Below are 288,358 nucleotides of genomic sequence, written 5' to 3'. Positions count from 1 at the left end.
AAGTATTCAGTGAAGGTCGTAAAGTCAGCGAAAACTTGCCTCATATAAGTCTTCCATCCACCTTTGTTAACTGTTGGCGATACTATCGTAAAAATTAAGTATGCAATACTTGAAAATCGTTCCTTTGACGTCAGAGAGATAGCCGAGTATCTCAACTTCTCTATTGGATCGACTCAACACATTTTGGTTAATGTTTTGGGTATCAAGCGTGTCAATGATCGACACCAAATGACTTAAATACTGGACAAAGTAGGGAAGAACCATTCATACATCAAATTGAATCATTGGGTTATGAATGTAGTTTCGAAAACGATCAACAACATGTGTCAAAACCGAAAAAAACGAAAATTCACTGAGGGCATCAAAGGCTATTTTAGCGGAGGCTTATAAGAAGTATGTACATTAGAGTGGGTCAATTTGTATGGAGCAAAAAAAATGCACCAAGCGGTTATCAAAATCGTAAACTACGATGAATTCTAAGAAAATTTGCCCAAGAAACCATGGCTCTAAAATCAAAACGGAGCCTCCGGTTTTTAACGAGAAACTTTTCATTTTGTTTTTTTTTTTCAATAAATGAAATGAAATCGGACGAGAACCGATGTATTCAGCGTGGTATGGTCGTTGGCCGCTGTGGTCGGTGTGTGTATATGTTACCTATCCACCCATAAAAATTAAAATAATAATAAATAAAATTCAAACTTTAATAGCTTTCATCTTCCGCGAAATCGTATTGCAGTTAACAATATCATTTTATATCTATATATAAAGCAAAAACTTAACTGTTAAGGGCCAAACAAAATATAATATACTTCTAAAGTTCAGAATTAATTAGTTTTAAGGTCTTGTTTGCTGTCCATCCTGGATGTTGCGTTTCGACTTGCAACCGTGACTGCCATAACACCATCGCGATTTTTTTCTATAGTTCGACGTGAAACGCTAGTCAGCAGTTGCACAAAGCGCTCGGTTCCTTGAATATGTGGAGGAATTTGTGGATCCGGAAGTGGAGGATTGTCAAATTCTATGTATTCGAGCAAATGGTCATAGGGTATGTTTGCAGTGAAGGGCGGCTCCGACAAAATGCTATTGTTATCTAAGTTTATCATCTCAACATAATCAGTGCAGTCAAAATTTATAGTTGGTTTTTTGTATGTAAGCTCTTAATTTTGTTGGGTCGTAAAGTTTTTCACGATAGTACAAAATTTTTTTTAAAGCCCTCTGGCGCACTTCCTTTCTGGCATCAAAAAGCATTGTTAGTAGAACATTTTCTGAATGTGCAAAATATGAGTTATTTTGAACAACATTATTTACAATTTCGCGCAGATTTTGTGGTAAATATTGCGTTGAATAAATATATTTACATAAGAGTGAACTGCCATATATTACCGAGTTGTAATACTTAACATTAAAGTACATAGGTACGTAAACTTTCATGACAAACGTTGCTAAAATTCTTAAATTTTCGGATGGTGAATTTGTTGTGACGTACAATCGCAGAAGTCTACTAGCTTTGGTTAACCAACGAGAGTGAACGATGGGTCCAGGTTTCACGTTGCCTAAATCTTCTGGACAGGAACCAATATGAATAGCGTTGGCTATCCGATACAAATACTTAACGTCCGTTGAAAGAGTTTTTTCCTGTTCTGACGACAAGGAAGGAGGCATATTCCCCAGCAAAATACGCTGAAAGTCGGGTACAACCTACAAAAAGAACAAGTTACTTATTTATAACCAAAAATAGAGATCTTTATTAAAGTACTAATTCATTACCTTACCTGAATCTGTTCACAGGTTTCCATTAATTTTGTCAGAGCTCCACTGTCAGTTCGCGGTCCACTTGTAGTTGATTTTTCTAGCGCGCAAAATAAGTGGCGAAAAGGTAACTCATTAAAATGTAACAAGCAAACAAACCAGTGCAATGGTCTGTCTAACAGTACTTCAAACCGTCGTAGTATGCCGTTTTCCGTGCCAGTATTGCTGACTTCACCGTCGCAGCAAATACCAACCAGATCGAAAAGAGCTAAGTTCTTTTTAACAAAGAAGTCATATAGCAGCTTTTGTTTTGTACCAGCGTCCTCAGCATTGAGTGTTAAATGACCCAAGAGTTCGGTTTTAGGTTCTCGCACAACCACGATGTGAGATTCTTTAACCACTTTTGGGTGAAGCTTATGATTAACCTTCTCCATTGTCAATGATTCATCTTTTCTGCCATCAAATGAGAATGCCAGCACGCTGGAATCTCTGCATTGTTTTTGAAGCACAGAATCCCTGATTTTTTTCTTTTCTCGCGCTAGTTTACATTTGTCCACAATAATAAGTTCCCCATTGTCGTCTTTGAAATCTATATCTTTAAAAAGTGCCGTAGCCAAACACGCAGCAACTCTGTCTGACACACCAAATCTGTCGCACATCATAGCATAATTGGGGGTATCAAGTCTTTTCGTATATGGGCCGCGCTTAATAACAATTGGCCTTTCTGCATTCGGTGTTTTGAACACAAGATCTTCATCAACGTCCATATCTGATGAGTCAGGCCGGTAAGATGAATATTCAGTAGCTGTTGGAGCCAAATCCAAATCAACAACATCCGCCAGGACCGCTGGAATTGTCAGTTTCCTCGCGGTATGCTGATCAGTCAAAAATTCGTGTAAATGATCAGGCATCAAACCACATGAGCAACAATTTCTTTGTAAATCGCACTTGCATTTTCCAATATAGAATAAGTTGTTCTTCGTAGTCTTGATAAATGCGGTGTATTTTTTAGATGTAGACGTGCCTTTTGTTTCTTTAAAATATTTATTCAGCAAGATTTTCAGCTTGTTTATTACGGTTTTCTTCGTCATTATGCCAATATTCAATTTGCTCCAAATTTCATTCAATTTATCCGCCACTTGTGGAGTAAAAGATGCGTACGAAAACATTTTATTTCTATTTTTAGACCGACCACTCAAAAAAAAAAAATATTTTAAAACATCGCGGCAAGTTGGTAAGTTTAGTTCGTGTAAATCACTTGGCAAACCAAAAGCACTAAAATTTGGATCTGACATATGCTTCAAATATGATTCCGAGAGATTTGATAATGTAATATCTTTAGCACAAGAACTAATTGATATAGGAGATGACTCCATAATTAAAAGACGCTTAAGTTTTGCTTTAAAATGTTAGAATCGCGAAAATCAGAGGCACACACTTCTTCCTTGAGTAAAAACTTCTAACTGTAATATTGTATCAAAATAATTTAAAGCGATGGTTTCGGAAACAATTGTTTTATTAGTAATTCATCAGCGTTGCTTTGCTTTCTCTGAGAAGTTGATAAAATCATAGCAAACAAATAAAATAAAAAAAAACAAGTGCAAATCAGACAAACAATCGACAGTGTAACAGAAATTGGAATGATTTGGTTTTCTGGCTGCAATACAACACCGAATACCAAACTCAAGATGTTTCCCTTCAACAGTTATTAAAATTTCCGATCTTTAGTGTTTTCAAAAATTACCGTTATATGGGAGGTGGGCGTGGTTATTATCCGATTTCGATCATTTTCCAGATATCTCTTAAGTAGGCATTGTGTAATATGTATACCAAATTTGAACGAAATCGGTGGGGTGGTTCCAGAGATATGCATATGAACTCATAAGTGGGCAGTGCCACGCCCCCTATAAAAAATTTCTGTACTGTCGAATTTTCTGCTTAAATACAACATCACATACCAAATTTGAGCAAATTAGCTTCGATAGCTACAAAACAAGCAAACAATCGACAGTGGAATAGGAATTGGATTTTTTTTTTACGAAATACAATATACGAAATTTTCTCGCTAAAAACCGGAGGCTCGATTTTCATTTTAGACCCATGGTTTCTTTGGCAAATTTTCTTAGAATTCATCGTAGTTTAGGATTTTGATAACCGCTTTGTCAAGAAAAAAATTGACAGACTCTAATGTACTTATGTATATGGAAAATTGGAAAAAGCGTCGACATGCTTATTTTGGCTCAGCAGTCTATTTTGTTGGCGATAATAAAGATTTGTTTTCAAATACACAGAAATATAATAATTGGTCAGTTCATGTAAAATTTGTTGGATTTTTTAACCGCTTGATTACAGCTGTCAGTTTAATCATAAAGTGTTGAAATGCTGCACTTATGCATCTCTACACACAAATACATATAATTAACTCACTTGTCGAACTTTACTTGCGCCCTTCACAAGCTTTACCAAGCTTCGCATACACAAAAGGGTCGGTCCCAAAAATAAACATGTGGCATATTTTTTCGAACTTGCTTTTGTTGTGGACCCACAACAGCGTCGTCTATATTCACATGTGGATGTGTTGCTGCATTTCGCCTGCACTAATTAACTCATTAACATTTGGTTTTTGATTCACTGACTTGGTGTGGCTAGAACTTTTTTGCACTCGTTGGTAGTGTTGTCGTCTGCCAGAAATTATATTTTTCTTTTGCTTTTCGACTTTATGCTTCGTTGCATGCAACAGCCTCCTCTCAAGAGTCACCAGCACACATGTTGTACATTTTTTTGTTACTGTTGTTGTTTATTCTGTTCAGTGATATTTTATTTGCGACGACTGTTGCTGGCTGTGCCACGCATCTGTCGCATGCTCAGTTGCGTTTTTGCAGTATAGAAAAAGCGTTGACGGAAGCAAGCTTTGTGTAACCGCGCGCACTCTTGTAATTTCAAAATCAATTTCAACAACAACAAGTAAGGAAGGGCTAAGTTCGGGTGTCACCGAACATTTTATACTCTCGCATGATAAGGTGATAATCGAGATTTCATTATCCGTCATTTACATATTTTCCAAATACCGTATTTGTGTAAAGTTTTATTCCGCTATCATCATTGGTTCCTAATGTACATATATATTATACAGAGAAGGCATCAGATGGAATTGAAAATAGCGTTATATTGGAAGAAGGCGTGGCTGTAAACCGATTTCATCCATATTTCGTACATGTCATCAGGGTGTTAAGAAAATATAATATACCGAATTTCATTGAAATCGGTCTAGTAGTTTCTGAGATATGGTTTTTGGTCCATAAGTGGGCGACGCCACGCCTATTTTCAATTTTAAAAAAAAGCCTGGGTGCAACTTCCTTCTGCCATTTCTTCCGTAAAATTTAGTGTTTCTGACGTTTTTTGTTAGTCGGTTAACGCACTTTTAGTGATTTTCAACATAACCTTTGTATGGGAGGTGGGCGTGGTTATTATCCGATTTCTTCCATTTTTGAACTGTTTATGGAAATGCCTGAAGGAAACGAGTTTGTAGAGTTTGGTTGACATAGCTATAGTAAATTCCGAGATATGTATAAAAAACTTAGTAGGGGGCGGGGCCACGCCCACTTTTCCAAAAAAATTACGTCCAAATATGCCACTCCCTAATGCGATCCTTTGTGCCAAGTTTCACTTTAATATCTTTATTTATGGCTTAGTTATGACACTTTATAGGTTTTCGGGTTTCGCCATTTTGTGGGCGTGGCAGTGGGCCGATTTTGCCCATCTTCGAACTTAACCTTCTTATGGAGCCAAGAAATACGTGTACCAAGTTTCATCATGATATCTCAATTTTTACTCAAGTTACAGCTAGCACGGACGGACGGACGGACGGACAGACAGACATCTGGATTTCAACTCTACTCGTCACCCTGATCACTGCGGTATATATAACCCTATATCTGACTCTTTTAGTTTTAGAACTTACAAACAACCGTTATGTGAACAAAGCTATAATACTCTCCTTAGCAACTTTGTTGCGAGAGTATAAAAAACAAAGTCAGTGCGCTGACATGGTGTCTCTTCGCTGTGCTGTTGATTTTTGCAGCAGCGATCGTTAACACTTCCATGACGTTGTTGTTGGTGTATGGCTGTTCATCAAAAGGACTCAATCAACCGTAGGCGCATCGGCAGCGCTTCATACAAACTATTACAAACTTATTATTACATAAATATGTATATAAGTATAATCTTTCAAACTCTTGAGCTTCACTGATTTAACGCCACTACCAGTTGCGAAGCTGAAAGCAAGATTATTTTCTGAGTTTGCCTGAACATATAAAATATACACATATACTAAGTACCCGTAAGTTCAAGAGAGAACTCCTCGACCTTAAACATGTAGAATTGAGGTTTATTTTATTTACTATGTACCCAGTTGAGATCTAGGAAGCGGGTGTGCATTTGTTCGAACATTTATGGATTCTCTTCGCATTCAGAAGTATAATTTTTCAACAATTTTAGCATTTTAGCTTTTCTAATTTTTGTTTGGTAGCCGAGGCTAAGTGGCTTAACCGAAATTGTTGTATACATTTCTAGAATTCGTCAGGTTGTTCCTATACCTGTATGAATTTCATATTTCGTTTAACACACTTTATAAGACCACCATGCTCGATAATCGCCTTAATGCTTCTGAATTTTACTATTCTCACCCCATCGATACGTCTGGATACTGATAGCATCTTGTGTATATATTATAACCAATCTCGAAACGTCTTCATTATACTCTGATCAGGGTACAATAAGTTTGTCGCAAAGTGTATAACAAATGCCCAATAAATATATATGTACATGCATATACTTTCTTAATGTCAGCATGACGAGCTGAATCGATTTAGCCATGCCCCTTCATATGTATCTGAACGAACTAGTTAGTCCCTCTATCCTTCATATATCCTTTGCACCCAAGCTTTTCTATCAATACAAGTACATAATAGAACACGTCCAGCACGCAGTCAAGAAAATATAGCAGCCTTGGTTGAGAGCGTAAACGAAGACCGTGGAGAGTCTATTCGGCGCCGTTCACAGCAACTCGGACTGTCGTATGGAACAATTTGGCGCATTTTACGTCGAGATCTTAAATTGAAAGTCTTCAAAATGCAGTTTGTACAAGAACTGAAGTGAGCTATGCGCTCTTGAAAAATTCCAAGAAGATCCAATTTTGGAGCCAAATTTTGTTCAGCCATGACAATCCTGCGAAACAAAACATCACACATGTCATTCGCCAGTTATCAGTCGAAATTCTCGAACGAGTCAGCGAAAATCGGAATGATTAAATTTAAAGTTTTCTATGTTTTTTCTTTAAAAACGTAAGGAAAGCTTAAGAAATATTGGTCTTGAAAGTAAGTGAGAGCGAAAAGTTTTCTTAACAGTTCAAAGTATATATATTTTCAGCATATCTGTTCTATAGAATATTTATATGATACTTACTTACTTAATGTCAGCCATTGCCATTTAAAGTGTTTCAGATCAAATTTCTGCCGCTCACCAATTAAGCAAAATACGAGTAGATCATCATCAACAGTTTTACCAATGCTTTGACATCATTTCCATAAGTCCTCCACCATCCACTCGAAATGTGTTCAGCAATGTACTCATTAAGTCAATAATTTCCCCTGAACTAAGGAGTACTTCATCGACAACAACATATGCACATATATGAACATATATTGTACATGAATATCAAAGCCAATAAAAGCCTTATTCATAGCTAATTTTTCATGGTAATCAAAAAACGGCATGACTTAAGTATTCATATAACATCCATAACAACTAACAACAGGCAGCCACCCTTGAAAGCGAGACAAACGCACAGCATAAAGCTCAGACCACGAAATTATGGTATGTGTTCATATCGCATTGGCACAAAACGATGGGTGGAATATACGCCAACTACTCATTGAACATACACTTCTGTACAGACATAGTTGACTGGAGAAAAATACTGAAGGGAGTCGCAAGTAATAATGGGGATGAAAATTCAATAAAGTAGAGCTTAAGTAGTAATCAAAACGACAAGGTAATAACATCGTATAAAACATTTACACCCACTTTGATGGGGGTTGTGACGATATACTAGATAATATACAGATTAACTTACGTTTATGTAGATGATTACCCATGTATATTGTAGTATTTGCAACTGATTTGGCTTCAAGAGGTCTTCCACTTCCTCTGCTTCTAACGGCGAGTACTGAAAAGAAAACCTTCAAAGCTGGAGTGTTCTCTTCGATCCGAACAACATGACTTAGTCAGCGGCTGCACTCCCAAGACCGATTCATCAGATGTTTTCATTGGTCATGAGTTTGGTCTTTATTCATCGAGAGAGGACTTTACTTCTCAATTGCCTACTCATTCTGAATTAACACCTGTTGACAAGAGTGATTCTGCGTTGGATTTCAAGGCTGATATTGTTGATGGTTTTAATGTTAGTTCCAAATTAGATGAAATTATCTACGACTTGAAAGTTATGATTGTCAACAGTGACGTGGGAGCCAAGTCGCGAATGCGATGACGGTTTGCTTAATGATCCATAATTTTGGTGGTATCGAGCTACAATGCCCTTTACAATAAACGAAGTTTCTATACAAGCACTTGAATCTGATCGTTCAGCTTTATGCTATCCTGGTCTGATATCCTCAAGCAAATAAATCCCGGTGTTGGACCGACCCGGAATACTTTTTCTAAAGCGCGGCTGATGGCACCATCGGAAAAGCTACTTTTTTTTTTAAACAATGAAGCATTTTTGAAGGCTTAAATTAACGTTAGTTCTAATCAAAACGCATTTCACAAACACCATGACGAATGTATTTTGAATTTTGAATTTTCAAATCGGGGATTTCACGCCTAATTCCACGGGGAATCCATTTGGACAGTGGACTCTCCTATTATTTGTGATACCAAAAACTCGTTTGTATGTATTACGAAATCGTCAATAAAGACGAAGTGCTTCGAGCATATCACAAATTGATTTATTGCACTCCACTCTAGGTAATTCGCCCCGTTTTCCATAGGAATAACATACAACATAGCCCCTAATTCATAAGTATATAACGCTGAAACGTGCTCTTAAACTTATGAAAGATGTTAGCTCTCGATAGTCCAAGAAACTAAACAGATTTCTACAAATTTTTCCGTGAACGGCCCTTATGACGTCTAGAAGCACTCATTTAGATTTCGAAAGGAGTACGAGTTCAATGTGTCTTCAGCACAGTATACATTCTTGTGCGAAATGATCTCGAAGCCCACCGACTTGGAATAAACTTTACTAAATCCGCATCTTATCACTCCCCAGCTTCCACCAACACCAACAAGGATCATGCAACCCTAATTTCATAATCTCAGGCTACTAATATATCCCAGAAAGAACTGGCTAAATAAATGACTCTTGCCATTTGCTGTCTTTAATTATGAAAAGCTCTAAGACTGCACCCAAAATGACATTTAATGAACACTTCAGTGACTTTGCAGCTTAACTTCGTCTAAACTCTTAAGCCATGTGACACTCCCAGAGCCGAGAACACGGCACAAGACTTATCAAAGCAAGAATCACGGTAACTTATGACAGCAAAAACAACAACATTGCAAGAATGGTGAGCATATAAAAGAATGAAATAAATTGTTAAGGAAATAAAATAGCAAATATAAAATCAAATAAAAGGGCAACAACAAAGGACACAAAGTACTTTACCAACAGCAGTCGCAACAACAACAAATAAATAAGCGTAAATGGCAAAAATGATCTTGATGAGTTCATTAGCGAACTAATTTCGACTGAAATTAAGTTTAATGCGAGCGATACGATGATCAACAACAACAACAACAGTGGAGCAGTTGCAGCAGCAAAAGCAACAATGACAACAAGCATGTGTATTAACAGTGGCAAATGGCTGCGGCCGACACATCATCAGCAAAGCAAACAGAAATTAAACGCTAAGAGACCGAGAGCAACAACAATATAAACAACAACAACAAACATAAATAAAGGGCTAGTGCAGGTTAGGCCATCAAGCATGAAGTGCTACCAAAAGCGGCAACGCTACATCTACATATTTAATTGTGTGTATGCTGCACGTAGCAACAACAACAACAACTGAAAGCAGCTGACAAGCCTATAAATAAGAATAAAACAAAAATGTTGCTTGCGTTAAATGCGAACATTTTGTGCGCTCATTTAATTTGCAGCTCCCGCAACTGTTGGTGTTGCCACTGTTATGGCTCGACGCGCAGCGCGGCAAAAACTCAAAAGATCACTCGCCGTTTGCGCTTGTGCCGAAAAAGCAACAACAACACTTACAACAACATAAAATCACGCTGCCACTTGCTGTCGATAAGCTCGAGCAACAGCAACAACAACCGAAAAATTCAATAACATCAACAAAAACCATCTCAATCTCAGTAATAACAACAAGAAGAACTTTCAGCGCAGCTGAAAAAAAATCGCTTTCAAAGTGTAGAACATATCAACAGATCGACAAACACATGTTGCAGCAACATGTTTCCCAATCCCAACAACAAATATTCGCATGTGTTGTTGTTGCTGCTGTTGCACAGGAAAAGAGTCAACAGCCAACTGCTCAGCACATCCGCTGCTGCTCGCTTGGATGACGCCACCGCCGCCGCCTCCAATCGCCGCTGCCGCCGCAGGCCATCAAACCACTGCAAGGGACGACAGCCAGCCAGCCGGTAGACAGACAAACAGACAACTTCTATAGTTGTTATTGTTGTTGTTGTTTACTTCTTTATATGCCGTTGTTGCTACGTGTTTCCTTTGCGACTGTCGTCATCATCATCGTCGCCGTCGTCGTCGTCGTCGCTCATCGAAGAGTCTTCCCTGATGTCGCTTTTCTGCTTGTTGTTCCTTTTTCTTGCTAGCATTGTTGTTGTTATTGCTGTTGCTGTCATGCGCTTTTATTAATAAAGACCACACATTTTGACAGCGCGACCACCCAAGCGGTTGTTGTCTCTCTTTTCGGTTTTTAAAAATTCCCCCCCCACATTCCTTTTTTGCAACAGTACTTTATTTGCTTGTGTTTTGGTCTCATTTTGCGCTTGTTTATTGCTATGTACCAAACAAATGTGAGCTCTAAGTTCGCATTCCCCACTTGATATTGAAGTTTGTCGCACCGATTGCTGTTGTTGTGCCTGTTTTGCTCACTGTTCTCATTGAGTTTTAAAGGGACATCAACATTTGGTTGCGGAAATTCATCCATCGCGGAAATCGATGCTCATTGAGTACACCTGTTGTTGGCGAACTCTCTCTAAATATGTATATGTAGAAGGTTTCTAAACTATATATTCATTTAACTCTTGAGATGTGATTGCTTTTCTTTGATCATTATCGGTTGCATATTACCATTGCGAGTTCCTGATTTTCAAACTCACGAGTCACTTGAATCATATTCGTTGTGGGATTCATTCAGTTTCGTCAAGATCATCAGCTCCGTCAGGATCGGGAAGCACCTCTGCGAGCCGTTCGATACCAAACGACCTTTTAAACAAGGAACAAGACAAGGACAAGATACAGAGAAAATATTTCGAGCTGCATAGCTGACGTACAATCTACCTATAAGAGTGTAAAGCTGCTCGCGTACGCTAATGATATAGATATCATTGGCCTCAACAGCCGCAACGTTAGTCCTGCTTTCTCCAGACTGGGTGAGGAGGCGAAGCAAATGGGTTTGGTAAAGAACGAGGGGAAGGCGAAATATCTTCTGTCGTAGATAATTTCGCCTATCTTGGAACAGTATCGCTGATTAGGTCGTGTCGTCCGATTGGATGAAAACACCCCAGTTCTGAGAATATTTGACGCAGTAGCCGCCGGGGGAAGTAAAGGAAGACCACCACTCCTTTGAAAAGACCAGGTAGAGAAGGAACTGGCTAGTCTTAGTTAAAGCCTCATGTTAGCTTGCCTTTTTTATAATCATATACAACGATCGCTTAATTCTTTTCGAACCACCCTAGTTGCACAAGAAAGTGAAGAACCAACAAACCGCTGTCACTTAGGCATACCTGCAGTAATATTGGCCCATAAAAATGGCGTATAAGTGGGGCATTTTAATTAACATATGTTAACCATTTGTTTGCTGGATGCAAACTACTTTGCTATTGTTGTTGTTGTTGTCGTTGTTCTACTAATAGTTTTCGTTGTTGCTGATATTGACACTATTCCCATTGGAATGCCCATACTTAATTTTATGGACCTGATCGTCGCTGAACTTGCTTGGCATGGCACAGCAAACATGGCCGAGGTGCAAAAGCAATGCAGGTGCTTGGCACGAGGGGGAGAGGCAGCGCCGATGCGTTGGCATTTACGAGCGGAGCATTTGTCAAGCGCTGCCTGCATATTTCACGCAATAACTCGTTGGCATTTTATGCCCCAAATGGAGGCACTCCAAATGCTCCAGTTTATGCACGCATCAATGCATGAACACACCAAATTGCACACATAAAGCACAATAAAAAAGCAAAAGCAAACAATAGAAACTCGAAGGAGCTGCAAGGGAATATGGCTATTGTTGCTAGTATTGTTGTTGGCGCTTCATCGTTTTAAATATCCCACCGCGGTGTGTGCGTTGGTTGGTGGTATAACATTGCTCACCGCGGCTTCAGGTCGGTTCTCCCGAGCTGAGTTATGAGACCAACACTGTGAGCCGCGTCATTCGGGCCAAATATTGTTGTGTAAATACATACATGCTCAATTAAATCGGATCATGTGAAGCGCATCATCGACCAGCAACTAGTATATAAGTATTCCTATCAAAAGCAAAGAAATGAAGTTGCAGCGATTGGAAAATCGATGCCACACGGAAACAGCTTCAAAACGAGAATTATATAACCGAGCCAGTACTTCTAGGTGTCTGATCGAAAGCTCTCTTTGACTACCTCGCTTTCCATGGCTGAGCGATGGAGGCCCAAATGGAAACAGACGTATATTTCGAAACCTTCGAAGCTTAACACCTTCGAACTGGAACCGACTTGAATGGCTGTTATAAGAAATACATTACTCTTAAAGTAGATTAAATCGTTAATTCATAGGAAAATACGTTATTTCATAGTTGAGGCTCCGTCAGTCGATATAACGGGATTTTCAATAGGAACGACACAAAAGTAGACCAAACGACGGCATATGTTTCCCCGCTCTTTTGACATTTCTCTTCAGTAAGATTTGCCATTTCATCATGGAAATACATATGTATATACGATCGAATTTATAAAAATTTACTACCGAAATGCGGATTCAGTGATCTAAACTTAAAGAGCCCTACGTCCATTTGATGGTCGTTAATAGCCGCGCTGTCAGATCAATAATTGAGCATCTAGTGGAAAAATTTGAGTCCACAGGCACAGTACAAAATGTTCCCGTGCCCGTAAGACAAAGAAGTTCCCGTTGTGTTGAGAATATTGCTGCCGTTAGCGCATCAATTGAGGAAGACCAAAATCTTGTCACGTCGTTGTGGCGAATTTTGCTAAATGATCCGGGTTTTCATCGAAAAATTCTCTTCAACAATGAGGCTTATTTCTGGCTGAATGGCTTCGTCAATCAGCAAAATATGCGTTTTTGTTCAGGCAGCAATCCACACGTACTACATGACTCACGATTGCATTCCGAAAAAATTTTATTGGGCCGTACTTTTTTCGAGATGATCAAGACCGGCAAGTTATCGTTCGGTTCCATGATAACCGAATATTTTTAGCCCGAATAGGAAGACATGGACTTGGACAATATTTGGTTCAAACAGGACGGCACACCAAGCCACCCAGCGAATTTCAAAATCGATTTATTGAAAACCAAGTTTGGTGAACGTGTTATCTCACGAAATATCCCAGTCAATTGGCCGCCTAGGTCGTGCGATTTGACGCCGTTAAACTATTTCCTGTGGGGCTATGTCAAGTCTATGGTATATGGCCAGCGATGATTGATGAACTTCGTACGAATATCCAACGTGAAATTGCAGCAGTATCGGCCGATTTATGCTTGAAAACTGTCGAAAATTAGCGTCTGGACTTCTGCACGCGTGCCCGTGGTGGCCATGAAAGGAAATCGTGTTCCATACATAATGGCATCGAATGTACTTTCTCAGGAATAAATAATTTCATTGATATCCCAAACCGTTTTTACCGCTCTTATTGAAAAACCCGTTAGAGGAAGGAAAAGTATAGCAATTTTGAAAACTAGATGAACCAACACAATGGATAGGTAACTTTGATTCGATGTGTTTCGAGAGACTCCGTATTCACAGTCCTCTAAGCTTTCATTAAACGTACAAGTAAAAACGCTTATGGAGGATTCTCTAAATTGGTGTATCTTCTGATATATTAATATATATCAAAGAGACGTATCATATTTTCTGAAACAAATATTAGTATCAAATTTGTCAGAGAGTTTCCGTTTCCAACATTTTGTGTAAGATTTTGTATTCTATCTATCTCGACCCTTTAAAATCGATCTATTAATAATTGGTTTTGATCCGTTTCCAACGAATATTTGCAGTCCGACCTTGCCGAACCTGACTGCTTTCGACGATTTCTGGGTTGGTTTTGAGGTTTTGAAGTATTTTCACATATTCTTTGAAATTTTGGCGAAATTTTGTGGCATAAATCTACTCTGTCTATGCATTTATTACGGTTTTGGAATAATCTAGTTGTGACTCGACGACCTTCGCTCCCCGCTCACCCTTTTGAAGCCCCCATTGCGATGTTTGGACCAATGAATTACTTCATAGCTTCATATTATGACGGATTTCAGCGGCTTTTAGCAAAATTGTAGGTTACTTTTGAAATTGGAGTGATCGGATATTTCGTTTATAGCACTTTCGTACCCTCATCTACATCACCATAAGTATGCGTCATCATCTCCAAAGCTACAACGTACAATATTGCACTCTACGCTAGGCAGCAGCAGCGTAAATCAATGCGATGCTAGTCGACGCGGCGATCTCTTGTGAACGGATCGATCGCAATGTTAGATATTTGGTAGTGAAACCTACAACATCTTCAGTTGCAACAACGACACCATCTACCGTCGAGGCTTTCCTCAACGCACACCGTGTGCTCCTCTCCCCTACCTTCCGGCCGACCGTCTGGACGCAACAGACCAGCTGTGCCGAGCACCGACATGTGACGGCGTGTGGTCTACGCTCTTGAATGTAACGAAGCGAAGCTGCATAAAAAAGTCGGCTGCCAAGGCGACCAACCGACGAAAGTTATTGATATCGTTCGTGTGTATGTGTGTGTGGTGTGCAGATGTAGAGAGTGGAGTGCCAACGTTTGAGCAATAAAGCTTTGCATATGGAGATCAATGTGGGTAGGTCAAGAGGCAATGAGTCGAGCGCTGCGATCGACGATGGTGGCGACTCTCTGCTGGGTGTATGTTGCAATGTGTGGCTACGTCCATGGGATAACTTGCAAAGCCAAATCCGCGCTACTGGCGATACCGTTGCTACAGCTGCGTTTGTGTGCTCCATCGTCTGCCGACTTTTGGCGACGACCTCCCGAATCGCTCGTCGCGCCGACGAGTGTGTTTGTGTTGGCCTGCTGTTGCGTCGGCGTGGACGGCGATCGTTCTTCACGGAGAGCGGTGTGTGCAGTGATCGCACCGCACAGAATCTTCAATTAGTCTGCCTTCTGGTTGATGACTTAATTAAGTCGCTGTGGCGCCTGACGATACTTGTGTTGTTGGCTTTCGATTTCGTTGGTATGCCTGCGGACTGTTCGCTTGCCTTTGCCTTGCCGTTGTCGGTTGTTCTTTTTCTTTTCGGTATTTGTGTGCGTGTGTGTCTTGCTTTATTGTTTGTTGGGACTTTTATTTACTTAAGCGCTTTATTCGCTTTTTATAGCTTTTTATGTAGCAATATTCATTGTTGTTGTACGCTTACGCAGAATCCGCAGCAAAGGCTTTGTTGGCGCCTATCAATCACAATGAGTGCTCTTTGTTCGCAGCGTTACTCGTTTTCGCTATCATTCTCGTCAATTGAACATACAACAATACAACAACAAATGCCAACATTGTTGCCTCGGCATATTAGCGCACACCGATCGTCGCAATAAGCGCTCTCCGCGGCTCCCTTCACCGCCACTTAGCGGCAAATGATCAACAAAGTCACTAATTATTTTGCCTCGATGCTTGACAATTGTCGCTCGTAGTGATTTAGCACTTGGCCGCAAACGAAGGGTGATTATGTTGACAAACGATCGCGATCGTGCGCAAAACAATCAACTGACAAGCGGTGTTGTGCTGCGGCTGATGTTGGGTGTTGGTGGTCCCATGCTCGCCCTTTGTGTGGCACGGCGTGGCACATCTGCATGTACACACACGTGATTTATGATATTCAATGCTCGCGTGAGTGTGTATATGTGTGCGCGTTGCAATATCTCGAGGTTATTGAAGTTAATGCAGTCGGCAGACAGTTCAGCGACAACAACAACAATGGCAATCACCCACTAAAATGTGTAGCATGTGCGTTGGAGTACAAGTTGCAAGCTGCTGCAGCCCGAGCACTGTTTGTGTGTGCTTTCCTTCAAGGCGATCGCACATCGGTGCACCGTGTGACATATCGGTCCCCACAATTCTGCGCATTCCACGCGTTGTCTTTTCGGTATTTTGCAAATCTGTTATTGTCAGTCGGCACTTTTGAAGCTCAAATGTATTGCTGCCACTCCACGTGGGTGGCCGCTCGAAAGGGTTGGTGTAGCCATCCGTGGCCTTAAAACGCATTTTACTCTAGATATGTTGAACTACAGGCATATTTATGTATACTTTTATACCCTGAACAGGGCCTATTAAGTTCATCACGTAACGGGTTTTTGGAATGGGATATCAAGGAAATTCCTTACTCGATTTCTTTTGCATGGCCACCCCGGGCATGCTTGCAGAAATCCAAACGCTGAACCCAATTTTCTACAGTTTTCAAGCATAAATCGGCCAATACTGCTGCAATTTCACGTCCGATATTCGTATGAAATTCATCAATCGTCCATGGTTTGTTGGCATAGAACATAGACTTGACGTAGCCCCACAGGAAATAGTCTAACGGCGTCAATCCTGGCCGAGAGCCAATTGACTGGGCCTTTTCGTAAACCTGGCTTTCAATATATAAATTGTGACATTCGCTTGGTGGCTTGTGGCGCCGTCCCGTCGGAACCACATATTATCTAAGTCCATATCAGCCAATTCGGGTTAAAAATATTCTGTTATAGTTTAGCAGTAGCGGTTCCCATTCACAGTAACGTACCGCTCTTGATCATTACATAAGAAGTACGGCCCAATAACGCCGCCAGCCCATAAACCGCACCAAACCGTAATTTTTTCGGCATGAAACGGTGACTCATGTAGCACGTGTGGGTGGCTGCCTGACCAGTAACGGATATTTTGCTTATTGACGAAGCCATTCAGCCCAGAAATTAGCCATATTGCCCAATTAACGAATATACGACGATGATTCTGGTCAAGCGGCTTCAGTTCTTGCGTCAATTTGAACTGGTAAGGATGTAGCCCAAGATCTTTTCTCAAAATTCGCCAGAACGACGTGTAAGAGACTGATTTAGGTCTTCTTCAATTGATGCGGCAGCAATATTCTCGACACAACGGGAACTTCTTTGTCTCACTGGCACGGGAACATTTTGTACTGTGCCTGTAGACTCAAATTTTTCCAGTAGACGCTCAATTGTTGATCTGACAGGATGATTATGACGACCATCAATTGGACGTAGCGCTCTTTAAGTTGAGGCCACTGACTCTGAGTTGCGGTATTAAATTTTAATAATTTCGACTCGTTGCTGAAATGTCAAATTGTTTGCTGTCCCTATCGGTATACTTTTTTGGGGTCCTTATTAAAAACTCGTTATATATACATACAATACATACTATTTGTATATTATTTGCGTGAAGAGCTGCGACGATGTAGTCAAATTTGAAATTTTGTGTCCGTTCTTTTCTTCTTAAGAAGCATGGGTTATTGTTCAGATCGGTACACCATTGCATATAGCCGCCGTACAAACTCAACCATCGAATCAAATTCTTATAAGGAAACTTTTTTGTTTGTAAAGGGTATTATAGCTACAGTGCAATCGAATTCAACGTTTGTTTGGTCTACTATTAATTGTGGTTTCTTATGAAAATCTGTTCGAGATTTCGAAGTGGCAATTAATGCCATCAGAACTTATGCTTAAATACAAAGATGAAGTGATATTTCTCATCAGATTATATTTGTCAGTAATAACTTACAAGTAGATGTCAGCTGGAATTGCAAATGTATTCTCCACTTATTTGACAAATTAAATTAATCTTATCTTTTATCATTGCAGCTCAGTTCTCTTAGTAAGCACGAGTTATTACAATTAACCAATTACAAAATGGTTCGAATAAAAGCTATAAATACTTTAAACTATATTCTTCGTATCATTGATCATATTTTATAAGCCGAGTATGGTTGTAGAAACTCCCACACATATTCTCACATTAATATGTTCGAGTTGTAGAGGAGTATTCTAAGGCAGTCTGACTCTTTATTCGCAAAAAAATGGCACAAAGCACTGATTTATCAACTATCAGTGCCTTCATGTCAATAGTAACGTGACATTACGGTTGAAATAAAGCACCACAGTGGTATAAATTATCTTATCGGGCATCTATTGACCATCACACTCTACTAGAAACGAACATCTCAGGGAAACAGACAACGTAATATCACTTAACGGAACAGGAACTCACTTCAAAACGAACCACGCCGCAAATAATCTAGAAAACCTCAAGGAACTAAAAAATTAATTAATCACTTAAAAAGATAACAATCGAAAGAAAAGAAGTTTTCACCACCACCTGGAGAATTCAAAGCGAAATGAGAGTTATGTTGAAAGCTATTGGAGACCTTTAACGAGGAGATTCTTCAACTGACACTACAACGGAGATTATCGTGACGCATTGTGAACGTTTAAGAACCGTTTCGTAACCGAAACGACCAAAACAATGGAATTTTTTTTTTAAATTGTTGGCCAAATACTTTGAGGCTGAGTAGAAGTTCGAAAATCTTTTCATTACGAAGGAAATTATTGGTCTGATTCAAACCATTTTTCTCATACGGCATCTTCTTCTTAATTGGAGTAGACACCGTCTACGCGATTATAGCCGAGTTAACAACAGCGCGCCAGTCGTTTCTTCTTTTTGCTACGTGGCGCCAATTGGATATTCCAAGCAAAGCCAGGTCCTTCTTCACTTGGTCCTTCCTACGGAGTGGAGGTCTTCCTCTTCCTCTGCTTAATTGGTCGTAGAGCTGGACCGTTTTCATCCATCCGCGATTAGCCAGCGTAGCCGCTGTCTTTTAAGTTATGTCAATGTCGTCGTATATCTCGTACAGCTCATCGTTCCATGAATGCGATATTCGCCGTAGCCAATGCGCAAAGGACCATAAATCATTCGCAGAATTTTTCTCTCGAAAACTCGTAACGTCGACTCATCGGTTGCTGTCATCGCCCAAGCCTCTGCACCATATAGCAGGACGGGAATTATGAGCGACTAATAGAGTTTAGCTTTTGTTCGTCGAGAGAGGACTTTACTTTTCAATTGCCTACTCAGTCCGAAGTAGCACATGTTTGCAAGAGCAATCCTGCGTAGGGTTTCCAGGCTGACATTGTTGGTGATGTTAATGCTGGTTCCTAAGTAGACGAAATTATCTACAACTTCAAAGTTATGACTGTCAACAGTGACGACTGTTTGTTTGATGACAGGAGATATTTCGTCTTGCCCTCGTTCACTGCCAAACCCATTTTCTGTGCTTCCATGTCCAGCTTGGAGAAAGCAGAACTAACGGCGCGGGTGTTGTGGCCGATGATATCAATATCACCGGCATACGCCAGCAGCTGTACACTCTTATAGAAGATGGTACCTTCTCTATTTAGTTCTATTTTCTCCAGAAGCAGGTTGAAGAAGTCGCACGATAGGGACTTCGGCTTGTCTGAAACCTCGTTTGGTATCGAACGGCTCGGAGAAGTCCTTCCCGATCCTGACGGAGCTTTTGGTGTTACTCAACGTCAGTTTACACAGCCGTATTAGTTTTGCGGGGATACCAAATTCAGACATCGCGGCATAAAGGCAGTTCCTTTTCGTGCTGTCGAAAGCAGCTTTGAAGTCGACGAAGAGGTGGTGTGTGTCGATTCTTCTTTCACGGGCCTTTTCCAAGATTTGGCGCATGGTGAATATCTGGTCGGTTGTTCTCATACGGCATTCTATTATTAAAAAAAAACATTCCAAATTTCTATACTATATTTCACAGATTGACCGATTTCTTCGATAAAAGGCTGAAACTTTGATCCACATATTCGATATATGGGCGCTTGAATACTGTTGTTAGGATTTAGACAATTTTTCGTAATAAGATGGCATACCATAAGCGCACTATTTCTGTTAAGTTTTATTCCGTTATATTCATTGGTGCTTGATTTGTATTATGAAAAGTGAAAGCATCTGAAGGAATTTAGAATTATGCTATAGGGGAAATAGGCGTGCTTGTAGTCCGATTTCGTCCGAATTTACTGTTATGTTACAGAATATAAGAAGAGTGTTACGTACTAAATTTAGTCGAAACGGGTCGATCGGGTCCCGAGACATCGTCCAATGCCAAAGGAGTTATTCTTATTTACACGCTGGCAGGTAGAAAAGTTATATCTGCCATTGTTAAGAAATCTACCTAAAAAGGGTAAATGGGTCAGGTAGCAGAGGTGAAAAATTACAATATTTACCGTAAGTAAGGGTGTGAAATTATTGAGGAAGTCAGTTTGAGTTGGTAAGCTGACAAACACGGATAAAAAAATATTTCTTGACATTTTTTTAAATTCCTAAAAATAAAAAATTCGGAATTTGAACATCATGTACGAATGCAATGGAATTTTAAACGAATTGCACAGGCTCTTCGGTATAAAAGTCGGAGATATAACAGTAATATGCAGCACAACTTTTATGATCAGTAAGATGCGGAAAGGAAAGCTTGGGCTGACACCAAATAATGGCGGAAAGTTGGACACGGAGAAAAAAGAAGTTCCACTCATTTTGATATCGTACAGAGGATCACCGTTGGCGCACGAAAAGCAGTAATAATTTTGATGTAGAAGAGCACAAATACGAATGAACGAAAAACGACAGCACGCAATGAATAATGCTGTAGAAAAAGTGGACACGCCGAGGATAATCGAGCAGAAAGTTCCACTTATGTTGATACCCCATGTGGGGTCACCATTGGCGCATCAGAAGCGTGGAAGAAGTAGATTTTGATGTGGCAGAGAACTCAAAATTTGGGTAAAATAGCGGATGTTGAGACAAAAAAGATGGAGAGGAACAGCAGGAAGCTATTAAGGTAAATAAAACTAGAATTTTAAGGAACAATAGTTATTCCTGAGTTTAGAAAATTGAAGTAGTCATTAAAGATATCTTTTTAGGTTTCAGTTATAAAATTCATCATGTTACTCTAAAATAAATTAATTTAACTGTTAATATCATTTAAACCGTTACGCTTACGAAAAAATCGTAAGATATTATTTTGAAAAGCATACAATTTCTTACAAAAAACTTTGAAACGAATTAGTTTTTCAATTAGTTGAGAGCGAGATACTAATTCTTCTATCTGATAATAAAAAAATCGTAACCCTTTGGACGAGATCCTGTAAGAATTAAGATCTCATATTTGGAGAGCCTTTTTTAAAGAGTTCTGTCAACCAATTTTCAGAGTACCAAGCGAAAACGAAAAAGTACTTGTTTTTTAGTCCACCCTACTATCTAATGCACAAACGTTCGAGTTTTTTGGCCCACCCTATTGTCCAGTGTATAAAGAACTCGTTCATAAAAATATCAACCACTCAACTCTTCACTTACATATACGAGTAGCATATAAAATATTTTCATAAACATGTGCAAGATAATTTTCTGTAGCTTAACCTCGCTCGTTTCTCACATTCGCCTAAACAACCACCTTTCATGGCCTCGGTGCCCTCACCTGACAACCGGCACCAAAAGCACCACCAAAGTAGCGCTATATACCAGCATTAGCTCTCCCATCACATGGTACATTATATGCACTAGGTCGGGTACTAAAACCAATTATCCGGTGCCATCATTGCTTACACCATTTTTGATTTGTATACAAACAAACTGTCAACGGGTGATTGCGTTGAGTTGATGAATTCACAAAGGAATTTCCATTAAAGCGCTTTTGAGGCAACGAAATATACACATGCATACAAACATACTTACACATTTGCTATACATATATGTAGGTGTGTGGTGGTGTGTGCGTATTTAATATTTGTTTACCAACGCGTTGCGCGCTCGCATTACGCTTGGGTAACAGCGCTGACATGATGTGCTCTGAACGGATTCTTTGAGCGCTTTGAAGGCGAACGAAGGAAATGGCGATTAGAATAGGAAATTGGTGTTGTGAAAAGTGGGTCGTCATAGGTCAGTTACAGTGGTGAATGAAATGGAATAAGTTGCGTTGAATCAAGAAGAAATAATCTATCCTATAATCTAATGAAATTAATCGTTATTATTATTTTTAAGTGAAAGCTTTGAGTGCTGTGAGCTTTCACGGAGAGTTTTACTCAAATGCAACGGCTTCGTCGCAATAGCTTGTCCTCCGCAGTTCTCATGACTAGTAGATTTTTTAATTTACGGTTGTTTGTATCTTCTGTTTCTTTACTGGTGTAGAAAGCGCTTACGCGATTATAGCCGAGTTAAAAACAGCGGGCCAATCGTTTCTTTTTTTCGCAACGTGGAGCCAATTGGAAAGTTTCCTTTTTTTCCGAAGTTTCCTCCTTCCCTTCTCCAACGAAGTGGAGATCTTCTCTTCCTCTGCTTCCCCCGGCGGCTACTGCGTCGAATACTTTCAAAGCTCGAGTGTTTTCGTCCATACGTACGACATGATCTAGTCAGCGCAGCCGCTGTCTCTTAATTCGCTGCACTATGTCAATGTCGTCGTATATCTCGTACAGCTCATTGTTCCATCGAATGCGATATTCGCTGTTTCCAATTCGCAAAGAACCATTAATCTTCCGCAGAACCTTTCTCTAGAAAACTCGTAGCGTGGACTCATCAGATGTTTTCATCGTTCATACCTCTGCACCATATAGCAGGACGGTTTTGAGTTAATTTGAACCAAACTTCGGTGTTGGCTTCGGCTTTGTAGAGTTCTTTTGAGAGACTGTGCTCTGCTTCTTGATATTAGAGTGCATAAGTGAAGTCACAGAGTTTCAGGTGAGAAGAATATGGCGGTAGACGGTCAGTATTGATCATTTAAGGAACCCTACCATATTGTTGTGTATAGCACTACGATCATTAGTTTGAGCATCGAACCTTCTTATATTTACTTACTTTTCGAGAGAAAAGTTCTGCAAAAGATTTATGGTCCTTTGCGCGTTAGCCACGGCGAATACCGCATTCGATGGAACAATGAGCTGTACGAGATATACGACGACATCGACATAGTTCAGCGAATTAAAAGACAGCGGCTACGCTGGCTAGGTCATGTTGTCCGGATGGACGAAAACACTCCAGCTCTGAAAGTATTCGAAGCAGTACCCGCCGGGGGAAGCAGAGGAAGAGGAAGACCTCCACTCCGTTGGAAGGACCAAGTGGAGAAGGACCTGGCTTCGCTTGGAATATCCAATTGGCGCCACGTAGCGAAAAGAAGAAACGACTGGCGCGCTGTTGTTAACTCGGCTATAATCGCTTAAGCGGTTTCTACGCCAATTAAGAAGAAGAAGAATAGCGGTTAAAAGAGTTCTGAAGCAAAAAATAAAGATTGGGAAAGAAGGTCGATTAATTTTTAACGGCTTCAGGTAATTTGCTTACCCTAAACAGAAGTGGATTTGCCTTCTCTCTCCAAGATTCAGCTCATGTGTTAGAACTGCTGATATCGGACGCAACGGTGAAATCTCCGTAGATTTTTTTCAGATCGGACTACTATAGCATATGGCTGCTAAGTATATAAATGTCGAATCCATTTTTTGTTGAAAAACCTAAATATATTCCTAGCTTAAGTAAATGTAAACCATAATTATGTAACACCCACATGTATGTATACACATACATATGCACTTATATATACAAACAGTTATATAAATAAAATGTCCACTTAAGTCACGCACTCGTGTGTTTCCAATAATAAAATCACTTCATCTAAGCGCTTCACTAGCAACGTCAACGCCACCAACACCAGAGCACACCATCGTCATCAACAACGGTGACCGTTAACATCAGTGCTGCCACCTGTCGGTTCCAACTGGCTGAGTTTTGGGCTGTCAAAGTGACAAGAAAAAAGCACCACAAACGCTTGCAATCACACAAGTGTTTTGTGTTGCTGTTGGTGTTGTTGTTGGCTGGCATTACGCATATTATTTTCCAATTACCGCTAATGCAGCTTAAATTATTGTTTGTTGTTGTATTCGTTATATAAAAGAGTCATTTTCCACTTTCGCAACAATTTTTAACTTTTAAGTGTTTATATTATACTCTTGTTGTTGTCACGTGTAGTGTTGTTTGTTGTAGTTGTGTGTCTCATGAACTTTTACAGAGCAAACACCATCATTAAAATGTCATTATGTTGACTTTGTTGAACCGACACGGCAGTGTTGTTGTGCAGCAACTGTAACCGGAGACATTAATTGATAAACCCAACAACAACAACATAAAAATAAATTGGAAAATTATATATGACAGTTGGCATCCATTAACAAGTCTTACAACAAATAAGCCGTTTTCTTCGTAGTTGAAGATTCTTGAATTCGGTTAAGCGGCTTGACCTATTAAGGCCTCCACTTAAAACTGTGGACATGCCAATAATTTGATTTACTAGAGGTCACTCAACCAACAGCACAGCGTTCTCTAGGAAACCCAAGCCAGGTAACAAGGGCGAAAGGGTGTTCTGGGTTTGGGGCTCGACACGTAAAAAAAACACCCCCAATGAGAAGTAGAAAACAGCCTCGGATGAGATACCCCCTTTTGATAACGACCACTGCAAGGATATTAAGGATAACGATTTATGGGCATACACCTGAAGTATCCGGTGGCTTAATTGTGGGATGGATGGGACAAGGACTAAGACGAGTAGGTCCTTGTGGCACTTACTACAGTGGTCATATAAAGGTGTGGGAAAGAGAATATGTTGCCGAGTTCTCGCATTCACCCCGGTGGATGTGCGAAGTTCTTCTACATTTCGCTGAATTGCGCCCACGCCCCAAAGGAAGAGAAAGACGATGCAACCAAAGATGAGTACTTTGAGCACCTATGAAAGCTGCCCCTTCCACGATGTCCAAATCGTGCTCGGCGACTTTAACGCCATGGTGGTAGGTCAGAAGCTGCAATCACATCAGACAGCCTGCCTCGGCTTTTACTCCAGCTCTCTGAGAGCACTTATCAGCAAAGCGCCTAAAATCTGCGCCAACTACCATGGGATAAGCCTCCTCAACATCGCATATAAGGTTCTATCGAGTGTACTGTTTGAAAGATTAAAGTCGATTTGCGACATGCCTCTGCTATCCCCGCAAAGCTAATACGGGTGTGTTAGCTGACGTCGACAACAAAAAAGTCAAATTCCGTCAGGATCGGGAAGCACTTCTCCGAGTCGTTCGATACCAAACGAGGTTTCAGACAAGGAGACTCGCTATCGTGTGACATCTTCAATCTACTGCTGGAGAAAATAATTCGAGCTGCAGAGCTAAATAGAGAAGATAACATCCTATATAGTATAAGAGTGTACAGCTGCTGACCTACGCCGATGACATCGATATCATTGGCCTTAACAACCGCGCCGCTAGATCTGCTTTCTCAAGACTGGATAGGGAACAGAAGAAAATGGGTCTAGTAGTGGAAGAGGACAAGACGAAATATCTCCTGTCTTCAAGCAAACAGTCATCGCACTCCCGACTTGGCTCCCACGTCACTGTTGACAGTCATAACTTCAAAATCGTAGATAATATCGTCTGTCTTGGAACCAGTATTATCACCAACAAGAATGTCAGCCTCGAAATCCAACGTAGAATATCTCTTGCCAACTTCGGACTGAGTAGGCAATGGAGAAGTAAAGTCCACTCTCGACAAATAAAGACCAAACTCTACAACGATGACAACATCTGATGAGTCAGAGTTACGAGTTTTCGCAGCCAAATCGCTTTCAACGGTGTCAAATTAGGAAATATAATATTTTGGAGAGTAACATAACAGTAGTATAACAATACTATTAATACATGACATTTTTCAATTCCTTCCTCGACAAATTTCATTAAATTACACTATGCTCAATAAATATTCTAGAAAACAATTATTTATATTACATAATTGCAAAAAAGTAGAATTGTTGGCAGGCGCCAGTTCGCACCTGGACATCGTACATATATACATATATTGCTTCTATATGAAATTTCCAGTTGATGATTTTTTAATAAGTGAAACGTTGTAATTCTTAAGTAAGTCAGCTGGAGAACTCACGCGAAGGAAACGAAGAGTTGCAACTTCATAAATTTTTAAGCGTTTGGGTTGCGGACCATTTCGTGTAAAAGTTAAGTGCTGTCAACAATTATAAAGTAATAATTTATTAAATAGTCCATTTGTGTTTATATATAACTGATAAAGGCATAAATACTGCAAATTTTAATTATATAACTTTGAGCCTAGTTCATAACCCTATCAATTACCGTGTGATGTGAATAAGGCAGCTGCTGCTGACACGTTCTCAATCACATTTATTCCGTATAATTTTATGCATGAGGTTTACATTAGGCCCTCTAAATATTTCTCAGCAGACAGATGTTAATTCATTTAAAGTTCTCTTGTCATTTGGTTACCGCTATATTAGGTTAGGTTAGGTTCGTCTGGTAGGCCTATGAGCATGCATAGACCAATTTTTTCTTTGCAATACCAGATGGAGTTTAGTTACTAGATACATGGCGCTTGGCGCGAATTTCAACAGACTCTGTGGCTTCACTATCGATACCTCTTCGAATGCATCATAGCATGGGGGCTCCAAATGCTTACAGCGTTGCATTTCCAATGCGGGACAAGTGCACAAGAGATGCTCCATTGGTTCCCTAATGCCTTGCTCTAGACATTTTCTGCAATCTACCAGATCTATCAGCTCTATTCTACGGGCGTAGGTCGCCAGTAGACATTCTAATCGGTCCGCTTTATTGACTATTTTATCTGTTTACTTACTTTACTTAAAGTCAAGGCATTAGGCAATGGAAGCACTGCCTCCTCAAATATTCCATATTGGAAATATTAACGGGTATTTACCTGAAACGAAATAGAAAACAAATTATTAAATTTTTAAAAAGTTTCTCAGTGAAAATTTGTATATTTCAATTAGCAAATTATCAATAAATAATAAAATAAAAAACTCTTTTTGCAAGGATTTTATTAAACATGGGGCAGTGAAAGATCGTCAAAGATCGAGATACTCGAATGAACTGATTGCAATTGTCAGCGACAATAATAACCAGAGCCCACAGAACGCCGCGTTCAACATTTTTGTCTCCACCACCGCGGCTAAATTTGAAGGATTACAATTAGCACAAAGAATATTGACCGTTTTGCATGGAATATGACTGACAATAAACCGCAGACTAACCGTAACTCCAGATTTGACTACCTTTTGACATAAGGATTTTTCAACCTTCTGACATAAAGTGGTCGGACTTTCTTGTAGGACTTTTCGAACAGCAAAATGTAAGCCTGCAGTCCTCAAAGAATTGTCGGTTTTAAAAGCATACATACGTGATTAGTTCATCGCCATGCCTGCCTTCATGCACGGAAGAGTAATGCAAATGGCAAGAAAATGAGCTAAACGTGTGTAAACAATTGATGTGATCTTGAACCGTTTAAACTTATTTTGCGTAATCGAATTCATTACATTATTTTATAATGAGCCTTAGGTGAACAGCAAAAGCTCAATAAATACCGAAATGACCAACCGCAAGAAATCATGTAATAAAATTTAAAATTTAACTCATCAACCGCACACGGAAGCACAAGAAAACTGACCGCAAAACAAATTTGGAACTCAATATGTATATATATTTACATCATCCTAAAGAAATCAACGGTCGTTGGTGAGCGCTTGACCTCGGCAACGCAGATTTGTGGCTGCAACCGCAACAGGTTCAACGAATAAGGTACTATGGGTAGTTTCAAAATACATCCATACACACACACACACATGCATTCAGATGGCATGATAAACTTCAACTTTGAAAGCATCCCCTAGCGACTTAAGCTATACAGGTGTATGGGGAACATCCATACTCCGTTTTAATCACGAAATAAAGCAATTCGAATGAACTTATAAATCTTTTGATGCTGTTGTAAATTCAAAAGAGCTGCATACAAAATTGGCACAGTTTCAGATTCAGCGTCCTCAGCCGATTGCACTCTTTCTATCCCTCTGCCTCCCTTACAGCCCTCACTTCTTGACAAACTGAACTGTAGTTTGGGATTGTATGCCACACGCAAACACAATTATTTAAATCACTCACAAGCCATAACATCAGGAATCTTTCACAAAAAGCTGGATTATCAAAAAACAACAACAACTTCAGGATGCTACATATATGTATGCAGATGGCTGAGTTTGAATAAAATGTTTCAATCAAAAGCACTTAATCAAGAAATAATGATGAAATTTAAATTGAGTTGCACATATTTCATTGCAATTCGCTTTACATTTGTAGCTGAGTTGCCAGAGAGACCGAACATTCAGGACTTGAATTCACCTCTTTCTCAATCCATTTTTGTAGCTTTACACCAAATACTAACACTGTAAGGTTCTCTGAGGAATAATGTGATTAATTTCTTTATTAAATAATAAATTCTGGTTTTACTTGTTTAAAAAGTGAATCGAACACACTAGGTGATTGCCTACGAAGAAGGCCTCGGACGTTCTCACGACTGTCGAGTCTAAGGAACGTACCCGGTTTTTATCCAGCCAAGAACTCTCACGCCTACGAGGGAGGCATCGGACGTTCCCAAGACAATCGATTACAAGTAAGGGAATCTGATTTTTATCCGGACAAGGACTGTCACGGCTGACTCGGCACCCTTCCTCGAAATTACTACAGGAATGTTTTCTGCCGCTACAAAAACAGGAAGGCTTTGGAGGGATGTATTCGCAGGAGAAAAGTGGTGATGAGCTTTTTTACGGTAGGCTTAAAGTTTGCGGAGAGGGTTGATGGAGAAATACATTGTCGAAAAATTTCCTTCTACTCCAGTTTTAGGCCTCCTGAACTGCAAGGCAGTAGATCTATCGCTCCGGAGAGCAGTCCCTTTAAGAATGGTGACTATCCACTCCGATATTAGGCTTCAGTTCACTGACTATGCGCTCAAGAAGCGTTGTCTAGACTCTTTATCTCTAGCATTGGGTTATTTTATGACTAGACTACCTGGCTACAGCGGTATTGCAAGAAATTATAAGGCAGATAAGCTTGCTAGCACAGGTAATTTAGTCTCAGTTACTACGTAATAGAGACAGGTAAGAATACCGAAGGCTTCTTGTGGTTTGCTACTGAACTGTTATCACAACAGCTCAGCAAGTCTTGTCGATTATCATCATCTGTACAATCGCAAAGTCCTTCTGACCCAGTGGAAATCGTAAGAGCTCCATAGAGTACTTTACACTCAGCAAAATTCATCTTTCAATGCTTGAATTAGTTCTCACTGGACATTGTAGTAAAATTGAATATCTTACCGGACACCGGCTGCATTAGCTAATTGAAAGAAAATGAGATAGAATCATGCCAACACATCCTCCGCTCTTTTGCCAGTTCAGGACAAAAACACCTCGGATGATACAGCTAGATGAGAGGCGAAAACTGAAATAAAATACGTAAAAAGATTTGTAATAGGTTCTGGGCCTTTTGCCTATATAGCTGATATCCACGACAGCAGTTTTTTGTTTGGCTTCACAAAAGACTGTACATATCAGTCTAAGTATGATTCCCCCTAAAGCTGAAGAATTAGCCATCTAACCTAACCGAACACCAAGAGACTGCCGCCAGCAGACCAAAATTGATATAGGGTAAGGAGTTTTAAGAAACTCATCCAGATTAAGGAACTTTCGTAAAGCGTCAAACCATTAGAGAAAAGTGAGCAAATGGAAATCAGTCTGGTTACTCAGACTGCCGAATGCTCTCAACATTTTCCGATAAGTATTTTACCTCAAAATGTTACTTCGGGCTTTAGAAAAGTGGAAAGTAATTCTGTTCTTCTTCTTCTTCTCCTTCGATGGCGCAAAGGTTCGGTCCTCAAAATAACGTTCCTATACTTTCGAAACGTCTTTTCAAAATGCGCTTCATCCGACAAACTTTTTCCGAAAAAGTCGAAAACCGTTCTATCGGCCCGAAGGTCGCCTTTTTATGCGATTCATAAAGCTTGATCTACATGGACTGCCTGCAGAAGGACAAGAAGTTTACAAATTTTTTAGTGTGGCAACCCTTGTTGAAGCACACAATTAGTGTTTATTTAAATAACTATATTACACACACACACACATGTACGCATACATCAAAGATGCTGCATATTTTATTGCTCATTACTTATTGCTCGCTTTATTGTTAGCAATATGGAAGAGCAATGTGGAAGAAGCTCCACGCCTCAAATCCATCCAAAAGCTGATCGCATCCAAATTCTGTTGTGACAATCGAGTAAGGAAAAAGTCGCCCCAACTTCTTGCGAAATTCACATTAATACTCCGCAACATACAGTGGGTCCTAGATGCGAAGAAACTATTAAGAATTTGTATTTATTTTTTAAGAATTTTTAAATAAAAAACTAATTTATTTACTTAAACATTTTGAAAGAAGCGTTAACAGTAAAACCAGTAAAATGAAATGAAAATGTGTGACGCAACGAAATATCGTCACGAAAGGGCATCCCTACTGCTGAATCTATTGGACTATTTTCGATTAATCTAACTATTACGTGGAGAGCTTAAAACAAAATAAATAATGCAGTGTTGCCACCTTTTTGAATAATTTAAAAAAGTAATAATAATGCAATCACCTCTACACAATGTTTTAAAATATTAATTCTCCAATTTTATATTGAGAAAAATTTATTGGTATGGATAACAAAATTAAGAAGCTATATAACGCCACTTATTTTAAATTTTTTAAAAGTGTTGCCACCTGCTTCAAAAATTAAATGGAAATTACTAGAAAAAAACCCGATATGCCATTTCAGAGAACTTCTTTTCCGCCCATCGATGTTTTTACTCTAAAAATATTTAGAAATAATATTTGTTCATTACGACAAGGCAACACTGTATACTCTGTTGTACTCCAATCAATCGGCATCGGCAGTGGGTAATAAATAATAAATATATATGATAAATAAAAATGTGATTACTTTGCTTAAATGCAAATAAATGGCTGCTGCAAGGACGATCAAATTGGCATACAAATGAAGCCGCAGGCAAAGACACCAAACGCGCAGCTTACGAGCCAAATGGGTGACTGCAAGTACATATATAGTTATGCGAATGCACACATACAAACATATTCAGAGGCATGTAAGAACGCCAATCAAATGTCCTTCAAACAGATGTTCTACGGTGCTTACGGTAATTTTAAAGCTGCTGTCTTTGGTTTGTTTCGAGTAATTTTTTGTGCCTTTGCTTCGAAGCAGTTCCCCTTGGTTTGCTGTTACATGCTTCTTTTTTGGGGCTTCTTCGTCAACATCATCATTATTTGTTTGCCGTGGTTCAATCAACTGTTGTGCGCATAAAGTTGAATTGACAGACCTGTCAATGTGACATTGCTGGGAAAAGATATCTTTTGAGGTATTAATTGCAATCTGGTCGAAATGCTTACAAGTGTGTGCACTGGTTCGGGTTGTGGTAAATACGGATGACCACAAATGAGTAACAAGGAAGTTTGTAATTTTTTTTTGGAGTCTAATTGTAGTAGACTATGAGGTTTTGGTTTTTTTTACTGGCAGGGATATACCACAAGCGGCACTGAACTTGATATGATTTTTTTATGTGAAAAAGTTTCCTAATGAAATCCATAGTCCGTCCTTTCCGTTCAGGTGAATAACCTTATAGACTTAGAGCTCATCCGCGTCAACTTCATCTCATTTCGGGAAAAAAAGTCATTCAATATCCTGTTATAATGGGCGCTATTAAAAGTAATGAGATTCCCTGCTTAATTTTGTAAGAAATGCCCGATGACGCCACCATACCATAATCCGCACCAAATGGTCAGTTTTTGAAGATGCAATTGCGTTTCCTAAATAACAAAATGATTTGACTCACCACCCTAGCGACAATTTTCTTTGTTGACGATGCCATTAAACCAGAAATCGGTCTCACCTGAGATGGTTTTCGATTGTTGCAGAAATTATCATTTTATGTCGGACTTTTAGTAAAGATTTTAATGAGAACAAGACGGAGCAATGAAAAAATTTCAATTTATTTAAAAAACAGTGTTTCTACTGAGCGTCTATTTACATCTTTCTGGATCCCGCTTTTACAGATTGATTTGAGTTTTTAACTTTAGTTCATAGAAGCAATAGACGACCAAAAGAGGTTATAACCGACGAAAACATCAAAAAAAATCCACAAAATAATTTTTTGTGACGGTAAAGTGAAGTTGTTCGAGATAGCAGGAACTTTAAAGGTATCATTCACGGATATTTGGATATGAGAAATCTCTGTCCAAAGTTGGTACTGCGCGAGCTACCTTCTGACCAAAACCGAGACGAGTCGATGATTCGGAGCAGTGTTTGGAGATCTTTAAGCGTAATAAACCCGAATTTTTCCATCGATATGTCACAATGGATGAAACATGGCTCCAAAATTTCGATCTGAGGTTCAATCGACAGTCATCCGAGTGGACTACAAACGATGATCCCACTCTAAAGGGTGGAAAGATGCTTCACTCAGCTGACCAGGTTATAGCGTCTATATTTTGGGTTGCGAATAAAATAATTTTTATTGACTATCTAGAAAAAGGAAAGACCATCAACAGCAAATATTATATAGCGTTATTGGACCGTTTTGCAAAAAAACAAGAAAGTGCTGTTTCACCAAGCCAATGCACCGTGCCAAAAGTCAGTGAAAACGATAGAAAAATACCATGAATTCGGCTTCGAACAGTTCCTGTAACCAGCGTATTCTTCAGATCTGGAACCCAGCGACCATTTCCTGTTCTCAGATGTCAAAGATATCCTCGAATATACCGACATCCTACTTTCAGGAAAGATTTCTATCTGAATTTCAATTTTAAATCTCACACATCGACTGATATTTTCGGTAAAATATCACCTCTACTTGGATCACCCGTTACCATATTTTTATGAGTCCCTACTATAGAAAAAAAATTTAAAAGCAAGCCCCGTTGACGTTGCGCATGCGCAGCTGTCAAAAATGTTAAACTTGTAGATTAATATAATTACATGTTAGAAAATAAACACAGAAAAAATCGAACCAACGCACTGAGTGACAATTTCATCAAATGTCGTACGCCAATAAATAATCGCTACAAGTTAACAACAAACAATTTGCGGTTGTCGAAAAAATGTCAAAAACTGCAGTGAACTGGAAAAAAGAACGCGCAGCACCTCAGAATTCGTGTACACGTCAGAATATTTATGGACATTCGAACGTATTCATATGCTAAGTTATTTGTTGCATATATGTACCATATATATATGTAATATATGTATATACAGATATCCAATAAATTGTAGCAAAATGTTGTTGTCAGCAATTTCGAGCTCAGTTTTTAAGAATGTATGTGCGAGGCTCATAAATTTCGGAGCCGAAACCGCATAGACGACAACCCACGCGGTCGTTCGTAATGCCTGTCTTACTTAGGTGGTGAGGTGTTAGGGGTCGGCTGGGCGGCAGTAGCACGAAACATTTTCGTAATTTGTTTTTCAACTTGTTTATGACCATATTGATCGGGTTGTTAGTTGGTTGTTGGTATTTTTTATAAATTTTTTTTTTTTTTCTAATATAAGTTCAGCAAATATGTTATTTTTTATCAAATTATATATATATTTTTAATATCTAGAAGTATGGAAATATTTTTTTTTATTTATTTCTATTTTTTTAGATACTCTTTCTCTTTTGTTTGCCTTGATCCATATGTGAAACTGAAAGTGTGCGCTAATATTGAGTTCGCGATCGACTTTGCTGCTGGCAATTTGTTCATCAATAAATTATAATATTTCCAACAATAGCTGACAGCAACAAAAGAATTTTGAAAAAAAATTCAAGACTTCAAGACAAAGACCTATTGAAGCCATAATATAATTTAAAGTATTTTTAAGCTTTTAATGTCTTTTAATTTTGTATAAACTTGTTCGCTAACTTTTATTGAATTTATTATGAATCAACAGCAATGAATCTGATTTATCTCTCTCTGATTTATGATGTTGTCAATGTGAAAAGGCCAATACGGCAATTTTATTGAGTAAAAGAGGCTAAAAAGCCAAAATGCAAATTTGACGATTACAATTTAATTTTATAGCTTCTCAATTGACAACTTCAGTCAAGTCCCTATAGAAACTACTTGTTCTTGAACTAGTGCTAGATCTGCCATCTATGGACCACTTCAATGCAAACTATGCGTTAAAATCTGCGGAATGACCACTGACTGCAGGAGAATTTACATATCGTCACCTAAAATGCAAAAACAACGTGCAATCAAAAAAAATTTAAAATCGTTTTCAGATATAATAACCTTTATTTTAACCTATATAACCATTTTATAACCAAAACTGAAATTTTTTTTTCAATATTTGTGGTTTCTATCCGTATTTCTATCCGTATTGTATCGTTTTTCCTTCGTTTATAAAGCTATGAAAAGTGTTGTGATATACTCGTAGAACCTTCGGCCATAGCTCGGGGTGGAATTTCGGTTTGACAGGCACCGACTACACGAATCCACTATTTTCAATTGGAAAAGAAGGTTAAGAGTAAACATAGAATGAGTTGGCATGTTAGCGGAGTTGATGCGGGATATACTGTTCAGAGTTAGGCACAAAGCCGCCTTTTAAGCGAACGGATCACTGCAGTATATTTTAAGCTTATGTATCAGCTCCAGAGTTGTATGTATCCACTCCAGAGTTAACATCCGCCGTTTCCACAACACTCGTATATAAGTGACCGAAACGGACCCTAGTTTTTAACCAGCCAAGTACTGTCAACTCAACACCATTCCTCGAAGCCATTCAGGAATATTTTCTGCCGCTCTAACAGCAACAAAGTTATCATCTATGTGGACAGCCTAGCAGCTATCATGACTTTAACCTCGTTTCGCATATAAACTAGAAGTACGGTATGCGAATTGTACGTTATGCGGATATACCTAACCCCTATCTCTAAATCTTACTTGCAACCAATATTTTGTGTTGTTCTAGTATAACACCTTTAAATTACCTTATGTTTCTCTTTTCGTGCTTTGCCAAAGGATCAGTCACAATCCTAGAAGATGAGGCATGAGGGCGGATTTTACGTCGAGATCTTAAATTAAAAGCGTACAAAATATAGCTTGTGCAAGAACTGAAGTCGCTTGGCCTTCCCAATCAACAACGCTTCGCTACATGGGCTCTTGAAAAGTTCCAAAAACATCCGACGTTTTCGAGCCAAATTTGGTTTAGCGATGAGGCCTGTTTCTGGCTCAATGGGTATGCAAACAAGCAAATTTCGGACGAAGAGCAACCTGAAGAGATAAAGAGCTGCCATTTTATCAAAAAAAAAAAAAACAAAGGTTCGGTCCAAATTTCTTCAAAAATGATGCTGGTGAGAACTGTCAATGGCGCCTGTTATCACGTCATGATAACCGACTATTTGATGCCTGAAATTGAGGCTCGTGACCTCGACGACATTTGGTTTTGACAACACGATGGCACTTCCCACACTTCGCTTCAATTAAATAATTTATTGAGAGAGCACTTGAGTGAGCAGATAATTTCACGTTTTGGGGTCGATTGACCACCAATATCGTGTGATACTACTTTTTCCCGTGGGTATATGTAAAGTCTAAACCCTGCTACGATTCAGGCCGTGGAACAAAATAGCAGGCGTGGCATTCGCCAGTTGCCAGTCGAAATACTCGAGCGAGTAATCGAAAATTGGACACCAACGGATGGACCATCTGAGACGTAGCCGTGGCCAACATTTGAAAGAGATAGTCTTCAAAAAATAAATGCTAAACAGTCTACTTTCGAATAATAATAAATCCCCATTCAACTCCCCGTTTCTTTGCTTTTTCTTTAAAAAAAGAAGGGAATCTCGATATGGATCACCTTTTTCTATTTTTAGGAAATCCCTGCGAATCTCAGTTAAGTATACCTTAGTTGCTTATTAAATTTTGTGGCAAGAGTTGACCTCTATTATTGTCAGAATTATTTCATAAGGAATCTGTCCCTCCTCTTACTAATCAACACCGAGATGGAAATGTGTACTAGCATCTAGTTGATGCAGTGGCTATTGAGTTTTGTTGTTATTGTAAAATATCGTCGTCGGTTACTTAATCAACTCGTTTTCAATTGAGTACTCATAGAACTATAAATGTTGTTGTTGTTGCTGCTGCTTTTGAAGTGGTTGCTTTCATGTGCGCTAATATATCCATTACCTTGCTTTTTCTTTGCAATATAACTTGTTTGTTGTTGTTAGCATCAATAGCGATCAGCTAACGCCAGATCAGCAATTTACTATCGCCAATCGATGCGACGATGATCTAGCAGTTCAATAATGATCGCCGCATTGAGGCGCCGTGGTGGACAACACACATACACACATACACACTGCGTATATATGTATAAAAACACATTGACGTACTGCGCTAAAGCTGAAGTAAGACCTAACATGCAATAACAACAACACCAACATTTCGACTTGCAGTGCAATAGAATTATTGCTGCAACACCAAACGGTTGACAACACATTTGCTGTTGACAATAAAAACAACAAAAAATGCCAAAAACAAAAAATCAATGATGGCGAAGGTGTTTGAAGTTTCGCGCAACACTTTTATAGCTAAAGCTTGGATTATTTTTAGTTTTTTATGAAAAATATTCAATTTCATTTTTTTTCAATTTTTTTCAATTTTTTTCAATTTTTTTTTTTTTGTAATTTTCTGTAAAACAAACATTTGCACTAAACCAACATACTTATAGTATATGGCTGGCCTGTCTACTGCATTGTTAGTGTTTTTGTAGATTTTTCAAATTGGTGTCAATAAGATTGATTGCTCGACAGCAGCTACACACCGGTTGATATTGAGCTGCCAGTGGACAAATCGATGCGCAAACGAACGGACGGTTAGACAGACGGATGGATGCTTAGTTAGTTGGTGGATTGAGTGATTTGCAGGCAATTGGATAGCCGCTACTTAATAAATATTATATATATTTATATAAACGCGAGAGCAATCGCACTTGCGAGCTGCAGCTGGTGTTAGCAAGCTGGCAAGAGGCGCTGAAGCATAGAAGCTGGCGCCCTACACGGCTGATTGGTTAACAAGCGCAAAAAACCAGCTTTGCTGCGTTGTAAGCGGTGTGAAGTTCGCCCAACAACAACAAATTGTTACCTCTGCCACTTTGTCTGTTGTTGCGGAGTGATTGCTGAGGACTGGTGTTACTATTGTTGACATTGTTGTTGTTGTTTTTGTTTTTAATATTATTATAGTTGTTGTTGTTGTTGAGTGGCTGCTTAGATATGTTGTTGTTGTTATTATTATTACTGGTGATGTTATTTTTGTTGTTGATAAAACTATGTTTTTTTGTAATTGTTGTTGTTTTATTTTGTTGTAGTTGGAGTAACTGCTTAATATTTTTGTTGTTGTTGTTGTTCTTCTTGTTGTTGTCCTTATTATTACAAGCGTTGTTTTTTGTTGTTGTTGTTGCTACTATTATGGGTTGTTGTTGTTGTTTTGCAAACACTCTTATTGTTATTGTCATTGCTGTTGCTGTTGCTGCATCTCTTGTTATTGTCTTCATTGCTTTTGTTGTTGTTGCTGTTGCACATGTGTGGTCGCCACACACCAATATTGCTGCCGTCACTTCAACTAACTTTGTACTCTTGCTGTTGCTGCTGTTGTTGCATTGGGCCTATTAACGACCGTACATCTATCTATCCGTCTGTCCGTCCGTCCGATCCGTCTGTCACAACTGGCAACGTCGCGTCGCAATTTGATGAATTGATTAAATTGTTTTGTGTGCGCATAACTCAGCTCGGATGACACTGAGCCGCCGCTGTCGGTCCCATATTTGTTGCTGTTGTTGTTTTCCGCCACAATCACATTGAATGGAGTGGCATAATGTTATGCTGCGCTGCGCAGCACCGAACTGAATCCAATCGAATCGAATCGAATGAAATTGAATTGAGTTACGTGGAATTAATTGGGATTATCTCCACGAGCATTTTTGTTATGAGTTGTTGTCATTTCTGCTTGATTGGTCTATAAACTTGTTTAAGTGCATACATATTTATGTGTGCCAGTTGTTCGTGTTGCCATATGTACGTGGCTGCATTTAATTGTAATATACAGGCATATGTATGTGTGTGTATGTGTGAGCAATTTTAATTGTTTCGAAATCGTTTGTCGCTCGAAATGTCAAAAATGTAATTGGTTTAAGAAGAGTGGAAATAAAGTAAGATTACTTTTTATTGACATTAGGGTGGCACTAAAGTATAATATATTTGGTAAATTAATGAATGAGAAAATTTTAGTTACAAAAACTTAGCAAACAATGTTTGGTCCCAAGAGTAGACTTGTAACATTTTCCATGCGATGTTAATGCTGAGAAAACTTTTTGAAGTCTCAAAAAATACCTAAATGTTCATCTATTTCCAACGGCAAAGTACCGAACTTTATATCGCACTGAAGTAAAAGCTCTTTCTTAGGCCAATTTCGAGGTTACACTGAGAAAAAAATTATAACCCGAATTTTAAGAATTTTTAATTCAACATATTTTCTATTTTCCTTCATCAGTTGAAGCAGTAAATTGTCTTGAGATCCCAGCGTAGCTGCCTGCGAACCCACCACAACATACCAAATATATGTTCAGCATGCAACAAGTCCCGTCATGACTTCAACCAACTCTTTGCATGTCCAGCTAAACACACTCATCTTACACTTCTCTCGCTACGGTCCGACACCGTCGAAACAGCCCACCCACTTGATGACATCGATGACAACTTGTCTGAACCTTACCACCAAAGCGGGGATTAGATAACCTTTACAACAACAACAACAACAGCAACGTGGATGGAATGCTATTCTTGTCGGCCGGTACCAGCATAGCTCCGGGAGTACACCTCCCCAACCTTGGCCATAACGGCCTTATAGAGTTGACGGTGTAGAACCCGGATTGCTTAATTTTTCTGCAAATTTTCCATCGAGATGTCCTTCATTAAGCACACCAATAATACTCCCGTATCCGACCACATTCGCAAACGCACTGCGAACTGCTAAATTCTAATCATCTCTTTCTCTTCCCTACTTTCTAACCATACTTTAGATACACGGAACGCTTCCGTCTGCCGCTAGTGGGATTGACTTCCTGGAGTTAGGTTTAGTTTTAGCTCCACAGTTAATGCGAGCTCTTTCACGTAGATAAATGCTTAGCTCTTGGCTTTGTGCTGGCATTTTTTTTTCAGGAGAGCCAGACTGTTTTATTTTTTTTATTATTGTTCTGGTCCTGGAGAGCACAGACTTCCTTTATTTTTTTGATTGTTCTGGTCCTGATTTTCGACAAGAATTTATCTCGTCCAAATTCGTCTGATCTAATACCACGAGTGTAGAACTTTGAGCGACCATATTTTGAATTTAGAAATGTAATTCCGAATAAGTTGAGCATAAAAATGTCAGACAAGATGTCCAGAAACAATAGCTTTGTAGAAACCAGTATTCGTGACAGACTTTTGACATGGGGCTCATGGCAAGAAAAGTTCCATATTTGGGTAAAATACGACGACAGAATGTTTATCCAAAACCACAGCCTTCTTAAATTGTCTATAGATTCATCAAAAGGATTATGAAATGGCTTTTCGGAGACCTCAGTTGAATTCTTCTTTTTCAAATACTGCAGATAATATCAACAACCACATTTGGTAATGTAATGCTGTCAGACGGCTGTATAACCTGACGTTGAGTAATTGCAAAAGCTCCTTCAGGAACGGGAAGGTTTCCGACTACTTCAATCTACTCTTGAAGAAAATAATTCGAGCTACAGATCTAAATAGAGAAGGTACAATTTTCTATAAGAGTGTAAAGCTGCTGGCGTACGTCGATGATATTAATATCATTGGTCTCAACAACCGCGCCGTTAGTTCTGCTTTCCCTAGACTAGAAAAGGAAGCGAAGAAAATTGGCCTGAGGGCAACGAGGACAAAACGAAATCTTTTCTATCAGCAAACAAACAGTCGTCGCATTCGCGACTGGGCCATCACGTCATTGTTGACAGTAATAATTTCGAAGTCGTAGATAATTTCGTCTATCTTAGAACCAGTGGTAATAGCATCAACAATGTCAGCATTGAAATCCAACGCAGAATAACACTTGCTTATAGGTACTACTTCGGAGTGAGTAGACAATTGAGAAGTAAAATCCTTTCTCGACAAACAAACACCAAATTACGAGATATACTACGACGACACGGACATAGTTCAACGAATTAAGAGACAGTAGCTACGCTGGCTGGGTAATATCGTTCGAATGGATGTAAACACTTCAGCTCTGAGGCTATTCGACGCAATATTCACCAGGGGAAGCAGAGGAAGAGGAAGAGCTCCACTCCGTTGGAAAGACGGGTAGAGAAGGACCTGACTAGGGACATCCAGTTGACACCAATCAGCATAAAGGAAGAACGACTGGCGCTCTGTTGTAAACTCGGCTACAACCGTGTAAGCGGTGTCTACGCCAATAAAGAAGAAGAAGAATAATGTTGACCTGCACAGAATTACACATGGCGATAAATCGGAAATCCATGCGTTGTAAGAACGCACTGTTATTTCGCACTCATAATAGCTTTCTTTTGCAAACTGTAGCCCATTGCTTCGTTCAATACGGCACATACATACATACACATTATTCAAGGGCGGTTAAGAGGGAAGCTGTGCTTTGAAAATCTATTACGAACATAAAATCCAGTTACCGGTATAATGATGCCGGCTAAGAAAAAGTGAAATTTACAATGTGCGAAAGTGTGGCCAAAGTCGTCGCTTACAAGACGCTTCCAGCCTCAAGCTACAATAAAAAATCGACTCACAACTGGTTCAAGTTAGAAAAGAAAGGATGTCTGATAATTAATTTTTATGATCACTGTTAATATTTAAATTACAGGCCATTAAACATATATAATTACATTTACTAAAGAGTTATTTAAATATTTATTACAGTGAGTGCATAAAATAGTATTTTTCCTTTGCTCGATCAATTCGCGGAAAACTGTTTTTATTTTACTTTTATCAAATTAACGCATGTTCGATCACTTAGGGTACACTTCGGTAAGGTTTTTCAATCTTCTTAATGTGCCACCTCGTGCCATGAAATAAGAAATACTATGAGTGAGCAGTATAAGAAACGGGGTGAAGTAGCCTTTCTAACGAAGCATCCTAAAATACCCAAATGGACTAAGAAACAAGTAAAGAAAGAACTTTGAATCCTTGTTTTCAAATAGGGATCACATCACCTCACAAGCACCTAGCAATATATTGGAATTTATCAATATGCTAGGGCTAGGAGGGTCGTTGTGACTTAAGAGAGGACACAATAGACCTAGTCGCGGTGAAATCCTCATCTTTTTATCTTAAAAAAGGGCTAAGATCGGGTTTACGCTTGCAACTTGCCAGAATCAAAGGCGGAGAAATACCGTCAGACACCGAAAAGCGTGAGTATGAAAAGCTTCAGAAGATGACCGACAGAAGTAATGCTCGAAAAATGCTGCAAAAAGATGTGGCGACTAACGGAATGTATCAAAACTAGAGCATATTTGTCCCAAAGTGTTGACCTAGCGACTGTTGTTCAAGCATACTGAAGTTATGGAGGGAGCACTTCACCCGCCTACTGAACATCAGTGAAAGTTTAACATCTGGAGATGGCGAACCCGAATCCCCAATCGATGACAATGGAATAGATGTTCCATTGACCTCTCCGTGAAGTGTGATACCAAGCGAGGTTTGAAACAAGGCGACTCCCTATCGTGTGACTTTTTCAATCTATTGCTGTATAAATAATACGACCTGCAGAGTTAAATAGAGACGTTACAATATTCTATAATAGTGTATAGTTGCTGGCGTACACCGATGATATTGATATAATTGGCCTCAATAACCGCGCTGTTAGTTTTGCTTTCTCCAGAGTAGATAAGGGAGTCAAGCCAAAAAATCAAGTTGGCGTGGTTGTAGTCCGATTTGGTTTGTTAACCTATGATCCTAAGGTACATGTGACCATTAAGATATCTTAATTTTTACTCAAGTTACAGCTTCCACGTACGGCCAAACGTTCGGATGGATAGACAGATTTTAACTCTTCTCGTTATCGTGATCATTTCTATATGTTTACATACATTTTAATACTCTCGCAACAAAGTTGCTAAGGAGAGTATTATATTTTTGTTCACATAACGGTTGTTTGTAAGTCCTAAAACTAAAAGAGTCAGATATAGGGTTATATATACCAAAGTGATCATGGTGACGAGTAGAGTCGAAATCCGGATGTCTGTCTGTCCGTCCGTCTGCCCGTCCGTCCGTGCTAGCTGTAACTTGAGTAAAAATTGAGATATCATGATGAAACTTGGTACACGTATTTCTTGGCTCCATAAGAAGGTTAAGTTCAAAGATGGACAAAATCGGCCCACTGCCACGCCCACAAAATGGCGAAAACCGAAAACCTATAAAGTATCATAACTAAGCCATAAATAAAGATATTAAAGTGAAATTTGGCACAAAGGATTGCATTAGGGAGTTGCATATTTGGACGTAATTTTTTTTGGAAAAGTGGGCGTAGTCCCGCCCCTACTAAGTTTTTTGTACATATCTCGGAAACTACTATAGCTATGTCAACCAAACTCTACAGAGTCGTTTTCTTCAGGCATTTCCATATACAGTTCAAAAATAGAAGAAATCGGATAATAACCACGCCCACCTCCCATACAAAGGTTATGTTGGAAATCGCTAAAAGTGCGTTAACCCTCTAACAAAAAACGTCGGAAACACTAAATTTTACAAAAGAAATGGCAGAAGAAAGCTGCACGCAGGCTTTTTTAAAAATTGAAAATGGGCATGGCGTCGCCCACTTATGAACCAAAAACCATATCTCAGGAACTACTCCACCGATTTCAATGCAATTCGGTATATAATATTTTCTTAACACCCTGATGACATGTACGAAATATGGGTGAAATCGGTTTACAGCCACGCCTTCTTCCAATATAACGCTATTTTCAATTCCATCTGATGCCTTCTCTGTATAATATACATATATGTACATTAGGAACCAATGATGATAGCGGAATAAAACTTAACAAAAATACGGTATTTGAAAAATATGTAAGTGACGTATAATGAAATCTCGATTATCACTTTATCATGCGAGAGTATAAAATGTTCGGTGACACCCGAACTTAGCCCTTCCTTACTTGTTATATATATGAAGGTATTTAAAAAAAAACGAAATATACCCTTTTTGAAGACCATTCAATTTCCTACCAAATCCAATGGATAAAAATATCAAACAAAGGATTGTCTCAAATTTTGTATTTCTAACCAAATTTCGTGTGCGGAATCATTGCAAATGTTGGAAAAGACTTACGGGAACTCAATTTTATCAAAACAACCAGCATGCGAGAGAGACAAAGCCTTCAAAGACGGCCGAGACATCATTCAAGACATGCCTCGATCTGGACGACCTTCGACCTTTTCAGCTGATGAAAATATTAAAAAGGTGAAGGATGTGGTGATTGAAAGTCGTCAGGCAAGTATTCGAGAGATGGCAAGAGAGCTCGAATTCTCTCGTGGGACCATTAGAATTATTTTAGTGAGTATTTTGGGTATGAAATTCATTCTTGCTCAACTCGTCCCGATAACGCTGATTTTTTTTTTTTCAAAAGAGTATCGTAAACAGATCTCTTTGGTCCAAACAAGCAATGAATACCATCGACCACCCACCGTATTCACCAGTTTTTCTTGTTCATCAAACTGAAACTGGCGCTCCGTTTTCAGTCGATCGAAGAGATAAAACAAAATTCGCTGAAGACCATCCCAAACAGTTTTTATGAAAAGTGTTTCGAGAACTGGAAAAATCGTTGGTATAAATGTATTACATATGGTGGGGAACTCTTTGAATGTGTCTAAATAAATGTTGTTGGATAATTAAATATCTTGCGTTTTATTTACAATTTCGTGGAAGTTTTTTCTCACATTGTACATAATACTGTGATCAAATTGAAGGCTGAATTTTGTCCATTTCATCTCCTTTAAAGTAATTTCCTCGCGCTGCAATACACTTATGCCAACGAATTTTCCAGTCATCATAGCACTTGGAAAAATCCTCCGTCGTAGTGGACAGCAGAGCTTTCTTCGATTCAACTTTTATATATTCGATTGAGTCAAAACGGTGTCCTCGGAATGGTCATGTGAATTTGCTGAATAGCCAGAAGTCACTCGAATGTAAATCAGGTGAAAACTTGTATACACTGTAGCAACATGTTCCGAGAGAAATAAAAAAGTAATAGTAGGACGAAACTGTCACATTCTCTAGTTCCATAATTATTCATAACGAAGTTTTTCGAAAATAGAAAAAATCGAAACTAAACTTTCGATTTTCCCAGTAGGAAAACGTCATCAATTCAAGGAAATTAATATTGATAAATATTGTGCAATAAATCAGCACAATGTAAACACGGACGCCAACCACACGCCCTGATGGCGCCAGTCAAAGCAATTTCCGTTGCTCGCGTACGCGCATGGACACGAGCACTGAGTTTTCCTGTTGCCTTTATTAGTCATCTTCCGTAATTATCGAGCAAACAATGTTGCAATGGTGTTTGTTTTTATGCCGCTGAGTACTTTTTGCCCCCCAAACACACATGCTTTTTATTTATGTTTATTAAATCGCAGATTTGCTGATTTTCTCACGCAGTCGCCGCACCAATCACACGCCGCAGTACAAATTGCAACATAACTGTTATACGCATGCGCATACACAGGTTGTTGGCACAAAACATTTGTAGCCATGCACACGAACATTTATTGGACTACACCCCATTCTGCGTGCCACTAATGTCGCCCGTGCGCATGCGTAGCATTAATAATCGTCGACAATAATGAAATATGAAAACAAAAAGCGCTGTGAAATGTTGCTGAACAACTCGAGTGGCGCGCAACATGTTGCAAAGCGTATATTGCATGTGAACACACACACACAAACACACGTGGCGGCAAGTATGAGTTAAACATGTAATTAACCTCGCCAAGCATCCAATGAAGCCGCAGTTTAGAAACACGCTTACAAACACACATCCACATATACATGAAAACATACATATATGTATACACATACATACATACAAAAGCCCGCAGCATAGATATATACAGCTACATTTGATTATGTGGCAACAAACAACCAGTTGCTAGTTGACGCCACAACCAACACACCAATTGTTGCTGTTGTTGTTATTTTTATTGTTGCTATTGTAGACAGTGTGTTCTTGCTGGCGGCTAAATATCTCAATCCGCAAGCGATTAAAGCGTTGTCGCCGCCGCCAATGCGCGTTGCCATAGCCGCTGATAGCCTAGAGTTGACAATGTTGTTGTACACTGTTTGTTGTTGCTATTGCTTTATTGCTTTACATATATTATATTATGGTACCCATGGGCTTGTGGCATAATTTATGCTGAAAATATCAAAAAGCTCCATAAATCTTTCGGACGGTCGCTGTCATTGGTTGTTGTGGTTAATTATATGTTGTTGTTGCTTTTTATTTCCCATTGTTGTTTTTCCTTTCATTCAATTACATTTTGCGATAATCGCCGTATGTGCTTTTAATTTGCCTTTTAATTGCAATTAATTGCTTGCATTGCTTCATACAAATTCGTCGAAAAAGCGCTCATTCATCTACGCAAACACTCACATGGGACATACCGGGCTTAATTGCCTGGCTTAGAGATTTCTAAATTCAGGCGGGCTGCATGAAATAATTGATCGCGACTTAAGCACCAAGCTCCACAATATGTTAGCGAGTCCGAAGCACTTGCTTGCTGAGAACTGTTGTTGCATGAAAGTTACTTCCATATGGACCTTAAAAGTCATGCTTAATATGCTGTCACCTTTAAGCGTGTCTCTCCCTTTCAAGAAAATTTGTGTCAATCATCAGTTAGACTGGCACTTATATTCAGATTTAAGCCAAAGTTCGTATTCCAGGGTCATATATGTATACTGATGATTTGCAAGATATAACGGGTGATTTAAGTAAAGGTACTTTTTACAATAGCCTTTTTTGACAGATCACACGTGAGTTGTGTCAAGCAGTCAAGTTTAATTTTGTTTGGATTTCCATCATGAAAAAACTTACGCCAAGCGTAGGCTCTTGAACAGTTCAAAAAAATCTAACGATTTCGAGCAAAAGTTTGTTTAGCAATGAGGCCCATTTCTGGCTCAATGGGTATTTAAACAAGAAAAATTGCCGCATTTGGGGCGAAGGACAATCTAAAGAGATTCAAGTTTTGCCATTTCGTCCAGAAAAAACAACGGTTTGATGTGGTTTGTGAGCAGGTAGAATCATCGGTCCACATTTCTTGAAAAATGATGCCGGTGAGAACGTAACCGCCAATGGCGATCATTATCGCGTCATCATAACCGACTATTTGATGTTTGAAATTGCGCCACTTTCCTCACCAAGCATCAAGCAATGGATTTATTGAGAGAACACTTCGGTGAGCAAATAATTTCACGATTGGGCCAGTCGATTGACCACCAAAATCGTGTGATATCAAACCGTTAGACTTTCTCCTGTGGGAATATGTATAGTCTAAAGACTATGCGGACAATCCCGCTACGATTCAGGCCGTGGAACAAAATATCAGGCGTGGCATTCGCCAGTTGCCAGTCGAAATGCTTGAGCGAGTAATCAAAAATTGGACTCAACGGTTGGACCATCTGAGACGTGGCCGCGGACAACATTTGAAAGAGATAATCTTCAAAAAATAAATTCCAAAGGATCTTCTTACGCATGATAATAAGCATTTCCCATTAAATTTGAATCTTCTGTGTTTTTCTTTAAAGTAAGGAACCTTGAAATGGATCAGTTTACTGTGGAGGAGGTTGTAACAGGGCACTTACCCCAAGATCTCATCTTTTGAAACTTTGTAGTCTGGAAACATTAAAATTGTAGATCAGTACAGAACCTTCAGCTGATGGAGAAGGTATGCCTTACACGGCTAATATAGGAATCACGGCTATACAGAATTTTAAAAAAATTATGACTAAACAAAACGAAGACTTTTATTTAATCTCCCGAGTTATTGAGTGCTGTCATCTGGGGGAACAATTAGCCTATTAATGATTTAAGAGCGGTCAGGCAATACTTGTATTTCGGTCTCATCTTTCAACTAGCCAATCAACTAACTACAGTAAAATTCCCTATAACCGGACACTTACCGTTTCAGTGTTTTTTTTTTTGTCCAGCTAAGCGCGCTATCCACATAGTGAGGAGTCGCAAAAATGTGTATTTAATATGTATACTTAAAGTCAGTAGCTGCAACTTAGATCTATATTTCTACTGAAATAATATAGTCTAATATAACCATATAGCTCTGACCTTGCACCATCGGACTACCATTAGTTTCGGTCAATGCAGAACTCCCTTAATGGAGTAAAGTTGGCTTCAAGAGAAGCTTGTGAAAAGTACTTGTCTCAGTTTTTCGCCTAAAAATCTGAAAAGTTTTACACTGATGGAATAATGTCTCTAGCGGAAAAATGGCCAACCAAAATGGGACATATTTGGTTCATTAAAGTTCATTATACATAAATATAAACAAGTAAGGAAGGGCTAAGTTCGGGTGTCACCGAACATTTTATACTCTCGCATGATAAAGTGATAATCGAGATTTCATTATCCGTCATTTACACATTTTTTTATTTTGCTGTAAAATTAATTAGATTAGTAGTTCCTGAGATATGGTTTTCGGTCCATAAGTGGGCGACGCCACGCCCATTTTAAATTTTTAAAAAAAGTCTGGGTGCAGCTTCCTTCTGCCATTTCTTCCGTAAAATTTAGTATTTCTGACGTTTTTTGTTAGTCGGTTAACGCAGTTTTAGTGATTTTCAACATAACCTTTGTATGGGAGGTGGGCGTGGTTATTATCCGATTTCTTCCCATTAACTGTATATGGAAATGACTGAAAGAAACGACTCTATAGAGTTTGGTTGACATAGCTATAGTAGTTTCCGTGATATGTACAAAAAACTTAGTAGGGGACGGGACCACGCCCACTTTTCCAAAAAAATTACGTCCAAATATGCCCCTCCCTAATGCTATCCTTTGTGCCAAATTTCACTTTAATATCTTTTTTTATGGCCTAGTTATGACACTTTATATGTTTTCGGTTTCCGCCATTTTGTGGGCGTGGCAGTGGCCGATTTTACCCATCTTCGAACTTAACCTTCTTATGGAGCCAAGAAATACGTGTACCAAGTTTCATCAAGATATCTCAATTTTTACTCAAGTTACAGCTTGCACGGACGGACGGACAGACGGACTGAGAGACAGACATCCGGATTTCAACTCTACTCGTCACCCTGATCACTTTGGTATATATAACCCTATATCTGACTCTTTTAGTTTTAGGACTTACAAACAACCGTTATGTGAACAAAACTATAATACTCTCCTTAGCAACTTTGTTGCGAGAGTATAAAAAGACTACGAAAGTTGGAGAATATTCCTCCTACTCGGTTGTAATTACTTTGAATAATAAAATCGAAGTTTATTTGTTTGCCCTAACAATTTTATTTTATTTAGTTTGAAGCGTAATAAATACAATTAAGTTCTGAATATAATAACATCATACAAATGGCCCCCACGATTTCTTTTTCCACTAAATCGAGTCATATGTCATGAATAGCACGTTCAATATTGACTTCTAAAGTTTGATGAGAATCTGGTTTATTGCTAAAGACCAGGGTTCTTCAAATAACGCCACAAGAGTAGTCTAAATCACAACTTCTTGAAGACCATTCTATGTCACAATTTCTTGAAATAATCGAGTCTCCAAACTTTTCTTGCTGTTGCACGTGCGGCGTTTCCTTTCGCCCCCTCTTGTTGAAACCAGATTTTGTCAGGAAAAACTTTTTCCAATTGCAACAATAAAAAGTTGGTTATCATCGATCTAGACCCCTCGCCATTAGCAGTAACAATCTCAGCAGCTTTATTTCGAAAGAAGTATGGAGCGATGATTACACCAGACCACAAACCACACCAAACTGTCAATTTTGTGAATGTAATGGTTGTTTATGAATAATTTGAGGATCATTGTTCGCACCAGAATCGATAGTTTTGTTTATTTACCGCACTACTCAGTTGAAAGTGAGCCTCATCGGAGAAGATGATTTTCTTGATAAAATCGTTATCGTTTTCAAGTGGTTCCAAGGCAAAATGAGCAAATTTACGTCCTTCCGGTGCTTTAATGGCGTCTGTTTGTGAGTGAGAACAATTTGCGAAATCAAATCCTTTCTCAAAATCAGCCAGGCTGTGGTTTAAGACAGCCCCAAATCTTGAGAAGTCCTTCAGCAACAGCAGCCTGAACGACAGCAATATTTTCATTACTTCGAGCGGTTCTTTGTTTTATTGACACTTGAATATTATGCAAAGAAAGTGTACAGTCGAAATTTTCAGCAAACCCGGTAGTAATGCTATAATTACAGTTCGTTTTTTCGCCGAAGTTTTTCTTAAATCAATTTTTGATTTTACCCTCCTGGAATAGGCCGAGTTGTCGAAGGTCTTGTTGGTTTCTTTTTCTTATTTCTCTATAAGGATTTTCTATATGCTGTCTCATAAACGCGCACAATATTATTGTCATTCGTTTCGGTTTAATCGTTTGGCTTTATACTTTTACATATACATAAGTATGTCATTATCTGTGTTTGACAGTGTCATTTAGAAGTCAACGCCGAAAGGTTATACCGTTTTGTAGTTGGCGATAACATGTGGCAGTTGCAGCTTACTTGCAATTCTCGCTTACTCGTATAAGCGCAGACAACTAATTGCGTTTTTTCCTATTTGGATTTCGTATTATTTATTGCATTCCACGACTTTTTAGAGAAAATATTCGTTTTTTTATAAGTTTTAATTGTGTAATTAAATGTTTGATCACTTTATGTTGTCAACTTTATTTTTGTATTTTTCCATTTGGCATAACTTGCTACCAGATTTGGGGGTAATTAATAGACCTTACATGCCAGCAATTAACTAATCGGTTTTAGATAAAACATTACATGAAAATATCTCTCACTCTATAATACATTGGTGTAAGTTTGGCATACACAATTTTTTGGATTTTCATTCTGACTTGTTAACAGTAGATGCGACATCGTTGCAGTACAGAGCTTGGTTTTGTTCGTTCAAAATTTGAAGGATGTTCGGTGTATGAAAAAGTTTAAATTTTGTTATTGATATTAACAACGGTATCTAGGTAAAGTGTAAGCTCGAGAAAAGCAATTACACGTCTCTAGAACAACAAAGCGGCTAGGCCGTTGGATTACTATACCAACAGCTCCGTCATGATCGGGAAGGACCTTTCCGAGCTTTAAAGACAATCGAGATGTTAAGTTCTCTCCCGACAAACTAGCACAAAACTCTATAAGACTCTCATTACTCCCGTCCTTTCATGAAGAGGCATGTATTGTCCTTTACGCATTGACAACGGCGAGTATCGATGACTAAACGGAGACTCGCCTTTTTGATCACAAGAAACCCGCTTGCATGACAGAATTAGCAATAATTTATAGCACAAGCAAACAGACAGACCATAAAACTCGGCACAAAGTTTGATTCCAAAGTGGACGAGGCTATACTTGGCAATACTAAAAGCTTCGACGAAATTGAAGTTTGATTCCAAAAAAGTCCAGGCTGTACTTAATAATACTAAAAACATTGACGAAGTTCAAGTGGTAGAAAACATGATAAGACTTCAAGAATTTTTGAAAAAAATATAAATTTTTATAACTGTCATACTCGAGCAATCTCAATACAGGTTGAAAAATATCGTTAACTTTAAGCAAATATGCTACAATCACAGTTGCGCGAAACCCGTTCACACCACAGCTGAGTGATCGGCAGTCCGGCGACCACCGTGAACGTCATCAGGTGTGAACAAGCCGACAAAGGCAAATACAAGTAGAAGCAGCAACAAAAAATACAGTGTCTACACAAAAAACTCACAAACACCCAGTCCACAACCCGATTTGGGCATGAAAAGTGCAAACGCCGCAACATATGGCCGCCACGATCAGTCGCCACACTGTACCAACCGTCAGCCGGCACGCTCTCCGAGACCCAGCTGGGTGACAATTGCCAACTGACAGAAACCAGTAGCAACGACTTTGACATTTTGATTATAATTGTTTCGCTGCGACGCGATAAATGCATTACTCAAGTAAATCGGAAAGCAACAACAACAAATTCCGCAAAACTTGTAGAATTATAGACGACCAATAGTTATTAGAGGTGCCGTGGTGTGTGGCGGGGTTAGTGCAGTGTGTTGCGCCGTCGAGCGGCTTAAAAAATAATTACAAAGCACTAAAAGTTGACATTTGACAATGGCGGCGACGATTGGCCGTTGACGTTTGAATGGCGAGTAGACATTGAAAAATGAATGGAAAATCGACAAAAAGTAATAATCTATTCTAGGCTTATTTGGTTGATCATTTTATATGGGTGCGTTCGTTAGGTGTTGAAACCACATGTTGCATATGTGCACTGTATTATTTTAGCGTGCTTCAGGCTAATTTTTCAACTAATAATTGCACAAACGTGCGCCCCAGGCCAAGTAATTATAAACTCGCCAATAGCTTAAACCGATTTCGTATGAGAATAGAGAAAGAATTGAGCGATCGTCAAAATGTCTACACAGGTCAAATGAAGTATCTCAAAAGTGTTATAGGTGGCAACTATTTAGTCTCTAGCGCTAAAATTTAGTTCGCTAGTCGCTGGTGGACTTTAATCTTTCACTCGATACGCTCCATAGAACGGTAGTTGGCGCAGACTGTGGGGTCTCCCTTTTTATAGATTGGGCAGAGAATACTTAAATTCCAATCGTCGGGCATGTTTTCGTCCTCCCACATTCTACAAAGAAGGTAATGCATGCTCCTTATCAGTACTATGTCGCCGTATTTGAATAGCTCGGCCGGCAATCCATCGGCCCCCACCGCTTTTGTTATTCTTCAGATAGGTAATCGCTATTCGGACTTCTTCATGGTCGGTCAATGGAAAGTCTGCTCCATCAGAGTCGAGTTCGCTTTCTCCTGGCGTTATGCTTTCACTGTCATTCAGCGGGTTGGAGTATTCCCTATATAATTTTAGTATGCTCTGGGCATCAGTCACTAGATCACCTTTGGGGTTTCACTAGAATATGCTCCGGTCTTGAAACCTTCTGTTAGTCGCCGCATTTTTTCGTAGAATTTTCCAGCATTACCCACGTCGGCCAGCTTGTTAAGCTCTTCATACTCACCCATTTCGGTCTCTCTCTTTTTTTGTTTGCAATTGCGTTTCACTTCCACCCACGTCGGCCAGCTTGTTAAGCTCTTCATACTCACCCATTTCGGTCTCTCTCTTTTTTTGTCTGCAAATGCGTTTCGCTTCCCTCTTCAACTCTCGGTATCTATCCCATCGCGCACGGGTTGTGGTCAATTGTAACGTCGCGAGGTAGGCAGTCTGTTTTTACTCCTCTGCGATACGACAGTCCTCATCGTACCAGCTGTACGTAAGGAGCCGGAAATGCCGTCCCGTCCCGGCAAACCTTCCTTGTGTTTGGTTACGTGCGTTTTTTGCTGCTTAGAGGCGGATACGTATCTTGGATGGAGACGTGTCTTCCGTCTATCAGAACATGATCGATGTGATTGGTGGCTTTTCGATCCGGAAACATCCAGGTAGCTTGGTGAATTTTCCAATGCTGGAATCAAGTACCACAGCTAATCATATTTCAGGCCCAAAATATGTTTTCTTTGCCACCGTGGCGTTATGCCGCCAAACACGATTTTAACATCGGGATCATTCGCCTTCTTACTTTATCTCGCCTACAAACGGATATTCTTTGGCTACCCAGCGAATACTTGGTCAAAGATCGTAAGTCGTGGGCTGTTTGAGCCATATGTAAAGGAATCGTTACTGGCCACTCCCAAGTGAATGGCGCTCAGAGAACTTTCCTCACTTGCATAAACTTCTACACATGACTCCAGTAGTGAACTACTGGTATCAAAAAGTAAGGATAAATCGTCACTTAAAACTCCTAGGCATCAGGAAGGCAGGAAACCCTAACTAGGCTGGATAAGTGACCGAGAAGGCGCGACAACTTCATTAACTGAGCGACAAAACTTATAATTTGCCTCCAAAGCAGAATAGCTTAAACTAAAACCTTTGAAATAAACAATTTTTCTTTCACGGTTCAACGAAATATACATATAAAATAGGTTCTTCCCATGCAGAACGTAGCTCCAAACTTAACTGATCATTAGACAAGGATCTTTTGAATTTCAGAAAGTGACTTTCAAAATCATTAATGGAATCTTATTGCAAGGCGTTAGTCGCCGGTATCTTGTTACAGCTCATTCCTTACTATACTTTATTGTTCCTTTAACTGCAGCTTTAGAGAAAGGTTTACTTTATTTTGATACTCTAAGTTCCTTAGATGCCGACGAGGACTCGATACTAATTGAATAAGCTCACATCCAGAAACATTTTGAATGTCAGTTATTGATAGATTGATATTAATCTATCCATTAAACACCATTAAGTTAAAAATCAATTTCTATAAAGCTTAAAGCTACAAAAAAGCTTCCATAAAGGAATTCGCATAATGCGATCCTTTTCATTATAACCACCCATTAACACACACTCCTACCTGTTATTAATATCATAAATGCACTTTAAATTCCACTTAAAAACTTAAATGCAAATATATATACATACATATGTATGTATGTATGTCCAATTATCAGTGCGACGATCTTACAATAATCTAATGCAAGAGTCACGTTGACACTTTCAGCTGCTGTTCTTAACAGCCCACAAGCCATAATGCTAATTGAATGCTAATCACTGGCAACAACCGGCGAAGTTAAGCCAGACAATGTGTGTGCAGCTAAGAATACTGAGGATCAGCAACAACAACAATAACAGCAACAACGATGAGCAAATAAATCCGCTTTGCAAACGGCGAAGATATCAAATTTTCCAATGGGATACCAATCAGCGAACAAGAGTCTGGCAGTGAGCTCCGCATTTGTAGAGAGCGGAGTTAAACCATGGAGAGAAGATGTAGAGAAGTTTCAAGAAATATTGCGCTTACACTAAGAGACATAACAAATGTATGTAAGCCGGGACAGCAACAGAAAACCCACTGTAATTGTGCTGAAAAGGCCAAAGTGGCCGCCAACTAGTTCGCGTCCACCAATTATTGTCGCAATTATTACGCACATAAATCGTTGAGCAACAACAGCAAAGTGGACTTAAACGACGCGACGACAGCAAAAAGCAGCAACAGAAAATGCTTATTTGTAAGTGTTTACATACTTTTGCAGCTCAGTGTAAGTGTCTGCTATAAATCGAAAGTCATGAGTAGCAATAAATTTTTGTTAGAAAATAAAATGACCACATTGAAAGGTGAATTTTTAATTTGTACTTCGCGTGTTTTTCGAATCGGTAAATTTTTTTCTGTAAGTTGGTTGTACTGTTAGTGACATGTATGCTAAATTTCACGTCACGTAAAGGACCCGGGAGCCATATTGAAAAACGCTGCTTCACATAAATAAACAATCCCTTGCTCCTCTCAGTGTCGCAAAGGGAACCATAAGCTATGGCGTCGAGAGAGTGGTCCTCAGGATACTCCCAACAGAAGTTAAGGCGGATAAGCCGCTGCCAGCAGTGGGGGCAGACTCACCTGAACATGGATATCGACTCTATCCTCTCGGACGCGGTGAGGGGCGGATCGTCAGTTGATGGGTCCGTCTTCAGTCTCGAGCTTTTGTTCGAGGAGACTAAAGTCGGTAACGATGATGTTGCGGAACTCGCACTGCGGGAGAAGAGTTTAGATCCTATTCAAATGAATAAGCTCTTATCTCATCCTCTTCCAAGCAGCTAATGCAACCGCCTTGCGGTCAAATTTTCAATCTTACCGCTTGAATTCCGATCGGGTGTCCCCTTAGAAATTTTACAACCACTGAATGATGGACCTTGCTGAGGACAAGGAGCTATGTCAAAAGTACCTCACGTTCGCGCAGTTGCTAGTATCTGACCAGCACCTGCTAAGCCCACCTCAGACCCAATCATCCAATAGTGAACCGCAAGCAACCAATGGAGCTCTACCCAATAAACTCTACCTGTCCCGACATATACAGTTTCCAAAAACTTATTCAAAACTTGTATCCTGAAGGTCTAAAAGTTATATATTTTTACATTTGGACAGAGATTGATTTTGTTTTCAAGGCTGTAAGACAAATGTTAGGTTAAGTTTTTCTAGCAGGCTAATAAGCCACACATAGATCAGTTTTGGTCCTTTGAGATACCAGGAGTTCTTTTACGAAATCCATTAGGAGTCGTCATCCTTTAAAAATTTCAATATACTCTGAGGCCTCACTAATATTGACTCTTCCAGTGTCTCATAACCGTGGACATCCAAATGCTTAAAGCCTTTACCAATTATTTCCAATGCACCTACAGTTTTTTCACTCGTGTGCCTTTAGAAACTTTGTTTATTACCTATCTACCGTTTTAAACATGACCTTTACAGTTTTGCATCCAGGTAGATAGTTCCGTCCCTTTTTAAATTTCCTTCCCACGTTCCTGTCCAAATCGTCGTATAGACAATGCATGAACTTACCAATGTCAGTCACGTTATCGATTGATAGCAATACACCACTTTTAACAATCATCTCCACAACACGCTGCCAAAGGCTATGACCTGGTACCCAGTAGAATTAAAGCCGTTTGTTTTCGGCGACACTATCCACTGCTGCTCTGCTTCCGAAGACACTTCTGGCCGATATGCAAAACGGCTTTAAAGCTTGCTTGCTGCTTGTCTGCCTCAGACAAAATTTAGTAAACTAAATATTTCGACGGAATTAGAAAAGTGGCGTTAGGGGATGGATGTTTAAGGATAACTTAAGTTCCATTAAATGCCAATCAGCCTATATTCAGACTTTAACTAAAGCAGGTTAGTCTTTTGCCCGTATTAAAATACGACAAAGATGATCTAAATTTCCAACAATACGGTGTGCCTCATTTCTCGTCTAAACATGGAGATATGGTGAATCAAAGATTTAAGCTTATCAACCGGCAACTCCCAAGGTGCTCGAAGATAACACTCAGCGCACTGTAGCCAAAAGGCCTCACCGAGCCATGGAAAATTGGTGCAAACGGGCAGAGATATGCAATCGGAGCTGTGGTGCAGATTTGACGGACATTTTGTTCAAATAGAAAATGGCATAAAATTATTTGCATAACAAAAAAATATAACCCTTTTTAACTAAATTTCAAAGTTTCGGTTTTCATTTTAGCATTTAGTCTTTCTTGTATGGCTTAAAAAGTAAGTTATTCATTTGGCTATACGGAAACTACGATAAAAAAGTTTAAGTCTGGGTAATTTATCTATTTAGTACATCTATTTGATTAAGCCAGTTTTTATACTCTGAACAGGGTATATTAAGTTTGTCACGATGTTTGTAACACCCAGAAGGAAGCGTCGGAGACCCTATAAAGTATATATGTACATATATAAATGATCAGTATGTTGAGCTGAGTCGATTTAGCCATGTCCGTCTGTCCGTCTGTCTGCATATATACGAACTAATCCCTCAGTTTTTAAGATATCGTTTTGAAATTTTGCAAACGTCATTTTCTCTTCAAGAAGCTGCTTATTTGTCGGAACTGCCGATATCGGACCACTACAACATATAGCTGCCATACAAACCGAACGATCGGAATCAAGTTCTTGTATGGAAAACTTTCGCATTTGACATGCTGCTTAAGGTAATAATATAATCTCCGAAAAAATTGTTTAGATCGGATTACTATAGCATATAGCTTCCCTCTAAACTGAACATACAATTACTAAAAGAAATGCACCTGTGAAGGGTATATTAGCTTCGGCGCAGCCGAAGTTAACGGTTTTTCTGTTTTTGTTTTTTTTTTTTTGAGATATATCCCAGTTGTTTATTCGATTCGTCACTCTCCAATGTAAGTACAACGAAACGTCTAAGTAAAACGCAGTAAGCTTAAGATTATCAGAAAGAATTTTAGATGAGAAGGTACATAACCAAAACTAATTTTCTAGCCCTTACTTCTATTCCGATGACAGTCGGATCTACGTATACAGAATGCAGCCAGACTTATAAGCAATCAAAAACTGTCAACACGATAGCATGTCTTAATATTATTCAGCAACGTCTTCTACTGCCAAAGCAAGAACAGCAACAGCTCGAAACTAGTTCTTAATATTTTCATTTGGATCAAAAACTCACCCGTTTAGCCAATTATTGGCATCAGCAATATAACAAAGGCATAGAAACTCACCTGCAAAAGACAGAAAATTAATTATTTATTAAATGATTCCATAAATAGGGACTTTTTAGCACAAAATTTACATTTGGTTTGGACAAATTTTTAGCTCTTACTAGTTTTCTTGTTTAACCACAAGTGAAGCCTTATCCATCATTATATATCCTTGCTTACATCAATATTTGATAAGAAAAGTGCTTAAAGTACATAATAGAGGAAGTTTCTAATTGGTTCAGAAGCTGAAATTTGGACGAAAAGATATAGTTACTATCTACCGGATGCTTAAATAATCAAGCCAATAAACCGCGCCAACTCCAACTTTACTTATCTTTCTTAAATTCTCAGCTGAACATATTAAATGTACTTGACATCCCTAATCCACAACAGTTTGCTCACTTTTGAAGCAACTTTTAAACACGCTCTCTTTGCATCATTCTCTTATCCTTAATCAGAACACACTGCCGCAACATCATTAAACACTCTGCACAAAGCCTTGCCACAGCGGTAATCGAGCCACGCAATATCTGACTACTTGGGTGGTCCACCAGTGGCAGCAGTCAAAGCCACAGCCGTCGGATCGCTGCAATTTTCTTTGTTGTTGCAAGTTGTGTGTGCATGCAACCACATCTGGCAGTGGCGATTGCAATATTGGCACTGCTGCACTTAATGCCACTTGAATTGTTGTTGTAGTGGTAGTTGTTGCTTAGTGTTTGTTTTGCTGATATGCCATTGTTGTAGTGAATCGAAAATGTAAGCCTCTATGATGCAGCGCCGCGCTAGTACAACGCTTATATCGCAGCGCGCGCCAAAGTTTTTCACCTGGGAGGAGCAAGGAGTACACATTATTGCTATTGTTGTTGCACACATTATTATCATTGTTGTTGTACTTATATGTGTTTTATTAGCATTCCTGTACTCAATTTCTCAATTCCATTTTAATTGCTTTCCACCACTTGGCGCCAGCTTCAAATGCCACTTGCCAAAGCGCGCCCTGATCACTGCTGCGACCCACAGCGGCGCGGCCGCAAGTCAGCGAGCGCATATCTCACTGCAATTACAGTTAGGCTGATCCATGTCTAGAAGTTAGTAGTCATTTACGATATTAGAAATATTCATTTACAGCGCGCCGCCTCGCTCTCCAATCCAACGTGCCGGCGTATGAGGCACCCTAGTATGCGCGACGCGCCAGGCGGGTCGTCGCGCTGTGCATCTCCGTGCAATAATTGCAAGCGCGTAATTGCGCTACATACATAGAAACACATGTGCTGCAATCCATCGTTCATTGGCGACCAAAGATCAACATTGTGGCGGCCACCGCGATAGTCTTCTAACAGTTTCGCGCATGCCAGCGCGGCTACTCTCTCCGTTTGCAGTCGCGGACCACCAGCGCTTGAGTCATCGCTTATCTAAGTATGTGCAGACGGGCGTAAGCACTCGCTGGCTCTGTTTCTCGCTCTGTGTGTCCGACGTCTGCCATCAACGCATTATCAGCATTCTTCTATTGATGATGATATTATTATGGCCTTAAGTATCGGGATATGGGAATATGGATGTGCGGAGGACGGCTCATTGCATGCGATGCCTTAATTGCCGATATTATTGTTGCATAGAGTTGTGGCGTTATCGCCTAATATTTAGCTGAGAAGTCATAAGTTGCGCGCTTCCCAGGCATTAATTACACAAATTGAAAAATCGCTATTTACATTTCGTTTTAATTAAATTTCAAGTGATAAGTGAAGTATGGATTTTGCGGTTAGAATGAATTGCCATCACCATAGAGTTTTATGATTTAATCAGAGTCTGTGAGTCTTTACTTTGATATTGAATTTGTTAGCTACTCGTTTGGGTATCTGGTCATAATGGGATCGCAGAAACTGAAAAGCCGATGAGATAACAAAACGTGGCACCCTTGCCACACTCACAACGGTGTGGGCTGAGATGGATCTCCGTTGTCCTTTGAGTTCCAACAGTGGTTGAGAACTCCAGCAAAAAGCCCTCATTAAGGTTCTGATAACAGCGTGCCACTTTCTAAATTCCTCAAAATAAGTGTTGAAGTCGCGCCATCGAGTCGCAAGCCACCATATTCCCTCATAAATCTCCGAATTACGTTCCAATCAAACAAACAAAGATTAGGAAAACTTACAAATCAATTAAGATAAGCAGAGCTCATTTGTTGGTACACGGACCACCCCAGAGTCCAAATCAAATGCAATCACAAGCTCGCACATAAGAAACACTTGTTGACAAGCTGCTTGTAAGTAATTTATTTGTAATTTACGACTTGTTGTTTTCATTTATGGTACTTTTTATTTTTGGTTTATTTCTCGGAAGTAACAAATTTCCATAATTCATCTTCAGCTGATCGCCAGCGCGTTTTGATGCCTCGGCTGCAGCGTTTATTTGCTCAACACTCAACGTGTGATCGAAAACCATGCGAAACGCTTATGGCGTGTGATGTAGGGCTTCGGCTTAGGCGGCTTAGGAGACTTTGGCGGCTGGCTGTGCGTCGGGCAGTTAGACAGTTATTACATTTAGCCATTACAGCGCTGATGGAGAGATAGACAAATGGACGGACAGACAGACATAGACGTCAACGACTGACCGTTTGCTTGAATAATAGTGATAATCAAGAGCCGCAACGAAGATTTGCTGCAATAATAGACAGATGGACTCACTGACGCTTGCATTTACCGCGGTGTACGCCGTGTATCACATATACATAGATACACGGCGTATGTATGTTTGTGTGTAAACTCCGGGACACGTACCACTTACATACTTTTGATTCCCACTAATTTTGACTGTTTTGAATTGTATCCGCACTTCGCACATAACTCAAAAGTATTTCTAAATTTGTTTGAAAATTTAATCAGCCAAGTTTAAAGATATCATAAAGTGGTTACCAAAAATTAAAAACAACAAAGAGTGAACGGCACTCAAGTGTCAAAAGATCATGAAGCGAGTCGCCACTTGAGTGCCTCAGTTTAAAGCGCCAATGTAGGGGTACGAAGATAGCCGAGTGCGGACAGCTAAACTATCCAATGCGAGTATATAGGGTACTCGTGTAATTATACTTATTGCAATATTTCTCCATATGTACATAGTCTCTGATATCATATCTTTACGAGATACAATAATAAAGGGTGACCCTTTTCGAAGTTACCTACTTTTTTAAAGAAAAAACATAAAAACTTCAAATTTAATGGGGAATGTTTATTATCATTCGAAAGAACATTCTTTGGCATTTATTTTCAGAAAATGATCTCTTTCAAATGTTGGCCACGACTACGTCTCAAATTGTCCAATTTTCGATGACTGTTTGAGTATTTCAACTGGTAACTGGCGAATGACGAGCGTTTTCTCATTAAATCCACCTACTGATGTGATGTGAGGGAAGTGGCACCGTCTTGTTGAATCCAAATATTGCCGAGATAACGGGCTTCAATTTCAGGCAATTCAATTTAAGGTTTTTCCTGAATGAAATGGCAGTTCTTGAATCCCTTCGGGTTGTTCTTCGTCCCAAATATATCAGTTATGCTTGTTTACAAAATTTGATTCGAAAACGTCGGATCTTCTTGAAACTTTTCAAGACTTCATAGAGCGAAGCGATGTTGTTTGGGAAGGTCGGGAGGGAGTTCTTGTACAAACTCTATTTTATACACTTTCATATAAGATCTTGACGTAAAATGCGCCCAGTTGTACCATCCGTCAGTCCGAATTGCGGCGTACGACGCCGAATCGACTCTCCACGGTCTTCTGTACGCTCTCAGCTCTGGCTGCTATATTTTATTCACTTCATGCTGGACGTGGTCTATTTGGTCCAATATTGTCCAATAATGCTCATTTCGTGACTCCGACTCCGACTGCGCGCGACTAGTTCTTAAACTTTAAACTCGTTTTTCTCATAAATACTTTTCTAGAAACGTTGTGCATGATATCTCAAGTTCTACTCAACCGATTCACATGAAATTTTACACAGAGCTTTCTTATATCATTATAGTATCGCAATACGAAGAGCTTTCGAAATTTTTTTTTTTTTATTTTTAAAAAATTCCGAACCACAAAAAAACAGGGAAAATACGAAACTTTTTTTTCAAACCTCCACCATTTTGTAAAAAAAAATTTTTTTCAATAACGTTTCTTAGTGCGATAACTACACTTTTAATTGCGTACGGAAAGGATTTATATCCTGCACACCAGGACAAGCCATTGTTCCATCAGTATCTACTACGCCCACCTGCAGTTTTTTTTAATTTAATTTTTTTTAATTATTTATGTTTTGTATTCTTAGAATATCAATAAAAAGCACGTAATGAAATGGATAGTCAAAATAAATGTTGATTTTTTTTTATCGCGTCAAAAAAATACCTAAAATTCGGGCCTCTAAACCAGAATACCCCCTTAAACTATTATCTCAGAAGTCAAGTATGATCTCCTACCTGTGCTTTACCGAGAACCTTTTCTACCTAAGAATATAGTGGTTAGGCAGGTAGAAAGATATATTTGGGTTCTTAGATTATCAATATCATTGGTAAAGGTATAAAAGGCTTTTGCCGCTATTACGGAACTCAGTCTCAGTCTGTAAGCAGAGAAAGCACAACTCGCCTAAAAAATTTAAAAGCTTCTTGAGTTTCAAAATCCTGCTTTTAATAAATTAATATTCGAAGTTAATTTTTAAAATTCTATTGAAAATAATTAATATGGCTTCCATTCACAAATGTAAGGCATTATTCAACGAATTCGAGGCTTTCTTCAAGCAGAAGATGGGCGAGTTTATTTACCGTAAATCATTTGAATCCGATGTGGATACTGAAGAGGAGACGCACGACCAGGAATCACCAAAAAGATTAAAGGAAGTAACGAATGTTAAGGAATCAGAAAGGATAGAAAAACAGAATGAAAAACCATTACCCCTTATATTGATACCCTACGTAGGGTCGCCACTGGCGCACGAAAGAAGAGTGAAACGTAGGCGGCTAAATTTCGATGTCGAAGAACGTGATGAAGAGGATTCGAATGCAGCAGAGGTTAGTCGAAAGATCTCAAAAAAGTATAATGCTAAGCGGCTTAAGTTAGAAGAAGAAGAAGAATAATAATATATAGTTTTAGATTAAATATGTAGTTGTAACAATTTTATAGAAATTTTATTGTACCTATACGTTTAGAAAATAATTGGTCTTTGATCTTCTAAAATATGCTTAAACTAGCCATAAGTTATGTTACAAGCTCAGGCTGTAAAAAAAATTAATAATAATGTGTTCTTTAATAGAGTTAATTTTATTTAATAATGAATATATTAAATGAGGGATATCGAAAATTTTATTCGAAACGTCATTGATCAATGCCATTCTCCAACTCACAGATGATCAATCATCACAGAATTGAAGCAGACGCCCCACCAAACCAAATAACTGGATGGGACCTAAGCATTCAAGCCACCAAAACAAACTTTAGCGGCTCCTTCTCTGCCCATATACCGCCGAAAGAGCTGTGGGTGGGAAGAAGCCGTTTGAGGAGAGGGGCAGTGAGCTTCTTTAAGGATGGGTCAAAGCTTGCAAGGGAGGTTGGTGGAGGGGTTTACTGTCAGGAGCTCTCGATCAACACCAGCTTCAGACTTGCTGACTATTGCAGTGTCTTCCAAGTCGAGGTTACAGCCATTAATGTGGCAGTAGATCTGCTGCTCCGGAGTGCATCCTCCTTCAGAGAAGTGGCCTTTCACTCAGATAGTAGAGCGACGATACTAGCCTTAAACTCATTTACAGTGCGTTCAGGGTTGGTCGAGAAGTGGCTAACTTCGCTATCAATGGTATCGAGTACCTTCGTCATAAGACTGATATGGGTGCCGGGCCATAGCATCATCTGAGGAAATTTCAAATCTGATCAGCTAACAAGGAAAGGCACCCTAGAACCGCTATCGGTAGAATAGGAACAGGTCGGTGCACCCGTATCATCTTGTGTGTGGATAGCTGAGCTTCGCGGAAGCTTGGCCAGCGCCTGATCACCATCGGTACATGCGCTGTCGCTAAAGTCTTTTGGCCCAAGGTCGATTGCAGGAGATCTAGTAATCTCTTTGCCCCTTTGCCACAGGAATCCCTCTTTTCTATGGGATCACAAAGGACTACATATAGCAATCCACATGCGATCTTCGATCAGCCATCTAACCTAACCTTTAGAGATTTGGGAGAAACGATCAATAATGCGGTAACATTCTTCCACAACAATTACAAATACAAATCTGTCTTTGTAATCAAACCAATTGGCGGGTGTACAATTGAACATGAATCAAACAAAGAAAAGAAAAAACAAAATTGAGAAAAAGTTTTAAAAATCAATGAAGCATAAAATTTACAGTTGTTAATTCTGCCTTGCAACATAAGACGCAATTAAACAAGCACCAACAACAATATATAACCTCACAAGCATCAGCATGCCTCACAATTGTCCAAAATAATGTCTGTCTCGGGGCTGAACATGTCAAATGCGGTTGACCACACACATACAAACACACACACTAACACGCAGTCACGGCGAGTATATGAGAGAATCAATGTTGCACTGCAGTTGTCAGTTGTTGGGGCAGTCATCAATGTCAAATCGACACGACCATAACACATACAAATAAAATAATAATAATAACAACAACAACAATTGCTTTGTTAACAACAAAGCCAAACAGCAAAAGCATACAATCCGATTTTGACAGCATCATCGGTCTGCTTGCGGTGGCATCAGCAGTTGATCTCTTGGAAGTTCATTCGGGAGAAGAGTACAACAAAACCCATAACACCAACAAAAGACGGACGCTGAAAAAACAAAACAAAAACCATTCGAAAAGTGGAGTAAAGACGGAAACGCATTGCATTGCCAGCCGATAACAACACTAAGCTGGCGTCAACCATACAACAACAACCAATAATGCTTGCAACAACGCCGTAGTGTGTTGGTGTTGATGGAGTGTTTGTGCAGTGATTAAGTGTGGCGAAGGAAAAAATTTGCTCGAGATTACACGAAGAAGCACACACACACACAGTCAAACAATATTTCGTTGTCCAGCCGCCCTTGAGGTAATCGACAAGTGTCGGGCACATGGAGTTCTCAAATTATTTCTTTTTCTTCTGCCTGCTCTTTGATGAGTGTCAATAAATTGATCGATTGTCAATCAAATGGAGAAGAGTAAATTTATTAAAGAATGAGTCAGTGTTGTGAAATCCATACCGCCATTCACGATATTTTAATTGAAATTAGCTCATATCCTTCTACTTGTGTAATAGTGGCTTTTCGACATGACATCGAACTGAAGAAATCTAAAACAAGAAATAATTGCTAAGCTCCTACCTAACTGAGAAGCTTACGTCGTAGGTATCCAAGCGATTATTCTTTATTTCTTTTGAAGAATGGTATATGGTTGAAATTAAGTTCACACGAAAGCATCGGCCATAAAAGTAGTATCCTTTTACAGATCAAAATTGTTAACTCTTATTGAAGAAGTTTTAATAAGCAAAACGACAAAAACTACGCAAAAGGTTACAAATACGCAAAAAATGCCATTCAAAAACTTCAAGTGTGGGTAACATTCCAGCTGCTTGCATGGTTTCGTGGAGAGTCTCCTGTAAAGCAGTTAAACTTCTTAATTTTTGCGAAAAAGTGGGGCAAAAGCCGCCCAGATTTAAAAGCTTCGTAACTGCAGATGAATGGCTGACCAAGTTTGGATTAAATGGCCTGTCGAATAAATTCCAAAAATCCCAAATCGGTGCGAAAATGAGCTTCGAAAAAAGAGCCAACATTGTTTTAAAATTGGTAAAACGTTTTAAATAATGAAACAAGTTTATGGCGATGATTGCCTATCCCGTAGCAGAGTGTAGCAGTCGTGAGGAGATAAATGACGATCAACATGTGGGCCAATCACTGGAAATTCCATCGAAACTGTGAGTGAATTCATCAAAAATTATCCGAAATCATCATTGCAATTCATGAAAATGGAATTGAACATCTCCAAAACATCGATTTATCGACTTTTGACCGAACATTTGGGCTTATGAAAGGTGTGTACACGGTTTGTTCCGCACAAATTGACTGACGACCAAAAATTGCTCTTATCGATCGACGCTTGTAACCGATTATTTGACCAAAAATCACATTTTAAGCATTAACCACTCCCCGTATTCACCTGATATGGCACCGTGCGACTTCTTCCTTTTCGGAAAAATGCATTTGCCCCTGAAAGGAAAGCGTTATACAGACGTAGAGGTCATTCAAAAGGCTTGCACCGGCATATGGGCGGCCATACCGGCCAACGAGCTAAAACACTCATTCGACATGCTTTTAGACCGTGCAAAAAACTGTGTTGAAGCAGAAAGAGCCTATTTTGAATAAATTAAATTGATTTTACCGAAAAACCAATTTGTTCTGTTTTGTTTTAAGTCCTGTTTACTTTGGAACGCACCTTGTAGTCCTTTTTTATTTTTTTACTTAAAATATTTAAATACAATTTGCAAACAAGTGGCAACCTAAAAAGATTTTTAGTAAGTACTTCTATTAGTTTAATGACCACATTTCATATATTTCTTTCTTTTATTAATTTAATTTAATATAAAAACAGGTGGCAACCTTTCTCAAAAATATTTCAAACTGAATCTTTTGTTAAGTCTGTTTAGTTTTCTATTATTATCGCATTAGTTCGTTACTTCATTGAGTTGGTGAAAACAAAATTCCGAACAGCTGGCAACGCTCCTAAAAAATACTAATTCGTAAACTTCACTCACTCAGTGGAGGATGGAGCCATGTGTAGAAGTTCCCGCAAGTGAGGAAAGTTCTTTGAGCGCCATTCACTTGGAAGTGGCCAGAAACAATTCTTTTACATTTCGGTCTTAGACCAAATATCCTCTGGTTAGCCAAAATACATACAATTTAAGGCAAAACATGCCTCTCAGGGTTATCCGCTGGGTTTGGCACCCTCCACGTAAAAAACACCCCCAATGAAAAGAAGAAAACAGCCTCGGAAGAAGAAGAAGATCTCTTTTAACAGTAATTTAATTTCCTACAACTTTTCATTTCGATGTTTTTCGACAAAGCCATTTGTATTCTGAATTTTTTCAATTATTTTTTAAAAATATGTGAAGTGCATGAAAAATCAAAACAGGAATTACTTAAAGTCAAAATAAAGGACTGGAAAGGTGGTATGTAATAAAAAATCTATGAAAATTCCATACAGCCTTACTGTAAAAGCCGAATATCTCGAGAAGTATTAATGATAGCGATTCTGACCTTGAACCTTTTTTATAGCAAATAAAATTTCCTACAAGTTTGTTGTGTACATTTTTTATAGTTCTTGTCATTTACGAGTATATATACAAAAAAATGCGAATTTCGCGGTGAAAAAATCAGGTTTACAGCCTCGTACTACCTCGAAAAGAAATTTAAATTTCAATAATATTTTCAATGGAAAATTCTTACACGCCTTGGTCCAGTCCTTAATGTTAATATTAAGGAAAAAATAAATAGTTCAAAAAAAAAACCACCCTAATGTACATATATACTATATGTAGCTATGTATATGATATTTCAAGTATTTATTCCTTTTTTTCCATTTGCTCACCAAAATTCACACCTCAAAATTCATTGCTGTATTTTAATTATTAATTTAACATTTCAATTGCCATTTGAACTTTTTGCGTAAACACAAACACAACAACAACAAAACAAGCTTTCAACTACTCCATCATCACAGCATGCTTGCCCACCTATCTACCTACCAGCGATTGCAGACATACATGGCAACAAATATACATAAATACATTCATACATACATACACTAATATACATTTATCTATATGCATGTCTGTCCAACCACTTGTCTGGCATCAGTTGACTGGCATCAGTGACTGATTGCGTCTGTCAAATGGTTGGTGATTTCTATGACTGGGTGGTGACTGAATTCTTTTGCCGCCTTCAAACGGTAAGTCTACACACGCACACACACACCTGAGATGAAAAACATAAATATATATGTATATTCAGTATCTATGGGATGTAGGTAGGGGTGCGTTGTTGTTGCTCATTGAATATGTTTATTTACTTGTCATTATTTTTGCTGCCAAAGTAATTGCAGGTAGAGGAGGCACAGAAAATCAAAAACAAAAAAAAATAAAACAAAAGAATCGCAAAACGATTAATGAATGGCGGGTAAAATTAAAAAGCTGTCAGATTTAATTAAGTCTAAATCTCATTTGATTATTCCATTTCGTATGCTTATTTAGTCACCTTTAATGTTTATTGCGCTGTTGTTTTGCCGACTTTTATTGCTTTTAATTGGTTATTGTTTTTTAAGCCGGATTATAATTTATTTGCGGAACCGCCATTCATTGTATAGTACATTCCGCGGGTCGCTCGAAAAACGCTCACTCATTTTTTTTTGTTTTTGCTACAATGAAAGCCATGTTTTTGCAAACTTTTGACCGCTCCACTGAACTTACGGGCGTCGGCTTGTCATTTAGTACGACAGTTCGTCAGCTGCGATCAGTTAATGATCATTTTTTTCTGTGTGTGTAGATTGAGATATAAAATCGTGTTTAAATTGGTAAATTCCAAAATGAAATCAATATCCTTTACAAAAGATAAGTTTCCATACAAAAACTTAATTTTTATCGCTCAGTTTGTAAGGCAACTATATACTATAGTAGTTCGATACCGCCGCTTTCGATAAAATAAACAGCTTCATGACTAGTTCGCGTATATAATATATGCACACAGACGGACATGGCTGTAAGGAGGAGTGGAGTGATTCCACGCTCGACCATCTACATGGACAGGGATCACATCTCTTCAGTCGCGCCCAGCAAGCTCCTGCAATTGTTCACAGTGCTGGACCTTTGTGACAATATGTGATATAGGAGTGGACACAATAGACCATAGGTCGCAGTGCAAAACCTCCATTATTTTCTATCTATCTCTCTAGGGTTGGTCTTAAATCTGGAGACCCTGAACTCTTTCTTAAATTATTGAACTCTATAAGAATTTTTCTTTAACAGACATTCTCTCGGAGATTTGAAAAAAACCCAACAAAAACGGAAAGACGTAATTTCCTCCCTCTACCCTTCCAGTGTAAGTCAAGCAATTGGTTAGGTGACATTTCGTTTATGTAGATTTCAAAAGGTCTTAAGGTCTCCGAGTCATGAAAATACATAGTTTGTGGAGAGCTCAAGATTATCGAACTTATTGAATATTTTGGTGAAGTCTTAAAAACAAACTTAGACTCAACCGAAATTTTTTACACGACTTACCTTCAAGGTAAGGAAAAAATTTTAAATTCGAAAGATGCAGACGAAGCTATGTCAAGAAAAAATGCTCAAAGTCCCTTGCTCGTCCAAAGCCAACTTGAAACTTAGTTAAAAAGATGAATACCATATACCGGTAATTCGTAATCCCACCAATCACTATTACTGACGGTACTTATTAAGTGATTACATTCAGCTCCACAATATTCACCAACCGCGCTTACCGGTCCTAACCTTTGTAGTCGCTTAACTATAATCGGCAATGCCGACTCTACCAAATGATAAATGAAGTCATTTGAGTAAATGCATATAAATATGTATGTATGTAGGCATGTCTACAGACATCTGCAACAACAATTTGAATAACCACAAAATTAATATTTTGACAGTTGTAAATATAACTGACAAAAGACGAATGAAGTTATAAAAAATCATCGAAAATCAGCGGCAGCCCGCGGATTAAGCTACACAGCGCCAGCGGAGAGGGACGGCCCCGTGGTATACTTAAAGACACCGAAATGAAATGCCGAAACTTGCCTCTATCTCTCTGACTAAGTACGGCGTGATCAACAGCTTTTGCTTTTGCACTTTATTGTTGTTGCTATCATGGCTTATGTTGCTATTTAACTTTTGACTTTGCCTTATCGCCTTTCGCTCGAAATCTTTAAGACACATTTTGGGTGGTCCATTAGTCGGTCGATCACAAACGCTCTGACGAGGCGGAGCGCACGGGCGCTCGGGTGAAAGCGCGTTAGAGCGGTCGGCGCGCAAAGTGTTGATTACACATACTAAAAGCACAATCAAGACATTTGACATGCGATACTCATGTTTGCATACGGAGAACACATAATGATGTTTATAGCTAAGCATTCGGCGGTCTTTGCGCATGCCTTAATGGCTTTATTAGGGTTAACGTTTCGAACTTTATGCTCATTTACTTTCGGCCAATGTGCTTTGCCTCGTTTTGTGCGCTACAAATCTCTGCGTTAACGGTTGATTTACACATTTTGACATCTGATAAATTTTAGTGTTTTTTAAAAGCAGATAAACGATTAGTGGAATTAAGCGCCAAAGAAAGAAAGAAAGTAAGAGTAAAATGAGAAAATAGAAGGAGAAGAGGCGAGGTCGTAACCACAACTCAGATAGCTTTTGTAATATTTTATTTTTATCTTCAACAGTCGATTGTTGTCAAGAAATTTTGAATGAACACTCATTAGTTCTAGGCCTGAGAGCTTTTCTCTGCTATTAAGCTTTTTAGGTGAAGTTTCTACTCTATTTCTCTCTTTCTCTAAAGAAATAGGGTTTTCTTAACTCTCTCAGAAGCTAATCCGTGTTCTTTTTTTTACATGTAATACAAATTTCCTTGCTTCTTTCGGTATTCTCAGCCAAGTTCTCACTTTATAACTCCTATCCTATGATTCCCTCAGAAGCGCTGCAGCTCTAAGCAGCTGGTCAGCTATTTTATATTACTTTATACACTTATGGGAAAGACCGCAGATAAGAATAATATGGCTTTATCCAGCTATTTATACTAATATTGGGAATATCTTTTGCTAAGAGGTATTGCAAATGCTACTTTAAAGCCCTTTTGTGGTTATATGAGAACATAAGCACTTGCCTTTTATAACCTTTCTTTCCTTTTTTCAGTCTTACGAACAATATTTGGAACTTCTGATTTGAAGGTTCTAGCAGATTATCTTCCCGTACTAAGGCAAATAAACTAATTCTTCGAGGAATACACGTTACGCCTCTTGGGTTAATTCACTTAGTTGCTGAGTAAGTTCTGTTACTTTACTCTCCTCCAATCCCATTCGAGATTTTTTACTTACTGTCTCTGTCCCTCTCTCTGGTGTCAATATTGAACTCTACCTAATTTCTCCCTTGCAGTTAATATTCACGTTCACTTCCCATAAGTCATAAAGCATCGATTAGTCTCTAACCACCACTGCTAGTAAGGTGTAGAGTAAGTGTATGAGGCTTACGATTTTAATCAAATTTAATTACCTGACATCGTCTTAGTAAAGTCTGAAATAGAACAAAGCCACGTCGATTCTCCATAAAATGTTATTTGGAATCTTTATTACTGTTTTGACTTTACCATGGATAACACCAAAACCTCAAAACCTAGGTTATATTAAGTTGTCAGGCTGATCTCTTGAATCGACAAGTACTCTTCCCAAGAATGTATAAAACGATCAGCGCACGTCGACAAAGCTCGTTGAGCCTATCACGGATTTGTAGAGGTGACTAATATGAATTGCAGCCAATTTGACTGACTCAGGGAAGCTATGATTGCCAAGAAACTTTATCATTAGTCTGTCCAAAACTAAACAGTGGAGGAGAAGTGTCCTGTTGTTTCACCATCTCCTATGCAACTTTGACGACTTGCGTCCTGCTAATTTTTTAGCCTCAACCAATGAGTACCAATAGACAGTACCCACTTAGAACACTTATCATTTCTACAAAACCAACCTTTGCTAAGAACAAATAATTTAAAGGGCCTCTGAGTCATGAGGATCTCACTATCCGATATATGATGGTTGTTCACCAATGCTTACTAAACTCACACGAGATCCACAGATAAAATAATAGAATGCAAGAGGCCGGCGAAGCACCGAATCGTTCCCTGTCCGATGAAATCGTGGTAAGGGTACCCATTCTTGCGAGCTCATTCACAGATCCAGTGCTAGAATGCAAGAGACCGGCAGAACTCCGAATCGTTCCCGATATGCTGAGGTTGGGGTAGAGGTCTCCCTTCCTACGAGCTCATCAGCATTTTCAGCGATTCTGCTGTGATCAAGCACTTCCCCCTGCTGGTAGGGGGGACCCGCTTTGGGCTCGGCGAGGAAACCGAATATACCCGTGGTAAGGCATGCCTATCGTAAGAGGCGACTAAAATCCAGGCCACCAGTCCAGAGCCGTATGGAAGCTCAACTGGTAGTAGCTTCGGCTAAGAGGTCTGACCGGAGACTTAATTCTGGTACCACGGGGAGCAGGAGCCCTTGGAGGTAACTCCAACCTGCTCATGCAGACTGGCCCCTCGGGGAGTATCGTGGTGGTTGTAGTTAAAACCCAAATGCGGGAAGAAATGACCTTGCCAGTTGAATGTGGAGTTACATTGCAACCGGGTGCCGGATCCAAAGCACGGCAGAGGTTTTAGATGGGCCTCGAACCCGACCAAGGTGGTTAGTGTGTCCATTCCACACAGCCAATTGGTACTGAAAATGCTTAGCATTCTCAGGGCGCTGATCAACGCATTTATTTGATCCGCTGTGCTTTAAAGCGCCGTGGAGTGAGGCTGTCGTCAGCAGGTACCCACGTTAAACACACCGGATGTTGTGATCAAGCACACAAACTAGTCCGACAACGAAGTTATTGCTTTTGCTTATTAGATCACACACTCCTTGACTAAATTTGAGCGCAATGTCAGCGAGCTCCAAGTCAGTATTTCCGCTCTGCTATCGAAGTGAATGCACATCTCTCTGAATTAAACTGCACTTCAAAGCAGGTATCTACTACTCTCCGATACTTTAAAAGTACTATATTGGTATGGTAGCCAGTAGCTGCAGTTAATGGAGTGCTCCTGATGGAAAACTGCGCCTACAACCTGTCTCCTGAGCTTCGATTCACTCGCGAAAAAGCTTACTGAGGTTTTTCTATAGTCACTTGCCTAAACGGCATCGGAGCGTTGACTAGCGAAGAAGATGTAACCGCGGACCGTACGAGCTCTACGGCGACATGAACATAAACGTAGACATCCAAAGATTGCGCTGTTTAGACCATTTCATGACCAATTGGTGTACAAACGAAGCAAGGGCGCCCACGCATCCAATAGAAGGACCTAGTCTATAGGAACCTGTGTGCACTGGGGATGTATATATAACCGACGTGACCTCACAATGGATAAAGGCAACAGGCGAAGTTTTGTGCACTCGACTCAGACCGACTTACGGGTTATGGTTGTAGTGCCAAACGAAAAGAAGAAGAACATCTAATTTTCTATGCCCTCTGCATTCACGTCTCTATTGAATGATCTTTAATATTTGACTTAAGAACTAAACCGTTAAATTATATTCAAAACTTTATTACAGTTGTTTTCTCCATATATTTAGTTAGATATTTATATTCTTTACTAAAGTATTATATTACCAAATGGCAGATATTTTGCAGCAAAGCTATAATTACGAGTATTTACGAACGAGTACGAGCATGTCGAACTGGAGCGACCGAATGTTAGATAAGTGCCACGCTGACGAACAGCACGTGCAACATAATAATTTTTATGGCCATCGCGAATGTGTTAACTCGAACAAAATGGTAACCAATGCGGCAAATGAAATGCACGAAATGCTAACTAGCCATGAATGTACGAGTATGCGCCGTGTGACCGCAAATTGTAAAGTTACAAATGAATAAATAGCAAATTAGTGGGGCAAAAACTAGAAATTTCCCTTAAAAACCACAAATGCTTTCTTGCGATGGTCGGTCCGCCAATTCCTCAGGGTACCATTGCGGACGCGCACAATTGCGCCGCGGACAAAAAGCAAATTAAATTGCATCTCACAAAGCGAAATACACTTGCCATGCTTAGCTGCCACACCGCCGCGCTGCATCACTGCACCGCTAGCCAACTGCGAAGCCGCAACTCCAGGCAGCTCCATGCCACATGGCAACGGCTGCGGCCCATGAACGCCTCTAATGTCGCGCACTCAGCGGTTCGTGGCCATTTGTGGCGCGTAGTGTATGTTGCAACAAGAGACATACGGCATTTAAGAAACAACAAACGCGCTAGGACGCTGTTAGCGACAGTTAGCTTGTTTACAACCAACCAGCGTTTGTTGTTGTGTGGCAACTGGCACTTGTATGTGCTTTGTGTTGTTGTTGCGCTTTGTGGCAATTGCTGATTTTGTCTCATTTCGCTTGTTCAAGCATGACACTTTTATTGCTGGCCATATTGGCGCACCAACACACATGCAAACATACACACATATGTATATATATACACACACATGCTTAGTTATTGTTGCTGATGCGGCTGGTGCTGCAGCGATAACAGTTATTAGTGATGACGCTGTGTCGCCGATAATGTCGCTGCTGCAGCTAGACGTCTACGGTCGATCTGCTGCCACATGCCACTGCAACGGTGGTTCGAAGGTGCCACAAATAAGTTTAGTCGCCGACAGGCTCACCACTTTTCCAGCTCATTTGGCTAATTTGGTTACAACGGCAGTGAGTAGTAAGATAGCTATACAGACAGACGGACAGACACATATTCGCCAATGCCACACGCTCGCCAACTTAGCTGCAAATACCTCCAACAGCCGCAAGTGCCATAAAGTGTTGCCATCGCTGGTCATAAAGCCATTTAAGGCGTGCTTGGCGTATTTTTGGCTTTGTTTTTGTAAAATATTAACATGGCAAGTGTGTGACTTAATATAAATATTAAAATGCTAATATATTTATCGACATTTTTGTAATAAATAGTTCGGATTTCTCACTCAATAACTTTAAGCTACAAAGTCTCATTGAGGAAATGAAGCCGTTTTGGTCACATGATCGCTTAAAACGGATTATTCGCTAAAATATGGCTAAAATGACAAACGTTTGAGACATTTGAGCAAGTTTTATGAATATGGTCCAAAGCTGAGTTATAAAAAAATAGAAAGAAAAAATTTCTCTCCTATTGTATATATCTTTAGACAAAAACAATTATGAGTTCTTATATAATATAATAACAACAATTTCCTAATACTTTTTATACACTTTGTTTAGATTCAATGATATTATACTTCCTAATAATTTTTTACAAGTACACATATACATTGTAAGTAAGCAAATTTGATTTGGTGGTACAATGAAGGTATTCTCGACCTCGACAGAAGCACAAATGTAAAACTTTTGAGGTGTACCACACAAGTGTGAAATAGAGCAATGAGGTTAGCCAAGCGAAACCTCAGTTCGAGAGTTAGAGTTACTTATGTCAAACTAAATAATTAAACAGGAAGAAGTTGGAAGATAAAGCAAGTCATATTTTTCCATTAGATAGTGCGCCAGTTTTTTAGATATCGATTTAAATTTTGCACACGTCCTTTTCTCTCCAAGGAACTGCTCTCTTCCGATACCGGATCAATATAGCATATAGCTGTCATACAAACTGAGCGATCAAATTTATGTTCTTGTACGGAAAACTTTTATTTTGTCAAATTATCTTCACGAAGTCGACGTCGAATCCGATCAAAATCAAGTTTTTGTTCGAAAAGTTTTTTTTTTGGGTACTTCTTAGAATTTAGGTACTACTATGAAAATAGTAATAATAGGACTTCGTTCATAGTTTTAAAATTCTTATTTTATACTCTAAATCTATTTCGTCCACCTCCAAGTAATCTCCAATGGACCCAATACACTTGTACCAACGATTTTCCCAATCCTTGAAGCAGTTGTTAAAGCCAATTTCCGAAATAGCCTTCAAAGCGCATGGCGATTCACGTTTAATGTCTTAAATTGACTCAAAACGGTTTTCAGGAAGCGGTCGTTTGAGTTTGCTGAATAGGCAAAAGGCACACGGAGCTAAATCAGGCGAATACGGTGGTTGCGGCACGATATTGCTGGAAAGTTTGGCGAAAATCTCACGAAGAATCAATGCGCTACGTGGCGGTGCACTATCGTGGTGCAAAATCCAAGAGTTGTCGGCCCATAATCCCGGCCTCTTTTTACGAGTATTCTTCTTTATTAGGGTAGTCACCGCTTAAGCGATTATAGCCGAGCCAGTCGCTCTTCTTTTTCGCTGTTTGGCGTCAATTGGAGATTCCAAGTGTAGCCAGGTCCTCACTGACAAGGTCCAATCAGTTTGTTGACGGTGGGCTTTAATCTTTCACACAATACTCTCGTTGGAACTTTATATGCGAGGAGGCTTATTCCATGGTAGTTGGCGCAGATTGTGGGGTCTCCTTTTTGTGGATTGGGCAGAGCACACTTAAATTCAAATCATCGGGCATGCTTTCGTCCGACCATATTCTACAAAGAAGCTGATGTATGCTCCTTATCAGTTCTTCGCCAACGTAATCCTTCGGAGCCCACCGCTTTCTTGTTATTCAAAACTTCTATTTGAACTTCTTTATGGACTGCTTCATCGTCATCGATTGGGGATCAGATTAACCGTTTCAAGATGTTGTACTTTCATTGTCATTTAGCAGGCTGGAGCAGTGTTTCCCCCATAATTCTAGTATGCTCCGGGCATCAGTCACTAGATCACCTCTGAGGGTGAGTTCTACAAGAGCATGCTCCGGTCTTCAAACCTTCTGTTAGTGACCTCATCTTTTCGTAGAACTCACAGCACTTTTTTTCTTCAAATGCGGTCGTTTTTCAGCGATTTCATCCCACAACCGTTCCAATAACGCTATTTGATAGTCCTTCCTTTTCCAAGGTAGTTAATAAAAGTTTTTAAATGCGCATCCCAGAATATAAACACCATAACTTTGCCAGTCGACTGTTGCGTTTTTCCTTGCTTTGTAGCGGGTTCCTCGTGTTAATCGTTTCCTTTCGGATGACTGTCGATTGGAGTTTGCAGTGGCATGTCATATATGAATGCAAAAGTTCGTGTTTACTATGCTTGGACATCTCCCCATAATGCTCCAAATCATCAATTCGTTCATGGTTTTTATTCAAAAGGGAGCTCGCACTGCACCCACTTTGGACAGAGCTTTCTCATGCCCAAATATTCGTGAATGATATGATGCATTACCCTCTTTTTGCACAACACTCTTTTATGTGTTAATTCTGCTTCGTGAACCTTAACAATAAGTAATACTACAAATCTCAGATCAATTTCAAAACTTAGCAAGCTCAGGTTGTGCTGGTAGATCTCTTCTTTTCAAGCAGATTTTAATACAAGATGGAAGCGAAGCATTAACTTATGGATTTAGATTTCATCCCTGAATGTAAGTTCGTATTTTCTCCCGTTATCCTCCTACTTATTTCTTCACCAGAACTTCATTTTTGTACGAAGTTTTCTTTACAATCAATTAGTTCCCAGAACACTGTAATTGAATTAAATTTTCTGTCGATTTCGCTCTCCTTATCGTTTTAAATCTCCCTAAAACAAATAATTTTAAATTTTTATCTTATCAAAACAGACAATAATGTATTCAAGGAAGTACCGAACTAAAAGTTAGAAGTAAAAAATAAACAAACCGAATTTCCCCACGGCAATTCTTGTACCAGATATATAGTCTGAGCATAAACAAAAGTCTGACAGCTCCTGGCAGCCATGTTTGTAAGAGTAGTAAGCACATCAAAATTTTTATTAAGCTTAGGAGTTCCCCAATTCAAAGTTACTCTAGCCTTTAAACCATGGAAGGCCTACAAATACCTAACCGTTACTTCGGTAGACATATTTTAGCACAGTTAGGTGCATATGTACACAGCGCTTCTACATCTTCGTTACACTAGTTGCTCACGAATACACTTAATTGCCGCGTTTGTTGAACGCGCACGCACCAACAACAACAATTATTGCAGCAACATTGTTCTATGCAAATTTTGTGCAACACAAGTAATCTGCATAACATTCTAATTGAGTGCACATCATTAATTTCGCATATTTCAACACCAACAACACGCATACACACACACGCCCCCTCACATATGTATGTATGTACGTAGCACTTCACTTACGACCAACGACGGTGGAAAGAAAGTGAAAGAAAACGATTTAATAAAGGCAAAATGCAATGAAAACTAAAAAAGCATACAAATTACCGCACAACTACACCAAAAATTATATGCAACATGCACACATCTACATACGAACGCACAGGCAACCCTACGCGTCTGACCGCCAAGTGTTGGAAAGGGGAGTGGTGCAACAACTTTATGAACGCGGCAACTTTTTCCATTCAATGGCTCAATTTACGGCGCGCCAACGATTTCCGCGAAGCGTACACGAAGGCAGAAAGTCACATGCCACAGGCAAGCGCTGCTTCCTCTTCGCAGGAGCATTCACTTCCCGCAATTCAGCCAACAACAACTAACTAAGCTAACTGCAACTCCCGCTATTACACTTTCGCCCGTGCTAACAATGCGCTGTACACAGCACCGCACCGCACCGCACAGCATAGCATGGCATGGCTTGGCTTGGTATGGCAGCAAGGCGCTTGTGTGACGTGCGGTCAAAGTGATTATCATATGACGTGACAGCTTCAAATATTCATGATGCATTTGGGTCATAAACATATTGTTGTGTTATTGCTCGAACAACATATGCTGTTGTTGTTATTGTTGCTGTTTCTTTTAAGTTTGACTGCTTAGTTGCTTGATTTATAAAGTTGGCGTTGATTTTGTTATGCGCCATTTGAGGTGTTTTCTATGTGCTTACATACATACATACATACACATTCGAGTATACATACGTACAAGTATAAAAACATACACAAAAACACCCACACATGCATATGTACTATATATGCACATAATTCGCTCCAAGTTAGGAACAGCGCTCGCCCTGTTTTGCATATGAAGCACGTGACGAGTGCTGGACCTGCCTGTTTCGTCATATTTTTACTATTATTGAAAGTCACTCTACCCCTCCTCCCCCTTCTTATGCCCTGCCGCATACTTACACACATGAATTTCCTCCGTTCGTTTTTTTAGCGCGATTTAACTCTAAAACATTTTTCCTTTATTGTTGTGTTTGTTGTTGTCGCATAAAATGTTGGAAAATTTCGCTGACTTCATTCCCTTTCCCTATTGCTCTTAGCTCTCCAGCTCTATGGTAAGCTGTGTCGTTTTGATTGTTCGTCCTTTCGGTATCGTGTTAGTCTCTACACCTGCGTCTAGTGATTTTTGACATGCAAAATTGTTTCGGACGACTGCCAGCAATAATCACCGCTGCTGGTGGTATAATCATAGTTACAAGAACGAAAAGCAACAAACTCACATTGAGAACGAGAAACACGTTCAAAATGTTTATAGAGCTCTTGGGTTAGAACTACTTGTTTGTAGCATATGAGGGTACTTATGTAGAAGGATATCAACCTGATACCAAGAGTCAACCAATATGTGAGTAGTCAGCACCTCACGGACGGACGGATGTTCAAAGAGAGAAATTTCCCGAATATGAGTATATTACACGAGTAATGAGTTCCACATTAATACTTGAACGTTAGAACCATATAACAAAATAAAAATAAGTAAAAGTTCAAGTTGAGGAACTTTGTCTTTTAAAATAACTTCCTCAAACAACGCAGGAATCAACATTTTGTCGGATAACACCAGACCGAGCTCAAAAATGGGAGCAATGCTAAATGATTTGGCACAGCTGAGAATTTTGATATCAAAACCATGTCTTCAAAATAGAACCTATGTATTGCGGTATTAATAACAGAGGGCCCAGCTTCCAGTGTAAATTGCTGGTTCCGTGACATGGAGCCTGAAACTCCAAAACATCGCTAATTTACTGTACAGCAGTCTGTTGGCGCAGGATATTGGAATTTATCAATATGCTGCTACTCTGGTAATAAAATACCGATTGAATGAAAATCAAACAATTTTGATGCGTTATCTGCTGAGCTGGTAAGGGAAAAGAGGGAAGTCCCGGCCATTCCCACATGAGTTGGGTCAACATAATTATATATTATTACGACCAAAAAATCATAACTCCGTAGTATTCCTTAAATAAGTTTACAGTGGTCTTCATCAAAAGGGGGTCTCTCATCCGAGGCTGTTGTGTCCTTTTCTTTGAGTGTGTTTTCGCCTTCTCACATTAAAAACATCATTCAAACTTATGTTTTTTGGCTATCCAGAGGATGCCTGGTCTAAGAATGGAAGCCGTGAGCTGCTTGAGCCATATGTAAAAGAATCATTTCTGGCCACTCTCAAGAGAATGGCGCTCAGAGAACTTTCCTCACTTACGAACTTCTACACAAGGCACCATCCTCCTGGATGGAAAAGCAACAACTGACCAAATATACACCATGTGCTAAGTCTTGGAAAAGACTCATAAAAAGAGGATCAACACCCACCACCTCTTCGTCGTTTTTAAAGCTGCTTTTGACAGCACGAAAAGGATCTGCCTTTATGCCGCGATGTCTGAATTTGGTATTCCCGCAAAACTAATACGGCTGTGTAAACTGACGTTGAGCAATACCAATAACTCCGTCAGGATCGGGAAGGACCTCTATCCGAGTCGTTCAATTTCTCTCTTTCGTGTAACTTCTTCAGCCTTCTTCTGGAGAAAATAATTCGAGCTACGAGAAGGTACAATACTTTATAAGAGTGTATAGCTGCTGGCATAAGCTGATGATATTCACATCATTGGCCTCAACAACCGCGCCGTTAGTTCTACTTTCTCCAGGTTGGACAAAGAAGCAAAGCTAATGAGTCTGGTAGTGAACGAGACCAAAACGAAATATCTGTTATTCTGTTATCAAACAAACAGTCGTCGCATTCACGACTTGGCTCCCACGTCACTGTTGACAGTCATAACTTCGACGTTGCAGATAATTTCGTCAACCTGGAAGCAGCATTAACACCACTAATAACGTCAGCCTCGAAATCCAAAGCAGAATAAATCTTGTCAACAGGTGCTACTTCGGACTGAGTACGCAGTTGAGAAGTAAAGTCCTCTTTCGACGAACAAATACCAAATTCTACAGCTCACTCATCATCCCGTCCTGCTATATGGTGCAGAAGCATGGACGATGGGAACATCTGATGAGTCGACGTTAGGAGTTTTAGAGAAAAAGGTTCTGCGGAACGATAAACTGAGCGAGATATACGCGTAGCCGGTGTCTATGTCATGTCGTCCGAATGAACGAAAACACTTCAACTCTGATAGTTTTCGACGCAGTACCCGTGGGGGAAGCAAAGGAAGAGGAAGATCTCTACTCCAGGAGACCAGGTGGAGAAGGACCTGGCTTCACTTGGAATCTCCAATTGGCGACAAACAGCGAAAAGGAAGAAAGACTATCGCGCCGTTATAAACTCGGCTATAACCGCGTAAGCGGTGTCTACGCTAATAAAGTAGAAAAAGAAGTACTAAATTCCTTAAAATTTAGTGTGCAATATTTTCTCCGCTTCAGCAACAACAACAGAAGGGTTCTCATTTCTTGTAAAGAGCAAACGCAGTGAGCCCTGGACGCTTGGACATTGTTGTAATCAACAGACAACACATGGCAGGTATTGTTTTTTTTGGAATAAAGCATTGAATATGTGACCATCTTGTTAAATCCCTGTTTTATGTTGGAACCTGAAGAGTTCCAAGATATAAAGAAATGGTTTCCAAAACTCTCTGTGTTATCAAAACCGCTCGGTGATCCGAAACTTTTTCATATAGCAGTACTGCCTTAACGTCCATAAAGAAGAAGTCGGTAAAGGTGAATTAAAAAGTGAAATGTTCGAGAGTCTCCTCCTTCTCATCAAATATTCCCAACGCACTCCCCAACTCTAATGCCTTCGTGTCATTTTAATGAACGAACAAGTTGTGTGAAATATTCTTTCATCCAAAAGCAAAAACAACAATACGTGTGATGTCTACTTATGCGCGCTAGGCAATAATACAACAACAACAGAACACCAGGAATGCCGCTACTACAAATATTACAAGAACATTAGAAGAATTGGAATCTCGAGCGCCAAGGAAAGCAATAAAATGCCGGAGGGAAGCGGAGGCAGACGCAGGTCAATTAAATGCATTAAACATGCGAAAAGCAAAAACTTGTTACGCAAATATTTTGAGCCATTAGCTGCCACCCGACAGCCGACAAGCGACAGCAGAGGGCAACAAAAGCAGCAACAGCAATAATAACTAGGAAGAAAGGCGGGAGAAAACAGGCAATATGCAGAGGGGAGAGGGTAGAGGGTAGAGCGAAAGGAATGCAGCAGTAGCAACAACATGCACAAGCGTACTTACGCATACATACAGACATACTCGTATATACATACACATGCATCAGCACATACAGACAAGCTCTAGCTTGCGTCTTGGCGGCAGCAACGCAGCCAACGCCAATCAGCGCGTAATCAAAACAAGCAAACATTAGACAACAACAAAATCGATAGCGGCAACAGCAACAACAGTGGCAGTAGCCCTGGGAAATTAGCAATAACAAATCGCTTGGAAATTGCCAGCCATCTATTGCACCTTGCAGCCATTCAAGGGTGTTTATGTTGCCGTTGTTGTTATTATTGTTGTTTTTATGGCTAATATTGTGTGTGTTGGAGCGATTATGACAACATTACAATCAATTGCCGCGTAGCATAACCGCTTTGTGGTGTACAATATTAGAACGTGTGTGGTTGCTATTGCTTTTGTTGTTGTTATTGCAGGCCTATATGAGGGCATAGTTGCCTATAGGCGCGCCCGAACTCTCATCAAAATCGCAGTCGTTTTCATATACTTTATTGCCGCCAATCGATGCGGCGAAGGGGCGTCAGCAATAACAACAACAACAACGTTTATGACAGCCGCGGCTCCATTAAATCATAATTAAAAAGTCGCACGCCGGCGCTAACGTATCATTTTCCAATTAATTATTCAAAAATTTCCACTTTTCGCATTTGGTATTCACCAACCTACAACACACACATACATACACATACATATACATATGTACATGGGAGTACGTGCAACAAGCTAAGCGCCGGCAACGCCTGCTCAACATTCTGCGCCGGCGACGGCGTCATCATCGATTGTTTGTTGTTGTGGAAAGCATTTAATTGTTGCTGTTGTTGTTGGTGTTGTTGGTGTTGTGGTTGCACTGACTTGCTGTGCCGTTCGGTTGTTATTGTTAGTGTTATTGGCGATTTTAATGCTCTCCTGGCGACTGTTGCCTCCGTGACTCATGGTGTTGCATGCTGTTGTCATTGTTGCATGCTGTTGTTGTTGTTTCAGCTAAGCGGTACGATTTTCACATTGTTTTGAGTGCGCAAATATTTCCGCCAAGTTGTCGGTGGCATTGCGCGCATTGCTCATTGACTGTTGCATGCAACAAATAGATGTGCGTATTGTGCGTAATGTTGCATATTACATATGTACTTACTGTGTGTTTGTAAATTTCTATAACTGTGTACGGGAAATACTTCATAATTGCATTATACATTTTATATTGATTTTTAATCACCAGAGAGTTGCACTTTTGTAGTACCTACATCTACACACCTATATATGTATGTATATTAGGGTGCTCTGAAAGCCATATAACTGGTTATCCAAGTAGATTCGTTTCGGACTGACGTATGAAACAACTTGGCGCATTTTACGTCGAGATATTGAAATGAAAGCGCGAACTGAAGCCGCTCGACCTTCCCAAGCGACAGCGCTTCGGTCTATGGGCTCTTGAAAAGTTCCGAGAAGATCCGATGCTTTCGAGCCAAACTTTGTTCAGCGATGAGGCGAATTTCTGCCTCAATGGGTATGTAAACAAGCAAAATTGCCGCATTTGGGAAGAAGAGCAACCTGAAGAGATTCAAGAGCTGCCGTTTGATCCGGAAGAAACAACGGTTTGGTGGAATCAGCGGTATATAATTCGTCAAAAATGATGCTGGTGAGAACGTAACCGTAAATGGTCACCGTTATGGTGCCATGATAACCGACTATTTGATGCCTGAAATTGAAGCTCGAGATCTCAACGACATTTGGTTTCACTTCCACTCGCTGAAGTTGTCTAATCACACTTTTCACAGAGTACCCAGTAAAAAATATTAGTTTTTTGACCCACCCTAACACATAAGTACATGTGCAACTTCTTATTGTTATTTGATTAATCGCTTCGAATTGCAATTCAATTTATTAATTAATTGTTATTTGATTAATTATTTCGAACTTGCAATTCACTTTATTAACTAATTTCACAATTTCATTTCCTTTAATTCAATTGCTGAGAAACGGATGTCTCTGTCTGACTTTGTCCCAATACGGATAATAAGGCGGATCACTTTGTGTGGGAAAACTTCTTGCAGGCTGAGGCACTACATATGCCGAAGTGGATTTATTTTCTCTTCATAATATTGAAATTTCATAATTTTCCAGACCAAAGTTGATTAGTCGAGTGGTTGACTTTTGCCACAGATTTTGCAGGAACAAATTTTCACACGAGTTTTTTCTGTAAAACTTCTTTTAGCTACAAAAAACTTCCTAGACTAGCCAGATAATATTATGTATTGGGCTTCAGTATTACCATCAACTAATACACCAAGCTGTTGCAGTCGAAGAAAGCATGGAGAACCTACTAAATTTCCAAATTACAGATCGCCCATTTTAAAACTTTGAACTTTTTAATTATTTCCATTGAGATAAGTCGACAATTTTAATGGATCACTCAATCTATCTGACAGCAAAGATGGCAAAAGGTGAATACTTAATATTTTCAAAACTTTTTCGCACCAACACTAAATTTTAGTCTTTGATAGCGAGCTCCTTGAGGCATGGAGGAGCAAACAACTATGGCAAATTCTATCGTAAAGCTTCTCATCTACTGCAACATTTAATCGTCTCTAAGTAGAGGATGCTTCTTATAGAAATGTGGCTTTCAAGAAGTCTAAAGCGTTTGAAATTTAATTTTATGGCCAAAATATTTGCTTTATTATATTTAAAACATGTTTCCTGGCAAGTGACCGCCGTGGGTGACTCGAATAAATTATTTTCAATAAATTAATTGTGTCGATGGCCGTCATCCACATCAACACCTCCAATGCGGGTACGGAGAAGTCATTAGACATGAGAGCAATGAGCGTTCCCCATTGACCATTTTTGAAGAAATATGCACCAATGTCTAACTTTATCCATAGAGCACATCAAACAGTGACTTTTTGAGGATGTAAAAGCGTTTTAAGAATGGCTTGTGGATTATCATCACTCCAAACCTATTCAATCAAAAGCAAGCTTCATCGTTGAATTATTCACCGAACATGCGGCGCACTTAATAGTCGTTCCTACCGCTAAATCATCCATGAAATTGCTCTAATTGTTGCGCGTGATGACGGATAGGCTCATACGTGCCTTCTTCGATCTGCTTGACAGCAACAATATCGTCTGCGATGCACGCCGAGCACGGATCTGAGGATGCGCATAACTAATATGGCTGAGTAAACTGACGTTAAGCAAGGCCAAAAGCTCTATCAGAATCGACAAGGACCTTACCAAGCCAAACAAGGTTTCAGACAAGGCGTTTGATTCCCTATCGTACGACTTCTTCAATTAACTCCTGGAGAAGATAAAACGAGCTGCAGATCTGAGCAGAGAAAGTACTGCCTTCTAAAAAAGTGTGCAATTGCAGGCGTACGCCGAAAACATTGATGTCATTGGTCACAACAACCGCGCCGTTAGTTCTACTTTGTTCTTATCGGACAAGAAGCGAAACAAATGAGTCTTGTAGTGAATGAGGACAAAACAAAATATCTCCTGCCATCAAATGTCACTGTTGACAGTCTTAACTTCGAAGTCGTAGATAATTTCCTCGAAATCCAAAGCATAATAACTCTTGTCAACAGGTGCTACTTCGGACTGTGTAGGCAATTGAGAAGTAAAGTCCTCTCCCGACAAACAAAGATCAAACTACACAAGTCCTCATCATCCCTTCTTGATATATGGTACAGACGCATAAACGATTCCAACATCTGATAGGTCGACGTTACAAGTCTTCGAGAGATAGGTTCTGCGGCGGATTTATGTTCCTTTGCGCATTGGCAACAGCGAATACCGCATTCGATGGAACGATGAGCTGTACGAAATATACGACGACATTGACAGAGCTCAGCAAACTAAGTGGCAGCGGCTACGCTGGCTAGGTCTTGTCGTCCGAATGGATGAAAACACTCCAGCTCTGAAATTATTCCACACACTACCCACTGCGCCAAACAACGAAAAGGAAGAACAAGACCTGAAACTAGACAACAATATCCCGACAAGGAATCTTCTTCCAAATGCACATTAACTTGGTGCCACACTTACTCGCATACACATATATGTACATACATACATATATATAATATATATAGTATGTACATACCCATAAAGGCTCTTATTAAAGAAAACAAATTTTAGCATTTCTTTGCACAGCATTTTGCAAATAAAAATGTCACTCCGCCAGCCAATTATAGCGTTTCACCTTGCAAACACATTGAACTGCCAACACAAAGGCGACTGCACACACACACAGCAATAAATACATGAAGGCATACATATGGCCGAGTGCGTAATTATTAAGTGAGGTATTTAATTTTTCGTTTAACCGACAAATATGGCGCATGACAGCAAATAAACGAATTGAGCGAACGAAAAAAACGCCGATAACAATAAAAACATCTGCAACTAAACTTTGAACATTTCATTAAAATGTCATTTTCAGCGACAGCAGCGGCCAGATAATTTAACCGCAATACGCAGTTGCAAACGTCAACTGCAATAACGACTACAACAGAAACAAAACAAACAAAAAGAAAACAACAATCATAACAAAAACGCAATAATAATTGGCAAAATAGAACTAGACTTTGCAAGCGTGTCTGCCATTGTGGCAAGCATGTGTGGCAACAACAAAATGCGCAACATGACACAACGTGCAAAGGCGGGCACTGCATGTGGAAGGTAGGGTATCGATTCGCGCGAAATTCACTTAAACACATTGGTTGGTATATATCCAGCGGTTCTTAATTTGGCATTAGTTGCTTATAGAAATTCGATTCCAAACGAAATTTTAATTAAATTTCAGTTGATTTTTGCATATAATACCGTTGAATTCAAATAGCGGCTTCAAGCTGATAAAATGAAGCGACCCTCAGGACACGAAATTACGCCTATGTGAGCTGAGTTTGATTAATCTCATAAATTTTTTCTTCTCTTATATTTGTTGTTATTTGTTCATTTTATGATTATGGTCACCTTAATTACGACCTGACGAAATCAGCTGTTGCTTTAATTGGTCATTTTCGCTGTGGCTTGTATTCTGGATCGACGAAAGTAGTCAGTTGAAAGGTAAACGGAGGCAGTTCATAGAATTTCATATTGTTTCAAAATGTTTTTTTTGTTGTATTTAGAATTATAGAAAAAATTCTCTAATAATATTATCGTCTCTTTGGAACGCATTGTAATGTCTATTCTCTCACCCGTGCAGAAGCACGCTGAATAATAGGAGTTTAATCTTCCTCTTCTTCTTCTTAATTGGCGTAGACACCGCTTACGCGATTATAGCCGAGTTAACAACAGCGCGCCAGTCGTTTCTCCTTTTCGCTACGTGGCGCCAATTGGATATTCCAAGCGTAGCCAGGTCCTTCTCCACTTGGTCCTTCCAACGGAGTGGAGGTCTTCCTCTTCCTCTGCTTCCCGCGGGGGGTACTGCGGGGAATACTTTCAGAGCTGGAGTGTTTTCGTCCATTCGGACAACATGACCTAGCCAGCGTAGCCGCTGTCTTTTAATTCGCTGAACTATGTATGTCAATAGCGTCGTATATCTCGTACAGCTCATCGTTCCATCGAATGCGATATTCGCTGTGGCCAACGCGCAAAGGACCATAAATCTTTCGCAGAACTTTTCTCTCGAAAACTCGCAACGTCGACTCATCAGTTGTTGACATCGTCCAAGCCTCTGCACCATATAGCAGGACGGGAATTATGAGCGACTTATAGAGTTTGGCTTTTGTTCGTCGAGGGAGGACTTTACTTTTCAATTGCCTACTCAGTCCGAAGTAGCACCTGTTGGCAAGAGCAATCCTGCGTTGGATTTCCAGGCTGACATTGTTGGTGGTGTTAATACTGGTTCCTACATAGACGAAATTATCTACAACTTCAAAGTTATGATTGTCAACAGTGACGTGAGTGCCAATTCGCGAGTGCGACGACTGTTTGTTTGATGACAGGAGATATTTCGTCTTGCCCTCGTTCACTGCCAGACCCATTTGTTTTGCTTCCTTGTCTAGTCTGGAGAAAGCAGAACTAACGGCGCGGGTGTTAAGGCCGATGATATCAATATCATCAGCATACGCCAGCAGCTGTACACTCTTATAAAAGATGGTACCTTCTCTACTAAGTTCTGCAGCTCGAACTATTTTCTCCAGAAACAGGTTGAAAATGTCACACGATAGGGAATCGCCTTGTCTGAAACCTCGTTTGGTATCGAACGGCTCGGAGAGGTCCTTCCCGATTCTGACGGAGCTCTTCGTGTTGCTCAACGTCAGTTTACACATCCGTATTAGTTTTGCGGGGATACCAAATTCAGACATCGCGGCATAGAGGCAGTTCCTTTTCGTGCTGTCGAAAGCAGCTTTGAAATCGACGAAGAGGTGGTGTGTGTCGATTCTCCTTTCACGGGTCTTTTCCAAGATTTGGCGCATGGTGAATATTTGGTCGGTTGTTGATTTTCCAGGTCTAAAGCCACACTGATTAGGTCCAATCAGTTTGTTGACGGTGGGCTTTAATCTTTCACACAATACGCTCGATAGAACCTGATATGCGATGTTGAGGAGGCTAATCCCACGGTAGTTGGCGCAGATTGTGGGGGGTTTAATCTTCTACAATATCCAAAACGAAGTTGCGATAATCTCAGTCTAGATTCTCCGGGCAAATCGAGCTCTTCGTCTGCTATGGGTGGTGTCTTCCCTCCAAGTACGATATTGACTAGAAGGGAGTCGGTGAAGCTGTTAATGGTTCCACTGTGGATATCCATGCACGTGTTCGACGAGAGACTTCAAGAGGCATCCTGTAATTACCGTAATTATACAGTATACGTCTGAAGCTTCTTCAACAGCGTTTCACCACATTCAGGCGAACATTTTTGGTTTTTTAATAGGTACGCTACAAAAGTAGACTGATAGGGACAGCAAACGATGTCATATTGACATTTCTTTCAGGTACAGTACAAAATGTGCCCATACCAGTGAGACGATGAAGTGCCCGTAGTGTCGAGAATATTGCTGCCGCTAGCGCATGAATTGAGGAAGACCAAAATCAGTCTCTCACACGTCGTTCTCAAGCGTTGCGTCTCTGTGACGTCGGTGTGGCGAAATTAAAAAAAATCCTTGGCCTACATCCCTACAAGATCAAATTGAAGCAAGAACCGAAGGCACTTGACCACCAGAATGTGTGTTCGTGAATTGGGCTAAGCAACAACTTGAAAATGATCCGAATTTTCATTGAAAAACTATCTTCAGCTATGAGGCTCATTTCTGGCCGAATGGCTTCGTCCATAACTAAAATATGAGTTATTGGTCTGGCAGCAATCCACACTTACTCCATGAGTCAACATTGTATCCCGAAAAAGTTACGATTTGGTGCGGTTTATGGGCCATTGGCGTCTTCTTCTGCGATGATCAAGATCGGTACGTTACTGTGAAGGGGAATCGCTACCGCTCAATGATAACAGAAAATTTAGTGAACGTTTTATCCCACGAAATGGCAAAGTCAATTGGACTGTGGGGCTACGTCAAGTCCGCCGATTGATGAACTTCGTACGAATATCGGACGTGAAATTGCGGCAGTATCGTCAAAAATTGGGTTCGGCGTCTGGACCTCTGCAAGCGTGGCCGTGGTGGCCATGCAATAGAAATCGAACTCCATACATAATGGCTTTCACAGTAATAAAGAATTTCATTAATATCCTATGTATGTTGCCTGCGACGTTTCTTTATCCTTTCCTCAGGTGCTGCCGACTAGCGACTTGGAGATTTTATTGCTGCTCTGTACTTTGGCAATAATCGTATGCGGAGTGAAGGAGCATAAATCGTCAAGTCCAACGCCTAAAGCCTTAGGGTTCTTAAGGCTGTTGACTGTCCGAATTTCAATGCAATCGACTGTGATATTGAGAACCACTGTGTACTCCTTCGTCCAGTTCTTGAATATGGTCATTGTAGATGGAGTGAGTAAGAGTGTCAGGCTTCTTGCAGAGAAGAAGGGAGAAACTAGGTAAGACAAATGTTTACTTGTGTATACGTGACAACAAATCCATTGCCTGACGTCAATATCGTACCAACATCTGAGTATGAAGTGATGTAAAGTTCCTCTAGCGGTTAAGGAAGTTGGGTTTCTTACTTTGTTCTTCGCTGAGCCTGCTCCGTTTGTCAGACCGCCATATGTTGGAACATTATATCAGTCAAGTGCAACTCTGACGTGTTCCGGTAGGCCCACCACGGTTGAATGTAATGTGCCATACGTGACTCAGTACTGCAGATGTTGTATTCCAGAAGTCTGTCCCCTGCTCACCCTACAGTGCCCTCGCCAAAAAACACCAAAGTGCGACCTCCGCTTCTGCGGGTTCCATAAAAAAACCACCACCTACAGCTCACATCCTCACTCCAAGGGTAACTCCTAGAAAAACCCGACTTTTACAATTCAACTGCACGGACTCCAGAATGAGTAAACTCGCAAGAAGCTCCGGGATCTTGGTTGAGATGTTCTTATGCATCCACCTTATAGTACGATTCTCGTGTTATGCTTACTAATTGCCAATATAGAAGTCTTCTTTGAGGCACTAAATGATTCTAAATTAAAAAATAAAAATATTCTGGGAAAATATCAGTTCGCAATCTCCATTATATTTGAATTTGTAAGCTAGTTGTTTATTATGTAGATACTGGTCTAACTCTAGTTGCAAGATGGAACCTAGAGTAAAGGAAAGATCATTCCTTGCGGTAGTGAATACCTCTGTTCATAACGAGTAATGCGGATCAACCAGCATTTCCCTAAGATTTTCTCTCAACATTTTGCTAAAAGAAATGAAACGATTTCAACATACTCTATAAAAATCACATACTATATAAAACGTCCCAGCTAGATTAGCCCATTTTCTCATCCACTTTATGCAAAAGTATTCGCTTCCATTTTCAACCATTTTAAAGAGCAACATTTCCAACTGTCACTGCCACACTTGGTTGTGCAAACAAACCGTGCAAATGTGCAGCTACTTTAAAATTGCCGCTGCCAAGCAATTGAAATGCCCCACGCTCACGGACAAGGGCACCTTGAACCACAACTACAACTACAACCATTCCATGCACCTTACCGCCCTATTGTCTCCGCTCGACATTTTGCTGGGCAATTTTCCATTCGCAAAGCGTTCGTCATTAAGCAATTTCCCCGCCACACTGCAACAGTGGCTACCAAAAGTAAACAAACGATTTTCAATTTTCCCAATTGCGCAATTTTCCAACTTCCGTTACGCTCTGCTACAAACAAAAACATTTTTTTTACTCTATGTGCCACCTATGCACATATTTACTTATATACCTATGCTATATTCACATGTATCTAGTTGCACCTTAGTCACTTCATGCTACTCCCTCAATGCAATGAAATGCCGATTCGCCATGGCCGCCACCGTCTTGTCTACTTTTTTCACGGAGCAGTGGAAAAAAGGTAATTGCTGCATCATTTTAGCGGTCGCCAGAGCCAAAAGTCGTACAGCAACAACAAGTGCAACATTTTGCCTAATTTATTGTTGGTCTTTTTTCAAGCCCAAGACCAAGTCCAAGTCTGTCTACGGCGGAGAAATGCTCAATTACGGTGAGTGTGGTAAGTGTTGATGTTTCGAGTTAAGTTTTTTCTCATATTTAACCTCTAGCGGTGGCTGCCTAAAAGTGTTGAAACGGCCATTAAGTCGATTAAGCGCTGAGCCAAGTTGAAGGCGGCAGAGTTTTGTAGAAATTGTATGTACATATGTATATGTATGCATATGTTTTTTACTCCCTTTGAGCAAAATTGTATTTTGCAGACAGTTTTCTCAAAAATTATATGTATGTATATGCACGTATGTATGTATATATGCATAAGGGTGATCATTAAAAAAACAAAAATGAATATTTAAATTTCTGCTATAAAGAAACTAACTTTTAAATTTATTTCTCTTTCGAAAAATATCTCCCTAAACGAATTTTTCAAAATTCAAATTATTTCCGAAGTTATAGCCGTTTTAGTGTCGTAGCAACTGGACTTTAACGAACTTTAAAATCCGTTTTTCTCAAAATTACTTTTTTGATGCAGTTGACTCGATATTTTAAGTTCTAATCAGTCGATTTAATTCTATATATATATACATATGTATCTATCACATGAACCAACAAAAAAAATAAATTTGTAATAAATATTTTTTAAAAATCGACAAAACTAAAAAAAATTATGAAGAAATCGACCTTTATTTTTGAGCCACGACCATTTATGAAATTGTCTTTTCCAGTTTCATAGCTTTTTGAAATTTTCGTGCTAATCAAAAATCCAACAATGTTTTATTTTTCATAAGGGTAGAAATCATGGCGACGAGGACACGGCCCTTTTTCTCTACTCAATGTGAAATTTTCTGTTTTTTTTTTATTATTTAATTTTATGTGCTCTTCAAATAAAAAATATACAAATGGATAGTAAAAAGATCAAAAGCATGTTTTTTTATCAATTTTCAAAAAAACGCACGAAATTCGGACATTAAGACTAGAATATCACCTAAAATAATTTAGTACAATCAACAGTTAAAATTATTTTAATTCACTTTTAGTAAGAAACTCCTTAGTCTATATCTAATACCGCATCTAACATGATACGTCTCTTTTTAGTACAATTTTTTTTTCCTTTCTTGAAATGCCAAATTGTTTGGCTTTAGCGTAAAATGTTTTTATGAGAATTAACTTTGTTGTTGGTGTATTCGAATATGATATTGTCGCAATTAAATGCAATCAAAAATGCAAAATTTCGACACACCGAAAAATGCAGATGTGCGGCATAAAGCGCGCCAACTGCCAATTAAAATGGCCATAAACTAAAATGAGAGTCGTCAAAAAATTTTATGTTTTCATTGCTTTAGTACCGGAATATTTATGTATTGAGGAATATGCAACTCTGGCTGCGGCCAATTGACAACTGACGGCTGCTTTCGGGTTAATTAATCGAATGAATGACAAAATGCATATGTGTGTATATACAAATGTTTAATAAAAAAATTATATAAGTGATTGTAAAATCGACTGACTATCAAATAAGTTGAAAATAAATTTATGTTGACATGAGGAATTTTGAGTATATTTCTTGGCGAATATACTCGAGAAGCTCTGCATGAAGTCGGGTATATGAGGCAGTTTAGTAAAAAGCAATTCTGTTATTCTTAGTGTTTATAGAGAACGGAAAATCTCTGTCAGACAAGTTTTAGTGACCGAATGAAATTGATGTGATTTCGTTTTAACAAACCGAATGATTTCAGTTAAGGTGTTCTGCAAACCAAATGATTTCGAATATTTCGCAATCTTTCTATTTCACATCGAAACTGCTGTTTGAAGCAAATGACATTTTTTATGCAACTGATTTCTGAATATATTATTTTCCAAAAATTTAAATTTTCCAGAACGAACATGTTTGCTGCTGTGAGAGTATCACAAAGGATTTGAAGGAGATTCTTCATGGATAATTCGCCACTGTTTGAAGTTGATTATGTTCTCTTCTAACACTTTTATTGATTATTTTGAGCTTTCAGAGCGGAGTTTATACTCAAAAAATATATCATATATATGTGGCGTTTTTTTAAATTTGATCATTTCACTTAAGAATTTTTAATTTAAAAATGAAGCTTTTACAGGGTGTTTAAATCATGGCACGATAAGTTTCTCGCAAATTTTGTAAAAGATAAAAATCGTTCTAGAAGATAAAAATAAGAAGACGGTGGAGAGATCGTTGAAGACATGCCTCGTTTTGGACGACCTTCGACTTCTTCAACTGATGAAAATATTAAAAAAGTAAAGGTTATAGTGCTTGAAAATCGACATGAAAGTACTAGAGTACTAGAGAGATGGCTAGAGAGCTCGACATCTCTCGCGAGTCGTTCAAATGATTTTTGTGGATATTTTGGGTTTGAAACGCGTTCTTGCTCGACTCGCCACGATAAATTTTTTTCAAAATGTGCACCGTAAACAAGTGTCTTTTCGAATTCCGATCCCACATTTATGGAGAGCATATAACTGCTGATGAGACATAGGTTTATAAGTTTGACATGCAAACAAGTCAACAATCATCGGAATGGAGGGAAAAAAACGAGTCGAAACCAAAAAAAATCGCGTCAAAGCCGCTCAAAAATCAAAGTGAGGCTTATTTTTTTTTCGATATTCGTGAATTTGTTCCGGAGGGACAGACAGTCAATAAGGAGTTTATTTGCCCGTATTGAGGCGTTTGCGTGAGAACATCCGTCAAAAACTTCCGGAATTGTGGAAGAACATCATATTCGAGCCACGGTTGTGACCAAATTTAAAGCCAAAACAGCACTGAATACCATCGATCAATTACCGTATAGACCAGATTTGACTCAATGTTAATTTTTCATGTCCTTAAAACTGAAATTGCAACTCCGTAGAATCCGTTGTCAGTCAACCGAAAAGATAAAACAAAATTCGCTGATGGCCATCGCAAAAAGTGCTCATGAAAAGTGTTACCCAGGACTAGCGAAATCGTTGCCATAAGTGTATTACGTCTGGTGTTGATTACTTTGAATAAATATTGATGAAAAATTACATATTTTGCGCTTTATTAACAATTTCCAGGTACTTTTTGTGACAATGTGTTTTGAAAATAATTAACACATATTCAAAAACCCAAAATATCTATTTAAAAACGGATTTAAAGCAAACATTTTTCGCATAAAACAAATACTCGAGAAAATTGCTCGCTCTTAGAACACACAAAATAATTTTTAAGTGCTAAAAATCTCTACTCAACACAATCGAGGTTATAAATCATAACACATTCCTTGCATACCAACTAACACTCGCAAGCACTAGACTTAATGAGTGCTATTTGGGCCCAAATACCGTCCAACCCAACCGGCAAAGTGCTGTGAAATTAACTACAAGAAGCAGAAATACAAACACGTATGCACACATACTCAAATAAATACAAACACACACACATAATTTGGGCACAAAAACATTAGCTCCCCACCATGGAACCTTACGACCGAAAAATCACAAGTCAAAAACAATTATCCACTCTCAACACCACTTTACGAGCTGCCACACCGAGGTAACCACACGCACACATACTTATAGATATGCATGAGCTTGTCGTAGCTTTTTGTGGTCCAACGCCAATTTGGGTTTATTAGGGATAAGCCAGAAAGCCGGCAGGATGAGTCAACCAAAATGCGAATACTCTGCGGTGTCATAAAATAAATTCATAAGCACCCATAATTGTAAGCGTTTGACAGAAAACAAGAAAAGCGGCGTGAGAGTGCGCAAGTGAGGGAGGAAAATGAAACTTGTGGAAAGTAAGCACAAAGTGGTTGAGTGCTAGCTACAAAAACAACTAGTGATATTTAGGGGAAGACAGCGGAAAGTTACGTAAGTCGCACTCGATAAGTGTTTGCTTAGCATAATGAGCTCAATGAAGAGAGTACGTATGTATGTAAACAAATATACAAACATGAGTACATAAATCAGTTGATAACATATGTACATACCATATATGTATGTATATACATATGTAAATAAAGATGTATGGTTTACTTAGGAGGCGTTCAATGCGCAAATGGCTGTATATGTGTGCAAGTTGCGTATGTGTGCGTGTGTTTGCGACCCCTGACATTTATTAAACGCAGTGGCAACACTCGCACGCACACACATACAAAGATATGCATATAATAGCGCATATAAGAAGCAGCAGCTGCGCGTTCTCTTAACTGCGTTTTGAAGGGTGTTCCCAAACCATACACACACACACATACACATAAAGATATGCAAACACATACATACAGACATATTTACCAGGGGTTGTTCGCACATTGTAATTTTGTTGTTCTACCGCTACCACAGCCGTTTGTTTTATTATTTATTGCTTAACCACTTATTGTTTGTTGTTTTTGGGATTATTGCCTTTGCTATGCGCCATACATGCACACATACATATGTACATCTATGGCACATGCATGCGTATTTGAGTGTTATGATTATTTGATGCGCGTAAACTTTTAATTAGCTGCGCTTGGGTTTGTGTTAAATAGAGAATAGAGAGACGCATACTTCACCTTCGAGTGCGACAAGCACGAAAGGATGGCAGCCTCAAAATACAAAGTATAAGGCACAATGTTTCAAAAAATAAAATATATGAATAAACGGTTGTATGGAAGATATATGATGTAGTTGTCCGATCAGGCTGATTTCGCGAAATGATCGGTAGAATGTTAAAATGCACTTATGTGTTAAATTTTATTCCTATGTCTCAAACTAACGAAGAAATTTTTATAATTCCGAAAAACTGAACTTCACCTAAAAAATAGCTGGCGCAAACTCGGGTTTAGGCCCAAAATTGTTCAGCATGATGCGTAGAACATTTCCCGCATACGCAATGAAATTTCCCACTTTATTCCCTTATATTATTTAATAATAATGCTTATATTAAAGCTTGCACTCGAAATTAACACGGATTATTTTCATTTTTGGGTTAATAACACTACACAACAAATCCGAAAGAAAAATTTGCTCCTAATGTGCTACGAGATCTGTGCGGCAATTGAGGTGTACTTATTACGGATTTAAGTTCAACAATTTTCCAACACATACAGCTATTTTTATTATTTTAATAAATACCTTAGCTACAACACAAAAAATCTTAGCTGTTAGAAAATATTTACTATCATTTTCGGTTTTGGCAACCTAAAATTAGCAAGAAACAGCCTCTAACATAACAGTCGTAACATGACTTTAAACTAGTGTAATTAATTATATTATACTTAAATATCGTAAATTGGAAAATAACATAACATCGCTTTTCACATTTTACAGAAGAAGGAAAAACGCAATATAAAATAGAAAGTACTCATATTGAACGAAATTTTTAAGTTTAGTTGATTACAAGTCAAAGCAGAAGCTTAAGGTGGGTTCCTGAGGCACAAAAAAAGGTATATTTCAAAAATATAATATGGCATATCAAAGGTACATATTTGAACAATGCCTCCTGAAATTTTGATATAAAAATGTTGAAAATTCAGTCGTTGAGACCTCATCTCCCTGGGTGTCTCACAAAAAAGTGCTCTGCCCGTAGACAGCATAACTTATTATTTGGTTCATTTAAAATTAAAAAACCAAAAATATTCCATTAGTACATATATAAATCTCGTGTTTGAACGAAGGAAAACAAAAAAAAATTAAAATTTTCATATTTTTTCAGATTCTTTTGGGAGAATATTTTAAACATATTGTATTATGTACAAAAAACAAAAAATCGATTTTTTGAAAATTTCAAAACCACCTAACCCTTTAAGTTATGCAATGAACTGTATAAATAATATAAAACTCAAATTCGAATTTTTTGATGCGTTTGAGGTGACTATATTTGAATACAAGTTCATGTATCAGTATTTCGACCGCTTACTCGTATAGCATCTGTCACTTAACTTTGAACGAAACATTTTATACAAGTTCAAGTTAATAAAAAGAAAGGGTGAATTGTGTCTATGTATTTATCGTCACCCAAAATGCAAAATAACGTAACATCACTTTTCAGATGCAGTTTAAGGCGAAGAAAAAACGATATAACCATTCATATTGAAAGAAAATGTGAGTTTTGGTTATAAAATGGTTATACATATATTGGTTATATCTGACAGCGGCAGCAGAAAATTTTATGCTACATATATGTAATATGATGTTATGAATCGTAAGCAATAAAAAATTAATAATAATAAATAATAGATTTTTTGTTGATACGTTGTTTTGCATTTCTGGTGACGAAATAAAAACCCCAACAACTTTTTCGCATACATTTTGAGGTTATGTCTAAAATGTGTTGATACAAAAGCTGTAGATTTTTTCATTTCTTAAAACTTTGGCGAATTACTTTTATTTATTTTATCCTTTTATTTATAGGACTCGTACTTAAGCGGGAAATCGGGATAAACCGTTTTTAACCTATAAAAATTCAACCACGCCCCGCATCTTCCACTTTCCCTTCCCTACCTCAGATCGCCCGTAAATTATTTTTCTTTCATTTTTATTATTTTTCTATCGTTTCCAAGGGATTTCATGCTACTATAATTTTTTTGGCTTTCAAAAATTATCCACGCTGGTCTAGATAAAATTGCAATTTTCTAAGAAATCAGAATTTTTTTTGTGAAAAAATTAAAAAAAAAAACAAAAATCAGTTCGTAAATTAGGTATTGTATATTTATATACACTAGTTATCAAATGAAAGTATAAATAAATATCATACAATATATTACATACTGTCAACCTCAAAGCATTCATTTACTTCCTACATTTTCTCTTAAGAATAAATTCATAAAGCGTACCATGAATATGCATCGTTATGTAAATCAACAATTGGAGTAAAATTTGCACTTATTATTTATACGGAAAAAATATTTACTCGCTCGAGAGTGATTAGCCTTCGCTGGTGTACCTATGAGTCCGCATCAAATGAAAGTATAATTTTAGTTTTGGTTCATTTCTTTCAAGCTAAAACTGAATCTGACCACAGCTTTCATAAATTTGAATTTATTAAGTGAATTTCTTTATGGTGAATAAGTTCTTGTTCTGTTTTTAGTGAAAAATACGGAAAACTAAAGAAAATCGAAGCAGAATAAATTCGGAACTTAATTGTAGAGGAAAGGAAGAGGAGTGAAACGTTAAAAAAAATTAAGAAAAAATATTACTTTTCGATCAGAAGGGCAGGAAAGGTTTTTAAAAACTTAAAGAAAAATAACAACACGCCAGACCCAATACGGTGGAGGTCAAAAGCACAAAATTTCCATACACGCTGAGCGACTTATACGAAGAAAAGATGTTGAAAACCCTAAAATTTCATCGAGAGAGTTGATCGAGAGTTTTAGTTTGGATGTTTCCAAACAATATCTAAGTAAATATGCAAACCACATTTTTAGAATAAAGTAATTTAGTCCGATGAATCCAAAAACGAGCTAAAGAGTTAAAGAAAATGTGAGCAAGTGGGGTGCAAACCTTCCGATGGCTTAAAACCACAGTGCATACAATCATTAGTGAAGCATGGAGGAGGTTCTCTCATGATTTGGGGTTGTTTCTCACAATTTGCTGTAGGCGGGGTAGTTGCAGATGGCGAAAATTTGACAAAAAGTGCAGGAAAATTAATTTGGATTCATTTACCTTCCAACAAACACACATCTCGCCTGGCTACTCGCTTTTTTGCAGAAAGCTTAATCGAAAAACTAAACTGGCCAGTTCAGTCATCCGTTTTGAATCCAAGTGAGCATTTGTGGTCATTTCGGAACTCCAGCACATTAAAATGCAGCACAAACTTGCAATAATTTTTCTTAGAGATGAAGCGTCGATGGGATAATGTTCCAATGAAAAAAGTAGAAAATTTGGTCCGAAGCATGCCAAATCGTCTTCGTGCAGTAATTCAGAAGAAAGGTATAGTAATTACTAAGCTTACTTTCAAACCAAAAGTTTTTTTTTTTCAAAGTTTATTCTTTCATTAGAACACATTTGTTTAAAAGTCCTTATTTTGAAGTAAAACGTTACCTTAAATGCAAAATAACGTAACATCACTTTTCTTAAGTTTAAAGTGAAAGAAAAACGCTACTAAACAAAATTTGAGTTTTGGTTATAAAGTGGTTATATATTGGTTATCCTTCACTCTTATTGAAACAAAATTTGAATTTTGGTTATAAAGTGGTTATATATTGGTTGTTATATCTAACAGCGATTTCAAATATTTTTTCCACATAAACATCCCCACATTTCGTTGAACACAAGCCATCGCACTTACCTGAACTGGGTCGATCGCTGTAGCGCGTGCAGTACACCCACGCCGGCCAAACGATGGGACCGCTGCCGCTCGCACCTGTGCCGCTGGACTTAGCAGCGCTACCGCTGCTGTTCGCCTCTTCCGCCGCCTTCGCGCCAAACTCCGCCGATGTGCACTTCGCTGACGCTGCACTTAACTCACCGTTCGCGGGCGACTTAGCATGCTCAGAAGTAGCGCCAAAGCTGCTGCTGACCGCGGTGCTATTCGAGTCACTGCTGTTTGTGCAGATATTCGCCAGTGTGTGTGAAAAGTTTAGCGTTGCGGACGACGCTGCTGAGGTTGTCGCTGTCGACGTCGCAGCGCTTAGATGCGTTAAGTCAATCGCGGTAGAGGAACTGGCGGCGCCAGCCACAGCAGAGCCAGCAGCCGTTAAAGTATTTGCCGCTTTACGCGCGCGCTGCGCAGCGCTACTATTATGCGTAGTGACGCCTTTGGCCGCGCGCGCGACATTGTTGCAAGCAGCCATGCAGGCAGCGCCTTCAGCCAGACGTCTCCCAAAGTCTGCTTTTAATATATTGTCAATGCTAAATTTGAGCGCTGGTTCATTTAGATTGTTGTTGTTGTTGAGGTTATCATTGGTATGATTGGCGTGCGCGTAGGGAAAATGCGCTTGCATTTGCGCCTGCAACTGGCTCAGGCTCGAGACGGCGCTGGCGGTTGTAGGTGAGAGTTGTGTATGCGCCGTACTTAAAGCGCTCAATTTGTTCAGCGTATCCGTGCTATTTGGTATATTTGTTTTATTTTGTTGTTGCTGTTGCGTGACTTGGTTGTTATTGGCCACAGCTGCGACAGCAACAGCGGCTGCTGCGGCAGCAGCGCTTAGTTGTGACATTTTGGTGATGGCCGTTAATTGGGATTGTATGCCCGCGAAATTGGACATTGGCTGCGGCGCGCCCGGTATGCGCGTAAAAGCGCGTCGATCCGGCGTCAGTGTGTCTGCAACGCCTGCGCCGCGCAATGTAAACGCGCTAGCCCGCGCCGCCGCCATCAGCTGCATCTGCTGCTTCATTAATTCCTCGGCGTACATGTGTGACTTACGCATAAATTCCGTTTGAAAACTAGCCGTATGGTTGGTGGCGCGCGGCAGCACCGGCACAGGCATGCGCAGCGCGCTGGCCACGACATACGGGTCTAGGAGCGCGCTTGGCACTGGTTGCGCTTGCAGCGGTACATGTTGCTGTAGCGCTGAGCTCGTTGCACTACCAATACTCTCCTCATCCAGTTGTTGCATAGTATTATCGTCCGTTGAGGCACTGGAACGCGCGTCACTGCCATCGCCGCACGCTGATGCCGGTGCGTGTACGCTGCTAAAAGCCGACGGCGCACACAATGCCATCATATTACCAACATTGTTGAGCAACAAGCGGCGCCGCTGGTTAAAATCACAAATGCTAGGTGTTGTTTGGCAAGCAGCAGCACTGGCGCTGCCACCTTCCTGACCCACAGACAGTTCACTATCCTCACTGCAAAGACTCAATGCGTCATCTTCCTCTTCTACATCCGCTTCTGTATCCACTTCCTCTTCGCAGCGTATTGCTGCCGCATCGGCTAAGCGTGCGGCGGCGGTTTTGACCTCCAATTCACTAATTTCGCGTAAACGCATTTGCTCAACCGCCCCCTTAGCAATCCCCTCGTCATTGCCCACCACATCCATTTCATCAGCTGAATCAATCGATTCGCACATATCAATCTCCTCCAACGCGCTCGTCTCCCTGGACATTGTGTCGCTGTGACGCCTGTGCTTCTCACCTGCCAAAACAGAGGCGCTCGGGCTCAAACGCGGACTTGTTACGCCATGCGCCTGCAACAGCATACAATCCGGATGCATATCGATGCGACGTCGACGCAGCGCGCACAGCTGATCGAGTATGGGGGGGCGCGTATGCGCGTGTGGCGTTAGTCCGTTCAGTGGCGACGTGCGCGGCGATAGTGAAGCTGATGAATTGACACAAATCACTGGTGACAGCGTCGGCGTCGCAGGCGTGGATAATGCGTTTTGAGTGAGTGTGGCGCGCGTGGTCGCGACCGTTGACATTGGACTGCTGACGTTTGCGTATGCTGCAATGGCAGCTGGCACCCACTAAATTTGTTTCAGTTGCGCACATGGAACGCCGCGGTTGATGGGAAGAATTTGCACATCAAAAGTTGTTTTCAAATGAAATGCCGTCGGCAAGCAAGCGTTCAGTTGAGCACAAATCTGAGTGGGCTGCCGTTTGTTACTTTCATAGACATACTTTTAAAATCACTAATACAATGCCTGCACATACACACGCGTGGCTGTCGACAACAGCGCATCGAACAGCAAGTCAAGGCGTTAAGTCCAGCAAAAATCGAGCTCGTCAAATCATCAAAACGGCACAAAATTTTGTTACGTTGTTGAAAAAACGCGTTGGTAATTCACAATTTTTCAGCTTACATGCTTGTTCTTCTTTTCACTAACACTATCTGCTTTGTTCAAGCCACTATTCATACACTATACAAGTACCGCTTGTGTTTTTTTCTTTTCTCGTTTTGCTTTTGTATTTTTTTTTTTTGTTTTGCTTTGTCGGTCAAATGCTATAAAAATTTCCAAGTAAAAGAGACGCGCGCGCCCGTTCAATAACTCTTCGCACTGCTACTCTGGCCGACCACGTCGTTTAACTGAGACCGGCGCCGTCGAGTATAGCCGCGCCACATGCGATCGCACATTAAACGCCTGCCAGTTAGAAGCAACCGCCCCTCGCGCCTTCACTACACAACGCGAATTTCCACTTAGACTGCACATAAGCATATAGGCGCTAGATGCCTGAGTCTTTCGCTCACTCGCGCGCGTTTGCCAATTTCAAGTGAGCCAGCAGCAACGGCCGCACTACTATAACGCTCTCACGCACACAATCATCGGCGCTCTCTAAAAGCATATCACGCGCCTCACAATTTGACTGCAGCGCACTGGCTGAAATTGTGTCCAGATCCAATGAGAAACGCGTTGTTGCAGTGCCAGCAGCGCTGCGTCGCTGCTCAGTGGTCTGACAGGTTTTTTGCCTGCGCGCTACTGTGCGAGTGAGAGCGCGTCTGTTTGCAGCACGCAGCGGCCGTTAACACAAATACATAGGCGCAATGGTAGTATATAAGCGCGCTATAGGGCAGGCAGGCTGTGTGTAAGGTGAGAGCGAGTGCGGACTAACGTTGCCAGCGCGTGCTAGCAGTGTGAGCAAGCAAAATATATATTCACTGGCGAGTAAAGCTGGTTTGCATGCGCTAGAGGCGTGCCGCTAGATCTGCTTGGTGTTTTTGTTACTATTGGCTTATGTTTGTTTTGCTTTTTTGTTGTTGTTAATAAGTTATATTTCACGCTTTTCACTATGTTACTGCTATTCTGGGTTACTCTCTTTAAACTACGCCAATAAATTTCGTGTTGTTGTTGTTTTTGTACATTCGCCAGCATTTTGTGTAGATACTTGTTGTTGTTGTCGCTTATTTGCTCCTGTTATTTCTGCTATGGCGTTTGCAATACTTCTACCACTGCCGCTACTGCTGTTCTTGTTGTTGTTTTTGTCATTTTTGTTTGCATTATTGTAACATACATACAAAAATATTTATGTACATGCATCTGCATCTGCCTTTATCCCCCGGCTTCCCCTACTTTTATCAATATTTTCTTTATTTATTGTTGTTATTATTATATTTTCTTTGCTGTCATCAGTTTGCGCTTCCCATATTCTTCTTCTCCATATGAATTTCGCTGAAATTACAAATACATATTGGTTTTTGTTGTTATCAACAATGTTGCAGCGGACATCGTGCGGAAACTCGCAAACAGTCTCGTTTGTATGAGTATATGTGTGTATGTATGTATTTACCTTTCCTCATTTATACATACATACATATGTATGTTCTATATATGTATGTATGTATGTTTATGAATATGCTTGCGTTCGTGCATTTTGTTATTGTTGTTACTGCTGTCATTTGAGGTTATGTTAAGTGCTTGTATATTTGTTAATTAAGTGCGCCGTCGACACTTGAGCTCATTTTCCCTACCAAAGTTACAACATGTTTGCTGCTGCACATGAGCATATCCAAATATATGTATGTATGTATATCTGTCTGTCTGGCCACATATAAACGAACGTACATAAATATGTGTATACATAACAATGTGTGTATTTAGAGGAAGATGTGATGTTCATTTACCTTAGGGTGATCGGCGAAAAGACTTTAGAGGTAAGAAATGAATATTTTTGTTGTAGTCAGTCGTTTCGACAAAACTTTATACTAAATTCGAAAAAACGTTGACTTCGGTTGCACCGAAATTATAAAATCATAAATACAAAAATTACATACAAGAGCTTGGCTGTGATCGGTCAGTTTATATGGCATCTAAAAGCCATAGTTGTGCGATCTGATCAATCTCTACAAAGGTTGTAGAGTTCCTTTGGACAATAGTCCATGCTAAATTTCGTGAATATATCCCATCAAATGAAAAAGTTGTCCATACAAGAACTGGATTTTGATCGTCTCGATTGTATAGCAACTATATCCTATCGTGGTCCGATCTGAAAAATTTCTTCAAAGATAATATCATAACTTTAGACAATAATTTACGCCAAACTTCGTAAAGATTTCTCGTGAAATATAAAAGATTTCCATACAAGGACATGATTTTGAGCGTACGATTTGTATGACAGCTATATGCTGCTACATGATCGGTGTCTTCAAATAAGCAGCTTCTTGGTGAGATGTCGATTTCTCAAAACCTAAGGGACAGACGGACTCAGCTTGCCATGCTGATCATTTATACATATATTCTACAATACTACTATGAGCAAAAAATAGGAGACTTTGCTCATAATTTTATAATTCTTAATTTATTCTATAAAATCTATGTCGTTCCCCTCAAAGTAATCCTCTTGGCCCTAATACACTTATGCCAAAGTTTTTTTCCAATCCTCGAAACAGTTGTTTAAATCAACTTCCGAAATAGCGATTTACGTTGAATGTCTTCAATTGACTCCAAGCGGTTTCTCCGGAGCGGTCGTTTGAGCTAAAACGAGCGAATACGGTTATACGATCTTGCTCAAGAATTTGACAAAAAAACTTACGAACAATCAATGCAGTATGCATTATCGTAGTATAAAATCCAAAAGTTGTCGGCCCAAAATTCCGGCCTCTTTTTACGACTACTGACTTAGACCACTCAAATTGTGTTTCCGGTTCACAGTTTGGACGATCGGAAGAAATTCGGAGTGCACCACACCTCTATAATCGAAAAAAACTGCCAACATAACCTTGATTTTTGGCCTGCTTTGACTTGTGTTTTCGACTTCGGCTCACCTTTGCTGCGATAATTGGCCGATTGAATGTTTGTTTCCGGGTCATTAGCACAGATTCAAGACTCATCCCCAGTAATAATACGTTTCGTGATATCTTGATAGTCGGAAAGCATTGTTTCACAGACGTTAACGCGATGCTGTTTTTCGAAAAAATCTAGTGATTTTGGAATCAATCGAGCTTTCATTTTCCTTAGGCCCAAATTTGAGAGGTTTTCACTGATCCTTTCGATATTCCAACGATGCCAGTAAGAACTCTGACTGTTGATATCCGATTCTCAAGCACCAGTTTCTTTATTTTATCGACGTGTTGATTATCAGTTGATATTGATGCCTTTCCTGGACGTGGTACGTCCTCAAGGTGTTCTCTACTCTCTTTAAATGATTTTTACCCATCAAAAATACAGCTTTATTAATTTTTGGAATAAGGACATATTATTACAAGAAAAAGACGCTCTCTGAGTTTCATTAATATAGCTCACATATTGACCGATATAACTACACATATGGTAGAGAAGCGACGAGTGCAAGCTTGAACCCATTTTATCCATTTTCGGTATCAGAATTCATTATTACCAAGAAACAACGTTCTCAAAGCTTCATTGTTTATTTTAGAGATTGATCGCTGTTTACCACAAAAATTCAGTGATAAGCACTCAGGTTCACATATTCGGTATCTGGTGACGTGACATATTACGATACGATTTCGACTATTTTCGACATAAGATGTTGACCTTGAGAACACTATTTATACAAAGTTATATTTAAATAGTTTCATTATTGTTTAATTTGCACACTGTAAAGTATAAGAAACAGATGAGATCAAACATTTTGTTACATGGAAAGTTGACGTGGTTGTAGTATATCGATTTCGCCTATTTTCACACTGCATACAGCCTGGAGAGTACTATGTACCGAATTTGTGAATGGTTCCTAAAATATGTATATTCAACCTCAATCAAGCGAAAGTGGGCAGTCCAGCAGAAAGTGCTAGCCTTCCTCCATACAACTTTGGTGGTAGAAGTCGATGAAGGCTTTAATCAAGATTTTTGCAATTCTCAGAAATTCCGCTATGACCAGTCATCCACATAAGTCTAATAACGAAGTAGGTTTAAACAGCTGATAATGAAAACATTGATAATCAAACACTCTTTAACTAGCCTTGAACGCACAGTCAGCGAACTCAAGGCCAGTCTTGCCGGTCTGCTACCGGACCGAATGAAGCAGGCTGCACTTCTGAGCAGATCATCTGCTGTTACTTTAGTGGCAGCTAACTCACTGAACATTCAAGTAGGCTGGTAGCCAAAAACTAGCTTCATAAAAACAATGCCATGTTTCGTCACAGAATAGTTACAATCATTAAGTATAATTAAAAGTAATTGTATAACCCGCAACACTGTTCGACGACCATGTGTGATTTAAGAAATTTTGGTTAGAATCCGAGAGAAATGCAATATATCATTAAAATGTGGCAAATTGAGTGCATTTTATTCAAATTCATTTTTATAGAAATTTTCTAATTCCAGAAATCTAGAAACAATAAAAAAGTAGTTAAGAGTGGAACCAAACATTTTATAATCTTTCAACTTGCAAAAACCAAAGCAATCGAAGCGATTTTTTGTATGTACATATGTATATATTTGTATATAAAACTCATACATTGACCGTCATATTCGACAAAATGTTCTCTGGGTTTCATTAAGGTACCTCACATACAATCACCTATCATATGGAGTAAAGTCAGCCGGATTTTCGAAAATCCAGATTTTGGTTATATGGGCATAATTTAAGTTTTTGTCCAATTTTATCCATTTCAGGCACAGAGATACACTGTTTTGAGTTAAACACGCTCCTTCATTTTCATTGAGATAACTCACATATTGGATTATGTATGCCTTATAAAGCCAACCGGAAGTTCGAACATCTGCATATTAGGTATATGAGGGCTAAGGGAAGTATTAACCCGTTTCAACCCATTTTTGGCCCGTAGCCAACTGATCATAGGAGAGAATTCTCTCTACATTTCAATTATATATCTCATACATTGACCGACATTTTCGGTCAAAATTTAACTATGGCTACTGGGGTCCACATATTCGGTACAAAGGGACTTGAACAGTGTTAGGTCAATTTGGACAATTTTTGATCATAAGGTGGAACACATTAAAGATATTATTCGTGCAAAGTTTTATCCCGTTATACTAATTTCTTATTGATTTGTGTACTGGAAACTGAAAGAATCGAAAAAATCATTAAAATATTGATGTCGCAATCAAAATGTTTAAGTGGTTTTGGTTGATGTGCAGGGTTGCCATTTATTTAAAACGTTTACTCAATCAAGTTTATAATACATTAGATATAAGGAGCTAAATACATTTAAGAAATATTTCTCTCACAGATGTTTTGAAGAATTTTTGCCACTTTTCTGATTAATTTAAGTAAACAATTTTAAAAATTAAACAATTATTTTAACCATAGCAGATTCAAAATACTTAGAGTAGAACATTTTTTCGTAGAGGAGTAGGCAACAGCTTAAAAACTTGAATTCATATGACTGATAGATTAAAGAAATGTGCATTAGAGCGGGCCGATTTACATGAAGCCAAAAAACGTAAAGATCTCGTATGGTGTTCATAATGACCAACTTAAGGGGTTTCATGAGTTTCCTCAGATAGAAAAAAGCATTTTTTCAACAACTTTTTTCTCATATAAATAATGATATATTTTACTAAATTTTTTTTTCTTACAAACATACATTATTAACAAAGAAAATCTAAAATTTTTGGCACAAAATCTTTTAAACTCAGGTATTTCGACGCCATTTCCGGTGACCCCTCTGAAACAATATGCGTCCGCGTGGGCAGAATAACTGCTTACAAAATCATCTAAAGGGAAAAAATACGTGTTTTTATAATTATATAAGTTAACCTTAACTTAGAACTTGACCGAAGGAAAAAAACTGAAAATTAGATTTTTGGCAGACATTTGTATAAAAAAAGGAAAATTTCAGTGAAAATTTTGCGACATTTTTTTTTGAAATGGCTGTAATCGAAGAAAAATCCTTCGACCAAGTCTTTAAGAATTGTATCTAAAAACCTGCGTAAAATTTCTTTAGGATCGGTTGAGTAGTTTTCGAGAAATCTTGCCAACCGAGTTCAAAAACACGGTTTCAAGAAAAACGCGTTTAAGGACGGCTCACTTAGCCTAGCTAGCCTCGAGCGCACAAGTTCTCAAGAATGTATTTCCGAAACTGTTACTCGGATCAACTTGAAAATTTAGGGCAATAATCAGTTGTAGAATTTAACAAGACAATAAAAAACTCAATTTTTTTAAACTCGTAAACCCATGTGATCCTTAAAGACTATAGTGCTACCGTTTTTCATCCAACGATATTTAATTTGTCACCCAGTTTTTGAGATATCCTAATGAAAGTTAATACGTAGGGGCTTTTTGATATTTTATTGAACATTTGTCGAAATCGGCCAGATCGAACAACTGTATTATTTAAACTTCGCCTTAAAAATCACTGCCTCGAAATCGGTTTTAGACCAGTAGTCGCTTAGGCAAAGTTGTTCAGAATGATTCGTAGAACATTTCCGACCCGCTTTAACACACATACAATCAATCTATATCAAAGTCTTCTAATTTATTAAAAACCGCCCGAAATTTTGGAAAAAATTTCTTACACCCAGTACATACTATATTAACTAAATTCATAACTGAAATACCTACTATGTGCTATGTATACATTCATTAGTTATTGCATAATTCTCCATCTAGCCGCTAGTGATCTTAGCAAAGGTCGCCATTAAACACATGCTGAAAAATGTTTCCAAAGTATGAACCGCTTTTGTAAGTATTGCCTTAGTAATAATATGCAATTGTGTTAGTCAAACACAACTAGGCTTAACAATCCCAGCAGCTCAACGTCCCAACGCAATGCCAGTTTTGTGTCTTAAGTCTTTAGTTTGCTCCAGCTTAGCAGGCATTCAATACAAATTTTTCGACTTTTTTTTTCTTATTTATTATATTTATGCACTTTACAAGCATCTCAGCAATTTTTCAAAGCTGCGCTTTTTTTCTCTTTTTAATCCACAATTCGTTGGAGTTTTTCTGTGAACGCAATAAAAAGCCTCCTGCGGCTTCGGCAGCGTGCAACATTTTCATTTGCAACAATGCGCGCTGCAGCATTTATAACTTCGGCCCAGCTAAACACATTTGTTTTTGCTTTTTTACTTTTTTTTGTAAAATATTTATGTTATTTGAAACTATTAAGGTTTTTTCCATACTTACAATTGATTTTGTCTTCGCATTTAGTTCGCATTTGTTTACTTTTCATAAAGGCAAATAGTCTGACAATCCGCCGGCATAGCTGAGAGAAGTGTAATTTTCAGTTATTTATCACAAACATAAAGTTTGATGTTCTGATGACGATAAATTATAATGATGACATGAATGAAGATATATTAAATAGTCATGGTCTATCGCTTCTGAGGTAAGAACTTAATGGAGGGAAAATGTATAGCTATTTTTTTTTTTATTTCGAATGACAAAATACAAGTACAGCATACTTACCATAATAAAACATCGTAACAGAATCAATATAACTTTCTAATAAGTACCAAACATTTTTTAATTGAAGAGATACATATTTTGTAGATCCTTGAAATGCTCAGCAGACTCTACTATTCTTTTGTTCATTTATAAATAATAGGTTGTCAAAAAAGTCTTGCGGTATTTTCGCTAGTTGGCGCTGAAAGCGCGTAGTTCTAGTTTTATTCGTCGCATCTGGTCATGCTGTATCTTTTTGGAAAGCTCATTCCACGCGCTAACACGTGTTTGATTGATTGTCGTTTCTTTTTAGTCGTTCGTGAGTTATAGCGTCGCAAACATGGAGCAAAATAAAGAGAAAATACGGCATATTTTACAGTACTACTACGATAAAGGCAAAAATGCATCTCAAGCCGCCAATACAATTTTTTCAGTTTATGGACACGATACAGTTTCCATTTCCACCGAGTCATAAAAAATTCATTTTCAACTTCAATGAAAGAAGTAATGAAAATGCTGAATTGTGTTTCATAAAGTATTAAGTATTTTGTCCTAACAAATTGACCTAATACAACCCATATAAGGCTAAGGCATTTTCTCAATGTCTGATTAGCAGCCATGTTTAAGTTAAGTTCTGGTTAAAGAAAAGGAAGGAGTCTTATGACGGTTATGGCTAAGTCAGGTCGTCATGGTGCTCATGGGTCAATGGATTTATTGAAAGAAGAAATTTTAGTGAGCAGATAATTTTACGTTTTGGGCCGGTCGATTGGCCACCAAAATCGTGTGATATCCGCTCCGATATCCGTTAGACTTTTTTCTGTGGGTATTCGATTCAGACCTTGCAGCAAAATATCACGCGTTTCATTCGCCAGTTACCAGTTGCCAGTCGAAATGCTCGAAGATTGGAATCAACGGATGGACTATCTGAGACGTAGCCGCGACCAACATTTGAAAAAGATAATCTTCAAAAAATAAAAGCCAAAAAAAGTTACATAATGATATTCCTTATCTAACGACTACTGTAAAAGAGGAGAAGTAGTAATAGAAGAAGAAAGGAAAAGAATTGCAGCTATCGGTATTGACGATGTTTCGGAATTGAGAATTGAGGCACTTCCTCAAAACCACAGGGTGGTTCAGAGAAGACATGTTAGTAAGAAGGACGGTAGGTTTTACAATAGACCACATAAAGACTTGGACATCTGCCCTACCCATCCTATGTTGCTTAATATAACCTCTGCAAGGTATACATAAATACCTTAAGGAATGGTGTAAGCAACTAATTAGAGATATAAAGAAGCAAAAATAAAAGAGTCTGATCCATTCCTAAAACAGTCGAGTCTATTTATAAAATAAAGTTTCCTCAATATTTTTTGGAACAACCAGGGACTGCTGCTACCTGTAATATTCTGATAGAATAACTAAAGAGATAACCCCTTAAGCCTTTGCTTGCATGGCAATAAAATGTTAGAGCTAATAGGTAAGTACCAATTTTGATTAAAAATGGACTTAAGGGGATGGATGGGTTTACGGGTTTCAAAAAATCGGCTAAGTGAGCCGTCTTTAAACGCATTTTTCTGGAAACTGTGCTTTTGAAGTCGGTTGGCAAGATTTCTCGAAAGCTACTCAACTGATCTTCATGACATTTTACACAGATCTTTGAGACACAATTAAAGATTTGGAGGAAGGACGTTTTTTCGACTACAACTATTTAAAGAAAAATGTCGAAAATTTTGCCTGAATTTTTTTTTGTTGTTTTTTTATCTGCCGAAAATCGAATTTTAAGTTTTTTTCCTTCGTCAAAGTTCTAAGTTTATGTTTTAACTTAAACACGTATCTTTTCAGTTTAGTTGATCCTGTAAGGAGTCACCGGAAATGCCATCGCATTAACCGAGTTTAAAATACTTTTTTCCAAAAATTTCAGAATTTCTTAGTTAATAGTGTATGTTTGTAACAATTAAAAAGACCTAATAAAATATTTAATTTTTCATTTGAGAATAAAAGTTTTGAAAAAGGTTGTTTTTTACCCGAGGAAACCAATGCACCCCCTTAAAATATCTTCTTTCTTTCTCAAATTCATATATGGAGCACAAATATGGGGATAGCAACTAATATTATAAATAAAAAATATTGTAAGCCTCATGGTAGCTGGTGGTATGCTACTTCATCTAGTTTTCTCTTAATATGCGCCCAAGATGCGTCGTTCAAGTAGAATTATATCTGGAAGTTCTGAAAGCATACGTTTCATTACAAACTATTATAAGCAGTATATAGGAAGATAAAGGCCTTTCTATAAGTAAATTAATATTTCTGCTCAATATGGAATACTAGATAGGAAGGCTATCATTCTGTAAGAGGTAAAGAGATCTCCAACACCGAGTTGTCGAAATTCTCAAATACGTTAAAAACCCCTAGAATTTAGGAGAATAACGAAAGTATATATAAAATGAGGATATAAGAATTCCAAGAGTAAGGTAAACTTAAAATTTGGCTATAAAAAATTCAAGTAAGTAAAGTTATGCTGATTTACTCAGATATTTAAATAGTACCTAGATAGAGTCTGGATTCTGGGGCATTACGCAATCTTTTCTAAACTTATCGACTTCAAACTAGTCTTTTGAAGGGCTTATAGCTTATGGCTCTGAGGCTATTCACCTATAGAGTTTGAGATTTTCTAAGTTACTTGGTAAATAGGAGAAATATATTTAGTGCTTATTTATAAAATGTGGTTATGTTTATCGCTCTACAAAAATAAATCGGTTATTTATTACGCAGCTCAATCACTGTTATTGCCAAGGTTATTATTCTAACACTTTAAGCTGGAGCGACAATGATAATGTTTTTTCTGCGTAATAAGCAATCAGTGACAATTACAATAACTCTATAGCTTTATTGATACTTCTGAACAATCGTCCGAACTCTCCTTCTTAAATTTACTAGTGTTGCCACTATAAGAGTATTTACAACTCGGAGAGCAACAAATCCACCACCATCTCTTCACCTTACATGACAGCAGGTGACTTGAGTAGGTAAATTTGATTAATTCGAACTCATGTCCCTTGTTCATGGACATAGAGACTTACATACATACACACATATATCTTCATACCTACCATGAGTTATTGCATTTTTGTGAATCGATGTGTTCGTTCGTGACATATAATTAGGTGTCTCTGTTTGTTAATTTAAATGTGTCGTCGTTCGAAACGCCTTTTCAACTAACAAAGCCTACAACCGAATAAACAATCGTCCATTAACCAAACTCGTAGTGAACCTGTCCATCAAGCACATTTCCATTTCAAAAGTAGAGTTGCCGCTGTAGGGAGCTGGTACTCGTAATACTAATGAAAGATACAGAAAGAAGAACTTAAAATTTTCAAGCGTGGCGCCAATTGGAGATACCAAGTGTAGACAGGTTCTGCTCCAACTGTTCACTCCAATGGAGTGGAGGCCTTTCTCTTCCTCTGCTTCCCCCAGCAGGTACCGCATCGAATACTTTCAGAGCTTTAGTGTTTTCATCCATTCGGAATTCGTTGAACTATGTCCATGTCGTCGTCGTATATCTCATACAGCTCATTGTTCCATCGACTGTGGTATTCGCCATTGCCAAGGCACCATAAATCTTTCGCAGAACCTTACTTGTTATAGCCAAAGATATCAATATCATCGGCGAACACCAGCAGTTGTACGGATAGAAAGTCACCATGTCTGAAACCTCGTTTGGTATCGAACGGCGCGGAGAGGTTCTGCCCGATCCGGACAGAGCTTTTGGTATTGATCAACGTCAGTTTACAGAGCCATATTAGTTTTGTGGTGATACCAAATTCAGACATCGCGGCTTAAAGACGGCTCCTTTTCATGCTGTCAAAAGCAGCTTTAAAATCGACGAAGAGGTGACGTGTGTCCATCCTCTTTTCACGGGTCTTTTCCAAGATTTGGCGCATGGTGAATATCTGATGGGTTGTTGATTTTCCAGACCTGAAGTCGTACTGATAAGGTCCATTGTGTTTGTTGACGGTGAGCTTTAATCTTTCACACGATACGCTCGATAGAACTATATGCGATGTTGAGGAGACTTATTCTACGGTAGTTGGCGCGATGGATGGGAGAAGGACTGAGAAAAGTAGGTCCTTGTGGGCGTTTACTACAGTGGCCATATAAAGGAACCCAAATTCAATGTGGGACTCGTGGTTGGCGAGAGACTCCATTTTCGAGCCCTAGCTTTTAGCCCGGTGGATGAACGTCTGGCCGCATCAAAGCGAAGTTTTTCAACATATCGTTGATTTACGCCTACGTCCCGAAGTGACAAAGACTTCTTCTACAAGTGCTTGGAATGCTTCTGTAAGAGCTGCCCCCACCCTGAAGTCAAAATCGTGCTTGGTGACCTTAACTCCAGAGTGGGAAAAAGGTATCTTGGCACAACGATCGGCAAATTTAGCTTCCATGAGGAATGGGTTGAGACTGACCCACTTCTCCGGGCCCTATATATGGTTATCTACTAGATTCTAGAATAGGAAAATTAACCAAGGTGCAGAGACGTGGCTCTGGATCGAAAAGCCACCAACCAGATCGATCATTTTGTGATAGACGAAAGACACGTCTCCAGTATTTTAGATACGTTTAGATGCGCACCCGCCTCTGTGCAACAAAAAACGCACGTCAACAAACACAAGGAAGGAAGAAGCTAAATAACTTAGATCGCAAATGAAATAGTAAACTTGTAGGATAGATAAAACTAGGTATTACTTGACCAAAAGTTTCGCAACACGATCTAAATAAAATGTTGTATTCTTTCAGGGGTCTGGTACGGATAGATCGATCAAGCCTCCCTTGCGTATTTTTGGTGCATAAGAACTTTTCTGGAATCCCTTAACCAATCGAATTTGGTTAAGAATTTATTTGAACTTTCGATTCTACAATAATCGGTTTAAGGGTCTTCTCGTCTCGCACTTCGTTATATAGCTGCCGGGATCAAGTAAAATTCTTCATTTTAAATTATATATAATTTTTATTACTTACGTTAAAATTCAATTACTTGTTCAGTATAGAGAAATCGTGTTTTTATGCATATTTCAGTGACTAATATCTTTGACTCTTCCAGTTTACCAAGTTCGTATTGGTTTTCCTATTCTATAAATCGAAACCCCTTAAAATCGATCGAATAATGAATTACTTGGATGCGTTTTGTCGCATCTTTTCCAAAACCTTATTTATATAACATATTTCGGATCGATTTGAGTGTTCAAAACTCCAATGATCCGTCTGGCATAATTTTTTATATTTATTTAAGATTTCAACACGGTATAATTGACTTCGATCCCCTCAACCAGGTTAGCTTTTAACGATTGCGGGTTGCTTGTGAGCTTCTGAAGCCAATGAAACAACCATCAATGAGAATTCGGAATTTCAATTAAATTTCTATTCTCGCATGTTCGAATGTGGGTCCGCACTGAACTTTCACCCAACGCCCATTGTCCTTGTTTGCATTTGTAAGTTATTTGTTTTTTCTTGTTTCACGCCTCACCATATTTGTTTTAACGCTTTCGCTTTACTCACAGATCCATATGTACATATGTGTGTATGTAAGTAGTGCTCTAAATATGTAGTTGTTGTTGTATTCAAATTCATTTAACATTTATTGCATGTAATTGAGGCGTTGCAATTCTAATTTGTTGTTTGAAGAACAAAATAGTAAAATGGTTTTCAAATGCATGTCAGCGCTGTGAGTTGTGGTGTGAGTAATTAACAGGCAATTAGTAAGCTTTTATTGAACAAATTGTTGTGAATTGATTTAACCATGTATTTACAGACAAATATGGCACACGTAAATGTAGTACTAGTATAAATAATGCACAATAAACAGATTTACACACATTAGGAAGGTGGAAAACGTTTCTGTGAAGGGTTGCCACCTGTTTTTCCATTTTATAAAAAGAAAAAGTCATAAAGAAACACTACCCATGCAAGAAATTTCGCAACACATACAGATGAACATATTTTTTAGCAAACTCGCCACCTGCTTAAAAATTAGTTCAATAATATTGATCATTTAAATAAATTCTTGCAACATATATACAAGGTGCGTTCCAAAGTAAACAGGACTTAAAAACAAAACAGGACTTAAAAACAGAACAAATGGTTTTTCGGCAAAATCAATTTATTTTATTTAAAATAGTATCCTTCTGCATCAACACAGCTTTTTGCACGGTCCAAAAGCATGTCGAACGAGGGCTTTAGCTCGTTGGCCGCTATGGCCGTCAGTATGCCGGTGCAAGCATTTTGAATGGTCTCTACGTCTGCATAACGCTTTCCTTTAATGGGCAAATGCATTTTTCCGAAAAGAAAGAAGTCGCACGGTGCCATATCAGGTGAATACGGGGAGTGTTTAATGGTTAAAATGTGAGTTTTGGTCAAATAATCGTCCTTCGAATGTTGGATTCTGAGCAATTTTTGGTCGTCAGTCAATTTGTGCGGAACAAACCGTGCACACCCCTTTAATAAGCCCAAATGTTCGGTCAAAAAGTCGATAAATCGACGATGTTTTGGAGATGTTCAATTCCATTTCCATGAATTTCAAAGATGATTTCGGCTGATTTTTAATGAATTCACGCACAGTTTCAATGGAATTTCCGGTGATCACGGATTTTGATTGGCCCACATGTTGATCGTCATTTATGTCCTCACGACCACTTTGAAAACGTTGAAACCACTCGTGAACTCTGCTACGGGATAGGCAATCCTCGCCATAAACTTGTTTCATCAATTGAAATATTTTACTAGTTTTAAAACAAAATTTAATGTTGGCTCTTTGTTCGAAGCTCATTTTCGCACCGATAACACAAACATACTGTCACTTAAAACTCAATAACATCGTTTCCAATCAATGAAATAGCATGTAATTCTCACTGGACAATCGATAAATATTCTAACGCACCCATCGACATATAGATGGCGCCACCAAAGGGCGCTAAATTCAAAAAGTCCTGTTTACTTTGGAAAGCACCTTGTATTTATTAAACCAAAGAGCATTTGAAAAATTTTTAGCTTGGAAAATTTATGAAAGGGTTGCCACCCGTTTAAACTTTTAAATAGAAAGAAATAAGGTTAAGACAAAATAGTACTAAAAAGATTTCATCAATTATGCAGCTCATATTTTCCATATTTTACCAAAGGAGTTGCCACCTGCTTGAAGAAAAACTTCAATAATAGTATTTATAACATATAAAGGTATTAAGGTAAAGAAGATTTCGAAATTTTATAGTTAGGAATATTTTCTAAGAGGGTTGCCACCAGTTTGAACTTTTTAAATAGAAAGCTATAAGAATAAGGAAAGACTAAATATTACTGAAACGATTTCATCAATCATGCAGTTCATATTTTCACAAAAGAGTTGCCACCTGCTTAAAAAATACTTCAATAGTAGTATTGATAAGGTAAACGATGTATTATAATACATATGTATCTGCATTAAACTAATGTGGCTTCGAAAAACTTTTCAGGTGAAAAAAATTTTTAATGAGAATTTTTCACTTGTTTAGAATTTCTTACTCAATTTTGTGGGGAATCCTGGCACTTTCTCCTCCATTATTAAGTCTTCGTAAAAGTGAGGTTGAAATATCTCGGCAGTCTCATCTTCGGCGAAGAATTAGACATAGCCGAGACTGAAATTAACTAGGTGTCTCACCTAATTTCTGTTAAGCTTAAAGCGCCTTGTCGATTTTTCTGGTAAAACAATAGTCCAGCGTTGTAAGCTACCTATGTGGGATTCCTGTTAGGATCAATATCATAACCTTATACAACCTAGAGTCTAAGAGTTGTTTGTTACGAGAGGACCTTATTTTTCAATTACCTTCTTAAAACCAAAATATTCCATTTGCAAAATTTGTTATCCCATAAATGTCAACATAAATATTTGCTGTGTATTTAGATAAGTTCTAAGGTAGACGAATGTTAAGTTGCAAATGCAGAAATTTAGTTTGATCTCCAACCATCTCCTAAACCTTCACTTCTTCACTTACAGTACTAGTATGAAACAACTCACAGAAGTTCTTTTAGTATTATCTGAGACAATTTATTGATAATAAAATAAAATAGCTAACCTCTGTTCCAACACTTAAACTTGAAACAATTGTTTTCTTAAGTTGGATTTGGTCCTATCAGCTCAGGTTGCGCTGAAGATTTGGCGGGTTTGCCGGTTTATCGTCGCAAAACATGGTTTATGTTATTTCATCAGAAGAAACGTGGTCGTTTTAACTTCAATAAGGTTTATTTGTGTTTACAACGTAGAAGACAAGATAATATCTGTTTACTAACAAGTTAGTGGCGTTGATTTTCTAGAATGACATAAGGATATTGTGGAGAAGTCTTCATCACTGAAACAAATGCTTACTTTACGATCCCTTCCATCGACTTTAATTGAAAGTGATAAAAAAATGGAATAAGATCTGAACTGGACATATTGCTATCCATCAAATATTATTTGCAAACAAATATATGTGAAAGTATAACCACGTATTTTTATATTGAGGAAAATCTCTGCTCAACGATTTCATTTCGCAATCTGCCAAACCAGAGCAGACCAGGGGCACACAGCACAGCCGTTACGCTTGATTTGCCAGCATCCATGTTAATATTGGCGCAAAGCCATAGAAATGCATCAATAAAATCCAATAAAAGTTCGACAGACGACGTTCGCTACTCGACATTCGACAATCGGCTGAAACGACGCGCGCTGACATGACACAATTGCCAAAGTGAGGCAGAAAGCAACACAGGCACACCGACCAAGCGGCCAACAACTGAACGGATTGACTGAATGCAACTCAAATTACAAATCAACATACAAATGAATACGCAAATTGCCGATACAAACAGCAATGCCACGTCAACAACGCGCAACGCACAGTGATGGCTGACCGGTGGATGGCTGGATGACGGCTAGCGGCTGGCGGCTGCCGTAGAAAAACTGGCGGACAACTGGGCAGCTGGCAGCAGTGACTACTGCCGATTGCCGCTTGATGGTCAATTTGTGTTGTAAGCGAGGCGATTGCCGACAATTTTTCGTTACAATATTGCCCGCCTTTCATGGCGATTAAATGGTTAAAATGGTCACTTGAATGGCTGCCGCCGCCGCTTGCGCTGTTTAACAAGCCCGTAATTAGTTGTGCTTTTCACTTAAACAAACAGACCGACCCGCTCCACGAACAACCGCACGTTAAATGCTACAAATACTACAACAACAATGAGTGGAGAAGTTGATGCAAATATAAAATAGCAATAAGTGCGGCAGTGCTCAGCGAAATCATATAAAATGCGAATAAAGTAGGCAAAATAGAGAGCCACGGAACAGCTGAATGGATAAGGGACGAAACCCCGGAACGCCTGAGCAAATAAGCCTGCAGCTAACAGGCAATTGAACGACTGAACGATGGTACGAATGACAATTGACAATGCGTCGAAGATTTAATTGAAAGGATGTGGCTTCCTGGCTCACTGCCTAGTTGGCGAGCTGGCTGCCTGGAAGGCTACAAACATGGAGCTGCACTGGACTGTTTGTAGCTTGGACGCTCTACCATAGAGGAGAGTCCAGTAGTAGGAGCTGCAATGGTGTAGCGAGAAATGTGTGAAGAGTGTTGAACAACAAACTCAACACATGCACAACAACAAATGGCCGGCCACGATGGCTGCAAGCGCTGTTATTATTTGCTTTCAGAGTTGAGAGGCCGCGTCATCGGCGTATTGCAGTGTGGGGCTAATGGGCGGCTGTGCTTGATTGAATTTGATGTGGCACGCACTACGATTGTCACCACTTCTTCTTCGTTTAATAAAATTCATTGATATTGTTAAGTTAAAGTGTTTGGTTTTGAAATTTTTTTATTTTTATTGCACCAAACGGCGGTAACTATATCTATCAAAGTAGCCAAGTACTACGAGAGTGGTGGATATTAAGTTACACAATGGTGGTGTTTCTTTGGTGATAAAACATTTTATGTTGAGGTTACCGAAAAAGTGCAGAGGCTTGTTGCGCTGTGCATAACGGGAGCCTTAAGAACAACTCCAACGGCTGCTCTTTAACTGGCACTAAACCTGCCACCTATAGACCTCTTCGCTGAAAACTGCGCAGCAAAATCTGCGGGACAACTACTGGATGCACGAGAATTTACATTAAGAACCTTCGGGCATAGCTCGGTGGGTATTGGCGGCTTGGCAAACATCAACTACATGATCCCACTTTTCAACTAGGAAAGAAGGTTGGCGTAAAGGTATATCAGCTAATTTAAACATTTATACAGATAGCTCGAAAATGGACGTTGGAGTTGGATAGAGAATAATCTGTCCAAAGTTAGGCATGAGGCAGCCTTTTAAGTTGCCGGAACACTGCAGTATATTTCAAGCTTTGCTATTGCAAAAACCGCGGAGCTGGCCTCTAATGCACCTGCTGGCAATTTCAGAGTTATTATGGTATCGCATGTCGACCAGGAACGTCTTAGGAAGCAGGACACCAGTGAAAAGTGTTGCCAGAAGCAAGCAACTTCACTTCTACCGGGTGTCAGGCCACAAAAGAGGACAATAAAATAGTGGACGAACTTGCCAAGAATGGTGTACAGCTAACATCAGAAAAAGTAATTAACATTACGAAACCCATGCATTGTCTATACGACGATCAAAACCCGATGAAACTAACTACCTGGGTGAAAAACTGCAAAACGGTAAATCGGAAGTATACAAAATTCCTATTGGCACTCGATATAAAAGACTGTAGAAAAATGATGGGAATACTAACTGGCCACTGTCTGGTGGCGACGCATGCCTTCTAAATGGAGCTGGCAGATCAAGAAGACCGCTGGAAATGTTTAGAGCAAGGCACCAGGGAAACAAAACGATTGTGCACTTGTCGCGCATTGACAAGGCTACACTGTAAGCATCTCGGGTCCCACGGTACGATACACGGAGGAGGCATTGATATTAAGAACACAGAGAAGAACACAAAAATAAAATCCTAAAGGATGACTACTCCTCATGGACCTAGCTACTGAACTCCTTCTGGTATCGTAAAGCACCAAAACTGGTCTATGCGTGGCTTATTGGCCTACCAGATTTACCTAACCTACCAAAAAAGCCAGTGAAACTGAAGAAAAACTTCGCTTGGTTCTTAGAACATGGAACCCCTTTTATATTTTATATATTTATTATTGTTGCTCCTGCAAAGAGCATAGAGCCCTTTTAAGTCAAGGTCTTATTGATTTATTCGGAAGACGATATATTCCGTCGTTAACACTCCGATATCCTTATGAGTGTCGCATATCACTTTTCACAGTCGCGACAGTGGTTCGATCTGAGATCGCATCGGAGATCCCATTGTTGAAAAATTTTCTGGTGATATCTCGTCAAATAAAAGAGAATTCCATACAAGGAATGGCAGCTATATGCTATAATCGCCCAATATCGGCGATTACGACAAAAGAGCGGCTTCTTGGGCAGAAAAGAAGGGTGCTAAATTTCAGATATGTAGAAATCTAATAAACTGAGGTTCGCTTATATCAGACAAACTAAATCGCTTCTGCTCTTATTTATAAGTATCTGTACATACATATGTATATAGGTATATAATTTGTAGACTATCCAACCTTTTCTTTTTGCTGTTACAAATTTCGGACTCTAGCCAACTTAATATAAACTGTTCAGGATATAAAATGTGTCAAGATTGACATTATCGAAGCAATAGACTTTGAATATAGTTAGGAAGCAATCAACTGTTATAATATCACAAAGCATTCAGGAAAACCAAGTATAAGAATATATTTTTAGTGAACTTATGAAATTGTTACTTATAAGTGACATAGTCTCTTTGAGGAAGAAAAGTATTTACTTGAAGACAGCCTACTACATACTATGTACAGGCTGAGGCGTAAGATATGGAATCAAATGGAACTTGATTTCCTACCTAAACTACAAAATTAAGTTCCCAAGATCTAAAAAGGTTAAACAAGAGCCAAGTTAAGATCTTAAGTACTTGAATAACAGCAAAACTGAAAATAGCCGAAAACTTCTTTTGATATCTGCTGTGGATATCAGCTTTTGGTATTCAGAAATCGTAGATATTTTCTCATTCAATTAGGCGGTTTACATTAAGCCAATAATTGGAGCCCAATTAACGCTCACAGTTTTTCAAAAATTACGGGTAAATGTACTAGTAGAGTGGTTAGATAAAAGGTGTTATGATAGAGAGTTCCTAATTCCAAGAAAATAAGATATAGCAATATAAATAGATTGAATGATACTCTGCGTAATCCTTAATATAACCCTCCAATCAAAAGGGGTCGCAGAATAAAGAGGGAATATATTAACGCATCATTACAATAACAAAGCAAGTAATTAAACATTCTTGAGAATAAGAAATTGCTTACGAGTACCGTTATTATTGGTAATAAATTGAAAATAAAATTTCTACAATAAACAATAACAAGCGATCATTTTCCATTGCGAATTTTTCATTACCATTTTTAATTTCCGCATTGACATATTTGACAAATGTCACACGGTTAATTGCTATTCTCTTCTGTTCATAAGCGATTATCTACAGAGCTAGACATAAAAAACACCTGTTACGGCTGATTTGTTTTTAATTTGTTTGGGTTTGTGGTCACCGAATGTCCACGACATGCGTACTTCCGCATTAAAAATGCACAGAACAAAGCAATAGCAGCGACCTCTAGCGTTGATCTTCAGTAATTTACTGCAAATTACACGCCTGAGGAACTCATTCTAACCCTGTCTCAGTGTCGTCAGTTAACGCAGCCGAAGGAAGAAGCCAATAAGCCGCGCGTCGTGTTCAACGGCGATGCGAATGTGTCGTTCATTACTCGTAAATATACCGTACAACTGGTTAGCAACGCATAGCAGTATTCTAAATGAAAAGCCACAAAACAGGTGGAAATGAGAGGTGAAAGCGCGTCAAGGAAAAAGACTAGTGCGTCGAATAGAAGTAATGGCGTTTCGACGACATTTTTAGTATGAAATAAGAATTTGTCGGGTCTTGCAATTATAGTAGTTGTTATAGCTGTTAATTGGTAAATAATTTGAGCGCTTTTTGTGGATTCGTATTCACATGACGACGATAATTAGAAAATATTTTATTAAACGCGCGATTAAGTGGTTAAATTTTAAGGTTGGAGGGTTTCACGCTTGTAATGCTAAGTTCATTCCAAAAATGCAAGATATATTACTTTCGTTTTTGAATAAAATAAATTTAAAATAATTAATTTAGATTTATGAGAAGAGTTTGCAAAGATAATTAGCACCATATTTTAACAAAGAAGTGACGACTTTTCGAGCTTCACATGTTTAAACAGCAAAAATTTTGAGATTTTATTTAAGCGAAAATCTAATCTACCACTTCGAAAGAAATTGAAGGTAATTTTTCAAAGTTTTAGAATATTGTAAACCCATAAAAACTTCCTATAGCTACGTGAGGCAGAAACGAAGGTCATCTGCAAACACTAAAGATCACAAATCAAACTTCTAGTTGTAGTAAGAAGTTAAATGATCTTTCTTCGTTGATGATTCTCTTCTAGTAAATTCTCACTAACGAGGTGATAGATTTTTATACTCTCGCAACAAAGTTGCCAAAGAGAGTATTACAGTTTTGTTCACATAACGGTTGTTTGTAAGTCCTAAAACTAAAAGAGTCTGATATAGGGTTACGTATACCAAACTGATCAGGGTGACGAGTAGAGTTGAAATCCGTCCGTCCGTGCAAGCTGTAACTTGAGTAAAAATTGAGATATCTTGATGAAACTTGGTACACGTAGAAGGTTAAGTTCGAAGATGGGCAAAATCGGCCAACTGCCACGCCCACAAAATGGCGAAAACCGAAAACCTATAAAGTGTCATAACTAAGCCATAAATAAAGATATTAAAGTGAAACTTGGCACAAAGGAGCATTAGGGAGGGGCATATTTTGACGTAATTTTTTTGGAAAAGTGGGCGTGGCCCCGCCCCCTACTAAGTTTTTTATACATATCTCGGAATTTACTATAGCTATGTCAACCAAACTCTACAGACTCGTTTCCTTCAGGCATTTCCATATACAGTTTAAAAATGGAAGAAATCGGATAATAACCACGCCCACCTCCCATACAAAGGTTATGTTGAAAATCACTAAAAGTGCCTTAACCGACTAACAAAACACGTCAGAAACACTAAATTTTACAAACGAAATGGCAGAAGAAAGCTGCACCCAGGCTTTTTTTTTTAAATTGAAAATGGGCGTGGCGTCGCCCACTTATGAACCAAAAACCATATCTCAGGAACTACTCAGCCGATTTCAATGAAATTCGGTATATAATATTTTCTTAACATCCTGATGACATGTAAGAAATATGGGTGAAATCGGTTCACAACTACGCCTTCTTCCAATATAACGCTATTTTGAATTCCATCTGATGCCTTCTCTGTATAATGTATATGTACATTAGGAACCAATGATGATAGCGGAATAAAACTTTACACAAATATGGTATTGAGCTGAGGTAACCCTTTGTTGTATACTTTTTAAGGTCCCTGATATCGAACACGAAAAACTCAGTGCCTAACCTAACATAACCTAATTTTTCACTGAAAATATCGGTAAATCTCTCAGACATTTTCATGTAATTCAGAGGGCATCATTTTTATACTCTCGCAAAAAAGTTGCTAATAACAGTATCTCGATTATCACTTTATCATGCGAGAGTATAAAATGTTCGGTGACACCCGAACTTAGCCCTTCCTTACTTGTTTCGATGTAAGATGACTTTATTAACAGTAGCTTTCTTAGTTACCAGTTATTGAAAGGATTGATGTGTATTTCTAAACTTATGAACCAAACTTGGCCTCGTTGACCAGCATTAACATTCATCTAGCTTAGCAAAACGACCTATAAAGTATTTTTTTTGTAGCAAAGAACCCACTTGGAAAGAGAACCTCCAAAATATTGCATATAAGGCTCTCTCGACAGTATTGCCTGGAAGACTGAAGTCCATTGTAAATAAACTGACTGGACCTTACCAGTGTAGTCTTTTACTTTAAATCCTGAAGATTCCTTTTTGTTGATTTCAAAACCGCTTTATACAGCTCTGCCAACAGCTACCTATTCGACGACATGTCAAAATATGGTATCCCTGGGAATCTCATACGGTTATGCAGAACGTTTGATACCAGATGAGAATTTTTTTAGACGGGATGATTTTGATTGATTTTGATCTTGCGTCTTCTACAATATAACTTTGCAATAAGTGCTAAGCGCCGCTGTGACACGGTTAACAACGAAGTCGTCCTTTCCATACTAGAAAATGAAGCGAAAGAGGTTAACCCTGTGGTGAACGAGGACAAGACACAGCCTTAGGAACTACGTCACAGTTGGCAGCTATAAATTAGAAAAAGTGTACGACTTTGTACATCTAGGGATCAGCATAAAATCCAACACAATACAAGCCCAGAGATCAAGCGCTGAATAACTCTTATCAATTGGAATCGGTAGACAATTGAAAAGCAGATCCCCTTTTTCGACGAATCCAAATTACTCTCTATAAGTCTCCCATTCTATTATACGGGGCAGGAACATAGATGATGACAAACCGAGAGATGACCAAAGCACTAGGAGTATGCGAGAGAACTGTTGTCCCCAAGGTCTTTGGAGCCGTCCGCGTGACCTATGAATATGGAAGAAGATGGAATCACGTACTGTATGAGCTCTACGGCTACATGGTCATAGTCAAGCGTATAAAAATACAACGAATGCGCTGTTTAGACCTTGTCGTTCGCATGAAAAAATTAAAATTAAATATGTAATTTTAATTCTTTTTACTTTTAAGAGCTTTATATGAGTCCAAATATAATTCATGCTGAAATGAATTACATGCAAATTAAAGTTTTTATTAATTTCTCTACCAATCATTAAACAGTCAGCTTTTAGAGTACTCTAAGAAACGACTACAACTGTCAAAAAAAAAACACAAAAATATTAATGGCAACCCTCGTAACAGAAGCTTTGTTGGTAATTGTTTACTTATTGTTGTTATTGCTTTAGCGCTTTCCGTTATGGTATGCAACTTTATTTAGTAGAGCCACAAAGAGACGTTTCTGTTGGCACAACCCTCCAATACACCCTAGCAGGAGCAAACAGGCCAAGACCCTTCCAGTACTAAACTTTGTAAAGTCAACTTTGTCTGGACTCCGCAAAATCCGCTTCGGCCACAGGTAATGTACATCATTACCATTATAGCTACAGCTACATAATCAACATAATCATTACAAGTTTCGCCCGTACAGCTGCAACCATCTAACGCTGGACAGTTGGAGTTGGTCCGTAGCTAAGCAGCTGGTGCCTCAGTTAGAATTGGCCGGGCCAGACGATCGGGTGAACAATGGTGCCAGCGAACAAATCAATTTTCCTCGCATTGCACGGGGCATGCAGCACACTACCGAGTGCATGTGGCATGCGGCATATTCGCCCATTTCGCCTGCCACATTTGCAATAAAATGCAAATGCAAATTTTCCACTAGCTTTTCGCATTTGCTACTCCATCGGGCGCCAAATGGATCGCCGCTTTGTCGACTGATCTCACGGTTGGCTCGTGTCCATTTGCCGGCAGTAAGCACACCCATTTTTTATGGTACTAAAAAATTATTTGCTTGCTTTGAGGGGTACTCCACACACATACACAAACAAGTACGAGGAAATTTATTATTTGTTTAAACTTTTGCCCCCCTCTGCCGTTTGTCAGTCTGTGCATTGCCAATGCTATTTAATATTTCAATATTTTCTGCATTGCATTGATCTTCTGCTGATCTAGCTTAGAGGAGATGAGCTCGTACGCGTTCAGCGTTGATCGATTTTCTTGCACTTTGCCTCGTTCGCATTACCTCAATGCGATGATCATAGCGCTTGCGATGACCCTTAACGATCTACACACCTAAGTGTGTCTGCTGCATTAATTTTGTGAGCTAATTTAGCCATTTTGATTACTTTGACCCGAAAGTTTGTAGCTCGTGTGCGAAACTGCTATCGACGGTATCGATTGCAGAGATCAATAAGTTCAATTGTTGGACACAAGGTGGAAGACTTGCGACTGTTGAAGTTGTTCCGAATGCTAATACTCGCAATATGAGGTGTGGCTATTAAGTAAGGATATTGATACAAAATAAAATCCAAAAAAATGGCTGGCTGAATGTTCATTGGAAAAACGGTCGAATATGGATTTTCTTTCTATGGGGAACGCTTTCTATTTCTCTTTATTAGATTTGGGAAAAAAGAAACCCCAAAAACGATTATTTTACATATGACTCAAGCAGCTCACGACTTCCGGTCCTAGACCAAGTATCCTCTGCTTACCCAAAGAACATCCGTTTGAATGCGAGCTAAAGTGAGAAAGCGAATTATCTCCACCCAGGGTTGTGTGCTGAGTTTGGGACACGCAACCTAAATAAACACCCCAAATGTCTATGACACAATGATACAACAGCCTTGGAAAGCCCCCCGTTTGATGACCATCCTTCAAACGTATTAAGGATTACGATTTAAGTCCATGCACCGTAAATGTCCGGTCCCTTAATTGGGATGGTGCTTCTATCCAGCTGGTTAATGTCTCTTGAAGAGTAAAGACTGACCGCCGTCCAAGAAGTGCGATGGACATGACAAGGAGTGAGACGAGTAGGTCCTTGTCGCGCTTGACGACTTGACCGACAGGGTGGGCAAAAAAGGTATTTTTGGCACAACCGTTGATAAATTCAGCCTCCATAATGAAACATCCCCAAATGGGTTGAGGCTAATCGGATTCGCCGATTACCGAAATAAGACTCTTTGTAGTACTAGATTCCAGCTTCCTGGTTGTCTCCAGATGGAAAAGCCACCAACCAGATCGATCATGTTGTGATAGACGAAAGACACTTCTCCAGTGTTTTAGATGTGCCTACTCTCCGAGGTCCTAGCAATGACTCGGACCACAATCTTGTTACAGTAAGGACTCGCACCCGTCTCTGTGCAGCAAAAAACGCATGTCAACAAACACAAGGAAAGTTCGACGACGAGAAGCTGCACACACAACAGACAGCCTAACGATTTTCTTCTCGACTTGATCCCTGAGAGCACTCAACAGCAAATCGGTATAAGGAATGGCATTTCAAGCTGCTTACGTATAGCTGCAAACGAAACCATTGGTTTTCGGAAATGGCAAAAGAACAGCTGGTATGATGAGGAGTGCCGTGTCGGAGTGAAGAGAAAGCAGACTTCCAACCTCACAACGTTATAATCGACCACAATACCCGCCGGGGGAAGCAGAGGAAGAGGAAGACCTTCACTGCGTTGACCAGGTGGATAAGGACCTGACTACACTTGATATCTCCAATTGGCGCCAAACAGCGTTTCGACAATATTTCCTGGTTCGCCGAAGGTATGAGATCCTTGAAACCCCAAAATATATTCGAAAGCTACAATTTGCGCCAAGTGCATTATTGTTTTATCAAACAAAGTGCAACAGACGATGGAAATCGATTTCGATAGAAGTTGGTTCATTAAATCCCTAGAAGATATTGTCCGTACAATGACAAGCGATTAAAATAACAAGAAAAAAATTGGTGCGTTTTCAAAAAAAGTAGGATTTCGTGCCATTTCATTAAAGTCATTGCCAAATAAGGTTCATCGGAGAGTAAAAATGTTTATTTAAAGGTAAATATGATGTCATCCAAAGAACAGTCCAACATTTGCACAATTGTATTTGCTTGCGAACCTGGCGAAGATTGTCCCAGCCGGAAAGGGCATGCCAAGCACCAACACCATGGGTGGCCACAAAAATAGTCATTGGAGTTTACAATAATATGGTACACCGGTTTATACTTCGCCATCGCCATGATCAAATTGATCGAATCTCACGCATTGCTTAATCCTCAATTGTTAAAAAAGCGGTGAATTCGTGTTTTAACACAATTATTTTACGCATACGTATAGTATGTAGCAACCAAAAATATTCATACAAAGTCAAGGAACAAATTTAAGAAAAAAAATTTAACTAAATAACTTCAATTATTTATTATTTCTCCACATTATCCTTAATAATACGTCAAGGATATTGTTTACAATTATTAGTGTTTTTTTATATTTATTACATTTCAAAATAGCCATTGTATAGAAATCTTGGCAGTAGCACTCGTAACTCATCCAGAAGTTTTGGGTCTTCCAATTCTTTTCTTAGTACTTCTGCATTTTCGAGCACCTCAGCAATATCTTTATTCTCATCGGCAAATGTATAGTTGAATAATAGGAAACAGAGGAGTAAAAACAGTCCTGTTTATGTAAAATAAAAGTAAATATTTTACTACTCAATATCATTAACAGTTTTTAACATTAAATTGTCGTCTGCCATATAAGACAGAGCTGCTCCTTTATTATGAATCATGATTATCTGCTCGTTTTCAGTTATTACTCAAAACAAAAATTTTTGTTGTATGATATAGTTAATTATGATATTATTATTTTTAACGACGTGTGCGCATCATCAGAGATAGCAGAAGATCTCAACATCTCCTACAAGGTGCGTTCCAGTAGCAAAGTAAACAGTAAACTTTTTGAATTTAGCGCCCCCTGGTGTCACCATCTATATGTCGACAGGTGCGTTAGAATCTACTATCTTTATCGATTGTCCAGTGAGAATTTCATGATATTTCATGGATTGGAAATGAAGTTATTGCATTTTAAGTGTCAGTATGTTTGTGTTATCGTATCGTGCGAAAATGAGCTTCGAACAAAGAGCCAACATTAAATTTTGTTTTAAAATTAGTAAAACGTTTCAATTGATGAAACAAGTTTATGGCGATGATTGCGCATCCCGAGGCGGAGTGCACGAGTGGTTTCAACGTTTTCAAAGTGGTCGTGAGGACATAAATGAAGATCAACTTGTGGGCCAATCAAAATCCGTGATCACCGGAAATTCCATCGAAACTGTGCGTGAATTCATCAAAAATCAACCGAATTCATCACTGAAATTCATGTAAATGGAATTAAACATCTCCAAAACATCGATTTATCGCATTTTGACCATTCAAAAGGCTTGCACCGGCATGCTGGGGGCCATACCGACCAACGGGCTATAACACTCGATCGACATGCTTTGGACCAAGCAAAAAGCTATATTGAAGCAGAAGGAGACTATTTTGACTAAAATAAATTGATTTTGCTGAAAAAACCATTTGCTCTGTTTTTTAAGTCCTGTTTACTTTGGAACGCACCTTGTATTAATCAACCCAATACAAGTTGGTTAATATTTTGACTCGTACAAAAGATCATTCTGTCGTAAACGAAATTCATGGATTATTCACTACCATAATGTTAGGTGACAATCCAGCATGATCATTCCATCGCAAGCAAACAGTTACCAAACACATCCTAATTGGCATAAAGGGTTTGTCCGGAAAGTAATAGGACTGATTTTCTTCCGCCGCGACTGTACTTTGAAGCGTGCGCGTACCGACTAGATTCGGTATAGGACGTTCCTAGCTAACGAACAAAAGGCTGGTCAGTTGTCTCGGAGCACCTGGAGAGTCAGAACAAACATTTTCGCGCGACGTGTTTCGACGAAAATGCAGCGTTCGTTAGAGCAGAGGTACGCGATTAAATTCTGTGTGAAACCCGGTAAATCTGCGTCAGAGACGTTTGATATGATCAGCAGGCTTACTCAGAAGTTGCTTTAGCAAGAAGTGGTGTGTTTTGGTGACACCATGCCTTCTAGGAGGACCGGGAAGAGGTCCCTGATGAGGTCCCTGGTAGACATGTGACTTCGACAAACACCGACAATGTGACTCGTGTGCGCAAAGTTTTGAACTCAGACCGTCGACTAAGTACTCGTTTAATTGCCCAGATGTTAAATATATTAAAATCTGTGGTTCATGCCATTGTGACGGAGCACTTGAACATGCGCAAGGTGTGCGCGAAGATAGTCCCAAAAGAGCTCACTGACGACCAGAAATTGCGGTAAGTGGAAGTGTGCCTAGCAAATTTGAACATGCGTGAAAGTGACTCCCAATTTTTGGATAACGTAATCACAGGTGACGGTCATGGATCTTTGAGTATGATCTCGAGACAAAGACCGATGAAAGGCAAGCATTTTGAGACGACAGAGGGTATCTAAACAACATGCTCCTCGGCTCTCAAGGCTATTCCGGAGAATGCCTTCCATGACGCCTTCAATGCTTGGAAATCGCGCTGGCAGCGCTGCATCGACGCAGAAGAAGCATATTTTGAAAGCTTTTAAAGAATTGTAATGATTGGTTCAATAATTTTTTTTAAATCGACTTAGTCCTATTTTCGGACAAGCCCATTATGTAGCATACCCTAACTTACCCCAATATCTATGTTTTGCCAATTCTTGGCGAATTTCTATATGCGTAGGAATGTGGCCTTTGTATTCCGTTTTGCGCAGTGTCTCCTGAAAATTCATGATATAGAAGTAGAGTAGCTCGTCATAGTGGTCACGTCGCATTTCTGGGCCAAACATCATTGTGAACGCATAATGAAGATCAATCGCCGGCGATCCGAATATGCTGATCTGATAATCAAGCTGCGCACAGAAAATTGGGTAAAGAGCAGAAATCATTAATTTTTGTATTAAGTTATATAGTAAACAGTTTTGCTTACCAGCATAACATCAGTCAGTTTGTCCGCATTTTTCTTTATCATTATGTTTTTCAAATGAAAGTCCCCATGGTTGAGCACAAATATGCCATCGCGTTTACCACTGCCGCCTTCGTTAAACATATCGATCGACTTTCCGCATAGTAAATGTTCGACGGATGCGATGTGCGGCACATATGGTTTCAAATCATCGTATTCGCTTAGAATCTCCTTCAGAAATCCAATACCATATTTAATATGTGGAAAGGTATTGGGGTCGGCAGAGTTCATTGAGCCCTTGTCTAAAGTCGTTATGATATTGTCCTCCTAAAAAGTTGCGAACAAGCCAATTAGTTCAATATAATATTGAAAGAAATTTTAGTTTCAAAATATGTTTGTTTTCCTCACCTCTTCCTTGCACAATTTGTAGCTGATGGCATGCAATTTTGCCAGTTTGAGAAGTGTAATTTTCATTTCCTCCAAATTAGGATGGCGGTACCCTATTGTGGTGTAACCTTTGAGTGCTAAATCTTCAAAAACAACATATGACGGTGCGGTGGTGCTCGAGGCGATGAGCCTTTTCCAAAATATATTTAAAAATTTACTTTCATTGTCAAACTGTTGTTTATTTTTCAATTTCAATTCGGTGTACTCACTTTGGTCCCAAAATGGTGTTGTCGCCATATTGTCTCAGCACCTTTTCGATCATCGGCAGCACTTTCGTATATATGGTTATTTCCGTATCGAAATAACTATAATTTTTCATCACTTCTTTCTTGTTTCCCTCTATAAATGGTTCGACTTTTAATATGAACGATGAAACCTTCTCTTGTGTTGGCTGCGACGGCAATCTGTAAGTAACTTTGGCTCGAAACAAAATGCTTGCGTAGTTATCATTTTTCAATGTGCCTGGTTTCAGCTCTAAATTGGCGATCTAAAAATTGAAGTTTTATTTCAAAAAGCTGTGATTTTGTAATATGCACACACACCTTCGCGTTTTCAGTTTCGATGCTTTTCAGAACGTTTTGGAAAAATGCCTCGTTCAACCATTCCGGGAAAGTGAAGTCACCTTCGCTGCACTTTTCGTTATTTGTCATTGCAATGCTGCCCTCAAATTGAAAATTTTTATCTTCCGTATTTCATGGGGCTTCAATTGTAGAATGGAAACAATGGAGCTCGCGTGGCGCACTTTTATACCTACTGATCACTTCAAATACTTCAGATTTTACAGTTCGTTATCTAAATTTATTAGTTATTTTTGCAATGCCTTATCGCCTTATTGCATTCAAAAGCGTGGTGGTGCTGGATGTTGAAGGGGAAACGAAGCTCTTCAGAGGAGGAAAAAGTTTTGATTAACTCACAATGCACAATGAGTTTTACAGATAGCTCTTCGTATTCAATTTTATTGAGGCGGGTAAATTTGAAAGCTACTTTAGGCTCTATAACGGTTACTTATCTTATCATTTAATAGCAATAGATACAAACATAATGCGCGTGATACTAAAATAAATAATTTTAATCAATCTGCTCTCTTTCATGTAGCGACCGCATTTATAGAGATGGGATTTAGAAATAGTATTAATTTCGATGTGAAAGATGCACCTCGCTCTGGTCGACCTATCGTTGAAAAAGTCGATGAAATTATGGAAAGGAGCGACAAGGACCGTCTCATAAGCAGCCATGACTTAACATTCATCATCAAACGGTTTTGAACCATTTTAAAAAGGCTGGCTACAAAAAGAAGCTCGATGCACATGAATTGTCTGTGAAAAATTAAATGGACCGAATTAACATCTGCGATTCTTCGCTGAAACGAAATAAAATCGAACCTTTTCTGAAGCGAATGGAAACAGGAGACGAAAAGTGAATCAAATACGACAATAATGTGCGAAAAAGATTATGGTCCAAGAATGGTGAAGCTCAACAAATGGTCGCTAAGCCCGGATTGATGCCTCGAAAGGTTATGCTGAGTATTTGGTGGGATTGGAAAGGACGCATCCACTATGAGCTGCTCTAGCCTGCTCAAACGATTGATTCTACATTTCACTGACAACATCTGATAAGATTAAAGAAATCATTCGAAAAGTAACGGCCAGAATTGACAACAGAAAGGGCTTCGTCTTCCATTGGGACAACGCTAGACCACACACATTTTTGATGACTCGACAAAAACTGGGAGAGCGTGACTGGAAAGTTTTGATGCATCCACCATATAACCCTGACCTTGCACCATCGGACTACCATTTGTTTCGGTAAATGCAGAACTCCTTTAATGGAGTAACGTTAACTTCAAGTAAAGCCTGTGAAAATTACTTGTCGCAGTTTTTTTTCGCCGAGAAACCAGAAAAGTTTTACACTGATGGAATAATGTTTCTAGCGGAAAAATGGTAAAAAGTGCTCGACCAAAATGGTATACATTTGGTTCATTAAAGTTCATTATAAATATAAAAAAAGAAGTAAGTTGAAGTTTGGTTAGAAATACGAAAATACTTTTTCGACCACCCTATATAAATAAATATATAAATGACCAACGCGACAAGATTGAGTCGATTTAGCCATGCTCGTCTGTCTTTCGGTATATACGCGAACAAGGCCCTCAGTTTTTGAAGAATCGATTTGAAATTTTACACACAATCCTCGGACCAATAACGAGTTCAATTGACGAATTTTGCTAAAATCATAGCCATTCTTCCCGATATGTTCGGAAGAGTAATGAAATGGCAGTTAAAAACTAATTTTCATCATTCGAAGCTATTGCGACCATGTTATAATCGAAGTAGAGCTCATATAAGTTGTAAAGAGCTAAATTAAATAGAAGTATCTCAAATATAATAACTCCAGAACAGAGTATATTAAAGTTGCCACAAGATTTTTAACATCCAGAAGTAAACGTCGGAGACCCTATAAAGTACATACATAACATGAATGATAAGCGTGACGACCAGAGCCGATTCAACCATGTCCTTCTATCAGTTCGTCTGCATATACGGGAATTAGTCTCTTAGGTTTGAAAGATCTAATTGAAATTTTGGATCCTCAAAAACAGCTGCTGATTTGTCGGAACCGCCGATATCGGACCACTATAATATCTATTATACAAACCGACCGATAAAAATCAAGTTCTTGTAAAGAATATTTTACATTTGGAAAACGGGTGTTTTCCTTGATATTTTTTTAATATATTCAAAATTTACCTACCAATATACAAGATGGCATGTGGAGATTCCAGATTTGGAAAAAAAATCCTATTAAAATTGCTCCAAAAATGATGTAAGATGTTTCGAGTTCATTTCTGCTTGAAATCCCAACTGAATTTAATTGAGAAAAATCTTTTAAATTATGAAATCAATATTGACCCTGCTCATTTATCCCATGTGTTCACTCTTCTCATAAACTCATTCTCTATCTAAAATCTGTCACAAATTGATCAAACTTTCTAAATTGAAGTTTCATTATTAGCGGCGCTTCCTTGTACCATAACCTAAGAAAGTGTAAAGTGAGCATATTGTTTAAGTTTCGAGATTGGCAACTGTTAATCGAAAAGAAACTGTCACGCGAGTGTCAAAACTACAAACTAAACCAAACGAACTGTCATGGCTGCAAATTAAAATAAATAAATGACACTTTTCATACGAATTTTGTTTGTTTAGCCTGACAACCCAGGCATGACCCGAGCAAATCTCCAATCAAATACGAAGGAGATGGAGGCATAGCCAAATGCCAGATGCAGAAAACAATGGCAGGCGGCAGTGAGAGAGGCTCACATAACAAATGTCATTACATTAACAAAAACAAAGAAGAAGAAAAGTATAAAAAACAGCGAAAAAATTTTCTCCCGTTTCGCGACGAATGCAACGACGATGGCACAGAAATCAACACTCGGAAATTGGCGCAAATAATTGTGGCGTTCATATGTATGTATTTGTGTATGAAAAAAGTCAAACTAACTACCAACGAACTGCGTTGCATGTGAGGCAGCCACTGTTGCAGCATTAGCAGCCTTATTTTTAACCCTGTTAAATGTAACAGAATTATTGCGGACAACAAACGCTTGCAGCCAAGCCAACAGACCGTCAGCAACAACGATGATATGATCAGTGCGCAACAACAAATAGAAAAATTTCTAACAATGCTTGCAGCTTTACGAGTGAGGGTGTTCGTGGAGAGTGAGAGAGCGGTTGGGGGAGAGGCGATTTGCTTGCTGTTACAAATTTCTAAATCAAAGTTACGCTAACGAAGTCACCAGCAACGACAAAGCGACAATGGCGATCACAATGACGGCGACTACAACAACAATACACAAGCGTTACAACAACAACAACGCCAAAGACTCGCACATTAAATGGTGTTAACAATCAACACCAACTAGTTGCAACAGCTGCCACCAGCGGCAACAAGCACTACAAGAACAACAACAACAGACCTAATGCAACAAAAACAACATTCAATTCAACAATGCTATGCCAATAAGTGGGCAATAATGTAAAATGGCAACTCAAGTCGCTCGAAGGCGCTCATAAATTGTTGCCACCACCACCATTGCTGGCAATAAGAGTACGACCAACAACAACAAAAACAACAATGACAACATTAACGACCGCAGAAGTAGCGACAATGTCAATATTATTGCAGGCGCAACAACAAATTCCACAGGAATGCAACAGCAACCACAACAAGAACAACAACAGCAATTAGGGAAACTCCACAAGTGTCAAGTAGGCGACGCGGCAGACAATTGAAGACACAAATCGCCAACTGCATAACCGCATGATCAACAAAAACAACAACAGCAGCAACAACAACAAATTGTTAGATACAACAACTAAAAACACATACATATGTATATACATATCTAAGATCCTTAAATCACTGCAGCTTTGCCTTCAACTCGTTGCCGCCTCTGCGCCCACAACCAGTTGCAATGGGTGCTGCTCCCGCATTTGCTGCCAATTAAAATTTGGAAATCGACAATAAAATTTGTGGCAGTAATAGTCGATTGTTTGCTCTCTTGGTGTCTCTGGCTTCTTTTCCGTTAACTCAAATAAATAAATATGTACTAGGAAGAACACATGTAATAATCGTGCAACCTATTTTGCTTGATGGAAGGTAAGTATATGGTACTTAAAGCAGGAAAGTTCGACTTTGGCTAAATTTTATGCACTCAAGCCAAAACAAGTAAAATCGTTAACTTCGGCTGCACCGAAGCTACATACCCTTCACAAAAACATCTCGTCTCGTCATCCTAATCATTGATATACAGGGTCCGGCTCTCGAAGTGTAACCAACTTCAGACCGTTCGCGCAAGTGTCGCACTGGAATCAGCTGTTTATACATTTGCTGAATGACAATCAAATGGCTAAAGAACTGAAAATATCCGACCGCAGCATCCGACGCATATTGAAAAATGAGCTCAAGGTCAAGCCTTACAAGTTCCAAAAGGCCCATGATCTCACGCCGAAGCAGCAACAAGTAAGACTTGAGAGAGCGAAGCAGTTGCTTCGCTTGGCCGAAAGCGGTCAAATTCCGAACATAGTGTTTTCTGTCGAAAAAATTTTTCCAATTGAGCAATTTGTAAACTCCCAAAACTTTCTTTACTTGACCGACCGTTCATACGAAAATCCAAGTCATCGGTTGGCCACCAGGAGGCAGCGCCCGCCACAAATAATGGTTTGGACCGCTGTCACCGCAGATGGGCGCTCTCCAATTGTTTTCATCGAGCCTGGCATCAAAGTTAATGCGACATATTATCGGGAAAGTGTTGAGGCTGCTTTGAAGCCGTGGGCAAACAAACATTTCGGTCGTAAACCATGGACGTTTCAACAAGACTCAGCACCGTCTCACAAGGCGCGAGTGAACCATGAATGGCTGAAAAACAACGTTCCGAACTTCATTACGGCCACACAATGGCTTCGAATTCACTAGATCGAAATGCTGAGCCCTACATCTATATCGGTTAGTTTTAGGTGATACGTACAACCGTTAGTCGAACAAAACTAGTCTACTCTGTAGCAACATGTTGCAAGAGTATTAAAATAACGGCACCATTTTCTACGAATTTGTCTTTGCTGTGTGCAGAATTTATGGTAAGATTACGTATAGTAAACTATGTAGATATGAATTTATTGTAACTAAAATATTTTATTCGGCCAAAGCCTTTTTACAAGCCCACAATTTTGAGAAAAACTGGCATAAAGCCAAAAACAATCGTCTTTACCAGCAAGTCAGATTCAGACTAAATTACACAGATTTTAATTTGTGTTAATTAACCTAAATTTACCGTCCCTTGCCAAAACTCGCCAGAAAATGATGATTACCAAGATTGGCCACCATTTTGTATCAAAATGTCGGTATATAATATTTTTATACTCTCGCAACAAAGTTGCCAAAGAGAGTATTATAGTTTTATTCACATAACGGTTGTTTGTAAGTCCTAAAACTAAAAGAGTCAGATTTAGGGTTATATATACCAAAGTGATCAGAGTGACGAGTAGAGTTGAAATCCGGATGTCTGTCTGTCCGTCCGTCCGTCCGTGCAAGCTGTAACTTGAGTAAAAATTGAGATATCATGATGAAATTTGGTACACGTATTTCTTGGCTCCATAGGAAGGTTAAGTTCGAAGATGGGCAAAATCGGCCTACTGCCACGCCCACAAAATGGCGAAAACCGAAAACCTTTAAAGTGTCATAACTAAACATAACTAAATAAAGATATTAAAGTGAAATTTGGTACAAAGGATCGCATTAGGGAGGGGCATATTTGAACGTAATTTTTTTGGAAAAGTGGGCGTGGTCCCGCCCCCTACTAAGTTTTTTGTACATATCTCGGAAACTACTATAGTTATGTCAACCAAACTCTATAGAATCGTTTCCTTCAGGCATTTCCATATACAGTTTAAAAATGGAAGAAATCGGATAATAACCACGCCCACCTCCCATACAAAGGTTATGTTGAAAATCACTAAAAGTTCGTTAACCGACTAACAAAAAACGCCAGAAACACTAAATTTTACGGAAGAAATGGCAGAAGGAAGTTGCACCCAGGCTTTTTTTTTTAATTGAAAATAGGCGTGGCGTCGCCCACTTATGGACCAAAAACCATATCTCACTAACTACTCAACCGATTTCAATGAAATTCGGTATATAATATTTTCTGATGACATGTACGAAATATGAGTGAAATCGGTTTACAGCCACGCCTTCTTCCAATATAACGCTATTTTCAATTCCATCTGATGCCTTCTCTGTATACAGTAGAGGCCCGCTAATCCGGACATGGCCTAATCCGGATTCCACTGTAATCCGGACACGGTTAAAAAACTCAAAATTTCTATTATGTCCCTTGTAATCCGGACCGACATTCTCTATCCGTATTCTCTAATCCGGATCACATGTTTATTATTCACTACATTCGCTTTTATGCTTTATTGGTTCAAGTTTTTTTTTTTGCTTTTTTTGGAACATGTGTATTATTTGTTATAATAAACTAATAGAAATTTATATTTTTTTTCATAATACATAGTTCTGATATGTCTTTGGTAATCCGGATTTCCTTATATTCCGGATAGGGGCCGGTTTTAATTGACCCGGATTAGCGGGCCTCTACTGTAATATATATGTACATTAGGAACCAATGATGATAGCGGAATAAAACTTTACACAAATACGGTATTTGGAAAATATGTAAATGACGGATAATGAAATCTCGATTATCACCTTATCATGCGAGAGTATAAAATGTTCGGTGACACCCGAACTTAGCCCTTCCTTACTTGTTGAGTTTAACAAATCCCTGAGAAACAGAAATTTGATTATATTTTTCTACCCGCTGATTAAATTGTCAAGGTTAAGCCTTTTAAAAAGCTTCTACAGCTACAAACCATTAAAATAATGTCGATAAAAAATTTCTCAAATTTTCAGAATTAGTTTACTTATTATTATTTCTTACATATATAAATACAAAATAATTTTTATTTCTAAAAAATCTTATCAAAAACGCAAAATTTATTTATCTTCCTCAAGTGTGTAGCTTAACCGTCGTCGTTTGATCTGTCTCATAGCGGTTCTTTTGGAAGCCACTTGTGTGTTTGTTTCACTATTCTTCTTTGACGATTTATTCGAGCTCGGAGTTTCGTTCAGATTTTCACCACATAAAAATTGTTCCTCATCTTCTGTATCGGAGGAATCCGGCGTGTAGATATCGTAGTAAATAACTCGCTGATTTCTCTTCTTATAAAGAGATTCTAGGTTTAACGATTTCGCCAACATAGCCAGTGCGCCATATCTCGATTTGTTATCCAGACTCATTATCGTGTCTTTTTGGAATAATATTTTCAATAAATTGCAATTACGAGTACTTCACTTGCTACTGGTCGTGAGTGCAAATATTCACTAATCCTTAAAAAATGGCAGCTTAAAGCCTTTATCTATTGTTTAAGGTGGTTTGCCCTTGTTTATGGGTGTGATAATTAACACGTTAACCTGTGTTGCCGTGTAATTCTAGGTAGTGGTCAATCAGGTAGATGAGTTCATAAGAGTTGTTTTGTTTGTTGTGTTTTCTTTATCTCTTTAGTTTTTAGTCACCATAGCTATGTTTGCATAATAGTACAGTTAAGTAACAACAGATTATTTTGTTTGACTATACTATACAAAAGCCACAATTATTTTACGACACACCTATAAATTGTTTTATTCGGCTCCTTAAATTTTGGTTTAACTCATGTATTTTTCCTTAACATCTGAAATATATTATATTGTTAGCGTTCTTCCCTATTGTCTGTTTTGAATATAATTTTAAGTAAAATTTTTTATTTTGCTTTTCATCTATTTTTGTATCAGATCAAATTTTTATATGTACATATCTTCAAATTCTATACCCTTCCAACTTGCAGGGATCAAAGCCGGCTGAATAGCTGCAGGTGTTGTTAACTTATTTTGAAGACTCGCTAAAATTGATTATCATATCTTAACCGCGTCAGTGAAAATTATTCTAAAAAAAAATATAAAATAAATAAAAATATGTTTTATAAACTCAACCGAAGAGGCTAGATTTATTGACCAAGAGACCGAAATTCATTATACTAGGGAAATGAAGTTTAAGCCAAGTTCATTTTTATTGAGCGCCAAAACATTAATATAATTTTATAACTTTTAAGCAAACGTGATATTTTAATGAAAGTCCAATCACACATTTTGATCAACCTAAACCACGGGAAGTAGGAAATCATTATATAGAATACAACGGGACACAGAAATTTTTGACATTACTCAGACATGCTTGAGAACTTGTTATATTGTACATATACCTAGCATTTTAGGCACTGGAAGTTCGAATTGTGTAAAAGTCGTCCTCTCCGAATTTACGGCTTATCCATAAGTTTAGGTCTTTTATTAGTCTCGCCGTCCATCTTCCGCGGCTCTCGTTCTCCCATCTTCGTTGCCATACGAGAATCATGTCTTTTTTTATTCGGTCAATTGCGCTCTTGCTGTTTTCGGATGTTTTTTTAACTCCCACAACTTTTCCTTTCATATGTCAGAAGTTCAATTGGGGTTTTACCGCTTATCACCAATATTTCATCGCTTGACACTGTTTCGGTATGATCGGTAGGCTGATACAACTCGGAGGACTGCGGTGCGGTGCACTCTGGCTACGCCGGTTTTTTTTTATGAACATCTGCCCAGATCTCAACTCCTTATAATAGGACGCTAATTGACATTAGGAGCTTTATATTTCCTTGAATGGGGCCCCTATGTAGTTATTTGCATACGTATTTCGAGAGATATTTGCTTATTTGTTAGAGTATCGTGACCTGATTAAGCTCGCGCTTCTTCTGTGTCTCTTGCTTTAACTACTGCTGCAATATCGTCCCCGTAGTAAATTAAGTACGATTCGTCTGGCACTTCGAGATTTAGTATACCGTCGTAGCTGATGTTCCACAAGTCTGGGCCTAGAATAGATCATTGTGCTGCTTCTGATGTGACCGCTATCTGTCGTGTCGTGTCATATCTCAGAGATTGACCGTTAGATAGTTTTATACCGAAATACTGGAAAGTGAAAGAATTATATGAAATTTAATATTTTTCTGTATGGGAAGTAGACGTGATTGTAGTCCGATTGCGTCTATTTTCACAATTTGCCATAATATCAAGATATTATTGTGTACCAAATTTAGTTAAAATTGGTCTAGTAAGTCCGAAGATATGTAATTTCAACTAAACGTGGACGATGACAGTCCCGTCATCCGATTTCGATCCCGGCTTCTATAAAGCACTCTTATATCATCCTTGGCGAGTAGCGCTTTTAGTTATTGATTTATCGCTCCGTTAGTAGTTATAATCCGATACGGGGCTTATGGTCCGATTACGCCCGTCTACGGACTCCTCCCCACTTTTTTGCCAAGGAACTCAATTTCTAAAAACAATTTAAGAATCAATTAAATTCGAATACAATTGTTTAAATGCCTACTAAATCTTTTTTTCCGGCCGGTTATTAAATTTTCGTGTAGCCCGACGTTTGTACAAGACAGCGCAATGTGCAACCGTGTGAGTTATACAATTGCCACCGTAACGTGTAAACAATCAACCCACCAGCAATGGGCCAGACAACAACAAGCAATCGCTTTAGCCATAGAAGCAAAACAGCACAGCTAAACTAACGGTGACAGCTACAAATGGCCAATGGTCAACACTTGGAACTGAAAGAACTAAAAACACAACTTACTAAAAATTAGACAACAACAACAAGGGCAATCAATAGCAGTAGGCTTGAACAACAACAAGAACAAAATCAGAGAAACCAGAACAGACTTTTGCTAACATATATGTACATACTGACCATAAGCGCAAAAATTCATATATAGTAGGTTTGTAAATATATTTGCAAGGGAGGTCCTAGAATGGCAAAACATAGAATTATGACAATTTGTTTATATCATGAACACTAATGAACATACCTGATGGTTCTTCTAACAGTTCTTTCACAACGCAAATTTAGTTAAGATATCCTATCAAATAAAAGACATTTCTTTACCAGGAGGTCCTTGACGTTATCCTATACCCTGGTGAAATAACTCTTGATCTCAGAATGGAGAATTCTAGACGAATTGATGAGCTCGTTGAGGTCTTCAACTCCATGTGAAGGACTACTCTTGAAAGCTCCTGGCGTCTGAAGGTAAATGGGAACCCCTGTTATGGACATCAGTGCTAACGGAGATAAAGTCTTCCAGCGGAAAATTCTTCTACAAAGCCCATAGAAGAGGCTCTAGTAACGACTGGCCACTGTTTAAGACAGGACTGGCCATATACAAGTCCGAGTTAAAGAGGCCTACTGCGGAGTGTAGATGACTAACATAAGTTCTTACATTCTTTCAAAATATTCTACTCTATAGAGGTGCCTAAAAAATGCTGATAGTGCTTGGACCGTAAGCGAGAATTCTTTATGCTCACTTTCCGTCGAATCATTCCGCTGAAGAAGCGCCGCTGAGGGAACTTCGGGAGTCCTGCACAGCTTTCTTGACATTTTGGATGAACGTACCATACCTACGCGCTGATTTCATTCGAATCGTTTAAGACCCCGAGCCCTGATGTCATTATACCAGCGCAGCGAACGATCAACGTGTCGTGCAGCTAGCTGGCTGCCATGCGCGTGAGATTACGCCATGTTCCAAAGGCCTGGAGACTGGTTAAGGTGGCGTTTACACCAAAGTCGGTTGACACTGCATTGCACATTGTTGTGCCATAACTGGAGGAAGCCCTTTTGTACAACGAAATTTATGTAGGCCACCGAAGGGGGCTTCAACAATGCGCGGCCGGAGGCTCTTGAAAAATACTTCATATCGTCACCTGAAATGCAAAATAACGTAACATCACTTTTCGTAGGTTTACAGGAGAAGCAAAAAACCGTATAAAAAGAAAACCACTTGAGATATTGAAACAAAATTTTCAAATCTGAATTAACATGAACCCATAAGTATATTTTAGAAAAAAAATAATGAAAAAACTAAGCAAATTTTATAGTTGGTGTCTTACGCTATTTTGAATTTTCATTTCTGAAACAAAATAACGTATGATAAATCTAAATTTGTATAAAAAAAAATGAATATTAATACTTTTTTTTTTAATTTTAAATAAAACAGTTGCAAGTTTTTCATATTTCATGTCATTTTTATTACTAATATGTACATAATGATAAAGTTTAATTATTTTTTATTGAATAACTAATTATTCAAAAGGTATATTTTCATAAAAGTCATAACAGTCTGCTGGCATTAAAGCTTCTAGGTACTGCAGATGTTGCCATTTCTTCTTAGTTATTGTTAAACTTTGCAAAAGAATAGGCTGAATTCCTAGAAAAGCACGGGTCTGATCACTTGGATCATGGAGTCGCTAAACCGAACTCTGGCGGCTCCTTCTCTACCCATATACCGAGGGAGTTGTGGGTGGGAACAAGCCGTTGGAGAAAAGGGACAGTGTCTTCCAGGCCGAGATTGGAGCCATTAAGGTAGCAGTAGATTTACTACTCCGGAGTGCAGCCTCATTCAGAGGAGTGACCATCGACTCAGATACAATGAGAGATTCAGAGCTGATCGAAGACCTAACCTCGCTATCAATAGCATCGAGTGCCTTTGTGATAAGAATGATATGAGTGCCAGACCACAGCGGAATCTCAGGAAACATGAGCTAGCAAGAAGAGGCACCCTAGAACCGTTATCGGTAGAATGGGAGCGGATCTGTGCTCCCGTATCCTATTCTATTACTGCTGGGCCACAATTTTTACATACGCTGTTGAAAAAGTCTTTTGTCCCAAGATTGTTCGCATGAGATCTAGTGGTCTCTTTGCCCTCAGTAAGGCAGTCTTTCCCTAGTTTTGGGGCTTGTAACACGTCATTGCCCTATTGGCTTCTACGCAGTAAGGAATCCTACCAGACGCCATCTGCAGAAGCTGTATGGAAGAGGACTAGGTGGAAACAACTCAACACTTCCTTCTTGGCTGTCTTGCGTTAGGGAGGTCAGGACTTAATCACTTGCATACCTTCAGAAATCCCACCGAACTGGCGGGAAGCGTTTTGTTAATTTATAAGTTCGACCACAGGAGTTCTTCTTTTCTATGGCCTCACAAAGGACTACATATATGTATATAGTAGTCCACTTTCGATCAACGATGTAGCCTAAACTAACCAAAGCACATTGAAATTAATCACTAAAAACATAAACAATAAATGAAGGCTAACTTCGATATAAAAAAACACTATATTTCCACACTTGAGTGATGATGCGTTATTTTGTTTAACGAAATCAAGCACTTGATGATACGTTTTTTTTTATTTTTAATATAGCTTGGGTATTTTTGATCGCAGAAGCTTAAAATTTGCGACACTTATGTAATATGATGTGGTGAATCGTTATCAGCAAAAAACTCATTTTTGAATTTTTTGATGATACGTTATTTTGCATTTCAGGTGACGATATATGTATAGTCTTCTCTGTGACAAAACGATCGTGGCGGAGTGAGAGACTACGCAGACGTCGTTGTTCTTATGGTTAAAGGAACAATTTCTAAATACCGTCTACACACTGCTCAAACGGTACCTTAACGTTACCGGCTCAGGGATGTTGAGCATATGAAGGGCTCCGAGCAAGTACACGCTGAAATACTCTCCTCCTTCAACTGCATTTCTGAAAACTTGGATCACTGCGTTGCAGAGACTACTCCATCCATTGGCATCTTGCGTTCTAGCTCAAGATCAGTGGCATTGTATGTATATGTATGTATAATGTTACTGTGAAGCTACAGTTCAATTTACTCACAGTAGATACTTGCGAGAGTGAGAGACTTGAAGATTTTGTTTTTGAAGCCTTCTAACCCAACGCCACAAAACAATATTTTAAACTTTTGAGAATCCTGAACTGATCTAACCTCTTAAAACCCGTTACAATTGTTATTGATTTTTTATAACCTGATTTGGACCACTAGATTAAAAAACAGAATATTTCCATTTTTTTTAATTTCATAAAATCAACTGCTCCGCCTCAAACATATCCAATCGGTTTACTAAAGTTTATGCAATATCGTTTATCGACATTAATTAATCGAATCCTTATTTTTTGAGTACCACCCTAATGTGTACGTACATCAACACCCAGCAAATCGCAGCCGATTGCCCGCTAAAGCAGCTTGCAAATTGGCCAGTTCGTCGGCGAAGTGGCGTATTTAACACCTCAGCAAAGCTAACAACGATAGCAACAACAATAAACACTTACAACAACATGATTGGCTACCGTGCAACGGGCAACACTGCCGCTATTATAAATTGTATTGTATGCATTTGTTTTTGTTTTTTTTTTTTGTTTTCGACAGTGCTGCGCCTGCGCATTGCCGACTGCATTTTTCGTAAATGTACAGTTTTTGCCAATTTTCGGTGTTCGGTGTGAAAAATGGAAAATATTTGATTTGATTTTCAACGCGGCTTTTAGTTTATCTGCACGTACGCGCAATATCTCCTTAATGGCTGTGCTGTGCTATGTTATGTTATGCTATGCTGTGCTGTGCTGCGCTGCCGTTGTGGCCAAAATGGATAATTGGTTGTTGTAGTTGGCTTGTTCACTCGTTCGTGCCTTTGTTTGTTTATTGCCCACATTCTTTCGCTGCAGTTCGTGTTGTTTTTGCTGGCATTGTTTTTCATGTTGTTGCTGGTATTAGTTGTTGTTGTCGCCGTTATTGGGTGGCGAATATTGTACAGGTCTTGTTAGGTAGCCACTCTTTTGGTAATTGAATTGGCTTGTTAGCACCAAATTTTATGGTGACGGTCGAAATGAGATGGCCACAGTGATAAATTTATTTTTCCAAGTGCGTAATTTTTCTAACTTCTTACAGACTTGCAGACTTATTTTATTTTTTGTGCAGCTACACTCGAACGAAAAAATTAGTTTTCAATTCAGAGATTTTTTTTATTTTTGGTAATTTCATGTTTTTTGTCTTACAATGAATTCAAGCCAATTTCAGTCATCAGGTTTCCAACAACAAATAATGTGACTCAATTTCGGATAATATGAAATACATATTAGGGTTGTATTCACATGCTGGAATTGGCTAAGTAGTAGAGGCAGAATATTATTTGAATTCTTTGGCGCCGCGATTTGAAGGTACCGTTGGAAAGAGGAAGTCCAAAATATATGGGGTTATAGGTACCGCAAACGCTTAGTTTACGAGATTTTCGACCTTAAAGCTCAAAAATTCCCAAAATTGGAACATTTCAACAAGCTATTTTAGAACATTAAACACACTTTGCTCACATTTTTCATTTCAAATTAATTAAATTAAACTATAAACTCCACATTTTACTTTTTAACAGTCTTTTCGTAGTGAACATCATGTTTGTGCTAAATTTTGCGAGGAAATGGAGCGCTGCCGTGTGATAATATGGAAATTCGCTGAAATGCCTTTTTTCCCAAAAATTCCTCTATCCATTCATGTGGATATGTTCTTTATTTAATTTAATAAACAAATAAGTAATATTATATAGTAATATTATATAATAATATTATATATTGTCACCTAATATACAAAAAAACGTATTATCAAAAATAAATGGAAAGCGCTGACAGATATAATAACCAAAATTTAACCATTTTATAACGAAAAATCAAATTTTGTTTCAATATCAGTGCAAGATAACCAAAAAATATAACCACTTTATAACGAAACTCAATATATTTTTTTTATTTTAACGCAGAAAGGAGTACTATGCGAAAGTACTTCAGTCACCCCGGGTATTCGCTCGACCAGGGTTATTTTTTTAAAGTGCGGCCGAAGGCCGCCAACGCAGAAAGGAGTACTGCGCGAAAATACTCCAGTCACATAAATCACATATACATATGTAGAAAGAATTTTTTTATAGTTAATATAGAAAAAAGAATCACGCGAAAAAGCAAACAAAGAAAAATTGTTAAAAACCCTACAAATTTGCTGTTTAAGATGTGGCAAGGCTTGTTTTCCTCATAATTGTAAACAATCTAACCCTTTCACAGATGAGTGTGCTAAGTGATTTTTAAATTAATAAATTTAGGTAAAATATACCAAAATAAAAGTGAAATGTGAACTTATTTCAATGTTTAGAGTATATATTTAAATATACAGAGTGAAAAATAGAGAAATACCATGTGTTATTAGTGCAAATTTTTGAATTTTTAATCGTGAATGTTTTAAAAAATAAAAGTTATTTTTATTATATTTTAGATATTCTTCTCTGAAGCTCCCCTATCCGCACATACCCCATTTATACGGAAATTCGGATTTTTACCCCTCCGCCAAAGTAATCGGAATCGTGCCGCGAGATGGATATAGAGTTATATCAAAATGATCAAGATGACGGGGCAAACCTGCGAGTGTTTGACTATCCGTTCGTTCATCCGTGTGAGCGATAACTTTTTTTTAAATTAATGCATTACATTTATTTTTTTTTTTTTGGATAGAAAATAAATTATTTTTAAAAATTATGGACCGAAAATTATTTACATGCTCACCTAATTAAAAAATTATTCATTGCGGCCTGAAGGGTAGAAGATGGAATTGCCTCAATTATCGTTTTAATGGACTGCTTCGATTCAGTCAGATTTCTGGGTTTTGTTTGGTACACCCTTACTTGAGATAACCCCATAAAAAAACTCTGGTGCAGTAAAGTAAAATGACCTTGGGGCCAGCAGAAAGTTGAATTTCTTGATATTAAATTATTTCCAAATTTTATTTGGAGCTCCGCAAAGCCGGGTTGGTTATGTGTGCAGTTGCTCCATCTTGCTGGTACCAAATGCTATTGAAAAGAATACGTCGTCGGCGTAGTTCTGGGTTAAGAAACTTCATTCAACATCTTTAAATAACGATGCCCATTAACAGTTACTGTCACACCGTTTTCTTCAAAGAAGTAAGGTCCGACAATACACCTTGATGAAACTGCTCACCACACAGTGACTTGTTCTAGATGAACTTCCGTCTCGTGGATGATTTCTGAATTTGATTGACTCCATATGCGGCAATTTTGCTTGTTTACAATTTCATTTATGTTATTTGAACTTTATACGAAAACAGGTTTAAGTCAGGACTAACTCCATATTGTGCCGATAAGTTGAAACTCTTGGATTTGCCTGAATTAACGATGCAACAGCCGCGGTTGTTTTTTGAACACGAACATACTGATCTCTATGGTACGGTCTTCTTGCGCAACCTCCGAATCCGACAAACATATTTAACAACCTCATAAAGGTCTATCTACTCGGGAAAAAAGCTTCAAAATCTCGTCTAAATGTGAAAGATGGGAAAAAATTAACCATTGCCACCCCCACAAAATATTGTTAATCGAAAATATATAAACTGTTATGACTAAGCTACAAAATGAGCGGTATACCCCAAACAGGATATATTAAGTTTGCTGTGAAATTAGTAACAACGGAAAGACACATCAAAGGCTCTATAAAAGCTATATATAAATGGTCTGAGTTTCTCAGTATTTGAAATATCGATCTGAAATTTTCATTTTGCCTCTTCTCCTGAAGAAACTGCCCATTTGTCGCCACTGGCGTTATAGAACCTTTAAATAATATAGCTCCCATACAAGCTGATTGATCAAAGTACAGTCTTTGTATGGAAAACTTTTTTATTTCCACGGTTTATTGTTCAAAACATTGCACCCATTGGATTCGAACTTATTGTTTCGAGGGACCCACTAAAGCATAGTGGACTGTTATAACTGACCGATCAAAAGCAAGTTATATTTTCCTTAAAAAAATGTCTACGATATATGATATACATAATACTCGGGTTATTGTCCAAGGCATAATCTCTGACACATATTATTTAGATCGGAACACTATCACATATGCGTTTTCAGAATTTTTTCATATTTCTTAAAAATGATTTCAATATTTAAAAGGAATTCAATACAACAAAAAGGTGCATTCATTATACGAAAAACGCTTTTCAAAACGGGCAACACAAATAGAAGGGAAGAATGTTATAGTACATTTCAGTCGGTCTTATATAGATAAAACATTTTCGAAAAATACACCCGAACCGAAATAGAACAATGCATATATTGTCAAATTCTTACGGCTTTTATAGGGCTTACCCACCTAACTTACGCAAAAAAATGATGCTTAAAAACCCACCAGGTATCTGAAAACAAATGCTACTTGTGAACTCATCTACCTGCTTCAACACTACCCAGAATTACGCGGTCACGCAGGTTAACGTGTTAATCATCACACCCATAAACAAAGGCAAACCACCTTAAATAATAGATAAAGGCTGAGTAGCCATTTTTTAAGGATTTGTGAATATTTTGCATACCCTGAGCAACGTACAAAACAGACACAAAACAGATTTGGCGCTCTGGCTATATTGGCGAAATCGTTAAACCTAGAATCTCTGAAAAATCTTTAATCTGAAAGCTGCGAATTATTTACTACGATATCTACACGCCGGATGCCTCCGATACAGAAGATGAGGAGCAAACTTTGCGTGGAGAAAATACGAACGAACCTCCGAGCTCGAATAAATCGTCCATGAAGAAAAGTGAAACATACACACAAGTGACTTCTACAAGAACCGCTATGAGACAGATCAAACGACGACGGTTAAGCTTAAATCTTGAGGACGATAAATAAATTTTGCTTTTTTTGTTAAGATTTTTTAGAAATAAAAATTATTTTGTATTTATATATGTAAGAAATAATAATAAGTAAACTAATACTGAAATTTTGAGAAATTTTTGTATCGTAGGTAAATCTAAAGCTCTTTAAAAGGCTTAACTTTCCTCAGAGACGCTACAAAAGTAGACCGATAGGGACAGCAAACGACGCCATATTTTTCTCCGCTTTTTTTGGCATTACTTTTCAGTAAGGTTTACCATTTCATCATGAAAATATTTGCGATATTTCGGAGTCAGTGGCCTCCAATTTACGTCTAGTAGAAAAATTTGACTCCACAGGTACAGTAGAAAATGTTCCCGTGCCAGTAAGACAAAAAAGTGCCCGTAGTGGCGAGAATATTGCTGCCGCTAGCGCATCAATTGAGGAAGACCCAAGTCAGTTTCTCACACGTCGTTCTTAAGCGTTGGGAATCTCTGTGACGCCGTTGTGGCAACAAACGAAATCGTAATTTAAATTCCCCAGGTAAATGATATTTCAAAAAATGTATTTCGCTAAGTTGGTTGGACTGCCCTATATTACTATGCCAAATGAGCATGATCTGTCAACCAGTTTGTTTACTGGATAAAAATATCGAACAAAGAATATGCATAAAATTTCGTATTTATAAGCAAATTTCGTGCGCGGATCGTTGCGAATGTTGGAAAAGATTTACGGTGATTCAGTTTTATCAAAACCACAAGCCTACGAGTGGTACAAAACCCTCAAACACGGTTGAGAGATCGTTGAATACATGCCTCGTTCAAGACGACTTCAACTGATGAAAATATGGTACCTTAAAATCGTCAGACAAGTGTTAGAGAGATGGCAAGCGAGCTCAACATCTCTCTCGTATCCGTTCGAATGATTTTGGTGGATATTTTGGGTATGAAACGCGTTCTTGCTCGACTCGTCCCGATAAAGCTTAATTTTTTTCTCAATGTACCGTAAACAGGTCTCTTTGGACATGCTTGCTCGTGCGAATTCCGATCCCACATTCATGGGAAGCATTATAACTGCCGATGAAACATGGCTTTATGAGTTGACATGCAAACAAGTCAACAATCATCGGAATGGAGGAAAAATACGAACTCAAACCAAAAACAAATTCGCCAACGCCGCTCAATAATCATGGTGATGCTTAGTTTTTTTTGATATTCATATTTTGATGCATCATAAATTTGTACCGGAGGGACAGACGGTGAATGAGGAGTTCTATTTAACCATACTGAGGCGTGAGAATAACCCTCGAAAACGACAGGAATTGTGGAAGAACAATTCATGGATTTTAAAGGCTGATAATGCTCTATCGCATCGAGCCACGATTGTGACCCAATTTAAAGTCAAAAATGCCATCAATCAGCCACCGTTTTCACCAAATTTGACTCCATGTGATTTTTTCTTGTTCCCAAAACTTAGATTACCGCTTCGTAGAACCTGTTTTCAGTCGATTGAAAAGATGAAACAAAATTCGCTGAAGGAGCTGAAGGCCATCCCAAAAAATGCTTAGGAAAAGTGTTTCGAGAGCTGGAAAGATCGTTGGCTTAAGCTTATCCATTGTAAAATCTGGTGGGGATTACTGTGAAGGTGACAAAGTAAATATTGATGAATAATTAAATATTTTGGGTTTTATTTAGAATTTCCGCGTACTTGTCACACAAAACACATTCTATGCTCGGCCGATCAAGAGAACTGAACCCTGTCGGACTCTCACCTTTCGCTCGCTCCCTCATCTCCTTTCATTCTTGCACTCTTTTAATGGTTCCGAATCAAAGGTTTGCTAGTTAAAAATACCATTCGGACATCCATACCTTCAAGGGAGTGCGTGGGGTGCGTCCAGTTACTTTCTATAAATAAAACCAAAGCCTCTACCATTTCGTTTCATATTTAGCAAAGAATTATTTATTGAATTTATTCGTTGAGTGTATGTACAAATGCAAATGTTGTAACTTTGCATATATCTATTTAATTTGTTTCTGCTTTAATTAAGTGTTTGTTATTGTTGCATTTTTATTCAAGTTGCCTGTACTCAATTATTTAATACTTTTCTGTAATATGTTTGTTATTTTTTAGTTTGTAATTGTTTTTTCTTGGTTTATCTCATTTACATTGCTGCCCTAAATTGTTTGAAATCACAACAACACTCTCTAAACGCAGCTAAAATAACGGTTAGTGCATTTATTTATTTATGTACAGCACATACACACGCATCTACATATAAATTCACTGCAAGAGCTTATAATTTATTTCTTTGTGTGTGTGTTTTTTTTTTGTTAGAAATTTGTTAGTACAATGGCTAGTTACTAAATTAGTTCATTAAATTTGAAATATACAAGCGTTCATTTACATACATATTTATATACTTCTATATACTAACGAGTATTAATTTTCTTAGTAATTTAATAAAAACTATATTATATTTTATATAATTACATGCAGCCGTAATATATTTTATATTAATTTTTTATATACTTATACATATATAGCATACATACATACATACATATATGCTTGTAAGTCTTTAAAACCACACTTAGACACCATCAATTGAAGGAATGCTACAATACTGAGTTTATATCATTTTGAAATTAATTCGACATCAGCGCATTTAATACATATTCACGCACACACATGTATACCCTACAGTAAAAATGGGGACCAGCACGGATAAGCAACAGTCTCTGCATGGAACAGTTGATGCTCATATTTGTACCAGAAGTTTCAAATTTCCAGCAGCTTGTTTCAAATATGAAGAAAAGGATTATCGATTTTTTGAGGGGATTTATAAAATAAATGTATAAAATAGTCACACATACTAAAACGTTAAATGAATTGAGTTATAACCTTCTTAGGTGAGTCCCCCAGTTCAATCAGTCCACCAGTTTACGTTTAAACGAGTTTTCTCTCCAAACTGTATATTTCAGAATTGTTTGAATGTTTATTCGGAGACAAATAAGACGATCACTATGAAATTTCTGCATGTGGTCTATATGAAGGGTCTACCAACAAGAAGATTTTATATTTTATATCATACTTAAGTAAATTTAAAAATTTAGATTGGAGCTAAGTGTAGAAGTTCACGCAATTGAGGAAATTTCTCTGAGCGCCATTCACTTGGGAATGGCCAGAAACGATTTTTTACATATAACTAAAGCAGCTTAAACCAAGTATCCTCTGGGTAACCAAAAAAAGAAGACGAATCATTCCTTCCCAGGATTGTGCGCTGGGTTTGCGACCCGCCACGTAAACCAACACTCCCCAGTCAACAATATTCACCATGCGCCAAAACTGGAAAAAGACCCATGAAAAAAGAATCGACACACACCACCTCTTCGTCTCTTAAAAACAGCTTCTAACAGCAAGGAAAGGAGCTGCCTTTATACTGCTATGTGTGAATTTGATATCCCCGCTAAACTAATACGGCTGTAGAAACTGACGTTGAGCATTACCGAAAGCTTCGTCAGGATCGGGAATAACCTCTCCGAGTTGTTCGATACGAAACGACGTTTCAGACAAGGTAACTCTCCTTCGTGTGACTTCTTTAATCTACTTTTGGATTCGAGCTACAGAACTAAATAGAGAAGGTACCATCTTCAATCAGAGTGTACAGCTGCTGGCGAACGCCGATGATATTGATATCATTGGCCTCAACAACCGCGCTGTTAGTGCTGCTTTCTCCAGAATGGATAAGGAGGCGAAGAAAATGGAAACGAAATATTTCCTGTCATCAAACAAACAGTCGTTCTACTCGCGACTAGGCTCCCACGTCACTGTTGACAGTCATAACTTCGAAGTCGTAGATAATTCCGTCTATCTTGGAAACAGCATGAATACCAACAACATCGTCAGCCTCGAAATCCAACGCAGAATAAGTCTTGCCAACAGGTGTTACATCGGACTGAGTAAGCAATTGAGAAGCAAAGTACTCTCTCGACGAGCAAAGACCAAATTCTACAAGTCACTCATAATCCCCATCCCGCCCTTATAACAATATCTGACGAGTCGACATCAGGTAGAGAAGGACCCGACTACACTTGAAATCTCCAATAGACTTCAAACAGCGAAAAGAAAGAACGACTGGCGCGCTGTTGTAAATTTGGCTATTAAGGGTCTATGATTAAAATTGCAATTGAACCGAAGGAATAGTTTTTATAAGGTATACACGTCGACGAAATGCCAACTTACGAATTGACAAATCACAAAAAAACCCACTTATAAATATGTTTTAAACGTCTCGGTGCCCTCTCCTAAGCAGTCAATTCTGTACGCGTTCTACAATTGCAGAGAGCAGAGAGGGAGACAAATACCACCGAACTAGTACCGCTTTCTATCCAAACAGTTCTACGCTTCTATTGAACCAGCTCGATTTACGGCAGAGCAGATGTACATTTTTGTATAAGTATGTAAGATTCATTGGATTCTTTTGTATGAACATAGAACGCATTTAGAAAAGCTTTTACAGTGTGACATTTTCAGTTGAATTTTTACAATTTCGAAATATTTAACATTTCTTTTCATAAACCCTTTTTCAAAAATATACGGCTATATACACATGTCTGCACATATTTGTTACTTCTTATGTACAGTTATAAGTTGCTGTTAATACATTAGTATATATGTATGTATTAGTAACATCACATGTAATGCTGCAAAGGTTTGAGTCTTTGCTTGAAATTTCATTAAGACTCTAATTTTTTATTTAATTTTATATTTTTTACTTTTATTACTGTTAAAATTTTTAACTTATTTTATTTTTATTTTTAATTATAATTGAATATTATTTTTATTTTATTTTTGTTATTTAAATTTTTTTTTAAATTATTTTTAATTTTTTTAATTTATTTATTTTTTTATTATTTTTAATTTTTTGATTATTTAATTTTCGCAATTTCTATAATTTCAATAGTTTCTATTTAAAATTTCAACTGGACATTTAGCGGCTAGCAAATATAGTTTGCATTTGCTTTATATCTTTTATTCATACATTATTTACATACATTGCATTTACATATATTTTATGTATATAGTATACATATTTATACATATATATGTATATATACATATATTTTTTTTAACTTTTATTATTATTTATTTTACATTAAATTATATAATTAAATTTGTTGGCATTTAGCCTTCATAATTACCCCTTACATAGATTTGTTGCAATTATTGCATAGATTGGAAAAGTATTAATTATACATACATACTTAATAAATACTTTAATTACCCGTATAAACGTTTGCAGCTGCCTGTTTTACGTGACGAATCATCACTAGGTGGAGAGGAATCATCACAAAGATCAAAAGAGATTTTTTTTGTATTATTTTTATATGTTACTATGTATGTACATATAATATCTAAATATATGTATATATTTTATTTATTTTAAGTAAATACATACAACCATATTTGTATTTTTTAAATTAACATTTTTATGCAACAATATAGAAAAATCACTAAACAAAATAAAAAATAAAAAATTTTGAACGAAATAGCAAAAATTGTTTTTTTATTTAATATATTAAAAGAATAAAACATTAATATATAAAAAGTAAAAGTATATTAAAATAAATTTAAACAAATTTTTAATGACAATTTGTAATTAATAATTTAAGTAATATTTTTAAAATATTTTTAATAAATATTCGAAATTAATTTTAGTAGTAATTTATTATTATTATATGTAAATAATTTATATTAAATTTTTTTCGAAAATTCGTCATTAAAAAATTTAAGAGTTGCGTTTTTGAGCAAACGATTTAAAAAAACCTTTCAAATCCCAAAAACATTAAATAAAATAAAAAAATAAAAATGTTACAAAAAAATGGCAGAAACTATTTTTTTTTAATATTAATTAAATTATAAATAATAATTTTAATAACAATTTTTTTAAATTTTTAATAATATTTTGTTGTTAATAATTTTAGTAGTAATTTTTTATTATTGTATGTAAATAAATTTTGCATAAAAGAAAATTGTATGTCAGTTTGAAGATAATGAATACGAGTAACTAGCAAAAAAAGTAATATTAATTTCATCAAGTGCGTTCGATTCTGTAATGTTATTCACAGATATTATATTTATGTTATTCGGGTTTTTACTGTTAATAAGCATGAATATGTTCCCTACCGACTGTTATTTGGCGAGGATAGAGCAAAATAATTGAGCTGCTTTTACTAAAATACTTAAAAATATGTATAAAGTAATAGAAATAGAGCTTACGAGAGGGATGGCTTTGTTTATAAGTAATATGAACATTTGACAGCTTTTTCGTTCATAACGTAACATTTCTCAGTCTTGAGCTCTATTTTTTAGCAAGCATTTTCTATTTTCTATTTTATGTATCCGCACTACAATTTACTTTACGTATTTAAATAGAGCGAACTTTCCGCAACGGTACAGCAGATCCAAAGCTACTACGAGTAGTTTCAAATAATGCTGTCTGTGAGTGCCAGTTCTATGGATTTTCAATACCCTGCCTCAGTTTAAGATTTCTAAATAATGAAGCTCCCTGCATCCCCTTTTTTGATTAACTGCACCACATGATAAGATTAGGTAATAAATGATAAACAAATGAGGATTACACCGCGACATGAGGTCTATTGTACCCTCTCCTAAGTCACAACGACTCACTTAGCCCCAGCATATTGATAAATTCCAAAATACTGCTAGATGCTAGTGAGGCGATGTGTTCCCAATTTGGAAACATGCATTCAAGGCGCTCTAGAATCAAAAGAAAGTTAGACGATTAGTTGACAATCACTTTTCCAAAAGTAAATTTGTCTTAAACGATCGTGCGACAAGGACGAAAGGAACATTGTCAAGCGATAATCATCATAGAGAAGAGAAGGTGACAAAATTTTTCGTTTGAAAAAAGTTATGTTTAATGAATTTCATGGTATATTTAACCTTTTAACTGATATTTAACGGGTGTTTAACGGATACTTAACTGATATTCAACGGATATTTAACTGATATAAAATTTATTTCGGTTATTTTTTTGTTTTATTTTATTAAAACGCGTATGAAAAAAGTAAAACGCACTTTTATCATGCTTTTGGCTAAAAAAAGCTTTTATGTAAAATTTTAAAACACAGGTCATTCAAGTAAATAACAAAACATTTTACATCAGTTATTATATATTTTAAAATTGTATACTAAACATAAACTTACCATAAAGAAATTGCAAAATGATTTCTAAATAAAAAATATTTGAAATAATTTATTTGATTATTTTAATTTATATATGTATTATTTTTGAAAGTATATGTACATACATACAGCTAATTAGGATTATATAGGACAAAATTCATTTTCATTTTCTTCGTTAAAAAATTCTGTATATACATTCTCTTGTTATATAGTACATACTTCTTTACATTTGGTTTATAAGACCTGCTTTTATGCACAGTTTTCAATTTAAGCATTTGTTGAAAATATATTTAATGTAAACATTATTGTGCAAATATATGTGTATAGCTATACAAAGTTTATACAAATGTACAATATTCTATGTATATACTAATTGTAAAAATTATATGTCTAGTGTCTATAAGCGTAATTTTTCATGTCGCCAATACGAAATTTCATTTGCATTCAATAAATCGCGAAAAAACAAAACCTAAAAATAAAAAAGAAAACAGTTAAAAAATACGAAAATGTAAAAAAAAATATTTAATATTTTTTAATTTAAAAAAATATTTAACTTTATTTATATTTTTTTGCTTTTATTTAATGTCCTACTACCATAATTCATATTCATTATGTTTTCATCAAATTTAGTTAGTGTTTTTTATAATCAAACAGATTTTAAATATATTGAAATTAACAAAAAAAATTTAAATAAAGTAAAATAAATTAAGAATTAATTCTTTTCTTGCTCAGCATTCATTTTAATATAATAATAATACAATTTTTTATTTAAAATATTTTATTGCATATTACTCCCTGTTACACTTCTAGTATGTACATATTTTAATATGTAGAACCTGGTTACAATTAGTTTTCATACTCTAAGTAAACTTTTCTAACATACGGATGATTTCCCCGCCTTGGCATTTAATGTTAATTAAATTTAATTCAGCCTTAATTAAAGATCATTACACAATCAATGTACTGTACTAAGCAAAAATAAAAATAAAGAATTCATAGTTCAAAGCATGCTTTTAGGCGCTGCAGAGAAATAGAAAATATCGTTCAAAAATACCCTCTAGGAAAAATCAAAGCAAAGGTAAAATTAGGTAAGGTAAGGTAAAATTTCTAGTTAAAAAGTATTTTACGGTGGGTATAATTAATCAAAGGAATTAAATATATATTTCCAGTACGTATATATACTTATCTGACGTTCTTGGGGCGAAAATATAGCGGATTTTTATTGAGAAAATTGTGATCTAAGATCAACAGCTTTAAAAAGTGAGCTTTAAACACAAATAAAAAAAAATTGTGGAAGAAAAATCTGTTTTATATAAAGAATTGGCGCAACTGTCATACCGTGTGTTCTTCACTCTTTAATGGCTAGAAATTGTTCTATAATAAAGCTTTCGAGTAATCAATTTGCCACAAATAAGATCTTGAAGTCAAATTAAATAAAAAACAGCTAACCAAACTCAAATCAAATATCAAACAACAAAAGTTATCAAAACCTTTCAATGGTGCTAGAAAACTTTATTAGCTGGTATTGTTAATTTCGAAAATCAAAAAATTTACTTCATCTCTATAAAAATCTAACATATAGAATATAAAGCTTATCAACTAGCTTGTGACAAAAATCACGCAACTTCTATAATGGAGAGCATTTTAGATATTTATGTAAACTAAAAGCGGTTACATCATCCATTCAAACCAATGTTACTACATACATATATAATATTAAAATAATAGGACAGTGGCGATTCACTCTAGATATCATAGAAATATAATATAAAAGAAATAAATGATCACATATCTCGAAATGTACTGAAAAATAAATTGACTTTCTTCAGTTCTTAGAAAATTTCTACCCTGAATAACCCGAAGAAACCGTTACCAAACCAGCAGCTAGCGACATAGATCTTTCACCAGATTTAACTGAAATATTTCGAGATCCCGAACATACGTTACACTTTAATAGTGTTGCTTTTGTTATAGCACCTTAAAACATCTTTCAATGACGGTGCTTGCCCGGTTGTGAAATTCAGTTCGTTTCGTAGCTAAAATGGCCCGTTCCAATTAATTTGCGACTAAAGATCAGCGCTTGCCTCAAAAACCCCACTTCCAAGTTCCAAAAAATATCAAAGTCACCAAGTTATGAATGAAAACGAAAGAAAGGAATACACACTTATAACGGTATATACTACGAATCGTTGTTTGTGGACAAATTAAAAGACAGAGGTTTTGTTTTTGTTTCTCTTCTTTGTTTTTTTTTTACTCGCGTAAATTGCATTTTCACAAATTCGCTCTACAACAATTTGCGTTTGTTGTTCGTGGTTTTCATTTTCCACTTAATTCGTATCGCTATTCATTGTATTTTCTTTAAGCTAATACTTAAAGTAGACTACACATCTTTTTATTACAGTTTTTTAAGATTTTTTATTATAATTACTTTTTTTTCTTTTGTTTCATTATTTTTATTTTTAACATTTTAATATTTTTAATTTTTTATTATTCATTTTATTTTTATTTATTTTTTGTATTATAAATTTAATTTTAATTAAATTTTTTATTATTAATTTTATTTTTATTTTATTTTTTTTTTCATGAATTTTATTTTATATTATTAATTTTGATTTTGTTTATTTTTTTTATTATTAATATGATTTCGATTTAATATTTCATTATTAATTTAATTTTTTTTTTTAATTTTTGATTTAATAATTATTTTAACATGTATAAAAAAATAACTTTAAGAGATGTAAAACTAGTAGGTTCTTGTTATTGTTTTGTATTTATTGTAATAACTACTCATTTTTTAATGTTTACCATATAAATTAATTAATTATTTAAAGTAGGTAGGTATGTATATTTGCATTTAATTGTAATTACTTTACTTATTTAGCGTATAATTTGTATTTGTTGCTCTTAACTAAGGCAAGGTAAAAACTGAAGAAAAAACAGCAAGCGACGGCCATGCGAAAGACTTGAGTGTGTGTGGTGAGCCAGGGCTGTATTTATGGGTGTGTATGTATGTGCACACGGAGCAGTATACATATATATGCAAGAATACAAATCGATGTAGCAGATTGGTAGTGTAGAAACAAGCTGTGACTGAAGGTGAGGATGGTTATGAGATGAGGAAAAGTCAGCAAATAAAAATATTATTTCTTTCGCTCGGTTAGGAGAATAATTCAGAATTTAAAAAATGAATTTATAAATTGAAATAAATATATTTTTATAAATTAAAATAAATACATACATATGTAAATATTTATAATTTAAAATAAATTTTATCAATTAAAATAAATAAATAAATTTGAGTTTAATTATTTAGTGTGTAAGGATAAATCAGTATTCGAACTTTTAGAGAAAATATTGATAAAAAAATATCGAAATGTTGAGAAAACCTTCCCTTTTTACTTAAATAACAAACAAAAACCAAATAAATTGCATTTTAATTATTTTAAATTAATTTATTTTTATTTTATTTTATTTTTTATTTTATTTTATTTTTTATTTTATTTATTTTTATTTTATTTTTTAATGATTTCATTTCATTTTATATTATTTTTTTCAATTATTTTTACTTTATTTTATTTTTATTTCTATTTCACTTTATTTAGATTTTTTGTTTTGGTAAGAAAATAATCTTTTTATAAACCAGCTATTTATTTTTACACCATAACAGAACAAAAACCAAAAATTTAATTTTTTTCGAAATGTTAAAAACAACACTTTTTCTAGCATGCAAACTAAAATAATTTTTGTATTTTACTTTATTTCATTTCATATTATTTTTTATTTACTTTTAATTTATATTTAATTAAATTTTTTATAAAAATAATTTTTTAAACCAACTATTTTTGCATCATTTTTATCGAAAAGTTAAAAACAAAATTTTCCAGCTTACGGAAGTATTAAAAAAATTAGATGTAATAAAATATTCAGACCAAATTAAAAAATTGTTAGACATACATATGTACATATGTACATATTAAAACATATATTTTTTCATACGATTTTTGGAAGAATTATCTCCACTTCAAATAAATCAAATTAATATTTCAATATTAAGGAAAAGCCATTAAAAAATAGTTTGAAACATATTTTAAGGTTTTATTTAAACACAACATAATAAGAAAATCTAATTTATTTAAATTAATTTTAGTGAGGAAAAAAATTATTATTTTTATTTTTTTTGTTTTAATCACATTCAGTGGTAAAATTTCGAATTTATATAAAAATATTAAAAAAAAAATTTTAAAAACTTTAAAAAGTGTTGTTTGAAGTTAAAATAGATATTTTTGTTATAATCTACTAAAAAATGCTGAGCGATTACTTCAAATATTGGAAATACCTCGTGTCCATAAAAATATATGCAAATCAAAAAAGTTCTGACCTTGAAAATGCAATTCCAATTTTTTTGCATTTGATTGGTTTAAAAACAGGTTATTTGTATATTTTTTAAAGTAATTTGTTGCATCTTTTATTAATAATTTTTAAAACTTCAAATGATTTTTAGTTTTTTTTACTTTTAATTCTTTCTATATTTTTCGATAGCTATTTTTTAGTTATACATATAACTTTTAATTTTTTTTTGAATTCCAAATAAACATAAAATCCTAAGGCTACGCATATAGTTGAACTAAGAGCACAACCACAATGAAATCAAAAAGTGTGGTTAGAAAAAGTTGAAGCTATGCGATTTATTTTATTTTCTTATTTTTAAAGAATTTTTTTCAAAATTCAAGCATTTTTTGCAAATGATTTTTCAATATAATGACTGTAATGAATTTTTATAACAAAATAAAAAGAATTTTTCTTACCGCCCAAAGTACTGTTGTTATAAGCACAATTTTTAAAACTGAAAAAATTTGTCTTTTGAAGTTTGTAATGCAAATGCAAAATATTTAAATTCCCACTTTATTGAATTTGATTTAAATTTGAAATACCGAAAACTAAAATGTAAGAAAAAATTTAATATATGAACCAAGTTCGGTTTTTAGTCGCAAAAAGCGGAAACTTCCGAAAATAATTGTTACCCTGTGAATAAAGCGAATAGAAGAACGATAACAGCAAACAAAAAGAATCCTCGAATCAGCTCACAGAAGTTGCGAAAAAATCTAAAGTAAACGTCATTGCCCACAATCATTAAAAATGCCTCAAAGCTTTTAGGAGCGAAATGAAATTAGAAGGATGTTGATCGCACACAAAACTCACCCACACGAAGTCAAGTGATTCCGTCGCTCCGTCGGCAGCACGCACACACACAAGCACACCGTTTTTCGCACACTTTACATCTGCGCATTTCCTTGTTGCAAGTTGCATCTTAAAAAAGCTGTTTGTTTGTTTTTGCTATTCTTTTTTTGTCTCGCTTTGAAGTCGTTTATTACCGCTAATATATTTTGTAATTATAATTATTTAGTACATAACTTTTAATATTAACATTAATATTAATTTGTTTATAATTTAGTTTATAATAATTAAGTTTAATTTATTCATCATTAGCATTACTATTAACTATTTACATATTTGTTTCATTACTTCAACGTTTTCGTATTATCATATTTTTATAATTGTTATTACATTTATTTTCTTCTTCCTGTGTTCTCTAATGTTTTTGAGTGTATGTGTATGAGTTTTGTTTTTGGATGTGGGCGTATATGATAGCAGTACTGTTTTGGGGGTCGAAACTAAAAAAAAAAAGAATTAAAACAAAAATGGGAGGTGACTGGAAATGTATGAGAGCGACCGCTTGAGCTTCTGTACGTATATATGTTGGTATGTATGTATGTATGTAGTGGTGTTATACAAATTATTATATTAATTTAAGAAATTGCAATGCATAGAAGAATTGAACGGAAACAATTTATTTTTTTTTTTTTGTTGCATTTAGTTATTATTTTGTTGTTTTAATGTATTTGTGTTGTTGTTTTTTGAAATTTAGTCACATATTTGCAACACGCTCAGCTGTTAGATTTTATTTTAACGGTATAGAGTTTTCAAATTATTGTTTTTTTTTGTTTTTTGATTACCAATTTCAATAAATTTACAGTAACAGTCATTCGAGAACAAATTTTCATAATTTTTTTCGTAAATGCTATTTTTATTATTTTTTAATATTACTGTATTTTTATGTATAAGTATATACATTTAAATATATATATTTTTAAATTTCATATTTTCTCCTAAAGGTTTTAACCTCCCTTTGCGGTGCTATTTGTACATATGTATATGCGGAAGTATTTGGGCGTGTATTGCAGAGTTTTTATGGATTGTATGGAGTTTCGTATTTGCCAACAACCGATTGCCTTCGTTGTAAGCCGATGCAGTGGATGTGTGTGTAGTATTGGAAAATGCGGTCAGAATAATAGACAAAATTGCCAAGCACAAAAATGGTCTGAGTTGCGCAATTTTAGAGAGAAAAAAAAATAGAAATTAATTTATTTGTTTTGCTTAATTCCATAAATTAATTAATTACTTTCATTTCAGACATTAATTAATTTGTTTTGCTATGTTATTTTATTTCCTTTTTTAATTCAAATGCTCAAAATTGGCTTTTAATCCAGAAAACTAAAAAACATGAAATTTGTTTCGCATTGCTAACTTTTTCAGAAATATTTTTCCTCGCATATTTGCTTCAAAATAAACTATCCTCAAGAAATTGTTTACTGATTTTTGAGAAAAAGTTGCTTGAAAAGAAAATTTGTCCAAAAATTTCGAAATAAATATATTTTAAATGCGATTACCGCTGAACAGGATTCTAATTTTTTAATAAATTAAATTTTTAATAATAAAAAAAAAAATTTAATAACGAAAAAAAAAAATTTAATAACGAAAAAATAAAATTTATTAACGAAAAAAAATATTTTTTTAATAAGAAAAAGTATTATTTTTTATTTGAATAATGAATAAAAGTTTAATATTTTTTATAATGAAAAAAAAAAAATAATTTTTTTTTTTAATTTTATATAATGTATTTTATATTTATAAATTTTCTTTAAAAAAATATTTTTTATTAATTATAAAAAAATTAAATTTTCATTAATTATTAAAAATTTAATAACAAAAATTTATTTAAAAAAAATGTTTTTTATTAATTATAAGAAAAATTAAAATTTCGTTAGCTATTAAAAATTTAATAACAAAAATTTCGTTACTTAGTTTTTTAATTTAAATAACTGAAACTCTTAATTAATTAAATGTTTTAAAGCCGAAAAAATTATTGTTTTTGACAAAAAGTGTTTTCAAAAATTAGTTTCGCTCCAAAGTCACTGCATCAAATGCACTCTGTTGCAATTCAAATGTCAAGAAAAAGCGACACACTGCCACACTACTGCAATAACTACAAAAGCAAATCGGTTGTAAGCTGATTAAATAGTTTTTTTTTATTTATTTTATATTTATTTCCTTTGATTTTATTAAAAAGTAAAAAGTCGATCTTGAAAATAAGATCTGATATACATATATCATAATAAGCGAAAGTCGTATTTCAACTTTTAACGGCAGCACTTAAATGTCTGCCGCATGCTCGACGTATCTAACTCTTTATTCTCTCCCACCTCTCTCCTCTCCTTCTTCTCAAACACACACACACACACATACTATTTCTCACTATAATAGCTTAGTATGTATGCACTCTGCTCCTCGAGGCTTTTACTTGTATTTCTAACTATCCATATTTCTTTTCTTTTTCTCTCTTTTAATGATTTACAATTTTTATTAGCGTAAAAAAATAAAAAAAAATGTGGTAGTAGAAATTAATAACTAAGGCGTTACTTAATTTATTTCTATCGCCTACCTATGAACGTATTATCTATATAACGATTTTTTTTAGAAAAAAAACTAAAACAAAACAGAAAAGTAACTAAAAAAAATAACGCAAATATACTAATTACAAGAAATGAAAATGTATAATTTTTTTTGTTGTTGTTTTTTTCTTTCATACAACTTAAGCAGATGTTTAGCTAATGAACTGATCACAAAAATGTTATCTTCTTTTGTATTTGAGTACGGCGATGGAATGACTTGTGCGAAAAAATTGGGAATTAGCGCAGAAAAAAATAATTTTGTAGCGTTCTTTAGAGTGTAGACAAATTGAGAATAAATTTAATAAATTGTATTATTTCTTTTTTTATACGAATTTCAAAAATCTTCGCGGAATATTTTTTGAAGCGTCCTAATGTTTGAAAATTCAATTTTAATATTGCGTGAATATATCAGTCATTATTTAAATAAATTTGAAAATTAAAAAAAAAAAATTTGCTTTTGATTCCCCTTTTTTTACGCACAAACCACCCAGCGGCGCAAATATTTCAAAATTGTCAATTAAAAAAATTTTTTAATATTTTTTGCTTTGATTCACCGCTTTTTTACTAATTTTAGTATATTTTAAATCAGCTAGCATGCGTTTAAGGGCAGCCAATAATGATTTATATACATATGTACATACGGTTCAGCTAACAGTAAAAAAATTAGATAAGCCATATATTGCCAATATTTGAAATATTTAAAGTAATTAGCGGCAAAGAAGTAAGTTTGGGCGCCCCTGCACTGCTGACTACTACTACTGCTCCTCCGCGCTTTAACGCCCTTTCGCCACAATTTATTCCACGCGCTCTCTGTTTTTCTGCGTTTACATAATTTGCATTTTCCAATTTATACGCTCATCAACTAGGACTTTGACTGCACAATGTGACACACTTCATTTGTTGTAACGGTGTTTTTCTTTTTACATATTCACCTATGCTCTTTGATGCATTAATCATTTAGCTTTCTGGTTTGTTGTTTTTTCTGTTTTCGTTTACTTTTCATTTCTTTCGTTTTCATATATCATATCAGCTCAACTCATTAAGTATATATGTATGCATATAGATATATATGTATAAGATGCATATATATGTATATATAAATTAATATATAATCTACAAGTACATTATTAATTATTAACAACAACATCTAGTAAAATTACAAGAGATTGGTAAGGTATAAGTTGTTGTTTTGCTGCTGTTGTTGCCGTTGCTGCTGCTGCTGCTGCTACCACTGCTGCGACGCCGCCGCCTTTAGCGCTGTTGCCACTTGCTCATGTTGATTGAAGAGTTGTTGATTGAAGAGTTGTGAGAAGGTTGTTGTTGACTTGCTGGTGGGCACGCTCCACTGGCGGCTATGACACCGTTTTGGTGCGGTCAACTTGTTGGTGCTCGCATTATGCACACAATAACACCGCCATTCACTCAACACTTGGTGCACCTCTTCACAGTCCAGCTATTGTGTGTTTTTGCACGAACAACAGAATACACTCAGCAATATTTGGCTCGGGCGCCTACTTGATACCGTTGGCCAATAACCACACAACAACACCTTCAAAGCTTTCTCTACGGCCTAGACGCGTTTGTCGTCAACGGCAGATGAATTTTACGCGGCAACAATGCAATCATGACGGCAACCACTGCTGCTGCTGCCGCTACTGCAGCTGCGACACACCAAATGCGACATGTTGCTGCTGCCACCGCTCGACCTGCGACAACGGCGACGGCTGCGCCCATCTGTGCGGCGCACACATACTCATAATCATTTGTTCTTAGTGTTAGTTAGCTCCCCGTGTCTCACCTGTTTATAATTGCAGAGGCGAGCGCGTTATTGTTTGCAGTCGCTGATATCGCATGGTTCGAATTACCGCCGCCACCGCTGCTACTACTATTGCTATTACTATTACTGTTGCTATTACTGCCGCCACTGCTAATTAGCGCCGCTGTTGCATTACTGTTGCCATTACTACTGTTGTTGCTGCTGCCAACAACATTCTCAATGCTCTTGAGATCATTGCAGCTGGTCGTTAGCACACCACCACCGGCTGTTGTGGTTATAACATCGGCCGCCGCAGCTGTGGAATTCGAGGAGACTATATTCACCAGCGATTGCTGATGCACCGCCACAGACGAGGACAGTGTCGTCGCGTTCGTTGTCACTTGCGCCAAACTCACGCTCATGCCATTGCCACCGCCACCGCTGCCGCTGCTATTGTTGGCCGCCGCCACTTGCAATTGTTGCACGGTGGTTGCATTGCCGACGGCAGAGCTCGTCGCTATGGGCAGCGTGCGCATGTTGGTGAATATTGTCTGATTGTTGCCGATGCGTCCGCGTAGCAGCGCATGTGTCATGCCACCGGGTCCGATTTGCATCTGCATCTGCCCAGAGTTGTTCTTCTGCAACGGTTTGACGTTCAACAGACTTGTGTATAGCACGCGTTTACTATTCTCGCCAGCACCAGCCGAACTCACCGCCGCATTCGTGGCGTTCACCTCCATATTAGAGGCGCCGATTATGTTCAGTATGCGTTCACGTTTCAGTTTTTGTTGTTGCAAATTTGCATTCGCTGTCGCCTTATTTAACACCACAGCCTGCTGTTGCACTGATGCCTGTTGTTGTTGTTGCTGTTGCGACTGACTGACTGCGGCCGCCACGGTCTTTGCGTCCACTACGATACTGCCATGATGCACACTCACAGCGCTGCCTACGCCACCACTGCCACCGCCACTCGCATTGGCGGTGGACACGAAGTTCACCTTCAAATTGGAGTTCTGCAGTTCTTTGTAGTGATGCAACTTCTGTGTTATGCTGTTGTTGCTGTTGCTATTGCCGTTACTGCTGCCGCCACTATTATTGTTGCTATTGGCCTGTTGCACGGCAACAGCATTGGCCAATTCGCTAGCTGTGGCGATGGTGAAGTTGGTGCCTCCTCCGCTGGTATTGTTGCTGGTCAAGTAGATTTTATTGCCGCCACCGCTGCCCTGTTGCTGTGTCACCGATTGTGTGGACGTTATTATCGCTGTCGTTGGTTGCAAACTGTAGTTGTGGTTGGCCGCAATTGCTGCCGAATTGTGCTTTTGTTGTTGCTGGTGGTGTTGCTGTTGTTGTTGCGCGACATTCAACTCGGACACGAGCAGCGGGTATGAGGACATCTTTATCACTTTGCCTCCTTGCATTTGAACCTTCTGCAACTGCTGTGCGACCTGGGATGTTGTACCAACTAATGTTGTTGTAACGCCACCGCCACCACCGGAATTCGTTTGGCCTTCATTCGCGGCGCCATCATCATCTTGTTGCTGCTGTTGTTGTTGCTGCTGCTGGTGATGCAATTGTTGTAAATGCTTTGAGATTTGGATTTGATGTTGTTGTGCCGCTTGGGTGATTATTTTTCGTTGTGAGAATTTGCGATTCAACAACAATTTGTTTATATCTGAAATAACAATCAAATATTTTTTGTAATTTTTTTTAACATTTTTTTATAAATTTATACAGCAACATTAAATTTACTGAAATTATTTATATAAAAAAAAATATTAAGAAAAAAATGAGTTTGGTCATTCAGTTTGTATAGGAGCTATATTCTATAGTGACCCGTTAACGGCGATTCTGACAACTTTGCAGTTTCGTGGGGAGAAAAGGAAATTTCTAAATTTAAAGATTAGGTTAGAAATGAATTCGGTTATATTTGAGAGGTGAACAAAAGTATTAAAGAAAACTGCAATATGTTGCACGAATATATAAATATATTAAAATCCAATTGACTTACCTGTCGCACCATCTGGACCGTTCAGCTGGCGCTTTTGACCCGGTCGACTGGCCCATACAATCTTATTGCCGGTCGAACCTGCTGCGGCTGCTGCCGCCGCCATCGCCGCCGCAGCATCAGCACCACTCACCGTCGTGGCACCGCTGGAAGTTGCATTTGCCGAACCACCACTTATCTGCCGCCACACAATCTGCTGCGTTTGCTGAGGCACCAGCTGCTGGTGCTGTTGTTGCTGTTGTGCTTGGCGGGTCGTTGTTGTGACAATGAGTGGTGTCGTGCCGACGGACGCTGACGACGACAAGTGTTGCACTGTGCCACCACTGCCGCTGGCATTAGTCAAATGTTGTACGGCACCGCCGCTAATACTATGCACAGCCACTTGATGTCCACCCGACGTACTGATAATATTCACACCGGAACCTGTAGAGCTCATATTCGACGCCGTCACAGCATTGCCATCAATGGTCAGTATATTCGTGTTTGCCGCCGACGATGATGTTGTATTTGCCTGGCAGCTCGACGCATTGCCATCACTATTATTTTCGAATTTCACATTGGACAGCGTTATAACCGATGTTGGCGCTGTATTTGTGGATGATTGGCTATTAGGAACTTGCGCCGATGATGCGGATAACGTGCCGCTGGTGAATGCGGGTGTGGCTTTTTGTATGTAGATTTTTTGTGTGCCACCAATGATGGTGCCATCGGCCGCTGTGCTGGTCGTGTAGATGGTGTGATTCCCCATCGCTGTGGCGCCAATCGGTGTGAGCGTCGGCTGACGTAGTGGCGTTGTTGTGACGGTTGTAGTACCAGCATTCGTTGGTGTGGCGGACACGTATTGTGTGATGACCGGACCCCCGGACAAGATATCACGTTGCATTTGCAGTATTTGTTGGCGTTGTTGGAACTGTTGCATGACATTTTGTAAGCGTGGCTGACGCAACTGTAATATTTGATGTTGATGTTGCTGTTGCTGCTGCTGTTGCACCTGCACTTGCTGGAATTGCTGCTGCTGTTGTTGTTGTTGCTGCTGCTGCTGCGGCTGCAATGCCGGCACATTCGACGAGGTCACCGTTATAATGTCGCCAACCGCCGCCACCTCTTGCAAGTGCATCTGCGTCTGATGGTGCTGTTGTTGTTGTTGCGGCTGCTGCTGCGTGACTATCTGTTGCTGCACATGCAGCTGTGCTTGTGGCTGTCGTTGATGTACAACACCGGTTGTGGCTATAAGCTGCGGTTGCACGTTGTTGGCAATGAATTGTGGCACGCTGGCGACATTTGCAGCGCCGCCGCTGTTACTGCTGAAACTAACGCCGGTCGCAGCCGTATTTTGCAATATTTGCGCGGGTATGCTTGCGATCGAAGTGGTCGCCTGCTGCGTGCTTACCAACCCGCTAGTCGCAAGCGCCGGGACCGGGAGCACATCATCAACGGGCTCTGTCTTCACTGTCGCATCAGTAGCAGGCAATGTTGCAGCCGTTTTAACGTCGCTGGCATCGACTGGCTCGGCTTTCGGTTGAACCTTTTGGAAAAATACGTCATCCGGTAGTGTGTTGCTGATGTCATTGATGTGGAAACTTGTACCGCCATATGTGGCACAACTACTGTGCCATTTGCCACCGCTCTTGGCGCGTGACGAGCGAGCTTTGATTTTCGTTTTATCATCGATGCAGTCCAGCAAATCGGTATCCACATCCGCTGCAACTTCGTCAACCTCGGCTTCACCTTCCAATATGCCATTCCAAAAGTTCGTAGCCTGATTAAGCGTCTTGATGTCGTCGCATTCCTTTAATATATTCACTAGCATATTTTCATCCGTTTCATCGCCGTCACCAAGGAGATTTATGTCCGTGAGCGAGTCGCCACTTAAATTGAAATCAATTGCAGAATTTGAGTTCCCGGCTGCACCGACATCTGGACTCTTGCTACTGCCGCGTGTTACATCGGGTGTATAATAAGTTTGTAACAACTGTGTGTCTGGCTCGAGTTCGGCATACTTGAAGCTGCTGCTTACGAAGAGCGCATCGTCGGAATGTGTATCCCACATATTACTCAGCGTCTGCTCATTGGTTTTGTGGCCACGCTTATCTTTTCGAGACTCTATATTGTCACATGACAGCCGCAGCATTTCAACGGCTATTGGCGTCTGTTGCGTCCACTCGACTAGCGGCTCTGTTGCCGTCATTTTGCAATCACCGCTATCGGATAGCTCGTCGGTCGGTGTCTTCGGGCGGAAATGTAACCAATCGCGACGTATCTCCGACAGCAGTTCATTGCAAATGTCTAAACGTTGGCTGGAGGTCGGCGATAGACTGCCAATATAATCATAATTATCATCGAATTGCGTCGTTGAGTCGTTGTCGATTAGAATATTTATGCCGTTGCTGCAAGCGTTCTCAACATCATTGTGCTCGCTCTTCAGTTGATTGTTGCGTTGCACCGTTAACCGATGCTGCTGGCGTATAACATCGGGCAATTGATTTAGCGGCGTCGACAGGGTATCATCCTCGTCTACATTGACATGCGCGGAATTTGTGGAATTGAATTTCGTTGTTGGGTTATTTGTTGGCTGTGCCATATCGGAGCTGTCGAGTGGCTCCTTCTTCACGGTGTGACGTATTATGCTACTCAATTGTGCCAAATTCACATTCTCCTCATCTTCCAATACCTGCAGTTCGGAGTTGGTCGTGGTCTCCGTTAATGTGGACGACGACTTCTTTATGCTGCTCAAAGGTTCATTCGAATCATCGGCTGAAGCACCGCCACTTGTGCAATCTATCAGTTCTTGTTTGATAGCTTTGGTTAGCGGTGCTGTTGCTGACGGTGTGGACGTTATGGAACCGGACGTTGTGGCGGACGTCATTGCTGCAGTAATAGCAGCTGCGGCAGCTGCTGCTGCTGTTGCTGGCACTGACGACGACCCCGCCGGTGCTGTTGCTGGGCCAATGCCTTCGCTTTTTATCACATTAAATTTATCGCTAACACTTACGTTTTTATTTATATTACTACTGCTATTGTTGTTGTTATTGTAGTTCATCAAATTGTTATTGGATCGATGATTGGGCCACTGCTGTTGCAGCTGCTGCTGTTGTTGTTGCTTGTGCTGCTGTTGCCGCACTAAATCGACCACGACTTCATCGGACACATCCTCACCGTTCAGCTTTTCACGCTTCACCTTTTCGCTCAACAGGAAACTACTTATGCTATTCATGCTCTTCTCATCAATCAACTTGGACAGCCGATGCAATAAACGACGCGGCAATGGCTCTTTTGTTGGTGCAACAGTTTGTGACACAGGCGCAGCTTTAGCATCGACAACGACATTCGCATTATTGAAACGCCGCCGTTTTGTGTGCTGGCCATCCGCTGAATTACCACCACCCTCCTCAATGGCCTTCTGACGTTGCAGTCGACGGCGACGACGCTGCTGTTGCAAACGCAAACGTTGGCGCTGTCGATGTCGCAACATTGTTAACGACGAAATGTAGTTGGCATCACGTGAGATATTTACATCTGGTCGCAAGACCTCCTCATAATCGTCGTCGTCATCAAAGTCTGCCTCGACACCATCATCGTCACTAACTTGTGCGGTCGTATCGTCGTGTTTGGGTGACGGCACACCAGACGGCACCTCAACAGGCTCGACTTTGATCGTCGTGTTGGCGGGTATTTGTGATGCAGGCATTGCAGTACTTGAGCTGGTTGCATTAGTTATATTGGGCAATGGCAGATCAACAACTGTGGGTGGTGAGGCGGGTTTCAAATGTTCGCTTTTGATATTTGCACACTTCGCCGCGGCTGAAGTGGAATCACTCTCAAATATCGTGTAGTCCAGCTGTGACCAAAAGTCGTCCATAGTTGTGGTGATGCGATCTAACATTACACGACCGCCACGTCCCATGCGACGTCTGGCGAAACCAATGCAACGTGGTCTAAAAGGAAAGCACACCCGAATTAACTAAATCGCAAGGAGTCTGTGGAAAAAAGATACACACCTGGGATGCCGGATGGATGTTAGTGTAAAGCGATATTTCGTATCACCAAAACCGTTATCGTCCTTCGACTCCCAAGGCCAGTTACCATCATTGCCTCGCGGCTGTGAACATAAAGGCGATAAAGAAATATTTAAAAAAATATAATAATTTAATATTCTACTTGAGAAAAAACTAAATAAATTTTAGCATACACATGCTTCAACAAAACTATGTTCATTTGTATTAAACTCATGTATAGTATCATACTCTCTAGCCAACGCAAAAGCTCACCCTCTGATAGTCGCAGTGCTGCTTTCGCCTAAATGCAAACGGTGCCTCCTCCTCGCTCTCGGAGCCCATTTTGTGCGCATGATGACCGCCACCACCACCACAACCCAAACCGCCACTGCCGAACTCCTCCTCCTCCGTTTCGATATTGGACTCATTGGCAGCGGGCGACGAGCTCTGACGATGCAGTTGCAGCAAATGCTGCGCGCTTAGCGCCGAACCTGCACCGACCAGCGCTGACCCTGACAAGCCATTACCATTGCCGACGCCACCCATCAAATACTGTTGTTGCTGTTGTTGCGTTAGATGCTGTTGTTGCTGCTGCTGCTGTTGTTTATCGCGCGGCAATTTATGTTTCCGCTTCTTGTACGTCCGTTTCTCCTTGCGATTACCACCGCCATTTGCGCCAGCATTGATTGCATCTACATATGACATGATATTTTTATTGCACATCCCAATAGAGTTGTATTTACTAAAGGAATTGTTGTTACTCACCAATCGTTAGAGTCGAAGGATTCAGGTACTGCGAAGCCGACGCATATAGATGGCCACCACTGCCGGGCGTCACATTGTTGGCACCCGCCGCTGCTGCCAGCAAACCTCCAGGCCCCAGTACACTGCCAACGCCAGTAGCATGCGTCGCCCCACCGGCCGACACCACACCAGCGGATGTGGTGCCTGTCGCAGATCCATGGTGTGAGTATTGATTCGTATACAAGGGCGCAAACGCTGGTCTGCAAGTTGTCAAATGACCAAAAAAACGATGTTAATAACAAATAAGCGCCGCGTGGCAAGTAAAAGTGCTGCAATATCGACACATACCTGGAACTCTTCAGAGAAGAACTCAATTCGGAGAGCAGAGCACCACTGAAGTCGCGCAGCTGATATCGCTTCTCGAAGATTTCTATAGATAAATGCAATTGCTCACGTTTCGTCTTCTCGCGGCGCTTAACCATCTCCAGTACGGTGGTGGCACGCTGCAGGTCGCGCCTAATTTGATATATATATACACGCGTGAAATTAATACGGTTTTTTTAAGTAAACAAACTGTTTAATGGAAGCTCAGTGAATGCTACTACAAACAGGTTACGGTGTGCTTTCGTTTTGATCTTGAAGACCCTTATTTCGTTACGTTATAATGTATAAATGTAAAGCTAACTCTGATAATACCATAGTAGTTGTAATAAAAAGTGGAATATGACTAGCTATTCAACCATATAAATATCGTTAATTCAATAGCAAAATTTTCAGGTTAGAAATGAAAAATGGATCCCTGTACTCTTAAAAAACATATTACATCTGGATCTTAATCATATGCATACAAATTGAATACTTTAAAGGTAAAAAGTTCAGTTCAGTTTCAAAATATTAATATAATTCAGTAACAAGAAAAAACGTTAACTTCAGCTGCACCGAAGCTATAATACTCTTAAGTATTATTATATTAGCTAAAGATGTTTATCTTGCGTTTGATCGCTCCGTTTGTATGGCAGCTGTATGCTATAGCGACCCGATCAGAACGATTATTCCCAAGATTATACTGTTACTTTGGATAATAATCTCTGGCAAATTTCGTGAAGATAACTTTTGAAATTAAAAAGTTCCACATAAGGACTTGAGTTCAGCTTTAGTCAGACAACTATCGGCGGTTCCGACAAAAAAACAGCTTCTGGGTCAGAAAAGGACGTATGCGAAAATTCAGATTGATATCTCAAAAACTGAAAGACTAGTGCACGTATATACAGACGGACAGACAAACAAGCATGGTTAAATCGATTCAGCTTGTCGCCCTGATCATTAATTTTTTATGTATGTATATGTATATATGTATTAGTTTATAGGGTCTCTAACGTTTCCTTTTGGATGTTAAAAAATCGTGGGAACTTTATGTGCCCTGTTCAGGGTATAAAAAGACTCTGTTACTCTGAATAACAAACTTAAGTTAGACTTATTTTCTTTCAAATCCAAAAGTAGGTTTATGATTTTTTTCCACGCCACCCCACCCCATCTACAGCATGCTATCCGTTATAATCAAATTTAAAAATACTGAAAATTTTGAGGTTAGTAGTAAAGCTCAGTACAATAGACTCTTCTACAGCATTTTCAAAAACAATTTTCTCCTTATGGTTACACCAATAACAAAATTTAGATTATTTACTGATAATTTGGGATCAATTCTTGCTTTAATGTTTTTTCTTGAAAACCTTTTTCTGATGAAACAATTTTTTTTTTGTTTAAGTTTGCTTCAACATTTATCTTAAGTTTTCTTCGCATATTTAAATAATGTTCAGCTTTATAATACTAAAATACCGTTATATGGCGTTTACTTATAAACTCTTTACGTAGAACAAAATTATCTGAAACAAAATACTACCGCTTTTATCTACTTCACTGTTAATTACTACTGTACTTTTAATTACGATCATAAAGACGTTTAAGCTTGCACTCGTGTTACCCCGAAGTGTTTGGTAAACAACTGTTACTGAACTACTGGAAACTTCATTTACGTTTTTTATTAGAAAACAAAAGCAAAAAAAAAAGTAGGTAGTCACACTGGCCCATATAGTTATTCGTACGCACCTCAGCTTGAGCATCTTCTCATAGGACGTTTCATCGTTTTTGCGATTCTTTCGCGTTTGCATCTTTTCAGTGCGTCGGCGAAACGCTAAGTACGGATTGTTCGAAGATGCGCCCGGACGATTCTCCGTTTTCACAGTCAGTATCAGCGGGTGTTGCTGTATTATTTCAAGTTTTAATTTAGCAAAATTTGTTGTTACATTTTTTCAAACATTTTTAACAATTTTTCTTTTTTGAAATTTCAATCAATATTTTTTATATAAATTGTGCGACTTTTATGAATTCGCACATTCTTTTTTCTCTATTATTATTACGTTTTTTTCATTAATTTTAATAAGATTATTACCATTTTTAAGCGTTTATTAAGCCAATAGTCGTAAACGGCTATGCTGACTTCATCATCCTGTTTAAGCAATGCTTTCGCCTCATTCAGCTTAACGACCATTTGCCCTGAACTCTTCTCTAGCCGATCCATCATCTGCTCAAACTTCAGTGGTGTCAGATCGAGGCGACGACTCTGTTGGCTGATCCAAATCTCATCACTGCTATCCATGTCGTAATCTGGCACATCTTGCTCGAGACCCAACGCTGCAATGTGAATGTGGTGTGTTTCAAAAAAAAAGGTTAAATATTTTTTTTGCTGCTGTATGTTTTTGTTTACTCACGTTGCATGTGTATTAGTTGGCGCGGCATTTTGTAATTTGGCGGATACATGCGGTCGTAGGCTTCCTGATCGGTGGTAAAAACCTCTGGCGTTGGTATTATGAGACCAGTACATATTGCGCGCTGCAGATGATGCTCCTGTAATAATTAAAAAGTAATGCATAAGCATAATGCATAATAATAATATACAATTTTTTTAGCATGAGATATAACATTTTTAAGGCAATTATGTTCTTTCATGTTTTTGGAGAAGAAGAAAGTTTTAAACGATTATTTTAATTTTTTCATAAATCGCTGAAGCAGTTATGTACTCTTATTAAAAAAAAATCGATTTTTTAAGAAATATATAGTAAATATATGTACATAAATATGTATATTTGAGAATACTCTCCGAAAATTTTAAATTTTAATTTGCATTTTAATAGTTTTTTGTAAAAGTTTTTTAACTTAATCCTTTCGGCTCCAGAATGTTGTTGTTGTAGTGGCAGAAATCTGACGAGTTGGCAGTCCTTAACCGCCTAAAAGTTTGGATACGTTCCGGTAACGTAGACTCGACTGTCGTGATATTACCTTCTAGGTAATGATGAAGGAATAAGATTTTTGATTCAAAATTACACTTTTTAGCGCAATTTTTCACAAAAAAAAATATACTTTTTGTGGAAAGTCGCCATTTTATCAAAAATCAAAATTTTTACTAGTCCTTATATCATTATCTGTATTCAACTTTAGTAATAATAAATTTTGTTTGTTTTGGTCAGATAATTTTAGGGGTTTACGGGTTTCAAAAAATCGAAAATTTTATTGTCTTATTAAATTAAAACACCTCTAGAATATTACCCTAAATTTTCAAGTTGATTTGAGTAATAATTTCTGAAATACTGTCTTGAGAACTTGTGTGCTGGAGGCTAGTTAGGCTAAGTGCGCCGTCTTTAAACGCGTTTTTCTCAAACTGTGTTTTTGAAGTCGGTTGGCAAGATTTCACGAGAACTACTCAACCGATCTTCATGAAATTTTCGACACGTTTTTGAGATACAATACCTAAACAACGATTACAACTATTTGAAAAACACAGTTTTTTTTCTTCGTCTAAGTTCTAAGGTTAAGGTTTTAACTAAAATATGTATTTTTTTCCTGTAAGGAGTTATCTTGCCAACGCAGGGGCATTTTTTCCGAGGGATCACTGGAAATGGTTACGCAAAAAATTTCAGAAAGACCAGACAAATTTTTGGTTAGCCTTCCTGGAAATCGGCTCGGGATCAAGGGAATCGAAACCGATTATTAAAATACATTAAATTCTGTAAATGTACATTAATTTTATTTAACTATTAAACAAAATGCCTCTTTAAGCAAAACCTCACGAAAAAACGCGTTTTCAGACTTCTAAGTGAATATAACCACTTATATATTTAAATTGAAGTTATGAAAAAAAAATTAAAAAACTATAAAACAAATTAATAGAATAACTAGAATAATTGACATATACTATAACCACTAATTGGCATACATATATACCATTATATCTCTGAGTCTTATTCAAAAGATCATTGCGTTCCCTAAATTATATTTTTTTATCTGTCTTTATTGGATACAGTAACCAAACTACCTCGCTATCATAATTCCACAGAGAAATGCCTATTTAGAATAAGAATCTTATTTCAAATACGAAAAAGCTTATAAAGAGGATAGAGGATAGGAAGATACATCGAAAACATTGTCTGTCTTTATGCCGATAACGTCTTACTTTTTTGAATACACAAATTATTACACCAAGTTATGACAGCATTAAAAAAAATGTCTCTCTGAAATAAAATAAAAAGAATTTAATTTTTTTATCCTTCGGTTCTCTAATTCACTATTGTACAAGATATTTGGATCAAGTTGGTCCACAGGCTCTTGAAGTGATCAATAGAAAGATTCTAATAAGGATTAACAGTTTATAAGTAATATAGTACGTATAAGAGGGAACTATACTTAAACAGATCAACGCAATCGATATGAATCCTAATTTTTTATCACGGGTATTGACACAATAAATAATCTATTAATGATCGTTATGTTCAAGCAAGATGCCAATAGTCCCAGTAATTTTGTGCAAAACTCCTCTCTTCTGGACGTAAGCAAAACTCTTTGCATGGTAGAATATACCATAATATTTTAGCATAATTTGAAAAAAAAATCTGTTATTTACATACGACACAAGCAATGTGGGAGAAGCAAATTTTAGTTTAATTCATACAATTACATATTTTAAGTTGACAAATTCGCTCATAAATTTCAATTAATTTCGACAATGGTAATCAGTACAAGAAGTACAATATTGACAATTGCTTCAACCTTATCATTTTATAATTATTTTTATTCTTGCAAATGCAATCATATAAAGAAATAAAAAACGAGCACTAAATGCGCTAAATGACGAATATAAACGCATCAGAGCAGCCAAAGGGCAATAAAATGATAATGAATCATTACTTGCTCACACACAAACTAGCACACGTTCGCAGGTATACAAACAAGTATATTCCATATTGATGCGTGCAAACTACACCGAATGTAATGAAATGTATAAACTAAAACAACAATTGATCACAGTCATCACATGTTGTCAACCACGCTACACTAACTAACGGCAAAACGGCGAAAACGTCAAAATGTGCAAACGAGTATACCATAAACATTAAACGAGTACGCTGTACGCTTCTGCACTTGTATGGAACATGTGTTTGTGAAATAATCGCAAATGCATATAAGTAGATATATGTGTATAAATTTGTTACATTTATTATGCACATGTTCACTTTCATGTCACACTACGCCGCCACTCACATGGAAATGCGCCTCGTTTTTATAAAATGAAAAAGTAGATAAATACTCGCGCCAATTTCATTAGACGGTCGTTGAGCATTTGAGACTTGCGTCAGCGGTGGGTGGTGCAGTGTAGTGCCGGAAGTTTGTATAGTGGCAAATGATATATTTTGTTAACAAGTGCAGAGTACTACTCTTGCAATTAATTTGGGAGATGAATGCTTCTGTGAAACGGACGGAGTGGAGTGGTGTTGATACTGTGACAAGAGGCCTTTAATGTTGGAGTAAAAACAAACTAATTTGTTGAAATAGATCACTAAGGGCAACATGTACGTGAAAGGTATATTTCTACGCTAACGAAATCGTCAATATTTACTCCGGCTATTTCTAAAGAATCGCTTAGCATATAAAAATAAGTAAATTAGGAAAATATTAAAAAAAAAAAAAATGTACTTGGAATAAAGCAATATATTCAATCATCATTTCAAGCCTTGTTAACATTTTATTGGCCACCAGTGTATACAGACCCGCAACAAAATCCTCAAGTCCAAGGGAAAAGGCAAAGAAATATTGTTGGCAATGGATCAAAAGTTCATTTACTGATTATTTCGACGAACAATGCGCCAACCAGACTACTGTCGCAACTAACTTCAAACCCTAACTGAACGCTATTCACAGTAGATACATTAATACCTTTATAGACTCCCTCGAGTGATTGGGGAACTTGGCGTTAAACGTTCACTAAGAGCCTCATGATTCTTGCGCAATATCATTCTCGATATTATAGCTTATCCAGAATCAATTCCGACATTCCTAATATATGTTCTGCTTGCATGACTAACAGTTATCATTTAGTAACTAACTTAACGAGTTATATGGGTGCCCTTAGGTAAAAAACAGTTTTTTTAAACAATTTTTTTTATCATACTACTGTGATCAAAATGAAAGGTGAATTTTTAATTTATACTTCGCTTGGTTTTCAAATTTTACATTTTTCACGTCAAAATATTCATTAGTATTTGAGATACGTATTGTTTTGTAAGGCTCTAAAAGTGAATTCTTCTATTTTTACTATGTCTGAATTTATTGAACAAAAAAGTGCGATAATGCACCATATCTCATACTGAATTGGTTATTCGTAATCATTTCGCCACATTTTCAATTAATATCGTGCCGTAGCCATCGCATTCGCCTGATTTACCTTCGTGTATCTTCTGGTTATTTAGTAAATTTACATGACTACTCCGAGGACACCGTTTTAACTCAATTGAGGTTATAAAAGCTGAATCGAAGAAGGCTCTGATGGCCATAACGACGGAAGATTTTTCCAAGTGCTATGATGATTGGAAAATTCGTTGGCATAAGTGTATTGCAGCGGTAGGGGATTACTTTGAAGGAAATGAAATGGACAAAATTCACTTTTCAATTTGACGGTAGTATAAAAAATAAAATATTTTATCAGAATTTTTTGTTACAAACATACACTATTAACAAAAAAAATCTCTAAAATTTTTGGAAAAAAAATTTTTCCGTTGACCCCTCGGAAAAAAGATCCTACAGGATGAAGTGGAAAAAATACGTGTTTTAGTTAAAACCTTAACTTAGAACTAGGACGAAGGAAAAAAGAACTGAAAAATTGTATTTTTGGCAGACTTTTTAATAAAAAAAAAATGAAAATTGCAATGTAAATTTCGCGACAATTTTTTTTCAAATAGTTGTAATCGAAAAAAATCATTCGTCTAAGTCTTTAAGAATTGTATCTCAAAGATTTGTGGAAAAGTTCATGAAGATCGGTTGAGTAGTTCTCGAAAAACTTCAAAAACACTGTTTCGAGTAACGCGTTTAAAGACGGCATAATAAGACAAAAAAAATAGATTTTTTGAAAAATGTAACCCCTTAATAAACTATCAAAAGCAGATAAATAACGAAGGGGAACATTTTTTAAGTTGAAAAATATTGTCATTCAACATCCAAATCTTATCGCAAATTATGTCAACACATGTCAACAGATGCCACTTCAAAACAAATTATGCATCACAAAGCCAGGAAACATCTGTCGAGACAGATATTTCTTTTTTCAATGTGTAAACGTTATAAACTAATACTTATGTTGAATACAAAAGAAAATATTCAATGAAAAAAATGTAAAAAAATATATATGGAAGTACGATATTCAGCACTAGTCAATACTTATGTATACTCGCATAATCTGCTCAAAATGCAATTAAAAGCTAAATTAATGAGTTTCTTAAAAAAAAAATTCTAACATAAAATCTAAAATGTTTTCAAGTAAACGAAGTTAGAATAAGAAAAAGCCTTGTCCAGTCCCTATTAACCCTATATCATACTGTATTTACGTGCAATGATTTGAATCAATTATCAGTAATCAACTAAATGAAATGTGCTAATTATATTATAATAAAAGTCTGTGAATTAAATCGGAACTTTCAAAATTCGTACATATGTATACACATGTACTTGCGATATATATAAGTATACATATGCTTGTTTAAAAGATTAGCTAGTGAACGCTTGTACATATGTACTTATATCCAGTAACAGTTGCGTAAAAATACATATTCTCTCAGAAAATTTATTTTTTGTGTGCGTATAAATTTTCTGCCCATGAACTCACATAAAAGTGTTATAAGGTTAATTTCAACAAAAACAAAAATGATATTTAGGATGTTTTATACATCAAAATTGAAGTACTTTTTTACACAAAAAAGTTATGTTTGTCTAAGAAAGTATTATTAATGAAAACTTTTGATGTTCAATGCACAATCCAACATATTTCATACAAATCAAACTTAAAACGGACGTCAAAGTCGAGTTGGCATATGTCTATGTAAAAATAATCTGCCATATTACATAATATATTGTATACATATGTATGTAAATAAAACTTGTCAAAAATCTTAAAAACAATTTATCGATAATTTTTAAAGCATTGACAACATTTCGGTATACGAGGTGTGTTCAAAAAGTATCGCGAATTTTGAATTTTCGCGGGTTACGTATATTCGAATTTCGAATTTTTTGTGGCGTTATGTTGGTACTCATGTCTCTCACTTATGCCGACAAGCTCGCCCATTTTGAATGTTCATTTAATTGTTGACAGCTGCTTTGCTTGCACGTGTTTTGTATCGTCTTCGATTTTTACCTATTCAAAAAAATGGATCAAAGAACCTATATCAAATTTTGTGTAAAAACGAAATTAAGTGCATTCCGAATGTTGACTGTGGCATACGGAGAAGCTACCTTGGACCGAAGCAACGTTTATCGGTGGTACAAAATGTTCTCAGAAGGCCGAGAAGATGTGAACGACGAAGAGCGTGCCGGACGCCCGAGCACTTCAACAACAGACGAAAAAATTAATGAAGTGGAGAAAATGGTATTGGCCAATCGTCGAATCACCGTTAGAGAAGTTGCTGAGGACCTAAACATGTCGATTGGCAAGTTGTGCGCAATTTGCGCGAAGCAATCCGCCAGAAACGCCCGGATTTGTGGAAGAACAAAAATTGGCTTTTGTACCACGATAACGCCCCTGCTCACACATCGTTGCTTGTGCGCGACTTTTTGGCCAAAAACAACACACTAATGATGCCGCAGCCACCGTATTCCCCAGATCTGGCCCCCTGTTACTTTTTCTTGTTCCCTAAACTGAACACGCCCATGAAAGGACGACGTTACGCTTCTCTTGACGAGATAAAGACGGCATCGAAGGAGGAGCTGAAGAAGATAAAAAAAATGATTTTTTGAAGTGCTTCGAAGATTGGAAAAACCGTTGGCACAAGTGTATAATATCTCATGGGGATTACTTTGAAGGGGACAAAATAGATATTCACGAATAAATAAATAATTTTTGAAAAAACACAAAATTCGCGATACTTTTTGAACACACCTCGTACTCAATGCATTTGGAATTACTTACAACCTAACAATGAAAAAAATAATAAAAATATCTTTTGCAGAATCTTCCTATATCTAGAGAAATCTCTTTGAAATATGATGTTAAAAAGATTTAGAGAGCGAAATGTATTTCTTGGTGAATTTATTATTTGATCTTAGTTATTTCATGTGATAAATGAATAATGAAGATAAGACTAAATAGAGGTGCACATGCGAGCACGTATTGTGATATGACAGAGATTGGATTGGCGAATAAATGGATAGCAAGCGAACAAAGAAAACAAAAACAAACTTTAATTTTGGCTGTATACAGTATACAAATTTTTCATACTTGATTATGTTCGAACGGTTTTTATGGCATATGCTGTTAATATCCATGCTGCATAATCCATGCCAAATTTGGGGAAGCTAACTTGTCGATCGTTCAGTTTGTAAGGTAGCTACATACATATAAAACATTAAACAAGATGCCAATAAAGAAAAACAAGATCGATGGCATGTGTCCAAAAATAAACGGCTATCTTTCCGACCTGTCTCGTTTCCTCAGTGCATGGAATCTAACACTTTCCCCCACCAAATCCACAGCCACCATATTTACGAACTGGACGACGGAGTATAGACTTGAGCTTAATATAGCAGTCGATTGCGTCAAAATTTCGACTGCCAATTATCCTAAGATTTTAGGTGTAAGTTTTGATAGTCTATGCTCCTTCAAGCCCCATACGACCGCGATTATTGCCAAGGTACAGAGCCGCAACAAAATCCTCAAGCCGCTAGCCGGTAGCACATAGGGAAAAGACAAAGAAACGTTGTTGACAACATACAAGGCAATCGGCCGGCCGGTTCTCAATTACGCCTGCTAGGATGTTTTCGTAGAAATCACCTGCTTGGAGCGGAACCGCCTCCTAGGAGCATCAAGAGGTATTTTCTTAACAACGTCGAGGACGCCGACCGGAATTCGGACGCATCGCCATTTACAGTGGAGCTATCAACACCTTCACCGACTCCCTTCCAGTGAATGGGGTTCTTGGAATCAAATAACCCATCGCAGACGAAGTGCTCGAGTGGCCGTGAGAAACGCGAGTGACCCTAGCGCAGCTTCGTTCTGGATATTGAAGCAGGTTAAATTCCTACTTATCCAGAATAGGCCACGACATATCCAAGATATGTTTGTCTTGCATGCAACGAGTCTCCGCATGACACTGGCCACCTCTTTGTATGCCCCGCCAACCCTACTCATGTAACACCCCTTTCCCTTTGATCCGACCCCATCGAAACAGCACGTTTACTGGGCCGCTAGATGATGTCCTCGACAACATGGATAACCCTTACCATCCTAACGAGGACTGATAACCGTTAGAACAACAACAAGAAAGATCTTAAAATTATCGTTATTACCATCAAATTCATATATCGTTATGGCATGAAACTCTTAATTTTTTAAATATTAAATACTATAATTAATAAAAAGTATAAATCAAATCAAAGTTCATTTAAATAACCTAAAAAATTGATAAACTAACGTATTCGTTTCCAATTAGTTGACAAAAGCTGTATTAGCTATATATTCTAAAAAACCCGGCTTAGTTTTTCACATAGCAATAAAATATGTATAAAAACATAAAATAACAAAAAAATGTAATAAATTTTAAATTTACGCGAAAAAACTATAGTAATAAAGAAGAACAAGAAATAAAAAGAGGAGTGCCAAAAAACAAAAATAATCAATACAAAAACCATTTAAAGAGATAGACAGTAAGAACTTGTCTGATAGCAATCAAAATTAGCAAAAGAAATAGCAGAAAATTATCAACAAAAAACCCATAACAACAACAACTTCATTAAGATTTATAGCTATACAAAATTATATGTATATTTTTTTTTGCTAAGCGTTGGCTTCAAATATGTTATATACTCAGCACAATAAACTGGTGAGCGAATGTACTGAGTGTGTTTGTTGGTCGAAACATTTCTGCGCATACTACATATTTTCAAATTTAGCAGTTTTTATTTATACTCTACTTTAGGCTTCTTTTGAAAAGCATATCGTCTCTTGTCTAGACACTTTAGTCGGATGACTATCGGTCAAACAGCTGTCTTACTTGACTTATTGCGCACAGTAAGACAACTTTGAAATAGTGCATATTTTTTTGCATTTTTATTAACCCATACAGTTGTAAATAAAAAAAGAATTTAATTACATTACTTTTCGAACGCTAAAACCTTATGTAATTGCATATACAGGAGAAAAACAAAGAGTGATAGCGAATAAAAATAAATACATATAATCTTTTGTACGAGAATACAACAGTTTTCAATTAAATTTTAGTTAAAGTAACCAGACCGTACGGTATATTTATAATTAATTATAAATTGTAAATATAAATTGTAAATATAAATATAAATTATAATTGCACCATAAGACTCGTTTTAAGCTAAACGAATAAGATTCGTTATAAAAAAATCGTAAGGGGCCATTAGAAAATACTTGCGCAATTAATCGACTTAATATTACTAATGATAGTAAAATTAACAATTTTTTTTGAATATTAGTAGTTTTACCAATTAGCAGCCTTCACGCAATCAAATGCCTTATCTATGAAATGTAGCGACCCAAGTTTGAATATAAAGCTTCAATCAAAGTCTTGTAGAAAAAATAAACAAAACGGAGGAAGAAAAAAATAAACAATAAAGTCATTTGTAGCTAAGTTAACGATTATTTAAAAAAGCACGCTGAAATATACACACGTAAATATACATATGTAAATGCAAGTGTGAATGTACATTGTATGGTTGAGGGTATATTATTTCGAATGTATTTAATAAAATTTTCGAGATCTTATCGATAGTAACTCAAAATGCTATTAACTATTATTTTAATAATTGTGTGATTCAGTGTAATTATAAAGTTAAAGTACAATTTAGTACTAGCTTTATAATCACGTTTGAAAACCTGGAAAAGTGAAAAAAACGCGCAACACTTTTTAGTATTAAGCACTCGTTGTTAACGAGCGAATGAAGTGTACGAGAAATATCAAAGTTGTCACTAGTTCCCAGTTTGACCATTAGAACATTTGGAAGCAAATGAAATGTCCAGCTTTGGCTTTGAAACCACCAAAACACACTTTCCCCATAAGCTTCTGTCATTTTTTAAGCAAAGGCGACACCAAACCTTGTTTTCTTATACATATATGTACAAAAATATTTAAATTGCCAATAAGTGAGACCACAGAGCCAAACGTGCAAATAATTTCACTTTACACCCACGTATAATGTATTCCAGAGCCCGCAAGATTGGGTGAAGCACTAAAATACATTCACCGACTACGTTTCGTTGAGGAACAAAGATGATAAACGCGGGGCTACAAACCACACGAAGGGAACTGACGGCTATGAACTGCCAAAAGCAGACACAAAAAATAACAACAACACGTGACTTTCGAAAACGAATAAAACCAAAGTAAGCAAATCGACTTTAAGACGGCAGAAGATTCAGCAACAACAAAATTTAAAAACAAAAAGCAAATTGAAAACAAATAAAAGTTAATATCAAGCAAACCAAAAGAGTTGCGACAAAAAAACTAACTTTGTGAACATCAGTGGAGGTAGACTGAAATATAATGGCAAGGCATGAAAAGGAAGACATTGCCAACACATGGCAAATAAGAATAAGACAAAGTATAAACAAAAATAAAAAAGAGAAATTGTAAAAAAAAGTGTACGCAGTGGCACTTCCCAATTCTGACAATGAGCAATTTCAGCAGGTCACGACTTGCGTTAAGAGCAGCCAAGAACACAGCGCTACAACAACATTGCTAGCGATTTCAAAACGCCTTGTCGACGTTTGGATTTTTCGACTCAGCAAAAAAAAATTTCAAATTAAGTATAAACTCAAGAAAAGTGATAATGAAAACTAGATATAAAGATGGCATAAGAGAGTTAAGTAAAGATAAAAAGCAAATAAGTATGAGTTTATACAAATAAATGGAAAGTAACAGAAAAGATTTACTCTCATATACTTATATGATTATGATTTCACTTTAACGACTCTGCGCTATAATGAATATTTTTGGAGAAAAAAATGTAACTAACTTCTGCTGTTTAATCCTTTTGGAGTCACTAATTATAGCAGTAAATTTGATTTTATTCATTAAACTAAAGTAAACAGTAGAAAACGTGAATCCGTATATACATGGTTCGTCCTTAAACTAACTGTATGGAAAAAATTAAAAAGAAAAAAAACAGCATTCTTACATACTGTGAGCGTCAAAAATAAGTAAACAGCAGTTCTATTAATATTGAAGTGTTTATAACAACGCAGTCTTTAATGCAACAATAAAAAGTTGTATTATAGAATTCAAGGCTTATAATATATGAGTTTAACTTAGTATAAATAATAAACAAAAATTAAACACAGCCAAAAATAATTCACTTAAAGTAAAAATACTCTCGTTTTTTCGCGTCAAAAAAAAGTAAACAGAGTTCTGTAAAGTTAAAATTTATGTACGTAAAACTAAATTAATATTCATTCCAGTATTCTGTTTACTTTCCTTTGGACTTCTGGACATCACTTTCTCTTCTGGGCATGTATTCTGAAAAATTTTTTAGTAAATTCTGGGGAGATTTTGCTCCATTCTTCAATCAAAGCCTTGCTTGAAATGTCCTTCTGCCTGATTTTTCGGTCAAGGTGCTTCTACAGATGCTCGATATTATTAAAGTCTGGGGTCTGAGGAGGGTCGTCCATCGTTTTGGTGTTTGATATAAGAGCCACTCCGTAACAAATTTGAACTTGTGTTTAGAATCGTTGTCCTGTTGAAAGATCCAGTTTCCTGATTGGCCTAATTTTTCAATGCTTTGAGCAAAATTTGTTTTTTTTTTAATGTTGAAATAATCCAATGTGTTAATCCTGGCCTCAATAAAAACCAAATTCGCAACATCAGATGCTGCCATACAGCCCCAGACCACAAGCGATGCTCAACCGTGCTTTACGGTGTGGGTAACACACTTATCAGGAAAGGCTTTATTTTTGGATCTCCAAATTTTGGGAGACTTTTTCAATTCAAATATTTCGAATTTGGTTTCGTCTGCATAAAAAATGTTTTCCCAGAAAATTTCAGCCTGATTTGTATACTTTTTTGAAAATTTCAAGTTCATCTGTTATTCGTCTGTGATGTATAGGCCATTCGGCGTGGTACTCGTCCATGCAAACCGCTTTTGTGCAAAGTTCTCCTGATTGTACTGGCACTTACTGGTTTACCCTATGTCTCCGCTATATCTTTTGATATTTGAGCAGCGTTTGAAGCTGGATTTGTTTTTATTCCCGTACTATTTATTGCGCTTCAGTGTCAGTAAGGCGCTTTGGTCGGCTCGGCCGTGACAAATTTTCAACAGTCTGATGTGTACCATGTTTATCAATATTTTTTTTATTGTGCAATAGTGTCTTCCAACTATTTCTCCAATTTCGCGCAAAGATTTATCTTTTTTATGCAAGTCTAATATAAGTTTTCAACCGTTTCAGTACATACATAATGATATAAAAAATATGTTTTACTGCACTTAGTCTCTTGAATAATAACTGTTTCCAAAGGATATTTGGCGCTTCCCCGAAATAAGTATTAAAAACAAGCAACACTTGTTGCTACTGTTTACTTTTTTTGACGCGAAAAAACGAGAGTATTTTTACTTTAAGTGAATTATTTTTGGCTGTGTTTAATTTTTGTTTATTATTTATACTAAGTTAAACTCTTATAATATAAGCCTTGAATTCTGTAATACAACTTTTAATTGTTGCATTAAAGACTCCGTTGTTATAAACACTTTAATATTGATAGAACTGCTGTTTACTTATTTTTGACGCTCACAGTATGTACTGTACATAAGTAATAATATTTATTTCATGATTCTTTGGTAAACAAAAGACAATTAATTTTTTTTAGTATTTACATAATTGCTGAATTAAAAAAAAAAAAAGTTGCTTAATAATTCAATGTTTTCAGTGTTTAAAATACCGAAGATAAAAAAATATTTTTTGCGGTTTGACTTATGAACCACGCTGTTATAATTTTCACAATTATAAATTTGGTATAATTGTTTATTTTAAGAACATAGGAACTTATCGGAATTCTATGACTCAATGAAATATGTACATATGTATGTAAACAGACATTGAAAATTAATTATTTGCGCAACATGGCAAATGTGAAACTCTAAGCTTTCCTCAAGAATAAGCGATTTAAATATTTACAGGTACTATTTATAGGCAAGTGCATTCGTAATAAAAATAAAGAAATGATGGATTGAACGGAAAAAATTACAATCGAACTTTTTAATCTTATCAATTAAAAGTATGTACATATGTATATGTGTGTATGTACGTACTACTGATAATACAGAAAAATCACATAAACTTTCATACGCAAAGCACTTCGCACATACATATGTACGTGCATAAGTACATACATATGTATGTATGTATAATATAAGCACTTGAGTTGTTCAATTCCAGTTTTCTTTATAATTTTTCAATGAACTTGAAAGAAGTGGTACGCGAATCAAAATAAATACATGCACGCAATTGCGATATGATAAAACAATTTACAAAATAAAAGCAGAAAACATACATTCACTTTACTGATAGTGGAGCATAACCAGATTTTGAGTATATGAGGATATGCTATAATGGACAAAATATTTTTTATTCAATATAGTATTTGCAAAAATAACTATTTATTTTAGTTTTAAAATTGAAAATTTTTCGTAATAAGTAAGTCCAGTAGATTACCGTTCACTAACAGACATCAAATTGTCTGCGAGCTAACATTTAGTCCAACTTCTGCTGAAATGTTTCGTGAATTCGCAAAGAAATCCTTTTTGACGAGAAGTATATGGAGCTGATCTATCGCCCAGTTTTTCTTGTACACAATTTTTTAATTTTTCTTTTGATTTAGGGCATTAGAACAATATGCCTTTATCATACAAATGAAACGCCAACAAAAAAAAACACTTAAATTCACATCTATTATTTTTTCATAGTTATATGTAATTTTCTAATTTTTTTGGTTTAAGGCATTAGGATAATTTGCCTTCATCATACAAATGAAACGCCAACAAAAAAAATTCACACCTATTATGTATTTTGTCCATAAGTGTATATAAAACTTTGCAATTGTGGTGGGTATTCAAAACATTATTTTCACAAGAATTAAATGTATTTGTTTCTGGCCCTTGTAAGCTTTGTAAGCACTTATGTACATAACATGGACTCAGCACATTTTGCAAAAATTCAGAACACCTGCTAATTGACTGCACAACAGTCTGCAGACACAAGATAAAGGCCCACGGATCCATGTTTCCCAATAGGGATCACATCGCCTCAATACCATCTAACAGTATATTGAAATTTATCAATACGCTGGGACTAAGTGAGTCGTTGTGACTTAGGAGAAGCCACAATAGACCTTAGGTCGCGGTGCAATTCTCATATATCTATCTATCTATCCTTCCACCCAAGTGTTTGGATGTCATCGACTGCTAGACCCATGTAGCTCCGATACTAAACATCAAATAGTAGTAAGTAGTAGTACAATTTCTATGCCTGTATCTCTCTTCAAATCAAGAATTTTAAACTCGTATTTAGCAGAGAATTTTTTTCAAAATGAAAACTTGTTGAGAATAGGTAGCACCGTAAATCGATATATTCTCACTTCATATTCGATATATTCAAACTTCAAAGGTACAAAAAAAAAACAAAAGGCTTGGCATACAGGACCTAAACGGACTCGAATATATGTATGTAGATATTTGATGAAAACGACGTTCTCCCTAAAGATAAAATATCTTCATCGAAGAACTATTGTTCCAAATTATAATTTTCAAAATCAATGTAAAATAAAAAAAATCATTATATGATGACTATAGACATATTATATGTATTATAAGAACAAAATACCCCACGCAAAGCAAAGTAACAAATTAATTGAAAATAAAACATCACATGCAAAAATCTACACAAACATGTTTCTTAATGTGTAGCACTTTCTTAGGTATTTGCTTAACGGCTTGTTTTCGTTCTTAACAAATTCACCGCATAGCGATTCTACCAACTCGACTAGAATTACTTGCAGAATCAGAGTGCGTGAAACCTTAACTAAAACTCTGAGCAAATATATACATATGTATACAAAAGTATATAACAAACAAAAAAAACCTTCGCATAAAAACCAATATTATCCGTTTAAACCGAAGCGAAGGGAGACGAAGTTATTGAAAGGTTGCTATCAGCAAAAACAGCAACTTTCACAGTGCCATGACTACAACAATTGTATAGCCGTTGGCAAGCAATATAGTGGTGTTCAAGAAATCCTACAGCTGCAGGCAATGTACCACTATTCCCACATCTTTGCGCTTAATTTCAGAAAGATGTTTGTTTTACAAAGTGTGACTGTATTGTCAGCTAAAGAGTGAGTCACGAGTTTATTTATGCATGAGTGTGTATGCGGCCTTCTTAGTATTCCCATCATTTGGCTGCGGTTCGATGCGTCTGTTTCTGATTTAATGGACAGTGGTTTCAACGCTATAACGCTTCCCAGTAGCTAGTCATATTAATGACCGAAGTTAAGTATTGTATTCCGAGAATACTTAGCTAATATTATAATTTTCTGCACGTTTTATAAAATATAACATTACATACCGACATATGTAATATATTACATTGAGGATCTGTGAATGTGATGAAATGGAGTCAAACCACTTCATTAAAAAAATATATATATGGTTCGCATTAGGATTGATCTCATTTATAAATTTGTCTAGTCATTATTATATCATAAGTATGTACACGTAGCTTTTCAATATAATTAGTTTCCAATTAAATAAAAAAATATATATTTCAAGTATGCAAATGACAAATTCCACGGAAAAATGCGGTGATGTTTATTGAAGGCAACCACATTCCTACGTACATTCAATATTTACTTATAACTGCTCAGGAAATTCTACCTGTAAATTGAGCAAAGGTGTTATTAGGTGTTTACCTGCTGCATATTCATACTTGTATGTGTGTTTATGCGCAATCAGTCACATGTATGTAGGTATGTAAAAACGTTATAAGATAAAATTGTAGTGAAATATAATAAGCAAATAGTGACCTGTTAAATAGCTGGTCATCGAATACGACTTTCTGAAATACAAATTCACTTATATCCATTGGAGAATATAATATATGTATATAAGAGAAAAATTTAAAGGTGTAGTAACCGCAGAGATAAATTGATTATGAATAACGAAAACTCTATAACAAACACACAATTGTGAAAACAAAAACATTTAGTCGTTTTGTTATTTGCTGACTAATGTATAATGATCATATTGCGACGAATAAAAATGACATATACACATACATATGTATGTACATACACAAAACGTACGTAGTATGTACTTTAATAGACATAATAAAGTGAGTTTGCAATTTTTTTCTTTTTATATGGGGTTATTCGCATTTGGTTTAATAACTTTGCTCTTCACTCCTTGAAAACAATAATATTTTATGGAACTTTCAACATTATGATTTTAGGTTAGAAATCTTCTAAGCTTACCGACTCCTCTTCCTTCTCCATGCCACTAGGCATTTGTGGCACAGCACGATTTATAGCCGAATATTCAGGCAAATCAGGCAGCTCCTCTGCCAAGTAGATGGGCATCTGCTTGGAGGGATCGAGCGCACGCGCTCGAAACGATAACTTCGACATGATGATATTACGAAGTTGTGTGGTGTGTATGTATGTTATTTATTAATGCAACGGTGGTTACGGGTTTTTTTTACTTCTATTTCGTTTCCTGACTCTTCTTCCACTCTTCTACTCAATCGCACGCTTCGTTAGTAGTCGACTTGATTATGCCAAGGGCAGCTGATCGATAAGATACGTTTTATGATTTGGATTGTTAATGATTATTTTATGTTGTTGATGAGCCTGCTTGCCTGCTCTTCTAATGAAGTTTGTTCTTATGAAATTAAGAGCTCTCCGCTTTCTATTCTCTTTTCTTTGAATATTAATCTAATTTAAGCGTACTTTTTCACGCCAACAAGCAAATGCTGTAGCTTTCGCGGTTGTGACGTTGACTTTCGTTGTTGCACAAAAACGTGTAACGTCGACGATAAGTCTAAATTTGTGTTGGAATGCGTCGACTGCTGCCTGTCCTGCAGCAGCGGCGTTAAACTGCTACTAAATAGCCTCTGTGCTGAAGAGCTGGAAAACGGCTTCTCTTCGCTATTAAGCAGGTGCTTCGAGGTAAAGGAGCTGTGTTTAAAAACGTTATGGGGTGTAAATGTAGGATGCAAGGAGAGGTGCGTGAGATCCACAAAATTCGGTATTATAACCACCGCTTCAGCTCCTTGTTTTGCAACTTTTATTGTGGTAGTTACACCTGGTCGCCCAGTGTAGATGTTAGTATTTGACAGAAAAAATACCGCCCTTCGCGGACTGCTGCTATCGTTGTTGATGCTGTGTCTGTTGTTGTTGTAGTTGTTAGTACTTATTCGATAATTTTTCTTATCGCTTTTCGCAAACCAACAATATTCTCTTTCTCGCTGTTGTTTTCCCAAATGTGGTTGCTGCAGCAAACCTCGATCAGTGGTAATTGCTGAAGCTCTATCTTTTCTGTTGCTTTCCCAACAATTGCTACTGCTATCCTTGTAGACACTGAGTTGGCCGGTAGTTTTAAGGGGAGTGAGAATATATGTATCGGAACTTTGGCAATTGTTGTTATTAATAAGATTATTTTCTCTTGTAACCGCTCCAGTACACAAAGCTGATTTATTGACGCAGTGTTTAACGCTACTCAGAGGATATTTTGGGCTGTTCAATTTTAGTTTTGATTTAAAACTGCAGCAATGATTATGATAATCCTGTTGATGGTTAGGGCAAGATTTATTGTTATTGATAGTTTTCTTGCTGGCGCTGTTAGAATTTCCGTATAGCGTGGACAACAGCGTTGATATCAACAACAAAATGTAGGCGATAAATTTATTGCAATTACAGCACTGCGGTGGTAGCAACGACAACGACGAGCGGTGCAGCAATGGAATCGACGACATTTTTCAAGTTGAAATCGAAGAAATCAAATGAATTGGCATAATTACGTTGATGATTTTTGCACATTTCATTGCAAAATTGTATTTCTCTTACACTATTATTTAATTATTATTATCACACTAACACGTTTCTTCGTTTTTATTTATACACAATGTTTTTGCAGTCGTCTAATTTGTTTGTTGCCACTTTTTTGCTATATCTTCTGCTGTTGTTTTCGGCTAATGTGCTGATAGTAAACTTCGCCTCTTATTTGTCAGACCTCCATTGTTAGTTTTACAATTGTTATACCATTTTTATTTCAATTAATATCTGCATTTAAACGGAATTAATAGTAAATATATTCTTTCTAATTAAAATAATTGGTATTTCTGATTTCATACACATTGTTGTTGTGTATATTTTCATTGTATGCTTTGTATCACTTTCCCGGCGAATTGAAATGACAGCTGCATAAGAATGCATTGTCAAAAGAAATTAGAAAATAAAGAGATCTCTTTTTAAAACTAAATTTCGTCCCATTTTCATGTCATTGTTTTCATTACGTTTTATTAAAATGGGCATTTAGATACACTTTAAGAAAGATTACTTATGAACCCATTTCTGTTCAATAATTTAAATGGCTGGAAGCGGCTTACAGGTAGGCATATGCACTTTCCCGCATTTTTAAAACTATATAAACAAAAAAGTGGTTGCAACACTCTTTACAAACAAACTGCTTTTTCAAGCAAAGGCATAGCCGGGCGGGATACCACGACGCTGTACGAAGCGTTACGGCGAACTCGTACAAAACAAATACTACCCGGCGAATTCACAAATGCTTGCTCAGCATTAATACAACGCCGAAAAAAACACGGAAATTGAAGAAACGGGGCACCATAACGTAAAAAATAAACGCCTATTTATAATTTTTTGCGCACTCAAATAAACTTTAAATCATTCATGACGACGAAAATTTATCAATTACATTATTAATATTCGTTTAAACCACACATAAAACTTTAAACACTTAAACTTTTAAGAAAATTTACGAAAGAAAATCACAATTTTGCAGAATAGCGTGGTTTTGGCATAAAAGCCATAATGGCGGAAGACTAGTCGTCGACGATATTCTCGTCAGCGTTCGCGCTAACCGACAAGGAGAATATGCATGGAATATAAACGATAGCGACTGTTATCGCATTTACACTCAAGCCCATAAAGCCAATGCTACACAAACGTAGAGAAAAGTCGAACAGAGCCAAAGCAGAAAACACAAAAACATGCTACAATAAACGACAATGACCGAACCGAGCACGTTGCTTTACTCCGAAACCGAATTATATACACACTATTTTCAACTCTTTTTCGCACACGCGCTTTACCATACACAATATTTTCGTTTTTTCCGAAAACTACATATTCAGCGAAACTACTCGCACCTTAATCCGAATTTTCGAAAAACCATCACTCCGCGCACGCTATCCAGCGACCGTTACACACACCAATACATCCCTCCTACCACTACACCACACTAGGAACGAGACGCGTCGCTTATTAACGTATTTTGACGAACTGGTAATTCCATGTTCGCGTCTTTCATATCGGTTACACACTACACCTCCAGCCATCCACTTCATACAATGTGCATACCCTTCTTACAAAAACAAAATTTCCCGAACTAGATAGCTGGGCTAAGCACACTTCGTGCACACACAAATACACCCGTGCAAAACACGAAACGCAATATGCGCCATATAATCTTATTCACTACCGACCTCTCGTTCACACCACATTTGTACGGCAGGCGTGCGAGCGAGAGGCAAATACGATGACCATTATTTTTCGGGTCGGGTAAATGGCGAGCACCATGAAAATTTTTTTCCACCAAAATCGATCAAATTCGATTAATTCATACTTTTTTCACAACGTATTTTCTGCACTTAAACTCTGCTACTTTCACATATTTTTTATGCGAAACCTTACGCGCAATCGTTAATTGTAAATATCAATTAGATTTTGGAAATAATTTCCACTTTTTGCGTTAAAAATCGTTGCCAATTGTGCAACGACACGACTTTTTCACAGGGGCACGTTCTTCACTGAACGTAATGGCGGCTCGGCTAAAATCTTTCCGAATGCTTTCGGAGTTGTAGTGCTACTTGCGAAATAACAGAAATTAAAACACCTCATTGGAGGCCATAAAACATGGTCAAAATTGTATGCAGGTACATGGAAAAATCGACAAAATTTTAAAATAATTATTGGAATAATGGTTTTGAGGTGTCAATAAGGTTTAGGCACAAAATTCTTAAATAATCTTGCTTGTTGGCATTTCCTTCTAGGAGCGAATGTTCGAAAGCATATATTCAGCGGCAGAGAGTGTGTTCAGTTGAACAGGGTGTAGTAAACAGTATGTAATTTTAATTACAATTTTGTATTAAACGTATTAAAAAATATAGTTTGGTGATAACTAACTTTTCATAATACTTCAATCTCTTTTTATTAAATGTGTAAAATTTAGAGCAAAAACCTAAACACACGTTTTCTTATAAATATATTTTTATAAGAATGTTAATGTACATAAATACGTTAGAAATTAAATTGTCTCTGCGCTTTTATGTTGAGTAGAGCCTGTTAATCCAAACAATTTTAACTGAGTTCTATTATAAATAAATACTTATAATTACCGTAAAAGCCTTCTCCTTATTTGTTTTTATAATTAAACTATTTTCGTTTAAATATATAAAATTTTTAAAATATGTAAAATATACTAACAGGATTCGAACTACATCTAGCAAGCAATCCAATTTTTTGAAATAACTTGTTTTTAGCGCCATCTATGCAAAAAGTTATGCGTCTATAAGAGAACCAACCGATAATCGTACATTTTCATAAAGAAATTTGCAACTTTTCTAACTGCTTACATCCTTATATATGGATATTCCAATAAAAGTTATATAGAGCGTACGGCTCCTTCTCAAACAATTTATACTCAGCTATGCTCAATAGTTTCATTGCTATTATTATTTTCATAACTCTGTGCGATAAGATCTAGGTGAGCGGTATTAAAATGCTTCGATATCAGCGCTGATAAGAAAGCTCACCTGTACAAAAATGGAACGAGTAAATAAAAAAAAGGTTGAAAGAAGAACAAGCAGCTAATACTGTAAGCTATACAAATACAAACACAAACAATACAAACGTGCTAAACGTGCAAAAGCAAGAGAATATAATTGAGATTAGGAATTGATAACTAAAGAAATTTGTGAATTTATTGACATGTTCGTAATACTTTTCCTTAACTGAAATTGGAAGTCAGTCGATATTACGTATTCAGGGCGTACACATATAATTCGTAGTATTTAGTGCGTATTTAATAACGGTGAAATAATGGCTCATTGTTTGTTTCCACAGCTATGAATTACGAATATTTAAAAGTGTGACGGTTAATGTTATCGATTACGCCGTTTTAATCGATTCTTTACTTAATACTTATGTAATGCAAAACATCGGTTGAGTATCATATTGGTACTTGAATACGATTGCGGAATCGTGAACACAATTCCAAATTTATAAATCTAAGCAAAATATTTTTTAACTTAACCTCAAAATCGGTGCTCTGAACAAAAACTCATAAAATTCGCAGTGTTTTTGTGAAAATAATAATTTCATGAAGAGTTTCTTAAAGCAACTGTAACATAAGAACGTAAAAATGTCTAAGTAAAATGAATCACCTTAAAATGATATTCGTATTCACTCATCGTAAATTAATTTTGCGCTGATAAAATCGACGCCTTATCAATAAACTCTAGATATTTTCGTATGCTTACCTCTTTCACAAAGCTAATGTTTATTTACTTTGTTTTGTATATAACTGCATACCTACGTTTATCACATAAGTCTTAAATACCCAACTCCCACTTAAGACAAATTGGCAACCGCAACTGTTATACATACATATGTATGTATATTGTATGTACTTATGCGTAATATTTTTTCTTGAAACGTTTTGGTTGGCGTAAACGAATATGGATGACAATTACATTAGTTCACCGAACGACTTCCAGCACATGGAGGGCACCGAGTCGGTGGAATTCAAACGAACCTTTGCACTCGATGGCATCGGTGAGGACGAGACCTTGCGACTGTATTTGCGTAAAGCGGGATTATCCGACGAAATTGAGTACTTGACACCCGAACAGCGACGTGCCTTCATCTACGATATCATTAAGAGCAACAAAATGCCTGGATATTGGATGGTAATAATTGCATAAGTACATTAATTTTAAGGAATTACTTGGTTCAAATAATAAAAAAAAAACAAGAAGTAACGTGAGCTTACGTTGCAGCGAAGTTATAATCTTCTTTATTGGCGTAGACACCGCCTACGATAATACCCCCTAAAAATAAAAATTTCAATACAAGACCGATATCGGTTCCGATAAATGAGCAGATTCTTATGGAGAACAGAACGTTTGCGAAATTTCTGAACGGTATCTGAATGCCTGAGGGACTAGTTCGCGTACATACAGCCAGACAGACCGACATGGCTAAATCGACTCAGTTCGTAAAGCTGTTCATTTATACATTATATGTATATACATATATGTATATGTATTTGAAAGGATCTCCGACTTTTCCTTCTGGGTGTTACGAACTTCGTGGCAAACTTCACATATTTTATTCAGGGTATACAAATTTAGTGAGGTATATTATCTCATCTATGATATCATATCTATAGGGTGGCCTTTTTATTTGTGATCTATACCATATATTCCAAAACTGAAGAGAAATTTCCTTTCCTTGTTAATCTCGAATATCAACTGAGTATCAAAATAAATATAATCCTTCTTAAGAACAATTTTCTTTTATTCCTCTGAACGAATAATTGAAAGAACTAAACACGCAGAACTGATACGTTTGGTCAAACCCTTCTCACTCACAAGTTTAAAATTCAATCTCTCCGTGATATCAATGGCTCTTTGTTTTAAGTGTTCGCTCTCGAACTGTTATCTGCACTTTAGCGTCGCGGTCAAAAGATTGTTGGTCGAAACAATGAAAGCCAGTGTAGGTCGTCTGGAAATATAGCAATACTCACTCGGTTAACTACATATGTAAGTAGGTTTGTTTTTTTGAAACTGTTTGTGGAATCTCCCAATGACTAATCACTCATATCAGGTAGAACGACAAGAGCTATTAATATTGTTGAAGTAAGAAGCAAAAATTTATTATCGGTACAGCTTTATAATTCGGAAGGAAGGTAATATCGTACTAGTTAATTTTGAAAATGGCAATTTATTTGTAAACATAGTCTTAATTTAGCTCAATACTCTTGATATAGTGAAGTTGCATCTTCTTTAATCTGTGAAACCATGTTTCGTCGACGGTTATGGAACGACAAAGAAACTCCTTCGGATTACGCTTATACAGCGATACCCACTGCTGTGTAGTGGCCTCATAGTTGCGCTTGTTATGCGAAGTAAGCAGACATCTTTTTTATGCCCAATATTTCATGCAAGATACCCCTCACGCGGCCTTTTGGGATGCGTATTATCTTGGCACTTGGTCTGCCAAAGCAAGATCATGGATTTTGGTGACGTTATTCCTAGTGGCAGTAGTTCTGACATTCCGCATTAAAGAAAAACAGTCATTGTAAAGGGTGATCCATTTCGAGGTTCCCCACCTTTTTAAAGAAAAAACACAGAAAATTTAAATTTAATGGGGAATGTTTTCTATAATTCGAAGGAGCATTCTTTGGCATTTATTTTGTGAAGATCTCTTTCAAGTGTTGGCTTCGTCTCAGATGTTCCATCCATTGAGTCCAATTTTCGTTGACTCGTTCTAGCATTTCGACTGACAACTTGCGAATGACATGCGCGCTATTTTGCTTCAAGGCCTGAATTAAAGCGGGATTGTCCGCATAGACTTTAGATTTTATATATCCCGATGCAGGAAGAATTCTAACAATGTGATATCACACAATCTTGGTACGCAATCGACAGTCCAAAAACGTGAAATTATTTGCTCACCGAAGTGTTCTCTAAATAAATCCATTGATTGATGCGATGAGTGAGAAGTGGGGTAGTCTTGTTGAAACCAAACGTCACTGCTTCAATTTCAGGCATCAAATAGTCAGTTAGCTTGGCGCGATAACGGTCGCCTTTGACGGTTACGTTCTCACCAGCCACATTTTTGAAGAAATATGGACCGATGATTCCACCGGCCCACGAACCACATCAAACCGTTGATTTTTCTGAATAAAAAGGCAGCTTTTGAGTCTCTTCAGGTTGTTCTTAGTCTCAAATGTTGCAATTTTGTATCTTTACATACCCATTGAGCCAGCAATGGGCATCATCGCTTAACAAAATTTGGATCGAAAACGTCGGTTCTTCTTGGAACTTTTCAAGAGCCCATAGACCGAAGCCATGTCGCTTAGGAAGGTGGATCGGCTTCAGTTCTTGCACAAGCTTTATTTTGTACGCTTTCAATTTAAGACTGCGACGTAAAATGCTCCAAGTCGTTCCATAAGCCAGTCTGAGTTGTTGCGAAAGGCACCGAATCGGCTCTCCACGGTCTTCGTGGACACTCACAGCTACGGCTGCTAAATTTTCTTCACTGCGTTCTGGACGTGGTTTATTCGGTCAAATATTACCCAATAATGAAATATGGGTTTCAAGATGGGTTTTGGTGTTGGAAATAGTATGCTCAGTAGACCGATTATGTTGACTATAGGTTGAGCGAAGAGCATACTTTACAGAACGTGAATTCTCGTAATAAAGTTGAACGATTTGTAAACGTTGTTCAGCGGAAGTCTTTCCATCATGAAATGCCAAACAATACTCAACAAAAATAACATGACAGCTTGACACAACTCACCCATGATCTGTCAAAAAAATGCTATTAGAAAAAGTACATATACTTTGATTGTGGATGATACTTTTCATTGAAACAATATATATTTCCCACACCCAAAGGCATGTAAGCATATGTGACCCCGCACATAGAAACCCGGCTAGTGTGTCAAAACAGGATTTTTCACGAGAGGCGTTGAAAGATGTGAAGCACGTGTTCTCTCTCCTTCTTCCTCCTTCTTCGTTACTATGTTTGTATAGTTTAGCAGAATGAAGCCGTCTGAGTATTGTCATGGTAGTCGAACGCTCATTGTTTTGGCTGTCGCTTTCTATTGTTGCTGCTCGCCGATAATCGACATTTTGACACACTAGCCGGGTTTCTATGTGCGGGGTCACATACATACATATGTTTTTATAAGAGTTTACGGTTGGACTATACAACTCATTATATGTTGAGAGGATATGCCATAACTGTTAGTAAGAAATATAATTATAGCAAACCTTTTATTAATAATTATTCACTTTATCAATTCATATCACAAACTGATAAATTTTTATTGTGCTAGTAAATGCCATAACGCATATCAGCGATTAACTCAAGTTGCTTCGAAATTATTCGGCTGTTACTCAAAATACTCTTGTATGTGGATATCCATGTATGTACATATATATGTATATTGTAGATAAATAAATTATGTCATAGAGAAAGTTTATAAGTTTCGGATGGATACACGAAAAAGATTTAGCTCTGAAATATATATGCCGGTTCCAAGTGATCGTTCGTTTCATTACGTTGTAAATTCGAGTCTGTTCTGTTAACGTAGGAACGTTTTTTTTTTGAATAGTCTAACCTCCTCTTTTGCTTTGATCGATTCGTCAGTTCTGTTCCTTCGCGGCATGGTCGTAAGTTATCGAGACGTTGAAGTCGGAGTCTCTGTCCCTTTTTCATATTGAGCTGTATTCTACATTTTTGAAAAGCTTTGAATTTTCATGTTTAAAAAAGTTCACTTTACAGACTCGACTTTTTTCAGCCTTCCACAATGACTTCGCCATCGCCATATAATTTATCATCAACAGCAACAACTAGTAGTCGTACACCACCACCACCGCCTTTACGCAAAGTCAGCGCCACAAGCAACAACAGCTCGACTCCGCCGCCAACACTGGGATACGCCACTGTGAGCGCATCTTCGTCAAGTAATAGCTTAAAAAGTTTGGAAAAAAGTAGTCCCATTGTACCGCGTCGATATGAGCCGACACCTCCTACACCGCCTTCGCCCTCAACATTTGTGACCAGCATTAAGGGTTCCAAATACGAGATAAGTGGCCCGATGAACTTTCAACACATAGCTGGCGATATGACACGAGATCGGACGCGCAATGCATTTGATCTTACCATGACCATGAATGATAATGTATTGAGGAAATATATGCTGGAACGCGGCATAACGGATGAGGACTTGAAAGGCATGCGCAAGCAGGAAATCATTAAAAATATCGTGCAATCAAAGTTTACTTGGATGGTGAGATTTTAATATCAGTCGAAATTTCCTTAATAGAAAATACGTTTTTGTACTTGTAGCCATCTAAGCGTAATGTTAATGGCACAGCCAGTCATCATCTACCCGATATAAAGTACGCTACTGTATCTTCTGCCAGTGATTATGGTCTAATCACCTCACCGAGGTTCTCACGATCGAAAAAATCAATGCATGCGCCCCCGCCACCACCACCAACAAACTCAGTCTTAACGACTGTACCGGTTACCAAACCACAACCAACCCCAGCAGCGGTACCGCCACCACCACTACCTCCAAATTCAAATGTGCCGTTAAAGACAGCCACAAATACACAGTCAAGTTTGAACATATTAGCTGCGAGTTTCGCCGACCCCAGGGATTTTCCTTCCATCGAAGATATTTATAGCAACAAGACTGAAGTGGAAGCAACAGCGCGGCAAACCTTTGTGCAACCGAGGCTGACTTTAAGGCAAGCGCCTCCTCCACCACCATCTGTAAAACCGACAACAATCACTGATGCACCACTACAGCCACCACCTCCATCTCTTGTCCAAGCAAACAATAAAAAATCGTCAGTAATTTACCATTCCAATCAAAGTTTGTACAGCCTCGATGAATGGGAAACTGAAGAAGATACTGCTGATAGTCAAATATATGGAAGAACGAATGCCGGCTCTAAAACGCCGCCGACACCTAGCGATAGCAATTTGTATGCTTCCATAAAACCAGTAAATAAACAAAATAACCTGAAAATTAACGCGGGCGTCGGAGGTTATGCAAGTGTTGGTGGTAGAAAACAGCTTACTGGACCACCCACACCACCAAAGCCTACGCTGAAGCCAACATTTGCTGCTCGAGCTTCTAAAGTGGGAGCACCTAAACCTCAACCACCACCGCCGTCAGCTAAACAAAATGTAGTTTCTAGTGTTCCTATACCACCTCCACCACCTCCTATTGGTAGTACGCCTATTCCACCGCTATCACTACCTCCTACTGGAGGTGCACCTATCCCTCCGCCACCACCAGCTCTTAGTGGTGGTGCACCTATTCCTCCGCCACCACCAGCTCTTCGTGGTGGTGCACCTATTCCACCGCCACCGCCACCTCTTAGTGGTGGTGCACCTATTCCACCGCCACCGCCACCTCTTAGTGGTGGTGCACCTATTCCACCGCCGCCGCCACCTCTTACTGGTGGTGCACCAATGCCACCACCACCACCTGCACTAAACTCTGCTGCGAAGGGTAGCAGACAACCAACGGTGCCTGCAACTAAAAATAATGATATCGGTGATGCGCGAGGTGCTTTGTTAGATAGTATACGGAAGGGTGTAGCATTAAAGGTATGGCATACCGTTATAAACGAACACGTTTTGTTTCTTAACTCTATTATTGTTTTTGTGTCGTCCACAGAAAGTTGATCAGAAAGCAGCCACAATCAGCGGTGTGAAGCCACGCGCCGAACGTAAGCCGCCAGCTACCGACTTCCTTTCCGAACTTAAACTGGGTATAACTCTGCGTCGCGTAAAGGACAAGACACACAACCCATATGCCGGCGAAGATCCAGATGAATCCCAAGCTTAAGCAAATTATTTGTATTGTATATACATATGTACTTATATAAATATGCGATTTTCATACAGACAAAAAACGAAACCAATTCACAGCTTTGTTTTAATGTGATCATGAAGATGAGTATCAGCAATACCTTTCTTTGTTGAACACGTACTAGTCTAGTTACTAAATGTGTTCATTGGGATTCTAAGGCATTCAACTGTTTTATTTTTATGCCCTCTCAATATGTTCCTACAGAATTAAAATTAATCAATATATGTATGTGGTTCCCTACTTTTTTAACTCCGTGGTTCCCTACTTTTGCTCCAAGGCCTGAATCGAAGCGGGATTGGTGATCAACACGTGAAATTATCTACTCATCGAAGTGCTTTGTCAATAAATCCATCGATTGACGCGATGTCAGGAAAGTGGAGCCGTCTTGTTGAAACCAAATATCGCCGAGACCGTGAGCTTCAATTTCAGGCATCCAATAGTCGGTTATCGTGGCGCGATAACGGTTGCCTTTGACGGTTACGTTCTCACCTGTATAAATTTTGAAGAAATATGGACCGATGAGTCCACAGGTCCACAAACCACACCAAACCGTTGTTTTTTCTGAATAAAATGGCAGCAGCTTGCTCTTTTTAGGTCGCTATTTATCCCAAATGCGACAACTTTGCTTGTTTATATACCCATTGAGCCATAAATAGGCGTCATCGCTTCAATGTTGGCCGGCTTCATTTCTTGTCCAAGCTGTATTTTGTACGCTTTCAATTTAAGATCTCGACGAAAAATGCGCCAAGTCTATCTTGAAAACAACCTCTAAAGAATTACCCGTTATTATGTATACATACATGTATAAATGATGAGGAATCCAGGAGTTGAAATGCGGGCGATTTTCTGTCTGCCCGTCAGCGTAACTTGAGTAAAAATTGTGTTCCTTGACACCCAAAGGGGCAAGGTATTGCAGATGGGCGGGATCGGGACATTGCAACGCCCACAAAGTGCTGTTGAGCGAAGGCTATAACTAAGCCCAAAATAAAAATACAAATGCTTTATTTGATACAACGGACCGTGATGGATAGGATGTTAAATAGTGGGCGTGGCCCGCCTTCTAATAGGTTTCATGAGCATATATGTACGTATTTCAAACCATTGTACGTATTTCAACCATATTGCTGAAATGAATGCCCCTATTGCGGTTTTCAACCCAACTGCATTTCAGTCGAAGTTTAAAAATTCGGTATTGCCAACTTCAACTCAATCCGTCAAAAAATATGATCGAACTTCAACTTTTTTTGGTATTGCGGTTTTCAACTCTGTACAAGTGGGGTTGACGAGTATATAAATAAACTTCAACTGCTTAATAGCAGTAAAACGGGTAAAATAACTATTTTAATTAATGTTAAATTAATTTTAATTAATATTTTTTATAAATTTTTAGAAAAAATAAAGTAGCAACAAAAAAGCAATTCGAAAAATTGGTGGAGTTAATGGAGAAGTTTCCAGAAGTAGGAAGAGGAAAGCAACAATTTGGAAACAATAAATTCAAATTGAGGTGCATCGCCTCAAAATTGCTAAATTAAAATCTTCGCAAAGATTTTTTTTGGTTATTTAAGATACAAAGTAATATTTTTTTTAATTTTATTTTTGATTATTCTGGAATGAAGTGATATGTTATATGTTTGTACCATAGTTTAAGTTTACATTAAAAAATGAAGTGATATTGTTATTTAATGAATTTATTTAAATAAAATTTAAATATATGCCTGAATAAATAGCATATTAGAAAGAATAAATGAAATTAAATATTTTAATTATTTAGAGGGAAGTCATAATATTATTGCGAATTATTCGAGCCGTATCCTCTTCTTCTCTTGCTATGTCCAAAACATCATTGGTCATTGTAGTATTTGAAGTAGATGGTATTTCTTCCGGAGATTCCACTTGAAAGTGTTGGCAAATATTGTGCAATGCGCAACAAGCATTCACAATTTGCGTAGCCTTTTCAGGAGTGTAATGTAAACCTCGTACAGATAAAAGACATCGAAATCTACTCTTGAGTACACCAATTGTTCGCTCTACAATATTCCGGACCTTTGAGTGTACTGTATTGTAGCGTGCTTGGGGTGAAGAAGGCGATAAGGCGTCATTAAAAATTTGTGCAGAGGATAGCCAGCGTCGCCTCAGAAATTACATTACTCCACTTATTTAGCAATAAATACGATAAAGTCTTACCCAAGATCCAAGTGTTATTCTGTATGTTGTTCTGTAAATGCACTTTCAAATCGCTAACATTGAAAACAAAAGAGTCATGATTTGCGCCTGCATGCCTAGCATCCACATACCGAATAGACATTTTATAATCACAAAGCTAAACATTTTAAGATTTTGTTTTTTCATTTTGTTTCTAATATAATGCAGATTTTATACATACAATCATCACGTTTAAACTGTAGTAGCCCTTTCTGTTAAGATAAAGATGTTGCACTTCTTTTCTAGGTGAAATTATGCGAACATGAGTTCCGTCGATGCAACTACTCCCGGGAAAGCACTTTTTGAATAAAATGAAACTTTTGAAGCGTTTTGCTCCTCCTCAGTCATTTGAATTTTAATCCATTGGGCACAAATATGTACGTTGTTCAATTATATTCATAACCTCTTTAATTACTAAAGATATCGTAGGTTGCGCCAACCCAATGTTAAAATCATTTCCACTGCATTTTTGATAACCACCGTCAGCAAGGAAACGCAGAGTTGCGCATAATTTTAATATAGGAGGTATGGCCGTTCCTCGCAGACGTTAGTTAATCGAAAATAACTTATGAATCTGTAACAAATATTATTAAAAAGCAACTCAATTGTGAAAAAACTATGGCTTACTTTGCATTTGGAAGCTCCAATGGATTTGAGTGATCACGAAGGCTTTTTCGTATACGTAGCACATCAATTTTGCCCCCAGTATTTTCGTCATTGTAATATAAATCAAAACTTATATCCATTTTTTATTTATTGTTTATTATATATGTTTACTCACTTTTTCGCCAGCGACAACTGAATTCAATTGTTTAAATATGTCGTTTACAAAATTTTAGCTGTTTCACTATCTGTCAAGTTTCACTTTTTTAGGTTGGCAACGCCAATCATACTTCGACTGAACTTAGTTGAAGTTCGCAATACCGAAAAAGAGTTTGGTTGATCTGAAGTTGAGTTGCCTTAACTTCAATTCGACCAAGTCGGGTTGAAAACCGCAATAGGGGCAGAAGTCTTTTGGCCATTTCTTTATGCAGTGTGAAAACTATTCCCAGTACCCATATAACGGTTATGTTGAAAATGACTAAAAGTTTGTTAACTCAATAAGTAAAAGCGTCAGAAACGTTGAATTTGACACCCAAGATGGTAGGGAAGTTCTCCAAAGGAGCCGGTGTCAGAATTGGACACTAGGTGTGGAATCCTATACCCAAGAACCTACTTAACCGATTTGAGTCATATTTTGTACATGATATTAATTTGACTTTCTCATATTAGCTTGTAAAAAGGGACAAAAACGTGCTACAGCCACGCCTACTTTCCATATACCACAAGTTTTACGTTTAATTTAACTCCATTTAATTTTTGTTTATATAAATCCAAAGCCAATCACGTTATCGAAGTACAACTTTGCAAACAAAGTGTATTTAAGCTATGTGATCTCACATCCAAAATAGTCGAAATCAGGTCATAATTACCAGATGTAGAATATGCCAGATGCAGAATATGAGGACCTCAGAGCCCATGGTTAATATACGTTAATAAGATAGCTAGGTAGGTAGGAGTGCAGCCCTGTTATCTATGGGGCTCAATTAGCACTTGATGTGCCATTTTGATACACTATTCGTAGAACCTCCTGTATCTGCTGTTACGTTTCACCTTCTTTCTCAAACCATTTTGAGGTTTCGATGAAACTACTTATGTCTGATATGCTTTTAGTGGAAATCCATTCAAGGTTTGGTGCTTGATGGATTCCAAGTTTTTTGTGTCGGATCTGTGCTAGAGCTGGGCATTCGCAGAGAAAGTGGAAAATTGTTTCCTTATTCCCTGCTACTCCGCAGCCTCGGCAGATGTAGTTGCAGGGCATACCCATTTTGGACGCATGTTCCCCAAATGGCCAGTGCCCTGTTGTGGTAGTTGTTACTCAGTAGATACTTTTTCTTGACCTATTTAATAAGTCGTTGGTTCTTTTCCTGTCATATGTTGGCCATAATTGTTTAGTTATGACGCATTTTGTAATGTTTTTCCACCTGTTATTTGCAACTTATTGAAATTGTCTATTGATCTCTCCTCTGATCGATCCTAGCGGGCTTGGTATTAGCTCCGCCTCGGATTCGTTGAGGAAAGCTCCTGCCTTTGCCAACTCGTCTGCACTTTCGTTACCGAAAATGTTCCTTTGGCCGGGAACCCAGATCAAGTCTAGTTGGAGCTTGTCTTTTATTGAGCTTAGTGCTCTCTTGCAGTTGTCAACTATGGTGGAATTTGTCATGGGTGAAGACAAGGCGATCGACCACTACACGTGCGGGTTGGGATAGATACCGAGAGTTGAAGAGGGAAGCGAGACGCATTTGCAGACAGAAGAAGAAAGAGGCCGAAATGCGTGAGTACGAAGAACTTGATAAGCTGGCCGACAGGGGTAATGCTCGAAAATTCTACGAAAAAATGTGGCGGCTTACAGAAGGTTTCAAGACCGGAGCATACTCTTGTAGAACCCCCAAAGGTGATCTAGTCACTGATGCCCAGAGCATAGTTAAATTATGGAGGGAACACTTCTCCAGCCTGATGAATGGCAGTGAACGCACAACTCCAGGAGAAGGAGAACCCGATTCCCCAATCGATGACGATGGAGCAGACGTTCTATTACCCGACCATGAAGAAGTTCGAATAGCAATTGCCCGCCTCAAGAACAACAAAGCGGCAGGGGCCGACGGACTACCGGCCGAGCTATTCAAACACGGCAGCGAAGAACTAATAGGGAGCATGCATCAGCTTCTTTGTAAAATATGGTCGGACGAAAGCATGCCCAACGATTGGAATTTAAGTGTGCTATGCCCAATCCATAATAAAGGAGACCCCACAATCTGCGCCAACTACCGTGGGATTAGCCTCCTCAACATCGCATATAAGGTTCTATCGAGCGTATTGTGTGAAAGATTAAAGCCCACCGTCAACAAACCTTATCAGTGTGGCTTCAGACCTGGAAAATCAACAACCGACCAGATATTCACCATGCGCCAAATCTTGGAAAAGACCCGTGAAAGGAGAATCGACACACACCACCTCTTCGTCGATTTCAAAGCTGCTTTCGACAGCACGAAAAGGAACTGCCTTTATGCCGCGATGTCTGAATTTGGTATCCCCGCAAAACTAATACGGCTGTGTAAACTGACGTTGAGCAACACGAAAAGCTCTGTCAGGATCCGGAAGGACCTCTCAGAGCCGTTCGATACCAAACGAGGTTTCAGACAAGGCGACTACCTAGAGAATTCTTCTACAAGAATACGGGAGCATGCGGGAATATACATAAAGCAACTATATTTACGGATAGCCAGGCGGCGCTCCTTGTCTTCTTCTTCTTCTTAATTGGCGTAGACACCGCTTACGCGATTATAGCCGAGTTAACAACAGCGCGCCAGTCGTTTCTTCTTTTCGCTACGTGGCGCCAATTGAATATTCCAAGCGAAGCCAGGTCCTTCTCCACTTGGTCCTTCCAACAGAGTGGAGGTCTTCCTCTTCCTCTGCTTCCCCCGGCGGGTACTGCGTCGAATACTTTCAGAGCTGGAGTGTTTTCATCCATCCGGACAACATGACCTAGCCAGCGTAGCCGCTGCCTTTTAATTCGCTGAACTATGTCAATGTCGTCGTATATCTCGTACAGCTCATCGTTCCATCGAATGCGATATTCGCCGTGGCTAATGCGCAAAGGACCATAAGTCTTTCGCAGAATTTTTCTCTCGAAAGCTCGTAACGTCAACTCATCGGTTGCTGCCATCGCCCAAGCCTCTGCACCATATAGCAGGAGAGGAATTATGAGCGACTTATAGAGTTTAGCTTTTGTTCGTCGAGAGAGGACTTTACTTTCATGAGGACTTTACTTTAGAGTCATGTGTAGAAGTTCACGCAAGTGAGGAAAGTTCTCTGATCGCCATTCACTTGGGAGTGGCCAGAAACGATTCTTTTACACATGGCTCAAGCAGATCACTACTTCCGGTCTTTGGCCAAGTATCCTCTGGGTAGCCTAAGAACATCCGTTCGAAGGCGAGCTAATGTGAGAAGGCGAAACATCCCCTGCATAGGGTTTTTTTTTCCCCCAATGAAAAAGAAAACACAGCATCGGATGAGAGACCCCCCTTTTGATGACGACCAATTATAGCATTTACTTCTATGTTATTGAAGGCGCCCTCTATGTCTAGAAAAGCAGCCATGGTGTATTGTTTGTGGTGTAGTGATTTTTCAATTACACTTATCACCTCGTGAATGGCAGTTTCGGTTAATCGGCTCTTTATGTACGCATGTGACTTCGATAACTTCTCCACCATTATTGTTCTTACGTGTAAATCTATCAGCCTTTCTAGTACCTTCAGCATAAAGGAGGTAAGGCTTATAGGTCTAAAATCCTTGGCATTCTCGTGTGTTCTTCTGCTTGGTTTTGAAAGCAACACAACTTTACTTCTTTTCCAACTTCTTGGCATGTAAGATAGTTGAATGCTAGCTTTGTTTATATTTTCAAGCCTTTGAACCATTGGTTCTGCCAGTTTTTGCAGCATTATGGGCATAATCCCGTCAGGACCTGCCGCTTTAAATGGTGCAAAACTATTTATGGCATATTTGATTTTGCTTTTGTCTACTATTTGGCTTCGATAATCAGCTGCGTTTAACGGTGGTTCTGGTTGAACCCTCGTTGAAGGTGTTTGCTGACTCCCGGGGAAGTGCGTTGCGTCTCCAGAGACTCTTTTGCCGAGGAAGTCCAATCTCTTCCCTCCGCCCTAATTTAGGCAGTATTAAAATGATCTTTGGATAGCATTTTACTCAGCCTAGCGGTTTCTCTGCAACTTTCTATCGATGTGCAGAAAGATCGCCATGAGTCGTTTTTAGCTTTCCTGACTGCTTTTTTGTATCTTTTCATAATATTTTTATATGGCTACCAGATTTTGGTTCTAAAACTCTCATTGAAAGCTTTCCTTAGTTGTATTCTCAAATTCTTGAGTTCACTGTTCCACCAAGGAAGGAAGGAAGAACTGTTAGCGGAGTGGATTTATTGAAAGTTGTGGTTAAGATTTTTTCCAACTTCTCTACATCTGAATCTACTCTTATTGCCTCCCTTTTCAAGGCATTTTGTTGCTATACTGTTAAATTTTTCCCACTCTGTTCTTCTAGGGTTCTGGTATGTGAGAGGAGCACTGTATTTCTCGCGGATGCTGAAGAGTATCCAGGAGTGATTCGACATGGAAGGCTGATCGGATACCATCCAGTTATCCACAACGAGACTGTCTGTGTCTGTTGATAGCTTGAGGTCCAGTACTTCCTCCCACCCCGGAAACCTATCAGAGCTTGGGAAAATAAAGGTTGGCTTATCGCCCTTGTTGCATATACTGAGATTACTATTCAGAATATACTGCAAGAGTGACTCACCTGTGGTGTTAATACTGGAGCTACCCCATACAGTGTGCCTTGCGTTTGCATCACATCCTATTAGGACAAATTCCTTCGGGTTTTCCTCTACTAGTCTTGTGAGCGGGGCCGGTGGTATGTCTTCGTCATGGGCCAAGTAGGCCGAGACCAAGAAGAAGGGCTTTTCCTTCTGTTCCACCTTCACCACTGTGATATCTGCTGTGCTGTAATTAGGACAAAGAAATGCAATTATACTTCCATTAATAAGAATGCATGCCCTGGGTTTACCTTTGTTCCGTGTGTAAAAAAGGTTGTAGTTGCTGCTGTTTAGCCCTTTAATGGTGTCTTCATTGACCCAGGGCTCCTGTATTAGGCTGATGTCGATGCCACCCTCGTTCATGAGGGTTGTCAGATTTGCTGTAGCACTCTTCGAGTGCTGCAGGTTTATCTGTACGCATCTTAAGTTGTTGGGCATCTCGGGTTTCTTCGATGCCCAAATTCCTTAGCAACTGGCTGACGTCTTCCGTGTCGTCTTCGTCAACCGCTTTGTCGCCTTGGAAGATTTTAAGTCTGGCCTTGCGAATTCCGAAGCTGATTTTGTAGTCAGTCTTCTTGAGAGCCTCAATGGACTCATCGCAAATGGCCACGAGTATTGGTCTACTTGCTTTATTTGGTTTTTCCTCCTTGATCAGCTGCCACTCATCTATACCAGGTATAGATTTGTTTTGCAGCTTGATGCACCTTAGGAGTTTTTCGCCTGGCTCCTCTAGAGGGGGTAGCCAAATGCGAGTACGAGGTCGCTTCGGAAATGGGGGCCTTCAAAGGCATTGCTGATTTTGGCAGCACTACCCGTCAGGAAATCTAGCGAGGCCTGGTCCGCGTACTTGATGACCCTGTAGCCCCTGAGGGCCTCAGAGGAGTCAAACTCCGGGTGAGGATCCGCAGGATTGTCGAGTACATACTCGACAATCTGACGTCGATCTCCACTCATCTTTCCTGTATAGTGCTCGGGGAGGACGAATTTCCATCTATGATGGCCACTTGCAGGCTATCCCTGGCTACATCGCAGAAATGCCTTGCCGTTGTTATGCTGCTGTGTTCACCTTCACTCCGCCTAGGTTTTTTGGGCAGAGTTTCTTGTATTTCTGTGATAGAGCGATTCCTTTTTTGTGAAGTGCTTTCTTGTTTGCTCTCTTCTAGAGGTTTTGATTGCTTCCTTTTCAGGTAGCTTTCATATTCCTCTACTGTTGATTTGAGACGCTTTGTTTCTGCCTCATCACCTGGGATACCGGCTGCCTGGTCTTTGGCTATCTTTCCTAGTATGAAGACTTCCCTCTGGTAACGGTTTTTTCTCAGCTGATTCTGGGATTTCTTGCGCTTCTTTTTGTTTTCTCCGTTAGTCGCCAGTGCACTTTGGTTGGTGCTCACTGCAGCTTTGGAGGTGGCACTTCCTCCCTTAAATTTGCAGTTTTCACTGCTGTATCTACCGGCATACTTTGGGTGGTATGTCCGGCAGTACTCTTATTCGTCTTCTGGCTGGAGGGGAGTAATTCGTCCTCTTCGCATTCCATAATGGGATTCCTGTAATTCATGTCCTTAGTCGTCGTTGTTGTCGTCAATTTGGTTGTTGTTGTTGCTGTTGTTGAGTTATTGTTTACGTTCATTTTTGTTCCCACGAGTAAGCCGGAAAGGGTTGGTCACTCGTCCGCAGAGCCGGTATGCCGGTAGGCTTTTATACCTCCGACCTCGCCCGGGCATCGGAGGGGACTGTTCGCGATTAGTTGTTTATTACCCCCCGCATAACCATTCAGTTCTCGGCACGGGTACCTCGACACCTTGGCTTAAGGTGGTGTTGATGCGGGTATCCTCATACTTCCACAATAGGAGATGGGCGTAAAACCTAGGGTTTATTCATCCATATCACTATTGTGGGAATTAAGAGGTGTCCCTCTTAGTTCGTTATATTTGAGTGCGTTTCCTTTGGGATGCACGCTTTACTCTTACTTAAGCCCCTTCGCCACGACAAGGCGACCAACTTCAAAGAGGAAGTTAATAAGATACCGAATATGCATACCCAAATAACAGTTAATGACGTTAGAAGACTATTTGTGGAAGACACCTATTCATTTTTGTAGTATAATGTATTGAGACTCACACGTAAATATCATTAACATCACTTATATGAAGGAATACTGTCGCAAAAAATAATGAGATAATTCCGAAAGTACATTCTATGACATTATGTATGGAACTCGATTTCTTTTGCATGGCTACCACGGGCACGCCTGCAAAAGTCCAGACGCTGAACCCAATTTTCGACGGTTTGCAAGTATAAATCGGCCGATACTGCTGCAATTTCACTTTCGATATTCGTACGAAGTTTCATCAATCGTCGCTCGCTTGTTGGCATAGATCATAGACTTTACGTAGCCCCACAGGAAATAGTCTCACGGCGTCAAATCGCACGACGGAGCGGCCAATTGACTGAACCATTTCGTGAGATAACACGTACGCCAAACTTAGTTTTCAATAAATCGATTGTGAAATTCACAGTGTAGCTTGTGGCGCCGTCCTGTTGGAACCAAATATTGTCAAAGATCATATCAACCAATTACAAACCAATTAGGGCCTAATATATTATATAACGTGCCGGTCTTGATCATCATGGAAGAACTACGGCCCAATGACGCCGCCGGCTCATAAACCGCACCAAACCGTAATTTTTCAGGATGATATGGTGACTTATGGAGTACGTGCGGATTTTGCTTATTAACGAAGCCATTCAGCCAGAAAGGAGTCTCATCGCTGAAAATGATTTTTCGTCGAAAATCCGGATCATTTTCAAGTTGTTGCTCAGCCCGATTCACGAATATACGACCATTCCGGTGGTCGACCGAATTCAGTTTTTGCACCAATTTGATCTTATAAGGATGTAGGGAAAGATCTTTTACAAAATTCGCCACAACGTCGTCACAGAGATGCCCAACGATTGAGAGACTGATTTGGGTCTTCCTCAATTGGTGCGCTAGCGGTAGCAATATTCTTGACACTACAGCCACTTCTTTGTCTCACTGGCACGGGAACATTTTGTAGTGTGCCTGTGAATTCAAAATTTATTATGACGAATGTAAATAGGACGTAGCGCTCTTAACGTTGAGGTCACTGATTCTGAATTTCGGTAGTAAATTTTAATAATTTCGACTAGTTGTTGGATCGTATATCTTTTCATGACGAAATGGCAAACCTTACTGAAGAGGAATGTCAAAAGAACGGAAAAATATGGCGTCGTTTGCTGTTCCTATTGGTCTACTTTTACAGCGTTCCTATTGAAAATCCTGTTATTTAGTTTTTAGGAGTAATAAATTTTGTTGACGTGGTTTAATATTTACGGTGCTATGAAGCGTCTGCAGATCTCGATTTTAAGAAAGCTATAAAGATAAGGGCTAGGTAGAGATTTATCCCAATTTTTACTTCCAGAAACATACAATTCAATTCAAAGCACAGTCAAAATCAGTCATGATAAAAGATCCTACGGCATAAAGCAATAAAAGTATGTAAAGGTGTGTGTCTATGCTAACAACGTGGTGTCCATAACACTCGGAAATAAACGATCGTCGCTGATACTCATCATTTAATTCTTTATAAATACTTGGTTAAAAAAGTCGTTGTTGTACATATATTCGTTTCAGGTAATACAATTTTTATTGTTCCAGTTTCTTAGTGCTAAGGCTTAAGTATCGTCAAAATATCTGCTAATATGTGATGTGTCATTCTCAGCTTCTTAGTATTTGTGATCGGCTACAAATAAACTTTGTTCTGCTTTAAAGGGTGGTATGGAACCCGCAACATATTTACCACTTCTGGCCAGTGAACTCGCCTGTAAGAGTAATCAAAGATTTCGAATTAATAATATGTTTTATGAACCATTAAATTCAGCATTATTTTACTTTAGCCCTCTTCTTAAGCTCGGCTTGACCAAGTGGTATGTTTTCTTTTTTGCCAGCCCAAGCTGCCATCGCCGATGCTTGTAGGGCACGTCCATAAGAGAATGAAAGTTCCCAAGGCCGTTTCAAGTTTATAGTATTTATTGCATTTAAATGCACTGTAGCCTCTTCCTCTGATTGACCGCCGGAAAGGAAAACGATACCTTAAAATAAATAGAGATAAAGTCGATCAATAGTTAAGGACACGTATGTAAAACTATAATTGATATCCGGAAATATCTCTTTGAAATATCGAAAAATAAGCAAGAATAAGTAAGTCAGGGAAAGTTAGTTCCCTGAAGAGATCGCTTCATGCATCATAAGGGGGGAAAATAGACGGTCAAAGTAATGATAGAAAAGCATCCTAATACAATATTTAACGGTAATATCTTGTGGAAATTCGTACACGGACCGTAAGTTGTTTATAAAAAGTGTCTAGATAAAATATTTTCCGCAAATAATATGAGTAAGGTAATGCTCTGACCACAGTATGCTCGGAAAATATCTAAGATCCAAAATTTACTAGATATGGAAGAACTTAGTCGTCATAAATCTTGTGTTCATACCTGGTACGGCAGCTGGTACTGCTCTAAGAAAACTTTGCACAGTTACATAAGCTACTTCCTCAGGTGAATTCTTTCGACAAGAGCTTTGACCAGGTAGTATCATATTCGGTTTCAGCAAGGTGCCCTCCAAGAACACGTGATGATCATTCAATGCCTTGTATTGAGCGGCCAAAACAGTTTCCGTCACCTTTTTTCCATGAAAATAGTTAAAATATGGAAATATATGTGTGTAGAAATATCGCGTACCTTTTGTGCTCTAATTATATCATGATCTCCATCGACCAGAACTTCTGGTTCCACGATCGGTACAATACCCTGCGACTGGCATATCGAGGCGTAACGCGCTAGAATATTCGTATTCTCCATGATCGCCTGATAGGAGGGTGTATGTTTGCCGATCTTCAAAACACAACGCCATTTCGCAAAATCACAACCATCCCTTTTGTATTTGCCACAACGGCAGTAGAGATCATCAAGACCCTCTGTGGTGCCCTCATCCAAGGTACCAGGCAACGGTACAATGCCTTTGTCCACTTTTATACCCACAATTATGCCACGATGTCGCAGCAAATCCCCAAATGTCTTGCCATTATCTGCTTTTTGGTAGAGAGTTTCGTTATGCAATATAACACCCGATATGTAGTCCTGTAGGTTTTCGGTCGTAAACATGAGTTGTCGATATTGACGTCGATTTTCTTCGGTGTTTGGTAAATTATATGGTGAAAATCTCTTTTCCATGGAGCCGGGCGATTCGTCGGCCGCCAATATACCTTTGCCCGGTGCCACGATCGCATTGGCGATGCGTCGGAGCTCTTCTTGTAGTGCGCACGGTATGTATTGGTAGTTGGTGCCCATTTGTTAGATAACTAAGAATTTTGTAAATTTGCCAAAGTATTTTGAATTTTATTAAAATGTGATTGTTTATTGCATTAAAATTTGATGTTTCGAAAAAACTATTATTTATTTTTTTAATTATTTGAACGAACAGAAGGTGGCCGAATTCAAAATATTTAATATTTTTAATAAATCAAAATTGATAGTATAAAAGAGTAGACTGGTTTCATTCCAACGACAGTCCGGCCTTCGTAACCGGAACTGACCCTGATTTATATCCGGTCAAGGAGTGTCAATTCGGCGGCTTTGTCCAAATGGGGAGATTTTCTGTTCTTGTCGCAACAATTGTAACAACATCAGCGAGAGTGAGCCCGAGCACTCTCTAGCAAGTTTTCCTTAAAAGTGGTATAAGCGATATTATCCAAAGAGAGCCACAAGCGAGGAACTCCGAGTTGTCATTAAAAAGATTGATGGTCGTTAATGGTTGGGCTTAAGAAGGCGTGCAATGAGAATATTTTTGTCATTCTATCACGTTAAGTGGTACAACGAACAAAATATCTCTATAACGGATCAAGTTATAAAATATATTCAATTTAATTATTATAAATTAATTTTGGCGTGTGGGCGTGTGATTTACTGTCCCGATTACTGTATGAAGTAGCAGGTTTCATCGGTAAATAATAAATTTCTCGCTTAATATAAATTGAATACCGATAATTTTTCAATTAATTATTTTAATTAAGTTAAGTTGCCAAGTTATTTTTCAGGTATTCTGCATTGTGAACCTGACTGCTGCAAATACATTTGATAAATCAATTTTGTTTCGTTTAAATCACTCTGTACTCAGGCACGTCATTGTAACCGCCAATAAAAGAAGAGGAAGCAGCGTAAATAAATTGTAGTCGGTTGAAGAAATGTTTCCTTTAAGTTCGCAAAAAAAATTTTGGACTTTTGCAAATGAACAACAACTTAGTGAATTACGTTTGCAACAAAATGTTAATTATATCAATACTCATGGCGCTGAAATGAATGTAAATGAATATACAAGACCAACAAATACGATTTGTACCTAATTGAATATCGTTTATTTTTTCGCACTTGTAGCAGGAGCAACGTGAAGCTTTCTTCCTGATGCCTGTGGAAGAACGTGTACTAATTAAGCAATATGAACTGTATTTAAATGATTTCTGCCGCCGCTTCGAACCGCCTATGCCAAAATGTGTTGTCGGCACTGCATTCCATTATTTCAAACGTTTTTTTCTGAACAACACACCAATGGATTACCATCCTAAAGAGATATTGTGAGTTTGGCATACAATAATAACAGCTGTCATATTCATAAGTAATTGTTTTATTTCAGAGCCACGTGTGTCTATTTAGCCTGCAAAGTTGAGGAGTTCAATGTATCCATTGGTCAGTTTGTGGGTAATATAAAGGGTGACCGGAATAAGGCAATGGATATTATACTCTCGAATGAGTTGCTCATGATGCAACAACTCAATTATTATTTGACTGTGCATAATCCCTATAGGCCGGTCGAGGGATTTCTCATCGATATTAAGGTTCTGCTATAAACAACTATGTTGCTGTTAGGTTTGTTAATGTTTTAAATATAATTTATAGACTCGCAGCAATATGTCGAATCCCGAACGTTTGAGACCACACATAGATGAGTTTATTGAAAAGACGTTCTTCACAGACGCTTGTCTGCTATACGCGCCGTCACAGGTAATATCTGCAGTTTTGCAAACAAATTGCTTTGTGTGCATATAAACAATTGCATTTGTTTTTATATAGATTGCACTGGCAGCTGTGCTGCATGCCGCTAGTAAAGAACAAGAAAATCTAGATAGCTATGTCACTGAAAATTTATTTGTGGCGGCGCGTGATAAATTGCCCGCGCTCATAGAGGCTGTCCGCAGTAAGTTTCGTTTTGTTGTTTTCTTTATTCATTCCATGTTTTATTGATTTAATAATAACTCTTTAGAAATACGCTTTATGGTTAAGGCATACGAGCTGCCATCGAAGGAAAAAGTAAGAATGATTGAAAAGAAGCTGGAAAAGTGTCGCAATCAAGAAAATAATCCTGACAGTCAAATGTGAGCATATGCGACTTACAATAGGAATATTTGCTATTTTGATCTCTAAAAACTTTTTTTTTTCTAAATGCCTTTTTTATATTTAAACTTTGCAGCTATAAAGAGCGCATGCGCAAAATGCTTTGCGACGATGACTTGGACCTTCCCTTAGATTCATCATATCACGTCGCAGACTCTAGTGCAGACATGTCTATGCTTAATATGAGTCAAGAATCTGTATGATTTACAATTGAGTGCTTTATTATTAGTTTTTTGCGGTGTACTGTTATTGTTAATGATAAAATAAAGAGACTAAATCGAAAGTGACAACAAAAAATAAAAAAAAAAAATAGTTCATTAAAACTGTAAAATTGAAGAAAGAAGTAAATTTATCAGTCATTTAATCAGAATAATGCGTTTTGAAATTTATTTGTTTAACACTTACGTTCTTTCATACACGTTCTTACAGGTTCATTGAAATCCATACTCAAAACACGAACAAACATTATTTTAACAATATTTTTATTGCATCTGATACTACACTGCCGTCTGTTTTGGACACAAAACATTTATAGAAGTGATTTTTTCCGTTAATATTATTAACAATATGTGTATGTGATACATACATGTGTAATCAATATTTCTGAGACTAATTTTATTTGTCTCAGAACAACATTTGTTGCTTACACTTATAATGCAGGTTTAATGCGTTATTTTTTTTGTGTTTTATGTGGCATTAACTTTGCTTAAGAGTGCTTTCAATTACACATAAGTATATATTTTAGATATATTGACGCTACTAAATTTTTTGCATGTGAGGAATTTACTGTTGTGATTTCTTATTTGCGTTAAGGCTTAGTAATTACTTTCATGGTACGTTTATTTCTATGTTTATTAAACCTTTTTATTTTAAAATTTATTTGTCTTTTTCAATATGCAAATATTTTTTTTATTTATATTTTTATAAGCTATTACTAATGCATAGCAAATGTTTAAAACTTTTTCGTCTAATATTTAATGTGGTGTTCATTTATACTATTAATAACAAGTTTTCAAAAATTATGTTTAATGTCGCTGATGATAAAAATATAATGATTTTGATACTGGAAGTCTCAAAATAGCCTACTTTAAATGGAATCTTAAAGATATTGCAGTTTGTTTACAGATTTCCAGCATTTTACAACAACAACAACTTTTCCATTTCCAAAACTTGACTTTAAGAAAAAAATATTTTTTAAGCCTGTTGTTATTTTTGTTCTTGTGCCGAACTAAAAGTAATTGTTTTCAATAATTAGAAGCGTGGAAATATTTTGTTTGATAAATATATTTTTGTATTGAAAACTTCTTCGTAATTGCAAAACAAAGCGGGTGTTATAGTTTTTAGTTCGAACGTTGTTATATGCATTTTTATTTTTTATATTTTAGTGCTATAAACTGCATTTTTTAATATAGCAGTTATATGTTATAACGTTTTTGAAAATATATATTTTTTTATATTTCTAAGATTTGAAAGCTTTTCTCATAAGTAAAGTGGTTTTGATAACTTCAAAATATCAAAGTTAAAGTGAAAGTGAAAGCTTTGGCTTACGAATTTTTAAGTTTGAAAAAGAGGCAAGGAAGTCCCGTTGAAACTGTTTGTATAAGTAAAGTTATTGAGAAAGCTTTGAAATATCAATATTAAAGCGAAAGCTTTGTCTCATGAATTCGTAAGTTCGAAAAAAGAATGAAGGCTTGAAAGCTTGAAAGCTCCGTTTCAAAATTTCAAATAGCTCGAAAGTTTAAATTTAATTCTTTCATATCGTGTTTTTTGTATAATTTATCTTAATAATTTAAAATTAATGCATTATTGATTGGCTTTCAATTTTTTTATATTTTATTTACACTTTATGGGTCGCGTTAAATAAATAAATATTTTGGTACGGAAACTTTTTTATGAAATTTAGTAACTTTTGCTACAGATTGTATTTTAAAAAAAAGTATATATAATAACAGTAATAACAACCATTAAATCAATTGCTTATTTCTTAATCTAAAGTTAAATAATTTTTGTTAAATTTTATTAAATTGAAGAGCTCAGTATTATTTATTAAGCATTTATAACGCTTTTAAATTTAAGCGTTTGAAACAAATAATTATAAAAATAGTTTTTTTTTTGGAATTAAGCCTGTTGTTATTTTTTATTTTTACCCAGTAAAGGAGAAATTATAAAAATTGTTAAGCTTTATAATTTTATTTGATTATAATAACTTAACGCAATTTAAATTTCAATTCTCTAATCTCTTTCACGTCATGAAAGCTTTGCTCTGTGGAGCTATATTTAAAAAAAAAAAACAAATAAAATATTCTAAAGCTTTAACATTTTTGATTACAACAGCTTAATTCAATATAAATTTAAATTCTAAAAAACTCCCTCATGTCACGAAAGCTTTTCTGAGCTTTTGAAAATACATAAAATTGTTTAAGTTTAAATATTTTTTTTAATTCAACAACATATGTGATAAAGTTTTAATGCTATTAAAATTCGTTTCACGCCGTAAAAGCTCTGTTGAGCTTTTGAAAAAAACATAAAATTTTTCAGGTTTTAACATATTTTAAATACAACATAATTCTATTTAAATTCTATTAAAATTTGTTTCACGTCGTTTGTTCTGTAGAGCTTTCATTTGCTATATTTTGGAAAAAGAGATAAAATATTTTAAAGCTCTAACATTTTTTTTAATAAAACAACATAATTCAATTTAAACTTAAATTCTAAAAAAACTGTTTCACGTAGCGAAAGCTTTGCGGAGCTTTTGAAAAAACATAAACTTTTTTTGGTCTTAACACTTTTTTAAATACAATAACATAATTAAATTTAATTCTATTAAAATATATTTCACGTCGTAAGAGCTTCATTCTGTGGAGCTTTCATTTGCTGAGCTTTTCGCTGTCGGCTTAAAAGCTGCTGCTTGTTGTTGCTGTTGTTGTGTGTGTTTTGCGCTGGCGTGCGGGGCAACTCGGCTGTTGTTCTGGTGTTAATGCGATTTTTTGGGTTAACGTTGAAAGCTCATAAAAGTAAACTTGAATTCTTAATTTTAAGCATGTGTTGATTTGTACAAATGTGGTTATTCATATGGGATTGTATATGTGGTATATGTAAGTGTGTGTGATTTAGCATATGTGTTTGTGTATCTGGTCTTCTTGTGTGTGTGTGAGCTTAAAAGTTTAGCGTCGAAGCTTTCAACGGCTAAGCAGCAAGTTAAAATATTTCTGCTTTGAAGCGCATTTTTAAAGATTTCTTTAGCTTTGTTTTGCAGCTGTTTTGTCGTGGCATTCGTAGCTAAGTTAAGTTTGCTTCTTATAAGCGTATATTTTTATATATTTATTGTATATTATGTAGCATATAGTAGTAGTAGTTAAAAGTATATATGTACATACATATACGCTGTTGTTGGTTGGTTGGTTTGCACATGGTTGCGATGGTGGTACATGATGAAAAAATTTAAGTCAGACCATTGGCATCGTATGTGAAAAAGCACTTTTCTTCTTTTTCTTCGCTTTCAGTGATCTTTTCTTTAGTTTTTCGTTTTGTGTTGACTTTATTGAAATATTTATTGCTTGTTTCTCTCTCAAAGCGCAAATTGCAAAATTTTTCAATTTTTATTTTTTCGTTACGCTTGAATTGAAAAATGTGCACGAAAGTATTTTTTCTCTCGCTTGCTAGCGACGTTTGGTCGCGGAGAGGCAAGGGAGAGAAGAAACGCTTCCAACACATTTTTGTCACTTTCATTTGAATTTTTCATTGACTGATTGTTTATTATATTATATTTTTAATTATTGTAAACAAATTAACCAATTCAATGTAATTAAGAAAAAAAAAATATTATTTAATTTTTTAATAAATATTTTTCGTTCTTCTTTCGCTGTTTTAGATGAATTTTGAATGAAATTTGTAAAAAGTATGTATTTTGAAATATAAAATGGTTTGGTTTAAAATTGTGGCACGAGTGAGAGAAACAAAGCGAGACAGTTACTTATACAGTTAGATAGACAGAAAGAGAGAGATATACATATATAGAGAGTTATAGAGTGAAAGAGCGAGTTGTTAAAATGTATGAGGAAAGTATGTGTTGCACGTGGTGTATGGAAAAGCTCAATAATATTGAGCAGAATTTTTTTAAGAAACAGAAAATATTTGTTTTTTGTTTTTTCTTTAGCAGAGCGCGTGCGGCAAATTTAAAATGACTTAAAGTGTTAATGGAAACACCTTAAAAAGATAGAAAAGAGAGCGAGCTTGAGTGTGAGAGTAAGTGGGTGTTTCATAAGTTCAGTTGTATGAATGACGTGTGGCCAGCATTAAGGGCGGGCGCACACGCTACTTTAGACAATAACTGAACCGAATTACACGCAACAAATAATAAATAATACTTACATATATGTAAATATGTCTATAATAATGAATTTTTAAAATGTGTGTCACACAATAAATAACAACATTATGTATTATGAGTGTAAATGCTATTGTATTAGCGTGTTGTTAATTGAAAGTAAGAAATGTACAACTCAAGTGACCACAAAGTAAAAGCGTTAATTATGAGTTACATTTATAAAAATATAAAAATTAGCGCAAATACACATAAATAGTTAAACATATAAAGTATTGAGAAAATAATAAGTGTTTGTTTCGAAATCAAAACCACATCTTCTCACATCATTGATGAACGAAAAAACATCATCATTTGCATTACATAAATTTGAAATAATTTTTTAAACCAATATTTCGTATTTATTTCACATTCAATATTAATATTTTGTATCATTTTTTTTTTTGCTTTTGTAATGTAAATCATTGATCATTAACAACAACATCGAAATGTGTTTTTTGTTGTTTTGGAAAAAAATTAGAAGTCAAATATTCAGTGCTTTTTGCATTGTGAGGAATCTATGGTTCGTTCATATCACTTATAAAATAAGTTACGCAATTACGTTTACCATTACAACAACTTGCCAACAAGCTTGCTGTCACCGATAGCTTTTTTCCGATCTAAATTTTTTGGTTATATGTTTCTTAACGACTTTTCTTACTAGCTTTTGCATAAGTACTACGCAATTCAAGCAGCAAATTAGTACAACTAATATTATATTTTTATATTTTTGAAAAAAATAGCAAAACGAGGCGCGCACGCGTGTTCCTAGGCCTATAGTAAAAATTTACTCTTCATAGCACGTAGAGCAGGAGCGTCGGATGGTTGGATACGGGTTGGATGAACGGTTGACTACGTCACTACAATGAAGTACGGGCTGAGTCAGAGTTTGTTTTGGGGATGTTGTTTTTGTTTAGCGTATTCGGGTGTCGCTTGAGAGGAGCTTTGATTGATAGAGGAATTTTTTTGGTAATGTTATGACTGGTTACGAAAGTAGTTGTGAGGATTAGTTTTTAACGGGCATTTATTAGTTATTAATTAGTAGTTTGCGAAAATTCGATTTAATTTCATGCTAAATTTTTCATTAACTGCTACAATTAATTAAACTTTTTGTATTTTGTTAAATTTGTGTAGTAACGAGTTTGGCAGAATTAACGGGATATGTATTAAATATAGAGTTTTTGCCATAAGGATCTTTTCTACGTACAGTGAGGTGCTCAAACATTGCTTAGAAGCAGTGCATTTCAGTAAAAAAAAAAATAAATTAGAGGCAAAAGTATATAATTTACAATATTTAGCGTGTAGTGCGGAAAGAACACAAAATGTTTGTATGTTAGAAAAAAATTTGCGCAACTAATATATACATACATATGTACATGAATACTTAAAAATAAATTTAAATTTTATTTAAAATAATTATTAGGTCTAAATAAATAATTATAAAAAAATTAAAATATTTCATTAATAAATGAGCAAAACATAAATTTTTAGTTAGAAAAAATAATTAAAGTAGAGGAAAAAATACATAATATACAATATTTAGAGAGTACTACGGAAAGAACACACAAAATTTGTGGATGCATACATAAATATATAAAAAATAAATTTAAATTTCATTAAACATTATTTTAAGATTTTTTATTAAAATATTTCATTAACAAATAAGCAAAACAGGCATTTTTAGTGAGGAAATTAAATAATTTCTTTCACTTTGTTATCGATAAATTATTTTTTAATAACACTGTACACCCTGTGTTAAATTGCGATTGGGAATACAAGTTAAACTGTTTAAAGGCGAAATTTGGAGAATAATTTAAATTTGCTGCCAGTGAATATAATGTGATTAATTAATATTTACAGTTAGTGTCTGTAAATAATAAAACGATGAATTCACTAGCTTATTGAGTTTTCTGATGTCTCAGATTAGTAAATCAACGGAAAACAATAATAATACTAGACTGTCTAAACCAAGCAAGCCGAGTGGACGTAAACACAACAGTTGCGTGCTTTATTCTTTATTGTCATCAATTTTTATAAGAGCAAGAATGTGTGCAGAAGCCTTTAGTTAACCAGCTCTTTGAGATTCCCTTGCCAAATTAATAATGTGTGAATGTAATAATTCCTAATGCTCTGCTTCCCCCGACGGGTACTGCGTCGAATACACTCAGAGCTGGAGTGTTTTCATCCATTCGGACGACATGACCTCCACTCCGTTGGTAAGAGCAGGTGGAGAAGGACCTGTTTACACTTGGAATCTCTAATTGACGCCAAACAGTGAAAAGAAAGAACAACTGGCGCGCTGTTGTAAACTCGGCTATAACTAGTAAGCGGTGTCTACGCCAATAAAGAAGAAAAAGAATGTAATAATTTTATATGAAAGGTGTAGTTATTTTCTAACAGTTTTTTCAGTTCTGGTTTTAATCAAATATAAATATAAGTTAAAAGGTTGAAAGCTTAACGCGCGTATTAAATGACAGTCCTTATCAACAAATTTGCTTGGATGCTTCACACTCGCAATTTCAGGTATTATATAACCTCAACTAACTGCACCTGGTAGCAGACACGTTACAGTAAACTACAGAATAATTGTCTCAAAAATGGTCTGAAGTTGTAAGTCAAAATGAAATTAAATATTTTTAATAATTATTTTTTAATAAAAAACTTGAAGAAAAAATACATAAATATAGTAAAAGGTTATCTTTTTCATAAAAAATATTAATATTTACAAGAAATAAATAATTAATGCTTAATTACTGAAATTTAAGTAAAAGGCATTGAATATAAGCAAGTGATCCAATAGCTGCATAAAAACAAAAAAAATCTGTAAATACATACGAAACTCACCATTTTCGAACCGTTCATTTTTCCGTTCAACACTGATGCACTGAAAATCACAGTACAAGACTCGTGGCGTAAATATTCAATGCTACTCAGGCGTGCATGCAGCTTTAAAAGCACAAGCCATACGTAATTAAAATTAATGAAACAGAGAAAAAGCGCTACAAATTACCAAGCAATTTAAAAACTATATCACTAATAGAAAGTTTCAACAAATTTAAAATTTTTTCTGTCGTCAAATATACATGAGTAGCTATTTTTGCACTAAAAGAAATCAAAGAAAATTGAGTTTTCTATCTTTGTGTAAAAAATATATTTTGGATATATTTATTTTTTCTAAATAAATTAAATAATTAATAAATTCGCCAATTGTCTTATCTACTAAGGCTTAAATTATAATAAAATAAATATATGTATGTTTATGTGGGTACAATAGCTTTTTCATAATTTTGACTAATTTTATTAACATTAAGTCTTCAACTGTTTTTTTTTAAATAGCAAATGCTTGATATTCGAACACTGTAAGACTACGTGAATAGAAATACACAAGGTATTTCGAATATTTTGCAGGCACATTTCTATCTTCTAACTAGTATTTGATATTGACTTAGAAATTCATTTCTTGTTAAGTATTTCAATGCTTAAGAGAAGATTATGAGTTGTTTGAATTTTTTCAAAAATCTTTTAGTGCAATATATTTTGTGTCTGGTCACTGGCAAATGTATGACAAAAATGCCACCTCTCTAATTATTTATATTATTTAAAAAATTTGAAGTTCTAGTGAAAATTTCGGAAAACTTTTTTGAAATTTTTCTGCTTTAGAGTTTTAAACAAATTACGTCAAATAACATAAATGTACCATTTAAAACGTATACAGTGCCAACGTTTGAATGTCGACCATGGCGTATGAGTAACTTTCTTCCCTTCCTAACAATCGTTACTTTTTTTTAGTAGAAACGCTTTACAGCTACTTCTGTTGACTTTAGCTTGTGACAATAATTCTTAAAAGTAGTTAAGTGTAGATAAAGGTTGTAAAAGTGATATAAGTATATGTACTTGATTAAGCGTAGTTTCTTATATTGAATCTAAAATATTTCATTATTAATTATAATTAAGATTTTCTTGTAATTTAATTGAAACGATTTAATTTATGTTTATTTTCTTCTCTTACATTTTTATAGGTATTTTTTTTTTAATTTTTTGCATGCTTAATATTAATTTCATGTTTTTGTTTGTGTTGTAGAGTTTTGGTTTTTATAATAAAATATTTAACAATGCTGTGCATGTAATGAAGGAAATTAATAGAAACCAGAAAAAAATCTTTGTTGTATAAATATTCACTAAAAATCATAGAAACTTTTTTGCAAGGAAAGACAGTTATTGGAGTGGTTATAGTTTTTGGTATCATATGCATCCACTTAGTTTGGCTGCCGTGATAGAATATCGATACACTCTTGAAGACCATTAGACTTTGGATCCCATTACTTATCCAGCACAAGCTATGTATATAGACGATTTGTTTTTTCGATCAGCTACAGCCAATTATTTCTAGTCATAAAGCCTTTTAAAAGAAAGCTGACAAGTAGCTTCTAGGACTTTTTGGTCATAGGAATATAAAAACGTCCATTTTCACCCTGTCTAAATTCTAATAATGAGAACTAAATTTTGAATTTTTCAACTAGAAATAATTTTTATCGAATAGTCTTTCAAAATATATATAGAGGAGATATTGAGATTAAAAACTCTTTGGAAATAATGAACGTAAGCAATATTTATTAATAATATTTAGTCTTAGATCTTTCGGACTTCGAGAAAAAAAATCGTATTATCAGTTCCAACTGAAATATGTGATCGGTTGCTTTAGGGTTCGAATGTCTTTTTGGAACTAAATGCCCACACATTTTAAGAAAATATTTCTAAATTATTTTAGGTATGAAAAACATTTTTCATTTACCCTCATTACAAGCACAGAGCTTTCGCTTAATTAAATAAATAAGTGCAGATGTATTACATGCTTTGAAAACTATATTTTTGGAAATAATATTAATAACTGTTTGCTTTAAATTGAAATATAATTTTATTTTTGAAAAATAATTTAACAAAAACGATAAAGGTATTTTCGACAAGCTTCACTAAACGAAAGCTTGCCGCTTTGCACAACTCGCACACAAAGCATAAAATTGCATTGTTGCCACATTTCACTACTAAGTGTATATTTACCGTTTATTCTACGTCTTTGAAGCCAAAAAGCATGCAATGCTTAGAATTTTCTTTTATAAATGATATATTTTTACTTAACTTGCAGGTTACACTAAGTTCTAGTGCTTGCACTAATCACTCACGCTTTTATTTGAATATTTAAAAATATCTATATTTTTTTTACTACTAAGTACTAAGAAAATTAATTAACAATTAAATACTACGTCTTTTTTCTTTGCATTACACAATACATATATGACTACTAAGTAATAAATAAATATTTTTATTGCTAAAAACCCAAAACAAAAAATAAACATAAATTAATAAAGTTCCTTATTGAATTACAATGCTTACTAATTAATACTACAAACATTTTTGAAAATAAAATTTAAAACTAAAACTCACGAGCATTTTGGGAAAAATTAAAAAATAAAAAAAACTAATGCCTAAGTACATAGTTTGTATGTAAGTATTCAATTGAAAACTATGCAGTGTTTTCGAGTTGTCATAATTTAGAGTTAAGAGCAAAATTTCTAGAGAAAAAATAACAAGTGTTTGTGTCTGATCTTTAGAGGGGTGGAGAAAGACTAAAACGAGCGTGGAGCGTAACTAAGTACGTATAATGTATGTATGTATTTATGTACTATGTACGAATATGTATTAATGCAGTAATTACTTATTTATGTAATTATTATAAACAAAGTAATTGTAAATATACAAATACTTGAGTATGTATGTCTTTCTTGGAGACGTGGACGTTGTAAAAAGATGTTTGTTAACACCAACAGCGCATTCCAGGGGAGCAAACGGTTAAGGCAACACAGTTTTCCGATTTCAAACGACCAATGTAAGACAAAGTAAGTAATGTATGTATACATAAAATACTGTTCGGTGCACGCCATTTTCAATGTAAATCGGTAATGCATTACACGCTTTCTAATAACAATTCAGCAGGAGGTGTGCTTCGTATTACTGATGCATTACACTACATTAATTTATGCATTACTATAAATTTTTATAGGCACCATAAACTACTTTATGCATTACCACATATTACTTTATGCATTACCCCAAATTAATATAGGCAATACCATAAATTACTTTATGCATTACCATAAATTACTTTAAGAAATACCAATAATTACTTTTTGCAATACCACAAATTATTTTATGCATTACCAATAATTACTTTATGCATTACCAGAAATTACTTAGGGCATTACTATAAATTACTCATTGCATTACCAGAATTTATTTTAAGCATTACCACAAATTACTTTAGGCAATACCAAACATTGCTTTATGAGCATAACTATTATGCATTACCCTACATTACTTTATACATTACTATACATAACTTTATGCCATCACCCAACGGAATGCACTGTTATACGGGTTTATGTGTGTGTGTGTAGCATTTTTACTTTCAGTTTTTGTAATTTAGTGTGTGCCTTTGGGGGTTACTTGGACCTACACTCTATCTTTCTACGATTTGTGCACATATATTATTTGTTGTTGTTGTTTTGATTGGGCATGCAACATGTTTTAGTTGTTCGGTTGATGGCATGCAACAAAATTTCGGTTTTACACTGAATTTCTCTTGTTCTTGTTGTTGCTGTACATTCATATGACAACGGTGATTTGATATTTGTATTTGTTTTTGTTGTTGATATTGCAGTTGGAGTTGCATTTGACTGGTTGGGGTGTGTTGTGAGAGTTTTGGTTTTGGTTTTTGTTTTTGTTTCTCATACTTTTCTACTGGCTTATGCATATGTTTTTGTTTTTGTTTTTGTTTATGCATTTGCAATAGTCGAGCGAAAAATTGCAATTGCGCACGAATCTGTATTTGATTGAGTAAATATAATATGAATGAGAGCGCTGAGATCATGATGTAATGGTGTGATGAACCATTTTGCAATAAATTTTTACTAGAATTGCACATATCTTCCTCACAAAAGCACATATGTCCATTGCCTGAACTTTCCATCATGCACACATGATCGACCATAAATAAATTTATTTGCAATTGCGACGTACACATACGTCGTACAACTTCGTAGGCTGTCATGCAACAACACAATTGCCGAACGAACGAAGGCGCAGATAGAGAGGTTGGGAGAGAGAGAAAAAGAGAGCGTACATTAATTGGTGTTTGGTAAGTAATTCTAAGTAATCATTATGTAATCAGCTTACAGCTACTGTAGCGCCGCTAAAATACTCATAATAACTGTTATTTTCAAGCATTACTCGTACATTAAAGTCATTATTCGAATATAGAGTCGTTGTTTGTTTGGCACTTACGTGATTTCGAATGCCGCACCATTTTCACACAACAGCCGTTGCAGGTCATCAGCGGTGGTTGATCACGCGGTAGCGCCGTGTAGTTGAAGGGATCCTTGCAGCGTGCATCCGTCCATGAGTCGCATTCATAGCAGTAAATCGAACGAGCTGCGCATGCGCAGTTGGTGATTTGTGGAGAAAAATTTAGTTGCATTAGCAAAGGTTTTGAACAATGTTTCCAAAACAGATTGTGGTTATTTTTTTAATTTTTTATATCAATTTATTTTTACTTTAATGCAGTGCAAAACATTGACATTCGTATTTTGACGTTGCAACAACAACTACGAAAAATTATACACAAATCTACGCCTAAAGCAAAGCAAGCGAAATAAATTTGTACAACCTTTTACAAACTGTGCACAAAAGCTAGGACTTACATTAGGGTGTATGATATACAATATATACACATTTATATGTATATGAGTGCGTAGGTAATATTTGATAAATATCCTTTAATATTTTAGCAACTAAATATATTTACAAATTTATAAAAAACTGCAGCTTAACTCCCCATTATAGTTTGACCACTTTTATTAAGAAGCTTTACGCCCTATATCTTCTCTAGTTTTCTCTCACATTTTTAAATGTCGCATTTTTTTATTTATTAAAGATGGACTGTGGACTGAGTAGGCAATTGAATTGTAACGTCCTCTCTCGACGAACAAACACCAAACTCTATAAGTTAATCATTATTCCCGAAATGAAAAATGACGTCATCTGATGAGACGGCCTAGGAGTGTTCGAGAGAAAGGTTTTATGGTAGAGTGCATCAGGGCGGGAAGTTTAACTATTTAGCCACTTCATTAAATTGACTTAAAGGTTGAAGGTAGAGTTCTCTGTCAAGTGCTCTCCATTACCAAGTGGATGCGGAGAACGACAATACTGATCCCTCCTAGAGCGCGTTCAAAGTTAGACAAAAAAAGTCTGACCTCACTAGTAGTAAGATAATTCATTAAGCTACTTCGATATCAGACTACATAGTTTGGGTGTCTGCAATCGCTGGAAATTGCAAAGTGAATGAACTCGCAGCAAAATGTAACCTCACTCCAATCACATCAGACTGGGTCGGTGATTCACTGGCCTGTTTTATTTTAGCACTGAATCTGTGAACCTTGTTTGAGCTCAGTAAGCGTTAGTTATCAACCAGCACCTGTGCGACAGCTAGATTCTTCTGGCGAAACGTAAGAAGTCTATTGAATTATTTGCTCTTAACAAAGTTCATGTTACCGAAATGATAGGGGTTATCACTGGACACTATCTCGTTGATACTCGCGCGCTGATCTAGACACTTTCTCTTTCACTGACCAACTTTATTGACAATCTTAGAAATTACCTCGGTCGGTGATTCTCTTTAGCTATATGCTATAGGAGTTGATCCGAGCAATTTCTTTGCAGATTATAGATATCTTGTGAAATAAAAAAGTTTTCAGTTGGTATGGCAGCTATATGCTATACTACATTGTGACAAAAAAGGACCCGGAAAGGACTGTCCTTAGGTACTAAGCCGAATATGAGCGCAATATGTCAAGCAGTTTTTTCAAAGCAGCTCCTTATTTCGGTACACCTCAGTAGTGTGTTGCGATTTTTATAAAGGATAAAAATGTCGATCAAAGAATTTGTCTCAAATTTTGTACTTCAACCAAAGGATGGAGTCATGTGTAGAAGTTCACGCAAGTGAGGAAAGTTCTCTGATCGCCATTCACTTGGGAGTGGCCAGAAACGATTCTTTTACATATGACTCAAGCAGCTCACTACTTCCGGTCTTTGACGAAGTATCCTCTGGGTAGCCTAAGAACATCCGTTTGAAGGTGAGCTAAAGTGAGAAGGCGAAATATCCCCTACATAGGGTTGTGCGCTGGATTTGGGACCCGCCACGTAAAAAAACATCCCCAATGAACAGTAACAACCAGCCTCGGATGAGAGACCCCCTTTTGATGACGACCATGGCAAACGAAATAAGGACTACGATATCAGGGCATGCACCTGGAATGTCCGGACCCTTAATTGGGAAGGTGCCGCTGCCCAGCTGGTTGATGTCCTCGCGAAAATAAAGGCTGACATCACCGCCGTCCAAGAAATGCGATGGACGGGACAAGGACAGAGACGAGTAGGTCCTTGTGACATTTACTACAGTGGCCATATAAAGGAGCGCAAATTTGGTGTTGGATTCGTGGTGGGAGAGAGACTCCGTCGCCGAGTACTATCATTCAATCCGGTGAATGAACGTCTAGCCACAATCCGCATCAAAGCGTTGTTCTTCAACATATCGCTGATTTCCCGCGCCCCGACGGAAGAGAAGGACGATGTGACCAAAGATGCCTTCTATGAGCGCTTGGAGCGCGCTTATGAGAGCTGCCCCCGCCAAGATGTCAAAATCGTGCTTGGCGACTTTAACGCCAGGGTGGGCAAAGAAGGTATATTTGGCATCCCCAAATGGGTTGAGGCTGATTGACTTCGCCGGGGCCCAAAATATGGTTATCTGTAGTACTAGATTCCAGCATAAAAAGATTCATCAAGCTACCTGGCTGTCTCCGGATCGAAAAGCCACCAACCAGATCGATCATGTTGTGATAGACGGAAGACACGTCTCCAGTGTTTTAGATGTGCGTGCGCTCCGAGGTCCTAACATCGACTCGGACCACTATCTTGTTGCAGCTAAGATTCGCACCCGCCTCTGTGCAGCAAAAAACGCACGCCAACAAACACAAGGAAGGTTCGACGTCGAGAAGCTGCAATCACAACAGACAGCCGAACGATTCTCTACTCGGCTTGCACTTCTGCTCTCTGAGAGCACTCGTCAACAACTCGGTATAAGGGAACTGTGGGACGGCATTTCAAACTCCTTACGTACAGCTGCAACCGAAACCATTGGTTTTCGGAAAGTGCAAAAGAACAGCTGGTACGACGAAGAGTGCCGTGTCGCAGCGGAGAGAAAACAGGCTGCCTACCTCGCAATGTTACGATCGACCACAACACGTGCGGGATGGGATAGATACCGAGAGTTGAAGAGGGAAGCGAGACGCATTTGTAGACAGAAAAAGAAGGAGGCCGAAATGCGTGAGTACGAAGAGCTTGATAAGCTGGCCGACAGGGGTAATGCTCGAAAATTCTACGAAAAAATGCGGCGGCTTACAGAAGGTTTCAAAACCGGAGCATACTCTTGTAGAACCCCCAAAGGTGATCTAGTCACTGATGCCCAGAGCATACTTAAATTATGGAGGGAACACTTCTCCAACCTGCTGAATGGCAGCGAATGCACAACACCAGGAGAAGGCGAACCCGATTTCCCAATCGATGACGATGGAGCAGACGTCCCATTGCCCGACCATGAAGAAGATCGAATAGCAATTACCCGCCTGAAGAACAACAAAGCGGCGGGGGCCGACGGATTGCCGGCCGAGCTATTCAAACACGGCGGCGAAGAACTGATAAGGAGCATGCATCAGCTTCTTTGTAAAATATGGTCGGACGAAAGCATGCCCAACGATTGGAATTTAAGTGTGCTATGCCCAATCCATAATAAAGGAGACCCCACAATCTGCGCCAACTACCGTGGGATTAGCCTCCTCAACATCGCATATAAGGTTCTATCGAGCGTATTGTGTAAAAGATTAAAGCCCACCGTCAACAAACTGATTGGACCTTATCAGTGTGGCTTCAGACCTGGAAAATCAACAACCGACCAGATATTCACCATGCGCCAAATCTTGGAAAAGACCCGTGAAAGAAGAATCGACACACACCACCTCTTCGTCGATTTCAAAGCTGCTTTCGACAGCACGAAAAGGAGCTGCCTTTATGCCGCGATGTCTGAATTTGGTATCCCCGCAAAACTAATACGGCTGTGTAAACTGACGTTGAGTAACACGAAAAGCTCCGTCAGAATCGGGAAGGACCTCTCCGAGCCGTTCGATACCAAACGAGGTTTCAGACAAGGTGATATCGTGCGTTTTAGTTCGAGCTGCAGAACTAAATAGAGAAGGTACCATCTTCTATAAGGGCGAGCAGCTGCTGGCGTATGTCGATGATATTGATTGATCTGCTTTATTGATAGTTCTGCTTTCTCCAGACTGGACAAGGAAGCAAAAGAAATGGGTCTGGCAGTGAACGAGGGCAAGACGAAATATCTCCTGTCATCAAACAAACAGTCGTCGCATTCGCGACTTGGCACTCACGTCACTGTTGACAGTCATAACTTTGAAGTCGTAGATAATTTCGTCTATCTTGGAACCAGCGTAAACATGATAACTCTTGCCAACAGGTGCTACTTTGGACTGAGTAGGCAATTGAGAAGTAAAGTCCTCTCTCGACAAACAAAAACCAAACTCCATATACATATATGGTGCAGAGGCTTGGACGATGTCAACAACTGATGAGTCGACGTTGCGAGTTTTTGAGAGAAAAGTTCTGCGAAAGATTTATGGTCCTTTGCGCGTTGGCCACGGCGAATATCGCATTCGATGGAACGATGAGCTGTACGAGATATACGACGACGTAGTTCATAGTTCAGCGAATTAAAAGACAGCGGCTACGCTGGCTAGGTCATGTTGTCCGGATGGATGAAAACACTCCAGCTCTGAAAGTATTCGACGCAGTTGAAGACCTCCACTCCGTTGGAAGGACCAAGTGGAGAAGGACCTGGCTACGCTTGGAATATCCAATTGGCGCCACGTAGCGAAAAGAAGAAACGACTGGCGCGCTGTTGTTAACTTGGCTATAATCGCGTAAGCGGTGTCTACGCCAATTAAGAAGAAGAACCAAATTTCGAGGTTGCGAATGTAGGAAAAGGCTTACGGTCATTCAGTTTTATCAAAAACACAAGCCTTCCAGTGGTACAAAGCCTTCAAACACGGTCATCAGTGAAGAAATGCCACGTTCTGGACGACCTTCGACCTCTTCAACTAACGAAAGTATTAAAAAAGTAAAGAAAATGGTGCTTAAAATCGTCAGGCAAGTGATAGAGAGATGGCAAAAGAGCTCGACATCTCTCGGGAGTTCGTTCAAATGATGATGAATATTTTGGGTACAAAAGGCTTTCTTGCTCGACTCGATCCGATAAAGCTGATTCAAAAAGAGTACCGTAAACAGGTCTTTTGGACATGCTTGATGGTGCGAATTCCGATCCATTCATGCAAACAACTTAACAAAAAAGAAGGCGCCAAAAAAATCAAGGTGATATGGTCAAAAAGGAGATCTATTTAGCCGTATTGATGCGTTTGCGTGAGAAGAACGTAGAAAAGCACAATTCATGGATTTTACATGATGATAATGCACCATCGCGTCGAGCCAAGATTCTGACCGAATTTAAATCAAAAACTGAATGAATGTCATCGATCGACCACCGTATTGACCAGATTTGGCTCCGTGTGATTTTTTATTGTTCCCCAAATTGAAATTTCCGCTCCGTGGAGCCCAATTTCCGAGTACTTTTTTGTCACATGTATATGAAAAAAACACCTCTTCAAGAAATTCGATAACAACCGCACCTTTTCCACTTATCCGAAGAATACAGGAATTTTTTATGCTTTCTTCAATCGCTACAAACGCTGTTACTTACAAATACTTGTACTATTGAAAATATTGCTTTATTGAGTATTCCATACCTTCTACCATTATCACTATCTTGTGGGAAATATTTCTGCTCTTCGCTATCATACTGTTTCAAAGCAATAAATTAGATTAAATATTATAAAACCATTTGAACATGACTGCAATTAACGGTTTGTGCAACATGCTTGTAAAATATAAGGATATGGTACATAAAAATATCTACATATATACTGACATGACATAAGCATTAGCAAAGACAATGCACAATAGTGAATAGAAAGATGTTGGAACAAACAAAGCAAGAAAAGAAAGCAAAGTAAGAAAAAACTTATTTTTAATTTATTGAAAAAGCAAGTTTGTTTGATACTCATGATAAGGCTAAAAACTTGCTTGTGAAACTATAAACTACAAAGTGTTATGTATTCAGGAAAAGACATTTTTAAATTTAAGAATTTTGTGAAAATGTAATTGAACTTTTAAATAAAAAAGTTAAAAAAATTGTATATTTTCTTATAAATTTTTCCCAACTTAAAAATCCGGCATTACAATATCGGAGGTATTGATTTATTACTACTGTAACTATTTTTGAAAGCTAAATGGAAAATCGAAAATAAATCCATATGTTTTCAACCGTCAGTTAAAAATTTTAAGCGCAAAAAATGTAGATATTTTGTAAAATGTACAAAGACTACACTTATTTTAGAAGCTATGTACTAGTTCTGAGAGTAAAAAAGGATATAAATAAATAAAGAAAGACTCAGTTCGGGAGCAACCGAACATTTTATACTTTTGCAACTTGCCAGAATCAAAACCTTAAGATGCAAATAGTCAACCAGAGCATACCATAATTATTCATACACTGACCAACATATTCAAAATCTTTATATACATATAAGTACATAGTATAGTACTTAGGGATTGATTTTATCAATTTTTACCCATACTACATACTATTAATATGCCACATACTAATAAAATGTTTCCTATATGGGCATTAAGTACAATTTTACCCATTTGAGGCACAAAGATACACTGTTATCAGTAAAAAACGACCTCTCATTTTCATAGAGATACTACATAACTCACATGTTGGCCGATATATGCTATACAAAGTCTCCCGGAAGTTCGAAAATCTTTGCAATAGGTATATGGGAGCTACGGAAACTATTAACACGATTTAACCCATTCTTCACACACAGACATACCATTGGCAGGAAAGATTATCCTTGAATTTCAATTATATATCTCACATATTGGCGGTAAAAAGTATAGGTACTGGGTCGAAATATTCGATCCTTAGGGGCTTGAACAGTTTTTGTTGGATTGTAGCAACATGTTGCAAGAGTACAAAAAGTTATATATTTGGCCACAAATCTCAACCGCCCAACGTCTTTTTTCAAATTTTAATGCTCCTGTTTTGTTCGAAATCGAACGAAAAGAAGTAACTTAATACTCGTATGTATAGGAAATTAAATTAAAGATGATGAAGAAATCAGTTTTATGAAAATACGTTCTGATTAGATTACAATACAATAGATTATAATGTTAGTTGAAGGGTTAGGATTTGTGACCAGTAATATTAAATACATTTTGTTTTGCAATAGATATGTTTAAATTTATTTTGGTATGTTCGCGATATCGATACATTATAGGGTAGATCAGTTGAACTGAAATTTATATAATTTTATGCATCATTAAAAAGATTAGTGTTATCGAACTTTCCATCTAGACTAAAATGATACTACTGTATATGGCGTTTTTCAAAGATTTTTAAACTTTTAGAGTTACATGCTTACATATCATCACCTAAAAAGCAAAATAACGTATCATCAAAAATTCGAAATTGAGTATCTTATTGATTACGATTCACTACTTCAAATTACATACATAATATTACATATATCCAACATTTTCATGTTCTGCGCTCAAATATGTACCAGTTTTAACCAATATTAAAATTTTTTTTCACTCTTGTTCCATTTTATTTCGTGTTTCATTCACGCTACTGTAAATTTTCGAAAATGTTGTTACGTTATTTTGCATTTTGGTGACGATATATAAGTATAAAAATTCCGTGGAGGATTTACAGCGTATAAAATAGGATAGTCGGTGCATAACATTGGGTATCTTCAGAGCCAGACCAAAACTGAATGGTATCCAATGCAGTAGTCTTTAGGCTACTAATGGATAAACACTTATAGGGCAGATCTGAGGACCTACTAATATTTTCATACCAGAAAAGGGTTCCACAGTTATATAAAATCCCGTTCCTAAAGGGGAGCTAACTATATACCATCGTTATGGAGGGTAGTTAAAGCAGATAGGCTCTTATAAACTACATACAAATGATTTTAGATTATTTAGTTTTTCCTAATTCAGCTTAAAAATGTTGTAAAGATTATAAAAATACACATAAAAAACAAATTAACTTGCGTATTCTAAGGAAAAATCCATAGAAACAGCATTAACCTAGTTGTTAGTAGACCTTTATCTTTCCAAAAGGTTTGGCTCTACACAGCAGTTCTAAGGTCGATACGGTATATTGGCATGATGGTCAATTTGAACACACCGAAGTCTCTTAGAGTTTTATCGCATATAGTGAAAGAATGACGTGACCTCTTGCTGGATGTAACATCCTATTTCAAGATATTCCTGGCGAAAGCGGGCACCACACTACAATTATACTCCTATAAAGAGGGTATATACATATGTACTATATATGCCTCTAGCTAACTTGATCAACAAGCAGGCAAACGTGACATGAACGGAATATGGGCTGCATATACCGACTATTAAAATTCAAAAGGAATGACATATGTAAGAACTCTAGTAGGAGTAACAGGTCACTGCTGAATTATCAGATATGACAGCAGACTGGGAATATCATACAATGACTATTGTAAAAGCTGGCATGTGTATAGAACATCTTCTATGCGAATGCAAGACTTTGCATAGGAAAAGAATCGCAACTACCGTTCGAGTGCTTTTGACGATAGGTCGATGGCTGCACATTTTAAGTTATACATATATACTCGTATAGAGTTAGTATTTAAAAAAAAAATTGTTTTTTTTTTTCATAATGTACAAATATTTACGAATACGCACAGAAAGTTTCATATCGTTCCGGTGAATATTGTCGAAGTTACATGAAAATTAGGAAAGGCGTTTCAGAGAGCTTGGAAGTACAAGGCCAAACTTTAAACGCATTTTTCTCAAAACGGTGACCAACATTACTCGAAAACGGCTAAACCGATTAGTTTCAAATTTAACACGAGCTTCTTAAATATATTTTTTAGTTAATGTTTTTTCTCACAGATACATATTTTTTATAAACAATATATTTACTTAAACGTAGAGATATAGTGGTCACAACAATAAGTATTTTTTGAGAGGAGCTCCCGGAGGTCAGCTGAAGTTCCTTTCCAAATAAATATTTTTACTAATACTAAGTCTTAAAATGCTGTTAAAAGATACCATAATATACATTTGTGAAAATTTTTGAATCAATAAATTTTAAAGTTTTCTCGGAAAAAATTCTGGAAAAGTCGTTTTTTCGGCCTTCTAACTATATATAACCCCTTAAACTGTTTGTTTTGATAAACTTTATCTGCAGCACAGGGTGGTTCAGAGAGAACTTAATAGAGTAAGGTTCCTTTAGTCTCTGTGGTTTCACAATAGGCTTCTTAAAGGCCTAGGTGCGTCGTCAGATATTCACTCAGTGGTCACACTCTTTTTCTGTACGGAAAACTTATATTTATTATACAGTTCATTTGATTTACCCTATATTAACGGAAAAGTATTATAAATTACTAGTGTGATTATTTATATAAAATATCTGAATTCGGTGTAAAAGGGCAAAATGTTGTTTCAAAGAGCATATCAGCATATATAAATATTTAAAAATCAATGCAAGCATTTTACATTTAGATAAAGAAACATGGTTATAATAAAAATGTGTTTAAAATATTCGTAAACTTAAAAATCTTCTTTGTATTAAGTGTGTGTATGTTGGAATTTATGTGTAGGTATTTTTACTTATACTATTTCAACACGAAAAGCTTTAAACACTTATTATATCTTGCGTTAAAAATTGTATTTTTTGTTTTAATATGGGAATATACGCTTGTTTTTTAATTTAAGTCAGAAAAAACACAATTATTTAATTTATTTATATTTGCATTTGTCGCATAAAGAAAAAAGAGCGATAATTTTTAATTGAAAATATATAAATTCTTGTTTGCTTGGCAATTGGAAAGAAAATGTGACATATGCTTGAGGCATGAATTCATACTTTGACATTCAGCTGACACTTGTGGAATCCAAATGAAAATGAGAACTCCAAATGCCGCTGTAAAGAGTGAAAAAGAAGAAGAAGAAAGACCAATATTTTTTTTTTGTTTTTTGGTTTTGCATTGCATTTAATTGAGAGAAAAGATAAAATAATGCCTTTAATAAAGTGTTATAACAAAGTTGATTTTAAAAATTTACTTATTATATCATTATTTATTTGCTGCAAAATATTTTAAGCACGAGTAGGCAAGAGATTTCATCATTTTCAATATTTTTAATAATTGTGACTTATGTACATATATTACATAGATCAAATACACATGTAAAGCAAACTATTATGCATTAACCATTTGATTGCTGTAGTAAAAAATTAAAAAATATTTTACGAAGTCGTTACAGTTATCAAGGTGCGTTCCAAATCAAACAGGCCTTTAAAAAAAAAAACAGAAAAAATGTGTTTTTCGGCAAAATCAATTTATTTTATTCAAAATTGTCTCCTTCTGCATCAATACAGCTTTTTGCACGGTCCAAAAGCATTTCGAACGAGTGTTTTAGCTCGTTGGCCGGTATGGCCGCCAGTATGCCGGTGCAATGCTTCTACGTCTGCATAACGCTTTCCTTTCATGGGCAAATGCATTTTTCCGAAAAGGAAGAAGTCGCACCGTGCCATATCCGGTGAATACGGGGATTATTTTTGGTCAAATAATCGTCCTTCGAATGTTGGAATTTGAGCAATTTTTGCTCGGCAGTCAATTTGTGTGGAACAAACCGTGCACACACCTTTGGTAAGCTCAAATGTTCGGTCAAAATGCGATAAATCGATGTTTTGGAGATGTTCAATTCCATTTCCATGAATTTCAATGGTGATTTTGGCTGATTTTTGACGAATTCACGAAGAGTTTCGATGGAATTTCCGGTGATCACGGATTTTGGTTGGCCCACATGTGAGATCGTCATTTATGTCCTTACGACCATTTTGAAAACGTTGAAACCACACGTGCACTCTGCTACGGGATAGGCAATCATCGCCATAAACTTGTTTCATCAATCGAAACGTTTTACTAATTTTAAAACAAAATTTAATTTTGGCTCTTTGTTCCAAGCTCACTTTCGCACCGATAACACAAACATACTGACACTTAAAACGCCAATGGATGAAATGTCATGTCACTGGACAATCGATAAAGACAGCAGATTCTAACGCACCAGTCGATATATAGATGGCGTTACCAGGGGCGCTAGATTCAAAAAGTCCTGTGTACTTTGGAACGCACCTTGTATTAATTTCCGAAGAGAGGTGCCATCAATTCGATTTATAGAGTTACTCATTTAAGGAACTTTAAACTGAATAAAGAGAAAATAACTACGCAGAGAATGTGGCCGGGTCGCCATGTCGCTGGTGAATTAAAGTTGATTTTCGAAAAATAATATTGAAATTTAATGTAGATTATTCTAACCATTTGACAAATGATATAATACGATTTTGAATTAGTGCTATTTATACTTCTAGGCTACACATGTCTAAGAAATGAATTACTTGTTTGACATGTAATTTATTGTTGAAAACAGAAAATGGGTAGTTTATATAATTATTTGTTATATGACTGCTGCCAACTTGTTTTTACACATTAATTTCCGACATCTAGAGCCAAATGGACAAATTTTAGGCGACATTTATTTTTTACCCCTGTGTGGTAGTACGAAAAATATGAGAACCCTATACTGTGTTAAAATAATATAAAGGTAGATATGCTATATTAAATTAAGACAATTAGCGCCCAACGTGAACTAGTCACGAATATTATATACAGGACAAAATAGGATCAGTCCCTGTTAAAAGCAATAACCTTTAAAAAATGTGCTGTCCCAACAAGTAATGTGTATGTATTATTATTGGCTTCAGTAAATATAATTTATACCGATAAAACTAAATCTTAAAGGTATGCTGAATTACAGTGGAGATGGCAAATAAGACACTTCAAGCAATTGATTAATATAATTAAAACAGGAGGTAGGTTAGGTTAAACTGGTAGGCCAATGAGCCATGCATAGCCAGTTTTGGTCCTTTGCGATACCAGATGAAGTTCAATTACTTGGTCTATGAGGAGTAGTCATCATTTAGGATGGCTGCGCTTCACGCGAATTTTAACAGACTCTGTGGCCTCGCTATCAAGATTTTCTCCAGTGGGGACCACAGATGCTTACAGAGTAGTCTTGGCTATGCGGGACAAGTGCACAAGAGATGCTCTATTGTTACCCTGGTGCCTTGCTATAGACATTTCCTTTTCCAGTCTTCTCGACCTGTCAGCCCCAGGTAGCTCGTTCCATCGGGTTTTGATTTTCTTTACCATGCTTCTTCTGTACAGATTGTCGTATACACAATGAATGGGTTTCTCAATGTTGATCACGTTTTAGGGTGTTAGCCGTACACCATTCTTGGCAATCTCTTCCATTATTTCATTGCCCTCGATGCCTTTATGGCCCGGCACCAAGTAAAGGTGTAGTTGCTTGCTGCTGGCAACACTTTCTACTACTGCTCTGCTTCCCAAGACACTTCTGGTCGATATGCGATACGAGGTTAGGTATTGACTCGGAATTGTTTACAGGTGCACTAGAGGCCAGCTCCGTGGCTTTGCAATAGCAATTATTTCAGTTTGAGATATACTACAGAGGTCCGGCAACTTAAAAGGCTGCTTAATGCTTAACTCTGGATAGAATATTCGCGCACCAACTCCATTGTCCATTTTCGAGGCATTCGTATAATTGGTTAGAGTGTTGCGCGTCTACCTTTATGCAAACCATCTTTTTCTATTTTTACTTTGAACCTTTTTTCCCAGTTGAATAGTGGGATCATGTAGTCGGTGTTTGCCAAATCGCCATTATCCACCAACCTATGCCCAAAGGTTCTATATGTAAACTCTTCTGCAGCCAGTAGTCGTTCCGCCGATTTTGTGTTTTCTCCTTGGTCATTCTAGCATCGTTCTTATCTGTTTTTATCCTTCTAGAGTCAAAAGGCTTCTGATCCAGCGTTGTATAGCATAACCAACACCTATTTACTGTATACTTTTCAGAATAGTTTACATAGAGACGTTGTTGAACGCTCCAGAAATGTCCATTAATGCTCCAAAAGCGTATTCCTTAAACAGAAGGTAAAATTGTATATTTTGTTAAATAGCCATTGATTTTCAGCACAGCTAGGCGCTTTTTTGGCATTGAATCCACTAGGAATACCAAGCTTATTCGAAATTTCTTCCTTATTTTTGTTTTAGATTTTCTGGACCCCTTCAATCGGCATGAGTTTTAGCGCACTTGACGCGACAGCTTCGATGTGAACATCGGCACTTTTTGACCCCTTCTTCCATTAAGTTTATTTTCTACCAGACGTTTTCTAATGGACATATCAAAAATTTGAACTCTTGTAACCTCCATGATTGCAACAGCTGACTCGAAATGACCCTGCAACCATACAATTCTTATGAAATTATCGTTTCTGCTGATAGTTTTGCGAGGCCTACCTCTTTGGCAATGATTTTTGTTTTGTGATAATAGCGCTTGGCGCGCAAATGTGGAAGATCTTTCATTAAGTTTTGCAATTTTCCAAATATTTTACTATTTTCCTATCTTCTGAGCTACAATTATTCGCCCGCTCCACTCATTTCTATCTTAAAGTGTGCAATTATTTGCACTTAATGTCTTCGATTTGCTTTAGTTCATCTCTCTTAAAGCTTACCGATACAATAACAACTAAATTTGGACGCCCTCTCCACAAAACAATCTATTTGTTCTTCTATTTTTATATTATTATTCACCTACCTAGCCTTCAGGTTGATACTGGTTGGGAAATTCTAAAAAAGATTCAACTGCTGAGTCGTTTCCCACTTTTTTCGCATTAGATGCCAGCATCTCCCGAAACAAAATAGTTTCATTGTAACGGGGCCTTTCAAAAATCATTCCCAGTTTAATATTACTGGGTTAACAGTCTTACTTTTTTGTTCGACACTGTATGTTCTCTGCTGTTTCGAACACGCTTTATGCGTACATAGTAAAGGACTATAGAATATTCCATTCGTCTTTCATCCATCCATTACCTTAAAAACTACCTGTCTTTGTTCTTCTTATTATAGCATAGTGCCTTTCCTTGGCATTGATGTATTTGAAAAAAAAAACCTTTTATTGGTTCCAGAGTGGTTAACGATATATAAAATCTGTTTACGAGAAATTTACTTGTATCTCATATATAATATACAGTCAAACCTGTGTAAGTGAGAACTGGATTAGTAAGAAAACTCTATATGTGAGAGTAATAGCCAGGACCCGTCATTTTAAGCTCCCGAAACCTCTATTAGCGAGAAACAGAATCCTCTGTAAGAAAGAGTCGTTTTTCCCTCATGGACCTCCGTAAGTGAGAATGCTACTTATCTATACATCTAAGCGACAGTCAAGCTTTATTTATTTATGTACCTTTATTATTTAGGAGGAACTGTAGTTGCAATAGGAATACATACATACATAAAAGATTCACACATACAGTAACAAATGACAAAACCAATTACAAAATTTAACATCTGCTATTTTATGGCTTATTCTTAACTTTCGTGGAACTTCCTACAATTGTTTGCGTATTGTTTGCTTGTCAATATTGTGCCTACTCTATTGCGTGGAACTAAATAACGTTGTTATTTTATCGCACTCGGGTTAGCGAGAAACCTCTATAAGCGAGAATGAGATTGTGCTCCCTTGAACTCTCGCTTATCCAGGTTTGACTGCATATTAAACTTTTAAACGGCGAACTTGCAGGAATTTCGTAGTAAACTACCCAAAATGAAAACTGGTACGAGAGACACTCTCCTTTTTACCAACTTGCTCTACAAATAGTGTTAACAATTGACTTAAAGTCAATTAATAAATAGATATGTATATAATTCCTATTTGGAAAATATATCAATAATCAAAAAGTTAAAAAACCAAAAACAGTAAGAGAATATGCAGTGAAAACAGACGAACGATGGCAACGAGTAACGAGTTTACATGAGTGGAGGCTGTTTTTTCTATACAAATTTTTTTTACATAGAATTCAGGTGTGCAATGGACGTTTACACATGTATGTATGTAAGTAAGAATTGTGTTGCACTAGTACTGGGTTGAACGGATGTACTAGCGAGTGGCGTACAAGTAGCGAGTACCTTGTTATGAGTGAAAGCACAATACTTTTTTGGCTTGGCCAGTTAGAGTTACATAGATGTATGCATGTTTGTCAGTAGTTTATGATATTTCACTATAATAACGATTTACTTGAATTCGCAAACATTTACAAGACGTAGGCAACGCAACGAACGAGTAAATATCAACGAGTTAACGAATTAACGAGCGAACCAATTAACGAGTAAATCAGTAAAAGGCTTTGCGCTTGCTTTAAGTTAGTTGCAAGATTTTATAATTTTTTAGTATAAAATAAAATTAAATATAAAGAAAGTGGGACAAACCCGAAAAGAAATGTGCACTTGAGAATGCTTGTTCAATGAAATAATTTAGTTAAGGTTTCTAAAGAAATTTTACGCAAACGTCAGTAACTCCAATTAGTAATTAGTAATATTTAACTAGTTGTCAACAAGTGTATACACACATTTCTCTACGTGTTCCATAAATTAATAAAAACATTTCGTAATTTCAACTCAAAAAGTTGGAACTAGCGCACTTAACGCCTAATTCGTTATAAATTTTCAAATTTAAAAAATAGGACAGAAATTAAGAAACAAATAGTTAATTTAGTGTTAGTTAATTAATTACAGTTTGCTGGCAGTTTTAGAACTTCTTTTAACAAAATGAAAACAAAAACAATTTTATTTCAATTCACTACTTTTGCACTTACATGGAAAACAATTATCCGCCATTGCATTTTTCGCACAAATCAGCATAACTGATTGGTTAAGCGGAAGAATTTCGGATAATCAATTCAAGTTTATTTTAATTTTGGTTGTTTTCGAACGCCGATGTAGTAAATGATGATTGGTGGAACATAAAAAAGTACAATAAATAAGGAAAATTAGAAATAATTGAATTTTGATAAACTTCAATTCAAATCAAAAACAGAAAATAATTATTTTCTTTTTTCATATATTGTGATTTGTAATTAACTGAAACTCATGTAACAGTATAAAACTTTTAATAAATACATTGAAATAAACGTCGAAGATTAAACCAACTTTCCGGTTCAAGTATATAAAGGGTGATCAATTTAGAGACTCCCTACTTTTTTAAAGAAAAATCAGAGAAACTTCAAATTAAGTGGAGAATGTTTATTATAATTCCAAAGAACATGCTTTCGCCTCTATTTTTTGAAGATTAACTCCTTAAAGTGATGACTGGTTCAAGCATTTCTACTGGTAACTGGCGAATGACACGGGATTGTTCGTATAGACTTTAGACCTTACATATTCTCACAGTAACGATCTTGTTGGCCAATCAACAGTGGAATTATCTGCTCACCGAAGTATTATCTCAATAAATACCATGATTGATGCGATGTGTGGCAAGTGGCGCCGTCTTGTTGAAACCAAATGTCGCCGAATCGGCTCTCAGGTATCAAATAGTCGGATATCATGACGCGATAACGGACGCCATTGACGTTTACACCGGCATCATTTTGGATAAAATATGGTCCGATGTTTTCACCGGCCTACAAACCATACTGAATGAAATGGCACCTCTGGAATCTCTTCAGGTTGTTCTTCGTCGCAAATGCGAAAATTTTCCTTGTTTACATTCCCCATTGAGCCAGAAATGGGAAGAAAATTTGGCTCGAAAACGTCGGATCTTCTGGTGCCAAGTCGTTCCATACATCAGTCCGAGTTGGCGCCGAATCGGCTCTCTATGGTCTTCGTGTACACTCTCAGCTACGGCGACTGCGTGATGGAAGTAGTCTATTCGGTCGAATATTATCCAATAATAAATACCGGGTCTCAAGATGGGTGATGGTGTTGCGAATAGTACACTCAGTAGGCCGATTATGTTGACCATAACTTGAGCGAACCACGCGAAACACTTTCTTTTCAGAACGTGCATTTTCGTAACAAAGTTGAATGATTTGTAAACGTTGTTCAAATGTAAGTCTTTCAATGATGAAATCCAACAATGCTGAATTTTGTTGAGTTATGAAGCCCACTTCTGGCACAATGGGAATGTAAAAAAAAACAAATTTGGCCGATGAGATCGGAACTGCCAACGGCGACCGTTATCGCGCAATGATAACCGAGTATTTGGTGCCTGAAATTGAAGCTCGTTATCTCGGCGACATTTGGTTTCAACAATCTCTCTTTTATTGAGAGAACATTTCGGTGAGCAGATAATTTCATGTTTTGGGCGGTCTATGCAGCCAATGACGCTTTGATTCAGATCTTGGAGCAAGTAGCAGTCGAAATACTCGAACGAGTGATCGAAAATTGGACTCAACGTATGAACCATGTGAGACGAAACCGCGGCCAATTTGAAGTTTCTGCGTTATTTTTTTTTTTAAAGTAGGGAACCTCAAAAATTATCACCCTTTATAAAGATATTTATCAACTTCCGCCTTCTAATTATAGTATTCTATTGCTGAACTTGGCTGCGGTCGCTAAAACTACTAACACCACAACCAAAAACTTTCAGAGCTGGTCCTGCAATATAAGGTTCGGACACTCACCCACGGGTAAGTATAAGTGTCAGAACTGTTAAGAACAAAATGTTCTGCAAAAGCCATTACAGACACTATGACGCTGTGGGTGAAATATAATAACTTTCACATTTGTTTACTAATCCACACAAAACCTATTTGTACTTTGCACCTTCCATTAGTATAGAATCTCTTTACTGAAAATCCGACCACACATAAAGTTACCGTCATAAATTAGCCCACTGACAAGCATGCCCTTACTTTACCAGCTCACTGGCACATATGCGCCTTAGTTAATGACCGCTCGAGGCCAGCACAATGTCGACTCTTCTCACCTCGTCAAATCACGTGTGATACACTGATAGGGTGCTCGTGTGAGCGCCTGTCGTGCCGAGTATTGATGGGATTATTAGCTCATCAAGTTTAACGCATGATATGCTTGAGGGTACCACTATAATAACGGCACACGCGACTAAGAAAATAAACAAACAAAACATTTGCAAAAAAGAAAAGAGAATCGGAATAAGTTGTGGAGCGTCGCACAAGCTTGTATACGAGGGTAGTCGTTAAAAGAAAATGTTGTACTTGTAAAAGAAGCGTACATTTTAGTCAGCCAACCAGAGATAATTAGAGGCTATACCATTTAATTTGGAAAAAGTAACTTCCACATAAAAAAACGTTACCAGTGAACATCTAGTTGATTCCAAAACGGTATTACTACAACCTTTGCATATTAAATAGGGTTTAATGAAGAATTTTGTGAAGGCAATGGCCAGAAATGGAAGGGAGTTCTTGTATCTGAAACAAAAATTTCCAAGAGTCAGTGAAGCAAAAATTAGGGAGGGTATATTTGTGGGTTCGCAAATAAGAGAACTTATGAAAGGTGAAACATTTGAGGAAATGCTCTATGAAACTGAAATACGAGCTTGGAGTGCCTTTAAAAGATTTATTAAAGAAATCTGACAATTACAAAGGTCTTTTGACTGAACTACTTACTGCTTACAAAAAATTGGTTGCAACACGTCCCTTAAAATTCACTTTCTTGACTCCCATCTGGATTTCTCCCGAAAATTTAGGGGCGCAAGTGACGAACATGTGGAATGGTTTCACCAAGACATTTCTGCAATGGAGAAACGGTACCAAGGCAAGTGAAGTGCCAGTTTGCTTGCCGATTACTGCTGGACATTGTTAAGGGATACTCCAAAAACAAAATATCACCGAAAAACATCGACAGTAACATTTTAAGGTACTCTTTGGTTAATAAAATAATATAACAACATATATCTATCGCTGTTTTTCGATTTAATTTCGGTTATAATCGTGTTGGAAAATTATAAAAGAGCTTTGGTAAGTCTATATAAAATTTTATTAAACGGGGTGTGAAGAATATGGTTCATTCGGTGCGACGAACTTAAACCAATATTTTCGTACTTAATTCAAGCTGTATCTGTTCCAATCGTAGTGCAGTCCTATATTTGACAGATCTGGGTACACTAAGTCTGCTTGACGAACTTATGCAGCGCTTCACGTTCAGTGGATCTTAAAATACCGGTATCTAAAATAAATTGAAGAGTTTTTCGCTGAAGAAAAATGTTCTGCTTTGTATATCTGCCTTCTAATTGAATTCATATTCAGTATTATGCCAAAATTATAAACCTTTTCGGAGAATGTTATAATATTTCCTTGCAGGGATGATGAAATTGTCGAATATGGAAAGGTCTCTTTTTAAAGGAAATGTCTTCATGTTTAGAGTTGTTACTTTTTTTCTTGACACTAAAGCAAGTATTAATTAGACTCTCAATAACAATAATTCCTATTCTATTTTCATATATATATTTCGAAAGTCCAGCACCCCCATTTCCACCCATAAGTCAAGTAAGTAAATAACGTAATTATTGTTTTGATTTCCACCGGCGTTGAATTGGTTTATAAATATTTTTATTGGTTTCTATTGTAGACACATGTTTTAATTATTCCTTGTTAACCTCAAAAACCAAAATAAATAAATGCAGAAAATTCTCAAAAATCTTTTTACATTTCATTGCGGTACTTAAATTGGGTTGCTTTGAAGATTACAATTTGAAGCAGATGTGTGAATGAAAACAATACAACAAAATTGAAAAGCATTGTTTACCATATTTTACAAAATCACATACGTTTGGTATGTACAGGGTGCGTCAACTCTTATGTCGGTCTGAGAAAATTTTATAACTTCTAGAAAAAAATTACGTTTTATAGTTTTTTAGATATTTGATGCTTAATTTGATCAAGTGGCCGCTGAAAGGCTTAGATTTTATTACGTAGTATCTCTGGGTCAAGTGCAAAGAGCTATAAGAAACATATGTTTAGAAATAAACCGTCGTTTCCTATAATTTTCTTTTTACTTTTGTAGACTATGCTCTTATTCGAGCGTCCTCATGACGAGTCAATATTCGGCGTGTTGTCTTGGTGAGATTAGTACATAAGTAATTGAAGTTTGCAAAACAACTCAATCGGTTAGTGAATGTCAAAGTTACTCGAATAACTGAAAAAGCTGCGCACACTGTATGGACATATGTACATACTTATGTACATGTGTATGTAAGAATCTATATTGAGAATACATTTCGTTCAAATCTAAGCATAAATATTTTAAAATAATTTTGAGTAAAATTAAAGAACTTGTACTCATTAAGTATTTGTTCAATGGCATGTAAAATCATGTAATTTTAATTAGTTTTTATGCATGAATGCTCATGAAAGTTCATAAGAAATTATGAAATATTTACAAAATATTTTCCTTAAGTTTTAAATTTTTTGTAAACGAAATCATTAACCCGCTACTACTAATATTTTATACTAGTAAGTATATAAATACTCAAATTCTTTACTTTTGTTGTAATATGCATATACATGTATATGTAAATTTGTATAGTTTCTGTTAAAAAATATTATACAAGATCTCGTTGGCGCTGAAAACGTAGCTAGCTAAAAATAATTTAATTTTTATATTAAAATATATTAAATATAATAAGCATTTTCCAATTTCATATATGTACACATATAGGTACATATGTATGTATATGGTATATGCAATTATGTATCCACGACACTTTGCACTATCAGCAATGACTCGTGATGTTTCCTATTTATAGTTGAAATGACATGATATTTATTTTTATTATCAAATGAGCAGATGTATGTATGTATGAAATTATAATTGTTTTTACTTATTTATAGGCACAGCGCTCACCTGTCAACGTCAGCATCCATTTGTTGTAAGTAGTGGGTGGCGTCGTCGTTGCCCGTCGCCAACGACCCATTCTAGAGACTTTAGGTTTTACGTATAAGTTTGCAGTTGGATTTGAAATGAGTTGTTTGAACTAGGAATTAAGAGAAAATATATATGAGCGAAAGCATTTTTTATGTAATTAAAATTATGTGCATATATATTTCTTCTAAATTTTTATTCTTTTTATTTTTTACAATTTTTAAAAATTACTAAATGTACTAGTAGAATAGATTATGGCCTTATACATACATAGTATATAGGATTATGTTTGTGGGATTATCATGTAGTGATTTGTATTCAAATATTACTATATTTGTATAACAGTGACAGCACTTAACTTTTTTGAAAAAATGGGCTTGGCCATAGAGAAACGAAATTAAAGATTTTGAAGCACTAGTCCCTCCTTACCATTTTTTATTTCATCATATATTCACTTTAGTGTTATCAATTTGACTTTTCGGAGGAATGATTTGACGTTATTTTATTAGACTAAGAAAATAGGATGTAACATTGTAAAGCTAGGAGAGGCCATCACACGAATGAAATTCATAACTTCATAAACTATGAAGAACAGATATTTTCAATATTTAAACCATCTTCGATTCGAGAAGCGTTGGAGAGTAGAAAGTAAACTACCTTTGCCAAATGCTTAAACACACTTATGGTGCAGCCCAGCGATGAGATGTCATCTAATGCATGCAGAGTCATAACACTATGCTCTTCTTACACCTAGATAAGCATAAATCGAAATGACGGACTCATTTTTGTTTACTCAGACTTCATTTATATTGGGAGCAATTTAAATTTTTGGCTCAGTCGGTCTTTATGTTTTTAAATGTTTGAAATAAATGATCTTAGTAAAAAAACGATATTTGTCGATATTCGCGGTTTGGTCAATCAAGAATTTGTTCCGGAGAAACAGACGGTCAATAAGGAGATTTAGTTGGGCGTATTGAGGCGTTTCCCTGAGAACATCCGTCGAAAACGACCGGAATTATGGAAGAACAAGTTATGGATTGTACAAGATGATAATGCACCATCGCATTGAGCCACAATTGTGACCGAATTTAAAGCCAAAAATGCCATCTATCAGCCACCGTTTTCACCAAATTTGACTCCGTGTGGTTTTTTCTTATTCTTGAAACTGAAATTGCCGCTCCGTGGAACCCGTGTTTAGGCGATCGAAGAGGTAAAATAAAATTCGTTGAAGGAGCTGAAGGCCCATAAAAGTCCTTATGAACAGTGTTTCCAAGACGGGAAAAATCGTTGGCAGAAGTTAATTACATCTGGTGGGAATGACGTTGAAGGCGACAAAATAAATATTGAAGAATATATAATATAATGCATACCAATACATCATATGACTTACCTCTTATCAACAGTATGCAATTGAGAATTATTAGATTCTTTGGGATCAACCAGAGCAAGCAGCTTCGTCACGAACACTATACGGTCATCGTACCTCTTCTTCAGTGCATTAAAGACCGCCTCCTTGGAACTCGCCTCTCGTTCTGTGATAATTATCCTTTAGCGGCGGCTTTCTAATATTTCACTGCTTTGTTTTACAGCAATAATAAAATCATCCTACCAGTAATTGCAAGACGTAATTGAATTGAATCATTATAATTCCATGTAATGAATTATCGATCGATTATTTAATTAATTAAACTTTACTTTTAATTTTTAATTAAAATGCAATTATCAGACAATAAGAGAGTGAGAGTGTGAGTTTAAAATAAATGTATCTACAAATACTCAGTTCACTGTTTTCTGAATAATTTCTAAGAGTAATTATAGTGTAATTGAGCGATCATTCGAACGCTTTTCGTTCACAAGCGCAAAATCTAAAAAATAAATTGATAATATATTTTAAAATTAAAAACTGCAGAAAGAAGAGGAGCATGCCAAATCATTTATATTTTCTATTAATAAAAGTATTTTATATAAAAGTGACATTGAAAATATTCTGCTGATAAAATATTTTCTTTTTTTGTTAATGAAAAAATTCTAAAGTGATATTAGTGACGTCATTGTATCAGTGAAGAAGATTTTCTAATCTTGTGTCGCATTTGAAATCCCATTCTTTTAAATATCCATGTTTGTATGTGTGTGCAGAACGCATTGTGCATGGAAACAATAAAATATTTTACGATGATATTAATCAAATTTATTCTAAATATATCTGGAAATACGGAAGACAAGGAGTGTATTGTAGAGAATCTGCTCTGTAAGTAACTGGAGAAATTAGATTTATATTTAAAGTTGATAATTTTGTTCAAATATCTAAAAACTTTTTTTATAAAAGATGTCCAAAAATTAACGCTAGATTTAAATTGCCGCCATTTATGTAACGGCTGATTCAAGTAGAGATACTTTTTCCCATAAACAAAAAGAGAGTCGTCTCAAGCTGTCATGTTATTTTTGTTCAGCATTGTTCAGCATTGTTTGGCATTCCATCTTATCTGAACAACGTTTATAAATCGTTCAAATTTATTATAAAAAGTCACGTTCTATTAAGAATGTGTTTCGTGCGCTTTGCTCAACCTACATACATATGTACATTGTACACGAAGATCGTGGAGAGTCGATTCGGCGCCGTTCGCAACAACTCGGACTGACGTTTGGTATGAATTGGCGCACTTACGTCGATATTTTAAATTGGAAGCGTACAAAATACAGTTTGTGCAATAAATAAAGCCGGTCAAGCGACATCGCTTCGCTCTATAGGCTCTTGAAAAGTTCCAAGAAGATCCGACGTTTTCGAACCAAATTTTGTTTAGCCATGAGACTCATTTCTGGCTCAATGGGTATGTAAACCACCAAAATTGCCGCATTTGAGACGAGGAGCAACCTGAAGAGATTCAAGAGCTGCCATTTCATCCAGAAAAACTACGGTTTCGCGTGGTTTATGGGCCGGTGGAAATGGTACTTAAAAATGATGCCGATGAGAACGTAGCTATCAATGACGACTTTTATCGCGCCATAATAACCAACTATTTGACACCTGAAATTGAAGCTTGTGATCTCGGCGACATTTGGTTTTAACAAGACGGCGCCACTTCCAACACATTACATCAATCAATTGATTCATTGAGAGAACACTTCGGTGTGAAGATAATAAATTCACGGTTTGAGCCGGTCGATGGATCACCAAGATCGTGTGATATCACACTGTCAGACTTCTGGAGATATGTAAAGTCTAAAGTCTCGATTCGATTCAGGCCTTGGAGCAAAACATCACGCGTGTCATTCGCCAGTTACCAGTCGAAAAGCTCGAACAACTCATCGACCCATTATTGTTATCTAATCGACAGATTGCAGCGATTCCCCTACGTCCTAGGTTTTGAGTTTGCGCGAATAGTTACCGAACTCAAGACCACTATTGCCGTTCTCCTATCGGAGTGAAAGCTCAACCATTTGAAACATATTGAAAAACCATTGCAGCTCCACTAGTCTATAATTTGCATTGATGGAGAGCCAGAAGAATTTTCCTCTTGTGCTCCTTCATGGGTTCGTTCATGAAAGAAATTACAAGGAATGGAATTGTTGTCACAACCTTTTAATTACAAGTCGAAATGTGGAGCAGAACATTGCTATATGGCGGTTATTTGGAAGGTGTCTGGGCTTGGCAGGCTAAACACAATCAAATTGTCTTCTTCGGTAGATAATATCTTAAAGCTACTAACAGGTGCATTTTTAAGACGTATGGGTTTCAATGAAGCCATACTTTCTGCAAAGTTGGTTTTTTTCATTTCGTAATGGACGGACTTACTCTGGGACAATTCGCGCAAATTTATTACTAAAATAATTATTCGATTCGCGCGTCTTATCTCACAACTGTCCAGCAAAGTCGGTAATTCGAGCAACCATGAATCGGTTTCGCAACACTTTTACTTTAGTGGATAATGTGTATCCTTAGAGACGCCGTGCAGTGTACACAGAAAACGCTATTGCTGCTGGGTACCAGAGTATCGTAGAAACCACGAATGAGTTCTTCCGTCATGGCGCGCAACAATTAAAGATGCCCATCCACTTTATGGAAGATTTTAAAAGAAAGGTACACAAAATTGTCGCATATGGAGTGGTGATAATTCAAAAACCAATGTTGATACGTCGTTACCTCTTCAATAAGTAACTGCTTGGTGTGCTCTAGGAGCAGAAGGAATCATTGGTCCATATTTCTTCAAAAGTGAAGCCGGTCATAATTTTAAAGTCATTACTTAACTTTTAATGAGCGAATTATCTAACGTCGTGGGCCTGCGGCGTGACCTCCAAGATCGTGCGATTTAGCACCGGTTGACCTTTTTTGCGGGGTTATGGAAAATCGCTTGTTTACGCAGACAAGTCTGAGACGATTGACCCCTTGGAAGAGAGTATTCGGCGTATTATTGCTGACATACGCATCTATTTGTCGAATTTTGGCCCTCTCAGCTGAAATTTATTCGAGCCAGCTACGGCTGTCACTTCATTTCTAAATCATAATGTCAAACACTTATTCATAACATTAAAATATATGCGTTTTATTTCTTCTTGCAAACGACGTGACTAAAAACACCTCTAGCAAAGTAGTTAGGGTATAGACGTCATTTTTAACGCATTTCAATAATCAGCTGGGTATAAAAGTTAGAGAAATGAGATTCTTCATAGATGGCACAGCGTCGAGCACTCAGCTGGTGCAGCATTTAATCGAAATTCTTCGCTGTGGGAAATCAGAAAAAATTTATTTTTAGACTAGACAACATCCAGCTGTATGGACAGCAGAGAGAAAGGCAAAACAGAAACCACTTGCAGGCCACAAAAATTAATTTAACGCTTCGCAAAAATAAATAAAATGTTTTTGTTAAATGTAATTGTCACACGCCCACTTTATGTCGTCCATCACGCGTTCAGTTCTAATATTAAACAAAACTGTTTCGTATCTCGCAAAACTAACGAAACTACAATAAATATTAAGTGTTTTTAGACGCTATTTACGTATGCATGGAAATTAAGTTGTAAAATATATTTTTGATATCAGAAATAAAAGTGTGACTGGCAAACGAGCGCTGCCCGATGGGAGCACAAGCAAATCAGCACCGATGTGTGGGTGAGCGCGTCGCATGCTCACATTGAACTCTGGCAAATTATCAAACACAAAAAGTTAAATAATTAAAATAAAATCAAAACATGTAAGGAAGCGCTAAGTTCGGCTGTAACCGAACATATTTTACATGCTGGACCTGGATTTCATTAAGATACCATTACCAATCATCAGTAAAGTCAGCCGGATGCTCGATGTTAGTTATATGGGGGCTAGGTCAAGTTTTCGCCCGATTTTATCCACTTTAGGCACAAAGATACACTGTTATGAGTAAACACGCTCTATCATTTTCATTGAGGTAACTCACATATTGGCCGATATTTGCGGTACAAAGTCACCCGGAAATTCGAAGATCTTTATATTAAGTATAGGGGGGCTAAGGGAAGTGTAGACCAGATCAAACTAATTTTTAATACATGGACTAATAGGAATAAAAAGTCTCTCCAAATTTTAACTATATATTTCACACATTGACCAATATTTGCGTTAAAAAGTCAACTATCGACATCGGGCTACTCATATTCGGTACTTAAACAGTTTAGGTTCGGTTTGGACAGTTTTTGTTTATAAGGTGACATACCTCAAAGGCTCTTTTTGAGCGTTATATTAATTGCTTCTTGATTTGTACACTACACAGATGGAATTTAAAATTGTTGTATATGGGAAGTAGGTCTGGCTGTAGCCCGATTTTGCTCATTTCCGCTCTCTAAGAGAGGAATATCAGAAGAATGTTATATACCGAATTTGGTTGAAATCGGTCGAGAAAGTTCCGAGATATGTGATTTAATCTGTAGGAGAGCGGTGCCACGCCCATCGTCCAATTTTGATCCCGGCTCTTTTAAAGCATTATCATACCATTACGGGGGTAAAATTTAATGTCTCTGCCGAATTTAGTTATTGATCTTTTAGTAGTTTTTAACAGTAACGTTATATGGGAAGTGGGCGGGGTTATCTTTCATCTAATTTCGGACTAGGAGTAGGAGTTCTTATATTATTTGAGCTTAGCAAATTTGGTTGTTGTAGCTTTAGTGGTTTAGGCGACCATGATATATGTACATTAAACCTATTATAAGGCGGTGCCACGCCCATTTTTTCAAAAATCTTAGCCCATAAGTGCTCCTTGGCACTGCGATCCTCTGCGTCAAACTACAGTTCTAGATCTTAATTTGGCGTTTGGTTATGGTACTTTATAGGTTTTTGTTTAATGGCGTTTTGTGGCCGTGGCAGTGGTTCATTACGCACATCTACGAACTTATTTTTCATATTTCAAGTTTCATTAGGATTTTTAACTCAAGCAGCTTGACGGGCGAACGGACAGACCGACAGTCACTCGGATGTCAACTCGTTTCGTAATCCTGATCATTCATATATACATAACCCTATATATAACTCGATTCGTTTTAGGTGATACAAAAAACCGTTAGGTGAACAAAACAATTATACTCTGTAGCAACATGTTGCAGGAGTATAAATATAGTATATTAACACAAGCGAATGCCTTGAGCGACCATCAGGCATGTGGTAAACTGTTTGTGCCACGTGTGTGTGTGTACGGACGTACAGTTGCATGTACCTATGTATATATGTGTATATATCTGCATATATATGTGTGTATATGCGTAGTCTAGTCTGTTCAGCATAAGCGTGTATTTTATTTTAAATCTATTTTTGAACACAACACACTTCAGCAAACAGAATGCAGTCACCACTAAATGTCACACACATGCATGTGTATGTGTGTGGGCAGTAAATAAAATGTTTTGTTTTTGTTTTTAAAATAAAATTTTAGTTTAGTTTCCTCTTTTCGGCTATACTTCTGTGCGTCATGACAATATATATTTTCAGGCTTTTAAAAACGGGTTATTTTGGACGGGCATACACGGCGTATACGTAATCAATTTTGTGACATTGCCATTTTGCGGGCAAACAGGTGGTTTTCTTTCCCAAAATGATTCACTTTTAGGTTATAGCGGTGCAAAGGATCTTCATTTGCTTTATTATCGGAATACAAATTTACTTTTTGGTACAACCAAATTTGTTGAATATTAACTTGAACCAAATCTTGAAGATGACCAAAGGGATTGGACCAACGTCGTTTAAGTACAAAATAAACTTATATACTTAATATATTATACTAACACTAGATGAAATCTAATAACTTTCAACGGTCCCGAATATACCATCTGATCAAATTTGACTCGGACTAGTTCATACTGGCGAATTGACCCCTGAACAGGGTTTTCTCACGATCTTTGTAAAATCCAAAAGGAAGCGTCAGAAACCCTACAAAGTACATATCTACATATGTAAATAATCAGCGTGATGAGCTATTTAGCCATGCCTATCTGTCTGTTCGTTTATCCGCATGCCTATACTTTTTTTGGATTTTTGAAGCATATTATAGCTTCGGTGCAACTGAAGTTAATTTTTTCTCATTTTTTACTTAGGCACTACCTTTTTTATGTTCGTGTGAAGTTAGATCTCCATATTTCAATTAGTGTGCGTTTGGCGGTTGTTTGTTTACGACACGAAAAGTTAGTTTGTTGATCGCAAAGGATCTCCACATCTCCCATGGATCGATTCAACACATTTTGGTTAAAGTTTTGGATATGAAGAGTGTCAATGCTGGACACGTACCAAAAGTGCCGAATCTTTTGCGCAAACCACGGCAAGTAGAGGTGGCGAAAGAAATGGTGAAGAGACATTAGTATAAACTCGAATCTGACATAATATAATAAAAAATTAATAGCGAATGGCGCTCCAAATGAGCCAGAACACTAAGTGGATGAGTCAAATCAAGTCGAGGTGAGCTTTTACGGTTCAATGAATAATATTTAAGGGGAGTTGTCTCTATTCATGTAATAAAAATTTACTCCCTCAGCATTGTGAAGGGATCGCACTTAGACTGATTGTACAGTCTTTTGTGATATCAAATGAAAAACTCCTTACTTTGACATCAAGTTTCAGCAAAAACACTCTGAATTTATCACAAATCTTCTTAGATGTTTTATTTCTGTTTCCGCTATTTCACCTGGATGTCTAAAAGTATGAAATCTGAGGAATATTTGATCATCTGGATAAAGCGGGATATTCGAGAAATTTTTAAATTGGATGAAGCCATCTGTAGAAGTTCACGCATGTGAGGAAAGTTGTCTGACCACCATTTACTTAGTGGCCAGAAATGATTCTTTTTCTCACAGTTTCCTGTAGCCAGGCTACCAAAACATAATTCGATGCTAGCGAAGGGGGCTTACATCTTTTACTAGTCTCGGTGCCCTACTATGGGAGTAGATAGTCACCACATTGTAGAAGGCTCCGCATTGGAGCAGTAAATATACTGCTATCCTTCTCTAAAAACGATATGTACGTTTGATTTTAGCTGTCAATCCTAACAACCCCAGAAGAGAGAGAGCCAAAAAGGATGTTGTCAAACTACCGCATTGACAGTTGGAACAGACTGACATTTACATACATACCTATGTATATATAGCTTTGCACAGGTATAGCTGTCAAAGACTGCATTATTGTTTTTGTTGCCGAATCGGAAGCTGTGCGCTAATCAAGTGTTGCAAATTCTGTTTATAAATACTACATTGCTTGTATGTATGTATATATTTATGTGTGGCGTGCTTTGATTGCTGCCTCGCCGTGTGTCAACAACAAATTTATGTAAGGCACTGATTTATCGATTGCAGAAGTTACGAAAAGATAATAAAAAAGTGTGAATATAGGTAGACACATATACATACATACGTACTAACATTAATATGTATGGATGCACATTGCTACTATTACTTGTTATTGTTGTTGTTTTGGTATGCTATTGCCAAACACATAAGGAATTCGCTTGTCAGTCACTGTTTCATAATTAATCGATAAAGAAAATGTTGCAAAAAACCGAGAAGGTAAAACAACCAAAAACAGCTAGCGTATGAATAAATACAGGCTTAGAGGTTCAACTTCTAACTAAACGTGTATATGCATGTGTGTGTGTGTGTGTGAGTAAGTATATAAAAATGTTTGTATATATATTTCACAAGGCGTAACACCGAAACCGTGTCAGCGGCAACAATAACAATAACAGGTGACTACCGAAATTTTACAACACGCCTGTAAGTAGGCTATGCGGGTTGTCAAAAATCTATGCCAACTGCGCTGCTGGCGCAGATCCTTACAACAACTATGTTTTGCAACATAAATTTTCACTTTCCTTACGCACCAATTTTGCTGTTGTTGTTGTGATTTTTTTCTTATATGGATTTGCAACACATTTCACTTTGCATTTGCTTATGCTTCACTTTTTCAAATTCCAGCTGACTTCGCCCGTTCGCCCGCGCTCACCCGCTGCCTCCACTGCAGCACGCAATCAATTCATCGATTCTTTCCTACTTGGCACGCACTTTTTTCATACTATTCATTTTCTCTGTATTTCAAATGCCTGCACACACACGCACACGTTATTGCATTGCCTTCGCTTTTGTATTTGTCATTTCAATTTTTTGCACATATTTTACTTTGGCAATGTCTTATTTCTATTTTTTCACAAATTTTCACCAAAAAAATTTCTAATTAAAAATTTTCAAGTTTTTGTTGTTGCCACTTTGGTATTATATATGTGTGTGTGTTGCAGACAATTTGAACGTGCGCTCGAACTTTTCCGTTTTGTTGCGCGTTATCCGCCGTTACGAGAGCAACTGACTCGGCCGAAAGCGTTTGGGTGGTCGCTCAGCCACGTTAGCCGAATTCGTTGGCCATCGGGAGTATTTTTGTTGACATTGCTTGTGGTATTTCTCGTTCAGGGATGCCAGCGCAGCTGAATTATAGTTGCTTAACGTGTTCTAATTGAAGTGGTAGGCCAAAAGACTGCAGTCTCTAGGTGCTATTTAGTAAAAAATATACGTTGAACTTAAGTAAATAATTAGTAACTTTGTAGAAAAAGACGTTGGTTGTTATTTTTGTTGTCCTAGGTGTAGAGGCGTAAAACATTTTGAAATAGGTTTGAGGCCATTCCGCTGAGTTGACTGTCTTTGGTCAAGATATGAGTCTAGCCTGTTGCAATTATTTAGCCCTGGCTGTTCTCACGACAGAAATCTCTTTCCTTTAACTTCTAGCTGTATCTTCGGAAGAATAAACCTTTTTTTGGCAATAGAAAGACCTTTTTAGCAATATATTTAGAGGTTGGGTATATATTTAGAGGGTATCACGGCTTCAAAAATCGATTTGCTTATTGTCTAATTTAACTCTATAACATCTCTAGAATAATGTCCTCAATACTCAGGTTGATCTGAGTAATAGTTTTATGTTTTTAAAGTCAATCAACTCAACCGATCTTAATGAAATTTTACACTGTTCTTCGAAATATGATTTACATGGTCTTCAACGAATATTTTAATTGTAAGTAAAAATATTTTCATCAAAATTTGAATTTTTTGTACGTCTGCTAAAAATACAATTTTTTATTTTTTTTCCTTCGTTCAATACCTACTTTATGAACTTAATAAAACCATTTTTCTTTTCACTTCAGATGATCTTGTAAAAAGACCTGCTGTCAACGTGGAGGCACCTTTCTCAAGAGGAATTGTTGGAAATGACGTCGTAGTGGCCGAGTTTTAAATATTTCCCTTCGAAAATTGCACAAAGCTTTACAAAATTGTATCTTTGGAATAATTAAAAGTATAATAAAATATTTAATTTAAAAAAAAAAAAAAAAAAGATATTAAAAACAAGCCGTTTTTTGTGGAATAAGCCCATTTAATCCCGTAATAAACTCCATGAACCTTTTTAGAGCTTATATCCACTTGTGAACTTGAAAAAATCGATTTTTGTTAGATATAGTATATATTTTTGTTGCATTTAGGATATACATACATATTTGTATATATCGAAGGTTCAATTATTTAAAAAATTCTCCGAAAATTCGAAACTTATCCGGCAAATAGTTTCTGCCCGTATTTGTAAGGTTTTTTAACTTAGTATAATCGGCTCTCAAGACTTTAAACACGTCTTTCCTCGAAACGCTGAACTTAATGTCTTAAAAAATCGAATTCAAACTTGAAGACGACTTTATATTTGTCAGATAAGGATCGAAGAAATAAAATTTTTGACGATCATTTCGATATTTTTTAATTTTTTAATTCTCTTTAAAGAGTATCTTTTTACAAAATACTACTCAATTTTTTGGGAAGCCACCAGTTTGTCAAAAATCAACATTTTGACAAATTTTTCTAACATTACCTATATTTCAATATAGGATATACATACCTATGTATGTATGCATTTGGCTTTTAGATAATTTTAAGCAGAGAAATCTTCCTCAGCATCCCGTACCTTTTAGCGGATCATCTCCTAGAGATGGACTACGGAATCCACCAATTTCAAATTTTATCAAAATTAATGTACATTTTTTATTTATTGATTCAACAAAATTCTTCAAAAAAATGCATAAAAGCGTTTTTCTGCTTTGGATAATAATATAATTTTGTTTCCAATGAAAATACTAACTTCTGCTTTGGTAAACTGGGATACAAGAAGCATTTTTTGAGTTAAAAAAATCTTATTGCTTACAGTTGTATCAATAACAATACTCTCTCTACATATATTAATATTATTCCAAAAAAGTTATATAACAGAGTTGGCAATCCAGCTGTATCCCATTCTCTCATTTAACGGTTCTAAACAAAACTGCCGAAAAAATGTAGTCGGAGAGAAGTCAATTAAATCCCACAATGTCTGCATCCATTGACATTCACTAGGCTGTCTTGTTGTTTTTAGCTGTATCAAGTGGGATTCCCTGAGCGACTAAAAAATATGCCACAAGTGTGTTACGTGGAAAAGCGAGATGTTCAAAAGAGCTTTTGAAAGCTTCCTTGCGATTGCTTGGAAGCTTGTAAGACTGTTTGACGCCAAGCAAAGCAATTTTTAAATTCTTTTGGTAAAATGTTTATTCAAATGGAGTGGACCAGTTTCGCATCGTTGTTCGACTTTTTTGGTTCACATGTTGAAAACTGCTTCTCTTTCTGTCTTTAGTCCGACTTTAATACTTCTTACAATTCTTTTTTCCCTGATGTCGTCTAACGGACGGTTGAGGAGATTGAATTTTTTCGAAGTTGCTGGCTTAGGTCTTATGACATCTCATCATATATAGTGATAGAAGTAGTTGTTGTTGTTTTAGATTTCCGTTAAAACAACAACCACATAGAAGTAGTTGTTTAACCTATTACAAAATCCAGAACCTAGTTAGAAATTCGAGCTCCTCGCCCCATCAAGTTTGACTCGGTATGTATTAAGAGTCCCTTTTTTAGGAGGTAATTCCGGTTTTATCAAATTCCTGTTGAGTTGGTATTAATGAAAACATCCAAGCAGGCATCACTTGAACATACGAGTATATCGAAGAAACGTCAAGCGGCAACCAATCACTGTTCAAAGGTGAGGGCTTTGACAAGCCTTTAGTTTCCGGAACTTTGTCATAATAGTTTCACTAATGTTAGTAATTATCGACCGTCTTGTAGTTTTCCTTGTATATAGCCACCACATCTTCCTTGTCTGTTCCTCAGTTCATTTTTGTTTTGCATAGAGTATAGCAGTAGTTAATTCTTTTAATGAAATCAAAATTTTACACCTTCGTCCAATTACTAAAACGGGCGTGTTCCGATCTGAACAATTTCTTCGGAGATTGCATTATTGCCAACCCATGCGAATTTTGTGAAGATATCCCGTTAAAAAAAAAGCTTTCCAAACAAGCACTTGATAGCGATTGTTCAGTTTGTATGGCAGCTACATATATGCTTTGCGGGTCCGATATCTGCGGTTCCATAAAGGAACAGCTTCTTGGGGAGAAGTCATGTATATACAGACAGACAGACAAACGAACATGACTAAATCGACTTAGCTAGGCAAGTAGATCATTTATGTATATGTACACTTTATAAGATCTCTGAAGATTTCCTCTATGGCAAACATAAAATATTTTTTCAAGGTATAAAAGTACAAGTTGAAAAGGTGATTGTAAAGAAAAATAATGAACGGTTCTAACTGTGATTAAGTCTTATGTTCTTTTTGTAATGGCTTTCTAACCCCAGTTTGGAGAAAAATTAATTGTCCGAAGTCATCTAATTATAGACTCAGAAAGCGAGATATTTTGACGGGATCAGACCATAGATAATAATTCTCACGATCGCTTTTATGCGGCCAAGGTCTGACTCGACGATTTAACACTGTCTGGGTCGGCAACTATATTAAAAGATAGGAGTGTCAGAAGACAATTAGACCTCATAGAAGTCAACTAGCATACAATTATTCAATTTCCTTAATTCGTTTGCCAATTTTTTATTCATAAAATGGTTTTGAATGCAGTATTACTTAGTAAATTTTAAAATAAAATATTGCATCGTAGTGGTGCCACATAAGTAATTCCATACTACATATACAAACATTAAGTGTCTAATATTACACAAAGGAGATTCTTAAAATTGCGCATGAAGTTTATATAACATACATTTATTGTTTTTTTCTTTTATTCGTGTCTATTCAAATCGAGTTATTTGATTAGTTTAATTACGCCTGACTATTATGATTTTTTCAAAACAAAAAATGTGCCAAATTCGCAGCAACTTTTGTTTCAGCACATTAATTGTAGATACAAAAAGCTTTTCATCTTAAAACTAAATATTATATCTTTATGTATGTGTTTCTGTGTTCAACTGCAATGCGTATGATATTCTACCCAGCCTTTGTAAAATCTACTAGCATCTCGACGACGTTTTCACTCACGACCAAAGGCGGTTAAAATTTTACTTCCAAACGTTAGTTAACATTGCGTTGTAATTGCGATGCTGATAAATATATTGTTGTTGTTGGTTTTATATGTTTCATGTAGACACGACTACTTGCAGTCATTGCAGTCATTTTGCGTTAAGAGTCTCTTCATTCAAATATTTATATTTGCAAGAACAAAAACAAAACAAATTAAAAAAAAAATAGTATTTAGAACATTCCACCGTAGGGTGCATCAAATTCACTATCTCGCATTGAATAACCGAATATAGTTAAATAGTTAATCACATTACTGATTAATGTAAGTGTAGCAGCAGTCCAAGTAATCTAAAAAGTAATTCAGATTAATCCAAAATGCATGTACATATATATTAACATTTTTCTTACCACTTGACTATGCGCCAGTACAATTGGAAAAGCAAAAGCGCTTAGCACCATTCCAGCGCAAAGAAATAGTGCAAACTCTGTCTTTGGATTAGTTTCGTTTCCTTGATTGAAACGCTTCGCTATGAATACCGGTAACACGGAAAGGACGTAAAATAGCAACACAAAAAACGGGTAGAAAATCTTCGGTTGTGGCACCGCACATGCCAATATAAGGAATGTCATACCCAGGCATGTTAAAAATGCGCACACCAGTAATCTGTATTAGTAAAGCAAATTGAAGAGAGAAAAATACACAACGCAATAAGATTTATTGTGCTATCACTTTGGATCTTTTGTTAACTTACGCTATTATGTACATAGCCATTCCGTCATAAAGATAATCCGCATCGCAGCAACAAAGCACATACGAAAAATACAAAAATAATATTAAACAATAATGAACAAAGTTAATTTTTCCTATAAATACCCTTTAAAGCAGCCATTTTATGAAGTACTTATTGGATTTATTAAAAATTTTCACTTGAGATCCTTTTGTGTGTTTACGAAAATTGTTGTATCTGCATTAATCATCAAGAAAACAACCAAGTGTAATCAACTGTCAAAAAGCAGAGTTACCGTACAGCTTTAAAGTCAATTTGTACTGTTATCGGTTATTCGAATTTGTGTATACTTGATTTGACACGTATTTCTCCATCTTCTAAAAATAAATAATGTTTGTTTTGCTAAATATAAAAATGTAGTATGTAAAATAAACTGAAAACAACTTAGAGTTCCACTTTGATATCACCTTTTGCTCCTTATGACAACATCTAATTATGTGGCAACATTATTGAGAACAGTTTTGTGAACACAAAATTGTTGAGGAACAGCTGACTACCTATTGAAACAGAGAACGTATATTTATATACGTTCTCTGATTGAAACGTTGTTTTTACAATTGTTACGACAATTTGATGGACAAGTTTATTCGAATTTTATGCATACATATGTACATATTATAATTGAAATAACTCATATCAAATTGTGAAGCCTCAAAAGTCGTTCATTTCCTTGTATTTAGTGGTATAGATAAAAAGATTCGAACTTCTTTCGAATTTGGCACATCATTCAAAAGTTGTTAGCAATATTAAAAAATTCTTTAATAATTCTTTAACATTAATGTTGCTGAGATAGAAAACTAGTTTGCAAGAATTTAGTTCCGGTTCCGTTCCATTGTTTAGTACAGTCGGAAATAAAGATTAGCTTAGAGAGCTAACTTATGATAAAACCACAATTGTTACAAGCGCGGCATAGGTTGATATCAAATTCATAGTTGATAGTTCTTTCAATATTGAAACCACTCAAAATGTTTGTATGCAGTTATGTATATATGTACATATGTACAACCTGCAGTCTAAAAATTGTTGATAAGCCGGCATGTTGTTGATCAAAAGGAATATTCTTGTGGTCCAACGTACCTACGATTCAACGGGTTTGTTTGAGCAGCTCTGTTTTAATAATGAAAATACTTATTCATATTATCAAATACCGAAACTGCTATGTTCCTTATTTTAAATTTAACATCAGCTTGTGAAGAAGAATCCACAATGTATTCTTTTGGACCCGACTACATGCATAGGCTCTTATAGCGCCAATAAAGAGTACAGTATATAATATTTCAAATATACTTATTAGTTGTATTAATATAACTCATTTCCTCACAAATTGCTTGCATTGTAATATAATTATTGCGCCTTTCACAAAGTTAAAAATATCCACTTGAAGCCTTATTACAATACATTACGAGTTCAAGGCTGATTTAAAAGAACAAATAACAACAGCGCAAGCGACATAAGGACGAACCACTATCAACAACATATTGACATTACCATATACTCGTAACACAAGTAAATCAGCCACTGGAACAAATGGATAAGACGCGAACGTGACCAATTGAATGCCAGCACTGCGCCAATTGAGAAACTAAAGGCAAAAGCCGAACTACTACACAGACAAATATATGTATATATGTATATAAATGTGTGAGGGTGTGTAAATATGTATGTATGTATGTATATGACCAGCACTTGGCTTTGGTTAAAGCAGCTTGAATGATTTTTATGGCTTTACTATGCGCTGATAAGGGCACCATTGCCTCATCAAACATGTATTTCTGTATTCACATTAGCATATTCTTTTGCACGAGTACATTATATGTAACCGATAAAGTTGAGTACAAACCTATACATACATGTATTATATGAAAAGCTTCGCTATGCGCAAAACCCACACGTCACTGGGACACAAACACGAAATATGTGTTCGTGCTTGAGGAAAATCTGCAAATGTTTGTTTATTTCTTTGTGAACGCCGAAAAAGTTCAATGGAGCGACCGAAATGGGACGCGCATGAGCGTCGAGTCCTTCAAAAAATTTTCATTGATGAAAAATTTTGTCCTATCCCACATAGAAATAGGTTTAGCACCCGCGCTGCATACCTGCTGCTGCTGCTGCAGCGGCAAACATTCGCACACAATAACAAAGCTGCAAGCACTGCAGAGCGAGAAACTTGTTGGCCACATTCACTAGTGAAAGAGAGCCATTCGTACATTTGTACATACATACATACATACATATGTAGTCATATGTTGCCAGAGTGCAAGACCAGGCCTGTGGGCTTTATATTATACACCCGCAAACTGGGGTGGCGCTTGCTGGTTCTGTCAGCTCCTTCGCATACTAGCGCAACGCCAATGCCATCGCCACCTGTTCGTATTTCAATGAACTGCAGTTGAAGGTGAAATATGCGGCAGGCGGTGTCGGGGGTGTATACAAACACAGTGAACATTTAATGCAAAGTCGATTCGTACCGCAGTGGCGCAGTTGTGAGTGGCTGAAAATTTGATTTGCCTGTATACAAGAGTGTATGAGCTAGTAGAGCTTTCGCTGTGAACTGTTGGCGGTGTGTGTATACGCTAACGGTTAATCATACGCCTGCGTGTACTCAATAGCGGAGAAGTGTTGTGTGCATAGTGTGTGATAACGGCAGTTTCGGGAAATTTTAGTACAAATTTAAAATTTAATGTTTATATTAATTATTTATTTTTTTATATTAAGTTATTTCTTTTCAAACATAATTATTATAATTTTTTATCAACTTTTACTATATTTGTAAATTTTTCAGATCGTAATTTTGTACGCTTCGCATTATAGCAACGTTTTTAATAGAAAAAAAATTACAAATCAGGATACTCATATAGAGCTTTTGGACGATAAAAATTCAAGCCAACTCCATTCAAATATACTTGGATTGTATTAGTGAGGATTTGCTGATATTTTAATCAAGCTCGTGAGGGCAACAGATTTCAACGAGTTTTGTCAACGATCTAAAATTATTATTAAAGACTACGTCAAAGTTCCAAGTATATGTACTGTGTTTCTATCATCTGTACTTTTCTATAGTAACAATATTTTTTTTTTGTTTTTGGAATCGAGATAATTTTAAGCAGCCCTGAGATCATCTGTGGAATTTTCCTAGAAGTCATCCCAGCAGTAATCTGCTTCGAGCGGAACCTCCTCCTATAAACATCAAGAGGTCTTTCCTTAACTACGTCAACAACATAAGTTCATATGCTGACCAGAGTTCGGACTTCGCAACTAACTTCAGACATGCACCAACTGCCATTCACAGTGGAGTCATAAACACCTTCACCGACTCCTTCTCAGTGAATGGCGTACTTGGAGTCAAATTACCACCTTTTGCAGACGCAGAGCTCGAGTTGCCGCGAGAATCGGGAGTGACCCTTGCGCAGCTTCGTTCTGGATACAGTAGCAGGTTAAACTCCTACTTATCCAGAATCGACCCAAACATATGTCCAACATGCAACGATTCGACGCATGACTCTAACCACCTCTTTGCATGCTCATCTAACCCTGCACATCTGACACCACTCTTCCTATGGTCCGACACGTAGAAACAGCACGTTTCCTGGGCCTACCGTTGAATGACCTCGATGACAACTTTTCTGAACTTCACCACCCTAACAGGGACGAAATAACCATATTGTGTACGGAATCAAGGAAATCCAAAATATTTCAAAATGAAACTCTGATTTTTAAATTACATTAAATTTTTATTTATTTATTAAATCACTCTTAAATGCCTCTTAAAAAATCACAAAAAAATTTTTTTTTTTAAATACATATGTATATCCCCTTAACCCCATTGATTTATAATTAAGTTCGAAAATAAAGTAAGAATAAGATAATCAGTTTCATAACCCCTAAAAATATGCTACATTTTACAAAATCAGTATTTACATGAACAGTATACAGAAGAGTACCCACCAATAAAAATTAAAATTTGACGGACGGAAGAAATGGCAAAGTTTATACATATACTTAAGTTTCTTATATATAAAAAATTTTGCTAAAGTTTCTTTGTTATTTTTCCTGCTTCCAGACACTGTACCGCCACTCAGCCAACACATTTGCGCTACTGCATTAAACCACCAGCGCGCCAGCCAACCAACCAACCAACCGGCTACTGTATCCTTTGTCTCCGAAAGCTTCGTTGTTTTTTCTCTGCAATTTAGCTACTTAGTATCCGTTGCCGTCAGCGGCAGGAGTCCGAGCTGGAGCTGATGAAACAGGAGCAACAAAACAGCGGCAGCTTGGCACACCACACATACCCAACGCACGCTCTCACCACCGCCCTACGGAGGCGTTGAAACATTGTGAAGCATATGCGACGACGACACCATTGACATTTTGCGTCACAGCTCGCAAGCTACAAGTTTCAATCGAATGCCGAACGGCAAACGACGCAACCACGACGCCGTTTGTGAAAAAACGAACGTGGCATAACGTTCAAGCTCCAACCGTGGGACGTTGGCGAACGCCAATTCAGTACAACGGGACACTTCGTTGCTACCAAAACGAACGAAAACGAAACGGAAAACTAAACTTGAAATTTAAATGAAAGAAACTCAAAGGCTACTGCTGGACATACACCGAGCAAAAACGCCTACACATAAAATAGAAAAGAGGAAATTAAAGTGAAAATTCGACAATTTGCAAATAAAAATTTGCACCGAACCGCAAGTGTAATTAAGTGTAGAGTCAATTTGAGTGGCAGCTTGTGAGACGCAAGTGCAAAAAAACGCAAGAAAAAGCGAAAATCTGTTGGTTACATACGAAAGATTGCCAACTGCCTACGCGCGTACGAAAATCGATAGTCAAACGTTCGACGAGCGTGCAGCGGGCGCGCGGCACACCAGCACAACAACAGCAGCAACAACACCAACTACAATAACAGTAAGCGCGTTTGTGTGCGCATTACATTAAAAGGGCAAACGCCAAACGGCCCCGCACACACACACGCACCGGCAGCTCAGTGCCACAAAGCGCACCATATGGCAGCAGCGAAAAGCGAAAAAACCAAAGTTTGATTGCAATTCGCCAACGAACACGCAAAATTGCATTGAAGCCGCTGAACTGCTTTACGAATTTGCACAGCTCGTGCCGTGCAAGTGTGCCCCCTGTACCCCCAGCTCGTGAGAGGTGCGTGCGTAAGCACGACGCCGTGCTCCAGCGACGACGTTTATAATGGCCAAGTGCGGTGCAATCGCGTTGGCGCTGCTCGCTGCAGTGCTGCTCAACATTTTGGGTCACTGCGAGATGTCCGTTTACCCAGGTACGTATCGGCTAAAAATAGCACACCACGCAACTGCAATCACACACAAGTAACAGTAACGGTAACGGCTTTTATAACAATAACAACAACAATAATAATATGTACGCAATTACAAACTTGCTGCTGAACACACGCGCGCCTACTGAAAAGGAGGCGCGCGTGGGACAGCAACCGCGAAGAGCGAAAAGCGAAAAGCAAGAAAGGACATTCGAAATGTTTAAATTTAGAAATCGAATTCAAATTAGTAGTTATTTATAAGCACGAGGACAGCGCTTAACCAAGCAGAACAAGCAATTGAAACTGGCCATTGTTATATTTTAATATGTGTGCGTGTATATATGTATGTGTGCGTACTGGCAAGGAGCAGGACAGACAGGGAGCCACAGCGCTCCTTGGGCCATTCGCACGATTGCCTTTGGCTATTTTTAAACATTTCCATGCCATTTGCGTGCCGAATGCCATTTCGCAAACAATTTTTATATGTATAAGTAGTTATATATTCTTGAAAATCAGCCAAAAGCAAATAGAGTAGACACCTTGCCATATACAGTAACTCGAGGCAAAGTGAATAAATATGTATATCTGTGTGCATGTTTGTTTGTATATATATGTATGTATGTTTGTGTATGTTCTCATATATGTATATGTATGTGTTAGTGCAACTTCGTTAGGCCGGAGTGTTGAATTCAACACGCAATAGCAATCAATTGAACACTTCGCGTATCGAAAAGATATCGGAAAGCACACATATACACACACACACTCACTGACACACAATATCCACATGTCTACCCAAATCCTAATCCCGTATAAAGTCTAGTTTGTTGTTGTTGGAAACTAAGAAACGCGGATTAGGCGTATAAATAGGAAGTGTCGTAGTATGCAAGAGGAGGAGGTTGAGGGGGAGTAGGCGCACAGCAGGCTGGCCGAACAAAACAATAGCAACAATTATCATTAATGGATACATATGTATGTATGTACATATATATATAAATACGTGTAATTGTTATTATTGTAAGCGAAAAACAAAAACAAAAAAGCAACAAAACTCGGCACTTCATTGAGTTTCGTGTGCGCTCACTACAAGCTAACTATATGTATATATGTACATACATATATAAATCAAACATACATACATACATATATACATGCATACTACTCACATATAACGCATATATGTACATATACATAAACACATACACATAGCGCCGAAACGCGTCAGCAACGCGTTCGTGTTTATGGCCAACACCCTCGAGCACCGCTATTCTTGCCGCCTGCCCACTCTGCTCCAAGCACCAGTTTTCTACGAATGGAATTCCAAATATAGATCTTACCTTACCAGCAGCGCAACGACTACATGCATACGTAACACCGTTATCCGACAAACAAACATCGGCGCTGAACTTTAGCACGCTCCTTGCTGTTGTTGTTTTTGTTAGTCTTGATATCCTTTTTTCGTGGCTTCGCTGTCATTTCCGATTGCAATGCGAGTTTCCTTGGTATGGGGTTGCCAGCTGTCGCAAGCTTTCTGCCCATTCACCTGCCTGCTTGCGTGCAGTTGTTGGTGGAGTTACGTGTAATTAGTTGGGTTGGGCAGCAATGCAGGTTATATTTCGGTCGCCGTAGCTCAATTATGTGCATAAAAATAGAATTCTTAGCTTTTGATGTAATTTTAAAATACACAACTCGTCTATAAATTGCGCAGTTCTGTTAGACTGGCTGACATATGTTTGTAGTTGAAGCGTATATTTGTGCGGAGCAGTTGCAATGCAGTGCTGTTTTGGTCATTTCCTATGCAGAGCTGAGGAAATTTAAAAATATCTCGAAAATTAAAGCGTAACCGCTTTTGCCAACTCGAAAATATCAACATTTGTTTAATAAAAGAGAGATTTTTATGCATAAATAGTTTTTTTTAATTAGAGACAAGGTAACACCTCTGAAGTCAAATATTCAATCTACGAGGAGTTTTCTAAAAATATCGGGAATTATCAGCTGTGCTCATTGCTTACTTAGTCTGTAGGAGCTGCTAAGCTTAGACGTGTCATTATGGGCATAGCGATTTTCGTTTGTTAAAAGCTCACATTTTCATGCCTTCATATGACTTTTTCCTATTTGCTAAAATAATGCGAACCCTAAAGGACTGTCGTTTTACAAGTATAGATGATATTAAAAAGCTAAAGAGTTTGCGACGTGTTTCGACGATTCTCTTATATACATACATATACATACATTTCAACAAAACATTCAATCTTCAACGATTTCCACTTAAAGCCTCAATGATCTGGAAATAAGAAGTCATATACGAAATCTGATAAAAAAAACTTTTAAGACGAGAGCAAATACTTACAAAATACGAAAAAGTTTTTACGTCGAAGTCAGCGCTTTATAAAATTTAGGTTTTCGCTTTCCTAACAGCCAAGAAGTTATTTGCACTTAAGGGGATATTCTAGTGCAGAAATAAAAAAACTTAGATTTTTTGTAACTATCCAAGGATATTTTTCAAGAATAGAGTATTTTTCAAAATTCAAATTATTTTCGGAGATATAGGAATTTAGCAGATCAGGCATCCAAACTGGTTCAGTCGGAACCAAATTTTTAAATTAGTTTTTCTCGAAAGCGTCTTTTTCAAAACGATAAACACGATTTATCAGGTGCTACTGAACCGATTTACCCGAAATTTTTAGAGAGTATTCTTTAAAAATCGAAGAAGATATCGAACGATGAATATATATGTATATATTTTTTGTAAATTTCATTATATTTGGAATATGTTTAATTATAAAAAAATAAATAAATTTCATGAAAACGCAATGAAGATGCATTATGTTAGCAGGGCACTAAATAAATAAAAAAATAAATAAATACATTAAATTTTATACATTAATTGAATCGAAAGGGGAGGTCTAGCGAGTGGTATCTTTTCAATCTTCTACATTGTAAACTATTGTCCAGCAGTTCATATATTTTCATGATGTTTCAAACGGAAGAGGTTCCTTTACAGTAAGCAATTTGAGATCCCGGTGAATCACATAGAAAGGAGCCCCCACTATGGTGCGCAGAACTTTATTTTGAAAAGCTTGAATTAAATAAATTAAATTTGTAATTTGAATTCGCTGCACAACTCCAGATTTGAATGCCATTCGTCCAGATCGGCCTAAGTATTAACTTATAAATTAGCAACTTATTCTTCAGACTGAGGCTGGATGTTGGTTTAAGGAGCCAGTATAGCTGCGCCAACTTTAGTCTTAGCTGAATTCTTTTTATTTTTACGTGATCTTTCCAAGAGCGTCTCTTATCTATTGTAATCCTCAAATAGTCAGAGTTGATCTCTGGAAGGTCTGCTGTACTAAAAAAAAACATATAGAGCACAGGGGCGAGTACACAGCCTTGGGGCATGTCAACAAGAACAGGTCTCAAATCCGACTCAAGTTCACGGCATCTAACGTAGAACGTCCGATTGTGCAAGAATGACTTTATCAGCAAATAATAAGATCTTGGCAGTTTTTCCTTTAATTTGAATAATATACCTAGAAGTCAGAAATAAAAATAAAATTATAATGAAAATAAAAAATATAAAAATATAATGAAATATAAACCAATATAATGACTCTGTGTGCGTTCTAGTTGAAAATGCTAGAGCACGTGAGCGGGAAAATTTTTAAGTTTTAGTAAAGTTGTTTACTTTTTTAATTCTTAATTATAAATTTGTGATTAATTTTTTTAAATACGGAATTTGGGATTAAAAATTATTTTTAATTTTTTAATACGGCATTAGGGCTTAAAAATGTGAGAATTATATTCAATTGAAATTTTCGGGCAAACAAAAAAATATTAAAATGTCAATTCAATTATTTTTAATGCATTATTTGCAAACCTGTTTGGGAATAGAACACATGGCCAACCAAGTGATATGAAGATCGCTATAGAAGACCGATCATGAACAATTTTAAAACCACTGGCATACGAGGTGCGTTCCAAAGTAAACAGAACTTAAAACAAAAAACAGAACAAATGGTTTTTTTGCCAAAATCAATTTATTTTATTCAAAGTCTTTCTGCTTCAATACAGCTTTTTGCATGGTCCAAAAGCATGTGGAACGAGTGTTTTAGCTCGTTGGCCGGTATTGCCGCCAGTATGCCGTTGGCCTCTACGTCTGCATAACGCTTTCCTTTCATGGGCAAATGCATTTTTCCAAAAAGGAAGAAGTCGCACGGTGCCATATCAGGTGAATACGGGGAGCTGTTAATAGTTAAAATGTGATTTTTGGTCAAATACTCGTGCTTCGAATGTTGGATTCTGAACAATTTTTGGTCGTCAGTCAATTTGTGCGGAACAAACCGTGCACACACCTTTCGTAAGCCCAAATGTTCGGTTAAAAAGCGATAAATCGATGTGTTTTTATGAATTCACACACAGTTTCGATGGAATTTCCGGTGATCACGGATTTTGGTTGGCCCACATGTGAGATCGTCATTTATGTCCTCACGACCACTTTGAAAACGTTGAAACCACACGTGCACTCTGCTACGGGATAGGCAATCGTCGTCATAAACTTGTTTCATCAATTGAAACGTTTTACCAATTTTAAAACAAAATTTAATGTTGGCTCTTTGTTCGAAGCTCATATTCGCACCGATAACACAAACATACAGACACTTAAAACGCAATAACTTCACTTCCAATCTATGAAATATCATGAAATTCTCACTCGACAATCTGGAGATAGCAGATTCTAACGCAGTCGGCATATAGATGGCGTCACCAGGGGGCGCTAGATTCAAAAAGTCCTGTTTACTTTGGAACGCACCTTGTATATATTTATTGGCTTTAGTAACCTATAAAAAGCTCACAAGTATGAAGTACTGTTAGTTTCACTTAATTGGGTCGGCAAAACTAGCGATCTCAGAAATGAAAGCAAAATTTGTGAAAGGAAAACTTGTAAGCAATACTATGTAATATAAGGGAGGGGTAGGGTCTTCAAGGTAAAAAAAAGACTTTTCTTGTGAATTTATTTCTCAAATCTGGCTTGAGTAATTTTATTCGGACCTTTTGTACAATATAAAGCACACTTTTGATAATCTAGGGTAATTTTTTCGTGTAGAAATATTGAAGCATAAGCCGGTAACAGAGCTTCTCCCATAACGACTTGAGAAAAAAGACTTTGCGGTGTTCACCATAACTCGGCTGAAAATTATTCGAAAATAAAAATAAATCCGCCATTTTGTGGGTGTTCAAAGTTTGAAATTAATCGATCAAGTAGTTTTGAAATGACTGTGAACACGGACTTTGAAAAAGTAGTTTTGAGAGAAAAACGCGTCTAAAGCTGCACTTCTATCCCGACCGCCCTCAGCTGTTAAAGTTAGAGCATTAAAGACCAGGAGACTAATAAGACGATAACTCTAAGAATATTACTTCTATCGACTTAAAATTTTAAGCTTAATAAAATCTATGCTAAATATTTTCCAGCTAAATAACACCCATTTTACCAGCTGGGCTGCAATTTTCGGTATACAAAATTTGTTTTCCTATACTAAAGTGTGGAAAATCAGGCGCGCGCATTCATGCATAGTATAGTTACATTCACAAACACGCGCGAGCAAACAAGCACGCGCACATAAGTGCCATATTTTAGAGATATATGCATATAATATATATGATTATTTGATATGTATGTATATATATAACCAGTGTACATATGTACCTAGATATCTTATTCTCGCCGACGTCATTGCCGAAAGCGGATACCAGCTCCACATAAAAACAAAAAACACACACAAACTAGAGCCAAACCACCGCCATCACTCCACCAATGAATATCCCCACAAATGCGATATATTCGCGCAGCAAGCCAACACCAACACTCCTAACAACGCCCAACTCCTGTCGCCGCCACACCGCTGTCTTGGCCAACTTGCCGATTTACCAACAAAAAGCAACAATCAAACGAGCGAACTTTGTCACCATCGGCTGCGCTGAGTAGCCGAACATGCCGAACACAACAGTTGTCGGTGAAGTGAAAGCCAAAGTAGGCAACAACAACAATAAATGCTTACCACTACCAAGATTAGTGAGTCAAGAAGCGAAGGCGAGTGGTGTGGGCTCCACCACAATCACCGCATTAATGAGACCAACAAATAAACAACTAAAAAAACGAGAGGAAGAAATTGTAACGAAATCAACAACCCGCAAAAACAAAAAAAAACAAGCAAAGATAACAACAACTATATCAAACCGACCAGCGAACCTAGAAACACCTTCAATGGGCCTTGCTCGGCTGAAGGCGCCTCAGACCTCCTTGGGTGGGTGAATTCAATTCGTGCGTAATATTACGTACACACATACACACCTTTGTATGCGTGTGAATATGTGTTGTTTTGCGGGTGTTAGCCTTGTCTTAACCGTTTAACGCAGCGGGTGCATGAAGCAGTTATTCTTTATCTAGCACACTTGCCTTTAAATCCGGTCTCCCTTATCCCCACACATCTACATACACACACACACTCTCACACTCGGTGGCTAACTAAATTAGAAACTATCAGCGCCTCAATGCAACACAGCTCAGCTAGCAACCGTTCGCTCCATGAAGCTTGCTATGGCGCCTGTGGGATTGCGGTGATGCGGGGTGCGGGGTGTTGTAGTTGGTGTGCATATATGCATGTGTTGGTTTATTCGTTGCATACATAAAGTTCGGGTTATTTTTAAACTTAGATTATACGCTCTTTGTTGGTGGCTTTCAACGACTTTTCAGGCAGCGCTGGTTGGTTCGTGTTCTTGTTACTCCTTGGGGCGTTAGTCGTTCAGTGGCCACTTCTATTTTCAATTATATTTGCACTGTATTCACTTGAGTGGCTCATTTGGCTTAAGTTTCAACTATGTTATTTCTATTTTTGTTTTTGCTGTTCTTGTTGTTTTTATTTACACTTGACAGTACTTCCATGCTGATAGCAATAACAGCGTATGTGCCACACAGCGGTAATTCCATGCCCCAAATACGTTAATTACTCCGGTTGGTCGTGGTGTGAAACTTTTTGGAATTTTAATTAGCTCCATTAAGCATATGGTGGGAAATTTTGTTGGTTTCGTAACTTTTTTCAAAATATTCAAATAAAATAATGATAAGTTTGGAATAATTGGAGCGTGTTTGGGGTGGGGCTACGAGCTCAATTATCGACAGAAATGATATTTTATTACAACGCTGTGGAAATTAAATGCTTCCTGCTGTCAGAAATATTTTTGAAATATTTTTGAAAAACTATTGTTAGTTGGACCACTTGGTAGTTTTAAAAAATACTATCGATTTTTGCCTTGAAGTAGACCAGCTTTTCGCTGGTTTAAATTAAGAGAACTTTGTACAGTAAATTTTAATAAAATAATCTTTGGATCTATTATTTTAACGGGTGATCCAAGTAGAGGTATTTTTCTAAAAGCCTTTTTTTGGCGGTGAGTCGTGTTTTTGTCCAGTATTGTTTGGCACTTCATCATGGAGAGACTTACGCCTGAAAAGCATTTACAAATCGTTCAACTTTATTACGAAAATTCGCGTTCTCTCGAAATTCATGGGCTCCGCTCAACTTACGGTCGGCATAATTGGCCTACTTAGCGTACAATGCGCAATACCATCTTCCATAGTGAGACCCAACATTCACTATTGGATAATATTCGACCAAATATACCACGTCCAGCACGCAGTGAAATAAATAAAGTAGCCGTAGATGAGAGTGTACAAGAAGTCCGGGCAGTATAGATTCGGCGCCGTTCGCAGCAGCTCGGACTGACGTATGGAACGACTTGGCCCATTTTACGCCGAGATCTTAAATTGAATACGTACACAATACAACTTGTGTAAGAACTGAAGTTGCTCGACCTTCCAAAGCGACATCGCTTCGCACTCTGGGCTCTTGAAATGTTCTAAGATCCGACGTTTTTGAGCCAAATTTTTTTCACCGATGAGGCCCATTTCTGGCTCAATGGGTATGTACACAAGCAAAATTGCCGCGTTTAGGACGAAGAGAAACCTGAAGAGATTCAAGAGCTCCCATTTCATCCAGAAAAAACAACGGTTTAGTGTGGTTTGTGGGTCGGTGGAATCATCGGTCTATATTTCTTCAAAAGTGATGCCGGCGAGAACGTAACCGTCAGTGCCGAACGTTATAACTGACTATTTGTGCCTGAAATTGAAGCTCGAGATCTCGGCGACATTTGGTTTCAAAAAGACGGTGCCACTTCCCACATATCGCACCAAACAATGTACATATTTATTGAGAGAACACTTCGATGAGCAGATAATTTCACGTTATGGGCCGTTATGAGCCACCAAGATCGTGTGATACACCGTTAGACTTTTTTTTGTGGGGATGTGTAAGCTCTAAAGTCTACAAGTATGTGGACAATTCCACTTCGTTTCGCCTTGGAGCAAAACATCACGCGTGACATTGCCGGTTATCAGCTGAAATGCTCAAACGAGTCATCGAAAATTGTACTCAACGGAAGGATCATCTGAGACGTAGCCGCAGCCAAAATTTGAAAGATATAATCTTCAAATAAACAAATCTATTCGACTATTCGATTTGATCAGATAGTTAAAATTGGCTTTACAGTGAACTACTGAAGCTTCCGAAAACATTTCCAAACAAAATTTAGCATACGTGACTCCTTAGTAAGAGCTTAAGCGTACAGAAAAGATCATGCCTTCTTCTACCGAACAGTCGATCCATCAACAGAAATATATATGATATTTCAAGGAAATATATTTGTATAAAAAGCGTTCATATACTGATTGCCTTGAGGCCTCTTTCTTAAAAAAACAGGAGAAAATTTTATCTTGGGTTGAAAAATACAAAATATTTCACACAAGAATTTTATTTTGCTTGGTCAGTTTGTATGACAGTTATATGCTATAGGAGTCCAATCTGAATAATTTCTTCGGAAGTTATATCGATTTTATGGACAATAATCCATGCCAAATTTCGTGAAGAAATCAAATAAATAATTTTATCAAATAAAAAAGTTTTCCGAATGATCTCTTTGATGGCAGCTATATTCTATAGTGTTCCGATATCGATTCCGACAAAAGAACAGCTTCTTTGTTAAAAAAGTGCGGTCTGATTATATACATATGTATATGTTTTTTTATAGGTTTTCCGATACTTCCTTCTGGATATTCAGGGTATAACTAAGTTAGTAGGATTCCCAGTGAAAGCGGTCGATGCTTTTTGGGATTCATATAGAATTATTTTCAGCAATATATTAGGTCGAAAAGTTTAAAGTTTATGTAGTATACGTAGTTCTACGCACTTGTGCGTGTATGTGTCCAAGCAAAGTGATAAGTCCTTAAAGCTTTAACAGTAACACGCTTCCCCAGCTAACTATTTACAAAGCAATTATTCAATTACGTCCAATTAAAAGTAACACTGTGTCAAAATTAATAGTTATTATTGTAATTACTGCGGCAACAATTTTCACTAATTCCAATAAAATAATTATTTCCAAAAAATTATTTACATATTTTAGAAATAATTACACAACGTTATATTTATATTTTTTTCAAGGACTTTGAACAAATTTTCAAAGTAACCAACTATTATTGTACTTCTATTGTTTTCTACTTTGCGCCTAAAAGTTGCAATAATTTTTGTCTTAATTAATAACTTAAAGCCTTTCGTGTATAAAATTAGTAAATTTTCGCTCGAATAGTGGGTGGCTTAAAGCCAGTTGCTTGCAGATCCTGCTAGAATTGAATTTAAGCATGCTTCATTCGTTATTATTCTTGCGTTCTCCATACTCTGCACCTATATTACTTTTCTTTGGAAATACGAAAAAATCTCAAAAGGTAATTCGTTATAAAAATCTTCAAGCAAAAGGTTGCATAAAATTTCAAGTGGGCGTTGAAAGAAAACTTTGTCTGAAAGCGTATATCAGCTTGTCTAATATCTTATAAAATATATATTACCACACGAATACATACACACACATAGATACATGCATGTATAAAATTTGAGAGCTCATGAAAACGCCTACGTGGTTGTTGATGTTGGCATAACTAAAATGTTTACAGTTATTAGACATTATGTGTAGGCGGCCGACATACTGGAATATACATGCGTGTGTGTGTGTGTTTACCAAAACGGCACTAATTTGCTGTGCTAAGCGTGTGTATGTACATACATACAAGTGAATGCAAAACCACACATGTTTGTTGTTTGTTTATGTGTATACGCGCGAACATCAAACGGCCTGACGCTTTTCAAATTTTTTCCATTCCAAGTCACACAAATCACTGACATTTTATGCGAATTTTTCGGAGTACTTAATTTTTATATGGCGATAATCCGCTAACTGTTTAATCTTTAGTATGCAGCGCGCCTGAAACTATGCTTACAGTAAAATATATTGAGCTAATTTTATACTTAAATTGTGGAAATTATTCTTATAAATTTAAAATTTGTGATTTCTTAATTTATACATATTTTGCAATACTAAGTGACTCAAGAGAAATTGAACATTAGTAACACTAGCATAAAAAACAAGAAAAAACGTTAACTGCGGCTGCACAGGTGCATTTCTTTTAGTAACTATATGTTCAGTTTATATTTAAGCTATGTGCTATAGTAATCCGATCTGAACAATTTTTTCGGAGATTATATTATTACCTTAAGCAGGAATCCATATCAAATTTCGTGAAGATACAACGTCAAATACGAAAGTTTTCCATACAAGCCCTTGATTCCGATCGTTCGGTTTGTATGGCAGCTGTATGCTATAGTTGACCGATCTGAAAAATTTTTTCGGAGATTACATTGTTGCTTAGAAAATAATCTATACCAAATTTCGTGAATATATCTTATCAAATGCGAAAGTTTTCCATACAAGCCCTTGATTCCGTTCGTTCAGTTTGTATGGCAGCTATATGCTATAGTAAGCCGATCTGAACAATTTCTTCGGAGATACTGAAGATACTTTGTCAAATGTGAAAGCTTTCCAAGCATGAACTTGATTCCGATCGTTCAGTTTGTACGGCAGCTATATGTTATAGTGGTCCGATATGTGCAGTTCCGACAAATGAGCAGCTTCTTGAAGAGAAAATAACGTTTGCAAAATTTCGAAACGATATCTTAAAAACTGAGGGACTAGTTCGTATATATACAGACAGACGGACGGACGGACAGACAGACATGGCTAAATCGACTCAGCTCAACATACTGATTATTTATATATATACTTTATAGGGTCTCCGACGCTTCCTTGTGGCTGTTACAAACTTCCTGACAACATTAATATACCCTGTTCAGGGTATAAAAGTCAAGTGTGATTTGTGTTTTCTGCGCTTTAGTGGTCCGATCTGAACAGTTTCTTCGAAGATTATACCGTTGTCTTGGACAATAATCCAAGTAAATTTTTGTGAAGATATCGTGCCAAATAATAAGGACCTGATTTTCAGATCGGTTTGTATTGTGCTCTTTTTTTTCATGAGGGGGTGGAAAATGCCTTCCACATCATCAAAACACCCCTCTAAGAAACCGTCACCCAGTCTGGAACCACATTTGCATTACTTCAGGATGGCGTCCAGGTTCCGCTGTTTGCTGTATGATTCGCCTGTTTGCTTCACTCTCCAGCATGAAGCTGATTAAATGTCCGCGTTTTTTGGGCCAACCAGGTGTTCTACGGCGTTATGTTCTCGTTGTAATCGCACATGTTCAAAGAATGTGTGTTCAGCGTCATCCTCTGTCGAGTCGTTGTATAGGCATGACGGCTCTTCGACTTTTCTGTGGAGGTACTTTTTGAAGTATCCGTGCCCGGATAACAACTGAGTTGTGTAAAAGTCGACTTCTCCGAACTTGCGGACTCTATCACTTGCCATTATTCGATAGGCTGATGCTACTCTGAAAGTTGCGGTACGGTGCACTATGGTTACTTACGTTACCTTACACCGCTTTTTCTTCTTAAGCACAACTGCCCAGATCTGAGCTCCTTATAATAGAACGCTGATTTTCATCGACATTAAGAGCTTTCTCTTTTCTTGTCTGTGGCCCCCTGTGTCTGCTAAGTTGCGAGGTGATTTTCGCTGCCTTTTTTGAGGCGTGCTGAATTTGAACCCAGAACGTTAGTCTGGTGTCCAGTTTTATGCGTGCGTAGTTTACTGCTGTCCTAAGAATATCCGTAGTCATTTGCATACTTATTACCGAAGCGAGCTGGAGGTTGTGTGAGTCGAGCTATTCTTGCGTGTGTATCATGACTTGATTAAGCTTTCTTTGGATGCGTTTCACCGATTCGAGATAGATCCACAAAATAAATTTAATAAAGTCCGATTCTTATTTTTGAATATCTAAATTCCACGACACATTCGTGGTATAAATACAAAAATTTCCCTCAGTAAAAATTTTAATAACACAAAATCTAACAAGAATTGCTACCCTCACTTTGGCGCTCCATTAGCATAACCACTTCCTTGTACTTATTTTATTTCATTTGCCCTCCGCCGACCGATTATTTAATGCAAGCAATTTTTCTTTCTACATTTCTACGCTTGTAGGGCTTCGACGCAAACCGTTACGCCAATTTCTGCAACAACCGTTTGATGTGTCATCCGATTATTTGGCCCAACTTATGGAGGAGAATGCGCGGCGGCGCCTACAACAAACATTCGAACAGCAGTTGGAGCGCATCCACTTGCAAATGAATCGGCAGCGACAACGCGACGAGCGGCGCGAACGTTTGAATCAACGCCTACAGATGCTTGCCGCCGAGAATGCGGAGGAGAGCAACGAGGATAGCGGTGAGGTTGAAATGGAATCGACGGAAGTCGATGACAATGCCTACGATGACACTCAAAATCAAGATAATGTGTATAGAAACAACAACAATAACAATCGAAATCAATACGTGGACCCGAACGGTTTCTTCACCTATAAATATGACACACCCATGGAGATGAATTTGCGTGAACGCATACCCTTCGCCGTGGGTCCATCCGATCCAACGTTTCTTCGAGCAGAATAGCGGCGAAGTTGAAAGCGCGCGCAACAGCGATGAGTTGGACTCGCGCGCCTTGGATGACTATCAGGAATTTGTACCAGCCGAGTCGCAGAATATTGGTGAAAAAGCAGCTGCTATTGCAGCTGCAAATGCGCCAGCCACCAACGCAACTAACACTGAGGTCTCGACAGGCGCGCCCACTGACGTCAAAACGCCTGTTCTGGCGCCAGCACCTGTTGATAGTGCGAAACTGAGCGACAGCGGCAGTACCACCTTCCATCGCATCAAGCCGCAAAACGCTGCGGCGGCAGCTGCGGTCGCGGGCGCCGGCGTCGTGGCGGCAATGAAGCTCCCAGTTGCACAGGACGCCAGCGATGACAGTAATGCACGACACCACATCAATGCGCTCATTGATAAGCTGCAGAAGGAAGGCAAGTCGGCGTCCATCGCCAACACACACGATGTGGCTGCAGCTTTGGGCGGTAACGGCATCGGTGGTGGCGACAATTTGGTGGTGCGTCAACATCTGGGCGTAGACGGCGAGATGGGCATGTATTTGGTGGCTTTGATTGCGGGCGTAAGCGCCGCTGTGACTGTGGGTTTCATAGCACTCGGCATAGCCTGGTACACGTAAGTCCCCCCGATGATTTTGCGATTGCGGCAGTCTTTTTTTATTGTATGTATTGCCTACATTGCAGTTTGCGTCGCAAATCGAAAGCCGCAGCGGATGTTGAATATCCGGCGTACGGTGTGACCGGGCCCAACAAGGACATCTCACCGTCAGGCGATCGCAAATTGGCACAAAGCGCACAAATGTACCACTACCAGCACCAGAAGCAACAGATAATCGCCATGGAGAACCGCCAGGCGGCAGAGGGCAGTTGCGGCATGTCCGATGTGGAGAGCGACGATGAGGAGAATGAGGAGGGCGATTACACAGTCTACGAATGTCCCGGACTCGCACCGGTGAGTGTTCACAAATCAAATTGCGTTTAGAAAATTAGTATATCGAAGAAGTGTGCAGTAAAATATTTGTTTTTGTTTTTTTTTTTTTGTTTTTCTCTTCAAACACACAGCCAATGGGCGAGATGGAGGTGAAGAACCCATTGTTTATAGATGAAACCCCAGTTACGCCATCGACCAACATCACCACCACAACCACGACCACCACTTCCACACCCATCATCACCAATAACCTGACACATGCCACACCACAACAACCACCTACACAACAACTCGGCAAGAAGCCCACTCACAAAGTTATTGCTGGTGCTGCACCCAATCCCAAAGCTACCTCAGCAGAGTCCACGTCTTCCGAGGAGAATAGCAAGCGCAGGAAGAGCAAGAAGTAAACCAACTAAGTGCAGACGGAACGGTGGTGCTCGGCGCAGTAGCGGTGCTTGTTGTTTGTGTTGTCAAATAGAAAAGTGTTTCACGCAAGTGAGTTCGCGAGTGATTTACTTAAGCGTGCAAACAACGGGCGGAAGTGGAGAAACAGGGAACAGTGTGGTAATACGAGTGGTGCCATAAGATGCAAAAAATGGTGGCGCAAAGTATTACTTCAATTAATTTGTTGGTTTATGCACACTTCTCGAAGCGTTCAACTGGAAACCACTCTCTTTCACAAGGCCAATTAACACAATAAAATAAACAGGTTATTCAAAATACTATATGTGCAACATAATAGGTGTTTGAGCTGCAACGGTGAGCAGACTTTGTTGACGAGGTCCACTTGCTGTTGTTGCAATATTGTAAATACATTTTATATAAAGGAGAGGTTCTAATAAAGCGCAGTTTTGGTGTTAATGATGATTGAAGGAGGGAAATGGTAGAGCTGTCAATATTTTTGGAATGGTGAAAGTTGAAGGTTTGCCAAAATAACCGTTATTTTGGTTAATGTTCTTTAAATTGGGTGAAACTCATTTCTTTTTATTTTGTTCTGGAAAATAACGTTATATTTACATATTTTAATATTTGAGCTTAAGCTAAAACTTGTCTTCACTATCAATTTTAATTGTATCTTCTCACTTAAATATAGATGTATTAATTTTAGTCAACATCAGCTTATAGTTAATTATTAAAAAAATATTTTTAGTTAAAATATAATAAAACATAAATATAATATTAAAAATAAAAATTTTTAATTAAATATTTTTACTAAAAACATTTTTTTTAATGAAAGAAAACTTTTTAAATAAAAACGTTTATTTCTGAGAAAAACCAATATTTTGAGTTATAAAAAAAATAGTAAAGTTAACTAAAATATTGAAAAAAGGAACATTGTTAATTAATTTTATTATTTTTTTAAACTAAAAATATTTGTTTTTTTTATAAAAGTACGCAGTCAGCAGAAGCTTACGAACAGAAAATTATAATTAAAAAAATTAAAATATTTAGAAAAATGAAATAAAATAAAATAAAATAAATATACATATGTTTAGAAAACATTATTTGTTACTTTCATTAATTTTTTAAACACCTTATTTTTATTGTTTTACAAATTTATTTTTATTATTATTTTAACTAAAATTTTTGTTTTCTACTTAAGATATTTTCTAAGTATGAAAAACATACTTTTTTATTAAAAACAATTTTTCTCAGTTAAAAATATCTTATTATGTTTTAACTCAGAAAAAATATTTTTAATAAAAATATATTTAAATAAAAATATTTTTAGTGGGAAAAATATCTTATTGTTTATTAAAAATATTTTTAATTTATATTATATTTTATTTTAATTTATTTTTTATAAAAAAACTATTTTTTTTTAGTTAAAAAAATCTTTTAAGATTTAAAAAATGGTAATATCAACTGAAATATAAAAATGAACATTGTTAGTTAATTTTGTTTTATCTTAATTAAAAAACTTTCTTTTTCAACAAAAGTATTTTTTAAATTAAAATTATTTGCTTTCTTATTCAACATTTTCAAACTATAATTAATACTTTGAAAATAATAATCAAAAAGAAAAGTAATTAAAATTATATTGAATCGTTTTTTCAACAGAAGCCTAAAAACAGAAAATTGTAATTAAAAAAATATTTAAAAATATCTGTAAATAAAATAAATGGATGTTTATTTTAATTGAATATATAAATTTAATTAAATATATAATTAAACTTTTTTTAATTTTTAATTAAATTTTAATTAAATAAATATATATTTATTTTATTTATAAATATTTATTTTTAATTTATAATATTTGTAAACTTTTTTAAGATTGAAAACATAAAAATGAACATATTTACAAATTCAAATATAAACACTTATTTTAAAATTTTTTTAGTTAAAAAATTTCAGAAAATATAAGTGTTTAGTATTTTTCTGAATTCCGATAATTGTGAAAACAATTTCATATTTTTCACCATAACCTATAAATTAATTTTAAATTTGAAAATGGTTAAACAAAAATAATTATTAACAATTATGCAAATATATACATATATTTTCCATATATTTCCATATGTTTTTTTATATATTTTTGTGTTCAAAATGTTAACTGCAAACTTCATTAACGCCAAAACTGCGCCATCAGCACCTAACCTGTAAACCTCCAAAAATGTTAAATCCAAAAGAGCAAATAGAAATATACAAAAGATTATACAATAAGTGGTGTAAGTCAAACTCAGCCATTTGTTAAGTTTGTAAAACAATGTATCAGCGGCGCGTTGAGGGCACGAATGTCGCAAACATGTTGTGCGTACATAAATGATGTAAGGAATCAAATTCCTTGCCAAAAGTGAAAAAAATTGAAAACAATCTTTAACATTTAACTAACTAAAACAAAAACTTAAATTTATGAAACCAAAAAATATTTTTCAAATTCTTCCCTACTTATAGATTAGCTATAATTTTTTCTAACTACTACAAACATACATACATACATACATGCATACATGCATATGAACCTAACTCAATTACTAGCAACCCAGCATTGATGCATATAAAAACAAAAATTTTTCCGGTCAACAGGCAGCGAGATAACGAAAGTATTTCTCAGCACTGTGACTAAAACTGAGAATAAGCTAAAACGATTACAACAACAAAAAAACTTAAAAAGCGCATTTATGTAATACAATTTTAAAATTTAGTTGTCTGTGTCAAAGAGCGTGTGTAATTTTATATGCAACTTTTAGCATTTTTACATATACATACATACATACGCATCAATATACTTAAACATACAAACATACTTGTACACACTATTTAT

General features: G+C 37.2%; 9 protein-coding genes and 1 long non-coding RNA gene across 16 annotated transcripts; 3 read left to right on the top strand and 7 right to left on the bottom strand.

Moving 5' to 3' along the window:
- Positions 1-82,459: 82,459 nt before the first annotated feature.
- Positions 82,460-102,143, bottom strand: LOC126754965 (uncharacterized). The gene is made up of 3 exons (XM_050467201.1): positions 99,497-102,143; positions 82,845-82,867; positions 82,460-82,696 (listed from the first exon to the last, which is right to left on the bottom strand). The coding sequence occupies exons 1-3, from the start codon at positions 101,568-101,570 to the stop codon at positions 82,460-82,462; spliced, it is 2,334 nt and encodes a 777-aa protein (XP_050323158.1). The 5' UTR covers positions 101,571-102,143.
- Positions 102,144-128,471: 26,328 nt separating this feature from the next.
- On the bottom strand, positions 128,472-132,215 carry LOC126755885 (uncharacterized). The gene is made up of 6 exons (XM_050468605.1): positions 132,025-132,215; positions 131,692-131,969; positions 131,444-131,612; positions 131,060-131,362; positions 130,766-130,982; positions 128,472-128,713 (listed from the first exon to the last, which is right to left on the bottom strand). The coding sequence occupies exons 1-6, from the start codon at positions 132,130-132,132 to the stop codon at positions 128,532-128,534; spliced, it is 1,257 nt and encodes a 418-aa protein (XP_050324562.1). The 5' UTR covers positions 132,133-132,215; the 3' UTR covers positions 128,472-128,531.
- Positions 132,216-165,148: 32,933 nt separating this feature from the next.
- Positions 165,149-195,896, bottom strand: LOC126755879 (uncharacterized). 3 transcript variants are annotated; one of them, XM_050468595.1, is made up of 11 exons: positions 195,617-195,896; positions 192,226-194,031; positions 175,918-176,053; positions 175,599-175,840; positions 175,256-175,410; positions 173,498-173,665; positions 173,171-173,409; positions 172,679-173,097; positions 172,409-172,509; positions 168,414-172,345; positions 165,149-168,077 (listed from the first exon to the last, which is right to left on the bottom strand). In XM_050468595.1, the coding sequence occupies exons 2-11, from the start codon at positions 192,376-192,378 to the stop codon at positions 166,444-166,446; spliced, it is 7,179 nt and encodes a 2,392-aa protein (XP_050324552.1). In that variant the 5' UTR covers positions 192,379-194,031; positions 195,617-195,896; the 3' UTR covers positions 165,149-166,443. The 3 variants fall into 3 exon arrangements, with proteins under 3 accessions (XP_050324552.1, XP_050324553.1, XP_050324554.1); XM_050468596.1 differs by lacking the exon at positions 195,617-195,896 and adding an exon at positions 195,352-195,609; XM_050468597.1 differs by lacking the exon at positions 195,617-195,896 and adding an exon at positions 195,361-195,609.
- A 1,122-nt stretch (positions 195,897-197,018) lies between these two features.
- Positions 197,019-203,725, top strand: LOC126755882 (uncharacterized). Its single transcript, XM_050468602.1, has 4 exons — positions 197,019-197,960; positions 201,584-202,075; positions 202,135-203,412; positions 203,483-203,725. The coding sequence occupies exons 1-4, from the start codon at positions 197,730-197,732 to the stop codon at positions 203,651-203,653; spliced, it is 2,172 nt and encodes a 723-aa protein (XP_050324559.1). The 5' UTR covers positions 197,019-197,729; the 3' UTR covers positions 203,654-203,725.
- Positions 203,726-205,763: 2,038 nt separating this feature from the next.
- Positions 205,764-206,122, bottom strand: LOC126755890 (uncharacterized). Its single transcript, XR_007666526.1, has 3 exons — positions 206,061-206,122; positions 205,862-205,997; positions 205,764-205,808 (listed from the first exon to the last, which is right to left on the bottom strand). It is a non-coding gene; the product is annotated as an uncharacterized LOC126755890 (long non-coding RNA).
- Positions 206,123-214,955: 8,833 nt separating this feature from the next.
- LOC126755886 (fructose-bisphosphate aldolase-like) lies at positions 214,956-216,778 on the bottom strand. Its single transcript, XM_050468606.1, has 4 exons — positions 216,060-216,778; positions 215,814-216,000; positions 215,212-215,411; positions 214,956-215,141 (listed from the first exon to the last, which is right to left on the bottom strand). Exons 1-4 carry the CDS (start codon positions 216,666-216,668, stop codon positions 215,046-215,048), a joined length of 1,092 nt encoding a protein of 363 aa, XP_050324563.1. The 5' UTR covers positions 216,669-216,778; the 3' UTR covers positions 214,956-215,045.
- Positions 216,779-217,513: 735 nt separating this feature from the next.
- On the top strand, positions 217,514-219,088 carry LOC126755887 (cyclin-H). The gene is made up of 7 exons (XM_050468607.1): positions 217,514-217,678; positions 217,752-217,948; positions 218,008-218,209; positions 218,271-218,375; positions 218,445-218,568; positions 218,635-218,746; positions 218,842-219,088. Exons 1-7 carry the CDS (start codon positions 217,562-217,564, stop codon positions 218,966-218,968), a joined length of 984 nt encoding a protein of 327 aa, XP_050324564.1. The 5' UTR covers positions 217,514-217,561; the 3' UTR covers positions 218,969-219,088.
- A 141-nt stretch (positions 219,089-219,229) lies between these two features.
- Positions 219,230-261,116, bottom strand: LOC126755888 (protein quiver). 5 transcript variants are annotated; one of them, XM_050468610.1, is made up of 7 exons: positions 260,977-261,115; positions 260,564-260,782; positions 252,634-252,848; positions 251,226-251,355; positions 240,347-240,403; positions 230,467-230,613; positions 219,230-230,226 (listed from the first exon to the last, which is right to left on the bottom strand). In XM_050468610.1, the coding sequence occupies exons 4-7, from the start codon at positions 251,293-251,295 to the stop codon at positions 229,643-229,645; spliced, it is 858 nt and encodes a 285-aa protein (XP_050324567.1). In that variant the 5' UTR covers positions 251,296-251,355; positions 252,634-252,848; positions 260,564-260,782; positions 260,977-261,115; the 3' UTR covers positions 219,230-229,642. The 5 variants fall into 5 exon arrangements, with proteins under 5 accessions (XP_050324567.1, XP_050324570.1, XP_050324566.1 ...); XM_050468613.1 differs by lacking the exon at positions 240,347-240,403 and adding an exon at positions 246,215-246,262 and having other exon boundaries at positions 260,564-261,116; XM_050468609.1 differs by having other exon boundaries at positions 252,634-253,108; positions 260,564-261,115.
- Positions 261,117-264,653: 3,537 nt separating this feature from the next.
- LOC126755889 (leptin receptor gene-related protein) lies at positions 264,654-266,101 on the bottom strand. The gene is made up of 3 exons (XM_050468614.1): positions 265,848-266,101; positions 265,504-265,759; positions 264,654-265,443 (listed from the first exon to the last, which is right to left on the bottom strand). Exons 1-3 carry the CDS (start codon positions 265,865-265,867, stop codon positions 265,327-265,329), a joined length of 393 nt encoding a protein of 130 aa, XP_050324571.1. The 5' UTR covers positions 265,868-266,101; the 3' UTR covers positions 264,654-265,326.
- A 4,154-nt stretch (positions 266,102-270,255) lies between these two features.
- On the top strand, positions 270,256-285,813 carry LOC126755883 (uncharacterized). Its single transcript, XM_050468603.1, is given in 5 exon segments — positions 270,256-271,176; positions 283,706-284,151; positions 284,153-284,778; positions 284,847-285,114; positions 285,225-285,813. Coding segments are annotated over 5 exon segments (1,704 nt in total). The 5' UTR covers positions 270,256-271,088; the 3' UTR covers positions 285,501-285,813.
- The last annotated feature ends 2,545 nt before the right edge of the window (positions 285,814-288,358 follow it).

The sequence above is a fragment of the Bactrocera neohumeralis genome, chromosome 4 (genome assembly GCF_024586455.1).
Source record: "Bactrocera neohumeralis isolate Rockhampton chromosome 4, APGP_CSIRO_Bneo_wtdbg2-racon-allhic-juicebox.fasta_v2, whole genome shotgun sequence".
Lineage (NCBI taxonomy): Eukaryota > Metazoa > Arthropoda > Insecta > Diptera > Tephritidae > Bactrocera > Bactrocera neohumeralis.
This window is presented reverse-complemented; position numbering and strand designations above follow the sequence as displayed.

Bases quoted from the DNA above. Each gene is read 5' to 3' on its own strand.
- LOC126754965 (XM_050467201.1), bottom strand. From the start codon at position 101,570: ATGTCAACGGTCGCGACCACGCGCGCCACACTCACTCAAAACGCATTA. The intron at 82,868-99,496 runs GTAAGTGCGATG...TCCCGTACACAG, and splicing joins CAGCGATCGACCCAGTTCAG to TTATAGAAATTTACAAACAC. The intron at 82,697-82,844 runs GTAAGTACATAT...CGTACCGCTTAG, and splicing joins TAGAAATTTACAAACACACA to CTGAAACAACAACAACAGCA.
- LOC126755885 (XM_050468605.1), bottom strand. From the start codon at position 132,132: ATGACAAATAACGAAAAGTGCAGCGAAGGTGACTTCACTTTCCCGGAA. The intron at 131,613-131,691 runs GTGAGTACACCG...ATTTTGGAAAAG, and splicing joins AACACCATTTTGGGACCAAA to GCTCATCGCCTCGAGCACCA. The intron at 128,714-130,765 runs GTAAGTTAGGGT...TTACATAAACAG, and splicing joins GGCAAAACATAGATATTGGG to GACTGTTTTTACTCCTCTGT.
- LOC126755879 (XM_050468595.1), bottom strand. From the start codon at position 192,378: ATGTCGAAGTTATCGTTTCGAGCGCGTGCGCTCGATCCCTCCAAGCAG. The intron at 175,411-175,598 runs GTAATAATCTTA...GAAATAATACAG, and splicing joins TTAATAAACGCTTAAAAATG to CAACACCCGCTGATACTGAC. The intron at 173,098-173,170 runs GTGAGTAACAAC...TGTCATATGTAG, and splicing joins TCCTTCGACTCTAACGATTG to ATGCAATCAATGCTGGCGCA.
- LOC126755882 (XM_050468602.1), top strand. From the start codon at position 197,730: ATGGATGACAATTACATTAGTTCACCGAACGACTTCCAGCACATGGAG. The intron at 197,961-201,583 runs GTAATAATTGCA...GACTTTTTTCAG, and splicing joins AAATGCCTGGATATTGGATG to CCTTCCACAATGACTTCGCC. The intron at 203,413-203,482 runs GTATGGCATACC...TGTCGTCCACAG, and splicing joins GGAAGGGTGTAGCATTAAAG to AAAGTTGATCAGAAAGCAGC.
- LOC126755886 (XM_050468606.1), bottom strand. From the start codon at position 216,668: ATGGGCACCAACTACCAATACATACCGTGCGCACTACAAGAAGAGCTC. The intron at 216,001-216,059 runs GTACGCGATATT...CATGGAAAAAAG, and splicing joins ATATAATTAGAGCACAAAAG to GTGACGGAAACTGTTTTGGC. The intron at 215,142-215,211 runs GTAAAATAATGC...TTACTCTTACAG, and splicing joins AGCTTAAGAAGAGGGCTAAA to GCGAGTTCACTGGCCAGAAG.
- LOC126755887 (XM_050468607.1), top strand. From the start codon at position 217,562: ATGTTTCCTTTAAGTTCGCAAAAAAAATTTTGGACTTTTGCAAATGAA. The intron at 218,210-218,270 runs GTTCTGCTATAA...TATAATTTATAG, and splicing joins GATTTCTCATCGATATTAAG to ACTCGCAGCAATATGTCGAA. The intron at 218,569-218,634 runs GTAAGTTTCGTT...ATAACTCTTTAG, and splicing joins GCTCATAGAGGCTGTCCGCA to AAATACGCTTTATGGTTAAG.
- LOC126755888 (XM_050468609.1), bottom strand. From the start codon at position 251,295: ATGGGTCGTTGGCGACGGGCAACGACGACGCCACCCACTACTTACAAC. The intron at 230,614-240,346 runs GTATGAATTCAT...GCGCATGCGCAG, and splicing joins AGTGTCAGCTGAATGTCAAA to CTCGTTCGATTTACTGCTAT. The intron at 230,227-230,466 runs GTAAGTGCCAAA...GTTGCATGACAG, and splicing joins GGTGCGGCATTCGAAATCAC to CCTACGAAGTTGTACGACGT.
- LOC126755889 (XM_050468614.1), bottom strand. From the start codon at position 265,867: ATGGCTATGTACATAATAGC. The intron at 265,760-265,847 runs GTAAGTTAACAA...TTACTAATACAG, and splicing joins ATGGCTATGTACATAATAGC to ATTACTGGTGTGCGCATTTT. The intron at 265,444-265,503 runs GTAAGAAAAATG...ATTACTTTTTAG, and splicing joins TACTGGCGCATAGTCAAGTG to ATTACTTGGACTGCTGCTAC.